This window comes from Natator depressus, chromosome 4 (assembly GCF_965152275.1).
Source record: "Natator depressus isolate rNatDep1 chromosome 4, rNatDep2.hap1, whole genome shotgun sequence".
Lineage (NCBI taxonomy): Eukaryota > Metazoa > Chordata > Testudines > Cheloniidae > Natator > Natator depressus.
In genome coordinates this window covers 39858806-40096425 of record NC_134237.1, presented here as the reverse complement: position 1 = coordinate 40096425, position 237620 = coordinate 39858806, and the positions used below count along the sequence as shown (strand labels likewise).

The 237620-nt window shown below is 40.1% G+C and overlaps 2 protein-coding genes and 1 long non-coding RNA gene across 4 annotated transcripts; 2 read left to right on the top strand and 1 right to left on the bottom strand.

The window, feature by feature from the left end:
* Positions 1-7775: 7775 nt before the first annotated feature.
* On the top strand, positions 7776-38938 carry NDNF (neuron derived neurotrophic factor). The gene is made up of 4 exons (XM_074950020.1): positions 7776-8185; positions 33809-33997; positions 35323-35447; positions 36974-38938. Exons 2-4 carry the CDS (start codon positions 33810-33812, stop codon positions 38365-38367), a joined length of 1707 nt encoding a protein of 568 aa, XP_074806121.1. The 5' UTR covers positions 7776-8185; position 33809; the 3' UTR covers positions 38368-38938.
* A 46242-nt stretch (positions 38939-85180) lies between these two features.
* PRDM5 (PR/SET domain 5) lies at positions 85181-217102 on the top strand. Of its 2 annotated transcripts, XM_074950018.1 has the most exons (17): positions 85181-85286; positions 95051-95134; positions 109763-109885; positions 123490-123688; positions 124622-124796; positions 126994-127086; positions 127349-127470; positions 134641-134720; positions 139322-139406; positions 140689-140846; positions 147545-147638; positions 156820-156980; positions 157261-157338; positions 167965-168058; positions 181217-181302; positions 206207-206311; positions 216655-217102. In XM_074950018.1, exons 1-17 carry the CDS (start codon positions 85194-85196, stop codon positions 216817-216819), a joined length of 1995 nt encoding a protein of 664 aa, XP_074806119.1. In that variant the 5' UTR covers positions 85181-85193; the 3' UTR covers positions 216820-217102. The 2 variants fall into 2 exon arrangements, with proteins under 2 accessions (XP_074806119.1, XP_074806120.1); XM_074950019.1 differs by lacking the exon at positions 157261-157338.
* Positions 199833-202031, bottom strand: LOC141985819 (uncharacterized). Its single transcript, XR_012639026.1, has 3 exons — positions 201951-202031; positions 200972-201087; positions 199833-200279 (listed from the first exon to the last, which is right to left on the bottom strand). It is a non-coding gene; the product is annotated as an uncharacterized LOC141985819 (long non-coding RNA).
* Positions 217103-237620: the final 20518 nt, after the last annotated feature.

Below are 237620 nucleotides of genomic sequence, written 5' to 3'. Positions count from 1 at the left end.
TATGCAATGTTTCAAAAGGAAAAATTGTAAATCCCTGTTTTTAAAGGGACAGTCCCGATATTTGGAGCTTTTTCTTATATAGGCACCTATTACCCTCCACCCCTGTCCCAATTGGTCACCCTATCCCTGTTCTATGGGGAAAGTGTGATGCAAACCAACACCTCAGAGAGAAATGAAAAGTTTCAACCGTATAGTGAACTCTGCACAAAGCACCATGGTTTCAAAGGTACTTAGGGCCAGATTTTTAAAGGTATTTAGGCACCTAGTGGGATTTTCAAAAGCACCTAGGCACTAAAACTCATTGATTTCTTTGAGTGCTAGGCAACTAGATGCTTTTGAGAATAGGATCTAAATATCTTTAAAAAACAGGCCCTTGCTGATCATCTACGATATTTGTGTGTCAAGTATCAGGGGGTAGCATGTTAGTCTATGCACAAAAACAACAAGGATTCCGGTGGCACTTTAAAGACTAACAGATTTATTGGGCATAAGCTTTTGTGGGTAAAAAACCCACTTCTTCAGATGCATCAAATCAGATACATTTGTGTGTAATGCTTTTCATTCTTATGTTTACTTCAGTTTGTCAAGATGTTAGTCAGATGCTGCTCATAACCACCAGAAGAAGTATGTTCATTTGGCTCTGTATTTGTACCTCTGAATTCAATCTTAAAGCAATAGCCTCTCTTCAACAATGCCTTCGCTGTAATTTGCTAACTGGTGTGTCGTACCTTTCTGTCCTTTTCTGCATAAATGAATGTCTAGCACACATGAAATGTTGCAATTAGTTGTTACACCCACTGGGAGCGCTTGGGTGAGAAAAAAGAAGTAGGACATCTGAGTTAATATAGATGGATACACTCTTTGATCTAAGTGCTTTCTAGCTGCTAGTTATTATTTTATAGAAGCCACATGCTCTATCATGCCTCATTTAGTTGTGTTTTGTAGTTGCTAAAGTCAATAATGCAGAATTTGAATTAAAACAAATAAGGCTGAAGCCCAGGGGTCATTTTCTTTTATTTTCAGTCACTAGGATAACACCTAGTCATGATACCAGCTTGTCGTCTTCTATTGCTCCATGTCAATTAGGGAGAATCAAATATAATTTTGAACTCTTCCAGACAAAGAAAATAACGTATCTTATTTTCCAGGATCCAGCCAATAACCAACTACTTTCCTTTAAGTTCTTTTTTTTTTTTTTTTTGGTGTTCCCCATAAAATAAGCTGTTCCTATTCTGCAAGTTCAGATTTTCTCAAACATTGTTGCTCATGAATTAAATAATCCTGCCATGTGAGCTTGATCAGTGTAGTTTCAGTGTTCTCTTATATAGTGCTATATATAGTTATGGTGATATTATATACAAATGTTAATCCTCCAAATAATTCTGAATTTCATTAACAGGTACCAAATTGATATTTCTTGGCCTTGAGAGTGTCACAAATGCCTTTGTGGTGTCATAGGTTCTGTACAACAGCTATTCCTTCTGAGTCATAAAATATAAAATAAAACCAAATCCCCAGTAGTTTAAAACTATTCTGATTTTATGTTTGTTTTTTACCTATACATGTTAAGTTAAAACCATATATAGAGAGGGAGGGAAATGTTTAAGGGGGCCTTAGGCTGGGCCTCAGAACTGTAGATGTCATTTTAACATTTAGGATTTTTCATATGCAAAAAGTCAGACTTGTGTGTGCAAGATGCATTTGCACGTCAGGTAACAAGTTTTGTGTACGAGTTCATAACTTGGGTTTTGGGTACACAAAAATTAGACAAAACAACTTAGGATACAATTTTAGAGGCCACGTCTGGCCCTTAGTATCAAGAAATCAACTTGTTGGCCACTGCAAGAAAACATGATACAAAAACTTCAAATAATAACCTGCATAAACAGCTTCTGACAAAGGGCTTAAGAAGAAAATTAACGAAGGAGAAAGTGCACTAGGAATCTTGGCCTGGAGTAGCTCTATGGGGGAACCTAGTTCCATCAAAACTAAAGAACAAGCGCTCAGGATCAAAGTGGCCTACACCTATTATTTAGAGCACTGAATTCTCACACCTTCTCACCGTTAACAAATTCACATGTTTTAACTAGAGCAATACACATTCTTACATCAAATTTTAATGGGGCCATCGTGTACTTGAAATCTTTTAAATGATTCATAGACAATTTATTATCCAGAAAACCGTTTAATCTTTTTTAAATAGCTTGATATAATGCAGTTCTTCCCCCCCTCCTTCCCCCCCCTCCCCCACCGAGTGTAATTAAGATTGAGAAACTGTGCTTGGAACATGCGGGAGCCCTGTTTCTCATTACCTTGCACATGCAGATTTTGGATTTTACAGTGAAGCCACTCATCTTTGATCTGGTTTTATACTATTATTCAGATTTGGCAAGCTAAAACAAATACCCACACTTTTTTCACAATAGATGTTTTTCAGTTGAGATGTGGCAGCCCTCTGTTAACTAGTCTGATTCAATAAACCATATTTTAGTGTTTATATTAATCCGCTCATAATACAGTAGGATTTTTGGGTGAAAACACTGTAGATATAAAACTAGCTGTATTAAGAGACTTTAAAAGGTGTCCCAAATAAATAAAACATTTTGTGTGTGAGATATATAGTCCACATTTTATTAACAGATTGGATAATGAGTCCAAAATCAGCCCCAGATAAAGAATCAAAAACAGCCCTCGTGTAAAGTGGTATAACTCCATTGATTTAAATGTTAATATGCCAGTTTAAACGACAGCTGGATGTGGCTTATTGGGTGTGTCTTAAATTTACATAAATCACTGTTTACTGCTGAATCTTCTCATTTCATCCTGACCTTCACTCACACCAATGCATTTAAGTAATGCAGTATAAATATTCTGTTAAATCACAAGCTGTGCTCAAACTGCTGCATATGCTTTTGATTTGTTTTCTTGCTCTTGTGAGAGAAAATAAAATGTCTCTCATTAAAATATATAAGAAACCATAATTGAAATGACAGTAGATCCAAGACAACATCTATAGAATTATTATAGTCCTGCCATTGATTGTAGTGGTTGCTGTGAAGCATTATGATCTGAGTGGAAGTGTGAGACACACTGCTTTATGCTTTTTGAGGATTTGAGTTGTCAAAGTGACAGTGCAACTAATGCAAAGATCCAAATAACTCAACAAATTTACAAATCTGATTAAAACTTATTCACTGTATACAGAGGCCATCATTTCATCCATCTCTGAAATGCAACCACCTGTCAGGTGCATGCAAGTCATCATACTTCAAGCCACACCTGCAGCAAGCCACACAACAGTTGAGAAAAGAAAGCTGATGTCTTGTGCAATTGAAACTACAGGACAGCCTTAAGTAAGCCAAATATAATTACCAAAGTAGAATGTATTTAGGACACTACCATTAACACTTCTATTCTAGTGAAAAGTGCCATCACAAGGTCTTTCAGCTTATGACTCATGTGAAAGACCCCAGTAGCCAGAAGGATGGTCCCACTAAGACATATTGAGGCACTAGTTCTCTGCTGAGTTAGAAAAGTGACAACTAGAGAATCTCAAACTCCACTTCCTAGATTTCTATGGAGGCCTCCACTTGGACCTGCTTTGCTCATGTGATTGGGTGATCACAGCCTGAGGTGGTATGGCTGCAAACCTTGATGGTCCATGAAGCATTCCCAAAGCACCTCATAATGGACTGACAGGTACAGTTAAAATTCCTCTAATTGTCCATCATGCTCAGAATTTGTTAGTCTGCCAGCCCAATGGTTACTTGGGGAATCCTTAATTTGCTCAATATTGGCACACCAGGCTAACTGCTTCTGTTTTGTCAACATATATTTAGAAAATTTTAATCTATGGGTAATTGACATAATAGACCTTCAGTAGCTACTTAACTTACATTTAGATGCTAAGCGACATATTTTTGGGGGGAAAGTATTGTCGTCTGTACTGTTATGCATGCACTGCAAGCATGGGTGTTAAATTTCTTTTGGAAAATGCCTTTAGGGTAAATTAGCACTGAGAAAACAATTTGCAATGAATTATTTAATGGATGAATTCAGCCTCTTTTTCTGCTTTTGGAATTGTCAAATGCTGATTTACATTTTCTCAAAGGTATTCAATTTTATTCAATAGATGTATTTCTGAACTCTTACTACCCTTCTTTTGATGATTAATACATTTTTATGATGGCAGCATCTAAGAACTCTAGTAAAGTATCATGACCTAACTTAATAATAATAACAATAAAAAGCCAGGTTTCAGAGTAGCAACCATGTTAGTCTGTATTCGCAAAAAGAAAAGGTGTACTAGTGGCACCTTAGAGACTAACCAATTTATTTGAGCATAAGCTTTCGTGAGCTACAGCTCACTTCATTGGATGCATAAAAAAAGCCAGCTCCTGTTTCAGAGAGCTTGCAGTCTACTCCATGGACTTACTGCAAATATTCAAGATTTGGAATGTTTGTTTGCAGTTGGTCAGATAAGTCACATAGTATTTATTTTTCTGTTCCCTGGTTCAATGAATGCTCAACAGCTTCTAATGGCAGTAAATGTACATGTGAATGCCTCATTTGATTTCCATGAATACTTGCATGCACAACTTTGACACTTCCACTGGCAAAAATACTCACAAAAACTTGATTGCTTTAAAATTCATAGTGAATACAAACAGGGAAGAAGAAACCTGGCCAAAGTAAATTAATTTAAAAGTTCAAAACATATTCATAGAAAATGTTTTGCATTTACTCAGCTCTACTGCACATACATAAATAACTGCCTTTCAAACCTGCATTGCATTGCATACCATTAGATGCCATACTCTGACTCCAATCTTGCAAAGACTGTACCTGGTGAGTCTTTGCAAGATCCAGGTGAATAACTGCCATGGTCACAGGTGCTTTAAAAGTCCCTAAAATCAACAGATGTTTGAAAATCTTTGTCCAACAGAAATATTCCTTATTGTGGATTTAAAAAAAAATCAAAAGTGGGTATTCTTAATGGTAGATATCAAAACCCAAAATGTGTCTTTAGACTACAATTCTATATTTCTGCTTTCTTGTAAATTTAGGAAGCATAAACCTTTTTTTTTAAGTATAATTGTTCTTTTGGCTGAGAAACTTCATGCCATCCTTTCAAACCCAGCAAATCTAAATAGCATTGTACATGTCTAAAAATTGGAAACCTTGTTCTTCCCAGGAAATCATATCCCTTGTGTGTTATCTTGCTTCGACTGAAATCACAAATAGTCATACACTCAAAGAACAATAGCACTAAAAATTGTCCTCAGGTTAAAAATAGTCTGCTTGTTTGTGCATAAACATAATCTCATTAATTGTGGTGGTTGTCCCGTACTTTTCTACAGTCACAAATTAATTATGAATGCCTATTGCCACCCACCATGTGAATCAGATAAATATTATCCCAGTTTTTAAAATAGGGAAACTAAGGGAGAAAAGGTCAATGATTTGACCAAAGCTCTCAGATGGGCCTTTTTCTTAATTCCATGTTTTGTATTTTTGAGTTACCCCTTACTCGTAGAATTCTTGCAGTAGAAGAATTGTCACCTTCAGGTAGCCAGGTGAATAGAAGCTTGCAGCATTCCTAGTGTCATTAGCAATTATCTGGTAGAATTGGCCCCCGGAGCATTGAATTTTCTATTTTTTATTTAAATATATATTCCCAGGGAGGTGAGCTGGTGTAAATAATTTACACTCTGATCTGCCCCTAGATTTATATTCCAATCCTCCCCGCAAAAATCCATGGCTTATGTACTCCAACAGCCAAAATGTGGGAGGGCATAGGAACGAGATTGAATAAACTGATTTTTAGGAAAAATCAGTAGCAGATTTTTATTACTAGTGACTAGTTTAAATGTTTGCAGCAGTTCATGTGTTCAAGAATAAATTACCAAGAAAAAGCAATACGGATTCTCTTTCACATTACTGCCTCCTCTAAATAATAGTGCGCCATGTCCTTCCTTTCACAAACCCCAAAGCTGTCTCTAGTTGTGATATCCATGTGAAAAATTCCATTTATCATGAACCCTTGACTACTTCACCTGCTCTTTTCTAACTCATCCATCTCTTCTGGGATGTTTCCTAACATTCCAACAACCTGAGAAGCTTCAAACCGATCTCACTTTGTGTTAAAAAAAAAAACAAAAAAAAAAACCTAGAGCAATGTTTCCTCTTTTACCCCAATTTGCAATTTACTCCCCAAGCAACACTGGCCTGAGTTTCAGGATGAATAATAGTCCTTTTCAAGTCTAACATCTTGATATATAACAGGGATAGAAATGAGTTATATATAAGGCCCTACTTTTAAAGCGTGGGATGACTGTCAAAAAATTGCGGCTGAATTGTGGACAAGCCATGGAAAATTGCAGAAAAATAATTATGGACCTTATTGTTTGCAGTAATAAATTCCATTATTATTTTTCTGAGATTTTTTCTACTGTTGGCCACCCGGGGCTGAAAGTAGAGGCTCCCACTGTCAAAATGGAGATGGAAGCCTAATAAATCTGCAATATTGCAAGTTAAGTAGGGGCTTAGTTATATACCATTGGAGAGTAGAGATTCATATTTCTAAAAGAGCTGTTGGGTTTTTTTCTCTGGCCTATGCAGAACCCATGACAGTGTCGTGTGGTATAATTTTTTTTTGGCACTCATTTGGGATAACCTGCATACCCATTCATTGTTTTGCCACTCTTGAGTAATGTTGCCATCCCAAGCTTTCATATCAATCTAGATCAATACAGCTCTTCAAGAGATGGGCATGAGCCAAACCCCCAAACTGATCAACCCAGAATATTGGGAAGGGGATAAAAGAACTCAGATCAGAACCAAGGTCAACTTCACTGCTGGTCTCTATTGTCTTTAGTAGACTGAAGCAAAAGCATGTCTCCAAATGCCCACAAACTTTAATAGAGTTGAATCCACTCCTCTTTTTCACAAATGAGGGCCTCCTTCAATCATTATTTATACAGTGCTATAAATGAAACATGCCTCCCTCAGTGACTTACAGTGTGACCTTGGGCAAATCACTTAACCTCTCTGTGCCTCAGTTCCCCATCTGTACAGTGGGGATCCTATTAATCACAACAGCTCATCATAATCTTTTACCAACCTGGGAGAGGTGCAGCAAGGATACATTTGACTATATATTAGTGAGACAGTGGGCTGCTCTATGGACAGGGAGCCTGGTCCTGCAAAGCTCTTCTCCTACAAGCAGGCCTGTTGAAGCCAGTGGAACTATTCTTGCCCGTGGGCACTGAACCTAGGAGCAGTGGCCTGGAGGCTCAGCTCCGAGCTCAAATAGGTTCCCTGCCCTGCTCCTGTCGTTCTACATGCCAAGTGCGCTGCTCTCGCCGGAAAAGCGCGCACTCCCTAGACGAGTGAGGGCGACCTGGCTCCTCGCAGAGAAACGCGGGGGTGGGGCGGTGGTCTCTAGCCCCGGGCTCTCCAACGGGGGGAAGCCCTGGCAGAGCCCCCACCCTTGTTCTCCAGACGGGTGGGCTGCGTTCCCTTCGGGCCGGGGCGGTGATAGGCTTTGCCTAGCGTTGGCGGAGCTCGGTGTCCCTGCGCTGTGTGTGTGGCAGGGAAGGGAGGGGGGAGGGGAGCGGGCTGGCTGGGGGAGCGGCTCTGCGCTGCACCAGCGACACTCGGTGCGAACACACTCCTCACCCAGCAGCCGGGGCGCCGCGCCGCGCCGAGAGCCTCACCCAGCGCTTCGCCCACCGCATCTGCCGGCCGGCGGCCGAAGGACCCCGCTCGCCCAGCCTCCGCTGCCTCTGCCCGCGCCGCAGCATCCTCAGCCCCGCACCGCCGCCCGGCGCTGCCCCTCTCCGCCTCCGGCTGATGCTGCTCCAGCCGGGGGCTCGCCAGGAGTTGCAAAGACCCGAAAAAACACCTGGTCGCCGGCTGGGGCGATCCCGCCCGGGCCACTTGCGCACTTCTGCAAACTTTGTCCGCCCGCCTGCCCCCGCTGCTCTCTCCTGGGGGCCGCGCTTCCCTGCCCGGCTCGCTGAAAGGCAGAGCGGGGACTCGCCTTCTCTTGCGGCCGGGATCCTGGCTGTGCTCGGGGGGAGGGAGGCCCGCAAGCAAGAGGGACGTTCCCCGAGTGCTGTAACCGGCACCTGCGAGCCCGGGGCTTTTGCACATCTCCCCGGGAGGAGCGAGACTTTTCAAGGTAAGCAAAGCGGAGCGACGTGGAGTTCCTCTTGTGTGTGTGTCCCGGGGGGAGCTGAGACCAGACCCGGGGAGAGGGAGCTCATCGGGGGCGTGAGAGAGGAGGGTCCCGCGTGGATTGGGGTGCGGGTCGTGCAGCGCAGAGCTAGGAAGAGAGGGGGACCAGGCACTGGGCGCCAGGAGCATTAGGAGAGGTCCGATGCGTTTTAGGCGGTCGCCCATCTCTTCCCAGCACTGCCTCCGGGTCCGTGCGCAGGGCTGACGACTCTGGGGAGCGGGATGAGCTCTTGGGCAGCAGTGCAATGGGGAGTGGGGCCCCGACTCCTGGGAATCCCGGGGCTGAGCAGCAGCGCCCCGACAGTTGGTGTTGCCTGAGAGTTACCTGGGTTTGGGGGTAGGAGGACGGGGCGATTGGGTACCAGGAACGTTCCCGCTTCGTCAGGCGCCGGTGCTGATTTACTCCAGATTTGGAATGAGCTTTGGAAAACAGGTTGGTGGATGGGAGCTGGTTGATTAACCTTGTGTGCTCCCCCCTCCCCCTTCCAGCTGCGGGACGCTTCACATAACACACCAACCCAGCCCACGGGGATCCAGTGGCAGGAAACCTTTGCTTTATGAATAGATTGAAGCAAAGCCCCCTTTAATGAGCAAAACCTTGTGTCTGTCTGCCCTGATCCTGCGTCTGATCTTTTGTGTCTTCACCCACCGTGGCTTCTTCCTTGCAGGGGCGGAGGGGTGAGAATTAGTCCAGCCACAAATCAAACCCCTTTAACTATTCAGGGTGCCCGCTGCCATTCTGGAAACTCTTTGTAAGGTGCTGTTGTGTTATGGGTACTTCTTACTAAGGGAGAGCGATGATACGGGTGATGAGATGCAGACAGCTCAGCTGAAGGGATCAACACAAGTTCAACCACTGGAGGCCTCTATATACCAGCTGCAGATACTTGTCTAAACGGGATGCCATCCGCTCCCCCGCGGGATTGGATTCCCCCCCACCCCCAATCCTCGATCCAATCCCGTCCTGTCCTTCTCTTTCTTCCCATCCTATGCAGGGTCAAATTCCTGGGGCCGCAGGTGGGGCTGTGAACCAAGCGGTCACACAACTTCGGTTGTGGAAGGCTGCCTCGTGAGAGTAAAGTCACCAGGAACGTGCGGCTCTGATCAGATTTCCTCTTTTCTGTGACGTTCCGTGGTCTTGTTTTGTGTCTTCTCCTACTTTCTCTAAACTCCCAGTGGCTCGCCCTGCATTTCTCTGCCCGTATCCCAACACCTCCACTTGAGAAAAAAACGTTTGGCTCCCTATATTCTCTTTCTCTCCCCTAACGTGGAGCAGTTGTTGAGGACTTGCTGGGGTTGCCCTTTTTGTTATGATTATTATCCCGAAGAATAGGATGGATGGAAAGGTGAGAAGAAAATAGGCAGGGATATAGGCCAGGGAAAGTCATGCTTTTAAATGTAATTTAATGCCCCCCCCCCCACCGTCAAGCTCTGATCAAACAGTGCTAAAAGCTCTCTGTTTGTGGGAGTCTTGTGGGTATGACACTTTCCCGCAGCTCACCGCATGCTGCTCAGAATACATCTCCGAAAAACTGCATCTTAACGCTGAAGTTGGAGTGATTACTTGAAATGCTGGGCTAAGGTTTTCAGTGGGATCTAAATGTCCTTATTTTTCTCCTTCCTTTGGTGTTTTTTTTTTCTTTTCTTTTTTTTTTTTAACCCTAAAAGGAACAACTAAATTATTTACATTCCCATTTTCAATGTCAATGTGTTTTAGGGATTATTTTGAAATTCTTCCAATACATTTTTATTCTGAGAGGATGAGAGAAGATGGTTTAGATAAAGTTATATTCACTCCTTCTGGGAAACACTCCTATTCAAGGGAAAGAAAGCTGGCTGCTGACACCCCCCTCCCCCAACTCTTAACTATGAATCCTTACCAAACACTCTATAAACAAACATTGTTTTCAGACAGCCTGTGTTGGTTTTAGTTTTGTCTGCACTTTTTTAAATAGAGTGAACGGGGTACATCAACTAAGCAAGCAAGTCAGGCAACCACACTATTTGAATTAGTAACTATAATTCAAAAATAAGGCGGTAGCAAGATGAATTTGCTACGAATTATGTGTAGTTTAGGTTACACATTTATTTCAAAAGAACAGAGACAAAGACTATAAGTATCTTTTAATCACTTGCAGATACAGCTGTTATCTCTTTAAAAAAGTATTTAATTGAAGGGTGACCCTACTCTAAAAAAGTCAGTTCCACAAGTTTATTTGTTCTGGACCATTTTAACATTCAAGTGGTAAAGCATCGTGCTTTTCCCAAAAGCTGGTTCGCTTATTGTTATTGATAAATGTAATATCCTTGCCAGTGGCATAAAGACAGAATGCTGCATTAGAAATAGCCACAGCGGGTCACTCTGGGGCAGTGGTTCTTAACCTTTACTGCAGCCTGCACCCCTTTGGTTCTCAAAATATGTTCTTGCACCCCTTATCAAAAATTGTTGAAGTAGGTCAGTTCTTTAAACCTAGATATAGTTTTTGTTTGTATATTACAGTAATCGTTAAAAATGTATAATGTTAATAAATACCTAGGTTTGATGAAACAAAGTAGTTGTACTTACATGCCTGTGCTTAATTTGTTTTTTCAATGATTTACCTTCTTAAAAAAATCTGGCATGTCTCATAGCCCCAGAAAGGGCATCTTGCACCCCCAGGGGGTGCGTTCACCCAAGGTTAAGAACCACTGATCTAGGGATAAGGTAGTTTCTCTGGTGCAGTTTTCAGTGCCTTCTTCCCCAACCAAAGAGTGGGGAAGAGTGTCTTCTTCCCCATACTCACAGAATTATATCATTATAATTGCTTTTTTATTGATGTCTTTTAGTGTGCTGGACAAAACCTAGAAGAAGACAGGGGCCCTAATAGGGAATATATTCTGTTTGTTTTCAGTCAATATCAGACAAGGTTTTATGACTCAAATGAAGAATCCGTTCTCAATCCTGGGATCTATGCCAGGGCCCTTATAAGGCAGTGGTTACTCCAGTTTTACACAAGTGTAATTCTGCTGATTTTTAAATCTGCTGAAATTTAAATCAATAGTTATATCTGTGTAACACTGGTGTCCTATCACAGTGAATCAGATACAAGATATCCAATAGTAGGCTAATATTGAGCTATTGTATATGATAGCAGTCGCTGACAGGTAATGCTGATTTAGTCATAGTGTACCTTGCATAAAATAGCACGAAGATCTGTGGTGATGAGTGCTATCAGCATGTGGAATTAGAGATTTCCAGATCCACTTTAAGCCCCATGTTCCCATTTTATCCACTCCCAATTGCTACGCCTTACCTATTTTAAGAATGGCAAGTTTCAATCGATTCTTGCCAGGAATAACTGATCCTCCCCATGCCTTTCTCATACTTAGTCAGGAGATATGTACATGCAGAAGTAGATCTGCCGAGGTCAAGCTCACAGTACCACTGAAAAAGCCCTTTTTATGTATTTGGAACAATGTCAAGAATTTGTTAATGTTTGAGGGTGGAGGGATTTTTGACTGATTTTTGCCTCCTCTTTCTCCTACAGTTTTGACCTTGTTCTGAAACAGATCTTGACACTACAGAATATATGCGCAATCTTGCTTTTACTTTTTATGCTATTTAAAGGGGAACTGTAACAACTTTTCTTAGACCTACATTCTGATATGTCAAAAGATGAATAATTGAATAAACTCTAAATAATAAATAAAATAATTGAATAAACTCTAAAATGTGCCAGAAATGTGTTGGGTTTTGTTGTTTGTTTGGGGGGTTTTTTTAATGTCATTTTTAGGCATGTCATATTTCCAAGATGGGAACTAAATGGTAAAGCTCACAGCAAAATAAAAATTGTTTCTCTAATTTTAGGGTGGGGAATTCAGCTTTTTGTCACATGCATGTAAATGAAGTGAAAGATATGCCACACATCTGTGTATAGTCTGCTACATGCTATCTAAACTGTATCAGTCTTATATCAAATTAGCAGTGACATTTCATGGCATACGTGACATGTCAGAGCCAACAGCATGTGTATGACATGTTTTTCATTTCATGGAAATATACCCCATGCTACATAATGCTGCAACCACCTTTCTTTCTTTTGGAAGCTTAGCACAATGATTATAAGTACTATTTAATTGAGAACAGAAAAGTTACGCAGTCCAGGGTTGAACAGCATCTATGTTGTGGAGCAGTTACTCATGCGAGTAGTTCTGTTGAAATTCGTAGGGCTGCTCACCAATATCAGGAAGAGTTACATAATCTATTTAGTTTTGGCTGACTGCTTTGGAAAACATTATCTGAGAAAATACAGTATGGAACAACATTTAGGTTTCCACAACAGCATTTAGGTTGCAAACAGCCAAGCAAGCTGTTTAAAATCATGTAGTGCCTGCACTATCCACCATATATTCGATGTTCGGCGGACGATTGAAGATCCCAGGATAAGACTGTGGGACCATCTGCCCTATTTCCAGTGTTTTACAAGGTGCTTCCGATTCTCATATCGGCTCCATTGGAGGTTCAGGATTAGACAGAGTCAGATCTCCGAGTATTAATTTACTAAAGGGTCTAATCCTGCAAGGTGCTGAGCAGCAACTCCCATTTAGGGCAGTAGGAGTAGAGGATGCCTAAAGTCTTTCAGGTTCAAGCTCCAAAATTATAAAGGCAGAGTGGTGTGTTTAAGCTCAATTTGTCTCCCACTATGTCCTTAGTCTTTTTTGTTTTGTTTAGTTTGAATTAAATTTATTACACTCAGGGCTATGCTTTTTCTTCTGTACTTTGTTTTGAAAGGACCTTAATAACAGTTTACTAAATGAAATCCCAGTTCATTTCTGCAAGTGGTTACATTTCAAGATGGCATCATACAGATCTGTAAGAAACCACCTTTTATGCCTCTCATGTCAATTTAAAAGATTGCTAGAAAAACAACCCAAAAATCTGACCAGATTTGGATAAAGGAGAGCCAGTAATGTGTTTCACTGTATGTGGTACTTTTTATGCAATGAAGCGACAGATTTAACCACAGAACATCTGGGTACTGGCTTCTGTTACAGTAAAGATTTTTAGGGGAATAACAAGCCTTGTTTGACTTTGCATTCATTTTGAAGTCATTAAACTTTACATTAATAATAAAAGCATAAAACCATTACATCACTGTTTTCAAGGGGCAATGTCAGTCTTCCCTCAATATCTTATTTTTCAGAATCTGCGTTTGTTTTGCTATGCATATATTTATCTTTTCACTCATTCTCCAGATTTCTTTTCAGGAGGTAATTTATGCCAGTGGATACAGTATAGATTTAGTGTTTCCACACATTTTTGCTAACTTGGCACCTTTTCTCCATTATGGGTCATCTAATAGAAAAAGCACATTTAACATTGTTCAATACATAGAAAACTTAATTAATGCGGAACAGTAGGTAGGTTCTTTGGACTGCCTTTTCAAACACTAATATTTAAAATAAAAGAAAGTATTTGCATTTTTTTTTTTTTTTTTTAGCTTTCACGGCTTGATTAACAGAAAGAGCAGAGTGGGATTGAAATAAAGGATAGAGCGTGTGCATTTTATGAACAAATATGCTTGTAAACAGCAGAAATGCCTAAGAATACTCTTGAGATGTATAGTTTTTATTTAATTACACAAAAGTAATATGCAGTTGGAATAAGGGGTGTATAATATAATGCATGCACTATACGTATGACGTAATGCTTACAAACGAGGCGAAGCTGATACTTCAAGTCAAAGTACTTTTAAATTGTACATTTCAATATCTTTTAGTGTGCCTTCATTTAAATGAAAAAAGAAAATATTCTCCTTTCTCTTACATCAGTGTAAATCAGGAGTAACTCCATTCAAGTCCATAGAGTTACTTTATTTTTACATCTATGTAAGTAAGACTAGAAGAGAATCAAGTCCTGTGTATTTAATGTTTATAAATGCTATATTTCCCCAAATGCACTTTTCTTTGTAACTGGAAATAAACTCCCTGACAACAATGTTTAGCTCTTACAAAACAGAAATATCTTCTATATGCAGATGCTTTACAAGGTGAAATAAATAATGCTTGTCTCAGAAAGAAACTATCAAAATAAACTAACGATGTTAGAAAGAACTGTGAAGGCTGAGGAGATGTTTTATTTTTGAAAACTTGAATGAGGGGGAAGTATTTGCCCCTTAATTTGGGGAATGAGTTAGAGAAATAAATCAAAACTCAATAAGACCATTTTAAAAGATGAAAATAAATGAAACTCTAGGAGGTATGCAGTTACTCTGAAATCTGTAAAGAACAAGAGTAAATACAAAAATAATTTGGTTATTTTAGGATTAATTACTTACCCGTAGCTTTGTTAGTTCACCCACTGGACTGTAGAAGAATCAATGTTTTAGCACACTGTAGTGAAATGTAACCAAAAGAAATTAATATGAGCTACATAGATGGCTTTGATTGTACTCTTGCGGGCAGGTCATGTGTGAGGTATGTCAAAAGCACAAAGTTCTTGCCAGGGACAATATCCTATTTTTCAAAGTAACTTTCTGAGCTTCAAAATGCATGTTTAAGGAAACAGGTGTGAAATCCGATACTTCTTTTTTGAGAGAGAACTGAAGTGTTTTATGGGATGGATCCTCAGTGTGTATAAATCAGCATAGCTCCATTAAAGTCAATAGATATATACCAATTTACACTAGCTAAGAATCTGGACCTCTATTAAGTATTCTGATAAAACAAAAATGTGTTAATATGTAATACAAATCCAGTATTAGCTAATAGCTTGAAAACATCATTTGTATTGTCTAACACAATATGTTACTGTAGACTATACTTAACAGATACCCACTATGACTTTCATTTTCTGCAGCTCATGGGTACACTGAATACATTCAGATAATTGAGATAATTTTCAGTGTAATTAATAGTCTGTTGAAGGATACATGAGATTGTGATAACTGAGGTTCTGGTAATCAAAGTTTTACTGTATGACAAATTATACCACCCTGTTTTTTGGATAATGGAATCCAGTAATTGAGGAGATGTATGTTTGTTTGTTTGTTTGTCTGCATTATGGCAGAGATCAGAAGCAGTAGTGCTAGCCCACAACACCTGGAAATCTGAAAAACAGAAGGCAATAATTTATTTCTTCCACTTCATTCCCCTCACCACTGGTCCCGGATATGAGTGCCCTTCTAAGTATGACCCTCAGACACTTACAATGTGACACACTAATGAAACTGACACTTCTACCATGAATCGTTGTCTTCTTAATTAAGTATATTATTACGTCTTTCAAAAAAATAACTTTAAAGAATGTTATAATTTTATTAGGCTCAAAGTTTGATACTCTTAATCTCCTTCCATTTTAAACTCATCGCTGCCAAAAGAACAGTGTTAAAGAAACTGTTTCCTCTTCTATAACTTTAATAGTTAAATGAGTCACACTTACTAATAGGGTGTAACAGATTCCCAGGTTCTTTGCACAGATCAACAAGAATTAAATAGACTGCCTCATTTCCCAAAATTTCCATGATGGCGTGAGGTTGAGAGCACTTTGCTTTTTTGTTTAGATCAAGTATATTTACTACTAATTTGTTTATATTCAGCCGTTCTAAATTTAATTTGCATCAGGATCCTGGATTTCAAAATACTGAGAGAAACTGTTTACAGATTTGGGTGATGATGATTGTTTAAGAAAGCCAAGTATCTTAGAACTGCCAGCGGGGGTTACGATGCAAAGGGAAACAAAAGGAAACAGACATAAAGGTTCCTATTCTACACTAGTTCTGTTCCTCTTACAAAACATAGGGTAAAAGAAAATAATTATCCCTGAAATGGGGAATTGGCTCCTAAAACTCAGCTCAATTCTCATGGGATTATGCTCTTGAGTAGAAATTATGTGCGTGAGTATAGGTTTTAGGACTAACAGTGACTTGTATTTATTTGGGGAAGAACTCTCTCTGTCTGCTTTTTCACCAGTGGGATATAATGAATAAAAAATTTATAAGCACATGGGATATTGAACTTCTAATTTCATAAGAAAGATTTTATGTTAGTCAATTAAAACATTTATTCTAAAGTTAAGGAGGATTTGTTGTTAAGAAGTTTTTAAAAATTACCGTATTAAAAATAAGTATATTTCACCTTGCATGAATAAAACAAACAGAATTTGGCACTATACTTTGGTGGGGTTTTTTTTTTTTGTTTTTTTGTTTGTTTGTTTGTTTGTTTTTTTACTTAATTTAACATATGGAATAATCAGGCATTTTAATCCAAAATATCACATGTTCCTTGAAAACATGGAATATTTGAGATGGAATGTCTGAGAGCAGACTCTGTAAAAGAAGCATATCAGTTTAAGAAAAAGAAGCATTTTCAAACTTTCAGTCAAAAATAACAAAGCAGTACAATAACATTTCCAAAAAAATTCGGACAACTGCCTGTTTCGATAGAAAGCTCTCAAAGTTCCTAACTCCCTGTATTACAGCATGTATATACAGTGGACAGTAAATATGCTTTCATGGAAACTTATTCTCACTCAATCTTTAAATTTTATTCTCACTCAGTGATTCAGAATTGTGTATGATATTGTTAAACCTCTAAGGATATGTGTACTCTGCACACTGTGCCTGGGGCCTGTGAGACCTGGGCTTGTGAAGTCAGTGTTTCCAGGCCCGTGCTTGAGTGTCCACACTGAATTATAAATCTAAGTTTACAGTTGCTTCATCTGGGTTCCATAGTCATGCTGATATGTCCATAGTGCATGAGGCAGACCTTCTGACTCTTGTCTGTAGCTCGAGCTGCATCTACACTGCAAAATGACAGGGCTTGGACCCAAGTCACAGCAGGATCCAGGCTCTAACCTACCCGCTAACAAAGTGCTAGGACCCAGGCCTGAGAGCTTGCCGACCTGAGTCAGACTCATATGTGTATAGATAGAAGGAGGGGCTTGGGCTCAAAATGTACAACAGTCATCTCAGGAACAAAAATTGACTTGAAGTTCTTGGAGATATTTGGGGTCTGACTCTGACCTTATTATCATCAGTGTAAATTAACAGTAATCCACTGAAGTCACATTATGGTAACGCATTCATATGATAACTGAGACCAGAATCAGGTTCTTTTCTAGTTAGGTTTTTAGTCCTAAATTAAAAAATAACAAACAGACCATTTATTAAATCTTTCTCTATTTGGCAGGATGGACTTTACATTCTGACAAATGTAACATTAATAGACCCTGAAATCCTATCATCGGCAGCCTGATAGTGGTAAAACTATCACTAAGCCTTTTCCTGATAGTGAAAAAACATTTAGGCAGGTTTCTGAATCTTCATGTCTGGTTACAATAACAGACAACAGTAACTAGGTCCCCTCTTTAATTTTACAATACCCACATTAATGATAAAACAATAATTTGTGTTGATTAGTAACTTTCATCCAAGGATTTCAAAGTGCTTCACAAACATTAGCTAAGCTTCATAACATCCTTCTGAGGCAGGCCTTTGGCCCTCATCACAGCTCTCATCACATCTTCTGCTTCTGGAAATTTGAAATTCCCTTGACACACATACCAACCATATCTTAATCCGGAAATAATAATGCAAGACAAGAAAGAACTGAGGCTGATCTCCCACTGCCTAGTCTCTACATATGTCCTCAAAATCCCCCGTCTTTGCTAGAAGCATGAACATCCTGAACTTTGAACTAATTAAAGCCTCTCTTCCAGAAACTATTTTCATTCTCTCTCTCTCTCTCTCTCTCTTTTTTTTTAAAGCAGTGTTAAAGCTCACAGATGAGGAGGTGGTACGGTGAACATATAGAAGGTCTGAAGATTTCCAAATTATTTCCATGGCCATTCACACAGAACAGTCTGACCTATCTATCTGCCTGTATGTGTTCCTTCTGCTTTTGTTTAGAGTAATCACATAAAGAACTAACCTTTCACCTGCAAGGCTGGACAAATAAACACTAGACCAGCAGCAGAGTGAAGCTGATATCTATCCCCTTGATAATCTGATTTTGAAACCCACTATCACATCTCTGTATTTGACCATGACAGTTTTGAATACCCCTTAGCACTCATGTTTAGACCAGAAGTCTTTTCAGTCTCAGCAGAGTTTTTGCAGCTTGATCTCACAGTAAGTACATGACTAGAGCTGTTTCGAAAACAGACACCAATAAATTAAAAAGCATCACAGTGACTCGGTCAATGTACTCAAGCCTCAAATATGTCCCCATCCCATGTCACTCTTATATGGTTCTAGTCCCAAAATGACTCTGGAAGGAAAGTTACAGCATCTTAAAGTCAAAGGACATAATTGCCCCTACTTATACTTCTACCTAGGAAGGAGCACAGAGGAAAGGATGTTATTCCACCAAAACAGTGTGTGCAGCCAGTGAAATCGTCATGGGCAGGTCTGGGCTTGACAGCGGTGGTTCAAACTTCAGAAGGGGCCACAGATGCTTACATAGGAAATTTCCCTCCAGCTACTCACTATATCAAAATTGTGCTGATAATGAAGGCGCTCACGGGGAAAATAGGATGGGTTCAAAAGATGTAAAACTAAACTAAGCAACCTTAGAAAGGAAAAGAGCACAATGGCGTATGCAGGGTTAATATGAATATCACACTGTTTGGTCTAGCACTCTCAGCTGTGTTCTTCCACTCACACCCCACATATACCACTTAAGGCTCACCCTCAAGTTAGAACTCTGAATGCAGACTGACCTATGTGGGTGGAGTTTCAGGGTTTGCTCTTTGGGCACAGTTTCACCATATGGAGACTAGTACCTTCTCTGCTGCCTGGATTCTTGGTCCTGGAAGCATGGAATGAAGCTGCCTCCTTCTAGCTACTTAAGAGCACACTCCATTGCCAGACATACTACCTCTGGGAGTGTGGTGTGCAGGTCATTGTCTTGTGGCTCCTCTGGGAAGTGGGCACATCTGTTTTTCCTGATAACACACTGACTTTTCGGACAGTACAGGAGCTTGGAATACTCCATGTCTGGGGAATAGCTGTGGGAATAATATCAGTGCACTCTTTTGGGGGCTGAGCTCCCCCTTTAGATGACCAAGAGGTGCATGTTGCTTGTTGTTTTTCTCTCCCCTGTACAGAGTGACTAGGCAGTGAGCACCAGTTCCATACATTTTAGGATTCACAACCCACAAACAACATGGCCAAGATTCTGAATGTCTAATGTTTCAACATTTCCCTACTGGGAAAACAAGAGAACCTCAGAAACATTAGAAGTTGAACATTTCCAGAGGTGGAGTAGGGTGGTCTGTTCCCACAGCTAAAATGCTTTGTTTCTAGTATTATTTTGTAATGCTGCTGATGCATCGTTAATAGAATGATATAAAATTACTGTAGACGCTGATAATTTGCATTGGCAAAGAGGACATTAATGTTCATAGCTATTGCAAGCTCTTTGTCCTGTGGCAAAGCAATTATAGCAGAAAACATGACAACTGGGTTCCTAGATGTTTGGGTAATACAAATAATAATTGCCAGGGAAAACATAATTGTCAGCACAACTGGGGAAAAAAACCTAAAAACAAAACAATCATCCCCATCTAGACTCAATAGAGACACTTATAGGAAAAAAGTCATCAATGGTGAAACAGAAAGTAGGTCCAAACCTGACTCATGTGACTAGCCCTATTGACGTCAGTGAGACTACGCATGTGAAGGGAGCCCTGTGTGAGTAATGCTGAAGACGATGAGCAAGGGCTATGAGCGCAAGTAAAGCTATGCAAGACCTTCTCTCTCTCTTTCTCTCTCTCTAGTCCAGATGGGGATGCATGGTTCGGTTTTGAGGTGGGTTTTTTTTTTCCAGATGTACATATCAATGAACAAAACAAATAATGCAAAGAATCTCCCAGCGAAGCTATAGAGAACTTAATCTACAACAAACATTCAGAGAAGAAATTGCAGGGCTAACAGTTTAATTTATATTATGGGCATAATTGTAAGTTAAGGACCATGCTGTGCTCTTGTTCCATGTTCATCAGCATGCATCTGATGAAGTGGGTTTTAGCCCACGAAAGCTTATGCCCAAATAAATTTGTTAGTCTCTAAGGTGCCACAAGTACTCCTGTTCTTTTTAGAACTCGCAATGATTTCAGCTGCAGCTGCACCTAAGGACGAAAAGCTGTATGGCCAAGAGTGTGGTATTTTTCAGGAGTGATGGGAATCAATTTAGGGTTTATTGACCTTGACAGAGTCATGAAAATTCTTTGTTTCTGTAACTGTGGATGATGTCTGAGTGTATAAAGAAGGGACCATTCCATCTCTTCAGTGCTGAAAGCATTGGTAGAGATATGTAAATAGTTGTTAATATTCTTAGCACTTACATAACACTTTCCCATTTCATAATGCTCTAATACAGTCCTCCTAACAACACTCCATTTTATAGCTAGGGAAAATTAGAGACAGAATTTGTAACTAATAACAATAAGAAGCAAATAATTAAACCATCATGCATAGCATTTGGTCCCATATTACTTCAGTAAGGACTAGTAGAGATACTCTCATGCCTGTGGAGTTCAAGGTATATAATGTTAGAGATGAGCCAAAATTAGGCATATAAATTCAAATTCAGATTAGATTTTGTAATTTTGGATTCTGGTAAATGGCTGAATTAGAAATACAAAACTTCTATAATCCAGCTGTATAATTTATATTAATGTGCCCAGTAAAGAGAGGTCCTGACTCTCAGCTAATGTAAATTGGCATAGATGAGGATCTGGCTCATACAATTCAGATATATCCAAAAATAAGACAGGTGCAATGCAGAAAACAGTAAAACAGGCAAAATTACAAATTTAAATATTTTTTCCAAAATTAAATAATCTCCCCTTGCGCCCAACTACTTAATAAACTACTGAGCCTTCCAGAATTAACAAAAAGCCAGTGGCTCCATTTTACAGATGTATTTGGAGAGGGTTGTCTGTTAAAGTTTTTCCATTGTGCTCCATGGCTAGTTCACTAGTCCAAAGGACAAGCGTTCACGTGAGAGCCATAAACAAGCCACCCATACAGGACACTGCTTCACTTGCATTTCAATCACTGGGTTAATTACCATGGAAGCCTACTGGATTCGTGCAATGTGGTATGGGCCATTACAAAGGCTACTGCCCTACTGCTTTGCTCTTACAGCTGAGAGATAGCTATTAAGTGAGCTGTTGTTGTTACCACGCTGGGTGTTCTGGACGTTTGTCCTAGTAGTTGTTATCTCTTAGACAGGAACCACTTGTCAACCACTGAGAAACAATAACCACAAATGCAAGGTACTGTAAAATTACAAATAAGAAATTTGAGTAGCTATTCAAGGAAAACAAGAAAGGAGGGAGAAATAGCCTTTGTGTGCTTTGCAGACTCTTCATAAAATAGTGGAACAACCTCTCCCTACCTCTGTAACCCACCAAAAAGTAATATAAAAATGTGAGGAGTTTCACTGCACTCACAACTACTATGCACAAGACAAGCACTCCTGATGTTACTCACACCTTTGTAGACTCAGCCTCTTTTGCAACAGGATGAGATGCAGAGGTAATTCACATCCAGATTGGCCCTGCCCTCCCCTGCCTTTGTGCCCTGCTCATGCTTTGGGCCCTGTAAATCACAGAGTTAACCTGGTTTCAGAAAGAAAAGGAGTACTTGTGGCACCTTAGAGATAAACAAATTTATTTGAGCATAAGCTTTCGTGGGCTACAGCTCACTTCATCGGATGCATTCAGTGGAAAATACAGTGGGGAGATTTATATACACAGAGAACATGAAACAATGGGTGTTACCATACACACTGTAAGGAGAGTGATCACTTAAGGTGAGCTAATACCAGCAGGAGAGCGGGGGGATGTGGGGGGGGGGAAGAAAACCTTTTGTAGTGATAATCAAGGTGGGTCATTTCCAGCAGTTGACAAGAACGTCTGAGGAACCGTGGGGGGGCGGGGGGGAGTGGTCGCCGTGTTAGTCTGTAGCAGCAAAAAAAACGAGGAGTACTTGTGGCACCTTAGAGACTAACAAATTTATTTGGGCATAAACTTTCATGGGCTAAAACCCACTTCACTGGATGCATGCAGTGGAAAATACAGTAGGAAAAATATATATACACAGAGAACGTGAAAAAATGGGTGCTTCCATACCAATTGTAACCAGACCAATTAATTAAGGTGGGCTATTATCAGCAGGAGAAAAAAATGCGTTTGCTCCAATCCCTCAGACAGAGACAAACACCTACAGGACCTCTATCAAGCATTCTTAAAACTACAATACCTACTTGCTGAAGTGAAGAAACAGTTTGACAGAGCCAGAAGAATACCCAGAAGTCACCTACTCCAGGACAGGCCCAACAAGAAAAGTAACAGAACGCCACTAGCCATCACCTTCAGCCCCCAACTAAAACCTCTCCAGTGCATCATCAAGGATCTACAACCTATCCTGAAGGACGATCCCTCACTGTCACAGATCTTGGGAGACAGGCCAGTCCTCGCTTACAGACAGCCCCCCCCCCCAACCTGAAGCAAATACTCACCAGCAACCACACAACAAAAACACTAACCCAGGAACCTATCCTTGCAACAAAGCCCATTGCCAACTCTGTCCACATATCTATTCAAGGGACACCATCATAGGGCCTAATCACATCAGCTACACTATCAGAGGCTCGTTCACCTGCACATCTACCAATGTGATATATGCCATCATGTGCCAGCAATGCCCCTCTGCCATGTACACTGGCCAAACCGGACAATCTGTATGCAAAAGAATAAATGGACACAAATCAGAGATCAAGAATTATAATATTCAAAAACCAGTCGGAGAACACTTCAGCCTCCCTGGTCGCTCAATTTCAGACCTAAAAGTGGCAATTCTCCAAACAAAAAAACTTCAAAAACAGACTCCAACGAGAAACTGCAGAATTGGAATTGATTTGCAAACTGGACACCATTAAATTATGCTTGAATAAAGACTGGGAATGGATGGGGTATTACACAAAGTAAAAACAATTTGCCCATGCTCATCCCTCCCCCCCCCCACTGTTACTCCCACCTTCTTGTCAACTGTTTGGAATGGGCCATCCTGATTATCACTACAAAAGGTGGGGGGGGTTTCTCCTGCTGATAATAGCCCACCTTAATTAATTGGTCTGGTTACAATTGGTATGGCAACACCCATTTTTCATGTTCTCTGTGTATATATATCTTCCTACTGTATTTTCCACTGCATGCATCCGATGAAGTGAGCTGTAGCTCACGAAAGCTTATGCCCAAATACATTTGTTAGAGTTAACCTGGAGTCACTCTCAGTGCTTCAGTGCGCTCTCTCCCTCTGTCTCATAACTCCCTGTGGTACTCAGTCCTTTTATTTTCTCCCTCTTCTATAAACAACCTCCTCAGCTGCTGGCAGCTGCCAAGGCTCAGCAAGCAAGTGCTCCAAGGCTACTAAACATGGTTCAAGTAACTATAGTTGCTAGTTTACACAGGTTGTTATTTGTTTCTTTATGTGGAGCACTTTCTGAAGATCCCTCTTACCTCCAGTCACAAATCCCAAAAGACTGATAATGGCATCCAACAAGAAGTGTCGGTCCTATTAACTCCCCCAAATCTCTGTTTGGCTTTTCACGCTAACTTCAGACCATTCTAAACATAGTCACCTTTGACAGTCCAGGTTTTCTGCAAAGGCATTTGGTCCCATCATCATTCAGAACTGCCCATATCTGTGCTTCTATAATAATAGTGACAAACTTGGTACTAAAAACAATAATATTTGTGCTATTTGTAACTTGTAATCATGTATCCATAGCTCTAACCTGTTATTACTGTTGCTGAAAAATCTATCTAGAGAGTAACATAAACTGTGCTAAAGTAATGATTAAGGTCTAACTAACTTGGGCTAGGGAACAGTAATATCTAATGATTACAGAAAAGGATTGGGTGCCAGAAGACTTAGATTCTATTCCTGATGTGCAATGTGTCCTTGGCCAAGTTTCTATACTGTGTGCCCCAGTTTGCCTATCTGTATAATGGGGATAATATTTCCTCCCCTTTGTAAAACACCTTGAGATCTTCCAATGAAAGATGTGATGTAGAAATGTAGCAGCAGTATTTTATTATCTAGTTAGCTTACTCCCATAATACATAAGTAGTTTACGGTTTGATCCAAAGCCCATTTAAGTCAATGGAAAGACTCCCATTAACTTCAATGGGCTTTGGATCAGACCTCTAAGAAGCATTGTGAGATCAGTATTTGACATGGAAGAGGGAGGTAATGAAGGAGGTCAGGGGAGGTAATGAGCTTTGATTTTTTTTTAATTGTTTTAAAAAGATGTTGAGGACTTTTGTAAGGTTTTCGCAGGGTGAGTGAATATGATGGTAACAGTTGGACCAACTTTTATCTAGTCTGCAAAGTGAAATCCTAGGCTGCATTGGAGTCTAGCAATGAGCAGGTGCTCATCATTTTTGCAACAGTGACATGAAACACAACTCTCAAGAGGTGCTCTAATTCCTCCAGGGAATTAGATTCTCTCCACAGAAAGCTATACAAAAAAGCCAATTCATAATTGCAGTGCTGTGTGGGTTTGCAAAGGGATTATTGCTAACCAGGAGGCCAGATTCTCCTTTCACTTTCACCAGTGTAAACCAGAAGTGACTCCACTGAGTCACACCACTGTAAAATTAGTGTGAATGAGAGGAGAATCAGGAACTCTGTGTGTGTGTGTGTAATGTCTTTCCTCACAATTTACCTTCCCAGAGCTCTAGCCTTTCGCTTTTGATGGCAGTATGTAGAGGCCGAAATGTGCGGGTTCATCTCTCTCTGTAGCGTCAGACTAGCTGGACCAGTGGTCTGCTCCAGAATGGCAACTCCACAGCAGTCATAAGCTATTGTAATCACATGAAAAGTGGAAATATACATCTTTGTTTAGAAAACGAAATACTCTTTATAACGTTTGATATTTTCGATTCTATATTTCCATGAGTATTTTTATTTTCCTTTTCACCATGCCTACACTGAGACATTTCCTGAATATTACTATAACAAAATCTCATCACTTTGCAGGTAACATACCCTATTTGTTGCAATTCAAGTCTCTAGTGGTGTTCAATCAATTGAAAATATAAACCTGACCTTTATTGTATTTTTATTTTTCTACAGATTTTTCTTTTGTATGCTACTGTGATTCTCTTTGTTAAAACAACACTTACAGCAAAAGAAAAACAAGGTTTAAATTTGAACTGCCAGAGAAGGTTTCTTAATCCACAGATGGTTGACATGATGGACCCTAAAAACTTCAAAGGGGCCATTATAGTCCATTTTGTCAGTCTGAATTTAGGGAGTTTTAAACCACGGATTATGGAAACAATAGTGCATAAATGCTCTTTCCCCCACAGTTATAGTCTGTCACACCAATGAAAGATCGGATGTTAATCTGGACACTGTGCTGCACAAGCACACTCACTGTGTGTATTAAAAATCTTCTGAGAAAAGTAAATAGTGTGCATGCCCTCATAGCTGGTTTCCTTTGTTTCTCTTTCTAATCTATACTTCTGAACAAAGGGACAGATTCTGAAAGGTGCCAAGCACTTTCTTCAATAGTCCATGTGAATGGAGTGCGGGGGGAGGAGGGAGAGGGAGTTTGCTGAGCACCTTTCACAAGACCCTGAGCACTAGGAGGATCAGACCTAAATATGCAAAGTTCAACTTTAAAAAAAGACAGATACTTGCTGGAGAAACAAGTAACCCTTCCTCGAGTAATTTGAAAATACAAACTGTCCATTTTTCCCCCTTATATACTAATAGCCAAATACATTTCAACCAAATTTGATAAATAATTTTTAAAAAATGCTCTGTAGCTGAGACTTTGTATTGTTCTCTGAGAAATTTTTTGCTGATGAGTTATAAAACCCTGAAAAATAGGGGTTTATAATGGAAAAGCTTGAAAACCTTAACATTAGCATTCCTATAATAAGTCAGAGCAGACATAGCATGTCCTTCTATTTTCCAAGGCTACGTTCTCTTCACAGTTAAATCTGATTCTACAGATTTATTGTCAGACGTGGCATGGTTAACACAAAGAAAAAATGAATGCCCTCAATTTTAAAAATAGGACATAGATTAAAAAAAAGTTAACCATTCATACAATAAAAAGAAAAGAAACTCAACACAGGAACCTCTGTGGCAATCTGTGCCTTGAAATTATCCTCACTAAATTACAATCATGCACTTTCCACTCCTTGTAATTAAACATTAGGTTTTATTTATTCCAGATGCATTTGCTTCAAGTAAATCCAGATCCTTTTTTGTTATTGTAAATCCCTTACAGGACTCTGTGACCTGCAGACAGTTGGGGAATAAAGGAAATATTTTCCATAGATAAGGCATTTGATGATGGTTTTGTGAATAATTTGTGTATTACAATTTATGATCAATGCAATTTGTTTGGCAAATCTCTATTGGTCAATCTAATATTCGTGCTATCTTGTAGGAGAATAGTGTGTATATTTGTCTATATACAGACCTGTGTGTGTATGCAGTAGATGTGCAAGGAAATCTTTTTTAAAGTATTTATTTTCACCTTTGCTCTGACCACAAACAGCAAAGCAAAATGGAATCACAAGCAAGCAAGTTTCATAAGAGACTTGTGAAAATCCAGAATGCTAAGGATAATATAATTAATATCACATCTCTTACCATCCTCGGTAGATCAGTGAGTTTTAATAAGTTTTTTTTTATTCATTCTGCTCAGTGAATGATGTTTTATTTGCAGATAAGCATGTAGTTTAGATCTGTCTGAAAATGTTTGAAACTCAAAATTTTTAGATGAAAAAAGGGACAATTTGTTCACAAATTACAGTGCAAAATGTGTTCCTTTTTTCAACCAGCTCTAATCTAAATCAGTATGTGTGTTGTCGGGAAAGACAATGTGATGCTATAACTAATTTAGGGATAACCCCTGGCTTTCACAAAAGAAATTCCATAGACCTGAAAGCTGGATGGGCTCAAGCTGGAAGCTAAAATATGAAACATGCACCCTGAATTTTGGGAGAAGTCTCCATATACTGGAAACTACTACCCCTAAGGTTTTGTTTCCAGGTTTGACCAAAACCAGGAGGAGTCTATTTTTGGATTTGATTCAGATGCAGCCCAACATGTAGACATTTCTTACTACCTGCTGATCCTGCAAGAATACTACCATTTTGGCTCAATATTTTGTGAGAATATCTTGTATGGTTTTGTTGCTGTTGGACCTAAACTCTAATCTAGTTTGGCCTCAAACACAAATTCAAAACACAGGCTAAACAAACCTAAATCTAATCCAGATCCAAACACAGACTGATTTCTCCCATCATTCTTCCCTTCCCGCTCTACTTTAAAAATACAAATTATCCAGATGTTTGTATTCACTTTTTGAGCCCTAAATATATAGGTAAATTGCAATTATATAAATGTTTTGAAGATCATCCAAAATATTTATGTAATTGGAGTTTTGGATAAATGAGATTGTTTGCGTATGAATTTTGCATTCAGGAGACAGACATGAGTTATGGATAATCACAAACTGGATGATCAGGTTTAACCTATATAATTTTCATGTGTGTGTGTTTTTGTTCATAATAATACACAATGTGTCATACAATATTCATTTATTATGGTATTTTTGAAGGAACAGTATTCTATCTGTCTATCCATCCAAAGGTGCCTGCCATTGTGGCCTGTAAGCTGTTTTGTTTGCTATGTTGAATTCACAAATTAATAGTATGCATCTATTGGTATATTTAGATAACTGTTCAAAAGCATATTTGTTTAGCCCATGACATTGTGTAGCCAGGTGTTGTATATCTATTAGAATGAGTGAATATTCAAACTGTTTTAAAAGCTGTTAATTTTTTCAGTGGTAGTGCTCTTTTTAGCCTGTGTGTTCTTTCTGTATATCTGTCTCTGTCATTCAAATGGTGACTTCTTTTTCTTGTCCTTCAGTGAGCTACTTGTGCTTGCTTCGCAATATTTTTCTTCTTTGCTTTGTAAATTAGGAAGATTGGAGTTATGGCATTGTAAGAGTGACAAGTGGTCCCCTTTCTTTTTTGAAGTTAGCGGAAAACACCACGTCAGCATTTGCCCTGCTGAGGATCAGCAGCACAAGCCATGTATCCTAATCTCCTGTCTTCCAGTTCTAAATATCCAGAATTAGAGATCAGAGTCACAGAGGCAACCAAGCATCACATTCACATCCAGATTCAGGCTCTCAGCTGGAGAGAGAGCTGGGGAGGAGGGTGGGGAGAAGAGACGTAAAGATGGGCCATTAGAGGGCACTTTTGCAATCCTAGAGAAGGAAAACTGTGTTTATTATTTTACTTAGGTCTGTCTACTCTAGCTTTTGCTTAAAATCAGTGATAAACAACATGCAAATCCTTCCAGTCATCAGGAATATATCAATAAAATATTGACTCTTGCTTTAAAAACCAACTAACCAAAAAGTAACCAAGATAAACCTGCAGAAAAGGGAATAAAAGGTATTTAGGAGGTGGCACAGCCAGGAGAACAAGAAGTCACACAACATATTTCAGGTAGTTGTACGGTTTCAGAGTAGCAAAGTTTAGGCCTCTTCTTGTATATGTGTTCTAAAAATAAACCAGACTCTGACCTGGTTACACAGAACAAATAAAAACATTCTTGGTTGAATGTTTCCAAGAAGTGGGAGTGAGGTGGTTTGGCAATAATTATGCACTCTCAAGCAGTAAATGAATTTTAAGAGAGATGTCATCAAAATCAATGGAGTTTCACCTACCCTATGCCAGTGATGAATCTGACCAAAATTGTATTTATAAGGGGATAAAATTAGAAGGATTTACTGTCACAATGCATATGTTGTGTGAGTAATCTGTACACGGTGTAACTCAGTCAATGCCAAAATGTAACTGCTCTGTTGTAGAAAATTCTGTTAATTAGGTTTAGTGTGAAAGGATTGGGCAAAACTAGTGGCTTAAATTTTCAAAACCAAATAGTGATTTTGGATGCCTCCATTTTTCCGTGTCTTGTTTCAGAAAGTGTTGTCCATGAAAATTAATCCCCTTTAAAGTACCTCCGGTTGGGTATTTGAAAATGAAGGTACCTAAAATCACTACTCACCTTTAAGTATCAAGGCAAGGGAATTCATTTTTCATTTACAATTTTAAAAGATATGGAGCAGGCCAGTGCTGTCTTCCTCACTCAGGTAAAATTCCCATTGACTTCATTAGGAGTCATGACTGAATAAGCACTACAGAACTGAACCCAACATATCTCTAGTGTTGTTTTTAATCCAAGGAATATTTTGATAATTAGATACAGAAAATGAAGGTAAAACTGGATCTTTTCTACCTCTCCAGTTGTTAATGTTGACAACCCATCCACAAAGGTCTTCAAAGTGGATTATCTGGTGAAATAATTTAAGAAGTGAAGCTTAGTCTAGCTAATCCTATAATCAAAAATAGTTTATTTTAATAAAGGTTAAATTGCATTGGAGCTGACTCTGAGAATATACAGTATTGGGATATCAGGGGGGTTCATTTAGAGGACGCTGTATTCAGAAAATGTCAGCATTTCTTACCTTACCATCATCTGCTGAAATTGTTCTGGTTAAGTCAGAATTCTTCTCCCCATTGGTTGAGGATAGTACTTGAAACATCAATAAACAAAGTGTTTCGTTACACCCAGAACTCATCCTACATGATATAAGGAAGGAGTTTTCTGCTGACTTTGGTGATTCGAGTCTGCAAATATTTTGATTCACGATCTTTGCTTCCAGTGTGTCAAATGTCATTAGCTTTGCTGATAAGTATAAATAATTCAATCTGAATTCAAGAAAATAGGAGCAAGTTAGGATGAAAGTTGACAAATTTTGGAGAGACTGAATCATGATTTGTCTATAAACAAGGCTAAGATTTTGTCCCAGAGGCCATGGAAGTCATGGAATTTGTGACTTCCAGAGACCTCCATGATATTTTCGCGTCAGCCCCGGGGCAGTAGGGCTGCAGCTGTCAACAGGCAGGGCCCTCTGCAACTCCCAGCTGCTGTGGGGGGTAGGGGGGACCCTGCAGCTCTGAGCCGCCACCGCGGAGGGTGGGGGCTCCCTGCAGCTCCCAGCTGCCATGTGCTCCCACAGCTCCAAGCTACTGCCAACAGGGGGATCCTGCAGCTCCCAGCCAGCGCGGGTGGCAGGTGAAGGACCCCACAGCTCCCAGCCACCATGGGCAGACCCCACAGCTCCAAGCTGCTGATGATGGCAGGGGGGACCCCATGCTCTCAGTCACCATGGGGTGGGGAACCCTGGAGCCCCAGCAGCAGTGGGTGCTGGACCTTCCTCCCTCCCTATTTTCTCATACTTATTTTTAATTAAAGTCAGGGACAGGTCACAGACTTCCGTGAATTTTTGGTTATTGCCCATGATCTGTCCCTGACTTTTACTAAAAATAACTGTGACAAAAATCTTAGCCTTAACTGTAAACAGTAATGACATTTTCTTAAATAAAGCACCCATGTCTTTTCCCTACCAAAGTGCTTAGCACACTGCAGCACAATAACAATGCAGTTAAAAATCCGTGAAGAAGAAGAAAACATGCATTGTAAAATACTACAAGTCATACATACGCTGTATTGTAAGCTCTGCGAGGGAATTGTGGTCCCAGAACCCCACCGTCGTGAGGGCATGTTACTATTGTGAGGCTATCACAGAATAAATAAGGGGCAACCTACCCAGAGTGTGCAGCTGAAAAATAACCATGCCTAATAAATACAGTGACGGCTTTCCATAGAAAGGGTGTGGTGAGAGTAATGTGCAGCTTCTTAAACGTGCTTTGGTGGATTCCAACCTTTTTTTCTGGGTGCTCTGGAAGGGGCCTTGAGACCATACCAAGATGAACCGTCCTTCTGAAGGAAGAATATGCAACTCTGTGAGATGAACCTCACTCCATTTTCTTTCCTTCAAGTCTCTTTCCTATGGATTTTCCCACGGGTGGTGGAGTGTTCTGGCCCTAGCTTTAGGAAAAAAGAACATGCAGAGGGAAGACAACACAATGAGGAGTAGAGGACTTATTTGCAAGGGATGACAAGACTAAAATTCATCAGATGATGATGGGATTGGTTGGGTTTGCTATGGAGGCATCTGGATGTGTCTGATCTTTTTATAAATTTGGGTTTTATTCTATAATATTTTCTCCCTCCCCTTAACTTCCCTTCTATCCAGGCCTTCCACTGGTGGGGAAGTGCAGCGATAAGGGTAAGGAGTTGAACTGGAATGTAGGAGTGGGAGCGGATGGTAGGCAGGAGAGTTGGAGTGAAACCCAGGGAATGGAAGAGGAAAGGAAGATGCAAAGAACAGGAGGGTACATGAAGGTAGAAAGTTTAAAAGAACAATGTGGATGGAAGGAGCAATTAAATGGCAATGATATTATAGGCAGATGTGGCAATTTAATGGGAACAAGAATAGTATCAGATTCTATGAGAACTGAAGCAATCTATAGTTCTTGCTGTGTATGAAAGGGGAGCTGACTATATCCCAGAGAGAAGATCTCTGAAGCTGTTCTCAGGGCAGCATTGGAGAAGGTGAAGATCGAAAAGAGGATGAGGCCTTGCTTGTGCTCCATGTGGCGGGAGTAGAGAGGAGAGAGCTGTTGGGACCCAATGTCCCTAAGCAAGTTCTACCAAAGGTCTGTGTGGAGGGAGATGAGGGAGGCTGGCAGTTGCCTCCTCTGTTGCGTGCTACCACTCTTCAGAGGGAAATGGAGCCTTTGGTAGGCTGGCCCCCAGAAGAGAGAAGACGGAGACCCTGCTGGGGCTCCATAATGTGGAAGGGAGTGAGGGGGAACCCTCGGGATCTTGTGTCTTTGGTAGTCTCTGCTGAGGGTCCAGTGGAAGAGAACAGGGAATGGGGGGGTGAGAGAGAAGGGGGTACACTGGCTGGCAGGGACCCGCATTCAGCTCCTTGCTGGCTGCTGCTGGTCTTTGGGAGCTTGCAGTAGGCCATCCCCTGGAGTGGGAAGGAGGAGGCTTGCTGGTGCTCCCATTGGGGCTGGGTGTTTATATTTTCATAAAGAAGTTGAAGGGGAAGAGCAGTTTCTTATGACTGAAAAGACACATGCTGCTTCTCAAGGAACCATGGGTTTGATATTTCACACAAGCTGTCAGAGAATGGTCAAGTAGGGGTAAAAAAACTTTGTAAGATTTGATCTAAAGAAGAAAGTGTGTGTTATAAAGATATAATCAACCTACCCTGTAGAATAGAAGAATATTATAAACCCATATACATAGCCCTAGTAATAGCAAGGAAAGTAAAATAAAAATGACAGTACAAACTGGTTTCCCAAACTCACTGAAATACATATGGTTTAGGCAGCAGCCTAGAAATCTCTCAACTAATTTTGTAACTTTTATCAAAATATAATTTAAATGCCCTCTACTATTCTTGTAATCAGGCTGTTCTTCTTTTTTTATTTTTCTGTACCAAATCTATTGCATATTAGATCATGTATTGTACTGAATGGAGAATTTAATTCTATCCCACTGTATATCTAGGGATAGTCATTACTGACCTAGTTGTAGACATAATAATGAAAGTCTGGTGTTATGAATTATTGTGCCTAATTTGTAAAGGATTCTTTGCCTTTGTGTTTTGGAATTCCCATCAGGCCCAAGAATTAAGCACTGCTGAATTGCATGCTAATATCAATGTGCTTTGAATGTATATGGGATAATATTTCATATTTTCTTAATATACTATTTTTATAAAGGGTAATTTGACTGGAAATACTTACTTGTCAAAAGGATTGCTGGGAGTCCAACCAAAATCTAAGGAAAGTGAAGTCGACATAACGTCTATCTGCCATGTGTTAGTGCTCGCTCCCAGGTCCAGCAAGTTATATTTCATTGTGGCAAAACGTCAAATTATAGATCTACAAAAATATGTGGAAGGCTTTGCTCACTGTTAACGAGTAGAAAGAGAGAAAAATACCAGACAATGGACTCATTTTGAAATCAGTGGGTGGGCTCAATTTCATAGAAGTTGGAGATGGAAAAAAATTCTGTGTAGATACTTTTAGTCAGCCCCTCTTGTAAGAGTGTTCCTTACCATATATATTACTAATGCTTGTATAGTTATCCACGTGAACTGAAGGCTCCCCTGAAATATAAAGCACATGTGTAACTACTACCATTGGTGTTGTATGTGCATATCAGGAATAGACTAGACCCTTCCGTTTGTATCCTCGCTAAAAATAAATATTTTTTTTTACAGCTTTGGAAAACATCTACATATTCTGGTACTATTTATTTTAAATATGATTTGCTTAAGAACACAGTAGGTCTAAAGGGCCAGGTACTCAGCTGGGACAAATTGGTGTAAGGTGCAACACCAGCTTACACGGCCTAAGAATCTGACCCAAAGTCATGAGAAAAATATTGCTTTATCAAAATCTCATCTTTTCTGATTAGATATATACGCATAATAATAAAGCCATACAATTAAAACGAAACAATAATACTGTGTATCAAAAAGTAGCAGTTACTAGTGTACTTGTCATTTAGAATTCATCAGACATGAATCCCTTTCGTTGCTGTAGGATGCTCTTGCTCCATTGGCTTGTGTTCTTGCTGCTGCTCCCGCTCTACTCCAGGACACAGAAGTTGCCTACCAGAGATGAGGAACTTTTCCAGATGCAGATACGGGACAAAGCATTTTTCCATGATTCATCAGTAATCCCAGATGGAGCAGAAATTAGCAGCTTTCTGTTCAGAGATACACCTAAAAGGTATGTTGACTAGTATAATGTATAGGGTTGTATGTGGAACTTAATATTTATATTTGTTTTGGATTTGTTAGAATCGATTTTTAGATCCAAATATGAAAAATACAAATATTCGCTTCTTGCCTCAAAATATAACTGTGTTTCAGTCTCAGTAGGTCACACTGACCCAGGCTGAACCCCAACCCCATTCAATTTATTTTCACTTTCTGTGGGAGTCCAGAGGCCACACAAACCACAAAATTTTCCTGAAGTGAAGCCACAAACCAAGTCGGGCAGGGGGGAGTAAAAGGAAACCAATTCTGTAGGGAGTCTTCCACCACCCCATTTTCGTATACTTTTACTGAGACCCAAATACACACAAAACAACCCCAATCGCCCCACCAAAAATAAAACAAAAAATAACAACGATCGCTAATGGAATTCTCTCTCTGATCTATGGAAACTAGAGTATTAATTTTACTTTACAGTACTGAATGGATTAAACAAGCAATGTGATAAATTGAAGAGAACTAGTCATATCCAACTGAAAAACAAAACAAAACCAAACAAACAATAAACCCCAAATAAGTCCAGGAATATACATAATATTTAACCAACCACAAATAAAGGGTTGAGTGAACACTTTTTGATATTTTGACACCCATCTTTGAATTAAGTATGGAGAAAATAAATTTTCAGTTGGTCTGAAAGGACATTAAGGAACACATCAAGTGTGAAATCAAATCTATAGGAGTTTTGTCAGTGACTTGAGTGAGGGCTGGATTTCACCTCCAAGTAAAAATTGTTGTAGTGTAAAACCATCAGAGTCTAGAGCTGATAATATACAAAACAGAAAACATTGCTTTTCAAGGATTTGTTTGCCTTTTTTCTTATGTAATAATATCTACGAAAAGCAGTATAAAATAAAAGCAAAATTTGATTGTTCATTTGAAAGCACAAAGTATTTTCACTCACTCTGGGGGTAAAGCAAGAACTGTTTACATGGACTTCATGGTATTTGGTATACCTCAAACAGTTAATAAAAGCACTTTAATATGCCAGAAAGAAAGAGGCAGGTGTGTGTGTGCGTGTGTGTGTGTGTGTGTGTGTGTGATTTTATATATGCCTAGAGGGTCCCATTGTGCTAGACCCGTACAAGCACATGACAAAGAGATGGTCTTTGCCTCAAAGAGCTTTCATCTTAAGTGGTAGGTAACATCATATTTGTCCTCATTTACACCTTTCTTGTCTCAGTTACCCCATGAACACCAGTCCAGAAAATTTAATGTCAACTGCTATTTCTTGACATTATAGTTTATTAATGTTATACTTTTGTTAATCTTTCATAGGTATTTCTTTGTGGTTGAAGAAGACAACACTCCCTTAGCAGTTACTGTAACACCATGTGATGCTCCTTTGGAATGGAAGCTGAGCCTGCAGGAACTTCCAGAAGAGGCCAGTGGAGAAGGTTCAGGTAATAAACCAGTGAAAACTATAATTCTGGGACTTTATGGGTCAGAGAATTGATAATGGGAGACTTTCATCTCTACCTGATTCAAGTCTGCCCAAATCAGTAGTGATGTGATACACCCAGTTGTGTGGTGTGTGTAACATTTAAGAGGATGTCTGAGCTCTTACTGTTTGAATATGAATCCCAACCTTGTATTAGTTTAGAAGGCAGGCAACAGTTAGTGACATGGAGAGTGAAAGAGAGGAATACACTCCCCTAGGGTTAAGTAAAGGAAAAGGTGACTCTGTCAGTCCTCCAGGTGAGTTTGACACATTGAGATACACTAGTCTCATCTAAAGGGAGCTTCAAGAGAAAGAACTAGGAATAAACAGATCAGAAAGTATGTTATAAATCTAAGCAGAGAAACGACCAGGGAATCTAATGGAGAGCAGAAGGAGGGAGTATGCATATTTGAAAATAAAACATCTCATTATATATGGAAATATGATAAAGTAAAACTTTGCTTATTGATACCATATCGATTTCATTTGTTAACAAACTGCATCATTCTGAACACTCACCCTGACCTCCTGTGTAGCACTGGCCATAAAACTTCCCCCAAATTATTCCTAGAGCATACCTTTTGGAAAAACATCCAATCTTCATTTAAAAATTCTTAGTGATAGAGAATCTACCGGAATCCTTGGTAAATTGTTCCAGTGATTACTTACTGTCACTGTTAAAGATGATTTATTTCCAGTCTGAAATTGTCTAGCTTCAACTTCTAGCCATTGGATTGTGTTACAACTTTATCTGCTAGACTGAAAAGCCCATTATCAAATATTTGTTCCTCATATAGGTACTTAGAGACTGTAATCAAGTCACCCCTTAACCATCTCTTTGTTAAGCTAAATAGATTGAGCTCCTTAAGTCTATTACTTTAATCATTCTTGTGGCTCTTCTCTGAACTCTCTCCAGTTTATCAACATTCTTCCTGAATTGTGGGCACCAGAACTGGACACAGTATTCCATCAGCTGTTTCACCAGTGCCAAATGGATTTGAGTTCTCTCACTTCCCTCTCACCCCTAGTGGTGTTCCTTTGAGAACATACCTGTTGTGGGGTAATAATATGGGGAAGCTTGCATATGGGGCTTCTCTCCAGGCGGTAGCTGTTCTATAGAGAAAGGCTGTGATTTTTGGTTTCCAGAACCTTTTGTAGACGCATTAAATACTAAATACCTGTCTTTAAATACAAAGTGAATCAGTCTTCAAAAATTATCACATACCATACAATTTCTGTTGTACTTGTAAATAATAGGATCTCTAAATCAGTTTCACTGTGTAATAAGACTCAAGTACTACTTGCTCAAAAGTGGATTGATTTCACCTATGCCTGATCATTATTTATGATTGGAGTATCCTCTGTTCCAGAAACTGTTTCATCTAGCTCTGACATTTTACTTACAAGTAGTTATTAGAGTTTAATTTTCCTATATCGTCATATATTGACACATTTTCTGACAAACATTTGTCTATGTTCATATTCTAGGTGAACCAGAACCACTTGAGCAGCAGAAACAACAGATTATTAATGAAGAAGGCACAGAGCTGTTCTCTTACAAAGGCAATGATGTTGAATATTTTGTCTCTCCGAGTTCCCCATCTGGTTTGTACCAATTAGAACTGCTGTCAACTGAGAAGGATACACATTTTAAAGTATATGCCACGACAACTCCAGAGTCAGACCAGCCTTATCCCGAATTACCTTATGATCCAAGAGTTGATGTCACCTCTCTTGGACGCACAACCGTCACACTGGCGTGGAAACCAAGCCCTACAGCATCTTTACTGAAACAGCCAATTCAGTATTGCATAGTCATCAATAAAGAACACAACTTCAAAAGCCTCTGTGCTGTTGAAGCTAAGCTCAGTTCTGATGATGCCTTCATGATGGCTCCAAAACCAGGCCTGGATTTCAGCCTCTTCGACTTTGCTCATTTTGGCTTCCCTTCAGACAACAATTCTGGCAAAGAACGTAGCTTCTTAAAATCATCATCAAAGCTTAGTCGCCAAATGTCTTCGAAGCCAAGAGTTGACCTGCAGAAGATTTGCATTGGGAACAAGAACATTTTCACAGTGTCTGATCTGAAACCTGATACACAGTACTACTTTGACATGTTTGCAGTAAATGTTAACACAAATATGAGCACTGCCTACGTTGGCACCTTTGCCAGAACTAAAGAGGAAGCCAAACAGAAGACAGTTGAACTGAAAGATGGGAAAGTTACAGATGTGTTTATCAAGAGAAAGGGGGCCAAATTTCTACGGTTTGCTCCTGTTTCGTCACACCAAAAAGTCACCTTCTTTGTTCATTCATGCCTGGATGCTGTTCAGATCCAAATTAGAAGAGATGGCAAACTTCTCTTGTCTCAAAATATTGAGGAGGTCCGTCAGTTCCAACTTAGAGGAAAACCAAAAGCTAAATATCTAATTAGGCTGAAAGGAAGTAAGAAAGGTGCTTCCATGTTGAAGATCTTAGCTACTACAAGACCTAATAAGCAGTCATTTCCTTCTCTTCCTGAAGACACAAGAATCAAAGCCTTCGATAAACTTCGCACATGTTCTTCAGCCACAGTGGCCTGGCTAGGCACACAAGAAAGAAACAAATTTTGCATCTACAAAAAGGAAGTGGACGGCAATTATAGTGAAGAGCAAAAGAAAAGAGAACAGAACCAGTGCTTGGGTCCAGACACAAGGAAGAAATCAGAAAAAGTCCTCTGTAAATATTTTCATAGCCAGAATCTACAGAAAGCAGTTACCACAGAGACAATTAAAGGCCTGCAGCCTGGCAAGTCCTACTTGCTGGATGTTTATGTCATAGGGCATGGAGGACACTCAGTCAAATATCAGAGCAAACTGGTGAAAACAAGGAAGTTCTGTTAGTGACCTTGTGTATAGAAATATATGGAACTCCAGTCTGAACATTATCCTACTTTCAGTAAACAGATTGACTACTTTCACAACTGAGAAGTTGTGACCTGTATTTGTACTGTGTAGAAAAATATCAACTTGTATATTTATGTTTACCATAAGTAATTGTCTGGAGAGACTGAGCCTGGTGCTTTCTGACAGCATCTGGCAGTTGTATTATCATCTGTTCGATGGTCCACATTTGATGCTCAGTAGATGTCCAAGGTAGCAGGAAACCTTGAAGCAACTTCCATTCTTTTGCTTCCATATTGCATGAACTGCTTCTAAATTATTTTATTACTTAAAAGGCTGAGACAAGTCATTCAACTGCCTTGTTATTCACACACACAACACACACAAACACTTCCGCTTTATGTAGATGGTAGGATTTCTGTAAATTATTTTATAAAGTTTCTTTTTAAATGTTTATATGATTGTAAACTATTAAAATCATGCCCCATTAAAATACAGATTTAAACTAAGTATTAACTGGGCTGCACATGAGTCTGTTTCATTGCTAATGTAAATTCTTATCTGGTTGATTTTAATGTTTAAATACTGTATGTATTTCATGTACAAAGTTGTCATACATTATATTCCTGTATATAAAATTAAAAATATTAGATTATACATTGCTTCTCTTCTTGTCTCTTGGAATTTTAAGGGAGAACCGAGGCACTCTGATACATAAAAGTGTGACCATGAATGCAGTTAGGGCTTGTGTGTTGTTGAGTTTTTAATGTGTTTAGAAAAGGGTGTCTGAAGATCTCTAGAATTACTAATGCTACTGAGGAAGTTTGTTAACATTTGTAATTGAATAAAGGACATTGAAAGAAGGGCAGCTGTTGCAACATTGAGATTAGCATGATATAAGTATTAAAAGAACAGGACAGCATAGAAAGTCTTTAAAATATACTTTGTGATTGAAAATAGATTCCATTTTTTGAGTACTGACCGTGTGCTTGGCACTTTACGTTGTCTCACAATCTAAATTGAACAGACAGTACAGTTCAAAGATATAGCATACCAGATGACCTAATGATCTGAAAATGGTTTACATATGTATTTTTAAAATATTTTTGGCAGATTATCGTTAAAAGCTTTTGTCTTTTGGACACATAACACCTTCTGTTTTAAACTGCAGAAGTAAGAAACTCAGAGGATTTTTTCCATTGATTCAATCGATGTTGCTAAAGTATTACATTTAAATGAAAATATTCTTCAGTTCATATCATGATGAGCCATGATTGCTAATAGAAGAATTATCTAAAACTTTCTACCACACATATTAAACTCCTAGCTTTAACTTGTTTCCAACCTTTTTCATTCCTTTGGTTTTAAGGTTTCACTTGTTTCAACTCAAATCTTTAGGCTTGTTATTAGGAAAATTTCTTAACAGTAATAAGAACACATGGCTAGTGAAAAGCACGCCTAAGAGAGGCAGATAACACACTGTCACTGTAGAGGTCTAAGAGCAGGTTAGATACAGCATTGGTGGGAATACAACAATAAGATTCAGGGTGTCAGAAAAAGATGTCCCAAGTGGTCATTGTGTTATTTTCTGGTCCTATATTATGTATGGGTGCAAATTGTCATGCATGTCCCTAGCCCCTTTCATCTCAAATGGTTCTCCACAAATTGTGTTCCCCATCTCAGTGCAGGGAATATGGATTTTACTGAACCTTTGGGGCTCTAATAATATATATGGAGCAACCATGGGAGGAAAGAGAGGACCAAATCCATTGCTCCTCAGAAAATTAAAACACATATTAACTTGAGGGTAGGAGGCATGTTGTGTCATCATCCCTCCCCTTTTATCACGCAATAGAGAAGGAAAAGTCTTCGCCAGCATGGGCTGCCAGCCTTTCCCTGTCTGATAACTTCACTTCAGAGCTGAAAATCATGTGTCTTTGGCTTTCCATTCTATTTCTTCCTGAATTCTCCCCAGCTGCAACCAGGCTCTGGGTCATGCATGTATTAGAATCAGGATTTGATGCTATGATTCTATGAAAAATACACTGGGCATTTTCTTACAGACAAACAAAAATGGCTGTAGTCTTTAATGTGGTTATATAGCAGCTACTGAAGTTCCGAGCTTCAGAGTAACAGCCGTGTTAGTCTGTATTCGCAAAAAGAAAAGGAGGACTTGTGGCACCTTAGAGACTAACCAATTTATTTGAGCATAAACTTTCGTGAGCTACAGCTCACTTCATCGGATGCATACTGTGGAAAGTGTAGAAGATCTTTTTATACACACAAAGCATGAAAAAATACCTCCCCCCACCCCACTCTCCTGCTGGTAATAGCTTACCTTAAGTGATCACTCTCCTTACAATGTGTATGATAATCAAGTTGGGCCATTTCCAGCACAAATCCAGGTTTTCTTCCCCCCCCCAACCCACTCTCCTTTGGTAATAGCTTATCTAAAGTGACCACTCTCCTTACAATGTGTATGATAATCAAGTCGAAGTTCCGAGGCCTATGCAGGTTATAGGGCCTCATGTAGTATGAGACCTAAAAGTTGCAATTCTTCAACAAAAAAACTTCAAAAACAGACTCCAACGAGAGACTGCTGAATTGGAATTAATTTGCAAACTGGGTACAATTAACTTAGGCTTGAATAGAGACTGGGAGTGGATGGGTCATTACACAAAGTAAAACTATTTCCCCATGTTTATTCTCCCCCCCACCTCCCACTGTTCCTCAGATGTTCTTGTCAACTGCTGGAAATGGCCCACCTTGATTATCACTACAAAAGGTTTCCCCACCCCCCGCTCTCCTGCTGGTAATAGCTCACCTTAAGTGATCACTCTCTTGTTACAGTGTGTACGGTAACACCCATTGTTTCATGTTCTCTGTGTATATAAATCTCCTCCCTTGTATTTTCCACTGAATGCAGCTGATGAAGTGAGCTGTAGCTCACGAAAGCTTATGCTCAAATAAATTTGTTAGCCTCTAAGGTGCCACAAGTACTCCTTTTCTTTTTATGAAATCTCAGTTATTAATTGCTTCACTTAAAAAGTTGGCTGCCAGTTGTCCATTAAAAGATATAGTACTTGTAAGGAATAGTGTCTACAGACAGAAGTCCAAATGTGGGACTGGGATAACAGAGCTAGCAAATGCCAACTCAGTTGTTCCCAGGTGAAGCAGCATCTTTCCTATGTTCCACTGCCCAAAGAGTTTTGTGAGGGTTACACCTGCAAGGAGAATTCACCTTTCCGCAGTTCATTAAACATTCCCTTTGATCTTATAGTGGCACTGCTATTAACAGCACTACACACAGCACTGACATATTACAATGGATATTTGAAAAGGCATTTTCATGACCATTTTAGGTCATATAGGTACACTTGAGCCTTCTTTCTCTATTTGGACTTGCATCCAATTCACCTTACTCTTCCATGCTCCAAGCATTTCTTTAGCTGGTCAGAAAGTGGAAATTTTCACACACACAAAAGTGTCCCTCTTTTTTTACTGAAAAATTTCAAGAGTAAATTTTTCATAAAAATGCTCACCAAAAAATTGTCCCTTTTTGTTGGAAGAAATTGGATTTTGGCGGGGCGGGGACCAGCTCTATTTATGTTTTCTACGGGATGCAGCAGAAAGAATGCTTACATTGTTACTAATCACTCTAGTATTGTATAGTGCAGTCAGGTAAAGTAGGCATGAAGGCAGGCTGGGTCTCACTTTGGAGGATGGATTGGAAGAAGAGTATGGATGTTTATATGAAAATATATCCATAAACTGGACATGGAAACAGAGTGGAGATCATTTTAATGTGAAGTAAGTGCTGATGGAAAGGTCCACTTTGGCGGTGCTGGAAAGCAAAGCCCTCAGATGTACTGTAATGGGCATCAGAACAAACTTCCTTACCATCAGTACACCTCAACTTTGATCTGAACTGATTACTACTGAACCACAGTTCAGGCTATGTATTTGTCCAGTCTTTGGTTTTTTTTTGCTGATCTCTGTTCACTGAGAGCTAAAAATGAACCTATTAACTCATTTCACACAGTCCACAAAATAGTTGCTAGATGGCAGTACCTTTTAATCTAGTGTCATGGAATGGATTTGATGCAGTCACCATTCTGGATCCTATTACTAATTCCCTGAAATATCTGGTATCCCAATTTTTATATCAAAACCTGAATATGAATCACCTCAAAGGTATCACAGATGAGGATCTGTCATGGGAGAAGGAGATTTTCAAAAAAATCTATATCTTTTAAATCATATGGTTCAAGAGGGAATAAAAAAAAACAGGACTCTGAACCTGGAAACAAGAAGGTCCAAGGAAAATCAGCAGTCTTACTAATAATGCATGCCTTAGGGGGGAAACCAATATCACGTGCTGGAATCTGCTGGTGGGGAAAGAGCCAGGCTATGGGAAAATAGCATATTTTAGTCAATGTGGGTGACAGACTCTCATCCAGAAATATGTATGGCAGGAATGTGTAATAGAGAAGATCTACTGTGCCTTTTTTTCATCTCAAGACCAGTGAAGAGTCACAGAGCCATTTCACACCACATCAAGATAATCTTTAACATCTTCATCAATCAAAGCCTACCTACTTTGACTGATTTACTTACTGACAGCAGCCTTACATTTACAAGCTTCAAACAGCCCATGAGACAAAATGGTTTATGAATTACAAAACTCAAATGAAGTTTTTGGTTGTAGTAGCAGTGGGAGAATAAATCAGTGAGCTATACACCGCTTTATAATTATACTTTAAGAACAGCAGCTATAAAATTTATCTCTTTTCCTCAAAGCAACAGTTGCTTGTATGGTATTTTTTATGACCTGAAGCATGCAAGGGAAAAATTCCCCCTTCAGAGCAACAAACAGTTCCCTGCCATAACACTTGGCAGAAAGCATAATCTTTGTGGTTGACAACTGTTCATTGACTATCTAGCACAAAGGCCTTTTTTTCTCTCTCTCTCTCCATATTTCTAGTTATTCAATGATGTGGATGTGAAAGTGAGTATGTGCTTTTTGATTGTCTAGTCCAACGCATAGGTAACTGTGTAGGGCGAAGCATAGGGTCCAATCTCTCATTCTGAGCCTACATGGAATCCTGGCCCCCATTTGTGGCACCAGAGAATGCAGATCATCCCAAGAGCCTTTTCATGACTTTGCATATCTTTGGTCCAACAAACCTCATCTGTTTGCTCTTCCTTCCCATATCATTTAATCAGGAACCTGAATGCCAATACGGAGTCAAATTCAAATTACTGTTACGCCGAATGTGTACTACATTAGAACAAGGAAAAGCATTTAAACTTACTCTCACTGAATGGTGGGGTCCAGGTAGCATGCATATTTAGTACTGGCTGTAAGACCTGTTGCAAAGATTAAAGGTTAGTAGTCATGAGCTTTACTGATTTACTTACATATTAGTAGAGCTCTTGCTCTCTGAGGTGCCCATAACCAAGTCCAACCTTCACCTACCCCTAATTCCATTGGGTCACCTAGAACTGGGTGAACAAGTTATTCTGCAAATCTCTCAAAACTCATCATATCCATTATTTGATGAACAACTTTATCCATTATTAAATTAGTTTACAGAGATATGTGAATAATTTGTGAATATCTTAATCAGACCAATGTTTTGAAAATTATAGAACAAAGTATTCAATTATTCATTTTATTACTGACATTGCTCTAGGCCTGGACAAACTGCATAAACAGTGTGCTCCCAAAGTCCAACATTTTCTTCTGAATCCATGGAGATCTTATGCAACAAGGCTGTCTTTGTTCTTGGAGAATTTTTCACTAGCATTTTGGGAAACAAATTCATCACAACGTGATGGCACTTCGGCTAGTTCATAAAATATCAATTTCTGTCTACCTATTTGAAAGGACGTTCCATCACTTCAGAAGGTACTGCTGAAGCTGCATAAAGTGTAAGATTTATGACAGAATAGCTTTCTCCCCAGCCCCAGAAGACGTCCAGACATCTTTGCTGAAACACATTTGTTTAGCATGCTAATTGCTACTGCTCCCCAGAAATTTCTGAATGTATTCCCCCACCCACAAAATTACATTTTAACAGATCTCCTCATATTGATTAAAAAGTACAGAGGTAATGTAACTTATCAAACAGTGACAGTATGGTTATCTGTCACAACATAAGTTAGAACACAATGGATAATTGGGGAAATCCACTCTCCAATGCATGGGCAGGTTATGAAAAAGCTCCATGGCCCTGCCCCTCCCCCTATTCCAGTGCTTGTGTGTTCCACAAAATGTCATGATATGTGTTGTTTGCATCAAACGTGTACAAATAATAATAATGATAAAAAGAAAAGAACAAACACAACCAAACAATAACTTTGCACTTGTGATTGTAATTTTTGGCCTAAAATTTGAACTGCCAACAATTATTATAATCTGGTAATGCAAATCCAAAAGCCTCTTTTTAGGTAATGCATACATATTTTGTCATCACACCCATGCAAGTCCAGTGATTTCATTAGTATGTCAGAGATGTATAAAGTCACAGTGTCTTTTGTCTGCTTCTGCAGTGCCAGCCCATTCACCAGAGGTGTCAAACACACCTCCTCAGAGCTGTGCTGGCATCATGGATGAATATAGCATGCAAACAAGACAATATGCAAGGAAGAGCCATATTACTAAGAGCTCTGGAGATTGGTTTGTACCTAAACTGTTTTGTCTGTGTATTTTAGGCCCTACAATGGGATCCCTATACATTGACTGGGACTCCACATAGGTGCAGGGGTCTGTCCAGGCAGATCCAGTTACAGGATTTGGGTTTTAGATTGTAAACAGGAGAGGGACTCTGGTCCAGATCCTGAGGAGCTGGGCCTATGTCTTCCTCTATGGATTGTACAGGGCCATGCAAATTGAGAGCACTCAATAAATAATAAAAGGTGTGGGATAAATTATATGAAAATAATGTTGCATTTTCCAAGACTATATTTGACTGGGACTTTCTGCAGTAGTAAAGTTTACTCTTCTTAACCCCAAAGTAATTGCTTTCTGTGGACTAAAATTGACCATTTCATTGTATTTTTCTATTCTATTTCCTTGCTCCAATTTTACCGTGCAAGCATTCCTGCAGGTCTAAGTTAATATACACAGTTAAATTCCTGGGCTATGCAAAGAAAATATTTGATAAAGTTTTGGGTGCCAAAGTATACAGGAGGCTCATGCACCACTCTGGAAAGTTAGAAAGGGAAGGAGCACCTCTGAGACATTAATATTTTCTTTTATGTCCTATTCTGTTTCACAATGTTAGCTATTACTTTAAAAGTCTTCTGGCATTCAGTGATATTATAAAGGGAATGGAAAGTGTGAACATTCTTCCTTGCCTCTTGTGCAATTCTAGCCCTCTGATTCTAAATCAAATACATCTGCTTAAAAGTAGGAAGTATCATTAGAAGGGGATGTACCAATATATCTAAACAAACTCAGAATCATTTCACCAGTGGCAAAGCAAACACCCAGCATCTTGGTGAAAGATGAGAGGCCATATAAAGGCTGTTGGTGGTGGCCTGTGAAGCCAGTTACTGTTCACAGAAAATTCAAAGACACATATGGCCTGATTCTCTATTGTCCTGCAATTTGTATAGTCGTGTACAACAATGCAAGGTGAGGGCAAAATGGGTGTAAAATGCTACCAGATCAGAGTGGTGATATTTCACTTTACACTGGTGTAAAGGACTATGCAAGGTGCAAGGCAATGGAGAAGGAGAATTAGGCCCCTTGGGCCAGATCCAAAAAAGGACTTAGATGCCTAAAGCCCAGATTTAAGAACCTAAGTCTCACTTTTATGAAATTCACAAAACCTCTGCTGGGCTGCACCTAAACTCACTCAGTGCCTACTGTAAAAGTTTCCTAGCTGCCTAAGTTTCTGCCTCTGGGCACGTGCACCCAGGGAATATGGACATTTCTCTTCCAGTCTTGCCTGAGGATTTCCCGCATCTCAGGTGAGTGGACTGTAGGATATTGTGATATGGGTCTCTCTCCGTTTCTCTTGTTGAAGTCATTCCGTGTTAGTGAAATATTAAGTGGGCCAGAGAGAGACTCTAGAGGCCAGTGGTTAGGGCATTCACTCACCTAAGAGGTGAGAAACCCCTCTTCAAACCCCTCTTCTCCTTATCAGGCAGAGGGGGGAATTGAACCAGGGTCTTTTACATCCTAGGTCAGTACCTGCACCCATGGGGTGAAGGGATGTCTTCTCCCCTAGCCAATTTGTGTGGAGGTAGGCAAATACCTAAGCCATTTCTCACAATAAACAGCTCAGCCTAAGCCTAGCCTAACAGGAGCCTAAACCGTCTCCAGAAGAGGGATTCCTAGTTTTGGATCCCAAGCACAGAGAGGTACCTTCTTCCAGCCCAGACTTGGCACTGAACTCTGTGGGAGGGGCAGAGCTAAGGACACACCCTTTTCATCAGCCTCTCCCATTGGCTAGTTTAGGGAGCTCCCTGCCTAGCATGCTGGCTTTTGTGGATCCCATTCTCAGCATCTATGTCTCCCCCTCTGTCCATTGTATAGAAGCCTTGGCACCTAAATAAGGCTTTTTAGATCCCTATGATTTTCTAGCTGCCTAAGTCCCTTTGTGGAGCCTGGGCCCTAGGGATCAGGATTCTGCTGAAGTCTCATGGGTCTCTGGTAGTGGAACTCTTGAAGATTAGCTGGGTTTGAGTTCTTCCCTCTACAGTTTGTCTAGGGCTAAGTGGAAGCAAATGTGCCTTATTACTAATTCAGAAAGTAAGTCCAGGTGACCTTGTTTCCTCAAACAAACCTTTTAAGGTGGACTATAAAAGGTGCTTGTCCTGGTTTAGAAAAGTTAGGAGGCTGGAGAGTAGTGTTAGGTTTTACTCTGTAGGGAGTGTTGGACTACAGAAGTTGTGTTCTAGTTTTTGTTTGTTATTAGTTTTGTTGGGGGGAGTATAGCCTAACAGTAATACTGTTATTCAGCTGGGTGTTCACATACACACTGTAAATATAACACTAGTTGTTTGTTTATTTTTCTTTCTTTTACCTGAAAACCTGTATCTATGTCACCTTGTCTTTTTATCCCTATCTGATCTCACAAGCTAGTCTGGGTCTCTGCTTAACAGTTCCTAGGAGAGGACTCCTCAATGTGGCAAGTGCTGCAAAAAGTCTTTATTTCTGGAAGTGATTCTCTTTCCTCTGAGTGAGTAGTGACTTAATGTCTGTGGAATGGTATACCTGTCTCCAAAACTATTGTAAACCTGTTACAGAAAAATAATTCCAGCAATACACTACTCCCTAGCAGCAGGCTAGGATGCTGACTCAAAGGGTAGAATGTTATCTAATGCATACTACGATACCTCCTATAACATCTGAGATCTATATATCTATGTAGGTTCTTATACTGTGCCCATATCTGAGCGCTGAATTCAGATGTCTCCCAACCACATACTGATGAGCAACCCAGATCCTTCTTAGCTGAGGGGATCACAGATCTAGGTAGCAGTGCTCAGGTCAGACATTGATTTATTTCTGGCTACTAAATGTTGTTTGCTTTCTTGCCTCTTCTATTTTGTTTAATTACAGTTGACTTAACTGTAAGTGCTGGCTGTACTATTAGCTTTATATCTATTAATCTGTTTCTCAGGATTATAAACCTTAAAATGCTTTCTCAGGAAGGTATATAATTTATCTTTGTTAGCAACAGGTATGCCAATATGTTCCTTGGTGTCATTATAACCTATAAATATCTGCAGGAAACAATTTCTTGTTTCATACAGCTGGGGTGAAATTTGGTCCCAGTGAAGTCAATGGATTTTATCTCTGTTCTTTACCAATCATGTATTTGTCCAATAATAAATCTTACCAGCATAGGCAATTCTGAAAGTAACCTCTTAGATTCAGCACCAGACATTAACTTATTTTTTCCACTGTAAAGCAAATGGGATTTGGGAAGTAGTAGGTAGTCTTAGTAATTAGAGGAGGGGTTTTCAGAAGCAGTGAATCCCTTATCCCATTATTTTCAGTGGTGACAGAGTTTGGCAAATACTGAGATGTAGATCTGAAAAGGTATTGAGGTACCAACTTACACTGATGTCAATGGAAGTTGGGAACCGAAATGCCTTTGTGAATCTGGGCCTGAGCTCTTTTGAAAATCACATTTGCAGTGTCCAAGTCAAGAGTGGATACGTATCTGGAGACTACAGCGCTTGTGCAGTGATTTGGCCTGACTTGGCCTATTTATCCTGTTGCACCCACCTGAATCTCCTCTCAGATATAAGCAAGGTGTAGGAGGACATCCTCCCAACAGAAACAGATATGTGCAACTGGGTTAAATCTATGTTCATTGACATTTGAGGTAAGTGAAAACTTCTGCTTTTATGGTTTAGCTTAAATAAATTTGCTGTAACACGATTATTAACTGTTAATTTTAATAAAGTTGTTACATGTACTTTTCTGAATTTGGTTAATCTGTACGTTAAGTGTGGCAAGAGTGTGTCTCTGACTCTAATGACTAAGGCTTCTGTCCTGTAGTCTCCAAGAGTCTGGCCTCACAGACCCAACTGTAGGACAGGGCCCAAGGTGACTCCTGCTGTAAAAATCTCTTTGTTAGATGATTCAGGAAGCCTCTTTATACCCTGTTATCTGTGAATTTAATTAACCTGCTTTGTTTCCTCACGTGTGAGTGGGACTATAAACACAAGAGAAATAAGCTCTGCTTGTTTTAAAAACAAAATGTACTTTTCAGACAGCACAAGAGCTCGAGGACCTGAATTAGAACATGCAATATGATTAAATAATGATTCAACGCCTGTTACTCTTTGGTCCCATGTAAATCCTGAAGCTCATAACAATTTTGATATCTGTGCTCTTGTAAAGCGTGGGATTGCTTTAAATGTAACTGAACTTCATGAATACAGAGTTAAAGCTAACTGAAGTACAAAGTATCATGGACAAAAGAGCACCTATTATTTTGAGGTTACAATGCTTTGCTAAAGGAAAGGTTTTCACATTTTCCAACAGCTTATTTTTCAGTTGCTCTAAATGTTTCCAGCATGCTTATTTCTATTTGTTTTGTTCACTCAAAGCTGCTGTTTTGCATATGTAGCCTTCTTCTGCTGAGCCCCAGCAGCAGCCGCTGTTGAGGGCTATGTAATTTAAGCCCACGTGTAGTACAGGCGGTTCAGTTTTCATATAATTTTCTTATTAATTTTTTTTTTCCCCACGGTTGTTCCATGTTTATGCCTGTCATTGGGGAAAGCCTTTGATTAGTCTCCTTTGGCTACAATATGGATTTACAACACATTTAATAGCTTTGGAGTAAAGCAGATATATGCTACTATTAGCAATTGATACAATAAAGAGAAGATTTAGCCTACTAAACAAAATAGTGTTTAAAGTGCTTTACAAACATGCAGTATTAATTCAGCTGGTGATGGTACAAACTCTTATTTGATTTCAATTATTAAACAGTTTCAGAGCAAGCGTTCCAGATTCTACTATCCTGCATCATGGTTTTTCTCTTTCAGCTGCCTTCCACCTAAATCGTTATGGCTATTGGCTGCCCTCAGCCTGCGCAAGCAACAACTTTAAATGTCCATGTGAGTTGCGCGTATGGACTCTATTTCAACGAATTTTTTGTTGGCCTTAAAGGAAAAATGCATCTTTAAAGTTAAATGAACTAATAATGGTGATCACTTCCTAAATACAGATGACTGTAACTCCAGTACAAATAACCTTTTAATAACAGATTTCCTATCTGTAAAATGGGGACAACACTTATTTACCTGACAGGATTGTCATGATTGATTACAGTCCTAGAGTTTAAAGGAACAAGGGATCACCAGAACATTTAGTCTGACCACTTGTATATCACAGGCCACTAAGTGCAACCCCACACAAATCCCAACCACCAGAATTAGACGAAAATTTTTACAGCCTTTGTGTCACAGACAGAGAATGGGAAGTGCACCAATGCCCACGGCCCCTGCAATGGCAGGGAATTGATTAAGTGAGAGAGATCCAGCTGATCCTAGCGAGAGTCTTTCACTCCCTGTTGCAGAAAAAATGTAAAACAAAACACCAAGGTCCCTGCCAATCTAACCTGGGGGGAAATTCCTTCCTGACCCTGCATATGGCAATCAGTTAGACCCTGGGCATGTGAGCAAGACCCACCAGCATCTGAGAGAGAATTCTCAGTGCCACCTGAGAATTCATTTTGATGTGGCTGATCTTGCATTCCTTACACACCCAGCACTCCCACTGACTACAAATGGATTTCTGGCTGCTCATAGAAATGCAGAATTGGGGTCCTTCTTTGTGAAGAGCTAAATAAATACTCATTCTTATCAATTCTCTCTTCCTCCTAGAGAGATTCCATCAGTGATATTATCTGACATAAGAAATGTATGGAAAAGGGGGGAAATGTTCATACTTAAAATGCTCTATGCTTATAAACAAAAATAAGCATTGTTATTATTAGTATGATCTCATTCACGGCATGGATCCTGTGAACACTTATTACTAGGTGAAGTGCTTAATACTTGTATTTAATTAATTAATTTATTTGTGCAAATTGCTCACAGGCCTGAGTAAAGGGCCATGTGGTGCCACGGTGCCCCCTGGGGGAGTTCTGACTAGGAGGCAGAACTTCTCTCCCAGCTCAGCGGGCGTTTCTTTGCTGCTGCATCCTTTCAGATGGTGCAGCACAATCCCACATGCGGCTGCTGTTTGCTAGCGCAGTTGTGGCCTCTCTGCGCCCCTTAGGGATGGATTGAATCACGTGGGGCATAGGGCTAGAACGCTCCTTGGGCTTCCTCAAGAATAGGATCAGCGATTATGGCAGGCCCTCAAAAAAGACACAGATCTTTGTGCTCTTCTCCCCCCCCACGTTCTCCCCCCTCCGCCCATGCACTTGTTTGTGTGCCAGCCAGTCTGGTTCTTCCCCCACTACCCCCACCATTACTGTGTTTAATTTTGGTTCAGCTTCCCAGATGCTCATGATGGGCAATTTATTAAACAATAAAATAAACACAAATACCATCTGCTTCAAGCTATCTTGTATAGCGTTATAATTAGAAGCAAAGAAGCCAGGACAACGCTCTCCCTGGAATGTTTTTGGTGAGACATTGTTTTCTCCTCTGTTCTTGCTCTCTCTGTTATGCTTAATGGTTTCAAGTAGTGATCTTTTTATAAAGATCTTTAATGGTTAATGAACTATGCTAATGCATATATGTTACTTGCACACTAATTTTATTTTGCACTCTATATAAAACTAATCAGTTTTAGTACCATTCACAATGAGTTTTTGTTGACTATCCTGCAGATGCTGACTGAGTGCATTTGTGTCCATTTATTCTTTTACGTAGAGACTGTCCAGCAATGCCCCTCTGCCATGTACATTGGTCAAACTGGACAGTCTCTATGTAAAAGAATAAATGGACACAAATCAGATGTCAAGAATTACAACATTCATAAACCAGTCGGAGAACACTTCAATCTCTCTGGTCACGCGATTACAGACATGAAAGTTGCGATATTACAACAAAAAAACTTCAAATCCAGACTCCAGTGAGAGACTGTTGAATTGGAATTCATTTGCAAATTGGATACAATTAACTTAGGCTTGAATAGAGACTGGGAGTGGCTAAGTCATTATGCAAGGTAACCGATTTCCCCTTGTTTTTTCCTACCCCCCCAACCCCCTCCTCCGATGTTCTTGTTAAACCCTGGATTTGTGCTGGAAATGGCCCACCTTGATTATCATACACATTGTAAGGAGAGTGATCACTTTAGATAAGCTATTACCAGCAGGAGAGTGGGGTGGGGGGAGGTATTTTTTCATGCTTTGTGTGTATAAAAAGATCTTCTACACTTTCCACAGTATGCATCCGATGAAGTGAGCTGTAGCGCATGAAAGCTTATGCTCAAATTAATTGGTTAGTCTCTAAGGTGCCACAAGTACTCCTTTTCTTTTTGCGAATACAGACTAACATGGCTGTTACTCTGAAACCTTATTTATTCTTGTGAGCATTTTTATGTCCTTCTCATCGGTTAGAACTCTGGGAGAGGAGGGCTCCTGAACACACAGTACCTTCTTCATGGGTGGATGGGGCCATCAACAAAGCTTTTGTCCTATATGGCCCATTAAGTCTTGATAGCCCTTCTTGATGGGGAGTGGGAGCTGGGAAGCACTCTACCCAAGTTTACAAGTTCAGAGCAGGCATATTTACAATTATAAAATACTTATATTTTTACCTTGTAGCATGAAATACAGACATTGCAAATGAAATGAATGCATGCAGCAACTTATAAGCATTTCATTGAGTCTAAACACAAAATACATTCTTATAAGACTAAGACTACCTGTTTTGAACAAAACTAACATATGGGTGAGCTAGTTTGATTTCCAGCCAGGAGTTTCAGTTCTTAGCTAATGCCTATGGCCTTGGCCAGAGCTGATACTTGATTTACCAGCATTACAGATACATGTGTAAGTGAAATCAGTTTGTAAATAAACCATCAACATCATGAAAAAATTATACAAATATACAGCATTTACAACAGTTCCCACCATCAACCGAGAAATAACAAAATTGTTTAAAAATGTAATGGTAAAGATATTAAGGAGTGGAAAATACAGGAAAGGAATAACCAAAAACAACAATAAAACTACTAAAGACCGAGGCTCATTAAATGGAACTATCTTAAGCACTGACCTTTATGACAAACCACAAAAGTACCAAACATGCAGCCGCTAGTAAGGCTTTCCTTTTGGATTTTTTGCACGCCTATCCCCAGGAAGCTTAATTCAGTAGAAATGTGTTTGCTGTTGCTGTGGTTGTGCATTTCCTCTTTGCCACATCTGTTCAGATGAACAAGGGGAGGGTTGCAGGTGACCCAGACAATACAAGACGATTGCTTGAAGCCCCCTTCCCACCCCTCCCTTTTTCACTCAGACATGGATTTCTGTTGTTTTACAGCACCAATATTCTCCGCCCACAGAATTTTTGGTGAAACTGTCTGTAGATGACCTATCCTCAAGAGGTGAGTTTAGCTGTGACAAGGTTGTTTTACCCAGAATTTTGGGCCTACAGTTTGGAGCTGTTTTGTAGTGAGAGCTATGTTGTAATACATTGTAGTAGTATAGTATAGTGGAAATAGATCTCTTGATTTTATGATGCCTAGAATTTTGTTACTTTTAACTTTGCGTATATTTTCAAAATTTTTAGTGGTCAAAGTTAAAAGTGGGTGGGTGGTATAAATTAGATGGGTTGACAGTGAGTGATTGCTATCTAAAGCAGGGGTGGGCAAATTTTTTGGCCCAAGGGCCACATCAGGATTGCAAAACAGTATGGAGGGCCGGGTAGGGAAGGCTGTGCCTCCCCAAACAGCCTGGCCTCCACCCCCTCCCATTTCCCGGCCCCTGACTGCCCCCCTCAGAACTCCCGACCCATCCAAGCCCCCCACCCACTCCTTGTCCCCTGTCCGCCCCCTCCAGGGGTCCCCTGCCCCTAACCCCCCGGGACCCCACCCCCTATTCAACCCCCCTGCTCCCTGTTCTCCCCCCCCCGACCCTCTGGGACCCCACCCCCTATCTAACCCCCCCTGTCTCCTGACCACACCCCCCTCCCCCGAACCTCTGCCCCATCCAACCGCCCACATCCCCTGACTGCCCTCCGGGGCCTCCTGCCCCTTATCTAACCTCCCCCCTCACACACACACACCTTTACCTTGCTGCTCAGAGCGGCAGGACAGGCTTATTTGAAAGCCTGGGAGGTGGGTGGGTGCAAGCCGTGCTGCCCGCGCGGCGGCATTCCTGTGGGGCGGGGGGACAGCAGGGAAAGGGCCGGGGGTGAGCCTTCCCAGCTGGGAGCTCAGGGGCCGGGCAGGACGGTCCCGTGGGCCATAGTTTGCCCACCCCTGATCTAAAGGGTTCACTCCCAGATTTTCTAATATATTTTTTTAAGGGTGTAGAATTTTTGTGAAGAAAATCTTTTTTTAAAAAAAGGGTGTTAATTGGACTCTGTTGAAACACTTTTAGTCTGACTTTTCACTAGCAAAGGGGTGTTTGTTTTGTTAGAATGCTCTATCAGATCCAGTAACTGTTTAGTTCTTATGTCAGAGGGCTCTTGTGTGACTTTTACCTCTTAGAACGATGTGCATGTTAATAACACAAACTGTAAAATGGCAAAACCCAAACCTAGAACAGTATGTGAAGATGAATTGCATTCATCTCAAATAGATTAAGGAGGAAAATGCCTCCAATATAAGATAAACATACCTCCACTATGTCTGTTTAACACTATGTTCCTCACTTCTATAATTTTTTTAAAAGCTCTTACACAAATTATGCTGCTCCTGAGTGGTGTGTAGCTGTTAAACTTCAGCTATTAAAAAGTCTATGGCCTTTAAACATTTTCATTAGAAATAATGCTTATACCTAATGGCTGCAAATCTGTGATATGATGAAACCCATGGGTTTAGAGGACCAGGAATTATCACCACTCAAATTTAATGTCCTTATTTCAGAAAGGAAACTCCTTTCTTCCCCTTCCACCTAGTACATTTGCTTACTAGCAATGGACAATAATTTTTTTTTAAAGTACATTTTTAAAACCATAGGGCAAAATCCAGTGACTCCAAATTCAGAGAAAGCAGCATGTTTCCACTACAGAGAAAGGTTTAAGGAACTGGAGACTCTATAGAAGTTCTTCGCTTTGTGCTGGTGGCTCTCCCTTTTGGAGGGAGGACTGTGTGTGATGGGACTGTTGGAGGTGTGACCAGTGGATTCAGTAATTCTGGTCCAGAATCAGGTTGCAGATTTAGTAGCAGCTCTGTAGTGGTTGCTCAGTATTCTACTCTTCTCTTCCTCCACACCTCATTTAGGCTCTGTCTACCCTACAAGAATAACACAGTTGAGGCCAATCCATGTTAGTCATGTCATAGCCCTGGTAGCAACAGAAGTTATAAAGGTTTCCTTAATATATTGTTTTTCTGTCAACACACAAAAGAATAAACCATATTCATAATAGAATTTGGCCCCAACCATGTTTAGCCAAGGGTGTGTAACATGTTTAGTTCTGAAGTGTAGATGGCTTTATTCAGGCTTTTTGTGGTAAGTTATTAAAGCTTAATAACAGACACAGACTTTAATGTAAAACCACTTCAAAACAGGGGCTCATCTTCAATTCTTTGGAAGGCTCCCTTTTAAATAAGATACAGATATGTTATATTTGCAATCAATTTTCCCCTCTTTTTTCTTTTAAGAGAAGAGATGACTAATTCTTATTTAAGGCAGTACCAAATAGTAGTAGTTTTTCAAATTTATGTGGAAACCCAGTGACTGAATGCCTCTGGGCACTTGACAGACTAACTAAAAACATCATGTTAAAAAGCAATGTGACCTAACACACAAAAGAGCTGATGGAGAAACAGAAACCTAATTGCACAATAAATAAAACAGCATCCCACAGACAATATAATTTGCAGCCTGCCCAGAAGGGAACATAGTTGTTCTCTGAGAAATGTGAAGGAGAAGACTCTAGAGTCAAGAATAAGCAGGAATTTAGGTCTTCTCATGTGATGCAGTAGAGTCAGTCATAGCTGTAGAATTTGCTACTGCAGGTTGTTTCCCTTCTTAAAGATACAAACCTATATTTGTAAGTATTTTATAAAACCCCTTCCTGGGATACCATATTGTTTTTTGTGTCCCCTTTTTCATAATAGGTGCACAAATTGTATTTCTTTAATTCCCACAGAGTTCTTTCTCAACAAACATATTTGGAACAATATGTTTTAACACTTTCAAAATTACTCTAGTTACTTTTCCTCCTCTTTCTCCTGTTTTGTTTAATTTATAATGGACACCAACCATGATCTAGTCAGTCCATAGATTGTTATTGCCGCTAATGCCTGTAAATGCAGAGCTGTACACTTGTTACTCTTGTTTAAGATTTCTAAAGCCAGAAGGGACCATGAAGATTGTCTAGTCTGACCACCTACATAACACAGACCCTGCAATCTAAATCACCTCTCTGTAGTGGGAAAGAACAATTTCTTCCCCTACAGGAAGATATTGTGAAAGATTGATCGTGTGCAACACTTCTCTCTCATAATAATAGCCCTATGTTTATAGCTTTTAGTAGTGGTAGCTTTTGTTCTTGTATCTGGAAGTAAAATAGCCTACTGAGTCTTATGCACAAACAGGACTATTTGCAAACAAAAACCAACCAAACAAAAAAGCATGTTTCAAAATCAAATATTGACCGTGCGGCATCTTAATTAAATGGCTCTGATAAACACAATACAGTGCCCCCAAAGTTCTTTATTCATCCTGTGTGTGTGTGTGTATGATGGTATTGGAATATGTTGTGTATCTTGCCAAGAGATGGTGAAATTCAGTTCAAACATTCATTCCAAAAATGTGCACTTCCACACAGATATAATAGATTAAATGGATTGCCCAATGGACAGGTTTACAACTCACTTCATTTTGCATCAGTGTTATTCAGTGGATGGCCATGAATCAAACTGCACATTTTTACTTAAATAAGTTCCCCCAAAATGTTATGAAGTTGCTTTAAATGTTGCCAGACTATAATCTCCTTTTGTGTATGTTCTGTACACAGTGTATTTAGTGTTCTGTACAAGTTCTAGGCCATATAGCTTCATGTACTATTAAATATGAAGACAACAGTGCCCATTATCAAATGCTAGATTCAAGCCAGGTACCTGGATGTAGCATACACCCTAAAAAGGTAAGTGAAATATTAATAACCATAGCAGACACTTGGTTAAGTCTGGCACAATAATTTTTACTCTTGCAAAAGAAAGCAATCTATGCCACAGAGTATAAAAATTCACACACAGTTCTGCATCTGTCTCTGGGAGTCTGCAGTTTCAAAAGGTGGCTTGTGAGTCCCAGTGTCTCTAATTTGTAGCATACCTAGGCCACAGCCTTCAGAGCTGCTAACCACCCACAGGTTCAACTGAAATAAATGGGAGCTGTAGCTGCTCAAGCGTTCACAAGTTAAAGTACTTAAAATTGGAAGCCATTTTTGACATGTTGGTCTTAAATGCTTATTAAACACCAAAAATCATACCAAATACTGTTTTGTTGTGTGATATATATGGATGTAGGTTTCAGTGGTAGCTGTGTTAGTCTGTATCAAAAAAAAGAGGAGTCCTTGTGGCACCTTAGAGACTAACAAATTTATTTGGGCATAAGCTTTTGTGGGCTAGAACCCACTTCATCAGATGTATGAAGTAAAAGATACAGGAGTAGGTATATAGGGATGTGTGCATGTATGTAAAATAGAGAGAATATACATGTCGGGGTGTGTGTGTGTGTTTGTGTGTGTGTATGTGTGTGTATATGTATGTGTATATATATATATATACAAGCTATATCATTCAGGTCCTTGAACTGAACAGAGGAGTTCATACCCACAGGTACCATACCCAGTTAGTTCTACTGAGATACATTTCTTAAATAGTTACAAAAGTCTTTATTTTAAGTTGGGGTATACAGCACTGTGCAGCTAACCAGCCTAATTTTCCCCTTTTGGAAACATGCATGTACAGCTGGAATTGGGGTGGTCATAGAGTGTTGTTTTGTTATGTACATCTATCCTGTAACATTCCTTTAAAGAGGCCCCAGAAGTCACTATTTAAGACTATCCCATTATAGCATCAGTAGTGTCAGAAACACAGTCAGTATGTACTGAGAGAGTTATTAATCCTCTACCTACCATCCTCCACTAAAAGCAGTATTGCTGTGAATTAAAAATTATCCGTGCAGAAGCACCATAACAGGGGTACTCCCAATTGGCAAAACAACTTCTGCCCATCCCTAAACGAAACTAGGTTGATATTATAGAAGTTGATTTTTAGAAATTGATTTTATATAGTCGATTGCGTATGTCCACATGAAACGCATTAAGTAGGTGGAGTGCATCCTCACTACCATGGCTAGCATCGACTTACGGAGCAGTGCACTGTGGGTAGCTATCCCACATTCCTGCAGTCTCTGCTGCCCATTGGAATTCTGGGTTAAGCTCCCAATGCCTGATGGTGCAAAAACATTGTCACGGGTAGTTTTGGGTACAAGTTGTCAGTCTCCCCTCCCTCTGTGAAAGCAATGGCAGACAATCGTTTCATGCCTTTTTTCCGCGCAGACGCCATACCACAGCAAGCGTGCAGCCCGCTCAGCTCAGCTCACCGACACTGCCGCTGTTGTGTCCTGGGTGCTGCTGGCAGCAGACAGTGCAGTAGGACTGCTAACCGTCATCATACACCGCTTCCGCTGCAACTCTGCTCTGCTGCTATTGTCTCAATAGCAAATTTCTCCATGTTGTCTGTCATGGGCTCCCAGGTTCTTTCTCGGGAAATGTGCGCGGTGCTAACCGTCGTCATCCACTGCTTCCGCTGCAACTCTGCTCTCCTGCTCTCATGAATCCACCTCACAGGTCCTCTCGTCATTCTCTATAAATATCTATTCTCGTGGCACCCGTCGTCAGCCACCGCTTCCGCTGCAACTCTGCTCTCTTGCAGACTCCATACCATGGCAAGCATGGAGCCCGCTCAGATCACCGCGGCAGTTATGAGCATTGTAAACACCTCGCTCATTATCCTGCAGTATGTGCAGAACCAGAACCTGCAAAAGCAGGCGAGGAGGTGATGGCAGCGCGGTGACGAGAGTGATGAGGACATGGACACAGACTTCTCGCAAAGCACGGGCCCTGGCAATTTGGACATCCTGGTGGCAATGGGGCAGGCTCATGCCGTGGAACGCCAATTCTGGGTCCGTGAAACAAGCACAGACTGGTGGGACCACATAGTGTTGCAGGTCTGGGATGATTCCTAGTGGCTGTGAAACTTTCGCATGCGTAAGGGCACTTTCATGGAACTTTGAGACTTGCTTTCCCCTGCCCTGAAGCACAAGAATACCCAGATGAGAGCAGCCCTCACAGTTCAGAAGTGAGTGGCAATAGCCCTCTGGAAGCTTGCAATGCCAGACAGCTACAAGTCAGTCGGGAATCAATTTGGATTGGGCAAATCTACTGTGGGGGCTGCTGTGATCCAAGTAGCCAACGCAAACACTGAGCTGCTGTTATCAAGGGTAGTGACTCTGGGAAATGTGCAGGTCATAGTGGATGGCTTTGCTGCAATGGGATGCCCTAACTGTGGTGGGGCGATAGACGGAACGCATATCCCTATCTTGGGACTGGATGACCTTGGCACCAGTACGTAAACCGCAAGGGGTACTTTTCAATGGTGCTGCAAGCACTGGTGGATCACAAGGGACGTTTCACCGACATCAATGTGGGATGGCCAGGAAAGGTACATGACACTTGCATCTTCAGGAACTCTGGTGTGTTTGAACAGCTGCAGGAAGGGACTTACTTCCCAGACCAGAAAATAACCGTTGGGGATGTTGAAATGCCTATAGGTATCCTAGGAAACCCAGCCTACCCCTTAATGCCATGGCTCATGAAGCCGTACACAGGCAGCCTGGACAGTAGTCAGGAGCTGTTCAACTACTGGCTGAGCAAGTGCGGAATGGTGGTAGAATGTGCATTTGGACGTTTAAAATTGCGCTGGTGCAGTTTACTGACTCGCTTAGACCTCAGAGAAACCAATATTCCCATTGGACTTACTGCTTGCTGTGTGCTCCATAATATCTGTGAGAGTAAGGGGGAGATGTTTATGGTGTGGTGGTAGGTTGAGGCAAATCGCCTGGCTGATGATTACACGCAGCCAGACACCAGGGCGATTAGAAGAGCACAGCAGGGTGCGCTGCGCATCAGAGAAGCTTTGAAAACCAGTCTCATGGCTGACCAGGTTACAGTGTGACAGTTCTGTTTGTTTCTCCTTGATGAAAACCCGCCCCCTTGGTTCACTCTACTTCCCTGAAAGCCAACTGCCCTCCCCTCCCCCCTTCGATCACCGCTTGCAGAGACAATAAAGTCATTGTTGTTTCAAATTCATGCATTCTTTATTAATTCATCACACAAATAGGGGGATAACTGCCAAGGTAGCCTGGGAGGGGTAGGGGAGAAGGGAAGCTCCCGGGTGAGGTGGGGGAGGAGGGAAGGACCAGACCACACTGCACTTCAAAATTTATTGAATGCCAGCCTTCTGTTGCTTGGGCAGTCCTCTGGGATGGAGCGGTTGGGTGCCCGGATCCCTCCCCTTCCCCACACATTCTTGGGCATCTGGGTGAGGAGGCTATGGAACTTGGGGAGGAGGGCGGGTGGTTACACAGGGGCTGCAGTGGCGGTTTGTGCTCCTGTTGCCTTTCCTGCAGCTCCACCAGACGCCGCAGCATATCAGTTTGATCCCCCAGTAGCCTCAGCATTCCACCCTGCTTCCTCTCATCGTGCTGCTGCCAACTCTCATATTGCTTGTCCCTCCTGTCCTCGTGTTCATTTTCTGCTTTCCTGGACTCTGACATTGTTTGCCTCCACACATTCTGCTGAGCTCTTTCAGTGCGGGAGGACTGCATGAGCTCAGAGAACATTTCATCGCAAGTGTGTTTTTTTTCACCTTCTTATCTGCGCTAGCCTCTGGGATGGAGATGATGGGGGAGAGTTGAAACATTTGCAGCTGCGGGAGGAAGAAAGGGAGAGTAGTATTTAAAAAGACACATTTTAGAGAACAATGGGTAGACTCTTTCACGGTGAACCAAGCTGTTAACATTACATAGGACATGTGCTTTCAGTAAAAGGTCGCATTTTGCCTCTTATATTGAGGGCCTGCCAGTTTGGTGTCAGAGATCACACATGTAGGGCCGGGCAACAGATTTCGGCTTGCAGGCAGCCACTGTAAGCCACAGTCTTTCGGCTTCTTCAACCTTCATAACATGTGGAAATGGTTTCAAACAGCAGCGCCCTCCTTTCCCATACCAAGCACCCATTAGGTTGGCCCTTTAAAAGGAGGGGCTATACTGGCTGCGAATGCATCCCAAGTCTTCAGTGCAAATTAATCATTAAACATGCTTGCTTTTAAACCATGTATTATATTTACAAAGGTACACTCACCAGAGGTGCCTTCTCTGGCTTCATGGTCCGGGAGCTCGCCTTGGGAGGGTGGGGAGGGTATTGTCTCCAGGGTGATAAACAGTTCCTGGCTGTCGGGGAGAATGGTTTCTCCACTTGCCTGCTGTGCGCTATCCTCTTTCTCCTCCTCCTCTTCATCTTCCTCATCCCCAAAATCCTCATCCCTGTTGCATGAGACTCCCCTCTTGCAGGTGTCCACGGACAGGGATGGGGTAGTGGTAGGGCTGCCCCCTAGAATTGCATGCAGCTCATCACAGAAGTGGCGTGTCTGGGGCTCTGACCTGGAGTGGCCGTTTCCTCTTTGGTTTTTTGGTAGACTTGCCTGAGCTCCTTAATTTTCACACAGCACGGCTGCGGGTCCCTGTTGTAGCCTCCGTCCATCATGCCCTTGGAGATTTTTTCAAATATTTTGGCATTTCGTCTTTTGGAACAGAGTTCTGATAGCACAAATTTGTCTCCCCATACAGCGACCAGATCCAGTACCTCCCGTTCTGTCCATGCTGGAGCTCTTTTGTGATTCTGGGACTGCATTGTCACCTGTGCTGATGAGCTCACCGCACTAGCCAAACAGGAAATGAAATTCAAAAGTTCCTGGGGCTTTTCCTGTGTACCTGGCTAGTGCATCTGAGTTGAAAGTGCTGTCCAGAGCGGTCACAGTGGAGCACTCTGGGATAGCTCCCAGAGGCCAATACCATCAAATTGCATCCACACTACCCCAAATTCGACCCGGCGATGTTGATTTCAGCGCTAATCCCCTCGTCGGGAAGGAGTACAGAAATCGATTTTAAGAGCCCTTTAAGTTGACAAAAATGGCTTCATTGTGTGGAAGGGTGCAGGGTTAAATTGATCTAACGCTGCTAAATTCGACCTAAACTTGTAGTATAGACCAGGGCTTAGAAATTAATAAAATGCTCCAGTAACATCCAGAGCGGGTACGTCTACACTGTGATAAAAGACGCCGTGGATGACTTGGGATAGCAGGGTGTGGGCTGCAGGTCTATAAAATTGCAGTGTAGATGCTCAGGCTGGAGCCTAGGCTCTGAGCCCCTCCCTTCTTGGGGCGGGGGGGGGGGCAGTCTCAGAGTCCAGGCTCCACCCCAAGCCCTAATATCTATATTGCAATTTTTAGCCCTTCTGATCCCAAGTCAGCTGACCCAATCTCCCCCATCACCAGGCCAGTGGCTGAACCTGGAGCCCTGAACCCCCCTCATTGGGCCCTGGAGTTTTTATAGAATGTTGGGGGTGGGGCTTAGGGAAATAATCTATGAGAATTTAAGACCTACAATAATGAGAGATTTAGCAAAATAAAGTTGCTTCAAAAATCATGAAAAACCAGAAGTCTGGCTGGTGAGGAAGTTTGATTTATACAGATTTTGGACAAATACGTTTTTTAAGGAGGATCTGAATTTTGCCTTTGGCCAATGGTCAGACAAGACCTTTATATGAATACAAGAACACTGACTTCTGTTTGTAAAGAAAAAAGATGCTGATTCCTTAAAACTGATTCCTTAAATACCTATCTGCTCCTGCTAAACAGAGATTGGGTTGGTTTTCCTCAAATCATTTATTGTGGTCTTGACTTCAACAGATAGTTTGTAGTGTTGTCGTAGCCGTGTTGGTCCCAGGATATTAAAGAGACAAAATGGGTGAGGTAATAGCTTTTATTGCATCACCTTCTGTTGGTGAAACAGACATGGTGACCTGAAGAAGAGCTCTATGTAACTTGAAATCTTATCTTTAACCAACAGAAGTTGGTCCAATAAAAGATATTACCTCACCCACCTTGTCTCTTCAACAGATAGTACAGTTACAACAAGAATCTACTCTGAGTTAGAAAGCTGACATGCGAGATCAGAAATGAGACCAGAACAGGAGCAACTTTTAACTTGTAGTACAAACAGGGCTCAGTATTAAAGTTGCTGTTGCACCGCGACATGTAAAGGCATAAAACTTTATCTACATCTATTAATGTAAATGCAAATTATGGAACATATAATTTTTAAAAATTAGCAACACTTAAATGAATTGCTATTGTACTAAAATTGACTTTCCTGCCACTCTTAGTGTGGTTAGTGGTACTGAGTATACTATAGGTAGTTTGTGTGCATGGGACTGGCCAGGAGTTCCTGCATTTTAATTCCAGCTCTGGAATTGGTTAGCTTTATTGCCTTGGATAAGTTATACCACAAAATATTGAGAACATGGATTCCAATAGCCCTAAAAAATCCAAGGACTCAGTTATGCTCTTGGATACTGCACATTTGAAGTCCAATGAGAGAGAGTTAGGCTTGCAAACCAGGAGGCACAGAATTGTTTTTGGCTACCGGATTTTTGTTGTGTGTTTCATTTAAAAATGAAACAACAACAAAATCACACCAAATATTATGGAAAGATATGAATTAAACACTTCATAAAGAAACATCAGAGTTAACTGTCTTTCATTGCTTCCGATTTCCATTTCTGGGCATATTCCCTTTGAATCCAAGCTTTACAAGATTAGTCTCAGTTTTGTTGCATTTCTGGTGTGGAGGGTGCGTACAGACAACACTAATGTGATCGGCATACAGCAGGAAGGTTTGGAAGAAATGTTTTGAAATGTCAAAATTACTGATGGGCTAGAAAAACTGTTTTCAGCCCAGCTGTATGGCTTTCCACTAAAGAAGAGAGGGGGAAGCCTTGTCCCAGGAGGGGCTGTAAGGGAAACGAGGACAAGGGCATTGTAGGAAGTGTCCCTTGGAAACAGAAACAGGGTAGTTTTGAACTGAGGGCAGACAGTCCATGGTGTTAGGGTTCCAGGCCCAAGGGCTTGTAGTAGAAGGAAAGAATGGCCTTGCCTTTTTAAGATAAACCTGCTCCTGACCTATTTCAAGAGACTCTCATTCTTATTCTGTGTGGCACCAGCTGCAGGGGTGTTGTGTAATCTCAACATCCGTAAGCATCCAAAAATCATGAGACCAGCTTAACTTTTCTGAGTGTTTTTTTTTTTTAATGAATTTTGCAGTTTTATTTGCCTTCTGGTTTCTGAGCCTTTAGGTTGTTCTAGGGTCACATTTTCAGGCTTTTCTCTACAACCATGAATGAAATGAAAGTTGAAAATCTCTAATCGCTTGACTCCAGCAGTGGGGGCTTTAAGAAAAACACCAGAACTGAAAGACTTGCTTGAGTTAGCAATTCCACTGTTGCCATCTGGTATTCTTGGTGGACTTGCCAAACAGTAGAGTTGCAGGGCCTGTATGTCCTGTACCCAGAATGGTCTGGAAAGGGCTGGGGGTGGTAACCAGCTGCTCAAAGCAACAGAAAATCCTCCCTGCTTTTGCTAGGCAATAGGGAGCTGAGGTACAGAGATGCTCCGTAAGCCCTTGTAAATGGTTGCTAGGTAAACCCAACGGTTATGTTTCTGGAAAAATAAGATACTATTTTTTTTTCTGAATGGGTTAAAGAAAACACTCAAAAGGTAACAACACCCTCTAAGAAAATGAGTCCAAATTGCTTCTTCTAACCCACCTAATTATATGCAGTAGGGTAAGCCAAAAAAAGGATCAAAAGAAATACCATGTGACTTCCACTATGTAATTCATCCTAGCTCAACATTTGAAATTTCCCAGAAAAAGCTACCTTGGAAACTTTTGAAACATCCAGAGTGTGCAAAATAATTTATACTCTAGTCTTCCACTTCTTTTGTGGACATGAAATTCTCTGCACAAATCACTGCAATTTCCTGAAGGCTCTCATCTGAAAGTTAGCAAAGTGTGAGCCAGATACCTGACCTCACATTACCAATTCAGTTTCCCCTCGCCTTTGCCATTTTAAGATAAACCCCTCCTGCCCCATTTCAAGAGACTCTCATTCTGATGCTGTGTTTGCACCAAAGCCGAGATGGGTGTAGATACATGAGGCAATTATTTTAAACGCCAATATAAAACCATAATTTTGATGACTGACCATAACTGAATCTAGCAATAACTTCAAAAATAAAACTCAAACAAAACCCCTCAAGTCCTACTTTAGAAGGAAGCACCATGAATGAAAACCTAGCATGCAGACAGCATGGAATTGAAAGGGCAAGTCGCTATATTTTTGATGTAACCGTTTGATTTAAAAAAAAAGGAATGTCAATGTATGTTCTAGGAGCCTATCTGAACCTCTTAAAAGTTCAAATTTCTGAGCAGTAAATTTCATGCAGCTATAACGAAAATGTGAAAGCAAGTGATTTGAAAGCAGAAAACTAATTTTTTTTGGATTTCATGTGAGGTAGCAAATGATATTATAACACCGGTTTAATAAGCAGTCCACAATGATTTTTTTTTTAAAAGAAACTCCCACATTGATTGATTGGGAGGGATTTTTGGGGGGTGATAATCTACACTGAAATGTTAATTAAAGCCAAAAGGCTTCGAAAGAAGTATTTAAAAAAATGCAACTCTTTAAACAAAAAATCTTTAAAAGGCATTTGCTTCTAGCAAATCAAAGTATAGTAGAGAAAGAATAACATATGTTTTTCAAATCACCAAAAATGTAGACAAACCAAACAACATTATAGATCTGAAAAAACTGAGACACTTCCCCCTAGGGCAGAAGGGCCTTGCTTGAATCCTGACAAAAGGCGCGTTTAATTGTTTAGGAAAGTAGATTACGTCTTTGATTTCTTTTATGGGATTCAGAGTTCAGAATCAGTAGTGTAACATGTGGTTTGTGTTGAGTTCATGTCAACACAATTTGTTCCAGGTCTCCTGTCTATAACTGTCCTGTTGCTATCAACACCAGACTAAGACGGAAGAAAAGAAATCGAGGAGTTGAGACAAAATGGTGACTTAAAAGATATAGTGTTCAGCACAAAAAGTCCTTCATGTGACCTTTCCTGGTTGTGCCCTGCAGTGATTCCACAGCTTTTAACCCTTTCCCCTCCTAATGATGCAGGGGGAATCCTCCATCATGAATAATTAGTGCAAAGAGATGAATAGAAGTGTCACTAGTAATTACTATAAAGTGGCACTGTCACTTCAGCTGGGAACTGTGAGGACACTGCCATAACTCTAACCCACTGATGCAATGTTCTCACCTCTTTTTTTTTTTTTACCCCAAATACTCTGTTCTCTTTACTTAAGTGGCTGTCTTAAATGTGTCTGGCTCTAATTTTTTTCCTTTGAAAGTAGGCTTAAAACAATTGCTGATTTCATGCTTACAACTTCTCTGACTTTTTTTAAAAAATTTGTGTGATTTTGTTTTTACATGGTCTGGATCACAAACCTACGCTGAAGGGAATAATTTGAGTGTTAACAGACTATTATTTACAGCGCTGTTAAGAACAGTTCTACAATATTTCATACGGTCACCAACCTTGGCTGTGAATGAAGTGACTACGTTACCTTGATTTTCTTTGCCACAGTTCTGCTAATACAGTAGAACCTGAGTTATGAACACCTGGGGACTGGAGGTTGTTCGTTGTAACTCTGAACAAAACGTTATGGTTGTTCTTTCAAAAGTTTACAACAGAACGTTGACTTACTACAGCTTTGAAACTTTACTATGAAAATAAAAATGCTGCTTTTAACCATCTTAATTTAAATAAAACAAGCACAGAAACAGTTTCCTTACTTTGTCAAATCTTTTTTTTAAACTGCCCTTTATTTCTTTAGTAGTTTACATTAAACACAGTACAGTACTGTATTTGCTGCTTTTTTCTTTTTCTTTTGTCTCTGCTGCTGCCTGATTGTGTACTTGCAGTTTCAAATGCGGTGTGTGGTTGACCAGTCAGTTCATAACTCTGGTGTTCGTAACTCTGATGTTCTACTGTATATCTAATCTGTAGAGGATGTGTCTAGTTCTCTCTGTCAATGTGTAAAAAAGGAAACATGAATGATGGGAGGAGCTCTTAAATATGCTCTTAGGGCCTGATCCTTCACCTTCAAGTCAATAGTAGCTGGATCAGTCACACAGCCAGAGACTTCAGCCAGTAGGAGCAGCCACAGAAACAGCCAAAGCAGGTACTGCTACACTGGTGGGGAAAAGGGGGTACAGTAAGGTCCAGCTGGGGCTGCTCCTTCCCACAGCCCTCCCTGGACCCAGAATTGTGAGGGGGACACTGGGACCCACATGATCTCAGTCTCGGGTGACCAGAAAGCAAGTGTGAAAAATTGGGACAGGAGTAATAGGTGCTTATATAAGACAAAGACCTGAATATCGGGACTGTCCCTATAAAATCGGAACATCTGGTCACCCTATGTCAGTCTCCCCTACGCTTTGTGGCCTTAAGTGGAAAACTGCAGAGAGGAACTAACCAGAGACGAAAGTTGATCGGAACAGAAACAGCCAAAGCAGGAACCTTGACACTCAGAGAATGTTCTACAGTTTCCTTTGGACTTTCTCTGCCCTGGGTTGCTTCCCCCCCAGTCTCATCACCTCAGCTTCACTCCACACCTGTCCCTCTTCTCCTCTGTCTGTCCTCTCTCCTTTCCCTTTTCTTTCCATTCAGCTGAACCCCTCCCAACTAACCCCTTTCCTCATCAGTCACTGTTGTATTTAGATCCTTGAAACACTGTGTTTGGCCGTTACTGCCAGAGTTCCCGGGGACAGTGAGAGTCTGACTAGCCCCAAAGCAGGGCAGTGCTTGAAAGGCAGAAATTGGCTCTATCTAAGCTGTGGTTTTTGCCTTAAAGTCTTCTGTTTGTAAAAGTTTCTTTTCTAAAAGCTAATATCTTTGAAAAAGAACTATCATGTGTGCGTGCTGGGCAGAGGCTTGGGCTCCAGGGTCCTCACGTTCAGTTAGTCAGACACGTTTCAGCCAGAGCTTCTGCTGCTGGTCTAGAGAGTGTTCTTACTCTACATATTTGACTGCAAACCCTTTTCTGTTCACCAGTATGATTGTGGGGAATAATTAAGACAAAATGAAAAAAAATTGGACTCTGTTTTAAACCATACTCTGCCTGGCTGAGCAGTGAACAAAGCACAGAGGGCATGTCTACACTGCAGCTGGGAGTGCATCTCCCAGTCTGGGTAGACAGACTTGCGATGGTGGGGCTCCAGCTAGTGTGCTAAAAATAGCAGTATGTATGTTGTGGTTTGGGCTAGAGCTCAGTCTCTCAACCCTAGGGGGTCAAGTGCACTTGTCTGAGAGCCCAAGCCTTGCTAGTGCAAGTCTGTCTCCTGGCCTGGAAGGCTTGCTCCCCGCTGCAGTGTAAACATGCCACAGGGAGGCCCGAATTGCCCTCCCAGCTGTAACACATTGTATGCATCAGAACCTTCTATTTTGGAGAAACATGACTAATCCGACACTTAAATGCACAGTGATATAAAATGCAAGGCGTATTTTCTGCGTGGGAAAAGAAAGCAAATCCAAAATCTACAGTATAAAGGGTCTGTGGTGAAAGTCATTGAGGGATCTCAAACAAAGATAATGACTGTGATCACAACCCCAAGAAGCTCATTTTTTAAGCTCTAGGAGAACATTTGATTGCTGCTGCTGCAAACCTCGCGAGGGCTGAAAACTAACTGCATTTTGGGGCTACACTCGTGAAGTCTGTCAGAAGGAAACATATACACAGGAGACTGAGGAGTATGTTTATTCGAGGTGACTCCCAGCCTAGCCCATAGCTGCCCAGAAGATACTGCCTCCATTTGCACAGAGCTAGAGGAGGGTCAAGGAGAGGTCAGGTTCTGAGAGAGCCACCCCAAACAATCCACAAATGCACTAAACATCCTTACAGGCTCCAGTGAAGAAATAGGTGCTTTTGTAGAGCACTGCATCAGGCTGACCTTATCCATCTGAAACACTCCTACAGGATCCCTATGCAGGAAGGAGCTACATGCAAATGGGAACTCTGTGAATGCTTCAATCTCAGACATCAAGAGATGATAAGGTATAAATATTGAACATTTCAATAAATCATTTTAGGGACAAGGGCACTTGCTTCCCTGATCTCACTCTAACTACCTAAAGGGGAGGAACAAGCTGTCAAGACTCAAACAAGCTTTTCAGGATGTTTCTATACTGTGCAGAACAGTCATCTGTGAAAAAGAAATTTCTCTTTTGGGACACACTCTGTCTTTAAGACACTGGAAATTTGCTTCTGATGCTGGCCAATTTTCTCCTGGAGTTTTGAAAGATGATTCTGCCTAAAGCATTTCTACTTCTACTTACATTTTGACATGCTTGTTTATAAATCTGACCAATAATTAACTTTTTTCTCTGTTATAATTAAAGCTGGCTGGAGGGAGACAATTCTATTTAATGACAACTTTAAAGATTTCAAATTTGTTTTTGTTCTGCATTGGAATGAAATGGAAACATTTTGAACATTTTAGTGAAAACAGGATTGTGTCGAAACAGCTGGTTTTGGATAGAAAAGTTCAGATTTTCAAGTCAGGCCTCAGAAATGACTAGAGAACCCAAAAAATCTTCCAGACAAAACCTTGGTAAAAATCACCACCCCTCCAAAATGTTTCAGCTTTGATTAAAACAGCATATTTTGTCAAAGGCTCTGACCAGCTCTAGTTCTGGTTTGGAACATATGGACAGTGATCTGAGCAAGTAACTTGAGAATTATTTTTATTTGCTAACACAAATTGTATATTCCTTCCCTGTAATATTTCAGTTTAGGACATAATAGTCTTGATCATTGCATGAGCAGCTTTATCCTGACAATACTCAAGTGTACTATTTTCCTTCCAAGAAAATTATACAAATAGATATAGACACAGCCTATTAGATTTAAAATGAAAAGGCTGCTGAATGCTTTTGTATTTTTATTCTTTTTCCTTCATAATTTTGATAAATGTCCCATGTGTTTGTAAACAAATAATTATAGATCAACATTTGTTCATCCATCTCACCATATACTTTGAAAGCAATAGACTTCTTCAGAATCCAACTCCAATGCATCAAATGCCCCTGCAACTATGTGGCTGAAACAAGACAATGACTATGCTCTCAAATGAACTCACACAGGGTGTTTTTGTTTTATTGTTATTTTTCTATCTCCCATGGGCAAACACTTTTCACAAAGTGATCACTCAATATCTGACCTCTCAATCCTCATCCTCAAAGGAAACCTGCACAGCACTTACAAAAGACAAACCTAGGAACTTAAATTCATAACTGTGCTGGACCCTAAAAACCGTGAACTTAAGAGAGACAAATTGTCATGAGCCATAAAAATCAGTGTAACATACCCTACTGTCTACTAACCGTTAATTTCCCACTTCATTTTAGCTGGTCTCCTGCAGCATGTACCAAACCCAATTATATGCTTAACAATCTGTGTGCTCCATGGCTTAGGGCTTTAGCTGGGGGCACCACGGGGAGGTGCTCCTGCGGGTTTGAAAATATTTACAGGAGCTCTGCTCTTGACAGCTTCGGCTGAATTTAAGCCTTGGTTGTGCTTCAAGGAGTAGGATTTTCAAAAATCTTCAGCATTGGCCTAACTCTGCTCTCACTGAAATCAGTGGTAAAGCTCCCATTAGCTTCAATTTTAGGCCAATGAAAATCCCATCCTATTGCCCCAATTATACATAGTATACTAGGGATTCTTTGTTTCCATGTTTTGTGTAATGGTATTTTTAAACAGATTATTGAGATCTTTATAGCTGGTTATCTATTTTTAATTAGCTTTGGATTATTTCAAACAAAAAAAGGCTTGACATTCGCTGAAATAATGACTGGCAGAAAAGAGATGACCCTATTAACAGTGGCAAAAAATAAATTAAAATTGAAAATAACACCCTCTTGATATCCCTGACATGACATTACAAATATGACAGGATGTGCTATTAAAATCCATATGGAAACATAACAGACATGGGGAGTTCAAAAAATCTGTATCACCCTACAAAGTGGGGAAGACTAGTTTTCCCTAATCTGGTTTATTATTTTTATTCTACATCACAATTAAAATTTGTATTTTCAATATTTACAAGTCAAACATTTTATTCTGAAATCTGGATATGAGATGGCTCTATATCAATGTTTAACCACATTTGAGGAGTTGACCAAGGAGCAAGCTGGAACAAAAATATTGACTTCTAAGATAGATACAATTTTGATTGAAAAAGATGTTAAGTAAACAGCCCAGATGAAAAAATGGGAGAGGGTTTTGGACAAAGAAATTGATCTCAGTGAGTGGGTCTGTATATGGGAAAGGGGATATACATCTTCCATTTCTGTAGCTCATGAAGAAAATGTTTATAAATTGCGGTATAGAGAGTATTTGACTCCAGTTAAGATCCATCATATTTTTGCTATTAGGGAGGCACTCTGTTGAAGAGATGGCGGGGAGAGGGGAATATACTTGCACATGTGGTAGATGTATCCGGGAATTAGTTGGTTTTGGGAGAAAATTAATAGATACTCAACTTAGACACCATGCCAGCTTCCTAGATATTCCCTGACCTGCTTAAAGCTCCATTAATGGATCTGCATTTTAAACAGAATGACAAATTAATTTCTTCTTTATTACTAGCAGCTAGGATCTGTATTGTACATTATTGGAAATATCTGACCCCTTCTCCTATGTAAGTTTGGTCACCCTTTCTAGCATACTCAGAAGAGGAGGGCTCACCAGCCAGCAAGCCAGACTCTTTTAAACCAGATTCTTTGAATATTATCGTGCTCCTGAACAGGTAATGTATGATGTAGTAGTTAATGTTTTATTGTAATTTTGCCTTAATAAAAAGTAAAAAAGTGAGAATAATGAATGAATACGACATGAATGATAAAATCTGAAAAAAACATCTGAAAAAACACAGGTAGCATGACATTAATAGTTGGGAAAAGAGCAGTATAACCCATTCCTAGGACTTTGTACTGAAACCTAGGTTATCATGGCTGGTGCAAGCAACTTTTAAAGGTGTTTGCTTTTAAATTTCATATCTGAATTCCAGGACTATTTTCTGCTATATGCTAAGTTTGAGAAATGCTTCTGTTTCAGGAAGCCTAAGTGCCAGATACATGAAATGGTCTATGTTATATGCATCTAAACTAGTGGACATGCTTGCACACATGCCTTATTCAGCGTAAGCATGTTCTTATGACCAGAGTCAAGTGAAATATGCACAAGGAAACTCAAAACCACATGAAACTCCTCCGTCTTCATATTTTATTTCGAGCATGAAAATCCTCAACACAAGAAGTCATCCTGCAAAGATGGAAGGAATATTATGAGACTGCACTTAACCATCCTGAAGTGATTCCATGCCCAGATCTGGACATGTTAGTAGTAGATACAATCCCTGACCCTGAAGCCTGTGTAAATGTACCTGTGCTGGAAGAGGTTTACTGTGCCATAAAGAAATTGTGAAGTGGGTGTGCTACTGGATCTGACGGCATAACACCTGAACTTCTCAGGTGTGCTATAGAGCCCATAAGGGTAGCATTATACCAACTTTTTGTCCAGGATTGGACTACTGGGAAGATACCAGAGGAGTGGAAGGAAGGGATCATCATCCAATTTTATAAGGGGAAAGGCCCCACACACTTGAGTGCAGCAGACACAGGCCAATAACTTTGTTATCTATTCCCAGAAACGTTTTTACACATGTTCTACTTGCTCAGCTTCAGCCTCTCCTTGCAAAACACCATCACCCAGAAAGATTGGACTTCACTGCTGGGTGATCTGTAATGGACACTCTACTTGCTCTTTGTCTTTTATCTGAGATTCATTGTAAATTCACTTGTCCTTCAACAGCAGCATATGTAGATCTAAGACAGCCTTCAACTCTGTTGATAGAGCTGCCCTGTGGAAGGCTCTAAAAGGCATCAGTATTCCCAACATCCTCTTGGGGTTAATTCAAAATAATGATTCAGGGTCACAAATGTGATATGAGACCCATAGGTCCTATCCTAGATCAAGCATAAAGCAGGGATGTTTTCTGGCCCCCAGCCTCTTCTGCTAGGCAGTGGATTGGCTCCTTGAACAGATCTCCGTAAATATTGGCATAACTGTTTGGTTCAACTCCTTTTACCGACCTGGATTATGTGGATGTCGTCCTCTTCGGCCAAGATGCAAATAACTTTAAAGATACACTTCCAGCACATGGCAGCTGCCCTTGGGTTACAGGGTTTCTTGGGCAAAAAGAAAAATCCAGTGTGTTGGTGCAAAAGTTGTGATACAAGAGATCTGTGCTGCTGGACAAACTGTGGATGTAGTAGATGACTTCATCTATTTTAGGCCGTAAATTGTCGTCAAATGGGTGCAGCAAGCCAGACATCCTCAGGGGAATCAGTTTAGCAGCCTCAACCATGAAGGACCTACATACAAAAGTATGGATTTATCAGACCTGGGTACTTCTGGTCCTCCTACACAGATCTGAAACATGGACGTTGTTTAAACAAGACAGCAGGAGGCTGGAGGCATTTCATATGCATTGCCAACAAAGACTGTTGGGCATTTTTAATGGTTTGATTTTATCAGTAATAAGGATGTATTATTGAGAACTGGCCTCGAGAGGATTGAAGTCCTCATTGTTCACTGCCAGCTGGCACTTTTTGGTCCTATAGCCTGCCTCAGAGATAAAGTTCCTGCACATTGAGCCCTGAAGATTGAACTTAAGGTCAAGAGGGGATGTTGCCCGGCCATGGACAGGTGCCACCCCCATGGTCCTCCATGATTAATTTGGCTACACCAGATCAGTAATAACCTTGTGGAACTTTTAAATGCCTGGAATAAAGCCATACAATGTGGCCATGGCCATTCGGTGCTATGAACCCTCGCTGCCAAGCGTATTGTTGTTATGAAAATCCTGTCAGGTTCATGTAAAGGTTCACAGAACTTTCAAGCAAGCATGAGTTGTTTTAAGGCTTTCCATGAGAACCAAGTAAAATCCCCCATTTCCATACAGTTTCAAACATTCATCTGTTTTGGTTTCATATTGTGGATTCATTTCAACATGAAATATAAGGTAAAACATGTGTGTGTATAAGAGAGAGTATGCGCATGCGTGTGTGTGCATGCATACTCCTTTACAAACTGAACAAGTATTAGAGTGGTAGCCATGTTAGTCCGTATCAGCAAAAACAATGAGGCGTACTTGTGGCACCTTATAGACTAACAAATTTATTTAACAAATTTGTATTAACGTCTATAAGGTGCCACAAGTACTCCTCATTGTTTCTGAACAAGTATTGGCTCTAGTTCTGGCCTGTTTTGAAGGCTTTTATACAATGAGATCATAGATTACAGAAACTCCTGTAGTTCTTTTCTGTGTGTGCCTATGCAACATTTTACCTTATTTATATAAAATGAAAATCTCTCCTTAAGTAGATGCCGCGATGTTGGCAGACCAGGCCACAGCTCATGCCAAGGTCCCCATGTCTGAGCTGGACACTGACAGATACATAGCTGAAACCTTTCTGGCTCTCTTATGGGTTAATACAGTATTGGTAGAATAGGTATTAGAATTATAAGAAATTGTGTAGTGTTTGGATTCTGTTGAATGCTTGTGAGTTGCTGCATACATTAATCTTGTAATAGGTCGAGGGACATCTACACAGAACACATCACCGGCCATCGGCAATACCAGGAGGGATGAGCTGGAGTGCCGATGAGAAGCGCAGTGGGGAAAGTAACTGAAAGACTTTCCTCATGGATTGTATTTTCTAAATGGACAGCCTACCCTAAATTCTCAGTTACTGAGGGAAAATCTTCACTCGTTGTATTTGCTTTCCAAAACCAACTTGCTGTATAACTTTTCATGAGTGATGTACCTGAATACTTGGATGCTATCATCAAAACTGTATTGTTAACTTTATTCACCTAAATTTGGGTTATTGCTGATTATGCACTATATGTATCTTAAGACTTTTAGAAACAAACTTTGTATTTGTGGATAATCTAAGCACTATACCCAGATTTACAGACACTCTTTTCTTAACCTGTGTATTATATATATTTTTTTAACTATTAGCTTTAATAAAAATTTTAAATCTGAATTCCATATTGTAATGTAATATTTGAGCAGGTGTATTGTGAGCCTCCACTGCTGTATGAATCGCCACACGGGAGAGGCATTAGTATGAAGTGCTGCTCTTCTACAGGTTTCAGAGTAACAGCCGTGTTAGTCTGTATTCGCAAAAAGAAAAGGAGGACTTGTGGCACCGTAGAGACTAACCAATTTATTTGAGCATAAGCATCCGATGAAGTGAGCTGTAGCTCACGAAAGCTTATGCTCAAATAAATTGGTTAGTCTCTAAGGTGCCACAAGTACTCCTTTTCTTTTTGCTCTTCTACAGAAATTGTTATGCCCATCCTGAAAGAGGAGACTCATTAATACCAGACAGGCTATGAGTAGATCTTAAACTGGAAACTCCCTACACCTGGATTCAGGAATCCTCAACAAAGGACTGATAACTCCTAGCGTTCTGCTGTGCTCCTCTTGAAGATGAGTGATGCAAGTGGCCCCTTCCCATTAGCAGAGTTTGCAGCTCCGAGCGCATGGCAGGAGGGGGATAAAAACCTCAAACAAAAGGAACTAGGTATCCCTATGCTGCTTGCACTTGGGGAGGGGGAAAGGAGAGGGGACAAAGTGTTTTGAGAGATCCCCAGCTGCTTAGCCTTGGTTAGACCTAAAGGACAAATAGAGCATTCTGATTATAGAAGCCTCTATTATTTTTTGAAACCAAAGATTGGAACTCAGTTTTTTGTCTATATTTGCTTGCTTTAATCTTGTAAATAACTTTCTAATTTCCCTTTCCTATTTAATAAATCTGTATATATTTTACTCTAGGATTGCCTATAAGCATTGCTTTGGTGTGAGACCTAAATTGCAATGGACCTAGGGTAAGTGACTGGTCCTTTGGTCTTAGGAGTAACCTGAATTTTGCTGTGATACTTGGTGTAAGGGGCCATTTATCACAGAGATATGCTCAGCTGGGTGGCAAGAAAAACTGGAGTACCCAACGGGACTGTCTGTGACTCCATGCTGAGTCTGTAAAAGTGCCAGAAAAGTTTGCACTTAGTGCAGTTGATCGGTGAAATCTGAGTTTAGAACTCAGAACCAATTAGGGGTTTGTGCCCTGGTTTTTAACAGTCTGCCCTTAAGTTGGTTCTCATGCTCTTGCATCACCGTTGGGAGCGTCACAGATGCAAAAGCCACTGTCTTTATTTTTTGAACTTGATCTACTGTAGCTCAGTTATAGTAAACTTCCAGAAATAATGACAATAGCCCAGAGCTAAATTAATGATAGCACACATTTTAAGTACAAGCATGCAATCTGAAATAAAATAGTCATTTGAGTGTTCTAGGTAAGTCCTTCCTTCAGCATACCCACCTTCTGCACATGATCTCCTGTCTGTTTTGTGGGTGTATGTTTGAGTTATGCTCACTCACCGGTTTTCAGGACCTTGATTAGGGCATGGATGCCACCCATTAGTTTAATTAAACAGACTACATAACAAGTTCTATTTTTATGCAAGGAAGTTCCCTCCTCTGTAATAAAGCACAGGCACATATGCCTCTATACTCAATTGGAGCTGTTGATCTAAGAGCCAAGAAAAGAATACGTGAAAAATGGAGGAAAGAAACAGACAAATTATGGGTGCCAAGATGAGTTGCTTAGCAGTAGATTCCTTGAAAAAACATGAAGACCACTAGCAATGGGGGAGGGTGAAGGCAATTACTGAATGCTACAGAACTGGTAAATCTTGCCAGCAGAGAGACTACATGTCTGAGCAGTCTCATTTGTGAGATGAAAACAACCAGGCAAAGTGAATCATAATCCAGAGCCTGGAAATACTGGTGGTCAGGAATAAACACAGAATGTGCTTTGTCTTTCCCTATTTTCACTCTGAGACTCTTTGCAAGTGGGCTGACATTGCTATCCCTTCTTGATTCTCTTAGCAGAGTCAATACGGGGAAGTGGAGAGTGCTAATGAACTATTCCATACTAGTCAGGAGGGGTGTGTGTGTGTGTGTGTGTGTGGGGGGGGTTGTATTGTCTAAGTTCACAGGAACTTTTGATGTCCAAACCTGGGTTAGATTCATGGCAGTTGGACTGCAGAAGATGATTCAGGAGAATCTGTAGCTTACCCTACAGATAAGACTTTTTGCCAAGCCATTCCTCTATTCAGTCAGGTGTTTTCTGATCCCAACAACGGCTTTTTGGCTTCCTTAAGAGTTATCCATCAAATCTGGATGGATGCTCCTCAACTACCACATTTTTTCCCCTCCATAGAGAACTTAAAAAAAATAAAAATCGATGTATATGCTGTGGTTTTTACATAGATTCAGAAGGTCTGCAGCGTATTGCTCTGAGTTGTAATGTTTCCAGATTTAACATGATGAAGTGCCCTTGTAGTTTGGGTTGTGTTCTAAAATAGTCTTAAAAGGGTACATAAATCACTGTCTTTCCTCTGAAAGTAGGTGGCCTTTTGGTGTGAATTTGTACACAGGATAAATTTTTAGACCCTTTGAATTTTCTGAGTAATTTTGGTTTGGTTTCTGCTCATGTTTTAATAGGAAGGGTTAGAACTTTGGTTCAGGCTGAAACACTTAGTGATGCCAGCCTTCCATCGCCGTGTTTACCAAACTGGCCTTAGCAGTTAGCACAGAAAACCACTACTCCCAATAGAGCAACAGCGTTAGGTTGGGAGGGGGGGGTAGATTGCTAAACATGTATATGGAGAAGGGAAGCTTGAGGGAGGCAGAGTTAAGGATGCAACGTCTGGCTGGTGGTACATAGTAGTCATGGCATGATGAGGTGCCTGCGGGTGAAGCAAAAGAAGAAATGTACTGTTAGGTGGTTTAACTTTTCACTTCCTGGCATCTGTATCAGGTTTGTGTCAGGTATGTTGTGTGTAGGTAGCCGAGCAACCCTAATTACTTAACACTAATGGCAAGATGGATAAGTATTTATTATTAGTCTATCAAAAAAGTTAGGAACAGAGGAAGTGAGATCAACATTATTAAACATCGGTGACTAAAGGTAAGCACTTTGGCCTCAATTCAAGAAAGTATCCCTACTTGATGAGATCAGTGCTGGACTGGATGTCAGGAGAGCAGGGTTTTATTCCCAGCTATTCCACTGACCTGCTGGGTGACCTTGGGCAAGCTGCTTCTCTTCTCTGTGGCTCAGTAGCTGCAGCTGTAGAATGGATAATGATAGTGACCTCCTTTGAGATCTGATTATAGCTCTATATAAGAGCTAAGTATTACTATTAAAATTAAGCATGTGCTTAAGTGCATTACTGAATTGGGATCATTGGGCCTGGTTCCAATAAAGGCAATAAGAATGAAGCCATTGCCTTCAGTGAGAGCAGCGCCAGTATTTAATCCATGTTTAGGCAGTTAAAAACGTGCCTTATTTTCAAAGGTGCTGAGAAGCCACAGCTTCATTGACTTAAATTGATTTAGATACACACATTTGAAGTTCTGCTTACTATTGACAGCAAATGAGTGGCAGCTCTAGAATTAGAACTTGGGTGTCCTCAAATACTGTTCTAAAATTCATTTCTCTAGACATGCTGCATATAACAGAAGCAGCCACCTCCAAAGCACACCCTTCTCCCAAGTCCAGATTTCCCTTTGCAGCAGTCTGTCTCTCTCTTGAGGCATGCCTACACTGCAGTTAAACAGCCTTTTAGGCCAAGCCAGCTGGCACAGGTCAGGCTTGGGTATGTAATTGCAGTGTAGACATACCCTTTGGGTATATCTAGATTGCGCACACACACATAAAGGCCAGGGCAGCAAGTATCCTAGCCTAGGGTCAACTGATTCAGGCTCACACTAAGGGACTGAAAATAGCAGTATAGATGTTCCTGTTCATGCTCTGAAACCTAGTGAGAGGGAGTGGGTGTCAGAGCCCAACCAGGAATGTCCACACTGCTGTTTTTAGCCCTGCCCCATGAGCCTGAGTCAGTTGACTCTGGCTCTGAGACTTTTGGGAAGGGGCAGTGTAGATATACTCTTGAGAACACCACAGCCCACAGGTAATTCACACTATTCCCTCAAGTGGTCCCATTTATTTAGTTTTCTGGGGGTAAACTGGCCCTCCAGGCCCCAAGGTTAGTTCAGCCTCTCTCTCTCGATAATTCAGAATAACACAAAGTCTTTAAAACCAGAACACTAATTCTCACAATCTTCTTCCAGTTTCAGTTGGACACCGCCCCTCCTCCCTGAAGGCTTGTCTGCCTCTTTCCCACTACTTCTGCACTGTAGTTTTTCTTTTCGCATAGGCTTTCCCTAGCTATTACCTACCCTGCTGACTCAGGGCCCTGCAGGAGACTTCTTACTACACTGTCTACAACCATAATTACAATTTCTTGTGCTTCTCCCTTCATTGTAACTTCCTGCTTCTTTTATACTGGAATCACCTAATGCCTCTCAGGCAGAGCTCCTTGTGAATCAGGGTGGGCTTAGCCCCAGGTTCTCCAACCCATGGGGCAAGCCACGCTGTTACAATGCACAAGAGAGTCTATATTTCTGTCAGTTCTTTTTTTCCTTTTTGCTATCAGGTAAAAAGCATATCTAGTCAGGAGTCACATCTGACTTATTACAGCTCTTGTCCATGTATCAAAAGAAGCTGTCACACAGGTAATTTAAAGTATAAAAGCAAAACTTTGTTGTTTAAATGGCTGTAACAAACCATATGCAAACTATAGGATGGCTATTTTTAAGAAGCGATTGACTGCAATCTAAATGCCTGTCACTTTTGTAATATGTACTGTTTTGAGTATAGATTACTGTAGTGATTTGGAAGAGTATGATAGAATATCTGTGTACAGTACAATAAATAAAGGCACTCTGTGTATTGTAATGTGGCAATTAAGCTTCAGAAGGCACCTCCCTTCTAAGGGCTAAGTCTTGCTTCCATTGATGTCAGTGGAAGTATTTTCACAGACTTTAATGGGAGTTGGATGGCACTCTAATCCCCTACTTTCAACTCCTTGTAACTTTCTCCCATCTATAAATTAATTTGTGGAAGTCTCTAAATACTAGAAGGAAAATAAAGAAATTACACTCTATGGAATACTTCACAAGGGCTGCTATGTTAGTGAGGCCCTTCACAAGGCAGCATAATCCAAAAGAACAAGTGGCCTACTTATTAAAAGTATAAGATATGAACACAGAATTTTAAATATATAGTCTAAAATACCATGTGTTTTTGAATAACTTTTTTTATCTTTTCCCTTCCCTTCTGCCTGCTTCAAATGCCTTCACACTTCCTTTTAACTTTATAATCAGATTTAAACAAATCAACCTCTCCCCTGGAAAAATAATGTTCTTTTGCCAGTTACAATCTTCACTACATTTGGTAAATTGTTTATATATTGAGGCAACTATATATGCATTCTGGATTGAATTCACAGCTAAATTTAATCTGTTTATTAATGAAAATTCACTGTCAAGTCCTGCTGTCCTTTGTAATACTGCAGTCTTACAGTTTATTATATCATCAAACTGTTAAGGTGGTTAGTATTCAAACTAGGACTGTGTACAGTACTTTTCAAAATGTAATGTCACAGTTTGTGCTTTATTTTTAACGATATATTTAATTTTACTGTACAGAAAAATATACAAATGTTTTTGGTTCTTTTTGGTCATGCTTTCTAAATTTCTGAGATTTTATCTAAACTTCTTTGAACAGCAGTGCCTAAAATTGTAGCATTAACTGATGTCAAAAGTGAAGGTAATAGTCAGAATTTACCATTCATGCAGTGAGTTTATAGCAGGGGTGAATTTGGACTAATACATAGATTGGTAAATGGTATTTAAGCGTCTCTCCTTATTTAAAAATGTTTAGGGACATGTCATGCTCATAAAAGGTACTGGCTTGACAGACCATGTGAAATCTGTTCATAGATCAAGTACAGCACAGGCAGCAGCCATACAAGTTAATATCGGCTCGGAGATGCTGTAGAAGATATTAGTACTTGTTTCAACCTTTATCTATGCAAGAAGAAAAATATGTCTTTATGTTGCTAACATGAAGATTCTGGCTTCATTTATATATAAAAACATAAAAGCAAGGAAAAATAAACAGTGATTATTTTTTTATGTATACATTATTGGCAGAGCTAAAAGCATTAGGGCTGGCTGAAAATTCCCCATCAGCTTTTTCCATCAGAAAACTGGGTTTTCAACTAAACAAAACTTTTTGTGGAAAGTGTTTGCTTTCTTTGGAAAAAATTGATTAATTATTTTCACCAGAAAACCATAAGCTCTGACAAGATTTTGGTTTGGAGGATTTTCTGTAAAAAGTCAACATTTTCTGTGACTCCCCCCGCACCCCCCCCCAACTCTATTTTCTGTAGTTAAGGCTGAAAACAGAGAATTATAACAGAAAGTGTTAAGCAATTGCCAAACTTTTAGCAGGCCAGGCTGAAAGCTTCCATGCTTGGTCTCTGCTTCAGACTGATTTTTTTGTTTTTGTTTTTGAAAGATTCAACAAAAATAGTTTAGCTGTTTCTAAAAATGGGATAAGGGAAACAGGTAGTTTTGTCAGTGTTACTTGATAAGGAAAGGGAAGCATAACACATGAGGGAAAATTCCCTGGTTGGCAAGGCCAAAGACCATGAGAAGGAGTTTAGGTACATAAGGAACAAAATAAATCCTAACAAAGGTAGAGGCCCATTACAGCAGTTTTTAACATGTCAAATGCACTGAGCATGCTCTCTGGCACAGATCTAGAGCTCTGGATGGGGGAAATGATGCAGTGGCAGCAGCTGCCACCTTTACCCTTTTGGTCTATGGAAGGGGGAGTTTACCAGAGGCTATGACCATGAGTTCTAGCCTCATCTCTTCCAGTGACTGGGGTTACTAAATTTGTGAAATGCACAGAATTAAAATGGAATAAGGCCTCATAACCAATATTGCCAACCACAAGCATTAAAAATCATGAGTTAGGACTCCAAAAATCATGAGTTTGGATTTTTTTTCCATGGGAGATATATATATATATATATGGTTCTTTTTATTCACATTCTGGTTTATGAGCCTTTAGGGTGACCTCAGCTAGTGATTTAAGTTATTTTTTTCTCTCTGCAACCATGAGGCCTAGAATTAACTTAGTTTTTCTTTTAAAGTGAAAGCTAAGATTTTCATGCAATCTTTGACTCCAGAAGCTGGATTTTTAACAGGAACATGGAATACTGCAAGACTCGTGATTAAAATCACAGGCATATTACATAGAGGTTATACCAGGTCACTTCTGGCTGGGTTAGGAATAGAACAAGGACCAGATTCTGGGCTGCATCTCTCAGAAAGTATAACACAGAAGGTACTGACCCGGAAAGGGGTTGCAAAGGTGACTTAAAGCCCCCCAGCATAACTTGGAGGAGCCTTGGGGGTCTGCTCTAACTTACAGCATACTGACTGTGGCCTTCTCCACAGTGCAGAATTACCAGAGCTCAGAGTGCTCTGGCCATTGCCTCTTTTCTCTTTCCAAATCAATGTGCTGACTGCCTCTTCTTATCCCCAGGATAGCAGGCTGCGAGGGGACAGCTGTATAGTGCCACCTTAAATGGCCCTGGTGCTGGGGTTCTCCTTCCAGGGCTCCTCTGTCTCTCTATGTCCCTTGTATAGTACAGGAGGAGCACAAAGACACTAGACACTAGAATCAAGCCTATGTGCTTAATAGGGCAGATCACAAGTCTCAGCCACTCGGCCAGCCTGCCTTTCAGAATGAAAATGCCAAATGTATGTTTGACTATGTTGTCTGTGACCATTTGACCTCTCTCTCTTCCAAAGCTAGGACTAGCACTCAAGGCTTCTGGTTCCTAATACTCCTCTATTAGCTAACCAATAATTGTGTAAGTCAATGCATTTGTCTTGCTTCCCTTCCAGTGGCTGGTCCACATAGTGTCTACTACTGGTACCAGTAGTATCTTCAGCTCAAGTTGTAGAAGTCTGTGCTGTGTACTGGATTCCAAATGCGCTGATGATCTATGCACAGGGGTCACTCTAGTTCCACATGATGTAAATTCTGATTTACAAAAACCAGAAACCTAAGATGATATATACAAACCAAACAACCCCCCCAAGTTACAAATATTAAGGGTTTTAAAGCACTTAGAAGTAAGGAAATGCCAAAATTAAGGTTGCTTAATATGATCCCTTTGTGTATATGCATTATGATAGTCTTAATTACATGATCACATGTTATTTGTTCTGAGACCCGTGTCATTCAGTGCACAGGATGGCGTGTGAGTGAGGAAGAGGAGTGCTAGAAGAGTAAGGAAGTTCCTTTGTATATAAGGCATTAGACTGGGGACCGAGGAGAAATAGAAGTGGAAGTGGTTTTTTACCCACAAAAGCTTATGCCCAAATATATATGTTAGTCTTTAGGGTGCCACTGGACTACTTGTTGTTTTTGTGGATACAGACTAACACAGCTACCCCACTGATACTTTCTATTTCTGACTCTGCAACACATTTGTCATGAACACAAGGGGGAGGGGGAAATTGTGGCTCCAATACTTTAAGAAGATCTGCTTGGATGGATTCTTGCACCTGTGCAGAGTCCCAGTGAAGTCAGTTGTCTCTCATTACTTAAAGAGTATGTTTCCACTTTTTGAGTATGTCTCCACTGCAGCTGGGAAAGGTGTTTGAGTATTATGCAGCACAAATTAAAGAGAAATAAACATAGATTCAATAAAGAGTGAATAGAGGTTTTAGCCTTGGCCTTGATAAAAGAGCAGGATGCTTCCTGTGTGGAAATGAGACAAGGCATACAGGAGGGTAGCAGGTAAACTGTGTATTCCCAATGTTCTCTGCCCTGAGCGACTAATTGTTGGTTAGCTTTCACTGGGGTTACAACGGGATAATCAAAGCCGAGAACTGGGGTCATTTTTTGTCCTGAGTGCTGGATTTTCCACACATCTATATTTGAAATCGAAATGCCGCCTCAGGATAACAATTAATAACTTGCATAATCAAGTGCCATGAATTCTAGTGGCAGTGCGTTCATCGTTGCAGGGCTTCAGTCACCTCCATGCATGGCCTTTGGCAAAGGACTGTCCAATATGATGCAGGATCTCACAGTTATGGATTACTTGTAGCACCTTAGAGACTAAGAAATTTATTTGAGCATAAGGTTTCATGAGCTACAGCTCACTTCATCGGATGCATTTCCACTGAATACTTGTGGCACCTTAGAGACTAACCAATTTATTTGAGCATAAGCTTTCGTGAGCTACAGCTCACTTCATTGGATGCATACTGCGGAAGCTGCAGAAGACATTATATACACACAAATAAATGTGTTAGTCTCTAAGGTGCCACAAGTACTCCTTTTCTTTTTGCGAATACAGACTAACACGGCTGCTACTCTGAAAGTTATGGCTCTTACTTATTGAGCTAAACTGGGTCAGGAGCAGCCTAAGTTCCCTCTCCCGGTTCTCTGAAGACCGCCAAAGGTCCGGGACCCAACGCGTCGGCCAGCCGGCCGGCCTCTAGCGAGCTGAAACAAGCGGCGCTGGATCAGAACATCACTGAACTTCCGACCACTCTGGGACTGGGCCCTGGCGTGCGCAATTTGGGGCGGCTGAAAAAATGCTCCCCCCACCCCCCGCGGCGGCGCTGCCCTAAGGCGCGGCGCCTTCTCTCTGCCGCGCGCTCCCCCGACCAACTTTCAGCCAATTGGAGCCCTGGCTCTCCCATCCAGCTGCTGAAGCCGCTGCCCAGCGGCCGCCGCTGGCTCCTCCCCTCCCCTCCCCTCGAGGAGCTCGCCGGGGTAATCCTGCAACCGGCCCCTCCGTCCCTGCCCCCTCCCCCCATCTCCTGCCCTTTGCAATGAAAGTCCCTGTTAACTCTTCTCCCCTTTAGCAGGCGGCCCGAGTCAGTGCAAAATGCTGGGCATGTACGTGCCGGACAGGTTTGCCCTGAAGTCGTCTAAAGTTCAGGACGGGATGGGGCTCTATACGGCCCGGAGAGTGAAAAAGGTGGGTGATCTCGCCGCTGCTCCTCGGCACCCATGGGGTCGGCATGACGGGGAGACTAGGGGGCTGTGCGCTGCCTGGTGAGTGTATTGCAGAAGCAGCTGTGTAGCTTGCAAGCTACTCCGCCCCCCCGCTTAGTTTCCAAAATGCTGGGTTCTCCAGAGGAAGCCTGCCACGTAGTACAGGAGTTCACTGCAGCGCCTTCTCCTCTCGCTGCCTGCAGGGCTTTCGAGTTCCAACTTAATTCCAAACTCCCCCTTTGCCAGAGCTCGCTCCACCGTCTGCTTTGCAGCGGGCAGTGTCTTGCTGAAATGAAAAAAAACCCCAGCGTTAAACTGAAGCATCTTCTGGTGCATTTCACAGAATCTGTTGCTGGCACGCAAGGACTGAAACCGTGATCAAAAACAACAACAAAAAGGCACCGTCCCCTAGGGAGCTTTGTTTCTTTGGGGAGTGGCATAAAATGGTTAGCCCAGCTCCCCGCACCTGTAGATGCACAAGCAAAGAGTGGGTTAATCGTGTGCATAGGAAGGGGTTAGTAGGAGGTTTTTATTTTGGTTTGGTGTTACGTTTTTGTTTGTTTTTTAAAACTCAGGCAGTGCCCCTGTCCTGACCTATTTCTCCATTCCCATCTCATTTTCAATCTAAATATACCTCCCTCCCCACCAAACTCCTGCTGTTCTCTTACTTTTAACAGAATAAATGATTTAATTTGCTTTGCAGAATAATGAAACTGTGGCTGTGAAAGATGTGATACAGCTGAAACCTCCATTAAGTACAAATCCCTCTTATTCAAAACAGGTCACATCCCCTGACATCTGTTAATTAAATTGAAAATTCTCTTGATTATCCACAATTTCAATTATCCAGAAATATTCAGTGTCCCCCATTATATTTACATAATTGAAGTGGTACAGAACTAAAATGATCAATCCCACATTAATTTAAGCTTCTACCTTTTGTTTTTCTTGGATCTTTTGTTTTGTGTGTCTGTCCCACTTTTCAGAGTAGCAGCCGTGTTAGTCTGTATCTGCAAAAAGAAAAGGAGTACTTGTGGCACCTTAGAGACTAACAAATTTTTGGATCTTATTGGTTTGAGAGAGGTGCTATTTGGGCTATCTTGTTGTATGTGCAATTCACCTAACGCCACAGAATACAGTGAAATTCATCAAAATTATTACCTATTTCAACAGTCATTACAGTTTTGGGCCTGATTTCCCTTTCTCTTAAGTATAAATTTCATGGGTGTGAAACTGGTGAAAAAGGAAAGTAGAACTTGCCTACACTTAGTGCCAGAGTTCCTACGTACTGTTTAGGCAGATGTCATCAGGTGGTGATTTTACACACAGTCTTCCAAGTACTTTTTCTTAGTTTGGTGGCAAATGTTCAATGTTAGGAAGGCATGTTAAATATTACTGTTAGTTTTGTTGTGCAACGCTCTGAGTAGAGGTATCTGTGTGAGCAGCAGGCCTTGCTCTCTTCCTTGGTCTATGGAGGCCAGTGTTACTTCCTGGGAACCAAGCATTGGTGTATGGCTGAGATTCCTAAAAGAAGGAATTTGACTGCATGCTGTTTGTGACCACCTCTGTGCCAGGACTGGTGTACATGCATAAATAAAATAAGTTGTTCATAGGATGTAACCAGACTCCATGTCACTGGGAAGCCTACCTCAGCAGAGGGGGAACAATACTAATTACACTATATTATAACCATCTATTGTAATGGCCACCAAAGTAATTCCATTAACAATTTTTGGGAGGAGGTGCTGAATGTGAAATTAGACATATATTTCTGAGTAGCAAATTCTGTAGTGTACTCTGTTGTCTGACATCTTAAATGTATCTTTCTTTCCTGTGGTTAGTGTTCCTTTCAGATGTCCTTATGTTATCATTATTATTGCTAACCCCAACTGCTCAAAAATAACGAGGCAGGCCCCCTCAAAAATCGAGTGATTTTTAAAAAAAAATCCCATTTTGCCTCCTTTTTGATTTGCCTTTGGATGTGAGCCCTTAGGTTGCACTCAGGTCATGTTTTCAAGCTTTTCTCTGTTACCACAAGGGCTAGAAACTTTGTATTTTATTTATTTTTTTTTTAAATGAAAGTTGAGATTCTCATGTAATCTCTTCTCTCTGTCATCTAGACTTTAACTCAAACACCCAAATCACAAAACTCTTGATACAGTCATGAGCACTGGCAAAATTGGGTTCTCAGTGCTTTGCTGGAAATGGAACAAGATCAGTTGTTGCTGCCTGATTTTCTTTAAAGTTGATCCCTACTGTATTTTCTGCCCTTTTAGTGATAGGGCAGTTTATGTCTCCTTTTAGTCACTGTTATGATAGATGATCCTGTATAGTTTCATTCATTATTTTTTATTGACTTGAGAGGAAATGAAGTGTAAGAATCTGGTATTAGTTAATATATATTGGCATATAATGGGATATTTGTTTGCTAGAACTGGTAAATGTGTATATATCTGAAGAAAAGATACTTATAGTCCTCAAAAAAGGTTACTTGCCTCTGGGAGCTTTGTGTTGCAGAACATATTGGCTAGCTGCCTACAACTTCTGTTTCCTCTCCAAGGCTGAGAAAATTATTTTTACGTTTAAAAATGCCTGCAAATTTTTAAAAAAAATCACTTTAAAATTCAGGTCTTTGGGCAGGTCTTCACTTACAACGCTGCAGCTGCACCAATGTAAGTGTTTCAATAAAGGCCTTGTCTACACTGCCACTTTACAGTGCTGCAACTTTCTCGCTCAGGGGTGTGAAAAAACATCCCCATGAGCGCTGAAAGTTTCAGCGCTGTAAAGTGGCAGTGTAGACAGTGCACCAGTGCTGGGAGTGACTCCTCTTGTGGAGGTGGGTTTTTTTTTTTATAGCGCTGGGAGAGCTCTATACTATTGCTGCGTTCCACCCCATGTCTGCGTTTTGATGGTTGGTGAAGTGATTCCTGTAGGTACTTTGTAAGGTGCCTGGGGATCCTTTGGGATGACAGGATTTGTATAAATATAAAATAGTGGAGCTAACTTGTTCCAGGTCAAGTCTATACTACATCGGCACAGCTGTGCTGCTGTAGTGTGTCTGGTGAAGTCATGCTGTGCCGACGGGAAAGCGCTCTCCCATTGGCATAATTACTCCACCTCGGCAAGAAGCAGAAGTTATGTTCACGGGAGAGCATCTCCTGCTGACAAAGTGCCAGTGGGGACAGCACGGGAGGGCTGGGAGGGTTCACGTCCTGGAGCAATGTAAGTTGGATTGATTTTTAGGCTGTAGTGTAGACCTGTCCTTAGTCTGCACTACAAAGTTTTGTTCGCATATGTCAGCTAAGAGTGTAAAAAAATCATACCCCGTAGCACTGTCATAGCTCTTCTTCTCCCTTGCATTAATCCCATCAAATCTACGAGTATTGCCCCCCTCATTTCCCCATACAAGTGCTCTGTTCAGTGCTGTATCCTCTATAACACCACATCTTCCTTTATGACATCCTACCACTTCTTCTTCGGTTGGCCTTTCCGATTTTTTTTTTCCTTCAGTCTTGATCTTTTGGACTCTTACCACATAGTTGTCAGGACTGCGTTTAAAACAACCAACCCAAATGAGCCTGCATTCTCTCATTTTTACGTTTATTTGTATTGATTTGAGCATGTCTCTCTCTACATACACATTCTTCACATAGCCTTTCATTCATACACCATTCATCTATTTCAATATTCGCCTTTCTGTGGAACAGATCATTTGCTCGTGTTTCTTCTTTGTTGCTCAACACTCAGGGCCATATATTAAAAGTGGACAGACCACTCTTTTTTGTAGATTTTATCTTTTAATCTTATTGGTATCTTACTACACCACTTAGCTTTCTCCATTTGGGCAACACATTTATTATCCTAGCTCTAATTTCATCTTCCATTTCCCCATTTTCCTGGATTCTAAAACTCAGATACTTGAAGCTTTGCATTTTCAGAATTGTCTGCCTGTCCAGTTTCAAGGATAATTCTTCAGTGTTCATATTATTGAAATTACATGCCATATATTCTGTTTTTTCTCTGCTTATTTTGAGCCTATGTCTTTCCAACACATCTCTATTTTTCAAGAACCTATCTTTCTCCTCACTGCATAGAATATCATGTGCACCAAGGTGCTGCGTTCTGTATGTCCTTGTGAGGGTGTCTAGAATGAGGACAAACACAAAAAGGGCTTGTCAAGGTTCCTTCCCCACTCTGAACTCTAGGGTACAGATGTGGGGACCTGCATGAAAACCCCCCTAAGTTTATTTTTACCAGCTTAAGTTAAAACTTCCCCAAGGTACAAACTATTTTACCTTTTGTCCCTCGACTTTATTGCTGCCACCACCAAGTGTCTAACAAATATAATAGGGAAAGAGCCTGCTTGGAAATGTCTTTTCCCCCAAAATCCCCCCAAGCCCTACACCCCCTTTCCTGGGGAAGGCTTTATAAAAATCCTCACTAATTTGCATAGGTGAACACAGACCCAAACCCTTGGATCTTAAGAACAAGGAAAAAGCAATCAGGTTCTTAAAAGAAGAATTTTAATTGAAGTAAAAGAATCACCTCTGTAAAATCAGGATGGTAAATACCTTACAGGGTAATCAGATTCAAAACATAGAGAATCCCTCTAGGAAAAACCTTAAGTGACAAAAAGACATAAAAACAGGAATATACATTCCATTCAGCACAACTCATTTTATCAGCCATTTAAACAAAACAGAATCTAACGCATATCTAACTAGATTTCTCACGGATTTTTTACAGGAGTTCTGACCTGCATTCCTGCTCTGGTCCCGATAAAAGACACACACAGACAGAGAACACCCTTTGGTTCCCCCTCCCAGCTTTGAAAGTATCTTGTCTCCTCATTGGTCATTTTGGTCAGGTGCTAGCGAGGTTATCTTTAGCTTCTTAACCCTTTACAGGTGAAAGGGTTTTTTCCTCTGGCCAGGAGGGATTTAAAGGTGGTTAGCCTTCCCTTTATATTTATGACAGGGCTCAATGCTGACATAGCTGTGCTGCAAAATCATCAGTGTATACAACATTATGCCAACAGAATGAGTTCTTCTGTCAGCTTAGTTAATGTCATTCAGGGAGGTGGTTTAGCCGTGCCGGCGGAATTCCTTCTGTGGCTAATGCTGTGGCGGAATTCCTTCTGTGGCTAATGCCTCCACAAGGGGGTGCTGCTGGTATAGGTATGATGGCAAAACATATGTAGCATGGGAAACTGAAGGTTTGTCTAATCTTCCCTCCCTCACACACCTATGCGGATAATTATATTAAAGATTGTGAGGTGATCAGATACTGTGATAATGGGGGCCATAGAGGTACCTGAGATAGGTACTTGCAAACTTTCAAAGGGAGGATGAGAAGCTGAATGTAGATTGTTTTCTCACTGTCATCCTCACAAAACAAACCTGGTCATGAAAGTCAAACTTTCCATTTTGTAAATTGCCATCAATAATTAAGGTTCTGCAGATAAAATTATGTCCTCACCTTCAGCCATGCAGCCCCCTTGGGCTGGATTCTGTGTGCTGCTAAGGCTATCTTGTGCTATGTAAGTGGCTGGAAAAGGCCCAGTGGAGAATTCTCCTACAAAAGGGAACTTCACTGGCATAAAGTTGCCTAAAGTATCTTTACTGCCTTTTGTGCCAGCCACTCCTCATAAGAGGAAGGATGAGCTCTGTTGCATCTGAGCCGCCACTGGCATACAGTCACTGCACTGAAGCTAACTTGCTATAAGAATGGGTTGCCCTACATCAGGAAACCCCAACCGACTCCCAGGCCTCCTCGCTCTGCTCCATCTAAGCACACGATGTGGCAGATTATGCCCATTGCCCTCAGATCATGCCCTGTGTAACACTGCACCATTAGATTTATAGGTTTGGTAGGGTGTCATTGAGGGCATAATCTGAAAACAATGAGGTTTGCATGGGTGTAGCTGTGTGCCTAATTTGACCTGCAGAACTTCCATTACTGGTGTGGTGTAAGAGGAAGAGAATCCAATTTGGGTTTCAGAGCCAAGGATGGCATGCTGAGGACATTTGTTATGGAGATAAGTGAGGCACGGGGAATATGGAGCCTCGGAATGCCAGCATTTACACCAGGGGTCTCAAACTCCCGGCCCGCGGGCCATCTGCGGCCCGAGAACCTCCCCGCTGCGGCCTGTGGAGGAGAGACGCAGGCAGACACACAGCTGGCAATGTCTGCTGTAGGCGCCGCCCCCTGTAGTTCCCATTGGCTGGGGGAGAGGGACAGAGATATAATCATTAGTTGCTGGGCAGAGTCAGCCATGGAGGCAGCATCACTTTTTTCCACAATGAATATAAACAAGTCAAAAATACCGAGCACACCTATCTGATGCGCACCTTGCTGCAATCCTGAAGGTTTCAAATGCTCAGTCAAGGAGGCCAAACATCAACAAACTGACAGAGCTCAAGCGCTGCCAGGTGTCCGGCAAACACTAAAAACTCTCTGGCAGGCGAAGAATTTTATGACAGTTGTATAAAGTTGTATGACAGTTTTACTATTTCTAAGAAATTGAAAATAAAAAATACAATATAAACGTTTTCTTTTCTGAACACCATCTTCAGTGACATTATGGGCCCACTGGGAGGATTAGAGGACTGGCCCTAGCCCTAAGGCAAACGGAGTTTGAGACCCCTGATTTACACGGTCACTTTTAGGTTCTGCCTGTATGTACATCTAATCTTCATCTCCATCGTTTCCTTGGGCTCCAGTCTTCTTGTTTGCTGCTCTGTCTCATCCTGCTCTCATTGTGTTTTCTTTCCACACAGCTGTCTGCAATGACCTCCTCCTCCGTGTGCACCAAGTGTCCTCACTCTCCTCTTTGAAATCTCTCTTCTGCGCTCCATTTGCCTTACTTTCCACTGCTGATTTCTCTTCCCCTGCTGTCCATTTCTCTTGCAGCTTTTATTTTAAAATATAAGAATTTACGTTGCCTGCTGTGTAATCTCTTTCCTTCTCCCATGTTCTTAACCCTCATCCATCCTTTTCCAGGACCTTTCCTTTGTCTGTTATCTTAGTATTACATGTTTGTCTCTTGCCCTGCATGGGCTACCTTTATTGCCACTTACAGAGATGGGGAGGCTGGGGCAGCAGGACGTGATCAGGCACTGCAGGACTGGGTGGTGGATGGGGCCATGAGGGGTGGGGTGGAATTGGGGAGGTAGGCAGAACCGTGATTCTCCTTACCTCACAATTCTCTGGCCAGTGGAACTAAGCCAACATTAAAGGAGAAGTAATCTGCTGTTGGAGAAGGACAATCACAGACTACTTTGCCTCTGGATCAAGAGAGAAACCAGGGAATTAATTGTGACAGTCACAGTTTACACCCTGGCCTGCTCCCGGGACAGTGCAGCTATGCAATGTAAGAGATAGGTGGTATTATTAAACACTTCCCTTTACTTGTGGGCAAATTGTAAAGTTACAATCCCATCCTTATGTGTTAAATTCTTTTGACTAGTGACCTTTTAAAGATCTCTGTTCAGGACCCTCCAAAGTTATGGAGCTATACAAATGTTTATCAACAGTAACAAAATAAGAACATAAGATAACATAAAATAATCCGTATGTTTACACCAGGGGAGGAAGTGTATTTTTAATGTGTGTTAGCAAACACATATGAACTAGTGTAAACAAAGCAGTTACAGTTTTAACATGATTTGACTGGTAAAGTAAACCCTTACCTCATCCAAGAAACACATGTTAAAGCTACAGCTACCTTGTCTACACTAGAATTTTAACATGTTTGCTAGCACGTGTTAAAAATACCACACTATTTTTCCGAGTGATGACAAGGCCTAACTGTGTGTAGTAATGTGCTTGCTGATATTAAGGTTTAGCAGTATGTTTTCTGGAACTGTAGTGCTATCTTGTGTGTAAAGGAGAATCTGGCATTATGTTCTTTTTGCTTACAGGAACTAAATTATAAAAGTGACTTCTTAGCTGTTAGGACCTGTCTGTCAAGGTAACTTTATTTAAAGTGCACTCATACATAGAATACTTAGATATTTAATTGGGTTGTGTTGATACGTTTTTATCTCTGGTTAGAACTGTACTTTAGATTTCTGCAGTTCTTTTATCCAGTTCCAAGAATAAACATTGTATTAGGGATGCAGCGATAGAGAGAGACAGTCTAGTATTTGTAATCTAGTATTTGTAAAGACAAGGAGGAGGGAGAAAAATTATTTTTCTTAACCTCTGAGGATAGGACAGGAGCCGCACAAGCGGTTTAGGCTGGACATTAGGAAAAACTTCCTAACTGTCAGGGTGGTTCAGCACTGGAGTAAATTGCCTTGGGAGGTTGTGGAATCTCCATCACTGGGGATTTTTAAGAGCAGGTTGGACAAACACCTGTCAGGGATGGTCTACATAATACTTAGTCCTGCCTTGAGTGCAGGGGACTGGACTAGATGACCTCTCGAGTCCCTTCCAGTTCCATGATTCTGTGATTACCTGGAAGAATTTCGAGGGACTGGGTATTATGCAATGTGGAAATGTGACCTGTATCAGGTAAATTGAAGAGTTTCTACCATGAATTACAAATCTTAAGGACTTTTCATGATATCTTTTTAATCTCTCTCCTAGTGATCCTACCATTTTATACAGGTGACCGTATATCACCTGTATTTTTCTGATGTTTCGAACAAACCTTGTCTCTGAACTTGTTTTTTTTCCCAGTTGGCCTTCTGTGAGTTAGTCTGAGAAAGTCACAGAGCATGGAAGCTGAAAAGCCACCAAATCTGATTGAGTGTAGGGAGGCAGGAAAGGGACATGGTAGACAAGAACGTATATTTAAAAATGTGAACACGTACTACATAAAAACACTTTTTTATTGAACAACAGAAAATTATGCCACAGAACAAGGAACATAAAGCATTTCAGTTGGGATAATGCTTTCAACAAAAAAGTATTTTGCAGCCCAATAATATACAAGTTCTGTTGCTGCAAACTGAAGACAACACTATATTTATTATAATAAAGTCCTAGTTAAATGGTTGACCATGCTGCTAATGTGGTATGTTTGGGACAAAACTGTTGGGGGAACATATCAATTCAAACTTTCATGGCATGTGTTGTGAATAACAGGTAATATTTTACATTTTTTATTTTGTTTACATAGGCTTGAATTAATTTATAGACATGTACATGCTCAGTGCTACTTATACAGATTTTTCTGTATGTTCAAAAACATCAGTGTTGAGCATTTTGATTTGATATGTCAAAAAGCAGTGCTGTAATCATGCAAATAAATCTAATGTAAACTCTATCGCTGCCAAATACTTTACCCTTTATAAGGATGCCTGTTGCAAAATACTTTCGTATAACCGTATACAGAGATAATATTGGTGCAGACTTTTGTAGTTCTTTATTAAACAAATGTGTCATGAATTTCAGCCTCTTTCAAAATACAGAAAAATATTATTTGCCAAATGGAGGATATATGTGGTAGGGAAAACTGTTTTAAAATAACAATGTCACAAAATATGAAAAGAAAAAACCCAAACATATTAGCTCATTGTACAATAATGCCTGTCATTCTACATGATAGACACTTTTGAAAGTGGTGTATGAACTTTAAGTTTTAGCCATCCAGTTCTCAGCTGCAGCCCTGTTTAATGTGTGCTCCTTAGAAGGATGGGAGGCTGATAGAACAAAATGGTCTTTTTCTTCTGAAGCTAAAGGTGATACAAAAGATTGTAGTTTGGTAACTCATGCATTCTTTGTGTCATCATTATTTAGGGTGAAAAATTTGGCCCTTTTGCAGGAGAGAAGCGAATGCCTCAAGAACTGGATGAAAACACAGACTGCAGACTGATGTGGGAGGTGAGATCTATGGGGCTGATTTTGCAGACACTTACTATCACGTGTAGCGTTTGCTACGATGAGTAATCCCAAAGTGATATTACACCCGGTAGAAAGCATTTGCAGAATTAGTCTCTTAATTACTATATTAAATAATTTGTTTTTAACTTTGGGGGACTATTTTGACCCCAAGTAGGAGTTTTTACAAAGCCTAACATCAATATAAATGTTTCTATGATTTTTTTTTAAAATGTATTTTAAGGGAAGCCATTTCCTTTTAAGGGAATAAGGAATAACACTTAAATTCTGCTAATTTATGAGACCCTAAGGATGAAACTGATTGCCATCCATGCTGAGGAATATGAAAAAAGTAAACAACAAGAAAGGTGAAAAGCTGATTATGAACACTGCAGCCTTTTTTAAAAAAATAATAAAAACGTAAGTTAGTGATAGAGTTAAGAAACTGTTTATTCTTCTTCTTATTATTATTTTATTAAAATTTTAGCCTGACGGTGCCCCTTTAAAACCTGAACATATTGCAATGGCAGAGATAAAAAAATTATATTAGGGAGCAGCTTTGTGGCCTCATCATTGGGTTTGAGTTACCTAGGATTAGGTCCTGTATTTGCTAGTGTTTGAAAACTTTTTCAAACATTGTTACAGTCTAACATGGTTGTAACCTTTTTTGGGCCCCAGCCTCATGCTGCTTTCAAACTGTTCCAGTTGTATTGTAGATCTGTGCTGTAGGTTAGTGGGTAATTAGCTCCTCTCTTCTCTCTATTCTGCAAGTGTAGAGGAGGATAAGGAAAGGAACTTGTAAAAGGGCCTAAAAACTGCAGAGGGGAAGGAGCAGTGGCTGCATAGCACAATCTCCTCAAGTTTTGGAGAAGCTTAGCTGGATGGGTGGAGCTCTGTGGGACTGATGGTAAGGAAGAGCCATGAGGCAGCTACTCTGTGGCATGCTCCCCTCAATATCCCACAGGTTGCTACAGAAAAACTGCATTACTTTTATATAGCACGTTCCGCGTTCAGGGTGTTTGAAAGCACGGATATTTGAAAGCAGTATTCAATAAATCTGGAAATGTGTTTAAATCTTCATTGATATGATTTGGGCACTGTGTTATACAGGTGGCTACCATTTATTTTTTTTAAACGACAATTGCAGTACAATATATAGCTGTGACAGGTTGGACTCCCCCCATCTGGGATGCCACCTGATGTACTGAGGTTTCACTGAGCCTCTCTTGCTCTATCAGTCTGGATTCCCTCTCCCTGTTTTACTGGATTAGGCTCTCCGGCCTCTTGCAGCACACACACATAGGTAGGGCCACACTTAGATGCAGATACCGACTGAAGTCAGCTCTGTGTGAGGGGACTCAGCCAGCACTCAAGTGCACAATCTTTTTGGGAGATAAACCCAAAATAATCCTGTCTTGCACTGTACAGAAAGATCTGCACAGCGCAAGCTCATAAAAATTCAGTGTAGAGAGAGATGTGCACAGCACAGTTACCTTAGTAAATAAACAAAAACCACAAACTGAGCTTAACACACTAGATAGGTAAGAGATAAATTAGCAAATTCTCACCCTGAGTGATAAACAGGTTGGCAGATTCTTAAGGCACAAGTTGCCTTGGCTTTCCCAGGTTTTTATTCACAGGCTAAAAATCTTTCAAGCCTGGGACCATCATTTTCCACAGTTCAGTCTTTGTTCCTCAGGTGTTTCCAGGTGTGGTGTTGTAGGAGGAGTGAGGACCCCCCCCCCCCATACTGTCATTTTCCTGCTTTTTATATCTTCTCCCCACTTGCTGGAAAGCTCTTTTGCTGTGACCTGGGTCAAATAGTTCCCATTGTGTAGTGCTATCTCTGAGAGGTTTCTATTGTACGCAGTTCCTGGGGTAATCCTTGTGCTTGTGTGCATTTCCTCAATTAGCCATTAACATTATTTGGCCTTTTTAATGTCGTACCTGAAAGACTGCTTGTGGGTGTTTTCAACCTCAGGACATATTTCAGGAACACATAAATAGCCAAACTTCATAACTTCACACATGACGATAGCACATACAATCCAATTAGATATTACTGTCTAGCAGATCAAGACTTTTAGAATGAAACCTCACAAGGCATACTTTGTATAGGACATATCCGAATTACATGATGGTGAATATTGGGGTGTCAGGGTGTCACAATAGCTTTATGATAGTCCAGCAGGACAGAAAGCTCTGAGCTGCAGCCAGACACACAAATGCAGCAGTTTTCAGATTCACTCTGTGCTCCCTGATACTATTCCTCAAATGTAAGTAGTACACAGTTAGGCCCTGATCTTGTAATCAGATCCATGAAGGCAGAACCTTGTACCCATATGCAGCCTGTAGACCTGAATTTGATGGGGTAGTTTTTATGGCTTGCCACTGATTGTATCTGACCAGAAGATTTATAGGTTCTTATCCAATTCAGACTATAGAGTTCAAGAACTCAAAGAGCTCTATATCGGGAGAGGACTTTCAGGGTGCTTATCAAGAACATGTACACTGAGGACAATACCAAATTGATAAAAATTTTATTGAAATTAACATAAGAATAATAAATGCTATGAAACTTATAACGGCAAAACAGTAAAAGAATTCCAAAAATTCCAAACCCCCCCCAACTCAAGCAAGAGAAAATTTCTTCTGTTCAGTGCATATTATTCTGCAGTTTTGATCTTGTTCTCTGTTAGTGCCCTTCAAAGTGACAATATGGGTGCTTCCTCCCTGAATATTTCTTTGCTAACCATTTACATGGAGAGAATTTTTTTTAAAGTTCAATGATTTTAGTCCTGTTATACACTAGACCCAGTGTAGCTTGGTTTGGAAGCTCGGCTTCTTTATACCACTGAAGCTCTGCTTTTAAGGAATTTATACCCATAATCAACTTAAAATTTTAAAATTGGGCCTGGCTGAGGCAGGCAAACAAGTTCCTGTTAAATTTAAATGGAAATTGTCACTAGTTTTTTTCCATGTAGTTTTCAATAAAATTTCATTTTCTTTTGAATTTGTAAAGCTTCAAAATTCCCTATTTTATTTTTTTTCAGCATAGCTTACAAAATTCACTACTAAATGAAAACAGGATTTTACACATTCCAGTTGTCATGCCTCAGTATTATGGTTGGCTTGTGGCTGAAGATGGGGAGGGATAGAACAACACAGGCTGATTTCTCCACCGGCTTTCACCTTACGAGGTTGGAGGTATAAAGGTTACTATACTATCACTTGTTTATTGTGTGGCAGCAGGCAACAGGTGTCCTGTTTCCCACCATGTATTCAAAGAATTATCTATGCACTTACTAAAAGGGAAATGAGGCTTAAAAAAAAAAATTAGTATTAACATTGCCAGACTACATGCACACTATAACCTGGTCTCACCACAGTCAAGCTATCTGTAAAAGCACACTATGAATCAGATTCTGCATAGCTAAACAACATGAGAGAGAATGCTAAAAGACAGTCTCATTATACCCCAAATCAGTATAAATCTAGTGATGTGGAAACAGCAAAAGGTTCACAATTGGATGGTTTATTCAAGCCTGTGAAGGCCTTCAACAGTGACTGGTTCTCATTTTGACTGTTATGAGAGAATATATGCAGTGCAAGCACACCTGTGCTCCTTCTTTGTATGAGTTGGTTCTGTATTCCAGGAGAGCAACTGATAGTTGTGGTGTCATGACAACTGGCTTGATTTCATTGGCCTTCATCAATTTTAAAAAAGTATACATTTGATATCTGTTGTGTACTGAATGCCCTACAATTTGGTATCATACAACTATCTCACTTTTTCACTGCATTTCTATAGGTTACCTTCAAGCAATAAGATATTCTACCTGGGGTAGACTTTAGAACACACTGCGTAGGTAAAGGCACCAAGATGAAGGCCTACTAATTTAGGTTGCTCATGGAGTGCAATAACCTTTTAAATTCCTTGTTGCTGATGTTTATATTGAATGTATCCTTTCTTTATAAGGCAAAAAATAAATGCCAAACACATGTGTTTACTGACAACATTAATATGACCCCATTGATAGCAAACCAGAAAATGAGGTTTTTTTGGAGTTGTTCTAAAACCCCATTGCATGACATCTTCCTCCAACCTAGTTTTGAGAGTCTTGAAAAGATTCCTGCATACCAAATTTTATGATTTCCTGGATGTTTGAATGCAGGCAGTTCGTGTTTACTGGAGTTGATCTGAATACAAGTTCTATAATGTAATTTTAATCCTGCTGAGTAGCCAGGAGTTGAAAATTGGGGCCAGGAATGTATAAAGTAAAAAGCAGCTGAACAGGCCAAATAGATGGTTTTCCAGAAACTCTGTAGGGCAGTTATAGCTTGCTAAGTTAGTAGCCATTTACTTGGACCAAGTGTAATATGAATACATATTTTAATGACTATTAAGGCAAAATTACTTTAAAGTGTAAATCTGTGAATCAAAATACTGCATTTTTGGAGAGGACACCTTTACATATGAGACTAAGAAGGAAAATGCTCTACTTTTTCATAGATTGGATAAATATGGACATTGACAGAACATGTTTTCTCACTGTGTCACATGTGATCTTCGCCTCAATTTAGTGGGATCATCTTCTAGAAAATTCAGGGGAAATATAGTCTTTCTGCTGGGCTCACCTGAAAAAATATTACCAAGATACGTTTCCGGTGTTGCACCATACGTAGTGGTTTGTAATGTGGTCTGTGCTTGGTCTGTGATGAGAATGAGCTTTTTTAAAAGGTCAAACTGAGACAGAACTATACTTCCATGTTTTTCTTTGGTCTTTGTAAAATATAGTACTTTAAAGAATTTCTGTGTTCTAGTGATCTGCAGTAATTTTGTTAAATAACTTTCTGAGAATATCAATATTTGTGATTGTTATATATAGCAGAATGTCCTTATTCTGCCTGCAATTCCTATGTGACTTGTACTCTTTTGAAAAAGTCAAATGTTTACACTTGCTCATTCAAGAGATTCTCTGAAGGATTGATACAAGAGCATCCTGGATTCAGCTGTCAAATTCAACTCAGTAAAAGCTACAGCTTGCAATTTATTATTGAAGAGTTAAGGGGGTGAAAAAAATATAGGTTAGATAACCAAGTAGTTAGAAATCCATTTAAAAAAATACAACTCAAACATTTTTCTCGAAGGTCATCAGTCTCTTGGACTAACTACATGTCATACTGTTTAGATGTAACTAATTTTTGATGATGATCTGTGAAAGAGAGCTTGGGCCTCATAATTTTTAGGGCCACACAAATGCCCTGATGGCATTTTTACATTCATATGCTGAAGTCCATCTGTTTTATTTAGAATATAATCCAAAGCATGGCAATTTTAAACTTTGCTTTATTTGCCCAAAGGGAAAATAAAGGCAGAACAGAATACTGTTTGGGCATCGTATTATTTTACATAACTTTTAACCTCGGGAGGCTACTTTAATGTTACCCCCAGTATTTGTTTTCTGCAGGTTGTGTGTGTGGGGGGGAGGGGGGAGAAGGTGTTCTCTTGCATATGTTTTTCTCATTTTCCCAAAACCAAGCAAGTGGCTTTTCATTTTGAGTAATGCTGGAATATGGCAAACATTGTTTTAATATTGATTTTTGGCAAACATTAATGCAGAGAGGACTGGAAGGACTTAGTCCTTTCCAAATTTCCTGACAAACCATGAAGAAATGTTGGTCAGGGTAAGCTGGCACATAATACACTTATAGCAATGAACATTATATATTTTAGGTTTGGCTTCTGTCTATCTGCCAAGATAATGCTGTAAATTAAATATGAGAGGAGCAGACATATGCTAGAAATCAGTCTTTTTATGGGAGCTACTGCTTATGTTTATTTATACTAGAGAATGAAACGACCTTTTGTTTCTGCTACTTACTCTCAACACTGTTGCAGTGACAAATTGGTTACAGTTATAAGACTTGACTTCCATTGACTTTAGTGGGCTTTGGATCAGACCCATAATGTTTCTGTTCAAGGTATGAAAAATTGAAAGTTTTTAATTAATCTTTGGTAGAATTATATTATCTTTCCTGCTAATCAGAAATGTGAGCTAGAATGGGAGGAGTGCTCTTTATATACAATGCAACAGCTCACAATAGTTCTGAGATTTCAAAGAAGAAAAAAATCTTGAACTGAAGCTTGTTCTGTTTTCTTGCTCCGAGATTAATGCTTGCAATGTCAGTGAATTGTGATTCAGCAATGTAGTCTGCAGTTCTTCTGCGACATGATGGAATCTTCTTCTGATGCTTTTATTCTTTAGAGAATTTTTACATTTAAGGCATCTTCTAAAATGGTTTGATTTAATGGCTCTGTAGGCAGCTTTGTTTACTCCTCTTTCCAGAAATATTCATTATCTAACTATTTTCCCTGCCATTCTCACAATCATGCACATAAATGTATGTGCCTGTATTTAAAATTACCACCACATCCAAGCTCAAACATTGGAAATAGAGTTTCCAGTTGTTTTTCCCTTACCCTGATTTTAATTTTAATTTTCAAATTTTGGCATAAATTTTGAAACTTACAGAAATGCTTTTCGGTGGGGTTTTATGGCCATCCTAATTTGACCAGTAATAATTTTTCTTACTGCAGTTTTTCATCAGTTATTTAGTATAGATTCATGTATTTTATTAAGTGTTTGGTTTAAGCTTGATTTTTATCACCCTTACTCACTTTAGCTCTAATAAAAGATATTGACTTCAGTGGTCTTTGGAACAGGCCCATTGAGTAGCACCTTGCTGCACATTTAGTTGAGTGATTTCTATGGGACTACTCTCAGAGGAGGTGTGGCTTGTTGTGAGTGAAGAATTAAGCCCTTAATTATTAAACGTCTTTAAAATATTAAATGTTTTCAAAATGGCTTTAAAAATCAGGAGTTGATTGCATTAAGTGTTAGTACTCCAATTTAAACTTTGTTATAGTAGATCATACAATACATTTAAGTGGATCCTTATACATAGGGCCCTACCAAATTCACGGCCACGAAAAATGTGTCCCGGACTATGAAATCTGGTCTTTTCTGTACTTTTACCCTGTACTACACAGATTTCACAGGGGAGATCAGTGTTTCTCAAACTGGGAGTCCTGATTCAGAAAGAGGAGCGCTGTGTGTGTGGGATTTGCAAAGTTATTTTAGGGGGGTCACGGTATTGCCACCCTTATGTCTAGGCTGCCTTCAGAGCTGGGCAGCCAGAGGGCAGTGGCTGTTGGCCGGGCGCTCAGCTCTGAAGGCAGCTCCCTGCCAGCAGCAGCACAGAAGTAGAGGTGGCAATATCATACCATGCCAGCTTTACTTCTGCACTGCGGCCTTCAGAGCTGGGCAGCCGAAGAGAGGCAGCTGCTGACTGAGCCCAGCTCTGAAGGCAGCAGCACAGGAGTAAGGGTGACAGCACCATACCATGCCCTCCTTCCTTCTGCACTGCTGCTAGCAGCGGCTCTGCCTTCAGAGCTGGGCTCCTGGCCGCCCAGCTCTGAAGGCAGAGCCGCTGCCAGCAGCAGCGCAGAAGGAGGGGTAGCAGTGCCGCAACTCCTGCTCCCCCATAATAACCTTGCAAACCCCACAACTCCTTTTTGGGTCAGGACCCGTACAATTACAACACCAGGAAATTTTAGACTTAAATATCAGAAATCATGAAATTTTCGTTTTTAAAAAATCCTGTGACTGTGAAATTGACCAAAATGGAATATGAATTTGGAAGGGCCCTACGTATACATCCTTACCTTTCTCTGGAGAAGAATCAGCAAGATATTAATAGAAATCTGAGAATTTTCTTTTAGAGAAATGAAATAGATCACATTTTAAACTGTAATTTTTATTACAGAGAATTTTCCCTTCTGAAAGTGTCCAATATCTGTGTAGTGTTGTATCATAAGACTTCATTGATATCAAAAGCTGGAATTTTATGAATGACAAGCAGTGAGGCATAGCATATATCATGCATTGGGGGGAAATGAATGATGAGCAATCTCCTCCAGATGCGATTGTGTCTCATTTGCAAGCAAACCAAGAATCACTGGATCAGATGTTCCCAAGTTTGCTCTCAATTGATAATCTAATATCTCCTGTAGCAACATTAAAAAGCTAAGTCTGGATCCTGCAGTCAGTTCTGTAAGGGCATATGTTTCCGGAACTCAGTGCAGTTCCTGATGTACAAGGGTGTCGTCTTGTTCTAGCTGCTTCATACTATCTACAATAGGAATGCTGGGTGGTTTTTTGTAGTTGTTTTTTTTTTTTTAAAGCAGAGTGCAGTAAACAGTATTTTTCATGATCTCACTGTTTATATGGAAATATAGGTCTTTGCATTCTCACTTAATAAAATCTCAAAAAATGGTCTCTGTATCCCAACTAATGTGTTTACTGCATGCAATGCAGAGAACTGTCTGCTTATTGTCACAGGTGGTGTGTTGTTTTTTTCCTTCCCTGCCAGGTGCAAACAGCACTGTATTTGCATTTGAGCTCATGTGCATATTTAAATAGTGTAGCAGAATGCACGACAAAGTCAAATAAAATTTGAAAAACTGGAGGTAACTTCATTGCAGGCTTAATAATGCCATCCAGCAAATGGCAAGGACCATGCTGTGGAAAGGCGTTAAAAGCAGCTTGGGCATTATTATTTAGCTCTTTGAAAAATTGCATCTGGTAGCTTCTACAGTTGCTGGAGATGTGTGTTTTCTAGTACTTTTTGTAGCGGTACTGTGATTGAAACGTTGTTGCAGGATTCAATGATCTCCAGCTTAGTCAGAGGGCAAAAAACCCTCCTGTATGAGGTCCCCATAAGTCTCAGTTACTTCATTTATTGTAAAAGAAATGTGACTGAATTAACTCAGTAATGTATTTGACACCATTGTGTTCAAGCTCAGATAGCTATTTTCCGGACATTAATATGAAAAGTGTTTTATCATCCACTGCACAGTGTAGGTTTCAGAGTAGCAGCCATGTTAGTCTGTATTCGCAAAAAGAAAAGGAGTACTTGTGGCACCTTAATTTGTTAGTCTCTAAGGTGCCACAAGTACTCCTTTTCTTTTTGCACAGTGTAGATATCTTCATACATTTTAGATATCTAATTATTTATGATGCTCTACTAGCATGTTACCTAACTGCTGCTGATGCTAGAACATGAGGCTCCACCTGTCTGCAGATTTGCCCTTCTGTTTAGAGGGCTGCGGGCGGGGAGGATGGGGATCACGTCCTCTCTCTCAGTTAAATTAAGTCCATTCTACTCATTCATGGAAAGACTTTTCAATCAGAGCAATGATTTTACAAACATTACTTGATTGCCATGTAATAGTGAAAGCACATGTTTTTTGGCTCAATTATTGAGTTCCGTTTCCAGCTCTGACACTGACTTTCAGTGTGACCTCAGGCACATCATTTAATTTTTCAGGCCCTCATTTTATTCATGGGTAATATTATAGATGCCTGAATACTTATTTACCTCACAGGGGTCTTGTGAGATTTAAAACATTTAAAGTTTGGCCTTGTTAGGAAACCATTTTAAAAAAGCATTTCAGCTGAAATAATTGCCAGCAGTTGTTTGAATCGTTTTTAAAATCCTTTCTTGATGGACTGCGAGGCCAAATATCGGTTGCTGATTTTCAGGAATTGTACTTAGAACTGGGCATATCATTTTGCTGGACACAGACTAGACCCATTATTACCAAGCTGGAAAATATAATTTCAAATATATGTACTGATTCATGCAGTCAGGTGTCAGGACACGGTTTACTGGCAAGGTAGGGAACATGAACATATTGCCACTAGCAATATAAACGTTGTCATCTTTTAAATAGGCTTTTTACAATCTCTTATGAATGGCCAGTATTTAGATATATATTTGGGGGTGTGGAGAATAGGCAATGCTGCGCTGTTAGACTCTTTGCAAAAAGCTCCCTCAAACACATCCAGCCTGAGTCTGTGATACATGTGAGTTTCCCTGGTTAAATATTCTTTCCTTCTTTTCCCCTCAAAAAAAAAAAAATCCATTGATTCCATACAATTCCCTGTTGACAATAGTAGTGGCAGGCAGATTCTCCTGCAGCCTCTAGCTGTGGGATGGTTGGAAGTATAGGGAGCACATCACTTCTGATCATAGATTCCAATGCCAGAAGGGACCATTGTGATCATCTAGTCTGATCTCCTGTATAACACAAGCCATCGAACGTCTCCAAAATGATTTAGAGCATATCTTTTAGGAAAACTTCCAGTCCATGACCCTTGGTAAATTGTTCCAATGGTTAATTATCTTCACTATTTAAAAAAAAAGTATGACTTATTTCCAGTCTGAATTTGTCTAGCTTCAGCTTCCAGCTATTGGATGATGTTGTAACTTTCTCTGATGGATTGAAGAGCCTGCTATTAAATGTTTGTTCCCCATGTAGATACTTATAGACTAAGGATCAAGGGGTGGCTTGATTACAAAGTCTTGTGTGGGAGTGTGTCATCATTGGTGGGTGGGTGGGTATAGGGTCCTTTGGAGCCAGGAAAGCCAGAAAACCGTAGTTTGTGTAGAAAGGGTTGGGGATAGGGTAGTGAGTATCTCCTAGCTGTGGGGGATTATAAGTGGGAGCCCTTTTCCCCTGGGTGGTGGTGGGGAGAGGGCAAGTGTAGGCTCCATGTTCCCTTCCAGTATTGGCTCTTGAGGCTCCAGTGCCTGCCTGCCTGCCTGCCAGGCCCCAGCCTGATGAGGAGAGAGGCAAGCTGCTGCATCTTCAGGACTGTTGCCCAACTGCTGCTTGGCACCATCTCCTGTCTTGCTTTCTCACTAGCACAGCTGGAGGAGCTGCTGTGGTGGGGGTGAGGTACTGAAATTACATAGTACATTTCTTATGCTTTCCTAATAGCACTGGTGGGGTATGAAGGAGGGGAAATCCCTTTGCTACAGTGGCAGCAGCTGTGGCAATTATGAGCACACCTGCAATACAGCATCTGTCTCAGTGGCAGCCATCTTAGTTCTGTCCCCTTGGATGGCTGAACAGTTTTACCAGCACATCTGAGCATAGGATTTTAGCACATATCCGTGAAACGTGTCTTTGAATGGCTCCTACTCCCACAAATGTAACTTACTCCTGTGCTCCATGATCACACCGCTAGGCATGGGGGCCAGCCGAAGGATTTTAGTGAAATGATTCTTGGAGGTATACCCCAAACTTAATTACTGACATTTACAGCGTCTGCATTTAGGTTCCCCATGCCTCAAACTGTAGAACTGGAGTCCAGCTCTTTGTTCCTTGTGATTGATTTGCATTAGTTTACAGTTTTAGGACTGTCTTTGCAAGGAGGCATTCTTTTATAAATAAAAGTTGTTTTCTTTCATGGGGCTCAGAGGCTAAGTCTGTTAAGAAAGGGCTCACATGAGCCCCCGCTGGCTCATCGGTGGGAACAGGGCGTCCGCAAATGTCACTTGTCCAGTCCAGTGTAACATACAATGTTTTGAATATATTTTTCTTGACTTTTCCTCTGTTTCACATCTGTATATTTAGTGCACCGTTATGTCTTTATGAGGTGAAAAAAAGCAATAGAAAATCTAACATGTCTTCAAGGGTTTTATGTGATTATTTTGGTCAATAGTTTCCTTATGTGTTAAATCCTTGATGCACATTCGCCAACTCTTCATGCATTGGCAGCCACTGAGAGTGCCCAACTGAGATGATTGTAAAACTGAGATGAGTATAAATTCTTCCAATATAATTTGAGGATTAAGCAAATGAAAAAACAGATTAAAAGGAAGGTAGAAGAACATGTGGCTTTTATAGTAGGAACTTGATTGTTTCTCTTTTGCAACCTAAGTCAAGATCTGATGAAAACCTTTCTAGGACCAGCTTGGTGGGCCTCCCTCACTCCCACTTTTGGTAGTTATTGCCAAAGCCATTAGTTTGTCTTTAATTGCTCAAAGATGTAAATCTATGCTGTTAAACATTTTCATACAGAGATTGTGTTCTGTAGCTTACATATTTAGAACAGTGTGGGCATAGCAACGTAACTATTGTGGTGCTCACTTACGGCTTTCAGGTCTTTCTAGGCTGTGAGTACAACATGAACTTGTGCTATTGTGGAAATACAGAGCTTTCCTGTAAAGTTTGATTATGTAAATTCCATCTATATTCTTAATCCAAGCAGACATATTTTGTCACCAAACCCCCAGATGTGTTTTTAGAATGGGGAGTGAAGAATAATGTAGCCAGTTGAAACTACAGGTGGAAACATAGGTATTTGCATTCTGCCAACCTGAGTTGGAATGTGGACAGAACATCAGGTATGCTTATGGGGAAAAAAATGCTATGGAATCTTTAGTGATCTCTAATAGGGCTTGGTTTTGTAGGATAAGAACATTTCATGCACTATATCTTCTGTGTGTTTCTCCCATCCATATGCTGACCAGGCCTGACCTGAGAAAATCAAAGAAGATGGCATGGTTACAAATCAATAAACCTTGGTAGAGAGGTTGATTTTCCCACGACTGGCATTTTAAGGTGGAATGAGTGTGATGATCACTCATTCATCAGTTGCACGTGTGCAGGTAAAATGTACCTTTCATGATACAGTGCAGTCTTTTGAAGTAGCCCCTTCACTTATGGAAAGACTCATTTCCTTCGCACTCTAATTAAATAACTTACAGCCTTTCCCCTGCATACTACATTAATTTGATTTTTATCATATCCTTCACTGCTCAGGTGAAAGTTCAGCCAGGTATAATTTAAGATTGAATGTGAGCATTGGGGCCACATATTTATACTTTCTGTCAAGAATAGTATAGAAAACAAAGCTTAAGGAAGTAAAGGGACTAAGAGGAGATGCAGAGTATGTTTGTACATGGGCCTTGACTGAGGAAAAGGCCCTGGAAATGATAGAAGACAAAAATACGATTGGAGGATTTGATGAGGGATGTTACAAGAAGAATATGACTTTATGAAAGGCATTTGATACGTTGGTGGGAGAGATGAGATTCAAGGGGACAGAAGGCTTCAGCTCAAAGGTGGGAAGTATTTGGAGATGCAAAACAGGACAGAGCTAGAGAGGTTGATTTGTGATGCTATGGGCAGGATGGGATTACCTAGAGAGAGAATGTAATGGGAGAACAGCAAGGGAATCTAGAGTGCTGGCAACTATGGGAAGAGGGGAGGATGAAGAGCTACTATGGGAAGAACAATTTGGCAATAGGAGGAACAAAAGCTCAGGGAGGAGGAGAATGAGATCATTTGTGCTGAAGGGATCTCACCAGTGAAGGGAGATGAGAACAGTGATATGTTCCTTTAGATTCTCTAGAAAAAAGATATTGGTGGGCTCGGTGAGGTAATTGTCCGTAGAATAGAAAGGCTGGAAGCTACATCGGAGGGGATGAAGAAATGAGTTAGAGGAGGAAGTCTGCTCAGATGTCTTGGAGAATAAGGGGAGGAGGGAGATGGGGTAGGGTAGATTAGATTAGATGAGGGGGAAAAATCAGGATAGACAACATGTGTATTTTGTAAGTAGACGGGAAGGAGCCAGAGGGAGGCAAGCAGGCATAAAATAAATTGGTAGGGAGGAGATGAGAGAAGGAATGAGTGGGACAAGAGATAGGAGGGAGGCCAAAAAACTAAGAGACAGTAGGCATGAAATGTTGGCATCAGAGATATGTGAGGGACAGTGTTCCCTCTAATTTTCCCCACACATGTGTGGAATGAATTTTGTTACACATCACCTCCATATTGGTATACATAATAAAAATTATGTGGTGGGGATGAGGCTGAAGGGTTCAGAGTGTGGGAGAGGGCTCATGGCTGGGGCAGAGGGTTAGGATTTGGGCTCTGGGGTGGGGCCGGGGATGAGGGTTTTGAGGTGCAGGCTGCCCTGGGGCTATGGCAGGAAGAGAGGACTCCCTCCTTCCCCGCAGCAGCACCTGGGGTGAGAGGCGCCTGTCCCCACCTCGGCAGCTCCAGGGCTGGGGCCGCGAGACAGGCATCTCTCCCCTGGCTGCGGCAGGTCTGGGGCTGGGGGAGACATCTCTCTCCCTGCTGCAGCCATGAATACCTGCACGGCACTTAATAGGCTGCTGCGTGGCCACGCAACTTAGAGAGAACTTAGGTGAAGGAGGTGAACGAAGGTGGAGTGGGAGAAGAGGAGGATGGAGTATCAAGGGAGGAAGAGGAAAGTGCCCTCTTGATTGTATCATTTTTGTTTTTGAAATATTTGGTAAGATCCTAAGCAAAGAAGGAATAGAAGGAAGTGTGTTTGCAGAGAGTCAGAGAGAGAAGCTGATGGGTGATGGAGGCACAGGTGTCAGGAAACAGAGATGTGGAGTTCAGTAAGGAAGAGATTGAGAACAGAGAGAGTAAACATAGTGGAAGAAGCTGACACAGTTGTTGGAGTTCTGAGTACTACATGCACTGCGAGATCTCATAAGCAGATAATGCAGCGTGTGCCTGAAGGTAAAAAAAATGTTCACCAATATCTGAGTATATGTGCTGAAAGAAGGATTCACCTGCCAAACACCAGGTGGACTGGATACTTTAAATGTCTTTGTGCTTGTGTTTAAAACATACAACAAAAATTAATCCAGCACTTCAGATAAGATTTAATCTTTCCGCTTTCTCTGAGATACTGTTTTTCTGGTGTTCATTTTGTTCAATGGTTTTTAATATTTCAGGTTCGAGGGAGTAAAGGCGAGGTCCTTTATGTTCTGGATGCCAGCAATCCACGATATTCTAACTGGCTGCGTTTTGTCCATGAGGCACCATCTCAGGAACAAAAGAACCTGGCTGCAATCCAGGTAAATTTGTTGAATTCTTACCATTCACTTCATGTTATTTTAATTGAGCTGGCTGCATTATACAACGTTTAAATAAACCCAGCTACACAAACAAAACATCCTAAGAAAGTGTTAGGTTGTATAAATAACTGAATAGAAAATAATACTGAAAGTATTATACCATTTGCAAACTGTATACCCTCACCTTGAATATTGGCTTTCGTTTTGGTCACTCTGTACTAAAACCAGGCAGAAATGGAAGGATTTGAAAGATGGGTGACAAGAATGGTGAGAGGCATGGAAAGACCCACACAGTAGGAGATATTGAAAAGATTGGGAGTGTTTAAGTTTGTGAGGAGACAGAGTGGACATGATAGAGGCATAGGAAATAATGACAGGTAAATTGAGCGCTTGTGTTTTCAATTTGCCTTATAGGTCTTTGGGCATCATCAGTAATGATATACTAAAAATCCCAGATGTTTTACTGATTTGTTATAACCTAATGCCCCAGTACTGCACTTCATATATGTGCTTAACTTTACACAGTGTGAGTAGTCAGAGGGACTACTTTCAGTGCATAAAGTTAAATACATGAGTCTTTGCAGCATTGGAGCCTCCTTAAATATAGAGGATGCGAAAGCTCTGACATTCGGTGTAATTAACAAAAACCAACCCATACTCCTTTTAATATGGAAATGTTTTGGTAGTCTGATGGTTTTTACTGTTATGCAAATTTTGGGCCAGTTTCTGTAGTTACTCCAGGCACTGGATCAATGGGAGTTCTGTTTGTGGAATGGCTCTAGTAATGGAACCCTTATTTATTATTAAAGCTAAATACAACATCTCCCTGTATAGCCTTTGTGACAGACTGACAATTTCCTGCAATATCCTGAATGGACTTTATTGAATTAGTCTTTGGAGTTCATTGTACTAAAAATGTAATTGTGTATGTGTTATTGTACAATTGTATGTATTTCCATGGTAAGGGTAAATGGGAGAACAGCAGGGGGACATTAGGCAAATTCACTCATGTTGTTATATCTCCATAGAAGCCACCCCTGGGAAAGGTATGCATCTACTAGTTCAAACTGGATTCTCCAGGGACCCACTGACAAAGAAGGTTTTTGGTTGAGTAGCCTGGTTTTTAAACTGGCTCAGGGCTTTCTTCCTGGTCCAGTAAATGGACAGGGCCCCTAGTCCACAGAGAGCCCTGATCTTAGGGTACGGTTGGAAGGACTGAGCCTGCCAGAATTCATGTTAGGGTTAAGGTTAATTCTGGCAAGTTTATTAGCACGTGTGAAGGTTTATTGTTTTTAATATGTTTTTTCTGTAGTGCTTTTAAGCTTAAGAATAAAGCAGGCTTGCACAGGAAGTCTGTGTTGTACTTGTAGCAGCTACAGTTGTTATCCATCTCTAAATAAAGAGCAAGCAGGTGTCCTGGGGCAACCTGTTTGTGCTGGGAAATACACAGTGAAGGCAGGGAACTGTGCAGCCTGGAGGCACCCCTGTCAGAAGAGGGAGAGATGTGGGTCTCCACTCAGAAAGGCAATGGTCAGGGAATTGGAAACCTGAGAGTGGGTGCCCTTGCTGAACCACTGAGGGTAAATACAGGTGTGGTTGCCCTGAACTGTGGCAGACTTCATAAAGATACGGCAATGATACTCTGTTAAGCCATGTTTTGCAATCATTGCAAATCGGACATTTCTTAATTTACATCAGCAAAGTGATTTCAACTTTGATATCATTAACTCCAGTTACTTAGCTGCTGCTGCTGCTACTAATTACTAATTCAGTTACATTGCTGAAAAAGCAGTAAAACAATTAAAACATTAAAATCATTCATAATACAGATTATCTGTATCAAACACAAGAGAATCCTAATCTTAATGGTTCAATTGAATAAAGTGGAATATGTCATCATAATTACATAGAGTACAGGGCTAATTTTCTAATTAACAAGAGAAATGGAATATTTAAATTCAGATGGGGTTCCAGACCTGTTGTTCTAACTGGCACATTGTAATTACCCTCATGAAACGTAGAAATTCCCATAAGGTTAACCTCTCAAGACATTTTATTGTATGAAAAGGAGGGGTTCTTGTGGAGTTTGTTGGGATTATAAAGCTACTACTGGATTTTAATTTTGTCTCTCTAACCCATTGTTCAGTTTTCAGATTGTGCTGTGGGTAAATGCTCTAATGACGATTTTCATCACCTCAAACCATATAGTTAGGAATAAAGATTTGTTACTGGTACTTACGATGAGCTATATAATGTAAGAATACTGATAATTAGAGAGCAAAGATGGCTTAGGACAGAATGCTCTCTTGGTATCATCATTGCTACAAGCTTATCCTAACGTTGATTGCTAAGGGTACTTTACAGTACCTTTTTTTGAAGTCCATTACAAATTCCCCACACAAATGACCAGAAACCCAAACAGATGCTAAATTGCATCTCCCTTCACTGACAAAGCTTGTCTTTTCAATTATCATAGAATCTAGGTGGAACTTCTCGATCTAGACTGTGGGAAAAACCACAGAACCAGATTCTGCCACCATAATTATTACAGAGTAGTATCATATAAGGCCCTACTCAACATAAGGGTGTCAGAATAAGCCTGTCAGTCAATTCAGTGTTTGTTGAGCAGTTCATGGTCTTGGATTTAAAAGGGGTGAAGTGTGTATATGTCCCCCCCACACAAATAAAATGAACCACATCACTGAGTGGACTGGAATATGTTCAGAAGAATAACTCATCCTGAGATGATTCTGTTGAAGGATCACGCTTAAGAGCACTGATGTCTAGGTTTTAAGATTTGTACAATGTGCTTCCTTTTGGCCATATAAAGGGACCTTACTGGGCTGAAGATCCATTTTTTTAAAGTAAGCTGGTTGTGCAATGTACCTGATTTGATAGCTCAGGTAAAAGCTGTTCCTGGTATTGCTGCAGTTTAAGATTCTGTAATAAAACAGGATGCTTAGATACTTGCTCCTTTGAGTCCAACAACCAGAAAATATTTCTAAATAGTTGTTTCATAACTAATACTGGCATGCGAGCACTAGGAACAGACTGAAAGGTTGGGGTTTACTTCTGGATATACCAATTTTCATTTCTGTGTACTCTACAAATCTGAATTGAATTGTGGGAGGCTTTTCTCACTTATTCCATTAAATGAGCTTGTGATAGAGGAAGTGTGGTCTGTTCCATTACCCTGAACCCAAAAAGGAAAAATTCAACACAGAAAAATCTCAGTAGACAATTGAGTTACAACTTTTAACCTCTGTTAATATACAGCTATGGAGTCATTACACATGGATTGCATTTATCTGGGCAAATCTTCATCAGTGTCGTCAACAGTGACACCTGATGCTGTGAGCTGAAATCTAGGCCATGCCTTGCAATTGACACACACATGTGACCTGTGAAATCTAAACAGTCCATTGTGTTTGTCATGATCAAAAGCAAAGGGCTGCTATTAAATATCTTATAGGAGCTCTTTAAAAACAAATTGGTCTGGAAAAGTATTGTATTTTCAATATTCTTAATGCTGTGCACATACATTTATCTGTTTGCCAATTGTCATTTTGTGAAACGATCTCTGCTGTAGACTACTGTGCAGCAAAAGCCACTTGGTTGTTAATGTCAAAACTATTTTATAAATAGAATCATAGCCAACCAGAGCTTTAAATTCAGGTACTTTGTTCATTAACAACCAGACATTGCGGTGGTCTGGACTAACTCAGCAAACTATGAGTTAGAATAATGAAATGGCAAAGGTTAATGTGAAAGGAGGTATTTACTGTGAAGCAGTAGAGTGGTTTAAAGTCATACTTAACAAATGTAATACTGGAAGATTAGTATTTGAGAATCAGTCAACACTGTAATAAATATAGTGCAACTGGACTATCTCAGTCTAACAGGCAAGAGTGAAGCCAGGGGGTTGGGGGGAGAACACAAGGAAAGCAAGGACAAACTGATAAGCTGCTTAATAAATTTACATATTACAGGACAGTTTTGTGAAAGTCTGAAATCTACTAGTGTCTTAACTACAAAGGCAAGATTAACTTGTTATGCAATAAAAGTAGTAAAATGAACATAGTGTTAACACTCTGGATGCTCAGAGGACCGAATTAAAATGGCTGCTTGATGCTTTCTTTATTATTTTTTTTTGGAAAAAGATGCAATTATTTAATTCCAAGGTCATACACATTTATCAAGTTGTTGAGTACACAGCATGTTTAGTGCTTTTCAGATATTCTGTTACTTACAAAAATGAGCAAACAAAATGGGCAGCTTTGGAAGAGTGAAGTAGCTATTTTTCTCCCACAGGTTTTGCAGACTATATAGCTCATTATCACTGTAGTCTGATATCAATAGGAGTTTGGGTTAAACTTGATGAGTATGTGCCTGAGAAACGGTAAAGCCGCTTAGCAGCACTGTGGCTATTAGAGAAGTCTTAGGGTATGTCTACACTACGGAATAAGGTCGAATTTATAGAAGTCGGTTTTTAGAAATCGGTTTTATATATTCGAGTGTGTGTGTCCCCACAGAAGTGCATTAACTCGGCGGAGTGCTTCCACAGTACCGGGGCTAGAGTTGACTTCCGGAGCGTTGCACTGTGGGTAGCTATCCCACAGTTCCCGCAGTCTCCGCTGCCCATTGGAATTCTGGGTTGAGATCCCAATGCCTGATGGGGCTGAAACATTGTCGCGGGTGGTTCTGGGTACATATCGTCAGTCCCCCCTTCCCTCCCTCCCTCCGTGAAAGCAAGGGCAGACAATCGTTTCGCGCCTTTTTTCCTGAGTTACCTGTGTGGACGCCATACCACCGCAAGCATGGAGCCCGCTCAGGTAACCGTCACCGTATGTCTCCTGGGTGCTGGCAGACGCGGTACGGCATTGCTACACAGTAGCAGCAACCCATTGCCTTGTGGCAGCAGATGGTACAGTACGACTGGTAGCCGTCCTCGTCATGTCCGAGGTACTCCTGGTCGCCTGTGTGAGGTCGATCAGGAGTGCCTGGGCAGACATGGGTGCAGGGACTAAATTTTTAGTGACTTGACCAGGTCATTCTCTTAAGTCCGGCAGTAAGTCCTATTGAACCGTCTTACGGTGAGCAGGTAGGCAATATGTCCTTCTGCACCGTCTGCTGCCAGCCAAAGATGTAAAAGATAGATGGAGTGGATCAAAACAAGAAATAGACCAGATTGGTTTTGTACTCATTTGCCTCCTCCCCTGTCTAGGGGACTCATTCCTCTAGTCACACTGCAGACTGGTGGGACCGCATAGTGTTGCAGGTCTGGGACGATTCCCAGTGGCTGCGAAACTTTTGCATGCGTAAGGGCACTTTCATGGAACTTTGTGACTTGCTTTCCCCTGCCCTGAAGTGCATGAATACCAAGATGAGAGCAGCCCTCACAGTTGAGAAGCGAGTGGCGATAGCCCTGTGGAAGCTTGCAACGCCAGACAGCTACCGGTCAGTTGGGAATCAATTTGGAGTGGGCAAATCTACTGTTGGGGCTGCTGTGATGCAAGTAGCCCACGCAATCAAAGATCTGCTGATATCAAGGGTAGTGACCCTGGGAAATGTGCAGGTCATAGTGGATGGCTTTGCTGCAATGGGATTCCCTAACTGTGGTGGGGCCATAGACGGAACCCATATCCCTATCTTGGCACCGGAGCACCAAGCCGGCGAGTACATAAACCGCAAGGGGTACTTTTCAATGGTGCTGCAAGCTCTGGTGGATCACAAGGGACGTTTCACCAACATCAACGTGGGATGGCCGGGAAAGGTACATGACGCTCGCATCTTCAGGAACTCTGGTCTGTTTCAAAAGCTTCAAGAAGGGACTTTATTCCCAGACCAGAAAATAACTGTTGGTGATGTTGAAATGCCTATATGTATCCTTGGGGACCCAGCCTACCCCTTAATGCCATGGCTCATGAAGCCATACACAGGCAGCCTGGACAGTAGTCAGGAGCTGTTCAACTACAGGCTGAGCAAGTGCAGAATGGTGGTAGAATGTGCATTTGGATGTTTAAAGGCGCGCTGGTGCAGTTTACTGACTCGCTTAGACCTCAGCGAAACCAATATTCCCACTGTTATTACTGCTTGCTGTGTGCTCCACAATATCTGTGAGAGTAAGGGGGAGACGTTTATGGCGGGGTGGGAGGTTGAGGCAAATTGCCCGGCTGCTGGTTACGCGCAGCCAGACACCAGGGCGGTTAGAAGAGCACAGGAGGGCGTGGTACGCATCAGAGAGGCTTTGAAAACCAGTTTCATGACTGGCCAGGCTACGGTGTGAAAGTTCTGTTTGTTTCTCCTTGATGAAACCCCCCGCCCCTTGGTTCACTCTACTTCCCTGTAAGCTAACCACCCTCTCCTCCTCCCTTCGATCACCGCTTGCAGAGGCAATAAAGTCATTGTTGCTTCACATTCATGCATTCTTTATTCATTCATCACACAAATAGGGGGATGACTACCAAGGTAGCCCAGGAGGGGTGGTGGAGGAGGGAAGGAAAATGCCACACAGCACTTTAAAAGTTTACAACTTTAAAATTTATTGAATGACAGCCTTCTTTTTTTTTTGGGGGCAATCCTCTGTGGTGGAGTGGCTGGTTGGCCGGAGGCCCCCCCACCGCGTTCTTGGGCGTCTGGGTGAGGAGGCTATGGAGCTTGGGGAGGAGGGCAGTTGGTTACACAGGGGCTGTAGTGGCAGTCTGTGCTCCAGCTGCCTTTGTTGCAGCTCAGCCATACACTGGAACATATTGGTTTGATCCTCCAGCAGCCTCAGCATTGAATCCTGCCTCCTCTCATCACGCTGCCGCCACATTTGAGCTTCAGCCCTCTCTTCAGCCCGCCACTTACTCTCTTCAGCCCACCACCTCTCCTCCTGGTCATTTTGTGCTTTCCTGCAGTCTGACATTATTTGCCTCCACGCATTCGTCTGTGCTCTGTCAGTGTGGGAGGACAGCATGAGCTCGGAGAACATTTCATCTCGAGTGCGTTTTTTTTTCTTTCTAATCATCACTAGCCTCTGGGAAGGAGAAGATCCTGTGATCATTGAAACACATGCAGCTGGTGGAGAAAAAAAAAAGGGACAGCGGTATTTAAAAAGACACATTTTATAAAACACTGGCTACACTCTTTCAGGGTAAACCTTGCTGTTAACATTACATACATAGCACATGTGCTTTCGTTACAAGGTCGCATTTTGCCTCCCCCCACCGCGTGGCTACCCCCTCAACCCTCCCCCCTCCCTGTGGCTAACAGCGGGGAACATTTCTGTTCAGCCGCAGGCAAACAGCCCAGCAGGAATGGGCTCCTCTGAGTGTCCCCTGAAGAAAAGCACCCTATTTCAACCAGGTGACCATGGATTATATCTCACTCTCCTGAGGATAACACAGAGAGATAAAGAACGGATGTTGCTTGAACGCCAGCAAACATACACTGCAATGCTTTGTTGTACAATGATTCCCGAGTATGTGTTACTGGCCTGGAGTGGTAAAGTGTCCTACCATGAAGGACGCAATAAGTCTGCCCTCCCCAGAAACCTTTTGCAAAGGCTTTGGGAGTATATCCAGGAGAGCCGCGAATGCCAGGGCAAAGTAATCCTTTCACATGCTTGCTTTTAAACCATGTATAGTATTTTAAAAGGTACACTCACCGGAGGTCCCTTCTCTGCCTGCTGGGTCCAGGAGGCAGCCTTGGGTGGGTTCAGGGGGTACTGGCTCCAGGTCCAGGGTGAGAAACAGTTCCTGGCTGTCAGGAAAACCGGTTTCTCTGCTTGCTTGCTGTGAGCTATCTACAACCTCGTCGTCGTCATCATCATCTTCTTCGTCCCCAAAACCTGCTTCCGTATTGCCTCCATCTCCATTGAAGGAGTCAAACAACACGGCTGGGATAGTGGTGGCTGAACCCCCTAAAATGGCATGCAGCTCATCATAGAAGCGGCATGTTTGAGGCTCTGACCCGGAGCGGCCGTTCGCCTCTCTGGTTTTCTGGTAGGCTTGCCTCAGCTCCTTCAGTTTCACGCGGCACTGCTTCGGGTCCCTGTTATGGCCTCTGTCCTTCATGCCGTGGGAGATTTTGACAAAGGTTTTGGCATTTCGAAAACTGGAATGGAGTTCTGATAGCACGGATTCCTCTCCCCATACAGCGATCAGATCCCGTACCTCCCGTTCGGTCCATGCTAGAGCTCTTTTGTGATTCTGAGACTCCATCATGGTCACCTCTGCTGATGAGCTCTGCATGGTCACCTACAGCTTGCCACATTGGCCAAACAGGAAATGAGATTCAAAAGTTCGCGGTTCTTTTCCTGTCTACCTGGCCAGTGCATCTGAGTTGAGAGTGCTGTCCAGAGCGGTCAAAATGGAGCACTCTGGGATAGCTCCCGGAGGCCAATACCGTCAAATTGTGTCCACAGTACCCCAAATTCGACCCGGCAAGGCCGATTTAAGCGCTAATCCACTTGTCAGGGGTGGAGTAAGGAAATCGATTTTAAGAGCCCTTTAAGTCGAAATAAAGGGCTTCATCGTGTGAACGGGTGCAGGTTTACATCGATTTAATGCTGCTAAATTCGACCTAAAGTCCTAGTGTAGACCAGGGCTGAAGGTGATTATCAATTTAACTTATGTTGACTTTAAGACTCCTTTTTACTGCCAGAGTGATGCAAAGGGGGTCTTAGTGTAAATGAGAATCAGGCCCCAAATTTTTATTACTCTATGGCTTTCAAAAGCCAGTAGGTGGTTATTTGTCAGTCAGTCTATCTACTGGTTAATAGTTTTGTTTGCTGAGGTACAGTGTTACAAGGTAGAAATTAAAAAAAACCCCAAAAACCTTTTGCAATCAATACTACAGTTACCACAGTAATTTCCTCTCAACTGTTTGGAAAAACTGTTGCCATCTGGTTGGTACTTTATGATAAATGTTGATAAATTGGTTAGTCTCTAAGGTGCCTCAAGTACTCCTTTTCTTTTTGCAAATACAGACTAACACGGCTGTTACTCTGAAACCTGACTTTTTGGTCAGTTATGGGAGCTGGGGGGAGACGGAAACATTTACCATTTGGAATTAAAGCCCTGTTGCACAAGAATGCTTAGGCATCTGTGTAACTAAGAACGTGGGCAATCTCAGTGAAGTAAATGGGACTTCTCTTGTGCTTAAAGAAAGTCATATGTTGAAGTTCTTTGCTAGATTAGAGCCCAAGTGTCTCATATATTGTCTTTGCTTCTTGGGAGCCAAATCCTTGATAAACTGTAACACGTTTTGGCAGCCAAAGAATCACGGTGACCTGATCTTCCCTTCTCTAGCTTCAAACGCGGTTCTGGTTCATATAAGGCTTTATATAACTGCCTCTGATGTCAGTGGGAGTCTTTCCATTAATTTCAGTAGGGACTGGATCCAACCTAAAAGGCTCAATCTTGCAAGATCCTGAGTATCTCCTGGAGGTGCCATTGTGCTGAGCTCCTGTAATGTCCACTGACTTGAACGGGAACTGGGGCACTCAGCACTTCCAGGAGATGCTCAGCACCTTGCAGGTTTGAACTCGTGAAGATCTAATTCCGTTTAAGGCTTGTTAAATTGTTGATTTTTGATGGTTCCTGTGGCAGTGAATGTTTTAGGTTTGAACTCCATATATGTGTTCCAGCGTCCCTGTACTTTTTATGTCTTAGTAAGTCAGCCTTTCTTAAATTAAATAATAAAATCTTTTAATCAGAGATGAATCCAAACTGGAACAGCAAATCCAAACATCCCTGAACTTTGAGGGGAGTTTGGATTTAGACCCAAAGTCAGAGCTAATCTTCATGACTTTGCCTCATCTGTGTTTTTTTGTTTAAAAAAATAAAAATTACATGCTCTCTTCTTTCAAGGAGGAAAAAGTAGGTCAGATCTCCCATGGCAAGCCCTGGGAATAGAGACTGGCATGAGCATTAATATTTGCTTTATTACTGGAATGTTGGTCAACTTACTTAGAAATATATGACTGCAAAAAGCAGCATAATCTCACCAAATCCATGTTAAGAATGCCTGGTATTCCTGATGTGCACATGGATATGATGTTAAAGTGTGGGTGCAATTATAAGTGAGGGATTCTAAAGATAGGTAGAGAAGAGGGACTTCAAACCAGCCACCCAGAAATCTACAGGCAAATAGTGTATCTGAGAAGATGAAGCATGGCACCTTGCATGGTCATCAGCAATGTAGATGGAGCCTGGGACTTCTGGGTCTTAAAGCATGAACCTCTGTGTCTGGGTAAAAGACCTTGGTTAGCCAAGGCTCTAGCAAGTTCAGCAACCTCTACAGGTGTCCTAGCTATCGCTAGAGGGGGACAGAGTTCCACATGGAGTGGGTGTAGGTTAGCCAGCCTGTTAGAATGGTATGGGAGAGAACCTACCTGAGAGAGAAGAGGGTGATGTATAGAGCAAGTTGGAAAATGGATATTAATTTCCACAGAAAATTTAGAGTAAAAAAATCAAAACCCAAAATATTTTGAACAAAAACTGAATTAGTTTGATTCAGAAATGCCATTGTGGTGCCTGCTGGGAGTTGGGGTTCCTTGTGCTCCCAATCTTATCTATGGGCCAGGCTTCCTTGTTGTACTCCACTTCCCAGATGCACCACGGCTCCCATCCTGTGTAGAGGAGGCCATGCATCATGTCAGTCACATAGCAATGCCTTAAACTAGGTGATAGCTCCAAAAGTGCGGTCCATTTTTAAAGTGTACAGAGGACAGCTCGGTTACTTACCAGATCAGCAGTCGTGGGTCACCAGTATCCTTCGATGTTGATCGATGTTTGGCGCTGTGTGTGTGTTTCCTCTATGTGCCGCCCCAGCCCTGCACAGAAAGCTGGCACAGCAGACCTTGAGCAAACAGCGTGATGACCACAAGATTTGTTAAGGGGTGAAGGCACCCAGCCACGTTTATTGTTGATGAAGCATGGTACTAGTATCCTGCAGACTTTACCGGACCACTAATACGTGTATGCCCATAACAGTGGACCAGCTTAGTGCATGGCGGGACTTTTCATTTTTTCTAGGCCAGACAAAAATACGTTTTTCGAGATACATTTTTATACCCCAATACAAACAAGATAGTACTGCCCCTCTGACATAGTTACTGCCTCCTGATGTGGCTAATTATCACCAATTACCTTGTTGTACATGTTAGTTTGTTTAAAACATTTTTATTACATATTGTCATCCTGACCTTATCTTTTAGGAGGGGTCATTGTGTTCCTGTTATCCTTGGGGAATGTTTTTGTACCATCCTTGATATCGGGATGTTGTGGTACCACTTGATATTGTGATGTGTTTGTGTGAGTACTTTGTGGCTGGCACTTTTTAGGAATGTGTATTTCTGCAATATCAGCCCTGTTCTTGCCAGATTGTGCGAGCAGGTCCTGCCTTATACCAGGGAGGCCTTTGAAACAAGGACTTATTTTTCAGGCTCTTTTCCTACTACACCCTTGACCTCCAAGGAAATTCTGTATGTGGAGCAGCTGCAGAATAAGTCCCCAAATATGTATTGTTACTTGTACTAATAATTATTTGTCTCGCACATAGAGTGGTAGATGCTTTACAGATAGATAAGAAGATAAAAGGCCAACATTTCAAAGGTATTTAGGAGACTAAAGATGCAGATGTCTAGTAGGATTTTCAAAACCACGTAGGTACCTAATGGTTGATTTCAGTGGGAGTTACGCATTTGGGTGGTTTTGAGTTTCCCATTTGCCACCTATTTGCATCACTAGGTGCCTACATTCTTTAAAAATCTGGTCCAGAACCCCTGCCCTGAAGAATTTTCAATCTAAACAGGCAACAAGCAAAGGATGGAGGAAGTTACTGCAATTGAATGGTGAAGTTTAAAATAAGTCTTGTAGTCCACAGTATTTGTATGTTTAGTAAACTTCAGTGGGAATACAATCTTTAAAGGCACAATACCAGACCCTTCATATGACTGTGTTAGATGCTTGGTGTATGAGCAAATCATATATTTTACTTTGTTTGTGGGTGTTTTTTTTTTCTTTTTGTTTTCCAGTGGTATACTTTCCCCTATAAGAAACAGCGGGTACATTTCCCCTACATGTAGAAAATTGCCTTGCTTTTAGAATGTGCTGTGCTGGACAATGCTATAAAGACAGCATCTGCCTGTCTTTGCAGCCTGTCTTTGCTGACAATGAGTGGAGAGAGCCCTTTTTACCTTACTTCAGATCAAAGCTACAGAAGATAACTTTTTTTTAATTTACATTGTAGTAAATTAAAGTTCTCTGAAGCACATGACAGTGTCATATAAAAACCAGCACCCTCCTAGATGTAGGCAAGAGTTAGGGTGGTAAATGGATAGCTATCTAGATTGCACTTTGAAATACAGATCTTGGAAAAAAAAATGTGTAATTATATTTCTTTTCAAATGCCATCACTCATATAAGGGCAAAAAATGACGCTGGTCCTTGAAGACTGCTGCTTCCATCTAGTTTATTGAATTAAATAGCTTTCACTGTTGTATGAAAATTACTTTTTAAATATATTACAGACCTTCTGAAGTATTAGAAATACTATATTCCTGTTGACAGTTTAAATTAATCTTAGCATATTACAAAATTAAAAAGCATTATCTTGTCCTTGTGTTATGATGCTTCCTACAATCTAGATACACTGTACAGAAGGTTCAATTAATTTTACTGGATGTTAATCAGATAAGCATTAAGATTTATGACAACACTTGGAAGTCTTCATTAAGTAAACATGATTCTCCTTTAGTTGCCTTGAGTAGCACCCAACGCACTTGGCTTATGTACAGCAGAAAAGGCAGCCTAGTAAATCAGCTTATGAGGAGACTGCTGCTTTTGTTAAATAGCTGTCTGTCTGTCTGTCTATCTAAGCTTTGGTTAAGTAAACATTGTGAGACAGAGTAATTTTAGGGCTTTTAATTTTTTAAACCAGGTACAGTATCTGGGCTAGAACTTCAGTTAGTATGAATCGGCATAACAACAGTAATTTATACCAGCTGAGGATTTGACTTTAAAATTAGTGTGTGAAAGTGTGTATTAAGAGTGTGTCTGTTGTAATTCTATAGTTTAAGCTTATGATCAGAGGAGAAAGCCTATTCAATAAGAAGGCTGGGGTCCTGTGGAAAAAAGCGCTATGTAATCATGTAAGTGAAGGCTGTATTATAATGCATACAGACACACAAAAGCTACATAGCTCGGGTTGCACAGGCTACGTTCATTCTAACACTTCCTAATTTTTGAGTGCTTCACTTTCCAGCCCTAAAGTTGTTGGTATGCTGAGGATGATGGTAGAGGAGGGCAAAGGTACATCACCTTTACACACCCTTATCGTAAGCCTATCCCTTAGCAGAGGTGTTAGATCATCCTCAGAGGATGTTCCAGCATCCAAGCCTCACCCAAGTGCAAGGACCCTCCATCCACACACTCTACACCAGGAGAGAAAGCTGAGAAGGGCTATGCCAGCTGGTGCCACTTGGAGAATTGACTGTGTCACCTGAATCCTCCGTAGCTATTTAAGCTGGCTTTGTGCCAGTAGGATTCAGGACCTGGCTCTAAGGTTTTATTTTTCTGTCATGGTGATTCATGGCTTCTATTTACTCATTGCAATAGGAAGGTGAAAACATTTTCTATCTGGCTGTTGAAGATATTGAAACAGATACAGAGCTGCTGATTGGCTACCTTGATAGTGATATGGAAGAAGTGGAGGAGGAGGAGGAGGAAGTGATCCTTAACCAAGAAGACGAGGACAATAATAATAATAATAATAGTAACAACAGCAATAAAGAACTACAACAAGCTGGTGAGAAAGGTACAGATGAGACGTGTGAGAACTAAAGTAGCTTTTTTATGTTAAAAACAATATCAAAACAAGGAAACTAAAACTTCCCACTAGTGAGAAACTGAAGATGTCTGTACACATATTTTACTCATTTGTGTGGCAAAACTGAGGACCCTGTCCTCAGCTCCCTTGTGCTTGTGGAGTCATTTACTACCTCCATTGAAAGAGAATGTGAAATGGTTGTAAAGCTATTAGAGCAGAATGATTCGCTGCTGCAAATGCCAAAAGTGTGTAGAGCATCGATGAAGTGGGGCTTGACCTTTATATTACTTTTTACTCCCTGTTAGTAAAGGCAACATAGCAGAGGGAGAGTGAGCTGGATTCTGTTCTTTATTGTGGAGCATCAGCAAATTTCAGTAGTCTGCACAACCATACTGAAGGGAATGAGGTTGCATAGGCATAACTGAAGGCCGAATTTGGCCTGCAGACCATTGATTGATATGATGATGTACCAAGAAGGAAGGAATCCAGTTTGTTTGCAATGTTGGAATTTAGCAAAAGTAACCCTACTTGTCCTGGGATTTGGTATGGATAATCCTTTGAGAAACAGTGGACCCACTGTGCTTGGTGAATCCCATGAGGCCATTTTACATAGTCCCTTTTTATAGAATCATAGACTATCAGGGTTGGAAGGGACCCCTCAGGGGGTCATGTAGTCCAACCCCCTGCTCAAAGCAGGACCAATCCCCAGTTTTTGCCCCAGATCCCTAAATGGCCCTCTCCAGGATTTAACTCACAACCCTGGGTTTAGCAGGCCAATGCTCAAACCACTGAGCTATCCCTCTCTCTGGAGTAGGGCCTCACTTTTCAGAGTAGGACCTCACTTTTAAAGTAATCAGAAATATAATTGCCTAGAAACTATACCTCTACTAATGTTTTTTTTTCTCTCCCCCAACTGTGTAGATTCTCTCAGCTGCAAAGAAGACCACACATGTCCAAATTGTGAATCCAGTTTTGCCAGCCAGGAGATCCTAGCTGAACACCTTCAGACGCTGCACCAAAAACCTAGTGAGGAAAAGGAATTTAAGTGCAGGAACTGTGGAAAGAAATTCCCAGTTAAACAAGCCTTACAAAGACAGTGCGTACACACAAGAGTGCTTTCTATAAATAACCCTTTAAACCAATCAGTAAGCTTAGTCACATCATTAACTACAGTTTCTGTTGCCTGCAGCTTTCATGCCTCTTTTCCAATGGTGGTGTGATTTAAGAGGCTGGAGTTGCACTAAATTTCATTGCCTTTAGTAATTGAATTAGCCTTTCATACTTTGCCCAGTACATTAATTTTTGAATATATTGACTTGCTGTATTTCATACAGTGATTTAGTTTGAATCACTAGTGCCATTAACATTTAAATAATTGGTGCCTTTAGGAAGGCTTTCGTGGGGGGAAAAAAGGCTGTGTAATTCATGTATTGTATTGCATATCAGAGCTGTTTTGCTATGCTGGAACTTTGGTCTACATCAGTGGACTATTTTATCAAGGAGCCTCATGGAAACAGATGGCATCTCAGCTATCTCCAGCGGGTGACATTGTGGAATTAGAATAAAACTTTGAAGTAGGGAGATGAAGATGTAAAAGGACAAAGAAAGATGAATAAAAACCAGTTCATGTTGATTTTATTAAACCTTTGTGGGCAGAACAAAAAATAAATTGAAACATGAAAAAGAGGCAAGATTTAAAAGCAAATCGCTTTCAGTTCTGTCCATTATTGTGTATATTTATCCTTTAAAGTCATGTCCAGTATACTTTACATGAAAACTTTCCTAATCTAATTGATATTATCCTGAGTTTTTCTTCTAATACACAATGCTTGTAAGTAAATCAAATTGTAAATGAAACGGATGTGCCACTTTTTTTTATTGTAGATTTAGTTATAGAGGGTACCCCATTTAATCTAATTGTTTCATATCAGAAAAAGAGTAAAATAATATTACATAGCCGCATTAAACTGTTTCTGTAATGAAGTGATCTGTTTTCACATAGATAACATCATATTAATCTCTTAAATGATTATCTCTTACTTCTAAGCAAATGCTCTGTGTGCTTTTCTGGAGTAGTATTTTGTAGAGGGAACAAAATGTTTTCAAGCAAAAATAAACTTTCGTCCTTCTAATCTATAATTTGGCATTTGATTTGTGCTAGGTGACTAGTTAAATTTATCTAAAAACTAGGTGAAAGCCTGTGCTGTCATCTTGGTGTAATTTGCAAAGAGTAAAAAAAGCCGAAAATGGCTGAGAACTTAAAAATGGGATGGTAACAGACTGTGAATCCCGGTGATGATTGAACAACTTTTCAAAATAAGAAAAGCTCTCAACCATGCTTTTAGCTCTTCCCAATGATTCAACTGACAATTGTGGGATCTTTTATTTTATTTTATTTTATTTTATTTTATTTTATTTTATTTTTATATATATATATATACACACACACACACACACACACACACACACACACACACACACACACACACACACACACACACACACACACACACACACACACACACACACACACACACAGCACTTGGGGAGAAAAAGACAAGTGCATTGGTAATTGAGAATACCTTTCCATATTATACTATGTCCCCAAACTTTAGCCATGTGAGTTCTAGGATATTAGAGAGGCAAGGTGGATGGGTAATCTTTTATTGGACCAACTTCTGTTGATGAGAAAGACAAGCTTTCACGTTTACACAGAACTCTTCTTAAGGTCTGGAAAAGGTAATCAGCATGTCATAGCTAAATATGAAATAGAACCTCCAAAGATGAGCCTCAAAACTTAAATTCATAACTTTGCTAGTCACTAAAAATCATGGACTGAATAGAGACACTAAATTTATGGCTTGTTACAACATTCAACCTAATAACAACCCCCATAACACTCCTAAGCTGCTTTCACACCACCTTTCTTTCCCTTCTTTGATTGGAGGGGTGTAAATGGGCCACTTCACCTTGAATGGTCCCTTGAAATATGAATTAACTACTTATGCTAAACTATCTGCTCAGCTTGTATTTAGCTGTGATACTCTGAGTATGTTTTCCAGATCTGAGGAAGAGCTCCATGTAAGCTCGAAAGCTTGTCTCTCTCACTAACAGAAGTTGGTGCAGTAAAAGATATTACCTCATCCACCTTGTCTCTCATGTTTATGAATGTGAGTAGTCCCAGTGAACTCAGCGTTTGTAAAGTTACTTGTGTGTTTGCAAGATTGGGCCTATCTTCTCTGTTACAGTCAAAATGTTGTTTGCCTTATATTTTGTTTTATCTTTTCCCCTAGCGTCCTTCAGTGCACAGAGAACATCAATCCAGGAGACACTTCGAGAAGTTTTCAGTGTTCTGTTTGCAATACGTCCTTCAGCTCAGAGTCGAGGTTTTGTGTCTGAGTTACTGGACTGCTGTCATAGCATTGCTGGCCTCCCTTTGCATGTTTGCTTTCAAGCTTATTAGTTTATGTGAATCCTAACAGTGAAAGAAGTGAAATACTTTCATTCCTACCAGCTGTAAGTAATGCATGAGGTGGCCCTGGAATTCTGCTGCGTGGCATGTGTTAAGCTCAGAGTGCTTGCTATCAGTCTGTGTTCTCTAGCTATGTCTTCATGTGTTATTTTTCCTTTGCTGGTTATCCAATGTAGTTATGAGCAGCACAAAGAGGCATGCAGAGGGGATGCTAGATTCATATGCAAGGCTGATAGCTGCGGGAAGAGGTTCAAGAGTAAGGATGCGCTGAAAAAGCACAAGGAAAATGTTCACACGGGTAAGAAATGATTGAATATGACATTTTTAACAGGATTGCTGATCTGTTGCCTAACAGACCACTTTTTGTTCACAAACCAAAGCAAGAACCATCTTTCATTCCATTTCAAATGGTATTCTTGATACATTTTCATTTAGTTTTATATCTTATTTCTGTAATGTTTTGATTTGAGTAAAATTAATGTAACCTTCCCACTTCTTCCAAAGGCTGTGGATATAATTAAGTATATCAGGAACAAAAGAAATCCTAACAATGGTAAATGGCCATTAGTAGAAGGAGATGGCAAAATTGTTAAAAATGATGGACAAAAGGCAGAATTGTCCAATAATATGTCTGTTCTGTATTTGGAAGGAAAGAAGATGATGTACTCATCTCTGATGAGGATAATGAACTACTCCTATATCCATTAGTAACTCAGGAATATGTTAGCATTTACTAGGCTAGACGTTTTAAAATTAGCAGGCCCATATGACTTGCACCCAAGAGTCTTAAAAGAGGTGGCTGAGATGTCTGGCTTCCTGGTGTTAATTTTTAATAAATCTTGGCATATCAGGGAAATTCCAGAAAATTGGAAGAGTGTTAATGTATGCCTAGCCCTTCTCAATATTAGCAAGGTGACCTGGGTAATTAATTAATAAATCAGTTAGCCCAGCATGAATCCTGATCAAAATAATGGAAAACTGATGCAGGATTCAATTAGTAAAGAGCTAAAGGATGAGAATATAATTAACATCAGTCAATATGCTTCAGTTGAAAATGGGTCTTATCAAACAAACCTGATTTCATTTTTTGATAACTTTATCAACCAAATTTGAAATGATAACTTCATAGATATATATACTTATAATTTTTGAAGGCATTTGACTTAATACCATATGACATTTTAATTTCAAAAATAGCACTATACAATATCAGTAAAGCTCATCTTAAATGGATTAAAACTACCTGACAGATCTAAAAAGGTGGTTGTCAAAGAAAAATCATCTTTGAATGGGGTTGTTTCTTCTGCGGTTCTCCAAGGATCGGTAGTAGGTCCAACACTATTGAATATGTTCATCAGTGATCCGGAAGTACATAGAAATCACTGATATATCTTGCAGATGACCTAAAGATTGGCAGAGTGGTAAATAACAATGGGAATAGAGCAGTCATTCAAAGCAATGTGGATCACTTGATAAGCTGGGCCCATTTGAACAAAATTTGTTGCAATACAGCAAAATGTAAAACCAAAGGAACAAAGAATGTATGCCATGCCTACAGAATGTGGGACTGTATCCTGGAAAGCAGAGACTCTTAAAAAGATTAGGGGTCATCGTAGACTAGCATTCAACGTGACCTCCCAGTGTGATGCTGTAGCAAAGAGGGCTAATGCGATCCTTGGATGTTGCAGAACCAGGGAGATAGCTGTGTTATTTTGTATGCATTTTATATGTGCTCAGATTACCTGCTTGATGATATTCTGGCTGACTGCAGGGAGTTAAATCAAAGGAGGCTATTAGAGAGGAGCAAATAGGAAATGAAACAATGACAGAGATGAGATATGTACAGGGAGAATATGCAGGGTCCTTAAGAGAAACACTGGGTGAGTTAGCCAGTGGGAAATGCCTACTTGCTTGTTGCCAGAAGGGCCAGAGATTGAGATCAAAAGAACACTAAGCAGTTAAAATTCTCTGTGTACAACAGAAAGGAAGTAGGCTGGCAGCAGCTGCTCAGGGAGAGCAGAACCTTCCATTTTCTATTGGCATTGCATAATTAGGGCCAGCCTTATACAGTCATGCAGAGGTATCAAACTTTCCTATTGCCTTTGTGCATTACCACTTCAGGCATGGTGGGGAGCAGTCACCAAGGGGCTGCTACTTTTCTGCCTGCTTAGGTAGGCGGGGAGTGGGCGGAGCCTTGATTCTGCTGCTCCACCATACTGGAAAGCAGAAGTGATAAAAATGCCCAAGAGAAAGTAATCTACTACTGGTGGGAAGTATTAGTGTTTACTTTGAAATAGAACTGTGGAGTAAGAAAGATGGTCTAGAAAATGATAGTACACTGTAGACTTCCCTTCTTAACTACAGGGTTTTGGTACATGGCTGTGATATATGCAGACTTTTTTTTTCTAGCTTAACTTCTTTAGTTTTATCCTAATCAATCTTCTGCAGACTGAAACATCGAGGATTAAGACATGTTTTGTTAAACGTAGTCCCCACAGGCTATGGAATGTTCCAGTTTCTAGCTACCTGTGGCTGCGGCTTATTTGAGATTAGAAGTCTTTTCAGCATTTTTAAGAGAATACAATTGTATATTTTCATACAGTGCTTAAACAATATCTATACTCCCACTTTATGTTGAAAATTTTCCGGAGAAAGTGCTAGTGCTGGTGTTCCAGGTTTTTGAGTTGTTTTCTGTAAATCACCCAAGTCTCTCACCCGTAGAGCTGAGATTACCACCAGTTTATAAACTAAAAGTCTAGTGTATGTTCTGATGTCATGGTTGTTGAACACAACAGTCGAGACAGTCTGTCAAAATCAAGTCTGGCAAAGTGGATTCTGTGCTGAATATCAATGTCTTTGTATGCCCTCTGTGAGAGGTGGCTGCCAACATAGGCAAAGTGTTCTACATTTTCCAGTTCTTCTCTATCAGTGTAGACCTTCCTTGCTAGGTCTGATGATTGACTGGGAGCTGGATGGTAGAGAATCATCTGCTACTGGAGTTCAGTTATTGTTTTTGATGATACTTTAGTTCTGGCACGGAGGCAAGAGAGGTTGAAAAGGTTGCCATCAGTCCAATATTGGATGCCGATGTCCTGTACTGCACGGTCTTGGATTAGCTTTTTCAGAGCTGCTAGGATAATGGAGAAGAGGATGGGTGCCAGTACTCAATCTTGTTTTACGCCAGTTCAGATGCAGAGAGCTCAGAGGGAGAGCCAATACACAGGATGGAGGCAGTCATCTGGTCATGGATGAGTCTTACAGTTATAAGTGGATGAGTGGTAAATTTGCTTGGGAAACCAAACTTTGACATGAATTTCCATGGAATCTCACGATTGATAGAGTCAAAGGCTTTGGTCAGATCAATAAAGGCCATATACAACTCCTGGTGGTGTTACTGACATTTTTTCCTGGATCTGCCTGGCTGCGAAAATCATGTCGGTGGTGCCTCGTGATGGTCTGAAGCTGCATTGGGACTCTGGAAGAGGGAGCAGGCGATTAAGACAGATTCTAGCAAGAATCTTTCCAGTGATGGAAAGAAGGGAAATACCTCAGTAATTGCCACAGCTGGCCCTGTCTCCCCTTTTGAAAATGGTGACTATGTTAGCATTATGTAAGTCAGTAGGGATTTCTTCAGTGCGCCAGATTTTGAGAAACAGAAAATGAAGTTTGTGTGTCAGTGTTTCTCCCCCCGCGCTTTCAGTACTTCAGCTAGTATGCCATCAGGACATGGGGCTTTATTGTTCTTCATTTGCACGATTGCTTTGCAGACCTACTCAGGTGTTGGTGGGTTGGCAAGAATTTCCCAGTTTGGGTGCTGAGGGATGGAGTCAGTGGTGTTGTCAGTCACAGTTGATTCTTGATTTAGAAGCTTTTGGAAGAGTTCCTTCCAGTGCTCGTTGATGTATTCATGGCTTTTCAGAAGAGTGCTACCCTCTTCAGATCTCAGTGGTGTGAGGCCATGTGAGCTTCATCCGTACAAGGTCTTTGTCTCAAAAAAAAAAAAAAAATCTACATATCATGTCTGTCAGTGAATGCTAGGATTTCTTTTGCTTTGTCCTCCCACCATTTGTTTTTGATTTCTCAGATCCTCTTTTGTACTTCAGCTTTAAGCTGGTGGAAAGAGCTGTGCTTCTGACTGGATAATGGATGGTTTTGCCAGTCGCAGCAAGCTTTCCTCTTCTGGTCCAAGAGGGCTGTGATCTCAGTGTTCTTGTCATCTGACCAGTCCTGATGGCAGTGGGTAGTAGCAAGGCCGATGGATTCCTCATGGATGGTCTATTTTAGGACTTCCTAGTCTTCTTTGACGCTTGTGTTGTTTCCAGGTATGCATGTGGTCAGTTTTTCACTGAGGTGTGCTTTGAAGTTCTCTTGGTGAACTGAGGATTGAAGTTTTTGGATGTTGTATTGCCATCTGTGTGATTTTGAATTGCTTTCTGTGTTTTGGTGCTATCCTGAGGGACATGACTGACCTCACCAGACAGTGGTGAGTCCAGCAATCGTCTGGTCCTGGGTAACTTGGATGTCTCTTAGATCCTACATTCTTACAATGACTTAGTTTAGGAGGTGCCGCTGTTTTGAGTGGGGGTGTTGCCAAGTTGTTTTTTTTTACTTGTTGCTTTGTCTGAAGATTGTGTTTGTGATCACAAGGCCGTGCTCTGTGCATTTGCTAAGTAGAAGGATGCCATTGGAATTGGTCTTACCCACTCCTTTCTTCCCACTGGTGCTGCTCCATATGTTAGAGTCTCGGCCAACTCTTGTGTTAAAAGTCCCCTAAGAGGATTATGTTGTCTGTTTTTGGAATGGAGGAGAGAATTTTGTCAAAGTCAATGGTTTTATAGGCCCCATAAGAAAGGAGAATTTTAAAGATGGAAGTCCTCTCTGTTCCTGATTGGAGCTTAGAAGCTAGCAGACTGCAGCAGGAGTGAAGCAGTTCCTGTCAGGAGAAAGATCTTAACTTTTGTCCAGGCCCTGTCAGGGGTGGGGAAGAGAGGGAAAGAGGAAGAGTATGAGAAGATGCTGGAGATGGGAAAAGGCATAAGACCGATCTAGAAGTGAGATAAGAAGAGAAAATGAAAGAACAGAAGGATGGCAAACACACACAAATCATTAGAAGAATAAGAAATAAAGGAGGACTTGAAGCCAGGAGAAGTGGGAAGAGAAGTAGTAAAATATACGGAAAGAGCAAGGCAATGGGGGAAACAGAGTAAAGATATAACTAAAGGGTGAGGTGTGGAAGGAAAAGTATACAATGGAGGTGGGGGAGAGAAGCATGGGACAAAATGCCAATAAGGCAAAATAGTTTGTGAACGTGTGTATGCTCCACAAATGGCTTTGTGCCCTTCAGCCCTAGTGGGCACTGAGAAAAAGGCTCATTCTGCCAGCAAAGTATCATACCTTGGAATCCCTAGTTCTCTTCAGCAGCAGCCTGGTGGCCTTCACTGAGTATACAGATTCAAGGAATTTGACCCCACTTGGCTATAATCTAAACATATTAGCACACCTGCATTTTGACAGAGGCTTCTGTCTGTAGTCTTGCTACATAAGCAATGGAAGTCACTAAAAAGTTTATCATGCTAACTTATCAGGAGACCATGGCACAGCTCTTAGAAGAGAATAGTCTGCCTCAAGGTCCAAAGATAAATTGACTGTTGGATAATTAGCTTTTAGTGCCCTCATCTGAAGGTGAGAATTTGGCTTACAGAATGCCATTTGTCTCTGAAATCAGTGTCAGTGAAACAAGCCCTTTTTATTTCATCCACCAGTTCCTTGTGTTCAGTGACTGATAAAGACCTGAATGCAATAGAAGTTAGATGCAATCCCTAAGCACTGGCAAGGCAAGAGTGAGACTGACACAATTATCCAGGCCTTTGTTGCCTCAAGATCAGATTGACTCAGACCAGTGCCCCATGATCTATGCTAGCTTCGAGTAAGATTGTTGGAGGAATTCAAGATGTCGATTTTAACTTATAAAGCCCTAAATGGTGTGACACCTGGTTTCCTGAGAGATTGGCCCTCCCTGCGATATACTGCCACAGTTGAGAACAGCAATGGTGCTGAAACTGGAGGTCGCTCACTATAAGCAAGAGGGAGTGGCAGGCAGAGTATTCTCTGTGAGGCGTCCTCTGTTTTTTTGGGATGAGAGTCCAGATTTGTTAACCTTCTGAGCACACTGTAAAGCCCATCTTTATTCCCTCATTGTTAAGGCTATTGGGATTGAGGTGGGGTATATTTATGGGCAGTCCTTTGTCTGTGCTTATGTTGTAATTTTTAATTTATGGGATAGGGGCCCAAACTACTCATGTATTTTAAATATTTGAATGAATAAGCGGATGGGGGGTGGGTCTTTTTATTATTCTTGTTAAACTGATTTGTTTAACAATTTTCAGGGAGGATAAAGATCAGATCCAATTCAAAAGCTGATTTAATTATTTGTAAAATATGTGAAAATTGGAAAAATAAATAATAAAAAAAAATGTACAATCTTCAGGAGGACAAGTGCAGAGAAGATCAGACACTTGAAGCCTGGAAAAATCTTGAGCTGGAAACCTTCTGATGTGTTAATTTCTGATCTATGCTTCATTGCTCTTCCAAGAAACACCCAAGAAACATTTTGCCTACCGTTTAGCATTGTGCCCTTTCTTTTTAGTGTAATGTAGTGTAATTCTTGGATATATATCAGGAGATATGTCACATGGGCCTTTGGTTACAAACAAAGAACTAAGTTTGTAGTAATTGTGCCCTGCATTACAACAGCTCTGTGCGGTACTAACATGAACTTGAAACCACGGTAATTAGTAGACAACCCTAATTAAATGCTCTGTCACTTTTTAAACGAACTGTGAAAAAGGAAGAGAAATACATTTGGTAGCTGACCTTTAACTGGGTTTATAGTTTTGCATGATAGATTAGATATGTATTCATGATGCAGTTCTATTACAAATGCCCTAAGTTAAGAAAGTGTTAATGGAATTCTCTTTCTTACTGCACACCTAGCAGGGTAGAATGCTTACAACTTTTAGGCCAGGCTGTCATTACAGAAAATGGAAGTTTTGGTGTTGACTTCAGTATTATTTTTCGTTGTTTCACTGATTCCAAACATTCTGCTTAACCTGTGACGTGACGTTTTTGTGGATGATAATTGTTTTGGCTTCTGAATAACAATGTTTTTTAGTTGTGACATGAAGATTGATATTAGATTGATATTTCAATTTTATCACATTCTTTTCTTAAAAAAAAAAAAAAAAAGTGAAACCTTTCTTGATTTACATTCCATTGAAAAAATAGCTTATAGGACACCTACAGAGAACTCCTGTAACCCAATACCATGAAGATGGGTTACAAATGTAAAATTTTCTGTCAGTCAAATGACCTGTGAAAAATCACACACCCAGTAGAAACATTTGGTTTCTTTCTTTGCACTTCCTTTTTAAGATGTTTCTTGTTAAGATGTATTTTGTTTCTGTCCTAGGAAATTCTAGGAAGAAGTTGATGTGCTCTGTGTGCAATAAGAAGTGTTCCTCAGCTACAAATCTTCAAGAGCATCGAAAGGTCAGTAGGATGAAAGCTGACCCACAGCAGGCTTTGACTTCACCAAGATGTAAGGCCAGGGAGCATGAGTCACTTGAGAGCTGCTGTAATACAAACTATTGGGTAGTCTTTTTTGTGGTTACAAAAGCAGTGCCTTTTCTTTGAGTATGAGTATTTATTTTTGTATCCACAGTAGATCAAACCAAAAATCCTGGTTTCATTCTAATATATCTTTTACCAAATATAAAATTTCATGTGTGTGTCATGTTCACATTACCAAGCTAAAACAAATTGTCTGCTTTTTATTTTTTTATTTTTTTGTCTGCAGTTCACAAGGAGGGAAGTGAATCCAAGTGTATTTTAGCCATTAAAGTAAATCTGTGAATCTTTCTTCCTATGCAAAAATGCAAACAAGTTTTGTCTTACCACCCTTTGTGAAAATAACATCACAGTCCTAAGGGTGTTGTATGCAATCTTTTTGAGTTATTTGGTTAGTATAAAAAGTGCCACTTACCAAAAAATAATAATATTTTTTGTGCATACATTGAAATAGTGTGATCTTTAATAACCTGTACAGAAAGAGTTAATATCCTGAAAATAATGGAGTTAGTATAGAAATACAGGGTTATGAATATGAGATTCAGAATCCATTCTACCCAAAGGAAGACCCAGCAAGATTAATTTGATAAATTACCAGAACCTTAGAGGGCCCGTTTCTACAAAAACCTACATTGTAATGTTTATCAGATTAACTATAAGTCTCTAATAATGTCCAGTTATAACCTAAATCCAGTAAGGATGTAGATGGTATCAATTAAAATAAGATGTTGCAAGAGGAGTGGTAATCCCTTGTACTAGCTTTTTGTGATTTACTTGCTAGCGTTAATGTTCTTCTGTACTTTTTCTTGAAAAAGACTTACCAATTCTACCATGCCTTCTCAAACCTAATCAAAATGCATCCTGTTTTGTTTTAGCATGGTACCCGCAAACCACTGCACATTAAGGTAGCTATAAAAAGAACAGGAGTACTTGTGGCATCTTAGAGACTAACAAATTTATTAGAACATAAGCTTTCGTGAGCTACAGCTCACATAGTTTATGCTCAAATAAATGTGTTAGTCTCTAAGGTGCCACAAGTACTCCTTTTCTTTTTGCGGATACAGACTAACACGGCTGTTACTCTGAAACCTAAGGTAGCCATGTGATGCTGCAAATCAGGAACGTCCCACTTTTGTAGGCATATCATTGTTGGGCTTATAGATAAGATCATTATTTTGTCTCAGTTGTTATAAATTCCTGCAGATCCTGCCAGCCAAAGGATCCGTTGACAAGCTTTGCCTGTGGCACTAATGGCAGATTGATTGAATGTCTATTTATCGCTGATCCACCATCAAGCTTGTCAAACATGGAAAATTACAATAGGGCAATAGGAACAACAAGACAGAAAACAGTAGGGTAATTTGCCCAGCATCTTAGATGTATGTGCACAAATGCAAGGCATATAGGGAAGAAAGAGGAAGAACTGGAAGTATTAGTCCATAAGATAAATTATGACTTAATTGGCATCACTGAGACTGGGTGGGATAAATCTCATGACTGGAGTATTGGTAAAGAGGTGTATAGCTTGTTCAGGAAGGAGAGATGGGGGAACAAAAAGGGGGAGGAGTTGCATTATACATCAAGAATATATACACCAGAAGGAGGCGAGAGGCAGACCATTGAAAGTCTCTGGGTAAGGATAAAAAGGGAAAAAAGCAGGGCCATGTGACGGCAGGGGTCCCCTATAGACTACCAGATCAGCAGGAGGAGGTAGATGAATCATTTCTAGAACAAATGACAGAAATATCCAAAATGCAAGACCTGGTAGTTATGGGGGACTTTTCCAATAGATGTCTGGGTAGTTAAATTAATACGCCAAAACACAAAGTATATAATAAGTTCTTGAAATGTATTGGGGACAGCTTCTTGTTTCAGAAGGTGGAGGAAGTAATCGGGAAGACAGCCATTTTAGACTTGATTCTGACTAAAAGGGAGGAATTGGTTGTGAATATAGAAAGTAATTTAGGTGAAAGTGATCATGACATGATAGGTTTCATGATTTGAAGTAAAGGAAGGAGTGAGAGCTGCAGAAGAAGCACAATGGACTTGAAAAAAGAGACTTTAACAAGATAAGGTCCTATGGGAAGAAAATCTAAGGAAAAAAGAAGTTCAGGAGAACTGGCAGTTTCTCAAAGAGACAATATTAAGGGCACAACAGCAAACTATCCCAATGTGAAGGAATAGCGCAAACATGTAGGGATAAAATGAGAGGCTAAAGTACAAGGGAACTCTCAAGAGACACAAAAGGCAATAAGATGAGGTTGTATAAATACATTAGGAGCAAGAGAAAGATGAAGGAAAGTATAGGTCAATTAGTTAGTGGGGAAGGAGAGTTAATAACAGATGACATCACGAAGACTGAGATGTTTAATGCCTATTTTGCTTCAGTCTTCTCTAAAAAAGTTAATGGTGACCAAATACTTAACATAATTAATATTAACAGCAAGAGGGAAGGAACACAAGTCAGAATAAGGAAAGAACAGGTTAAAGAATATTTAGATAAGTTATTTGTAAACAGGTTAGCAGGGCCTGATGAAATTCATCTGAGGGTACTTAAGGAACTAGCCGAAACAATCTCAGAACCTTTAGCCATTATCCTGAAGAACTCATGGAGGATGGGTGAGGTCCCAGAGGACTGGAGAAAGGCAAATATAATACTTGTCTTTAAAAAGGAAAATCCATGTTGGTTATTTACCCCCTAACTCACAGTAAGTAATACCCTTCCTCCACATGTGGTCTCACTGATCCCAGTGGAACAGGAGTGAAGTAATGTGAGTAAGTTTAACAGAAGCCTAGCCTTTTTAAAACTATACCCTGCAAAGTTAATACACCTCAGATTCACCTCTGCAAAGTTATTCAAAGAACTTTTGTCCTTTTTAATAGGCCAAATGAAGATTTCTGATAGTATCACTTTTTAAAATGAGGAAATATGATTTGTTGAGGGTGCATAGACCTTGGTCAGATAATCACAATTCTAAAAATGTGTCTGACTTTTTAATCCCTCTTGATCTACCACCGTAGGGCTGTGTGTGCAACCAAATAATTAAACTGTTTCTGAGTGAAGTCATTCTTGATATAGGGAGAGGCAAAAAAGGCTTTTTTTTCCCTATGTGTAGAAATATTTCCCTCTGTTTAATTACCCACTAAGACCGCCATTTCCTTTTTTAGGAGAAAAGCAAATTGTGTGTAATAGAAGTTCATAAATTGAAATCAGACAGTTACATGGAATTAGAGAGAAATCTGGACTCTGATACATTAAATAGTAGTCTACACTAAAGAAAAACACTCATCTCCTGAAATAAGGTGTCTGAAATATTTGGGGAGGAATTACTATATTGTGAGGTGGCAGGTCTGTGGAATTATACAGATCTGAACTTCAACCCCAGAAAAAGAAAAACCAATGAAGCTGAAAAAAATATAGTAAAACCATATGAATCAATAGGGAGAAGGGAATATGGAATTTATCTGGATAAACAGGGAATTTTTCAGTACAAATGATGTCCACTGAGGGGCATAACCTAATTTTGGATAAGGGTTTTTTGGCGAAATAAGACTTTTGTCCTGTTTACATTGAATAGTACGTAAATGGAAGGGCATGGATGCCTTGTGGAGTATTAGAACTGGTCTTGAGACAATTTAAAATATTTAATTTGCTTCAAAATTCAGTCATTAGTGCAGCATCAAGTCCAGGCCCTAGATGATTGCTTGGACAGATCCATCCTGTTGGGTGCACGAGAACATTTGATATCTTTGCTAGAACTCTCTAGAAAGTTTTGACCTCCGGGGCTGTGTGCATAGTATGGAATGCATTTGCATTTATTAATGTAGTTTAGGGAGAAGAAGGCTAGTGTTTGATATCTGGATCTTATGATCCAATAGTTGAAGGCTAGCTCTTTAATTGGGGATTAAGTCATTTTATCCTTATCTATATTGTTTTTATTTTGTTAATCAATGAAGATGTTAGTAATCTGATATTCTTGATAATGTTGAAATATGTTTTTATTTACAGTGGACTCCAATAGCATTTCATATTTATTATGCTTTCTGAAAATTATTAGATGTGTGTTATTTTGTTGTTGAGGTAATATTTCTTATTTGACCAACTTCTGTTGGTGAGAGAGACAAACTTTCAAGCCCTTTTTGTTAATTATAAGCCCGTGCTTACTGGAAATAAATGAACTGAAAATATTTTTGCAAGGTATTCTACATTTATTTATTTTTTGCTTCATGTTTCCATATTGATGAGATTTAAAATGAATGTGATATTACATATTTACATAATCTTTGTTCCTGTGTGTTGTCTTAGTGATAAATGTTTGTTCAGAAGTATGAAGATTTGATTTTTGAGAGACACTGTTGTTCAGCATGGGATAATTAAGGAAGAAATCACAATATATCCATGAGTATTAACATAGCTACAAGCTAAGAAATAATTACAGTCTGTTAGAGATGTTCTGTATATCTAAGATGTGTGATCTTGTTTGAGACGCATATTTAATTATCATTAAACACTCATTTTGCAGGTTCATGAGATCTTTGAGTGTCAGGAATGTGACAAGAAATTTATTTCAGCTAACCAGCTAAAACGCCATATGATAACTCACTCAGGTAAAAAAAAAAAAAAAAAAAAAAAAAAAAAAAACCCTGTGGTTTTTCTTGTATACCAGAAATGGTCCTTGAGGTATATCGCCGTATGTTATTTTTTTAAATAGATGTTCTGATGGATTCTGCAGTGTTTGGGAGCTAGTTAAAGTAAATCTGGTGCCAGCTAACTCTTTGCACCAGTGGAAGGTCCAAATTTAATGGTGCAACCTCCTGCTCCTGGCAGCTTCTTCAAGCTTCTCCTTCAGGCTAGCTGGGATGGGAGAGTGCAATGCTATGGGGATTGGGGAACTAATAACATTGCTGTTTGCTTTCTGTAGGGGTTTAGGTGTCTAGTGGTTGAATAGAAGGGGTGCAGAACTGGGATATGACCTAGGCAGGGCTGTGATAAAAGGAGAGACGTTCAGATTCTCTAATGGACTCGCATTTTGAGCACAGAGCTCCTAGTCAGAATAAAGCAGTTTATAATCCACACCATGCAGTAGACCACACATTAACATATCAGCCTGCCTGGTGGCTGGTGGAGCAGGTCACCGTGACTGGCAGCATCTTGTGTCTGCACGTCTGGCAGCATTATATGAATTGACACTGCCAGCGTTTTTGATCATTGGAACCTGGCATTTCTAGATCTTTCATCCAGTAATTAGAAACATCAGCCAACATAATGGAGGCACGAACTTAGTTCTGTCAAATACATTAAAGTTTAAACATACAGGATTTTGTAACAGCGGAGCCTTTTAACATACCTGCTTTCTTGGTTTCAACATACTGCAATCACATTTATTTTAAAATAAGCTTTATCCAGAGGCTTTTAGCTTATTTTTGACGCTTTTGGATGAGACTACAGGGCTTGGGTTTGAGTCACCAGTTCAAGCAGAAAGGCTTTTGCATAGCAACTTTTGGTTTTCGAAACTAATATGATATGTATATTGTTAATTAACTTTTAAAACATTTAAACTGTCATGCCCTCTTTCACATTTGTAATCTGGAAACAGGCTTTTCCTCTTTGAAGTCATTCTCTTTTGATTTAAGCTAATTAATCAGAATTTAGTGTTAGCAATGATTATTGCAAAGAATGTGCCAATTTCTTGAGATACACCGTAGCTCATCTTTTATGAAGTGACTTAACTGTCTAACATAAAGGGCATTAGATGTCTTTCTAATTGGTTTAATCTTAATTGGGTTGACTTAATTGCAAAAATCTCTCTGAGGAGATGACTGTCTCTGCCTTTCATCTTCTCCCCCTGTATAAACAGGAGATTAAATGTCCCCCACTCATTTTCTGCAGAAAAACGCCCCTACACCTGCGAGGTTTGCAATAAGTCCTTCAAACGACTTGATCAAGTGACTGCACACAAAATAATACACAGTGAAGATAAACCTTATAAATGCAAGCTTTGTGGAAAGGGATTTGCCCACAGAAATGTTTACAAGAATCACAAGAAGGTAAAGCACTCTGCTGTTGTTGTTTACAGGTCTGCCAGCCTCAGATATGCAGCTATTTTTCTTTTAAATGGTTGATCATTAAGCTCTGGCATGCTTATAAACATGAGATTAAAGTATTGGAAAATGTATTTTCTAGTGTTCTTTGTTATAACCAAGATCTCAAGATACTAAATGAATTCCAGTAAAATACAAACACACAGAAATGATTCTTCTGCTAAATGCACTGAATAAATCCCTATTTTGAGTCTTCTGGTTTGTTTTTATATGTTATCAAGTCAAATATTTATCTGATCTAAAAGGTCTCTAGTTTTTGGCTTAAAAAAGAATGATCATATTTGAACAAAATGAGCAATAATGCTGTTGCAGTCATTCCTAATCGTACTTATCAGGAGATACTTTCAAACAATATATTATTTGCATTTGGTAGTGTTAAATAATACATTACTGAAACATCAGAAGAAACACTACCCTAAGAATGTACACATGAAAGGATGCTCTATTTCTGTTGATTTAAACTCAAATCTGCCTGTCCTAATTTCTGTAATGCCTGTCATTACTTTTAACCCTACATTACATTTTCAATGGCAAGGCTACCCATGACTGCTGCTTCAGAATTACAAGACTGTAAAAAAAGAAATTATCTGGCTGATTTCCTGCCCAGTCTTTGGAACTCCTTGCTTCCCCCCTCCACTTTGATGAAACTGATATACCTATACTTATAAGGTTTTCACAGTGTGGCTCATGTTATATGCCATCTGGGAATTTGGCACAGGATCTTTGCACCATCTCTTGTACTTTCAGTCATAAATCATATGAAAGTAATAATAATGTCTCTTACAGGATGAAACAGTGATGACTCCCCCCCCACCCCCTCCAAAACAGAACGTATGCACAAGCATGCTGAAAGATAAAGCTAGCTGCCATGTATATTATGATCATAACTTGCATGTGTAACTTCATTTTAAAAAAAACAACAATCAAAAAACAAGACCTTACCAAGTGGATACAGTTTTATGAAAATTCCTGAAATACTTAATCTGGCCAGCTACTTCTGTATCTAAAAACTAAGAAAATCTACACATTTTGTTATGATAACCTTGATCTGATGTCCAATAGAGAGTTTTGCCTGAATAAGAACTTCAGAATCAAGCAAGAATAATGAATGAACTACCATATCCTTTTGGCCCCATACTGCAACCCTTACTTAAAGTCAGTGACTTTGCTCATGTAAAGATTCTTTGAGTAAACCTTGCAGGATCGGATCATATATTTGCTGAAGATTACAGATTCTGCTAACTGAGAGAAATGTGCAAACTTTATAGTTGATCATCTGGTAAATATCTTGTTTAGTTTTTGTCATAATTATTCCCACACTTTACAATAATACTTATTTCTTGAGTCTGTATGCTAGTAATGCAGAGACTGTCTTAGTCCCGTTAGATAAAGACAATGCACAGAGAAACAAACAAAAAAAAAAAGATCTGTGCATTTAATGACACAACAGCGACAAGTCCTGTCAACCTCTTCAAGTCCAAGCAACTTACTTTCTTTAAAACACAATAAATCCCTGTGTACGTTGAACAAACAGCGTGACACAAACTATATGATAGAAGGGGTGCTAGTCTATTTGTATGGCCATGATTTAAGAGGACTGCACTATTCACAAGAGGTAGAGGGCTCAGTGACTTGTTGACAATGTAGTTATCCCAATGAGATGGAAATTTAAAACTTCATACCATCCTACTCCATCACATATTTCATTTATGCTTTTTTATCAAGTTTGTGGTTTTGTTTGTTTAAGTCTACATCCTCCTGATTGGGGGGGTGTGTGTGTGTGTGTGTGTGTGTAATCCTATGGGAATACTGTATCTGTTTTATTTTCTTTGGGTGAAAGTAAATGTTTGCACCCAAATCGGCTGACAGCGCTTTTCCAGTTTCAGAATACTTTTACTGTACTGAAGCAGCTTGGTTATAAATGTGCAGTAGGAATGGTGTGTGCTATGGTTAAAAAACAGACAAATAAACAGTATGTAATGGAAAACATATTGTCAGATTTGAAAAACCTTTTTGGCTTTTTCACTGCATCTAGCATTATATGACAGACTTTCATTTATAATAAGAAACAGGATGGAAGTGTTTTCCCCTCTTTGAATTTTATATGTATCATTTGGATTGTTTGTTTGTTTGATTAATGTTTAGAGGATACCTAAGTTGGTGTTGTGTGGAAGTGTCAGAATAAAGTAGTACTTTTAAACATGGCTCAGGTTCTGGGGAGTGCTGCCCACTGTGCAGGTTAAGACTGGGCTTTTCAAAGAAGCTGAAGAGAATTAGGTGCCCAGCTCTCATGGAATTTCAGTGGGAGATGGGAGTTAACTCACTTGGGATAAGTCTACACAGCAAAAAAAAACAAAAAACCACTGCATGGTAATGAATCTCAGAGCCTGGTCAACTGCCCCGGGCTTGCGCTGGGAGCTAAAAATAGCAATGTTGACATTCGGGCTTGGGCTGGATCCCGGACTCTGAAACCCAATGAAGGGGGAGGGTTTTGGAGTCCGGACTCAATTCCGAGCTCAAATGTCTACACTGCTATTTAGCTCTGTGATTCAAGCCCTGTGAGTCTGAGTCAGTTGACCCAGGGCTATGAGACCTGCTGCTATGTTGTTTCTTTTTGTTGTGGGGTTGGGGGAAGACAGGGATGGGGTTGTTTTTTGCAGTATAGATGTATCCTTAGGCTCCTCTGAAAAGCCCAGTCTACAGAATTAAATAGGCACTTGATATGCACAGTTCCTTTCTGTGGAAGAGGAGAGCAGTGTTGGAATTGTGCTGGAGAGAAACCCTGTTACCTTTCATGATGGAAGATCAGACCTGATGAAAGTGGGCATATAGTACAAATTATTTTTGTACGCAGAAGTATCTGGCTTTGTTTCCCCCACCCTTTCATTGCCTGTTGACTACATGTTGCAGATGTTGTCAGGGAAGAGAATGTTGAGATCCTTGACGAACTCAGCAGACACAAGATGCAGAAGGGCCTAGAGCTAATCAAGGGGTATTCACTCAAGAAAAGATAGACAGCTGTACCGATGGCACTACCATGTGGGTTCTACTAGAATAAGCAGCTGTATGTTGGGGTTGAGAATAGAATTCTACAAGACCCATGCTAGTTAAAGCTTCCTAGGGAATGTTGCATAGCAGCCCCTTCCCAGCTGCCTTGGTCTCATCATCCTCCAGAACAGATGCCAGTGGCTAGCTGCAACCCCCCTGTCGGAATAAGAGTTGTGGGTGTCTTGGGTGCCACATCCTCCCTCTGTGCAGACTTTCCAACACAAGGTGCCCTGTGCCGGCCCAGATTCTGAATGAATCAAGTCTATAGTATATGCATTTCCATGCCATGCAAAACACTGGAATGTATAAGCAGTCGTTTCCTAATAAGGATAAAATTCAAATGAGGAAAATTATTTTCAAGCATCTCTGCCTGTGTTGCACCTTCCTCTATTTACATTACTGTGTGAGCTGCACTAATGCAGTAAAATGCTTACAAATATTCCCAGTGTAGATAGACCTTTTCTGTGTTGATACGCTTTCCAAAAACCTGGGTTCAGTCCTGTATCCAAATTTTCAACCACGGACTTTGTAGAAAAGAGCTTTGGATAACAACTGAGTGGATTAGATACTTTTCCAAGGCCCTGATTCAGCAGTGTACTCAAGCCTGTGGATCGGGTTCTAGCCTAGGACTTGGAAGACCCATGCTCAGTGTCGTGCTTTGCCACCGACCTTTTGTGCAAGTCACTCAGTCTGATTGTGCTTCAGTTTTCCATCTCTAAAAATGAGGATGATAATACTTTCCTACCTTGCAAGGGTATTTTGAGGATAAGTATGTTAACAACTGTGAAGCACTGTGAGGTCTATGGATGAAAACTGCTAGATATTTAGCTTTTAGTTAGGCGTGTGAATAGTCCTACTGAAGTCAATGAGACTACTCACATTGTTAGTATTAGGCAGTTGCTTAAGTACCTTGCTGAATCAGAGCCTAAACTGGTAAATGCAGCCCAAGGAGTTCTATAAGGATAATGGGCACCCTCCTTTTGACTGCAGAAAATACAGGCCTTGGTGCTTGCTGCTTCAGCTTGCTCCCAGTGGAGGTCAGCTGCATATGAAAGCAGCTGCAATCTGTTCTATTACATTCAAATTAGGGGCATCACCTGGGTGTGTGTGTGGCGGGGGGATTGGATATATGATAGTCTACACTTGTATGATTAAATCCTGCTCAGTGTTTTTGCTACTGCATGTATATTAATCGTATCTTTTAAAATACAAAAGTTGGTGTATACAATATACTCTGTGTGTGTGTGTGTGTGTGTGTGTGTGTGTGTACTATTATACAATATTTTGTATATTTATTATACAGTTAGATGTAATTTTGTAACTGCAGCTAAAGCGTTATTAGTTGAACCTTCAAATTTCATGTGAGCATATCAAAAATACTAGGCCAGTTTTCCAATTAGGAGGCTCCTACTCTAGAACCCATGTGCATTTCTAGCAAACCCAAAGAACGCATGGTGTGAGCAAGTGAACATGTGATTGTGAGAAGTGTGCAATGATGACAATGATGCATTCATCTCAAGGTGCACTTTCGCATGTATTACACATTTAGGTTTTTGTCTCAATTATGAGCTTTAGAAATACAGTTGGACTCCTATATTGTAGCTAAAAGGCCATATCTGAGAGAAGCTGCGAAGGGCTTTTAAGTGACAATGGATGGGTCCTGCACCCATAGAACTAACAAATAGAAAAGCATTCTAGAGTAGGGTGTTTTGAATAAAAGGAAGTGACTTTTGCGCTCGTGAAAAGTGCCAGATTGACAGCCCTGGAGACTGAACCCTTCTATTTATCCACAGAACAGGTACAGCACAGACAGCAGCACTGCAAGCTTCCCCACAGTGTCTCATCAATATGTCTCAACCCTGTTCTGGAGGAACCACCTATTGAGGTGAGAAGGTAGTTCAGTCTCTTCACGCCCAGTCAATCCTTGGCCTCGCTGCTGAGAATGTCACTAAGGATATCAACTAATGCTAATTATGATGTGAACCACTAAGAACCAGACTGAAATGATCAATTTATTTTACATAGCCATTTGAGGGTCATTCAGTGGCCTTCTGCTATATGTGACTTAGGCTGGATTTGAGCTACAGACTGAGGTGAAAGCCTCTGTATCCCATTTTCAGTCATTGCACTGTCTGAGCCATGCAGTCTCAAGGCACCTTCTTAAAGGTCCCCCCCCCCTCTTGTGGACATACACCAATAAATAGGTGTAAAGTAGCAAGGCTTTGTTCTTTAATAACAAACAAAGGAATGTTTGAAAGAATAAGTATCTATGAATGAAAGAGTCCTGTGCTGATTTATTTATCTGATCATTGTTCTGGCTGTGGTTTTTGCAATCCACTACAGATGGCTATTAGTATACTGTAACATCTTGGTATTGCTAGCCATGAGAAAGGACATTTGGGTTAAAAATGAATGTGAGTATGTGACCCAAAAGGGCTACAGGCTGCATGTAAATAATTTCACTGCCCCTCTTTCCACCACTCTCCCACCCTGTTTGTGGAGTAGCTATAAATGTCCTATGACATTAGGGATTTCCCTGCCACGAGGAGAATATAGAGCGTGCATTTATGTACCATATTCATGTTTACCCTCAGGCTATGAAATTTACTGTTTAATGAACATAATTTTATAAACCATAATCCGTGTGTGTGATAAAACACTTCCAGTCACTCCCCTTTCCCTTGGGGCACAATAGCTTTCAATTAAGATCCTTGTGAGCTAAATGCAGTATTTAGAAGCGGGTTCTTTAAAACTTCCCTTTATCAGAAAATTATAGGCAATTTGGTTAGAGAGCATATTGTACAGCTTCATTTACTGGCAATAGTGGGATAGTACTTCATTACAATAAAAAACCAGAGGAAGTGATTAGAAATTTACAGATGTAGGATAAAAGCTGATTCTTTCACAAGCTCCAGAGATCAGCATCAGCAGCTGTGAAGTTTGTTTACAAGATTCAGCCAAGCTTAGCTTTCTGTCTTGTTTATGACTTTGAGGAGGCTATTTCAGCTATGGTGAATTTTTACTGAGGTAAGCAAGGCTCTCAGTACAATACTTCTGTCTTCTGTTTCAAATTAGCAAATGAAGCTGAGACAAGGGGATAGGTTCTAGATTTGAGAGATTTTATTTTGCTAAATTTTAAATTGGTGTCTTGAGAATAGGCAGATCAGCAGTGAGCTACGAGTAGACTGTAATTAACTGAGAAAATGTGCTTTTGAGGGTGCACTTAATTTTGATGATGATATGTATTATTTGGTGAAACGTCAAATTCTAGCTTGTAGCTTTCTTTCAAAATATAGATATTCTCTGTATGTGTACAGACTGACACAGACACACACACACACACACACACACACACACACACCTTTTACGTAACAGAATTCCAAGGATTTGTGATGTACACCTATTTAATAGTTGCTAAGTTGTCTTGCAAAGTTCCACTTAAATGAAGCATGATGGTTATTTGAATCCTTTGTCACCTAGTATGCGGAACTGCCATGATGTCCCTTCTGAACTCAGCCTGCCAGCTACAATTATTGTAATAACACCTAATTGATTTCCCTGATCCTTCCCCCTGACTCATTCTCTTTCGTCTGCAGACCCACTCTGAAGAGAGACCATTCCAGTGTGAGGAATGCAAGGCTTTGTTCCGCACCCCATTCTCTCTGCAGAGACACCTACTAATACATAACAGTAAGTGTTAATTCAGAGAGGCAAAGGGCTTCATCAGGTCACATCACTGACTTGTGGGAGGAAATGCACTGTTACACAGTACAAAATTAAAGTACATTCTCGTTCTGTCTTGCTCCCAAATACACTAAAATTGTGTTCAATTATTATTATAAAAATTCAACCCGCAAGAGCCAGGAAATTCAGTAAAGTCTGAAAGTTTATCCTTGACTCCTCTTGCTGCACAACATGGAGGCTACAGATAATCCAGTGTTGTTCCGAAGTCCTTTGACAAAGGACTCCTGCATGTTCCAGATTAAGTTGTCATATTATGCCCATTTATAGATGTGGAACTGAAACCCTGAGAACTGAATGACTTGCTCAAGGTCACATACAAAGTCTGTGTCAGAATTGAGAACCCATGCTATAGCTCCGAAGTCCCAGTCCAGACCCTTAGCCACAAACCAAATCTTTCTGTCAGCAGCATAAATGCCAGCATACTGGACAAGTCCCTGTGTCTCCTTTAGCCCTCTTGGACCTGCATCTCGTCTTCTCAATCATTAAGAGACTTTGCCTTGCTTTGAGGTTTTGGGGTAGAGGTGCCCTCTTTACCTCTTCAGCAGAAGACAGGAGTTAGTCACTTGTGAGAGTCTTTATTTCTTTTATATTTTGTTAAATGAGTTAATTAAAAATACCTTTATAAAAGTATATGGAAATTTCTCATTATTTTACTAAGATCACTGTAGCTTTGAAAACAGCACTATTTTGGGGGGAAAACTTTTATTTACTGCAATTTAATATACCAGTGTTTTGTGCTAAGTGAATATGCATTAAAGAAATTCTTAGAACAATTTTTTTTTTTAAGGCTTTCAAAGCTGCTCGGATCTATTTTTTCCGTGAGTACTTAAGTTTGTAGAATCTTGGTCTCCTGATAACCTTAGCCAGAGTGCTAAAAATCCTTATTCAATGTGTATATATACACTCCACTGCATAGAACCCCCTTTTTTAAACGCTAATTTAGGGACTGATCTAAAGCCCATTGAAATAATTGTTTTCCATTGACTTCAGTAGGCTTTGTCTCCCCTCACCTCCAAAATATCCCAAAGTAGTAGTGCACATTGAGTTACAGGCTCTTGCGAATCTCTATTTAAAGTATATCTTTTTTTGTTCTTTCAGATTCCCAGAGCTCAAAAATTCTTTTTGTTTTGTGCTTTAAACATCTTCGGGGGGGGAAAGGGGGGAGGATAAAACACACTTTTATGCCAATTTTATTTTAAAAATTTTTTCCGACTCCTGGCCTCAGGACCAACACGAACTATATAGAATATATAAAAAAGCATAAAGCAAACTTTTTACAGTTGTTACAACCTCCCCTCTTCCTGTATAGTTCCGTATAACAGAAGTGCAGACAGACCCTTAGCAAAGTGAAAGTCATCACTATCCTGTACTGAGTAAGAAATAGTTTAAATACAAGATAGTGGTTAAAACAAGGGTCCCTGCTGTTGTAAGAGCAGTGCTTGTGTTCCAGGTAAAGAACATTAAAACTCCACCCCTTCTGACCTCATCCTGAGATTGACTATAGCTATGGTCATGATCATGAGCCTGCCATTTATTTAATAACTCAAAAATAACTGAGAATCATAGGCATTGTCATACTAGAGCAGACCAGTGGTCCCTCTTCCAGCATTGAACTATATGAGCTGCTTCCGAGGAAAGAATAAAACAAAACAAAATCCAACTAATGCTAGTCCAGTTTGACAACGTGGTGTCATCGGGAAGGAATTGTGTGGGAAACTTCTTCACCACTGAGCAGTAAATTCAGGAAAGCATGGAAAACTCAGAATTCAGGCTTAACCTCCCTCATAAATTCCATCTGAAATCAGTATGTAAATTATATACAGTGTTGTTACTTTAAAAGTGGGGTGCTCTGCAGGCAGCGGTATCGATCATACTTAAACCTTTTAAAATAATGTTATATTAGCACAAAAATAAATATATTTAATAAAAGAATGCCTGAAAGTGCGATTCCACTCTGAAAAGTGGATCTATGAAAAATAGTATCATGGAGTTTGATTTTTTTTTTTTCGGTCTTTCAGGATTCCAGATCAAATGTGTTTAATTTAGAGGTAAAAGACTTCCCCCTTTCCCCAACTGCCAGCTCTGCAAATTCAATCTGGGATTTAAAAGTAAAGCTGAGTTCATCCCTATTCTTGCATATCCCTGCAAGATGACTAGGTCCTGCATGCTAAATTATCAGGGTGGATTTGATTTAAATCAGATTGATTTCTACATAAAAGTGCATTCTTGTTGGTTCTTATAACCTTAATACATTTTCTTCACAACTCAAATAGATGTAGGTTTCATTTTTAGAAGATACACACTATACATTTTTTAAGTGATTTATTTTGAAAACTTTTCAGGTTAGGTTTTACAGCTATATCAGAAAATGTATGATTGTTTGGTTATTTCATTTACCAAAAGGTAATTGAAGCAGATATTCATGAAGTCATTGGGAGGTGAACTATCTCCAATTCAACAGGTTAATCATTAATATTTGGACGATTTTTCTTGCCATGCTGTATTAGGAGGAGAACATCACCAGACAGACATTTAAATTCTTTTATTTAACTAAAAACAACATTATGTACTCTGGATTTTTTTTCTTCAAAGCAAACATATAATATTTTAACAAAACAAGCATATGAATTTTTGAATTTAGTTAAACATTCAAGTTTTTTAAAATCAGGTTTGTTTTTGTTAAAATTGTTTTTAACTAAAACAGTTAAATAAAATATTTAAAAAAAAAAATTAAAAGTTGACTATGTCAGCCAGGTCAACATGAGAAACTTAAAATATTGGCTTCTGCAGCTAACTCAGTTGTCTTCACCTTCACTTTCCTGTTTGTTCATAATCTGGAAAAGAGAAACAAGCTTTCCTGCTTTTTCAGGTCCCAAACGATTTCTCAATTTGGAATGAATTAGTCCAAAGGAAGAAAATATTCTTTCTACGCCGGCAGAAGAAGCTACTGCTGTTAAAAAAGAGATTATCACTTCAACAGTCTCTGAATCCAAGTGCTTAAGTGACTTCCACCGGTTCACTGGTGTGACTTTCTTTAAAACATCATCAGCAAACATATATTTCTTGAATGGTTCACCCTGAGCTCTGAAGTTTATTATAGTTGACATTATGGAGGGATGATTGCTGGATGTCCATGTCATAGCCAGCTCCTCTTCTTCAGCAGTTAAGGTTTGACCCTGGTACCGAGTATTGAGAATATTTGCAAGAAAATGAGCTGGAGATCGTGCTTGTCCCATTCATTTTTTTAATGCTTGTAATTTAACTCTGTCATTGCATATTTCTCTTTTTAAGATCTCACTCAGTTCCTTTCAAATTTCAACAGCGTCAGTAACAAAAAAGCTATTTCCCTGCATTTTGTTCAAGGCTACAGAAGTAGTCTTCAGGGTACTCAGCATGTGTTCAACATTTCTCTTAAGCCCAATGTTGAGAACTTTGGCTGTGACAGTGCCATCTATTTTTTCATGATTTTCTTCACAAACAATTTTATTCACAAACAATTTTTTTCACAGTTTTGTTCATCAGATTAGGCCAGTTCTTGATATCGTGCTCAAAACAGTCCACTAGTGCAGTCCATCGCATGTCTTGTAGGAGAGTTAGCTTGGTTCCTCCCACTTTTTTTCAGAGCAGCTGCTGCAAAGTGGTTGTTACAGAAGTATTTTGCACTTTCAAACAACATTAGCCTTTATTTCTGGAACACTGAAGTCTTTGGCTAGGAGGTGCATCAAATGAGCACAGCAACCATATGTTATTAGCTTGTGACTCTCTTCTAAATAATTTCTTCTTACATCTTGGATACATGGACCAAGCTGTGTATTAGACATTTGAATTTTTTTCACAGTTTGTTATAGCTTTTACTGCTACTTCTTGTAAGTATTTTGCTGAGTGTGCATTTCCTGATGTATCAATTGTTTCTGTAAGGAAAACATTCCCTTATTCTGTTGTCACACAACCACATACAATAGGATCATTGTGGACATTGCTCCACCCATCAAGATTCAGGTTAACAATTTTACCCTCTAGACCTTTTGCACACTGCTCAATTTCTCTTTCGTACACTTTATCCAGCAATTTGCCTGTGATGTCTGCTCTGTTGGGTGGACTGTATCCTGGTCTTAATGACTGAACCATGTTAATTGAAGTGTGGGTTCTCAATCATACAGAAAGGAGAGTTTGTTGCATAAATGAACCGGGCAATTTTTTCATCAATTACCTCTTTTTGTAATCTGCTGGTTCTTATCAGAAAGTTATCCAAGGTTGTTCTTGGATGATGGAGATTTTTTTTTCTTTTTGCTACAGGTGATATACTGTGGCTATGTGACATACATGATGTGACTGAAACGCTCTCATTAGCAAATAACTCTGAAACTATGGAAAATTATGGTGATCTTGAAGGTGGATAGCCTTCAGAATCCTGTATGTTGAGGATGGATTCTCCTAAACAAAATAAGTCAATGCTTATTATTACCGTACTGCTCATTTAGTATTACTCATTGCGTTCACTGACACTCAGTACTACTTTAAAAGTGAAATTGTAAAAGGGAGATGTGCCTGTTTCAGCTATTTATTTTTATCACAACTGCATCTAAAATGATAGTACCGTAGAGTTACAACTACATATTTTGGTCAAACATGAGAATTCAAGAATAGTCCAGAAGGAAGACAGGCAGTCCTTAAGAAACAAGTATGAAATAAAAAAGTTTACCATCCTGAAGATCCTGCATGTTCAGACCTGTTCCTTTCATCATCTTCAACGCAGCTTCCTCCTGAGAAGGAACACTTCTCATGATGTTTCATTTGGGCATCCAGGCCTTGCATTTCTTTGTTGCACTGTTTGCATTTTGCACACGTGCCTGTCTTACGCACAGGTAGAAGAACGTCATTAAAATATTCCAAAACGGGGTCTCTTTTACGGCCTGCTGCCCTTATAGGTTTTCCTTTCTAGTGAGAGAATGGTATGGCAGATCTCAAATCAATGAAGGCTACACTCAGAAAGACCTCAAGACTTCTGGAATATGTTGCTCAAACAGTTTCATTTTTGTTCTTACTGCCTGTCCCTCCCTTCTCACATTTATCTCCAGACTTCTCCTCCTTGTCCAGATCCCCCACAATCTTCTATTCATTGAACTTTTTGAAACTTTGCACTTTTAGAGAGAGGTAAGGGATTGACTTTGTGTGCACAAATTTGCAGAGGGACAATAGGGTTGAGGTCTGTTATTTCTCACCTCTATATATTATTTATTTATTTTATTTAAAAACATTTTTGCCATTAACAAGCATGTTCTCTCTGGAGACACAAATCCACAGTTTGAGAACTGCAAAACTAAGCATCTCTGATGGTATCTTGTAGACTGAGCACTGAGTCTCATTGGGTAGATAGAAAGATTAATCTAAATAATCTGTATAGAAGCCCCTGGAGGCCCCATAGGATCTCATTTATAAAACTTTTCTTAAACATTACATTACTGTATTGTCTCATACTATAGAATTAGAATTTATAATCCCTATTCCATGATGAGATATCTTTGAGCTATAATGTATCTTAATGAAAACTATCTTTAGATTGGATTTTTTTGATAAAATGCTTTTTGAGGAAAAAGCCTATTTAAATAAAAAAACATCCAATTTTTTTATTTTTTTTAAAACTCATTGATTTTTATTCACCCTGTAAATTATGCTGTCACTAACACTTGTGCAACCATTCTGACTTCAACAGATTTACACCAATGTAATTTATAGAATTTAGTAACGATTCTGTTGATAATACATGAGAAGGAATATAATCCATGCTATGCTCCTCAGAGCCAAAGATAATTAAAGTCAGTGAACACTTACTTTGGTTGCTAAAGCAAGCAGGTAGGACTCTACATACATACATACATACGTAGGAAGATCCACTGAGCAAGAAGACACGATTTTTACATACTAACTTTCCAGAGTAGAAAACTACACTTGTAAATACCTAATAATAATAATAAAAAATTAAAAAGCTCTTGCTACTGTGTCCAGCAGCAGAATTTGTAGGAGTGAAAGTTGGGGAATGCTTCTCTCCAAAAAACAAGATGAGGCCTATGCTCCTTATAATCTGTACCAGAAGGAGAGCACAGCAATGGGGAGAGCAAAGCCCATGAGGCGTGAGTCCCATGTAAGCCATTCAACAAGATCAGTACATCTTGGGGAAAGACATTTTTGGGTATATTATACCCGTGCTCCATTGGTTTCCTGTTTTTGCTTTTGGATGCAATTATAGGTACAGATTTTGCATGGCAAAGCTCTGTGCAGTTTGGGTTCTAGCTGTGTGAGAAACACTCCCCTCCCTGTGCACTGTCACAAGAAAGTAAGATGCATTTTCACTTTTATTCTCTAGCTTTTGCTGGGCTAAAGGCAGAAAATCCTGATTAGTATGTTTGTTTTTAATTTTAAAGTTGACTTCCCCTCAATCCAACAGAGCCAACGTCTATTGACTTGAAAATAGAGAATGGAAATACTTTCCCCATTTTGTATGTATGAAGTGACTTTTTTTTTTTTAATAGCTCTAGAGCATAAGTAGTAGGTGGAAGAAATTTGGCTCAGAGAGAGTTCCTAGCCTGCAGACCTGCTTTACAGTAGTCTAGTGAAAATTGTTTGTGATTTATCAAAGTAATGAGGTGTAATACTTTGTGTACTGTAAAAAAAAAAATACTATGCACAGTGGATTTTGTAATGCAAATATTTAGTAGGAGATTTTCAAATGTACCTAAGGGATTTAGGTGCATAAGTCCGATTTGAAAATCAGTTATAGTAGTGCTCCTAAGTCCTGTAGGGGCTTTTGAAAATCTCCTCCATGACTGTCTACCAATGTTCTATTGCTTTGGTGCAGGAGTATGTTGGTTAGGAAAGTTTTCCTGTGTCTTCCATGATTAATGAAGGTGTGTTGAGGATAAATTGATTAATAAAGTAGAGAAAAGCCTATTTAAAAAAAAAAGGGAAAAATTCCCTATTCAGTACACTGTTTGGATGGCATGCAGTTAATGAAGTATAGGGCCACACACTGAATAATGAGGCTTAGAAGAAATTATTGAATAGCTTCTTTGTTCATTGAGCGCTATCCATCTTGTGCATTCTGGCTCTTACCCTGCATAACACTTAAAAATATGTGCTTAACTTTAAGCTTGTTAGTAGACCCATTGACTTCTGTGTGCTTAAGTGCTTTACTGGATTGAGGTGAGTACATAGCACCTTACAGGATCCATTAATGTCTTTTGGAAAAAAAATAGTATATAGTCTATGCAATTAAAGACTTGACTGTATCATAAAAGTGTGCACACAGGGGGACAGAGTTAAGGTTGTGTCCACAGCCTCAGTTTTGGCATTTCTAACTTTTGGGTGCTTCACTTTAGAACCTTAAAAGAACATTAAAACATTTTTAAAATGGAATTGTATTTGTTAGAATTGTTATAACATTGTGGAAATACAGAACTGAAGCTGATTGTAGTGATTACATTTAAATGTTTTCAGTATTTTTTCTTTAATGAAGCAGTAAGAGCTTGCAAATTACTTTAATCAGAATGTTAATTGACTTTACTTGCACGTAACACAGGTTGATGTTACTAAAGGAAAGGGATTCCAAAAGAGACATCAGGCCACGAGTTTTAAAGGTAGAGAATGAAGAATTTCATTCAATATTTTGGTGCAGTTTTGGTGTAAAATCTTGTCTTCATTTGCCTCAGACGATGCTGCTTTTGCTCCCAACTGCAAAGTGAATACATTTTTAACGATTGATGTTATTGGAAAGAGAAACTGAGGTTCTGTAAGTTGAAGGATGCCCAAGTGTACTTGCTGAACCATTAAAAGAAGTTCTAATCTTTATTGGCTCTCTGGGTTGGATAATGCTGCTTACCAGAAGAGAATGGGTACAAGATCTACTTCCATGACAGAGTCTGTTATGAGGGAGGGCTGTTACTAATGGAAAAATGAAATGTTTCATTTATAATAGTTACGTCTTTAAATAGCAATGTCAGTGGAGAGGTGGGTTAATTTGGTGTCATAAAAGTAAAGTTATGCAATAAGGAAATGAGTATTAGAGTGGTGTTTACCCAAAGGCCATGGAAGTAAATGGGAGACTTTCCATTCATTGGCCTTTGGACTTAGCTCAGAATGCACAAGGAAAACTGAACCTAGTGGAACTGAGATGGCTGTATTGTCTAATAAGTGGTATTGAGAAAGTATCCTTGCCAGGGTTCAGGAGCCTGCAGATCAAAAAACTGGATTGGGAAGTAGGAGTTCCAGGGGATGATGACTTCCTTTGACTTTCTTTTCACTTTGACTGCTCTTTGTTTTTTATGCAAATGCATGGAAATTATTTCAGGACAGTGCCTTGATTTCCTGTTTTTACCAAGATTTTGTGGGCCTATAGATGTTTTAAGTATGATGGGTTTCTGAATGAATTTCATTTTATAGCTCAATACGTAGTAATATACTCAGTAGGAACATGAAATTCACTTCTATATTTAAGGTAATAAGAACAGTAAGATTTTGTAACTGTTTATCTCCAGTTTCACCTTCTTGGATTTTTTTTATCAAAAATTCTGTGTAGATTTTCATAATATGATACTTCCTCTCCTTTATTTTATTCGCTTTGATGACAATTAAAATATCATCACCGGCATCTGAGTTAGCATTTGTGGAAATGAATGAGGCTGTTCTAATCTCAAAGCTATTGTTAAGGATTCTTTGCAAACTCAAGCAGGCTTCTCTGCATCAGTTATATAACTTAACATTTTGAAATTTTTCTTTGCGACCGTAATAGCTAGAGACTTATGGTGTTGGGCATGCTGATTTTTAGACTAGATATAAACCAAAAGGTCCTGACCATGTGTTGTCATTCAAAATCATACAGTTTCGGCAAGGGTAGAGAGGTTAATCCCAACTTCCTGGCTCAATTGTTTGGGTGATTACATTCTGCTTTCTTAAATAGAAATTTATATTGGATATGGTGTTCTTTCAGCTTTTGTTCCAGGGAGATATGTCAGTACAACTTCCTCCATGTGGCAGATTTGTGCACTGTGTTCCCTTTCTCAAGGGATTAGAGAGTTAACATGATTCCTGATGTTAGCTGGTGTGTTTACACCTTGCTTTTCTATTTTATAAGGTGAGAGGACCTTCAAGTGTGATCACTGTGATGCTACCTTCAAAAGGAAGGACACGTTAAATGTTCACATCCAAGTTGTGCATGATGGACATAAGAAATATAAATGTGATCTGTGTGACAAAGCCTTTGTTACACCTTCAGTGCTTAAGAGTCATAAAAAAGTGAGTATAATCAACTCCACTGAATTTTCATTCATTTCCTTGTTTGTTTACCCTCAAGACTGTGACTAAACATAATATCCCTCAATGTTCCTGTATGGTGGTTTTTTTTCAGTTAAAAGTTATCAGTTATTGTTAACGAGAACAAACATAATGTTTGCTTATTTCAATACTGGGGTTGCTGGTGGCATCCAGAGTCTAGAAGGTTCATAGGTAAAAGTCCTTTCTAAACACTCCAGCATTAGGTGTGTTGCAGAGGTGACTTGTTGCACTGCTCTTACAGCACTCCTATCTACCAGTCCATAGAGCGGCATTGGTGTCAGCTTTAGAAGAGGTCACTTGCTCACCTTCCTGGCCAGACGTAAGGTGTCAACTTAAGTAGATGTTAATAGGAGTGAATGTGGAGAAAATAACTGAACAAAATGACCAGCCATAATAAATGGTCTCCAGTGCTGCCACCAAATGTAGAATAGGAGAGAATCTGCTAAAAAACATTGTGTATGTATTCGTAACTTTACAGCTTGTGTATATGTATGTATAAAACACAAACCTTTATAACTTTGTTTTATGGATTAACAGCAAAACCAAGTGTAATTGTGGTATTTATGTACAGCAATTTAACCGTGAGACTATGTGAAGCACTGATTATTTACATTATAATTAGGTTCCTACCAAATTCACAGTCCATCGTGGTCAATTTCACGGTGCTAGGATTTTTAAAATAGTAAATGTCATGATTTCAGCTATTTAAATCTGAAATTTCACGGTGTTGTAATTGTAGGGGTCCTGACCTAAAAAGGAGTTGAGGGGGAGGCTGTCACAAGGTAATTGTAGGGGGAGGTTGCGGTACTGCGACCCTTTCTTCTGCGCTGCTGCTGGCAGTGGCGCTGCCTTCAGAGCTGGGCAGCTGGAGAGCAGCTGGCTGGGAGCCCAGCTCTGAAGGCGGAGTCACCACCAGTAGCAGCACAGAAGTAAGGAGGGCATGGTATGGTATGGCCACCCTTACTTCTGCGCTGCTGCCTGCAGTGCTGGGGTCTCATTCAGTAGCTGCCGCTCTCCAGCTCCCCAGCTCTGAAGGCAGCACAGAAGTAAGGGTGGCAATTCCACAACCCCCCTAAAATAACTTTGTGACCCCCCCCCCCCCCGCAACTCCCTTTTGGGTCAGGACCCCCAATTTGAGAAACGCTGGTCTCTCCCATGAAATCTGTATAGTATAGGGTAAAAGCACACAAAAGACCCAGATTTCACAGGCGAGAGACCAGATTTCATGGTCTGTGACATGTTTTTCATGTCTGTGAGTTCGGTAGGGCCCTAATTATCATGCTAGTGAGTTTAGCATTGAGGATGCGTATACAAACTAATTACAAAAGGGAATTTAAAGTTTGTTGCCACTCTGTCCTTATGTTGTCTTATAGTCAGTGCTTGTGTATATGTTAGCACACACCCTTCAGCCCACCTCAGAGCCTGGGCTTGATCTCGGACCTCTGAATTCTTGAACATAGTGGATTGCATCATCATCTTAGCTTTGTATGGCACCAAGCACGCAGTCACAGATTACAAATAGTAAAGGGGCCAGTTAAGGATAGAATGGATTTTTTTGGTGGTTTTTTTTTTTTTGTTTGTGTTTTTTACAGTTTTAACCTTTTCTTAAATAATTTAAGTGCATTGATGATCTCCATTTGTTTAATTTACTGGTATCTGTTTTGAAGTCACATTTATCTCATTTACTCACATTTTAAATACATATTGTATTACTATTTCATATTTAATATTTATATTAAAATATTTAAAATTTATATTACAATAGTGCATAGATGAGAAAATAGTATTTTTTAATAGTTACCTTTGATGGACGTAGTGGCAAAATCATCTGAACCTTTACTACACTATAGCTTCCACATTGCTACTACCAATGAAGAATTAGGGTTATAAAATTGGCTTGTTAACACAAAGCCAGAAAGCGGTACTGAGAGAAAGCTGCGCTAGAAAAACACATCTCTCGGGTGGGACACTTGTGAAAACTAGTAGATGATGGGTATCTTATATTTAAGCTTTTCAACAGAGCTGGGGGTGGGGAGTTTGGAGAGTTCCTGTTCCTTTTCCACATTTTATCTTTGTTTAGTTCTTCCTCTTGTATCTGGTTCCATTTTCTTTCTGCTCCATCTTCCCTCTTTTGGGGATGTGCAAAGGACAGGGTGTAGGCAGTTGGCCTAATGGTCCTGGCTGGGCTGGTATCCACAAGTCAAAGATGGCCACAAAGTGTAGTCAGCAAGCAAGGATCAGAGTAATCACTAGAGCCAGGATTGATCAGCGAGAGTCAGGGTTAGGGTCAGGCTGGGTCAGAGACTGGAGATCAGAAAGCAAGGTGAGATCTGAAGTCACAATAGGCCAGAAGTCTGTGCTGTTGTCCGGACAACTTCCTGGGAAACCTCCAGGGTTAAATAGTGGGCATGGGCCAATCAGAAGGCCACAAGATGCTATCACTAGATCTCCTTTAGGCTCCGCAGGAAGTACCACCCAATCTCCACAGTGTTCCTCGGACGTGGCTCTGTATGACCTCCTGCTGGCAATGTGGGAATGTCAGCTGTCCCAGGCTCTGCAAACTTGGGTTCTAGTTCCTAAAGAGTCACATCCTGTGAGGATCCATGGATGTGCCTATCAAACATTAAAAACTTTGGCCAGCCGTGCCCCCTCAAGAAAATGGATGCTAGATTTTTGTGAAAAAACATTAACCAATTTCACCCAGTGCTGAATAGTGTAGTGTGTGTATGTGCTTTTTTATGCTTTTGTGTTAATGCTGGTTTATAGTCAGTTGGTTATGATGACTAAATGAAGCACGTTTGCTGAAAGCTTCACTTGTAATTTACTGTTTTAGAGCAGATTAAAATAGTAGAGTAAGATATTAATTCTTCAGTACAATGATGATCTGCTCTTCCTCTGACAAAGATCATCATGCTCATCAAATGGCTACTTAATTAGATTTTTGTTTGAAACCGCACTACTTTGAAATACCACAACCAAATGGATTGATTTTTAATTAGTAATGATATGTTGAGTAAACAAAGTAAATTAAAATTGTGATCTTCTAGTCAAGAAAATCAAGTTCATATTATTGTGGTTAAGAATAAATATATAGATTGTAAAACCGTGTGTAAAATCTAAAAATAATCTAAGTAATTTTTTCCATTTTTTTTCTTTCCATTTTAATGAATGAGACCGAAAATGTGTGGGGGAAAAAAAATTTGTGACCTCTCTCATTTACCATGTATCATCAGGGTTGTGTGTGATTTGTTTTGTTTTGGTTTTTTGAGAGTACAGGAAAAAATTATTTTTAAAATAAGATTTTCATGGAATGCTACAAAAATAGCAGACTCCACCTGTAAAAAGATGGGCCTAAGAGGGTTATAGGAATAGTTTATGCTGCCACTGTCCAATCCTTTATGCATGTAGTCGTTCAGCAGACTGGAAACCCTGATCCCTTTATAGATACTGTTTAATTGCATAGAGAGTTTGAGCGTAGATCAAAGTTGAGCTACTTTATTCTCTCTAACATATGCTATTATGTTTAAATGTATGGAAATAATTTCTAAAAGGAAGAATATTATAAATAATAAATATTTAATACTTTAAATCTATTAATTTATTAGCTTATTAAATTAATATACTTTATATTTTATCATAAATATTATTTATGTAAACTAAATCTAAGGAACAAATAGAAGGGTCTTTAAAAAAGCACTTCTGGGGACACTATTTACCTAAAACACAGTGCGCATATGTTTATAGCTGTAGCTATGAAAATGCGAACTTGCCCTTAACACTGTCAAAACATAATGGAGGAAATAAGTTTATTCCTGTTAATTATACACACTGCTAGAAGTTTCTTGGGATAACCTGACCAATCCATTTCTTCCCTTAATCAGCCCGTGCTTCTAGTATTATACTTGGAAAGAATGTAACTCCTTGATATGCTCAGTAGGACTGATGAATGATGGAACTCCAGTCCCACTTCCAGGAAGTGACTTCTGAGTTTCAGGTTCTCAAAAAACCCAATGTCATCACATCTTTTCTTCAGCTGTAGGCAAATGCTGTGTCTCAGTTGCTGTCTTTTCTCCTGGTTTCTTCCTGTCTGTTACCCAAGCAGAACCTCAGACTTGCAATTCTGGCTTGGCAAAACAATGTCATCATTCAGAATGTTCTTTAATATGTAGGTCTTTTCCCCTTCACAGAGCGTTATGCCAGCTCTTTTTCTTTAATTTTGTACATCTGCAGTACTGGCTAGAGCGAGGCACGTTGTAAGCATTTATTCATGTAGACCTTCCTTGTCACTTCTGTGTATGGCCTACAACATCTCTGCTTTCCAGTTATAAGCAGTTTTCAGATGAAGATGGACATCCTGCAAACTATGGAATGGTTTTGTTTTGTGTAACTAATTCTCTTTGAAGACTAGAAAAAGCTGCCAAACTCCTTTTCACCCGTGACTAGTCTCAGACACGGTTTGAACACAGGAGTCCAAAGGTGAATAGCTAGTGTAGAAATACATTGTGCTTCTTAGCTGTTCCTTTCTTATGTCTATTGTAACTGTTTACAAATGATCAGTCATTTCTTTATTAAGGGCCCCATGCAGCAAGATGCTGAACCACTTAACTGCCATTGGAACGAGTAGGAGACAAGGCCACTAAACAAATCTCAGGATCATGGCCTAAAAAAGATGCCTTTGTGACTGTTTTTGAAGCTTTTGGTTTATTTTCTATTAATTTTTCTATTACAAGATTAACTTTAATTTCAAATGCATCTCTTCAACACTGATCTGAAGTCCTTTATTAAGTCTTTTTGCAGGCAAATCTCCTATTGAAGTTCATAGGAGCTTTGCATGTGTAAAGCCTGAGAAGTGACTTCGGAATCAGACTCTACTGTATAGTATGTATCTTTCTGTTTTTAAGTTTGTTATGCCTTTATTTTAAAATATCTGAGATGGCAAGTAGTATAGAATTCTGATCCCCACACTAATATGGTTTGTGGAAAAAATGGAAAATGTTAAGGATGTAAATACATCATACAAAATATCTCAGGTACTTACAGATAATGGCATCTGTTTCTTTTAATTGCTTTTAACTGAATTTCTGAAGCTACAAAAACATTTCAGAGATGTGCTAATGATGACAGAATTTAATTAATCTTAGTTTTTATCTTTTCAAAGTTTGAATGAAATGGTAATATTTGCTCCTTCTTTGATGAATATGAAATATGCTGGTATGTTTGTGCATGTAGATTTGAATCTGTATAATTTATCTAAGAACTCTGATACTAACTATAAAGTGATCAGTGTCATAAGAATACTTATATAGGTTGCACATACACACCTTTTATATATTTGTGTGTTTTGTGTATGTATGTGTGTATATGTATGTATGTATATATATCTGTATAATGTGCACACAGCGACATAATTATATATGAGTCAACATTTTGAAAAATGGCTTCTAATTTTGTGGACATAATCATATGTCCCTCCTCAAAAGATACAGTTTGTGGTTGCAAAATGCAGTTGATTTGTGTGCAAATCTGAGAGATGTCTGTCTGTTCAGCTTGTGCTCATGCAGATGTTTGAAGTAATTGTGTCTTTTATGGGTGCAGTTAACAGTAATGAAAACTGTAGGTACAAATTTACAGCATTGATGTCTGATGGAAGATATTTCTCATAATCTGAATATAACATTTGTTTTAAAAGCATATTAAATCCTTTATTTGAGAAATATAAATACTATTGTCAAACCGAGGTCACTGGATGATGATTTTTGTGTGTGCAACGTTGGTCTAATTATGCAGGGGAAAATCCTGAAGGGTCTACCAAGTGGTAGCCAGTAAAACACCATATAAGATTTTAAGAGGTTACATAATAATTAGACATGTACTAAGACCTTTGTCTAAAAGTACCTTCCCGCAGCCCCTTGCACTTTGAGGAAATTCAGATCTGAATCTAGATCCAAACTTAAGCCCATCTCTAATAATAACTTTGTAACTGTTACCAGGTGAATAAAGTCCTTGTGACAGCTGTATATCACTTAACACTATAGCCATGACCTTAAGGCCCAATGTCCCCAAAGAGAACTGTTGTCCTAACTATAAATCCCCCCATCCAAACTAGTCCTTTACCTTCTGAAGAACTGGGTTGATCTGAAAGAGTGTCTGTCTTACTGTTATCACTAAGTATTCTGTGTATCATAAAATAGAAAATTGTATAAGAGTCAACCAGCCAAATGCTAAAGTTTTAACTTAGTCCTCACTCCAGCAAATATTCCTTTGAAGTCAATGGAGTTTTGCTGCAGTAAGGACTGAGTGAGAACTTCAGGGCATGTGACCCGTAATTTTAACAGTTTTTATTGTTAAGATAATTATTAAAAACACACTCTCATTTTAACCCCAGATGACACGAAGAAGTTAAATCTAAGAAGCCAAGTAAGTCCCAACGAAGGGACTTACTGTTCTTTATTTTTCTTTTCATCCACATGTGTTAGTCACACAAACTTGAATGGAGAATTGATCCATAGTGTATCTAAGATCCAGATTGCAGGGTTTGGGTTTTTTTTAATGTTTTCCTATTAATTTTCTCTTTTTTCCTTGTTAAGAGATCCTGCTAAGGATGAATCATAAGATCTGAGGATCATAAATATTAAATAAATACCAGACTTTAAACGTATTCCTAAAAATATTTGTTTTTTTAATTAAAAACGTATTCCTAAAAATATTTGTTTTTTTAATTAAAAAACTAATTTAATTAATTAGTTTTTATTTTAAAAAATGAGAAGTACCTATCCTTTATCCCATTGGTTTCTTTGGTTCATTCTCTATTGTAACCACTACCATTTTGAGCTGCTATTACAAATAAGACTGGCCATGGATTTGAGCAACCAAGAACTCCTGCGGAAGTTACGTATTGCTTCAGGGAATACTGTGATTTTTTTGGTTGTTCTGAATGAATTAGTAGTTGTCTATCTGGAGTCCCCCAATGTTGCCATAGAAGATATATAAAACTTCTAAACAACCTTATCCTAATCAAGATGGATTTAACATTCATATCCCTGGCGCCATGGAGAGAAAAGTGCATGTTTGTTGGATTTTGAAATTGTATCCCATTTACTTTAACTTCGACTACAGTATAATGCATACCATGTGAGTTAAGGTATTTACTGAAGAATAAAGAATGTATAACTTTATAATGGCTGAGGATTTTTCAATCAAAATGAGAATTAATTTTCTGACCTGCGAAGAATTAAATGCAAAGTTTTAAAAACTGAATTTGTCAGTGGGATGAATGGTTTAGTAATCTTACCTCTGCTGTCCCATTTGAAATACAGTCAGTAATCCTAAATGAAGAATGTTAATGTTTTCAAACTTCTCCCCAGAGAAGGGTAGACACCATCCTGTGTGTATACAATTCAGTAGACTGATAAATCTTTATTCAGAAAAGAAGGCTAGAGGTAGCCCTGAGATGGGAGTTGCTGTTTCTCAGTGTTGAGATTATTCGTAAGATAACATGGTGGTGATCACATTGTAACTGTTAGGTAGAATCCCTTTTAATTCCAACAAGCTTCACAATATATGTTCAAATATTGCAGCCTTTCACTGTGGGAAGAGAATCAGTTTGAGCTTATTGAATGTTTTCTGCTTTTTCACAATCAGTATTTTGATGTTACCTTTTATTTTTGTATTGAAAACATTTTTGTCTAGATAATCCTGATATCATGCGTAGTAAATACACAGTTTAGACGCAAGTACAGTCAAATAACTTCAAGTGACTGTAATTGTTACCGTCAATAATTGATAAAGTAACAAATGAAATAGGGGCCAGATTTTGACATCCTTACTGTCTTTGAGTAGTACCTTCCACCATGAGTAGTCATGTTCAGTAAATGTGCTTAGGTGTGGAATAAGTTGCTGTTCAATGTAAATCAATCTGTGCTGTTAGTTTCAGCAACATAGAATGTTTAGAACCAAATGGGAGAGCATCTTCTCCAGGTTAGTTTGAGCTATACTGTTAGACCCCAGTTAAGGAAAATATCCATATTAACATTAAGCACATACTTAAGCACGTGCTTAAAATGCTTTCCTGAACTGGGGCCTCAGAGCAATATGTGAAAATCTGCAAGAATCCACGCCCACAGCTTTCACTGCAAAGTGGTCCTTTCGTTACCTTTATGTTCAGGGTGGTAGTTTTGTTCCTTCAAAATAGCTGTACAATATGCCAATATGACATTCTAGTCATAAAAGGGCCAATTATGCAAAGGTACTGAACACTACCTCTAAAATACTGAATGCTCTTAGTTCCCATTGAAGTCAGTGAAAGTTGCAAATGCTCAGTACATCACTCAGGATTGGTTTTTATAGTTGATAGGTAAAGGTATTGGCCAGTAAGCACAGTCTTAACTTTCTGATCCGACTGTGTTTCTATGCTGATGCATTTGATAAGCTGAGCTATGTCAACATTATATATCTCAGTAAGGCTTTTAATAAGGAAAGTAAACCTAGAAATTGAATTTTTAATCATTGTAGGAATAAAATTATTGGGAGGGAGAAGAGACCTCAAGAAAGTCATGTGTTCTATCTGTGTATGACTGATGGTGAATTTTATAGTCTGAATTAGATTATCAGTTACGTTAAGTTTAAGAAGACAAGTTAGTGTTTTCATGGTAAAATGTATCTGATAATAAGATACAGAAAAGCTGAAGTTCAAGAAATGTGCTGCTCTTTCAGATAATGATGAAAGCAGTTTACCCAGGGGAGGAGTGGACTCTTCTATTATCCACAGGGAATTTACTGTGTGTGCGTACACACACGCACATAGCCTTTTGACTAACTGTAACTAACATTTTTCTTATTTATACAATAAAAATATTAACTCTTATCTCGGTAAACCTGGAATATAGCTGCTGGCGTAGGAAGTACAGTCTGAAAATATAACTGCATACAAAAATAACTCCAAATAGCTATAATTTCTTGTCTACAGTATTGCCTAAACATGGCAATCTGTATTTTTCAAATCTGATTTCTTAATAAATCTCCCCACTGTATTTTCCACTGAATGCATCCGATGAAGTGAGCTGTAGCTCACGAAAGCTTATGCTCAAATAAATTTGTTAGTCTCTAAGGTGCCACAAGTACTCCTTTTCTTTTTGCGAATACACACTAACATGGCTGCTACTCTGAAACCTTAATTTATGTATGTCACTCAAGTAAATTTAGGTGACATACATAAATGATAGAGCTGATCTTTTTACACGAAATGTGGACCAAATTAAGGGGTTTTTCTTGCTGTTTAAGCCAGCTGATAGTGGTCCAAATAATTTTGAGTATTCAAAATGTAGACTATAAAATGTTCTGAATAAAAAATAGCGAACTATGGTCTAACCTCAAAAGATGCTGAGTGGTTCTCAACTTTTTAGGGTTCATGAACATCTCGCAAGAAAGTCTGATTTTTATAAGATCTCCAGCATTGCATCAGTTGGTTCAAACTGGAAATACCACAAGAACACAGTCTTTCACGGTTTGTCTTGCAAATGGAGATACATATGAAAATAACTGTGTTGAATTTGAAATTGTGTCCACAGATGTTCATAATGGGTTTATAGCAATTCTTGCCTTGCAACAGACTTTTTTTCTTCCAAAGCTGCCAGTTAACACAAGCATACTATGAAATATACACTTGAGTAGATTCCTTATCAAAGTATGGGATGCACAAAAATATTTTACAGAAATTTCCATAAATTGATTAATCTAATATTTATTATGCATTAAATACATAGGGTCCATCTTGCAACCCATATGCATTGAAGTGAATTAGAGTTTTGTATGTTGAAGGACTGTCTGTTTGTTGACTTGTATTTAAACTCTGCTCCAAATTATGTTACAATTAGATCTCATAAGCCAGTTAGAACCAGAAGTTGTGGAGAAAGTTCCCTCACACACCAATTCCAGTTCTTTTTCCTAGAGAAAAAATTATCTAAAGGACAAATCAAACTCTAGTCTATTTTGTAATAAAATAAAATAAGACTAGACAAAAACACAAGCTTTTAAGCAGTGGGCTCATTTTATTGAGGTTAATGCTGCCTTGAAGAAATCAAGGCATTATTTCCTGTTTTATACTGGAAATAGTATTTGGCATTGAAAATATCCTGCCCCTCTGTAATGAGGTCCCAGCAGGGCCTTCCTGGCTCCTGCCCCTGCTGGGCTGAGAAAGTCACACAGAGACCTTGGTGCAGTGCTCACCTGGTGCTTTTATTTACAGGTTGTGTTCCCACCACCCTTCCACCATACACATAGTCCCCTTCTTACAGGCCACCAGCAGGAGAGAGGGGGCAAGCTAGCTCTCTCTGCTTCCCCTCACTGCCTTCCCTCTAGTGCAGCTTACAGCCTGTCCAGCTCCTCCCCTGGGACTTTTATCCAGCCCCAGCCTGATGAGGCAGCAGCTGTTCCAGCTTTCCCAATCAGGGCCAGGTGATCTACCCACCTACAATTCACCTCTCTTAATTGGAGCTGGAGTGACAGAGGGTTGGCTAAGCAGTTTTCTGCTTAGCCCCCTGTCATCCTTCCCCCCCCCCATTGGATATTTCCAAAAGCACATACAAATTAATCAAATGTTTATAAACCAAACTATTTAAGGAATTATAAACTCAGTGAAACTGTAGTTAGATTTTGTAAAATAAACCTGTTTATCATCAGTAATGAGATTAGTTTAGAAACTTTAGCTATTTTGTGGACTAAAAGAACATCTATGATTAATTCTTTAGAATCTCTGCCTGATGGCATGGAATCAAATATGGAATGACTGTGGAAGGAAATATAAGCTTGGAAGAAAAAAAAAATAGAGAAAAAAACAAAAGAAAAATGGTCAATGTCAAGTCTATTGAATCTTCTATGGATCCTCATTCTTTAAAGCTATGCAAAATCTTTTTTTCTTAACTTTTTTTTTCCTTTCCTTCCTATCTAGACACACACAGGGGAAAAGGAGAAAATTTGCCCATATTGTGGACAGAAGTTTGCAAGCAATGGAACATTAAGAGTTCATATTCGGAGTCATACAGGTACAGTAGCTTATGTGGTAAAGAGAACTTAGTTCTTTAGATATATAACTATATTACAAAAATATTTCTAGCAATCTAACTACCGTTTTACACACTGGGTGACTTAACACAGCATTTTGAGATTTTTAGTGCTCTTTTTGCCTGATTAACTTGAAGATCCACAGCTACCATGCTTCAAACATAACAATTACAAAAATCCCATTAGACTATCTGATTACCCATCTGTTTGTCCATGAAAGAACTTTTCTTACTAATCAGCCTGCTGCTCTGGCCTGATTAATTTGGAGCCAAATCCTGCTTGCTACCCTTGTTTGTGTAGTCTCACATGACTTCAGTGGAGCTATGACAGTTAGCACCAGTTGAGGATCTTCCCCAGTGACTTGAATGGAACAACTCCCATAAGTAAGGCAAGCAGAATATGGCCCTTAGTGTTTTGAGACATCACCATAGTTCCGATGGTAAAGAATATCGTGCTATCAAATATGGGATTGATGCAATCACATTGATTGACTAAAAATTTATTGCATATAAATTAGATGGTCAGTTTTGTTGTTTTCGCCTTTGGAAGCAAAAACTGATTCTATAAATGTATCACCATGTTAGTGATTTCTGGTTCTTGTGGGCAGTACAAGATGAGATGAAGTTAGAGAGACGCTTCACACATGCCAGAATATTAGCGTGAGAGACAACTTTGGTGAGGGAATATATTTTATTGGATCAGCTTCTGTTGGTGGAAGGGACAAGGTAGCAGGAGACTGGCTCATAGGCAGTCTAGTGTGTGGAGCAGGAATCAGGTCTAGGGCTCGGAGTCCAAATGCCTGAGCACAAGGCCAAAATAGAGTCAGAGATGGCGACTGGAGCCAAAGGTCAAAACTGAGTCAAAATCCAAATGCCAGCACCAAGGAGTGAGACAGAGTCAGAACCAGGGCCAAGGGTCAGAACCAGATTACCTCATGTCAAGGGAGGCAGGAGCAGGGCTGGTTCCAAGGCACGAGCAAGGCTGGGACAAGACTGGAACAAGATTGGGTGCATGACAGGGTCTAGGCTGGAGCAATGTAGGAGTAAGCAGGAGCAGGGCTTGGAGTAAGGTGAGCACAGGGAGGCAGACAATCTGTGGGTGTGTGCATTATGCAGCCACTAATCCTCCCAGCTGCTGGGTTTAATAGCAAGCCACCTGACTGCCTTAACCAATCAGGTGGTTCTGCTGTGGCCTAGCTGCGATTGTTGGCTGCCTGACAACTGGGCAGGTGCAGCTGGAGGTCCTCATTTCTGAGAGGCTTTCAAGCTTACACAGAGCTCTTCTTCAGGTCTGGGGAAGGTAACCAGAGTGTCTGAGCTAAATACAAGGTGAGAGAGAATTCTGAGCATAAAGGTTTCACACATGCTGTAGGAGACCACTTAAAATGGAGTGGGCAGTTTTAGCAGGCAGTAGGATGTGTTACAAATTGTTGTCATGAGCCATAAAACCAGGGACTCTGTTCAGTGCATGGTTTTTAGTGTCTAGCAGCATTCAGCATTTAAGTTCCCCAGCTTGTCTTTTGAAGGTGGTGTGCATTGAGGGGCATGTGTTGCAGACAAATTCTAGAATCTACTAAGGCTGTCTTTTAGGGACAAGTGGAAGGATCCTTTTGGGGTCTTACCTGCTGCATTAGGAGAGTGGGTGTGGGTCACTCTTGCCCTGTTAAGACTCTTTGGTCTGAATTTACAAAAGTCCCTGTTTTGGGATCACTGCAATGCACAAAACTCCCACTGAGCCCTGTAGGTGCCTAAACTCACTTGATGCCTAAGTTTTCAAAGTAAAAGTTCCCTAGCGGTCTATGTTTCTGCCTCTGAGCATGCTGCCTCCCTGTAGGTACCTGGGCCCCTATCTCCTGCCTAAGCCCCACAGCAATTCACAAACCGGGGAAGGCAGGCATTCCTCCACCTAAGTTGAGTGCAGGGCTCAGTCCAGTAAGCATGCTCAGAGGGCATCTACTGGATCAGTCCCCTTGGGTGAGTTCAGACAAAATAGCTGGTGGGGGGCCGGCCGGAACAGGTCCCAGTGGGTAGGGTACTCCGCTGGGATATAGGGGACCACCAGCTGAAGTCCCCTCTCCACCTGAGGAGGAAAAGGGATTTACACTGGAATCTGTTCAGGTGAATGCTGTAATTATTGGGCTGTGGGATATTCTGGTGTTAAGCTCCCTCAAGCTCTCCTGGTGAAGCTGTTGGTTTCTGAATAAATAGTCACTGGAGCAGAGGGACTGGATCCTGGGTCTCCCACCTCCTGGATGAATGCTCTAATCACCAGACTATAGAGTGATTCTAAAGCTTGTACTTTCTCTCGGGCCCAAATGACTCCGGGAGAAAATGGAAACATAGCAACTTCTTGCGACCATTTTAAAATCTTCATAGACAAAAGGGTGCCAACATCAGGGTCTCTCAAATCTGCACCCTTTCAAATGTCAGATCAAGCAGTATGGGTTTGAATCCCTAGATCTGAACTTCACCCTTATCTTTTGGTTTCTGGGTTGAATCCAGAACGACAAGGGGCCTGTTTCCCAGTTCTAGTTTTGATATGGCTTTGAAATCTCCCAAGAAACTTGCAAAATTGCAACAGTATAAAATCCAAATTCAGACCCTAGTCTTGATCCAGCCTCAGATTCCAACCCTATTCTATATCTAATCCAGATCCAAACATTCTGTTCCTAAGCCCCACTCTACTCAAAGTTGTTTTTGTCACAAAGTCTCTTTCATTATAATGTCCTGATACCCATTTGTGTGTGTCACGTAATCTTGTGTACATAATTGCACCCAAACCATATTATTATTTTCAGTGTACACAGGATTTATACAAACATGCTGAAAAACAAATCAGTCATATTGGCGGATTTCAGTTACCACCCACTACAGATTTAATTCAAGTAATTGGCATGTAGCTGAAAGTTTTAGTGATGTTTTGCTTCCAGCATGAAAGGATGTAGGTTTGAGTTTGACATGCAAAGCTGCTGTTAACAAATAGGCTTCCTGTGACAGTCTGTTCACTTTTGCATAAACAAATTTGGGTTGCAGGAAGATGACAGCATGTGTATGTTTAATCACTTGGCTTTCTATTATGTTTGGTAAAAGTCTTAATCAATTTCTTCTGCCATTTCGGCTCTCTGTTAAGATAAAAGCTGTTTGTTTGTTTTGTGATACAGTTTACACGTCTAAATGCATCCAGTGCAGGATACTGGTAATTTCAGTGGTCCCATATCTGATCATGTAGCCAGACAAAAATCTTTTATGGACTGGCTAAAAGGATGAAATTAATTTATATGTTTAGCTCTTATTCTCTAATGAATGTGAAAGTTATCCCTCATAGCAGGTGTAAAAAAGAGAATTCTGCTGAAATAGTTGTATATAGTTTAGCTAAAGAAAATTAAAAAACAAACTAGAAACACAAAAGGAAATTAAGGTCAGGGTAGGCATAATAAATAATAAAGAACTGCAGTGCAACCTCTCCTTCCCTCCCTCTCTTTCTCTTTGTTCTTTCACTGACAACCCAACTTGTCAAACCCTTGCAAGACTTTCATCCACAAGCTTCAACCCATATCTCTTCCTCCTTCTATCTCCTAATTTATCTGTATTTCTTCTTCTGTCCTCCATATCTGTTTCTTCCACAACATTACAACCAATGGGAGCTTCAGGTGTTCTCTGAGGTGTGAAGGGCAGCAACCCCTTCCTCCCCAACCACCCCCCCCCCAAAAAAAAAAATCTTGGAGCAAATGGGCTGTGGGTGGAAGGAGCCTGTGGAGGCTCTGCCCTCTCCAGGAAGAGAGAAGAGTTCAGCTTTCCCTGGTAACCAAAGATGTCAGCAAAGTTAGACCATGTGTGCCACCAAGATGAATTACTGAAGATGTCAAAAAGGGGAGATTGCTGTTCATTGTGGACAATCTGTACTTCTCCAGTTAATTGAAAGGGTCAAAGTCGTGCTTCACCTTCTGAGGGGCTACATCACTGCAAAGGGAAATATGAGTTGCCAGTGAAGGGAATCCCTGTCATCAGAAAGCAGTGCAAAAAGTCAAGAATTCTTTTGATGGCCTTTAATAAATAAAGTTTATTACTTTTAACTGCTTTGGGAAAGACCTGACAGGTTTTTAGGAGATTTTCTGAGCAGTAAGAGAGCTTGGCTGCGTATTAAACATGAAGCCATCGTTTCTAAATGTTGCAATAATATTGAAGACTTCATGCTGTTGGCATCCATTAAACACTGTGGTTTTGAATTAAATCAATGCAAAATTATACCCTCCTGTGTTTGTCATCACATTTCTGCATATCTCATTTCATTCTGAGCTATGAATGAAACAATCCCATCTTTCTGGGTCACCCCTCCCCAGCCAGAGCTGAGTTTTGACAAAGACTGAACATCACAGTTGTGAATGTCCCAGAAATGCCTTCAGGCCTTAGTGATTACAGCGGACCTGGCTGGTGTCCCAATTCAGTGACGTGGGTTGTCGTGTTCTCTCAGTATGGGTACTGGTGATTCATGTTGTATATAACTATATGCAGCGGGGCTTGTCCTGTTTTGTCTTAGGTAAATCCAGGCACACATGGGCTCAAATTTTCATTTATTAGTAGGAGCTCTAGCATCCTGTACCAATCCAGCTGAACGTCTACATGGGATGCTCAGGTTACAACACTACATTGGCCTGAAAGAGACATACCATTACAAGTCTTATGTTATGGATCCAGTATTACCATATGATATATTGAATTTATATGACCTATTGTGACCCACCTTGACCCCATTTGCAATCTCACCATGATCCACAGTTTGAAAGATCCTGCTTTACAAAGTATCTTTCACAAGCACAGTAACCCATCTCTAAAATTTTAAAGTAAACGTCTTCACTGTTATTTAATACATGGTACATGTTCTCAAATGTTGTTACTCACAGATGTGTGCACGCTCCCTCAATAAGCAATTTTCTGTTCTCTTTTATCTTAGAATAGGACTCTGTAAATGAGGCCTAACAGTACTTGCCCTTTCAGCTGTAACTGCCAGTTTGGGGTGAGTGAAGCCGTCTGTGTGTGCATGTGTATAAGAAGGTGGATGTTTGGGTCTGAGCCTGGCATATTGCTCTGTAATTCATCATCTGGGTTTCCAGCTCTGGAATGACAGAGACAGCGCTCTGTAGGTCAGCCGAAACACTATAGCACATTCTCTCCCTGCTATATCCTGTTGGTTTATGGCTTCTCAGGGTCAGAGGGAGCTGGGGTTAATTCAGCAAAAGAATCCTCTGACTGTGGCATAAATTCCATTGATTGTTCATAAATTGTGAAAGAAATTCTATGAACTGCTTTTTGGGGTTTTAAAGCTAAGGGCCAGGAGGTTAATTATTTGCCTAAAGTTTCAACCAACTTTCAGTGCTAACAGATACCGGCTGTTGTTTGTGCTTTCTTGGGTCTAGCTTTTACACACAGTTATTTAAATGTGATAATAAATCACTGTCTCATATTTAAAAAAACTAATTGTGTGGCTCGTCTCCTAATTGATTATGCCATCTAAATAAAGAGTAGAAACTCTTAGGATACCGTATTTGAAGTTGTGCATCACGGTTTGGTGTATGATGAGTTTATTTTTACAGCTACTTTTTTTCAATACATAGTAGCAAGGACATGCTGAGTGTAAAGTCATTCCATTCTTTACCAATTCCAATACGCAGGGTTTGGGAGCTGGTGATGGACAATCAATGATCTTGCACATCAGATTTTTGAAGATATTCATGCCTGTGATGATGAGTTAAGCATAGAGGGATAGGCTTGATTCTTTCTCTGTTTTCCCACCCCCCCACTTTTAGCCAAGGAACCTGAGCAAAAGCTCAATTAAGTCAATAGAAGGACTCCCAGTTACTTTGGATCAGGCCCTAAATGTTGTCCCAATGTATTTATTTCTTTAATGTTAAGAGCAGAATTGGCTCTGCATATCAATATCTTTATGCATCAATATCTTGTCCATGAACAGCTTCCAAATGTCTTTAAATAGGTTGTCTCTGTTCAATAACCTGGAGATGATCTCTTTTTTTTTTTTTTTTAATCTATTGGTTTTAAAAAAAAAGTGTAAGACCCAAAGCTAAGGACTCTGCATTCCTAAACCTTTTAGCTTATACATCATTATTCTATTTATCTCCATTCAAGAGTTATATCTTCAAAAATACCTGTAAAGTCTCATGAAGCTGTCAGCTTGTTGTTGTCTACTAGTAGTGGATGAGAAAGATGTATTCTTAGAATAGTTTTCTTGAATGCAAGAAACTTCTTTAGATCAAATGAGTTACACACCTAATAGTTTGATTAATGTGTATAGTTTAAAAGAATACCAGCAGTGGGTTCACTGAGGTCAAAGGTTTTAATGCTCCTTTCTTGGGGAAGCAAAATCATTCCATTCCACTGATAGGTGCAAAGAATCAAACTTGAGCTGTTCTCATTGTTTTAATAATGTTTGGTAGAGTTATGGCTAAAATTATTAATTTGATTATAAAACTAGTAATGTTCTATGTCTGATTATTAATTTGGTTCTTCCTTTATTGCAACAATTCAAATAACTTACTGACTTTTGCAGAATTGTAATTTCTGATCGGCCTTTGACTTTTAAAACAAACAGACAAAACTCCTACCATATGATGAAGCTTTTGATGGTCCATCCTGGTTGGATGCTTATCTGAAACTAATCTAGACTCTTCAAACCTCTACATTCTGCAAAATTAAACTAGAAATCTCCAAGAACAGACTTTCTCTATTGTCGCTCTAATGCCCAAGAATAAGGGATAGCTGAGCATGTAAAAATGAAAAAATACTAAAAGGTTTGGTTAAAACAACCTGATCCCTTTTCTTTTTTGGAAAGAACAGTTTTTCAGAATTTCCCTTTTGGTAGTTCTAATTTTGCTTGAGAGTAGGAAACACATTTTGTTGAATCACAGAAAAGCCGTTATGGTCCTCCCTCGTAGCCGAGGGTATACAAGTGTTGCCTCTTGGCTAGGGAACATCCACAAACACAAAGGTTCTGTTTTTATAATCGGGGGAGCAAAAACAAAATACAGAAATACTTGGCCACTTGTGTTCAGATCATGTCCAGTTAGAGTCCTGATTAGAATGTAGGAAGTATAGGTCCTTTCAACAAGAAACCTCCAGCCCAAGAAACACCTCTTAATGAACCACAGCTGAAGACCTTTTCTCCATTTTTGGCAGGTAATGGAATCATTATGTCTCAATGCAAGATCTATTCTCTCACCCCAGTGAAGGACTATAACCCCACCCCTCATATCCAGCTAAGTTCAGTGTATATAATTTTACAGGAATTTTGGCTGTTATGGTTCTGGTCCCAATTGGAAACCAGAAATATTGGAAAAACTGTATTGTATCTTTCAAACCATTATTTTTCGATGAGAGAAATTTAAGTTATTACTAAATGGTTTCGTTTATCCCTTCTGAAGCCCTGAACATACATTAGTACATTTAAATGATTGATGTTAAACCAAATGAAAAAAATATTTGGGAAGGGAAAGGGTAAAAATACCCTTCTTATTTATTGTCTGCTTTATCCATTGAGCCTAATTGTCAGGTTTGTAAACAGAACATTAGCTACAGTAGTTGGCCAAGCTCACTGCTTGAATACTGACCCATTTGATATTACCCGGTTTGGCCTTGCTAGTATCCAGTGGTAACAATTTCAAAAGTGCCTTTTTGACCTTAACCACATAGGCACATTTGAAAATTTGACCCCATAACTGTAAAACTGGGGAAATGCATCTTATTTGCAATGAGATTTTTGTCTCCTCTGAGTCAATATATAATTTTACACTGCACTTAGGCATAAATAATTAACTGAATATTATCTTACAGTATTTGGAAGTTGAAAAAGTGCTAGAGAAACCAATATTAAGTATTTAATCTTCACAAGATAATCCACCTGTGTGGTGATTTTTGTTCCCAGTATCCCTGGTATGGGAACTGTGCCGTTGATTTCAGTAGACAATGAATCATTTCTTAGTGACTGTTGTTTTCTTTCTCTCTCTTTCTCTCTCCCTCTGTATGTACATATATAAAATAATAATCAACTCTCTATATTCTTCTGAACATAAAACTCCTGTTTACTTTAGTGGGAGTTCAATGTGTGGAACAGTAGCAGTATAAGGTAAATGTACAAAGAGTGAGGCACTCCAGAACAGATAAAATTCTAAGCATATGCCACAGATTATAATTTTGTTCTATCTTTTAACCTTTTGTCCATCTCAACTTGCTATTGAATGCTGTCATCACCCCACATTATCTCTGACTAAAAGGGGCTCTTGCAACTCCCTTTCTGGGCTGCCCTATTGATCACCTGGTAGGGGGTGTTGCATATGTGATCCAGATGTCCCTGTTGCTTAACCACTTCTCCCCAGGAGAATTGTCTCCGTTCCACCAGAATTGTGTGGTGATGGATTTTATTTTATTTTTTATTTTTTTTTAACTCTAATCAACTTTAGGCTGCTCTCAAATCAGGGATTTAAACCCAAGAAACTTCAGAGCTGCAGTTCAACAATGTCCCTTTGAAAATCACCTTTTAAAAATATTACACTTGAAATGCCCCTTCTTTCGAGCCTTTAGTAATTTTTATAAGACAAGTTCATTGCATGTGTATGAGTTGATCCTACAAGATGCTAAGTGCCTTATGGAAGGTTCTGAGCGTCTTCAACACTCAGCAGGATTGGCTCCTTAAAAATAATTTTCTGCAAGATCATTAAAAAAATAAATTTTATTTTAAATTAAGCCCATTGGGCCTGATCCAGTGCTCACTGGAATCAGTGGAAAGGCTGCCTCTGACTTCAGTCGACCCACTGTGCAAAATCTTCAACTGAACCAGCATTCAGGGCTCACATATTTTTAAACATACTATCTGATACATTAGTGCTCTAACTCTGTCAAATTCTAAATTAACTAATATAAAGAAACTCCAGTAAAAAATCAGACAGGATGATACAAGGCTGGATGAACCACATATAACACTAATAATTGTAACAAGGAATCACCTATTTGTGAGAGAACAAGCTACGCATTAGAGGTATCTCATGGATGGATATTAATTTTTTTTAAGTGAAATTAAACAAAATGAATGCCAGTGCAATGTAATTAGGCTTGGAAGTATTTGATTTTTATTGGTACATATTGATTTCACTGTACTTGAATCTCTCACACACACACACACACACACACACTTTCCATTAATGATGATTGAAATTTACAGATAGGCAAAGTAAGAACAATGCTGCTTGAGAACTAGAGTTTGATTTTAGGATATTTACTTTGCATATTTTGACCTGTAATGTGGACAATTTGTGCTTTAACAGGTATAAACTTTAACTTTTTTAATCTCAATGTCTGCTACATTAAATAATTGTCATTTGACCCCCACCCATACTTTCCCTCAACTGAAAATTTAAATAGATAAAAATTAAAAAATGCTTACAACCCAAAATTTTGCACAACAGTGAACATTTTAAAAAAATGAAATAAACATTGAAAACGTGCTTAAAAATAAATATTCCAAATAAGGTTGGTAACAGTTGTGGGGGGTTTTTTGGTAGGGAGAGGAGAAAAGAGGTGGATATTGCAAGATCTGGGCAAACATGAGTTGCTGAAGATTTTCATTTCTTAACATTATTGATCTTATTTTTAATCTCTTCCACAAACACAACAGATCAAGTCCCTTCCTGATCAGAGAAGGTTTACACCTGTAAATCCCCAAGTATTTATTGTGGCTGAATTGATCTGAAGCTAGGCTTGGAATTCCAATTTTTACATTTGACTTTTGGTGGTTGTTGGTTGATCACAGACAAAACCCAAAGCATAGAGGGATGATGTCACCTCCCCAGCAGCATTTATTATATAGCACTTGCTCCTCCTGTTTTAATGTCTAATACTTCTTGACTTTCTTAGAGTGAGAAAACTTCTTATTTCAAGATTTAAGATATATTCCAGTATGAAATACACCCTCTGGGCAAAAACTTAACAGGAACAAACAGAAGAAATGTATAGTTTTTATTATTTTTGAATATGCTTTGGAACAAAGGTGTTTTTCTTCTTTTAGGACAACTTGAAATTTAGCCAGTAGGGCCAAAAATGGCCTTTATTGTGCAATCTGTACAAACATTAGAAAGCACCTGTTCACTCAGATAGTCTCATTAAGGAATCCACTATTGGCATTCTTTTGTGAGCAGGTTATCACTGATGTAAATAAGGGTAGCGCTATCTAATCCAAAGCGAGGAAGGGAAATTTTGGGCAGGTATACTGAGGATTGCATGCCAAGTCTTGAAATCCAAATCAGGTTTCATTTATTCAAGGGCGGGGAAGCATGTAATAATTTTAAAAGCTGACATAATACTTTTTCATTCCCCATACACCCATACTTACACACACACACTCATTTCTGCGTCAGTTACAAAGAGGTTAGGATTTTTGGGTTGTACTAAAGGTTCTGTAGTTGCAGATTCAAATTTGGCTTGAATAGAACCCATCATTAATCATGCAGAACCCTAAGGATATCTGTGGGAGAGGGATACATGTAAATAAAGTAGGTAACTACATGCTTACAGTTTAGTTCATGCAGCCAGTTTGCATGCCTAAAAGGGCCAGTTGCTCACATAAGAGCAAATAAACACAGGTATGTTCACATTTTGGGCACATACATGAAATGTTTTAGAAAATTTAACTGGTAAAGAAACAACAAAAATAAGAATAAGCATAAAATGAGTTAGGATCTTATTAAAGATGTTTTATCAGTCATCACTGATGCTATAGTTATGGTTGAGAAGACACTTTTATAATTCAGTAAAACATGAGGCCTTAATGACTTTGTCCCCCCCATCAACCCCCAGTCTCCATGTCTGTTGAATGATAAAAAATAGATGGGAATTCTGAGCTGCATACCAGAGAGTTGTAAGTTGCAAATTTACAGTATGTGATGGCTGATCATAGGCAGGCTTTATCAGGTACAACATGTTGATATAAAGTCACAGTGTTGCCCTCTACTGGCATCTGCTGAAAGCTGTTAAAGATCTATTCGTCAAGAACCATAAACAACATGATAAATTTGTGAAGGACAGTATTAATAGATTTCAGACTAGCTCTAAGCGATCTCTGTAAGCAAAAGCCTTCCTCTGTAAGAAGAATGGGGGGTAGCACTTAGCTGTCAGCACTCATCTGCTTACAGACCTCTGCAGACTTTACCTTCAAAATACAAAAGCTTTAAAACATAAAAATGTCAGCTGGATTAATTAAATGTTTGAGCACCAGCAGCTCCTACAGAGTTCGAAGGCTCATGGCATAAATTAGGGACATTGGGGTCATGAGAGATAGTGTCATGTTTCAAACAGATGTGAAACTTCTAATTCAGAACACACAGAATCACACAGCAGCCTTGTTAAAAGATACTTTGCCAAGTCCATATATTTGTACTTAATAAGATAAGGCAGGGTGGAGGAGAGGGGCGTGTTTGCATTTCACAAGTACTCCATTGCCTTTATTTCTGTTGTGTTTTTTTTTTTTCATTTAGGTGGGATCTTTCCACACAGGCATTAAAGAATGGGCCAGCCTATTAAAGGCCAAGTTGTACAACCCTTACTTGAGAGTTGGCCTCACTCAAATGAATGAAGTCAGTGGCTCCGAGAAGGCTATACATGCAGCAGTGAAACCCAGTGGGTCAGCTGTAATGTAATCAAAGTGTGTCACTTTAAAAAACTATTTCTCTAGGCCGCGCACTTTTGCAATTCCTCAACTTTTTGTTCATTCGGAAAAAAACATAGAACATCTTTCTGTCAAGGACGAGCACCTCAAACAGTGAAATGAAGACTGGAAAGGGGGCGGGGGAGGTCTGCCTTGCTCCAAGACAGAACGAATGTCCCCATAGTCAGAAAGCCCTCAGTATAAAGCTGTCCCTTCCCTTCTCTCGCTCTGTGGCCTTGGGCAAATCATTGCAACTTGTCCTGAGTTTTCCCATCTTTAAAATGGCGATAATCTTTCTTGCTTACCCTACAGGATTGCTGTGAAGGTCAGTTAATGTTTGTATAGTGCTTGGAACCTGTCAGAGCTTTGCATGCATGCAAAGACTTTTTTTTATGAACAATTGAGTTTTCCTAGATTGGCTTAAAGGGGGTTGGTTGTATCTGCACATAAAGATGTGATGTCCAGGCATCAATGTGATTAGCCGGAACAGATTCCATTTAGTTAGAAAATTAGTTCGCGGAGATTAGCTTGTTGAAAAATATGTTTGGTGATGGAAGCAATCTGATTTTGTTGATTAGCCTTTTGTGTGCAATTAGCCTAGATGCTGGAGTCTTATTCCAGTACATTGCCTAAAATACTCAAAAAAGAAAAATGTACGTAAGAAATTGTAAAGCTTTATCACTAGTTTTAAATTATGGACTTGCTACAGAAAACCTCTACTGAGTGGATCTGAATGGCTCAGCCTCTGAGTTACATGGTATAAATTCAGAGTGACTTCACTGAAGTCAGCAGAAACTCTCCTGATTTACATCAATGTAAGTGTTCAACCCTGTGAGGTACAGAGGGCTTCTTGTGAGGTGCTGAGCGCTCTCTACTCCCACTGAGGTCACTGGGCACCTCACAGAAGCTGCTGTACCTCCCGTAGGGCAGATCTTGCTGGCACTCTTTTAGTTAAATGCAACAAACGAACAGAAGTGGGTTTTATAATTACATTGGCTTGTGACACCCAAATGGCTCTAATGATGAATAGATGTGAAGTGAGGGAAATGTACTGTACTTTGAGAACAGTTAATGGCTAACTGTAAAAGTGACCATGTACTAGCCACAATAGAATTCATCCTAGCCCAGTTGTCATCAGGACTGCAGCTTTTTTTTTTTTTTAAATCCCTCTCTGCATGTATTCATATTTTATGACAAAATCAAGCAGTTGAAAGTGATACTTTGATCCAGCCTTGCATGCTGTCCAAACAGATCTTTTGTTCTTTATATGTAGTTTCCCTAACGCTCAGATCTCTTCACTCTGTTTGAACTGCACATGAACACTAGAACAGAATAATGTTTGACACACAACCATGCTGGGCTGCCTTGATGTACTGAGGCAATGCTTTCTTTCCGCCGTCTGCATTTGTTGACTCTGATGCTCATCTTATTTTCAGGTGAGCGCCCTTACCAGTGTCCTTACTGTGACAAGGCTTTCAGCAAGAATGATGGACTAAAGATGCACATTCGCACCCATACAAGGGTAATCGTTACTTTACTTTAATTTAATTGTTACTTAAGAACCATGATTGTCCACGGACAATGCAGGGAAATAAATTATTGCTGTTTGTAGAGAGGGAGGATGTTTCAACGATATTATTTGTGCTTCAAAACAGAGGAAAAGGGCATAAAAATTAATAATCTTAGAATTCTATTTCTGATTCCTACAGTGAACTGTGTGTGACCTTGGACCAGTTGGTTTATTTTTCTGTGCCTCATTTTTCCACATATAAAAAGGGGGAATTATTCCTATCTTCCTAACAAAGTTGTCTTGGGACTTGTTCAGTGTTTAAAATCAATTAATAGGTTAGTGTCTCTATAAAAGCATCGTTATTATTAAGAGAAAGAGAGTTAAATGTCCAACATTTTTGTATTTCTCTCACCTCCAAATCTACTCTCTGGCAAACTCGGTCTGTCTTAATAACAACAACAGCACTCTGTGCATGTGCAGTGCTTTTACCCATTTAATTGATTACAAATATCAATTAAGTCTTAAAACAACCTTGTGAAGAAGGTAGGAATAATATCTGTAATGCAGGCTGGGAGATGTCTCTGAAGATTATTCTCTGACTTTAGGATTACAGCTATCCCCGGAGTCATCTGTTCTGGTTTAAAAGGCTCGTCATGTATATCTATGTACTGAAGACAACCCTTGTCCCCACTCTGTCCCCCTTGTGCCGGTCGAGCAAAAGGGATGGTTTTAAACAGCCAGCTGTGAATTCTGCTTGCATATGAGAATCATAGACTTTAAGGTCAGAAGGGACCATTATGATCGTCTAGTCTGACCTCCTGCACAATGCAGGCAACAGAATCTCACCCACCCACCTCTGTAACAAACCTCTAACCTATGTCTGAGCTATTGAAGTCCTCAAATCATGGTTTAAAGACTTGGAGGTTCAGAGAATCCTCCAGGAAGTGACCCGTGCCCCATGCTGCAGAGGAAGGCAAAAAACCCCCAAGGCCTCTGCCAATCTGCGCTGGAGGAAAATTCCTTCCCGACCCCAAATATGGCGATCGGCTAAACCCTGAGCATGTGGGTAAGACTCACCAGCCAGTCACCCAGGAAAGAATTCTCTGTAGTAACTCAGATTCCAAACCCATCTAGCATCCCATCACAGGCCATTGGGCATATCTACCACTAATAGTTGAAGATCAATTAATTGCCAAAATTAGGCTATCCCATCATATCATCCCTTCCATAAACTTATCAAGCTTAGTCTTGAAGCCAGATATGTCTTTTGCCCCCACTGCTTCCCTTGGAAGGCTGTTCCAGAACTTCACTCCTCTGATGGTTAGAAATCTTCATCTAATTTCAAGTCTAAACTTCCTGATGGCCAGTTTATATCCATTTGTTCTTGTGTCCACATTGGTACTGAGCTTAAATAATTCTTCTCCCTCCGTGGTATTTATTCCTCTGATATATTTATAGAGCGCAATCATATCTCCCCTCAGCCTTCTTTTGGTTAGGCTAAACAAGCCAAGCTCTTTGAGTCTCCTTTCATAAGACAGGTTTTCCATTCCTCGGATCATCCTAGTAGCTCTTCTCTGTACCTGTTCCAGTTTGAATTCATCTTTCTTAAACATGGGAGACCAGAACTGCACACAATATTCCGGATGAGGTCTCACCAGTGCCTTGTATAACGGTACTAACACTTCCTTGTCTCTACTGGAAATACCTCGCCTGATGCATCCCAAGACCGCATTAGCTTTTTTCACAGCCATATCACATTGGCGGCTCATAGTCATCCTGTGATCAACCAATACTCTGAGGTCTTTCTCCTCCTCTGTTACTTCCAAGTGATGAGTCCCCAGTTTATAAGAAAAATTCTTGTTATTAATTCCTAAATGTATGACCTAGCACTTTTCACTATTAAATTTCATCCTATTACTATTACTCCAGTTTACAAGGTCATCCAGATCTTCTCATCATTGATATACAATGCTACTCCACCACCTTTGCCTTTATTTCTGTCTTTCCTAAACAGCACGTACCCTTCCATACCTGTAGTCCAGTCATGACTACTATTCCACCATGTTTCTGTTATCCCTATAATATCTGGTTTCACTTCCTGCACCAGTAGCTCTGGTTCCTCCATTTTGTTACCTAAGCTCCTCGCATTAGTGTACAAACATCTTAATTTTTGCTCTTTGGTCTTGCTCACATTCTTTACCCGATTAGGCACAGACATTCTACCGCCAGTCTCACCTATTAGACAGGTATGTACACTACCCTTCCTCCATATGGCCATTCTACTACCCACGGCTTTATCCTTTCTTACTTCGTTTTCTTTCCACTCAGTGTTAAAATCCGGCGTGGAGATTACCTGGACATCTCCCAACCATCTCCCTCAGATTCCTAGTTTAAAGCTCTCTTGATCAGTTATACCATCCTCGATTCTAGAAGTCTATTTCCCTCCTTACTCAGGTGAAGTCCATCCTGAGAGAACAGTCCTCTGTCCATGAATGCTTCCCAGTGGCCATACATCCCAAAGCCCTCCTTATAGCACCAGTGCCTAAGCCATCTGTTGAGCATCATAATCTTGTCACACCTTTGTTGCCCTTCTATAGGAACAGGCAGAATCCCACTGAAGATCACCTAAGCGTCGATTTCCTTAAACGTCTTCCCCGGCCTGGCATAGTCTCTCTTGATATGTTCCAGTGAGAATCTACTGTATCATTTGTTCCCACGTGAAGGACAATCAGGGGATTCTTTCCCACTCCCGTTAGGATCCTCTTCAGCCTCAGGTCCACATCTCGTACCTTAGCACCCGGCAGACAGCACACCCTTCTGTTTTCTGGATCAGCTCTTGTTACAGGCCTGTCTAGCCTTCTCAGTAAGGAGTCCCCAATCACGTAGACCTGCCTTTTCCTGGTGATGGTGTGATTTTCCAGTCTATCCCCTGTTCCCTCTGGCTGCAAGTCTTCTCGAGTCCTATTGTTCTTTGCAATCCTCTGCAACCGATTCCGCATCCTCCTGGGGCTCATATTTGGTGTTATCATCTCCATTAACTCTTGCTCTCTTCCTATAGAACTAGCTGCTCTTCTCTTCTTCCTTGCCCTCTCACCTTCAGCTACCACCTGCTGTGCCCCTTCATTTTCCAACTCTGCAAACCTGTTCCTGAGCTCTGTTTCTCCTTCACTAGCCCATCTTTTCCTCTGCCTGGTTCTCTTAGTCATATGCTTCCACTGTCCACTTTTCTCACCCAGCAGTATCCCCTCAGAGTTCTTTGGTCCTGCTTCCATCTGCAAGTCCGAGCTTTTCCCTTCAGCCTCCTCATGTCTTTGCTCCGTTATCCGCTCGAACCCCCTTCTAAACTCAACCAGAGTTTCCACCTGCATCTCCAATCCTCTGGTCTTTTCTTCCATCAGCTCTATCAGGCGGCACTTCATGCGGACGAAACTCTTTTCAGGTACCCCCTCCAGGATCATGTACATGCCGCAGCTTCTACATTCAGTCATCTTCACTGTGTCTTCCGCTACTTGGGTGATGTAAAGTCATCATAACCAGCCTTTTGCTATTTACTTCTGGTCTTCCATACCCCCACGAAGAAACCATGTTGGAGACAGATTCTAGGCTGGGTGTGCACAAACACCCCTTGTGGAATAGAAAAGTATTGTAAATTTCACTTTGTGTGGATAGATCTTGATCATCTGCATAATGCAGACAATGAAATGCTCACAGATGCACATTATTTTACAGTCTGAGGAAATTAGTCATTTCAAAGAAGTAAGAAGCTTTTATTTGCCAGAACTGGAATACTTACAGAATTGCTCTTCTGAGAAGTGTAATTCATTGGGATTTTCCTTCTGTTATTTATGCACTTAGATAGCCATAATAATGCACTTCTGTAGGGAATTTTTATATATATACATATTGTCTCCTCAGTCTGGCAGCTCGCTAGTACCTTTTACATAATATGTTGCTTACATGTATTCCCATATGTCTTTCCACATTGCCACTGTTGTATGTAAGCAAAACACCATTAACACCTTTGAAACTTGCCAGCTGGCTTTAAAAGACATGTAAAATATGGGGCTGAATGAAAGATGGACTAAGGACTTACGTGAATATGAGGGTAGGAGGAAAAAGGAAATGGTTCAAGCTCTGTGTCTGCATGTGAGAATAGCTCAACCAGCCACACTAACTATTCAGTCCGCAGCAACAAGGAGACATTGGTAATTGGATTTTACTGAGTAGAAATTTATTTTCTATAAATTGTTTATTGCTAAAGAACATGATAAAGTTCTTTTTCAAGTGATGGTCTCTACGTATGTTCTGCTTGAGGTGTGCATGTGCCTGAGATCAGAAGATTTTTGCTAAAACTGGAATTTTTCAAGATCTGTGGTCCCTATCTATATTCCACTACCCACCCTCCTTCGTCTCTGCTGTGGAGTCTTATCCTGGGGCTATTCATGGTAGAAAGGTAAATGAAGAGGCGGTCAGTCCACATTGCCATTTATACCAACAGACACCGCTAGCAAAATTCTTCTTGTCTCAGGCACGTGGTGTCCATGCTCACCTGGAGTGGAATACAAATAGAGACCACACATCTCAAAGAACTCAATTTATTGGACAGGTAAGTAACCTTCAATACATCTGAGATGTCAAGACTGCCCAACAGGAGGCTGGAATGTCCGATTTCTCCTCTTTTTTGACAAGCAAATAAGTGGAAATCCTTGCAGCCATGTTGTGGGCAGACACAGAATTCTGTTTGAATTCCTGGCTTTAGTGCTGTCAGGTTGTTTATATACCACTTAACCCATAGTTCTGAAGTTGAAAAGTCAAGTTTGTTTATATATGAGTGACACTTTATATAAGCTCACACCAGAGTAGGGATCTTTTATTTCAAAATAGTGGGGCTCAGTACTGGCATGTTTTGAGTAAACAAGATTATCGCTATAATTAAGTTGCTCTCATGCTCCCCTCTCCTTCATACCCCAACTCCATATTTGCGTCTGGATAGCAGAAAACTTAATTTCCATGAAGGTGTAATTGTTTGAAAGGTAACTAATAGTATAATAAACACATTGGAAATTGTGATTTTTCTTAATGAAAGTACCTTCCATTCTGAGCACTTTTGAAAATTTAGAGAAATTTTGACCATTCAACATTCCCTCCGCCATCAAACCACTTCTGCATTCCGAGGGTTACACACTGCAAACCCCAGTCTGAACAGTAAATAGCTTTATTCAAATTTCAAATACATTCAGGTTAGGCCAAAATATTGAGACGTATTTGGTTTCTTAATGTGGATATTAGTTGATATGTTTTTACAAACTTTTATATAAATTTGGATACCTTTAAACCTGTAGTTCCATATGGACCTAGATACATAAAGGGACCTAGGTGTTTAAGGCCAACACTTAGGTGCCACTGAGATCCTCAGAACCCCTGCTCAGCTGACAACTAACTCTGGAGGCACCTAAAATTCCTTAATCCTGGAGAGTGCACCATTAAAGTCCCATAGGTGCTCAAGGATATGTTGACATTGCATTGTAAACCTATGACTGTGGGACTTGGGCTTGTGGACACGGTGTTTCCAAGCCCTTGTTTGAGCATGCAGACTAAACTGAAAACCTGAGTTTACAATTCCTAGACCCAGGTACAGGTCTCATAGCCATGCTACGGTGCCTGTACAGAACTACACAGACCTTCTGACTCAGGTCTGTGACTTGGGCCACATCTACACTGTAAAATGACAGGGCGTCGACCCAAGTCACAGCAAGACTCAGGCTATGACCCACCTTCCTAGCAGGGTACTGAGTGCTTACTGACCTGAAACAGACTGAATTTGTGTGTGGACAGAAGGTGGCTGCTTGGGCTCACACCTGAATTAGAGCGTAGGCTTAGTGTGCAGTGTAGACATACCCTAAATCTCTGCCAGTCGGCATACACACAGTTGTGTCAGTCTAGGCACCCAGGCAGCTAAGTCCCAATGGGATCCTGAGGCTAGGATTTGCTACACCTATATTGCCCGTGGAGCCAACATCCATTAGGCATTCTCAGAGCACACCTAACCTCATGCTGGTGGGAGTGGGGGCCAAGCAAAAGAGGAGCCCTCCCTTATAACCTTCAATACAGTGGTTTGAGCATTTGGGATGTGGGTTCACCTCTGATATGAGTGTTCTAGTATGTTGGGACCCTGGGGCACCCAAGGCTTCCATGGCTCAGGGGTAGCCTACCCAGGGAAGCGCCCTGGAGCTGGGGATTCATTCCCTTTCAGCATTTTTGGGTTTTGTTCCAAATTGAAATTTCATGACCTTAGAAAAGATTTGACTAAATATCATCATCTACACTTTGACCTTACTATTGTCTACATTGTTAGAAATACACTCATAGCAAACCATGAAAACTTGTCAACAAACATATATAAAGCATTTTAAACAGTCACTGGTGACCAATAGCTGAGTATTTTTTGTTTATTTGGAGAAACTTTTTATTCAGTTCTCATCTGAACAATTTAAATATGGCCTGGACACTTAAGCATACAAATAATGTATACTGATGTTGTATACAGTATTTTGCGGTATAAAATGATTCATGGCTGTGTCCATGTAGTAATGGCATGCCTATTTTTCATACAGTGTATATTGTTGAATTGATATTAAGAGATGTAGAAGACATCCCACAAATGAAATAATTAAGTTCTGCTTAGTTCTGCATTTAAAAAAAAAACAATTGGTGCTGAAAAAATTGCCTTAGTTACTTGTAGAAACAGGGCAACTCTTTCTGAAATCTAATCTTTTATAAACTCTCAGCTAGAATGTGATACTAATTGGTATTCAAGAAAACCTTTTTCTCTTTATTTATTTATATTTTGTTAAACATCATTTTGAGTTTTATAGAGAAATAGACTTTTTTACCCAAAGTCAGCTAAAGGAGTACAATGAATACTGACCGTCTAAGTATGACCACCATTTCTATCCTCTTCCTCTCCCCCTCCAAAGTGTAAGTTCTGCTGTGTTGAGAGTAAAACATGACTGTGCAAAACAGAATACTTTTATGAATGTTAGCAATTGCCATTTTTGTTGCTGCCCTCTATACATTCTTATCCATAGAGAAATTTCTATAAGTTTTCACAGTGCTGTGGAGCAAAACCTGAGTCGAAAGGCTTTGCTGCACTGAAAATGAGTTGAAATACAGCAGGGCTGAGGGAAGAAAAAGATTTCTGTTCCATATGATCTGTCTCTGATTAGGTTCTTCTGGGAATAGGGTGTCCAGTCTAATTGCTAGTTTTTAACATCAGGTTTCATCCTTACGGCTTTGTTCAATGTGTTCCCTCACTGTCCATGCCCCCAGCATGGCCTCTTCTCTCTATTCCTTACAAAGTTCCTTGTGGAAACATATGACAGGGTCCCATTGCATGGATTCTCCACAAGGCTGTGTTTCAGCTTGCCTTTGGTCCTAGTGGATTTAATCCAAAGCCCACTGAAGTCAAAACTTGATTAGACCCTAGGTGTGCACAGATGCAGGTTGGGGATTTGGGTTTCCTGAAAAACTGAGCAATCTTCAGCCTCACACAAAATAAAACCGCAGAAGTATTTGACATTTTGACTGATTTCTGCTTAGCTATGATTGTTATCTTTATCCTTTAATGATATCCTTTCAGAGTTTACGTAAAAGCACATTTAAGAGTTTAAGTAAAAGTGTAAGATGCATGAATTTTCCTTTGTTTCTAGGAAACTGAAAAATAAAAAAGACAAGATCATGAACAATTACTCTTTCAAAGGCAATTTATAACTCTTAAGGAAAAGCAGAAAAAATGGACATTCTCTTAATTTATATGAATGGGCCAAAATCAAAATTTAGCTTTGCATTTCCAGTAATTCTTAATATTTTAATAAAAATAGAATAAATAAACCAATAAACATTCTTAAGTGGCAACATTTCTTGGAGTTACTTTTTGGGTTAGGTGGCTTAACAGAGTTCTAGGTTTAATTTAATACACAAAATTCACTATGAAAGACTGAGGGGTCTAAATTCTGTTACCTCATCTCTAATATTCTAATTTAACTTCAGACATATCACAAAAGATTAAAAATTTCAATCTGTGATTTATGTCCCATTCCTTCTTCACCTTCCACCCCACCTTCAAACACATTTTTATAGTATAGTTGATTCTCACACACATTGACACACAATTATTTTCATGAACTCCAAGGACAGGGATAGCTAAAAGTCTAAAGAGTCAAGTATTTTAAGCTAAGCACAGAAATGTGGAATTAAAAAAAAAATCATTTAGCACCATTATTCAAAAGCCTTATTCATGGTTCTAATGAAAACAATGCCACACTGTTTTGCTTAAGCCTTTAAAATGAAAAACTGTAAAGTCTACTAAATGCAATAACAAGTCATGCACTTCACCAGCGTACACTTCACCAGTGGGACTAGGTGGCAAACCATCCACAGAACAAGAAAGGCTGCAGGAAAAATCATTGCAGAGTTTGATTTAGATCTGGCAGCTGCTAAATAGTGCACACTGTGGGTGGCCCTAGGTGTCAGTTCTAATGCTGGAGTAAACAGAAAGGGAAAGACGGAGGAGCAGTCAAAACCTCCTCCAACAATGAAATGAGGAGAAAATACCGTCAAACTTGACATTAAAATTTTAAATAAGTGTAGATTTGTTTTAATAAAACCTACTATATTTCTAAAAGGAAAAATCACAATTCCTTGGGTGCTTCTAAAGGGGAATGCATAGAAGTTCTTGATGTAGTTAGCTTACAAATCATATTAGCTTTGAGGAGATATTTTATCATGTTCTACCTACCTACCCAGTGAAGTAGGTTTTGGGTTTGTTCCAAAATCATGTACAGTATATACCATGATGTTACTTGCTGCAGGGCCCGAAGCTTAATTGTTGAGAAGAAATAGCTTACTGCATTTTACTCAAATACATTTTTGACTATTATTAAATGTAACCATATATGTGTACTCAAAAGCCATCATTGTGTTGAATCAGCATTTTCATTTCTTTTTAAAACACTCTTAATATATTAAGTTCCAGATTGTACATGGCAACAATGGAAAACAGAAAGAAGAGAAGGGCACTCCCAAATGCTGTTTCATCACTTGTATTAAATATTATATATATTTGCCCATTGAAAACATAACAATGAGGCGTGTTACTTTTGCAGTTCGTTTTAAATCTAATTACTAGTGGTTTGAATACTGCTGACTATAATGTTAAGAATACAGAGAGAAATTACAGTATAATGTGTGTTATGTTTCACTCTGTTACCTCCGTAGGTTCCTGAAGTTAGGTATCTAAATCAATGTTGAGGCACGCTAAACAAGTAGCATGGTTTTCAGGAGTTCTCCCATTGAATGAATGCAAGAATAGGTGCAAGCACCTGTACAAATCAAGCCAGTTATTTAGGTGCCTAACTTTATTTACCAAAATTTGACATTTTTAGCCTGTATAATTATTAGACAATGACCAGGCAGGGGACTGCTGATGCAGAAGATTGCTAATGAGGCCATCTAGTTTTTCATATTTAGGCCACCACATTTGATACTGCCTTTGGTAGCTTTAGTTTAGAGGCTAAGACTCGGGGCTTGTTTGCAGAAAGTGTGTGTGTGTGTGTGTGTGTGTGAGAGAGAGAGAGAGAGAGAGGTTTGTTTTTCCTCTCTCTCTCTCTCTAACATTTAATTCATTTGGAGTTTTATTACTGACTTCAGTGGGAAGAAGTTCAAGCCATGAATGAGCATGGAGGCTAAGTAAACTCCCGCTGAGGAATTCCCTCCAAATCAGAGTTGCATTTTATTGGCAGGACAATGTGGGAAGGGCTATCTCCAGGGCTCTCATTTGGCAGAGAACTCAGGGTGATTCGCTTGGCCTGCCAGGTGTTTCTTATCTGTCAGGCAAGGCTGTGTGGGTTCTCACAGACAATATGGCCTCAGTGTTCTGTATCAACAAACAAGGATTAGCTTGCTCCTCGGCTCTGTCTCAGGAGGCGCTACAGGTTTGGGAATTCTGGTCCAACATGCAGTTCATCTCAAAGTATCACACCTTTCAGGGGACTGGAATACACTGGCGTATCACCTCAGCAGGTCCTTTTCCTCTCGCCATGAGTGGTCCCTCCACCTGGAAGTGATCAGCAACATCTTCCAGAGGTGGGGGACCCCCAACTGTACTTGTTCGCCACAAGGCACAACATGACTGGTCTTTCTCCCTCCTGGTCATTGCTACAATTCATCTTGGACTATCTACTCCACCTATAGCATCGAGACCTGGCTCTTCTGTCGATTAAAGGCCACCTCGGCCTTCCATCCTTCAGTGCATGGTAGACCAGTCTTCTCCCACGAGATGGCAATCAGGTTCCTGAAAGGATTGGAGAGGCTCTACCTTCAAGTTGCAATAGGGTCCCCCTCTGGGACATGAACCTGGTGGTGATGAGACTCACTGGTCTGCTCTTCGAGGTGCTGGCTTCCTGTTCTCTGCTGCTTCTCTTGTGGAAAGTTTCCTTTCTGGTGGTGATCACTTTGATAAGAAGGGTCTCTGAGATTAGGGTATTGCCATCAGAATCCCCTTATACAATGTTCTACAAGGACAATATACAGCTGTGCCCCTCCCAGCTTTCTTACCAAAGGTTCTGTCACAGTTCCACACTAATCAGAACATCTTTCTACCGGTCTTCTTTCCAAAGCCTCATAAGACCCAACAAGTACTGGCTGCATACCTTGGACGTTAGGCGGATCGTCACCTTCTACTTCAAAAGAATTAAATCTTTTCACAAGTTGACACCACCCTTTTAGCGGTAGCAGACAGAATGAAAGGTCTGCTGGTCTCGTCCCAGAGAACGTTGTCTTGGATACCCGCATGCATCAGGTTCTGCTCTGAGCAGGCGAAGGTGCCACCTCTGTCAATCGTGAAGGCCCATTCCACGAGGTCATAGGCTTCACCAGTGGCCTTCCTTGTGCAGATTCTGATCCAGGACATTTGCAAAACTGCTACTTGGTCTTCGATTCACACCTTCGCCTCCCACTACGCCCATTACACAGCAGGCTTGGGACAATGCCAGCTTCGTGTTGCAGACTGCATGTCTGTGAACTCTGAGTCCGCCTTCGGAATACTGTTTGGGAGTTACCTAGCATGGAGTGGACATGAGCAAGCACTCGAAGAAGAAAAAATGGCTACCTACCTTTTGTAACTGTTGTTCTTCAAGATGTGTTGCTCATGCCCCGCACTCCTACCCCTCTGTCAGAGTTGCCAGCAAGAAGGAACTGAGAGTGTGGGGGGCTGTCAGTGCCCCTTTATACCGATGCATAAGCGCAGGGCTCAGGGGATGCTAGGACTAGCCCTACAGATACTACTAAGAGAAAAATCTCCAGTAGCTGTATGCATGGGCCGTGCACACCTAGCTTGGAATGGGCATGAGCAACGCATCCAAAAGAACAACAGTTACGAAAGGCAGGTAACCGTTTTTTCTGTTTATATTTTCCCATTGATGAGACATGAGTGAATTCCCAAACATCTGTCCTCTTGAAGATGATGCTCTTGCAAGTGCTGTGGTTGCTGTATGTGAAATCTCTTTGTTTGTATACAGGAGATAGAAGGTATGAATCCCACAGGGCCTACATTTTCCTTTAGTTTCTGGAGTTGACTGATGATTTTTTTTCCAAGTAGAGGGAAAATATATTTTGATGTAGGTGCTGCTCCTCTTTTACGGATAGATCAATATCTGTTCACATTTTGTCATGATTGGTTAAATAAAGCCTCTTTTCACTAAATCCCAAGGACAGAAATTATTTCAGGTTATACAGAACTTCTTTGCAGTAGATTACCATAAACAGGCAATACAAGAAGTGAATGTGATAATAAAACCAAGCAACAGTATATACTAGAGCTGGTCAGGGGTGGGTGAGTGTGGGGTGTATGTGTGTGAAAAATTTCAACATGAATTTTTTTTTTCATTTTAATCAAATGTTCTTTGAAAATGTTCAGGTTTTTGTTGAAAACTGAAAATTTTCACATTTCAGTTACTGAAAACCCAAAAATGTTTTTGGTTTTCAATTGTGACCAAAAAAAATTTGAATAAAAACTGACATGTATTGTGAAAATGTCTTTTTTGCTATAAAAGCCATATTCCATCGAATACTTGTTCAATGGAAAATTTTCCATCAGGTCTATTACATATACAGTACAGTACAAGTAAAATGAAAGATCGATTTCTCCTGCTAAATTCTGACAGCAGCAGATACTATTATTAATTTAATAGTAGAAAACATGGTATTCATAATGTAATGTTCTCTTGTCTATGAATCTTACAATAATTTAAATCACAAACCCTTAATATTTCTGTCTGGCCATTCCAAGCGTTAGGAATTCCTATCAGTGTTTGATCTAAGTGCCTATTTTCTGAATAAATATTACACTGATAATTGTATATGTGTTGGTCACTTTAAATAGACCTCTGTCTGTGAAGGAGACACTTGCTCTGATTTCTAAGCAATCTCCAATGGTTGAAAAGACATTTTATTACCTCTTTCAGATTTTTCATGTTAGTACAAAACTTGACCTCATTAACTCATACCATCTGTGATCTAGGTGACTTATTCTCTCTTCTCAACAGGGGTGGTTACGTTGGTGGAGGGGACCTAACAAAATATTGCCAGTGTTTTTGAGACATTAATCAATTTAATGCTTTCTGTAAGTCTGAAATGTAACTGTATAAAAATCAGCTAGATAAGCAGCAGACATGATTCTGCCTTTACCCTCTCTCCCCCTCAAATCCTTCATCAAGAGGAGAGTTGGTCCTTTAAGAAAAATAGACAAATACATTCTGTGTTACCATCTGATTGGTAGTAAAATTATCCTTAGCTCCTTTTTATGTGTTTAAAAAACAAAACAAAACCAAAAAACACCCTGTCACTGCCACTGGAATCCACAGAGGCTCAAAGGTCTGTTACCACAGCTGCTAAACCAATAGGTTTGCTTGTAAAGAACTACCCGATAGCCATGTCACGCTGCATCATCTGGTAATGTCTACAAGGAGTTTCTAGATCAAGCAGAGGTAGATTGTAAGATTTTCATTGGTGGGCTGCTTAACTGTGAAGTAGTTTGATGATAGTTGTTCTGTTATGATAGATTACACATTATTAAATACATCTTTGAATGCAGATAGTATCTCATGCAGACAGCTCATGGTGTTTTACCAACAAGGGAAAAGATAACACCTTAGTTTAATAATAAAGCATTTTTTTAAAAAAATCAGAACATACTATTTAAAGACTGCCCTATCACAAAATTGATTTTTTTAAAAAAAATATAGTCACTTTCATGAAGTCCAGGCTCATAGTTTTTTCTCTAAATGTGTTTCTTCCATTGTGAGTGAATATGCATTTTTGCAAAAGCACAACTGTACACCACATTTGCACAGAACTTTAGAGATGATCAGGATTACACCAGCCACATATCATCAAACAACTACAACCCATGCTCGATGGGTACCACACTCTGGAAAAAAAAATCATCCCTGAACCCCCTCTTCTGGCCTTCAAACAACCCCCCAGCCTCTCCAAGCTCATAATCAGAAGGAAGCTCTCCTCATCCTTAAAGAAACAACACTTTCAAAAGAGAAGTGAAGGAGCTTAAATTCATAACTCTGGTAGACACTAAAAACCATGGCCTGAATGGATTTGTGGCTTATTACAATGATCTGTTATCCACTAACAACCCTCCAGCTGCTGTCCCCATCCTCTTTCCTTGCCTCCCTATGACTGGAGGGGTATTAATGGGCCACTTCACCTTGGCCTCTTAAAATATGTGTTAACTACTTATGCTAAGCATTCTGTTAAGATCCTGTATTCAGCAAGTGACACTTTGAGTTAGTTTCCCAGACATGAAGAAGAACTTTGTGTAAGCTTGAAAGCGCGCGCTCTCTCTCTCTCTCTCTCTCTCCCCCTCTCTCCCCAGCAGAAGTTGGTCCAATAAAAGATATTACCTCACCAACTTTGTCTCTCTAACCAGCCACATCTGACAGTCTTACATAGACGTATTGGAACCAAGAATCAAACTGTAACTTTTACCTAACCACATACTGTTTTGCCCCTGGACTTGACCACTTTATATCCTTACGCTGGTCTAAATTACATTAGTGTGTGCAATTTTACTGTACAAGGTTTAGAAAAGTGGAGATTTGGCCTTAAATTGTGGTTTGTGCCTTTCTACAGCCATTTTACATTCAGTTGGCATAGATGTGAATGTTTACAAAGGGAAAAAGGTGACAGAGAATCAGGCTTTGTGTGCACTAATTGGAGAATGTTCTCTTCCCCCTCCCTCTACACTTCCATGGGCAGGCAATTTAAGGAACGGCGTTTTCAAAAGCACTCAGCTGGTCTAACTCAGCTCCCACTGAAGTCAAGGGAAGGATTGCTGTTAACTACAATGGGAGCAGTTAGGCTGTCACATTGCACTTCTGCAGATCCTACCCTAAAACTATAATTCTAATGTATGTGTGGATGGTATGCTCAGATGTGTGAACCTGGGCATGTGTGGCCTAGACAAGAAAGAGGTGCAAGTGGTGGATGGGGAACTCTGTGTAGAGAGGTTTGGGAGCTGGTGATGATCAGGATTCAAAGGCGCCGACTCTGTGGGTGCTCCGGGGCTGGAGCACCCCTGGGGAAAAATTAGTGAGTGCTCTGCACCCACTGGCAGCCAAGCTCCCCTCACCTCCGCCCCACCTCCTTCTCCCCTCCCCGAGCGCACTGCGTCCCCGATCCTCTGCCTGCCGCCCAGCGTTTCCCGCCCAGCCCCCGCCAGAAGCTGTTTGATGGTGTTAGCAGGCTCCAGTAGGGAGGGGGAGGAGCGGGAATGTGGTGTGCTCAGGGGAAGAGGCGGGGCCAGGGCTGAGATTTGAGGAAGAAGTTACAATAGGGGCAGGGAGGGGGCAGAGTTAGGGTGGGGACTTTGGGGAAGGGGTTGGAATGGAGGCAGGGCAGGGGTGGGAAGAGGCGGGACAGGGGTGGGGCCACATGGAAGGGGTGGAGTGGGGGCAGATCCAGGGGCAGAGGGAGGGTCGAGCACCCAGGAGAAAGTGGGGAAATCGGTGCCTATATCAGGATTAACTGCTGAAGTCAATGGAGATACACTGGTATAAAATCAGTGTAACTAGAAAGACTAGGTCCTAGATTTCTCTGGTATGGTTTACATGCTGCATATGTGAATTGTACTTGCCACCTTGTATATGAAATGTATTTTTATCTCAGTCTAATTTATTTGAATTTCAAGAGGCTTTCTGGAAAAACAAGCATCGATCTATCTGAAGAGCTTCTTTACTGAAGAGCTAGTATTTTACATGTTCAGTTTTGCTAAACAATTCCCAGTTCCTATGAGGATTTAGAAAATTATTTGGAGACATTTCACACAAAACCACAACCATGCTTTACTTGTTTATCAGTGGCCCGGGGTTTGAGATTCTTGTTCACAAGCTTTACCTAAACAACACAATAGGTATTAGCCTGGTAGTTTTACCATCAAAATGGAAGAACAAGCAACCATATATGTTAATTTGTATATGGTATGTATTTTCTGTAAGAAAGACATAAGCACCCATACGAGCAAGTATTTCTAATTTTGTGTATTTTCATCCATCATGGTTGTAAGAGACTGGACACATACATCTATTTGATAAATATGACATAAGGGAGGTAGTTTTAAGTATTCATGCACAGCTCTGAGCTGTAATCTAATAAAAGACATTAATGCAGTTGCTTAGAAGTCAGGGTCATGACCCATGATTCCTTAATTCAAAGACAAAAAAGATTTGCAATTTTGAGACCAGTAATCTTGAGGCATCTGTCTATCAAATCTATCAGTTTAAAAACTAAATGTCTCTAAGTGTTTACTTTGATAAGGCCAAGATTTTCAAAAACAGGAGCCTAAAGTTAGACTGCTAAATCTCATAGCTAGACATCGACCTGATTTTTGCAAACAAGGCTGAGCCCCCAGTTGGGCTCCCATTGGCCTCTTTATGTTTTGTAAGAAGAAAGTTTTAAATCCTGTTTCTTTTAGCACAGATGTTTCTATTTATGCCCAATATACTTAAAACATGTAATACTAAATCACTTTGATGTTAATTACATTGTGATTGTCTCATCTCTAATTTATCTAATCAGTACAAAAAATACATAACTTTGCTGCCATGATTGGTGTAGCTTGGACTCATGCTGCATTTAGACAATCTGGATTTATAACGCTAGCAATCCTAGACTCAAGTGAAGTCAGATTTGTCATCTTCCCAGCGACCTTCTGTTTGTTAATAGTTAGCAATGTTTTCCTTTGTTTTATGCTCTAAATCTTTCCATCTTTTAATTTCTTCAGTGTCTCCATTGTTCTTTCCAATTACACTTATTTTCTTTCCAACTTTTTACTAGATTTTAATATATTTTTTTTTCCCTGCAGATTTTCTAGAGGGGAGGTTGCATCAAGCGCCATCTTCTTTTTCCACATTATAAATGTTCTCTTCTCCAAATATGTTTCTTGTAATAGAAACTTGGTTAGTTTTTTTTTCCATAGTGTGATTGGTTTTGTTTTGAAAAAGCAGTTCTTTATAATGCGAGGTCTTCCTCCAAGACCAAAGCTTTTCTTTGAGTGCTTGCTCATGTTGATTCCATTCTAGGTGTGTGCGTGCCCACATGCACAGTTGTTGGAGACTTTTGCCTTAGTGGTATCTGTAGGGTTGGCTGTGGCACCCCCTAGAGTGCCACACTAATGGGTCGGTATATCAGGTGCCACCGGTTCTATGCCCCCTCAGTTCCTTCTGACTGCCTGTGGTAGTTGGTCTGAGCACCTCTCTCCTTTGCCATGCAAGAGGTCAGACGTTCTTTCCTTTTCGACTTCATGTTCCAACTGTAAATAGTTTTGTTTATTGTAGATTAGTTAGTAAGTAGCTGTGAAGTACTGTAGTTAGTCAGTTAGGACATGCCCCAGGCACAGGGTTTTAAGCCCTGCTCTGACTGTAATAGGCCTATGCCTGTTAGTGACCCGCACGGCAACTATCTAAAGTGCCTAGGGGAATCCCACATTAAAGAAAAGTGGCGCATCTGTAAGAACTTTCATCCCAGGACACAGAAAGAACGCGGCGTTTGTTTGAGGGCCCTCCACATGGAGGCCGCTCTTGACCCCGCCTCAGGGCTGGCCTTGCAAGATGCAACACCCAGCACTTCGGCCTCAGTGTGTAGTGCACCCCTGGCACTGGGCTTTGCCCAGCACAGACCCCTTCACCAGTGCCCAAGAAGAAGCCAAAGAAGCGAGATCTGGCACCAAGCAAGAAGGACCAAGGGGCATTGGGAAAAGGACTGTTCGGAACGCCCACCAACGCCGGAGCTGCAAGGTGGCACATCCCCAAGGGGACCTCCAACCCCCCTAAGGGATCCGCCACTGACACCAGGGAGCAGTAGGGGACCCATTGATGGTGGAGTCAATGCCTTCCCAGTTCCCAGAAAGCGAAGGACTATCCCACTGTAGCTGGCACTGCATGCAGCGATGGACCCAGCAAAGGCTCCCTACAAGGTCAAGCCAGCCATGAAAGCCTCCCAGAAGGCGAGTGAATGCCGCTGGTCTCCGGAGCCAAGGCAGAGCCCTTTATTGTCGTGCCCCGGTCTCCGCATCAGCCCAGGTCACCAGTTCACCACCACAGATCACCAGCACTGTGCTCCCGGTCTCTACCCTCATGCTGGGCCTCACCCAGAGGGAACCAACCATTGGTCACTGTATAGTTGGTACTGGTCATCTTCGCGCCAACCCTCTCCGCGCCAACAATTACCATCACCTACAGCATGGGGACGCTCCCCAACACAGTGCAACTCCCCCTACTCACGGCATTGGTCTGACTATTTGAGGCACAGGTCACCCATGGCGACAGTTAGCTGCCAAACTCAGGCATCGATGGCCCTACCCTGGTCAGACTGGGCTCCTGAGGTTGCATCCACCTCAGCGGTGCTGGTTATGTCGGACTCGGTGCACAAAGTGCTAGCCAACGCTGAGGTGGAGGGACAGGTGCCCACTCCGAGATCCCTTCCCCTGGGGGAGATGATGCTCCGGCCCTCCCCCGATGGTTCAGTTGTCGTCCTCCTCTCCAGATGAGGCTGTGGAGGGGCCCTCCTGTTCTAGCCCAACAGATGACTTTAAGGAGCACCAAGCCCTGCTTCAAAGGGTGGCCACTAACTTCGGCTTAGAAGCAGAAGAGATGGCGGAGCAATCAGACACTTCGGTCAATGTGCTCTCCACATCTACCACACAAAGGTCGTGTTTCTGGTGCATGAAGGGGTCCTAAAGATTGCCAAAACCCTCTGGCAAACCCCATCCTCAATTCCCCCCACTTCCAAGAAGGCTGATTAAAAAGTATTTCATCCCCGCCAAGGGGTTCGAATATTTTATACACCGACCCGCCCGCGGGGTCATTGGTTGTTGGTAGCCAATGAGAAGGACAAGCCAATGGCATTCTAGTTCCATCCCAAAAATAAGGAGGCCAAGAGACTGTACCTTTTCAGGAGGAAAATTTATTCCATGGCCAGTCTCCAGTTCTGAGTTGCAAACCACCAGGCTCTTTTGGGGCGATATAATTTTAACCTTTGGGACTCCCTCCATAAGTTTAAGGACTCCATGACCCAGGAGGTGGCCCAAGAGTTCGGGGCCCTCGTTGAGGAGGGTACTGCAGCGGCTCAGTACTCTCTCCAGATGGCCTGGGGTGCAGCCGATTCAACGGCTAGTGTGGTTGCCTCAGCAGTGGTCATGAGGTGCAGTTCCTGGCTTCAGACCTCAGGCCTATCCCAGGAGATGCAGTCCTCAATACAAGATCTCCCGTTTGATGGAGCTGAGCCGTTTGCAGAACAAACGGACGCAAGTCCGTACAGTCTGAAGGACACTCGGGCCACCCTCTGTTCCTTGGGGTTAAATACGCCTCAGTCAGCAAGGAAACAATTCCAGCTGCCCCCGCTGCCAAGGCTTTGGCAGGGATCTACAAGGAGAAGGGATACTAGTTTTAGTCACCGCTGCCCATCCTCCTCCCATTCACCTGCACAGCCTGGTCCAGTGAAACACCACGGGGGCCAGAAGCGGGCGTTTTGAGGGTGCACTCGAGAGTGATGCCCCAGTCAACTTCCTGAATCTGCCCCATATTTTCCTCAGCTGTCTCTATCCCTACCATTCGGCCTGGTTGTGAGTTACCTCGGACTGCTGGGAGCTAGAGACTGTCGCTGGGCCACCCCCCCTCCTATCCCTCCTCTTCCCCATCCCTCTTCAGGGACCCTTCTCATGAGCAACTCCTCGTTCAGGCGGTAGACAACCTCCTACAGCTGAGGGTGGTGGAGGAGGTCCCTCAGGAAATGAGTGGGAAAGGTTTCTACTCCCGCTACTTCCTGATTCCAAAAGCAAAATGGGACCCGAGATCCATTCTGGACCTGCAAGGACTCAACAAGTACCTCAAGAAATTGGAGTTTTGCATGGTTTCACTGGCCTCCATCATCCCCTCCCTGGATCCAGATACTGGTACACCACTCTCGACTTGAAAGACACTTATTTCCATATCTCTATCTTCCAGTGACACAGACAATTACTCGGTTTTATGGTGGGCCAGCGCCATTTCCAGTTCACAGCATTTCCCTTTGGCCTCCCCTCAGCCCTACAGGTATTTACAAAATAGCTGCTTACCTGAGGCGTCGGGGGGTCCAGGTCTATCCTTATCTCGATGATTGGCTCATCAATGGCAGATCGTGGAATCGAGTTTAGAGCAGTCTTGATCTACCTGCCAGGACCTAGGCCTGTTCCTGAATGAAAACAAATCGACCCTCATACCAGTGCAACAGATAGAATTTATCATGGCGGTCCTCAACTCCACACAGACTAGGGCCTTCCTTCTGGAGGCCCGTTTCCGAGCCATGTTAGATGTAATCTCCTGTGTAAGTGGTCATCCACTCACTACCACCCGCACTAGCCTAAGGTTTCTAGGACACATAGCTGCCTGTACTTACGTGATCCGTCATGCCCAGCTCCACCTCCAACCACTGCAGACATGGTTGGCATCTGTCTACATCCCCAAAAGGCATGACCTGGTAGTCAAGTTGCTGGACCATATCCCATCATCACTGGCGTGGTGGTTGGACCCCATATCAGTGTTGCAGGGAGTTCCCTTTGCGTCCTCGTTGCTAACTCTGGTTTCCGACACCTCGTACCTGGGCTGGGGAGCCTCCCTGAGCGAGCTCAGTACACAAGGCTGTTGGTCGGGGTTGACCGCTCCCTCCACATAAATGTCAGGAAGCTCAGGGAGGCTCACCTGGTCTGTCAGGCTTTTCGGTCCCACTTACAAGGCAAAGTGGTTTAAAGCCTGACTGACAACACCGCCACAATGTTTTATATCAACAAGCAAGGCAGAGCCAGGTCATCAACCCTCTGCCAGAAAGCCCTCTGTCTCTGGGACTTCTGTGTGCAGCATGCCATTCATGTTGTGGCAGCGCACCTCCCCGGCACCAGGAACGTATTGGCAGATTGCCTCAGCAGAGCCTTTTCGTCTCGCCATGCATGGTCACGCCTGCTCATTGGCAGGTGTCCTGGCCCACGTGCTAGTTCTGGATATCTGCAGGGCCACCACCTAGTCGTCCATTCATATGTTCATGTCTAACTATGTGCTTACCCAGTAAGCCCGAGACGACGCTGGCTTCGGTAGAGCAGTATTACAAGCTGTACATCTGTGAACTCCGAGTCCACTTCCAGGGATGATGATTGAGTCACCTAGAATGAAATCGACATGAGCAAGCACTCAAAAAAGAAAAAAACGGTTACCTACCTTTCATAACTGTTGTTCTTTGAGATGTGTTGCTTGTCTCCATCCCATTACCTGCCTTCCTGCCCCTCTGTCAGAGTTGCTGGCAAGAAACAACTGAGAGGGCATATGGCCGGCACCATCTGATATACAATCAAGGGGGCACCACGGCTGACCCTACAGATACTGCTAAGGCAAGAGTCTCCAACAACTGTGCTCGTGGGCATGTGCAAACCTAGAATGGAATGGACATGAGCACCCATCTTGAAGAACAACAATTACGAAAGGTAGGTAACGGTTTTCTCCTTTGCAGAGAAATTAAAGGCTACAATTCTATTCCGATTTACACATGCAACCCCACTGATGTCTCTATAAAAGGGGTGTGTGTGGAAGATAGGGAACTGAGGGGAGAGAGAGAGGTACAGGGGTTTGTGTAAAGCAGGAGTAAGTCTCCTGAAGTGGATTTATACTGATTTAAAACTGATCTAAGAAAGAAGATTAGAACTGTGATATCTTTAGTATGTTTCCTGTACTATGTATGTGAATTGAAATTTATATGTATAAAAGAGTGCAAGGTGGCTCCTCTGCAGTCAGCCAGGTCTTCTCAAGGGGTAATATGAATAAGAGCCTAAGTAAATTAATATAACATAAAAAGAGTAAACAGAAAGCTCCTTATGGTTGTGGGTTCAGCCCATTGCTATGTCCCCTGTGTGTGGAGTCCTAACTTCCAGCGAAATTCTTGCCCTTTTCTCCCCCAAACTGCCCAGCCACTCCTATTGCCCTTGAGCACCTGTAAAATGGGCAGGACAAGCTGTGATAGCATCAACACTCCACTGACTGGGAACTAGGTAGGTTCCCTGCCCTGACAGAGAGGCAACAAGTAAACCAGGTAGAATTTACACTATTTAAGGAATTTACACTATTTAAGAATTTAAGAATGTTTTGGCACATAAGTGATTGCCATTGGGTATTTATAGGCCACAGAGAGATATAGACTGTTTACTGTGTTTTATTTTGAGCTTTCTGTGGAATAACCTACATGGAGCATAGAATTTATTTTCAGAGAGTTTACAGAAAATGTGGTTTCCATTAACCACAATACAAAACCAATTAAGGGCGTGTTATGGAAACCTGCTTTTCATATGGTTTATCCATAAGCTTCCCCGAAAATTACAGGACCTAGTCTGTGAAGTCGCTACTCAGTCCGGCAAAATTCCCATTGACGTAAGAACTTCAGAACTGGACACTTTTTTTTTTTTTTAAGTTCATTGTTTGTGAGGAAATGGGTATGTTTTCTTGTATGTTGAAAATCACGCAAGCCACAAAAGTAAGATAATGATTTAAAAAAGCCACAAAGCATATAAACTCTGTGTGAAAGCACTATCCTTCACAGCGCACTTATCTAGTCACTGGTTGCACAGACTGAGCTACTAGCAGGATTTGTGCTGTATACCACATTGTGATTTGTTTTCTCTCTCAGTTTATGTGCATTGAAAATTAAAATCCTGGAGAAATATTTCTCAGTAAGGGCAAAACTTGTTACATGCTTGAAGTTAAGCATGTGCTCTGGTGCTTTTGCTGGTTGGGGCCAGACTGCACAGCACCTGACCGGAATACACTATACAAATAAGCCATCTATTCCCTGCATACTAGAGGTAGGGATTCAACAGTTGGAGGAGCTTCAGTACTTCTGTGACTCCATCACCTAAGTTTGGAGGACTGATTCTTCTCCTTACTTCCCTGGATCTGAGTGTATCTCCCAAAATGAACTAATGCTGTATGATTTGTTAAACCAAACTGCAACACTTTCTCCTCCTTAGCTGCCAGTAACAGGAATTACATTCTCCACTCTGAAAAATATTTGGACAGAAACATTATCTAAATCTCTATGAACTGCACAGGCACTTATGTTACTTATAGCATTAGTAGTTTCAAACTCCCTCTGGGCACACTGCAGACTGCTAAGCAGGCTGATTTATTCTCCTGGACTCCATTTATTTTTTAAATAGTTGTACTTAGTTTTAAAATTCAGTGTAAGTTCCTAAATAAATGCCATGTGCTATATAAATATAGATTTATCTCTGTGTACTTATGTGAGAGAAGATGTCTATTTAGGTCTATGTATTGTTTTTTTTGGAGGGTAGAACAGATGTGTGTGTTTGTGCATGCGTACACAAAGACTGTAAGCTCCAGAGACAGTGCAAAACTGCATGATAAAGGATTGAAAAAATGTGGGGAATTTGCCATTTTATTTCAGGAAAAAAGTGTATCCATTGGATATACTTTGATAAGCTCTATTTTTACATTAAATACCAGTACTACACTATGATTTTTTGGAGTTGTTTTTAAAAAGATGCAAAGATTTGTTGCGTAGTTTTCAAATTGAAACTAAATTCTTGTTGTTCTTCCACCACAATGCATTTTAACCATGGATGATTCTCACGGGACAAAAAAAAACAACATTGCAGAACAGGCTTATGTCAGAACTACTCTACCTTCTCTCACTAGGCTATTTAAACATTTAAAGTGACAGATCTTTAACATGTTTCTTCAATGCTCTTTAAGGACAAATTCCATGCTTGATGTTGTGGGCCAGCACAATATATCACTTTTAACCCTAAACAGCAGCTACACAGGGACTATAGGCAGAGCAGTCACCCTGGATGCTTGTGTCAAAACCAGATCCCCTGACTCAGTTGTTGTGTAGATGGGTCATCGTAACATAGTTGTTTTAAGTACAAACAAAAGATAAACCAAGAGTCTCATAAAATACCTTGGTAACTTTCCAGAAATGACTCACTAAACCAAATAAGGTGAAATCCTACTCCTATAGAACTCAATAGCAAAACTCCCATTGATTTCAATGGGACCAAAACGTCACCCCAAATCTCTTAATATAGAAGGCCTGATTCTCTACTCCATTACAATAGCTTTCTGCCACTGATTTTTGTGGAACTGTACAACTAGAGTAACAGCGTGATGAATGAGGCCTAGGAACTCTGAGTTTGTCAGAGACTGAACACTTGAGTAATGTTTAAGTAACTTTTCCTACTCCTTAAATGACACTTTGCGTATTGCACAACTTCAGCTATGAAGTCACAACAATGACTTCGTATTACTGGGTTACATAGAATTTGTATTCACTTCCTACTTACTGATATTTTATCATTTACTTTCTTTATTGTTTTAATTCAGAACACAAAATCTGATAGTTTTGTTTTCTCAAATAAATCCACAGATTCTGAAATTGAAACAATATGAAATTTTGGGCCAAACAAAAACCTCGCATGAAAGTGAATGACTAGCAGTAATTTGACTTTGAAAGGCCCTTTGTGTATTTAAAGCATTAAAAATGACCATTGACTGTAAATGCAATGCCATTTTTATTCATTCAGTCACTTGTTTTTTCTGCTATGCTTTTGGACTACTGTAAATGAAGGACTTATGTCTTCCCATATAAGGCCTTCGATTAAGTTAAGTTTGGGCAGGTTGTAAAGGGCTTTGAAGAAGAAAATAACTATATAAGAAGTTCTTGATATATGTCCTTTAAATGATTTATTCCAGTTAGATTATTGCAACCGTTACAAATAATCATGGGCTACAGTAGCCACTAACCAATAGTTCCAGTGAAAATACAAATGACTTGGTGATTCTGTACTTTTTTGGGAGAGCTTGTGATGAATAAGTGATTAGCCTTCTGTCATCAACTTTTTAAGAGGCGCTTTTTTCCACTGCCTACTCCCCAGAAAAATGTGGACGGAAATCCTGAGATTCTAATAGATAACTCACTTATCTTTATGCTTTAGCCTTTCATAGAGGAGAAAGGAAAGTACATTGGGATTTTGTTTTTGTACCTTTCACATTATGAAAAACAGACCCCCAAAACTGCTGTGTTTGAAAGACTGAAACAGATAATTAATTCATAATGGGTGTTGAAGTGGAAACTGTCAGGCCACAGCTTTCCCAGCTTTCACTTAATCATTTGAAACTCATTTTCTGTTGTTTTCACTGACTGCAATCCCTTAGAGAGAATATAAAACTTGCACCATCCAGCATGGAATTCCACTCACTTAATGACTTGCGCTCTGTGTTAACTCACTTTCACTCACTGTTGTCATTGCTTACAGGAAAAGCCATACCAGTGCTCTGAGTGCAACAAGGCTTTCAGTCAGAAGCGAGGCCTGGATGAGCACATGAGGACCCATACTGGAGAGAAACCGTTCCAGTGCGATGTGAGTTGAGCTTTCCCTTTTTCTTCTTGAATTCAACCCAGGAGTCAGACTTTATCTTCCATGAGAGTATTGGCCTATATGTATTTTCACTTTACAGTTATGTGTAACAGCATAAACTTACGCTGTTTTATGGTCTTTGATTGCTTAACTAATGAGATATCACTGAAGTAATTTTATGTAGCCTCTTTGTTCATCATTGCACACACTTATTTTATGGCTTCTATCCCTAAAAAGTTGTTTGCACCATCCTTAATGCAATTTGGATGTTGTGCAGTGCAAATTCATTACCATTTGAGGCATACCTTTTGTTCATTTATAAGGTCTTGACAAGTTAATAGCTGGAGATTAGCCTGGATGCGAATATCATTTACTATATTACAGTGGAATCTGAATGTCTATAATATATATTTTCCATATAACGGTTGCTGAATAACTGGAGTGCAAATTCAGAATTTCCAGTTTCTGCTGATCAAAATCTGAATTGAAACTGATTTTACTTTGGCATGTGGTCACCTTGTTAAATGATCTCTAAAAGTTATGCATTTTCGGTAATGGCTGGAATGCAGTTATATATTTTTATAATATATCACTAGCATGCTCTTTGCGATCTGTAACGTCCCATCTTATAAATGGTGTAGAGTCCCTGTGTGTGGAGTTTGCAGAGAGAGTGCTGTATTGCTCAACTTTTGAAAATTGATAGGCATCTAAATGGTTGGAATATTCTTTGGAAGGGTTTTATGCTGAAGTACTAAATGCCTGGATTTAATAAAATTCATTACTCAGTGGTTTTAAAAAAGCACGCAACATTAATTCTGTGGTTTTTATCCTTTTGTGAATAATTCACAAACAGACCATGACTTTTACAAATTTATTCCTTATTCTAAAGTGCTCAACAAATAGTTTGTGAGCAAGTTTCAGATGACTCAGAACTAGATATGTGAGCTGTGTGATAGCTCACCTAAGAGCTTCCCTACATGGTGCATTAGTCCACACCAGAGGAGTGTAAATTCCAGTGAATACTAGAGTGTTGTGTGTTAACTGGCCTGTGTGGAGCCTACTGGTGTGCACTCAAAGTTCTCCAGCGCATGTTAACATAGTCCCATTTCAAACACTACTACTGTAATGCACGCTAGGGAACTTTGAGTGCACACCAGCATGGTCCACATGGGCCAGTTAGTGTGCGACATGCTAGTGCTAGAATTTACACCCTTCTGGAGTGGACTAAAGCACTGTGTCAACAAGCCCTCAGTCACAAGGCTCTGTTTGCTGATTAGAATGATCTGGCCTTTACAAAGTACTTCTGATTTCCTTTCATCAGTAAATAAATACACTTTGTTTCTTGATTAAAAGGATTTCCATCACCATGCCTGAAATTAACTTTCCATAAACTTCGACACTGATGGGTGCTTGGCGGACAGAGCCTCACGCTCTGGTTGACTACAAAATAGATGAGTTAGGCTCCATCAAGCTAAAGATCTCCTTCATGTCCCAAGCAGTGAGTGAGTTGGAGAAAGGGAAGAAGCCCTCCAACAGTAGTAATAAATGTTTGAGGGCTTCACCATCTCTGGCTAGCAGTCAGGAACAGGAGCACTTCCAACTCCTGGTCCCCTTCTGCAGTAGTGGTCAGGGTAAGAGAGCACCCCCCCCCCCCAATGATCACAGGGCTTTAAATAAAAGTTGTGCTCTGAGTGTTGGGAGTTTCTCACCCTAAACTCCTTGACTGGGCAATGCATAGGGGTTATTTCAGGGTTAAAGTGAGGATAACTCCCATGGGGATGTACAGACCCTATGTGGAGAGAGAATTTGTGGTACCCAGGAAATAAGGAGCTCATTTACATGAGCTTTAACCCATAGCCACTCCTTAGCTCCCTGATGTGGTGATTCCCCCCGTTTTTAGCCCTGATTTGGTCAGGTCTTGCCCCTTGTATGTACTGGCCCAGCACAGAGTCAGCATGTGGGACTTGCTGTGGTTTGTGTGCTCAGAGACTGTGTATTTTGGTCTGGATGAGACTGTTATTCTGTAAGACAAAATCCTTATAGAATTGTGGGGAAAATTATAAGAGCCATGGTTAGCCATCACTAACCAATTTGAAACCGTAGTATGATCTTATTAAATATACAGAAACAGAAGTGAGTCCATATTGAATACAAAAATATTTTCTGGGCCACCACAATTTGCATTAACAGCAACATCTCAGGTAGTACACACATCTACAGATATTTAATCCCTCTTACTGGCTCATACAATATTCTGTTGGAGCAATCCTACTCCAGTTTATACAGGACTTCCTTAAATTTAGAGTCACTGTCGATGCTTTCTACAGCTTTCAGATTGCTGTACTTCCTCTCAATCTTTTCAGCCAACTTGCAATGTCTGTAATTTTCCTATAATGGCTGAGGCTAATGTCATCATCCGTAATTATATGCTTGGCCTGCACACACCTTTAAAAATATCTATTTGCGGAACCTTTTTGGAGTATTATGTGGTGATAGAAGCAAAATGGAAAAATTCTGTCGTGCTGAATTAGAGAGGATAGAGAGTTTTCCTTCCAATTGGAGTCCCAGCTGAAGATGTTACAAGCATAGAAACCAAACACTAGCATTGGTTAATCTAGTCCAGTGTTTTGTCTCACACGCGGTCTAGTACCAGAGTCATTAAAGGAAGGTGTAAAAAGCTCAAAAGTGGATAATCTGCCCACAGAAGTTTCTTCCTGACTCCCATCAGTTATGGGTTGGTTTATACACTGAAGCATGCAAATTTATATTATTTGTAATTTGTTTAGTCCTATCTAAGGTAATAGTAGATATTCTCATTAGCTGGTTTAAAAAAAAAATCCTACTAAGCTCTTGACCTCAAAGACATCTTGAGTCAATGAGTTCCACAGGTTAATTACGCATTGTGGGTTTTTTGTTTTTTGTTTTAAATTCTTTGATCAGTTTTACATGTCTTACCATTCACTTTTAATTATGTCCCCTTGTTGTCCTTTTTTTATAGGAAAGGGTTAATAGGAGTGCATGATTTTACTCTACATCATTCATTATTTTGTATACATCTATTATGTCCCCTCTTATTCTGCTTTATCTGTGAGCTAAATAGTCTCTTTTTTTTTCCAGTCTGTCCTCATGAAGACTCTCCATGTCACTAATCATACTTCTTGCTAGTCTCTGGACTCCTATTTTTGATGTATGTTTTAAAGGCATTAAAGCATCTGGGATAGAGTAACATATGCTCATTAAGTCCTTTTTATACTGTGATTTTGTATATGCAGGGATGGACTGAGATGTTATATAGGGCCAGTTCTGGCAAATCCTTACTTAGGAGGTTAGTCCAATAGAGCTACAATAGTTGCAGTGATTGGGCCAGTAAAAAAAATCCTTTTAAACGACAAATTTAGTTTTTTAGTTTCTTTCAGTGACAGTTCTGTGATCATATTGAGAGAGAAAAAAGTCTTGTAATGAATGACTGATTTTTCTTACCTGGTATCAAGAGCAGTAATAATGACTATTCAGTGCCTTTTAAATAAACTCTTTATTCTACAAAAAGAAAAGGAGGACTTGTGGCACCTTAGAGACTAACCAATTTATTTGAGCATAAGCTTTCGTGAGCTACAGCTCACTTCATCGGATGCAACTTATGCTCAAATAAATTTGTTCATCTCTAAGGTGGCACACGTCCTCCTTTTCTTTTTGTGGATACAGACTAACATGGCTGCTACTCTGAAACCTCTTTATTCTAAGTGTCAAGCTTTGCCATTGTTAATACTAATGACTTTAGCATTTAGCACCAGGAAATGCCTCTAGTGCCAAAGGGTTAAACAAGATCAGGTTTCATCTCTTGAAGTAAAGCATTTTTATTGGCCTCATGAAAAGGCTTCATTTGCCCCTAACAGAAATAATTGATGCACCTTTACCTTTGAAAATGCTCCTTGGATGTAAATATTCTTTGCCTTCTGGAACCAGAAATAAAAACAGCAGCTTCCCCTCCTTTCTTTTTTTTTTTTTTTCCCTAGGAGCAAATGTGATGGATGTTATGGTATTGAGCTTTAGTAAGTCAAAGTAATCCGTGCACTACTTTTGATTAGTGTATTACATTTATTTTGAAATCTGCTTAGTCTTTAATCTAAAATATTGTCAAAGTTTTTGTTTTAATGACTTCACCTTCATAAGGGTAACGGTTCAAAGTTGAATCCTGCACAGATCTCATTAATATTCGTGGAAATCAGCTTCCCACATACTACAGTGAAAATCTTAGCATGTCATCTACTAAAAAGGTGGACTAAACTGGAATTGAGATTGTTTTAAATGATATCTGTCCTCTGAAAATATGCACGGTTTTATCAAAAAGACAAATGAACTGTAGTTGCTTTTATAGGTAACAGATGCTTCTCTAGGAGCAAGAAGGGCACGCATTGCCTATCCTGGTTTATTTCCAGTATGATACAATCTCTTCACACTGTTCTTTCAGGTGACCCTAAACATACCTTTGTGATCAGATGTCACCATCCTCCACACTAAAAGCATTGATCGTTGTAATGAGATTCAAGGTTCAAGTGAGCATATAGTAGGACTTTGTAAATCAATACAGTGTTACAGGTTAATTACAAAATTGAGATAAAAAGCAAACTCTTTAAAACAATTTTACAGTTACGCAGAAAGCATCACAAGAAGGGTCATGTATTCAAGTAATGATTGTTATAACGTCTGGTCTCTGTTCCTTTCCAAAAAGATAATAATTAGAACGGTTTAAGGGCTTGAAGCAAAGCCTGGAACACGTAATGCTAGATCCTGTCATTGTATGACCACTGAAAATGAAATAATGTGTCCTTAATACAACTGTAATAAGCTTTTTAATGTAAAAATATAGAGGAATTATTCTGGAGTTCTAGGCCTTGATTCAGCATTACATGGGAGGCAGTGTTGCCTAGTGGAAAAAGCAGTGGTCTGGGACTCAGGAGACATGGATTCAATTCCTAGCTCTGCTACTGAGCATCTGAATGATCTTGCCCCCTCTGTGCCTCACTTTCTCTATCTGTGGTAATATAAATGGCTTCCTTTGTAAAGCACTTTGAGATCTACTGATGAAAAGAGCTAGGTGTTATTACTTAAGCATGTGCTTGTGTGCTTTGCTGGATTAGGCAATTAAATTGTCAGCTTTATCAGCCGAGTTCAGAAACCTTTTCCTTCAGCATTCCATGGTGCTTTTCTACTCCAGAACTGCTTTTCAACCAGTCAGAAAGCTTTGTTGTCATAATGTGATTTTTACAATCTGTAAACATAGTAATAATCAGGAAATGATGCATTTCATTTTGGGTGAATTACATTTGCAGTTTCAAGCAATATTTCTGACTGGTTAATCTTATTCTTAACACTGCTACATTTTGTGGCCTCATTCTAAGGTTTAATCTTGGTAATGCACTCTTATTTTTGTATGGAATTTTGCGATGTTGCCATTATTGAATTTCAAGAGGAATTAACATTGGATAACCTGTGTCTGTAAGCAGTTTATCCTTCTCTTATGGCAGACAATCTGCCATTGTTAAGCTGTCATCACTGTATAATGGGGATTCATTAGAAATTACTTACTCAAAGGTGAACTTGACATACTGCATTCTATTCATGGAGGTATTCACATTGGTTATTGTACAGTATATAGGCTGTGTGTGCATACAAATATATGTATGTATGTAATGCCTGTGTGGGCATATACAATGTGGATTTCATGGCTGTCATGATTATTACAAAAATAGCCATTACATTTGACATTTTTAGATTTGTGTATGTGCATGCGTTTCAGCAGAACATGATGGTCACAGCTGGACAAACTTTACTCAAGCCTTAAGAGCTACAAGATTACTTCCTGGGTTGTATGGGAGTGTAGGAGAGAGCAAGAGATCAGCAAAAGCCACTGCACCAACATAAGACCAGAGCAATGGCCTCTATAAGTAACTTTTATATTCAGAAGGTCATAAGGTTCTCCTGTTGCCTGGGGTAAAAGGATAATTGCTTGATCACCACATTTGCTATTCAGAAGTCAGCACTGTTACGTCATCTCATGTGTTTAACGCTGCCCCATTGCAACAGCATATGTACTGTTCTGTTTGTTTGGAAAAAGGAATTTATTTTGGATACAAAATATTGCCTTTGACTATTGCCCTTTTCTCTGACTGTCCTATGACTTTTCCGTAATTGGCATAAAGCCATTACATTCCAGGTCAGAATAACCTATGTAGATAAACGTCCTGGACTGCTCAGATTTAGTTTTATTGAGTTCGAAGGGAGCCGCACCATTTGAAATGCAGCACCAGCACTAGTTAGCACAACTACAGCTTTAAAACTCCACCTCTCTTGCTGGTGAATTCCACTGCTACTACCAAGGTCCCATACTTATAAGACACTCTTTTCCTGCGGGAAAGGTGGATGTCTGTGATCCCTGGACTGCAGCTGTTGTTACAAGAGTGCAACAAGTTTAACTCTTCAATCATCACAAGGACATACTTGATTAAAAAAAAAAAAGTTACCACCTAAGAAATCCATACACAAATACCAGTGTACCAAGATGAAAGTCAGTAGGTGAAAATATACCTGCAATCTTTCAAAACAACTATTCAGCTATCCTACATACAGAAGAATAATTTTGAAAATGGGTATGCAAAATCGATACCCCTTAAAATGGTGTCAACAGAATTTAACAATTCAGCTTAGATATAAAGTGGTGGCATAAAGCCTAGCATGGTGGAACACCCCACTCCACCCCCCGGCTCATCATCATCACTCCCATAATTGCGTTGGTCGTTGGGGCACCATCACTGATGAGCAATAAACCAATTGTCTCCACCCCTGACAATTGTGTGTCAGTGCATGAGTCTCCACGAAATCCATTCCTGTCCACTCTTTTATGTTTTCAATTGATCTCTTCTTCTTCTCTTCCCCTGTACTGTCCCTTGGAGGATGATCTTAGATAGGCCAGATGATCTTGTTACATGGCTGTAACACTTCAACTTGCGCTTCTTCAGGGTCGTCAGGAGGTCTTCATATGACCCAGCACATTGGGTGAGGATGTTGTGGATCTCTTCATTAGTGACGTGGTTGAAGTAGCAGATGCCCAGGATTTTACGGAAGCATCTCATCTCTACTACCTGTATTTTCCATTCAAGTTCTGCTGTAAGGATCCATGTCTTGCATGCATACAGAAAAATGAAGATGACCAATGCATACAGCAGTTTCAGTTTGGATTCGAGGGAGATGTTCTTATTCCTTCAAATTGGCTTTCGCTTTGCCACTGTTGCTGCTGTTTGCACAGTTCTTGCCCGAATTTCTGCCTTGGATTCTTCATCAGTGATGATTGCCCGCAAATACATGAATGGTTTCACTGTCTCCAGCTCTTGTCCACTGACACATGAGCTGATCCCATCACGTTTGTTTGTCATCAGCTGCACTGATTTCCATGCCATATTTTGCGGAGGTTTCATCCAATTGTTTCACAAGTTTTGCAAGGTCATCTTTGCCGCCTGCCAGGCCATCAATGTGATCAGCGAACCGAAGATTTGAGATTGTTTGCCCCCCCAATGCTGACTGTGCATATGTGATCTTTTAGGGCATCAGTCATTATGCAGCCACCAGAAAAATGGACATACTAGTGTCTTAGACAGTCCAGATTCAATAGAGGAGGATGACTTTCCAATACTATGTGAAGAAGTGGAGACAGCTGTGAAATCAATCAAGAACGGAAAGGCTACAGGTATTGACAACATCCCAGCCAAATTGATGAATTTCGGAGGAGAAATAGTAATAGATGTACTCAGCAAGATATGCAACAAGATCCCCATGGACACTAATCATCACTCTGCCACAACCTGCAATTGTGTCAAAATTACCAGACCATAAGCTTAATTAGCCATCCCAGCAAAGTGATGTTGAAAGTCATATTGAACAGATTGAAGCCACAAGTGGAGAATATCATTGCTGAAGAACAGGCTGGCTTTCATGCTGGAAGAAGTACCCCAGAACAGATTTTCAACCTTCGTGTTCTATGTGAGAAGTACTACAACACCAGCAGGACATCTACCACATCTTTGTTGACTTCAAGAAGTTATTTGACACAGTATGGCACGAAGGTCTCTGGGCAACCATGAAGTAGTACAGTGTTTGTCGTAAGCTTATTCTTACCATTAAACAACTGTATGCCAAGGCCAGCAGTGCAGTTCTCGTCAATGGCATAATAGGAAAGTGGTTTCGCACCTTCTTTCACCCACACTGTTCAACATCTACTTGGAGTGCATAATGACTGATGCCCTGATGTCCTCTTCCCCCCACACCCCCTGCTACTACAATATAAATAATCATATTGGGAGCTTACTTTAAGACCTTGTCTGTGAACGACATTTTTGTACCATGGCATAGCAAGTGTACTCTAGGCCACCATTATTCTGAGATCAAGGCCTGGATTATCTCTATATGTATTTTAGCACAATGTTTTTGCAACAACTTTCTATGAAATTAAAATAAAAACTTACCATGTCTCTGTTTCTCTGCTTTGTATTAATTCATTCCTTTTCTCCTCTGTCTGACACTATTTCCTCAGTCTTTGTCTATTTTATTGCCAGTTAACTTTCCTTTTCTCTATTTCCATTCTTTAAATAGCTACCATCATTCCCTTTGTTCTTTCACTCCCCCTATTAAATTCTATTTTCCTCCTTTCACTTCATCCTTATGTAAAAGTCCTCTGAAGTTTGATAAGTATAGATATGATTCTATAGACATTACTCTTAAAAATATACAATAGAGAATTTATTATTCCTATTATAATTTTTTTTAATATTTCTATGATAATCATGCCCAAATGCATCAGTAAGGTTCAGACCCCCAGTGTGTGTGTTTTAAACTGACAGTGTCCCTTTAACAGAAATATATAGGGAGCTTTCTGTTGTGGCCACCTTCATTTTGTTCTGCATGTTACTGTTCCTCTTCACTAATATAAGCACAGCATTGTGATTCTACTCCACGTTCATGCACACAAAGTTATTTCATGAGGGAGAACAATCTTCTTCTGACAGACATTCACAGCAGTAGCACGAAGAATACAGAAATTGCTGACAAAACAATGTGCTTTCTGTACAAATGTTCTTTTGTTTCAGGTTTCCCAACAGTGAAAGTCCTTCTTTAAAGTACATACATTTGAAAATTCAGTGCTCTTCCTCCACCTTGCCTCTTGATATGCCTACAATAATTCTAATTTGGTTCCCAAGTGCTATGAAAAGCATTTAATCAATCATTATAGTTTAATTCTGGGCAAGCAAACAGTCAGGGCATACAGTGAGGTTTTTCTCGTTTGCTGGCTATGGGAAAGATCCTGTAACTTACATTTAGGAGTATTTTTTCTTGACTAGTTGCAGAGACATGAATGCACTTACTTGTATACTACTACTCAATATGAGACAGGGTTACAGAATCAGAACCTAAGTTAAGGGAACATTGAATGAGCAATAGGCTACTTAGTGGATTATTCCCTATTAGTATATTTTTAGGTTCAAATTCAGCTCCCAGTGCCCAACCCAAATATCTGGAGAGGAAGATTGGCAGATATACAGGGAGGCAGGAAGGAGAAATCCTCTGCACTTCTTCCAAACCATGGAATGAGTGCAGAGCCACTCTGTAGAAGCTGTGCAGGGTTGAGGGGAAGGAATGGAAATAGTACCATGTGACTAATATGACCAATCATGACTGACTGACAGTTCTTATTTCAGATGACAAGTGAATACATTGCACGAGCTATACAAAGAGTTTAAAATTCATTGAGTGAAGGCAAATAAATAATTTGGAAGAAATTGCCGTCTGACAGTCAATGTGCAGAAAAGCTAAATTTGTCAACTAACTTTTTTGTTCAGTTATTAGATTGGGCTTGGTCTATGAATTCACAATATGCAAGACATAAATTTAAGGCCTAATTTTGCAAATATGTACACATGTGAGTACTTCACCCACATGAGCAGTCCTGCCAGCTTCAGTGCAATTCTTTTGAAGAACTTGGAAGCCATTGACTTCAATACGACTATGCATATGAACAAAGTAACAAGTTCCTCAGTGCTTCCAGCAGTGTGGTGTTTTGTTTTGTTTTTTTTTAAATGCCCATGTTGCCAACTGTTAACCTAAGAAAACAAAGATACAAGAAACCGAGCAATATAACTTAAAGGAAGCTAGGAGTTCATCTTTCAAAATCTTAGCTCATGTTTTCAGTTTTGCAAATACATAATGCAATGATACATGAGTTCCTAGCATTGATTTAAAATAAAACTTTCAGGTTTTTTGAAAATTTATTGATTTTTGTCTTGTTTTCCCTGCTTTAGGTTTGTGATTTATCCTTCAGCCTGAAGAAAATGTTGATCCGACACAAGCTAACTCACAACCCCAATCGTCCAATGGCTGAATGCCAGCTTTGCCACAAGAAGTTTACAAGAAATGACTACCTCAAAGTGCACATGGAAAATGTCCATGGAGAAACTGACAGCTAACCATGGCTTATGCAAGAAAAGTGTGTCTAGTGTTCAAGAGTGTTCCATCTGTACATGTACAAACTCCAGACTTCTCACCTGATGACTGAGCAGAGTCAGGAAAAATAACTGTAATGTGTTCACAATCTTTTTTCCATTTTGCTTTGTGTTTATGTTACTAGAGTTTTTTTAATCAAGTAAAACACTGTTTGAAGATAAAAGAACTTTTCTTTCTCTTATAAGTTAAACAATTTTATTTGCAGCCTTGGTACCTTAGATCTTGGTGGTGTTATCCTGAAATTTTGGATGTAGATCAGTGTATCTAAAGCTTCTGGAGCACAGGAAAGCCAGTTGGATAAATTCACTTTCATCCTGACTGACCAGTGATCCAAGCAAATTTTATTCAGATATTAACACCACGCTTTATTAGAACATAGTTTCTTCATACTTTTAGTGCCTTTAATCATTAGATAAAATTGACTAACTTTGTGGCATCTCGAGATGAATTTAATGTATGGTACAGAAACTGCAGGAGTCTTGACTCTCACGCACTTCATCAGCAAGAAAGGCGTAACTTCTAGTTGCCATTGTGTGAGACAAGTCAAGAGCAAAGGCTGTGAACGATTAGGTTTAAAAAACATATTAATGCCCAGAGTTGTAACTGGCAGGGCCAGGAGGGAAAAAAACCTGGCTTCTGCAGATACAATTGTCTGGTTAAGGCAAAAAATGTGTATTCAATTTACTGGGGGAAATGCTGTTCCCTGAGGTTTTATCCTGTGGAAATCAGCTGCCCTGATTATTCCCCTTAAATGGCTTTGGTTTTCATAAAACTGTTAATGAGCACCAGGAAAAAAATATTGCATACAACTGGGTAACATTCAAATTCTCCCAGATGTTAGATTAAGATTTGTATTCCACAGTTCTTAAAAAGAATTCTCATATGTTATCCGTGTATGCTACTGTATAACAAAGAGCTCATTTTTACCTAATGAGACTGTGAAAAGCATAACTCTAGCAGTAGATTGCATTTGAGGTCCTATACAATTCCTCAGTAGTCTTCACAGTTAAACATTAGGGCTCTGTCTCTGTGTTCACATTCATTTTAGTTTACGTGGACCAATACTGTTAAGAATAATTTGTAACTATACACCTTGCTCCTGCTAAAAGCTTATTTCAGTTGCTGATGGGAAATGTTGTAAACTTCCTCCTGGACTGCAAGTGACCAGACAGACACTGGATGGATGAGCAAGAGGAAACAGAAGGTGAAATCCTGGCCCCACTGAAGTCAATGGTAAAACTCATATTTGACTTCACTGGGGACGGTGAATTTCAACCACTGTTTCCATTCTGGAAGGAAATGAGGGGGCCAGAAGCATCATCTTTTCTTTCTCTATTAATAGTCTTTTATTTTGGATCCTATTCCACGGGATAGCCTACAGTCAATTCTCAAAACTGAAGAGAAAATGTGTAGTTATCAGTAACATTATTAATTTTCACAAATGTGAACAGAACACAACATGGGTTCCTATTGGAACTCAAAAGAAAGCATATCACTAATAAGTGTGTTCCGAAGAAAAGACTATTTCAGGGGGTTGCCCACATTTCCATAGTCTTCACCATATTTTATTACAAGACTATTTTTGGAGCACCTCCCTTCCCATTAAAGTTCTATAGTACTGTGGGGCAACTGTGGCAATTGTTTACATGGTGACATTTTATAAGAGAGATTTTTAATGTACTTACTTGTCTTTTAATGCAATTAATGAGCTGGAAATAAGGAGGAAGCACCATAATTTTGGGCCAGACCCAACACACATTGAAATCAATGGGTTTTTCCATATATTCCAATGGCCTTTTCCATATATTCCAATGGTCTGTTGTTTAGGCACCATGTGACCAGCCAGGTCACAAGGGACCCTCTGCTCTATCTGGATGACACTAAAATCTGTCATCCAAAAACTTGCTTATAAAAATAGAGTAGACACAATAGTAATAAGCCAATGGATATGATGCCACACATATAACATGTAATTATAATGGACCACTCTCAGTTACACTAATGTAAATCCAGTGTAGCACCATTGAATTAATCAGATTTGACAATAGTGTAACTGAGGAGAATTTATCACATGCATATGTTGTCATTTTGTATTTGATGCATTATAACCTATGATATTTAATTTTAATTAAAATACAACTTATTTTCCTATATTTTATAACAGTTTGTCTCAATGTCATATTTTAGGGGCAAAGTATGTGTTTCATTTTTTTAAATTCATTATTCAACAATGGTTGGTTCATTTTATTGCATTCAGTCTGATTTTTGAAATACATATTGAATCTTATTTTATTGAGTAGGACATCTGTACATTTGGGAAGAGGAGAATAATTGGGAATGTTTTGTTAGTTTTGGAATCTCAGCTACCTTTGTGAAACTTCAAAATGTAGATTTCTTTATGCATAGTTTGGTGTCTGAGAATCTGATGAAACTCTGAAGACTTACCAATTTTGTGTGTTTTAATTATATATATCACAGGTGTGTGAGACAAATACTGCAAAAAACTAAGTTGGATTTATGTTTACTCTGTCAGGAAAGTTCTTGTGAAGGAGTTTACTGGCAAGGATATTTGCAGAAACAGATGATTTAAAATTAACTTGTTGCTGTTATTAGTACGAGAAATCTGATACCAAGAGTTACATTCAGCCAATAAGTGAACAGAAACATAACCCTGTGTTCTGTTTTGGTGGTGGTTGTGGTTGTTGTAATTCCTCTTTTTGGCAAAAATAAAATAAAATAAAAAACAATTTGGGTGGGATTTGGTTTCTTTCCCCCACTACCTTTCTCCTCCTCTTTTGTTTTCTCACTTTTTAGTGACAAAATATGAATAGGAGGAAAGGAAGGGGAGGGAGGAAACAAACCCGAAAAGATATTTTTTTTAAATTGATTTTTTTTATTTAATTTTCAGATGAAAATGTGTTCCTTTTCAAAACCCCATGGAACACTTTTCAGTTTATTAATAATTTCTACCAATAATTTGGTGAACAATTTTGAATAGTGATTTTTCTCAAATGTGATTATCTGCTCACAGATAATGCATGAATGGGAAAAAGAATTAATTTTTACTAATTTTATTTTGTGTCAAAGCACTACTGAATAAATAGCAGCAAAAGTTCAATTATACGTGTATGTACTGTAACTGATAGTTGCAGCTGTGCGTTTGACAAGTTCTTTCATTAGCCGGAATGGTCATGGTCAATATTTGGAAGAGACACCACCAGGGAAAACATAAGCAGGAGCTGCAGAAAGTGATGCTGAAGTTTCAGCAGGCTGTAACCTACCTCAGAGCTGAATCTTGTAATCATGCCCATCTGGAACTTCAGGAGTTTGAGTATATTAAGAACAAAAAGAATCCTAACAATGGTATTGGTCCATTACTAGATGAAAATGGAAGAATTATCAATAATAATGCAGAAACGGTAGAAATGTACAATAAATATATCTGTTGTGTGTTTGGGGAAAAAACAAATGATAGTCATATCATATGATGATAACACCCTCTCAATTCCAGCTTAACATCATCCTGAGCAACTATTAAAGTTAGACATTTTCAAATCAGCAGCTGTGGCTAATATACATCCAAGAGTTTTCAAAGAACTTGACTTTCAAAAAGTCTTGGAAAACGGGGGGAGTTCCAGAAGAAGAAAGCCCATGTTGTGCCAATATTTAAAAAGAGTAAATGCAGTGACTCAGGTTATTTTAGGCCTGTCAGTTTGACATCGATCCCAGCTAAATTAATGGAGTAGTTAATATGGGGACTTGATTAATAAAAAATTAAAGGACTGTAATATAATTAATGCCAATCAATATGGGTTTATGGAAAATAGATCCTGTCAAATTAAGCTGTTCCTTTTTTTTTTTAATGAGATTAGAAGTTTGGTTGATAAAAGTAATAGTTTCGATGTAACAGACTTCTCTAAGGCATTTGACTTGGTACTACACAATAATTTGATTAAACAAACTAGAATGACACAAAGTTAACTTGTCACACATTAAATGGATTAAAAACTGTCTAGCTGATAGGTCTCAAAATGTATTTGTAAATGGGTTCTAAAGGAATTATTTTGGTGAAGTTCTGTGGCCTGTGTTATACAGGAGGTCAGACTAGATCAGTGGTTCCCAAACTGGGGTTCGTAAAATGTTACAGGGGGTTCTCGGGGAAAAATTCCTTAATGGCGGACAGAGCTGTCCCTAGGGACCCCGGACAGGACTGGGCCAGCAGCCTGGAGCCCCTGGACTTCCAAGAGCTAAGCAGATCAAAGCAAGCATATCTATCACACTGAGGAGATTTAAACTTCAAGACTCCTTATAAGAAATGGAAAGGGAGGTGGATATTTTTTGCTGTTTTTAAAATTAAATAGACAGCTAGTATTGTTTTTAAAATTATTATGAAGAACAACTTTAAGCTTTGTTGTAACATGTATTGTTTGCCTGGACTGTTTGAGACCTGAATGCTTGTGTAGGAGGAACTCTTTGAGTTGGCGTCTTAAATACCGTCATGCTGTTTCACATCTGATACTCCTTGATGAAACATAGGAGCCTTGTCTTATAACAGGCTTGTTCAAAGTGATACAAGCTACGAAAGTGAAATCTTGGAAGAGTGTTGCCGTTTTCATGTAATAAAAATACTGTAATGATAAATAATAATTAGTGTGTAATAAGCATGTCATAAAAACAAATTGTATATTTCCAAGATCACTGCTTTTATAATTAATACTCAGGTAAAGGAGAAAATCCCTGGAAATATTCATTTTTAGGAGGGGGGTTCTCAAGACTTGACATCTTAGTGAAAGAGGTTCACAGGTTGTTAAAGTTTGGGACCAATGGACTAGATGATCTTAAGGGTCTCTTCTGGCCTTAGAGTCTATGAATCTATGCATTTACTCATGGGGAAAAATGTTTGCAGAGGAGGCCCTGTGTCAGTACAGAACCAATGCCTGTCTTTAAAGCTGCAGGTAATTCTATTAGAAGAGCTGCTATGTTCTGTCCAAGAAGCAGTTGTATTTCACTGGTTTGGGGGGTAATGTGACCTATATTACAGTGTTCACAATACTGAACTGTATACTCTATATAAACTCAGTATAGAGCACAATTATAAACCCTGTTTCTAGTTGGCCATAACTTTTTAAAAAAACGGTTCTTTCAGAATAAAACAAACTTTCCATTGATTGCCTGATACCAGATATGGTTTGAGTTTTTTTTAAGCTAAAGAAAATTCCCTTCAACCAATTTTAAGTAACAGGAGAGTGAAATATGCCATTTTACGTCTGTTGCTCCCTCTCCAGCCACCCCCCCGCTATGTGCACACGCTTTTTTGGGGGTGTGGGGAGGCTCTTTGATAGTCCAATGAGCATAACAAAAATATTAATTTGTTGATATGATTCATGTGTCTTGAGTCAGACACAGCCAACTCTTCCAAAACAAAACATCAGTGACAGGAGACAATCATATGTGAGGGGAAAAAATTAGATATCTGCAATGTTTCCTGTAGTATGTAACTTTCTTCATATCTTAGCCTTCCATTTTTTCTCTTTGTTCTCCACTGCAAAGTCCATCCCAATGTAAACTGATGAACTCTTGCTAAGAAATCCATCTTGCAGAAAACGCCTCCTCTTTTATATGGCACACTTGGAGAAGCTTATATTTTTCCCCAAACATTTTCCTGCTGTTTGATGTTACACTTAACAGGTAACATTCTGAAAAACAGTCACGAGAACGCATACCTCATTGTGAGGAGGATTTCTTCAGAGTCGAGCACAATTTCTTGACAAATACAGCATACCTATGCCTGAATCTAAAATACGCTGCCACCACCACATTTCACCTGATTACATGGCTTAGCAATGACTATATAGTCCAGCACACTGGACTGGCTCTTGACAGAATAATGTTTGTGAGCCAGAGCAAACCAGCAAATACCAGTGGAATGTTGCAATGAAGTCAGTCAGTATTTATAAAGTCTTTTAAACTAGAACTCCCAGGTCTGGCTACAACTGACAGCTGAAGGTCCATTTAGGAATATCATCTCAATGAAGACTAGGCACAACAGAACACTGAATCTCAAGTTACAGAAGCCAGAGCTTGTAAAACAATATTTGAACCCACATTGGATTACTGAACTTCAGCAATGAAGGGCTGAAACCTGCCCTCTGACTGTGTGCAAACACAAGAGCCCTCTTTGAATAAGATGCCAGGCAGTATCAGAGAGCAGCAATAAATGGTGAACTTTTCCTTCTTTAGTACAGCACATTAACATAAGAAACAAATATAAAGCCTTGGATACAAGTTCCTTTTACTCTTTTTGTCTTCTCAGGGAAGAACCATTTGCCTTTTCAGTTGATCAGAATGTTTCTCCTTGTTTAGGATGTTTTTTTAAAATAAAGCTTGAGACACCTATTCCAATGCTCAGATCATAACACTGATAACCAAAGATTAATGTAACATTTCTTTCAGACCTCAAGATCATTACATAATCATAAATTATGGCATCAATTCTGCAAATTGTACATGCTTATTTTATGTACTGTGAATAGTCCTAGTAAAGTAAGTTAAGCAGAATAGTGGCCTACATACATAAAAACAAAAAATTAAGGTTGCAATTTTAAAACATGAGTCAGAATATTATGTTCCCAGAGTAATACAATTAATTCTCTCATCTGTGACATGTATTTTGTATATTAAACTATTACTATATATCCAAATATACCTATATAGTATATTGTGTACACATGAGGTTACTTACCCTATCCTTTTTCTTCCTTGTGTGTAGAAATTCATGATATAAATTAAATACATTTAATGCATTTAAAACTTATTCTTTACAGAATAATAAGATTTTGCTTGTGCATATTAATGTGAGTATTTTATGCTCCTGACAGCTTTGGAACATTCACCTCATTGGAAGGATTAGGATAAGGGAGAGGTGAGTTCACAGCTCTGCTGTTGCTAATGTTAGATGGAATGTATTTTTGCAAGAAAAAAATGTTAGTCTGATGCCACCCGTTGAAAGGCTGTAATTTTTGGCTTTCACAGAAGTCTGGCGTTGTCCTACATTAAGAGCAATGCAGTCACACAGCTCCAAAGGAAACTCCAGGAAACACTGCCTCTGCAGGAGACATAATGCCTCTCAGACCTTCCCAAAGCACATGGGGATGGCAGCATGCACAATCCCCTTTGGCTGGCCACCTCTGATAGATGGAGGTAGGGGAAAGGGGTGTACCATTAGCGATGAAAAGGATTGTAAGTTGTGTGTCAGATGGAAGCTTCAGCGCAGCCCAGCACTGCCTTGTTGGCCAAGAGTAGTTCAGAATTTGACTAAGACACTGTAGCTAATTATACTTATCAAGCCAATTTTTAATTGACTCAATCCCTTATGAATTTTTGCTGAAAAAAGTTGGTTTTAACACCACAATATCAAAAATGTTAACAGGTGAATTGACCCTAGATTTTGAGGTGCCCCATGTGAAGTAACATGCCACATCCAGCTTCCCCTACCTCCTCAATACCACCCCCACCCCCAAAAATTCTCTCCATCTGCCTTCTCCCTAGCCTTTTTGTCCCAGATAATCTATTTCTGAGGCTCTTCAGCTTCTAGTGACCCATAAAATGGAATAGTTGCAAGTTTGAGCACAAGAAAAAGTTTCTAAAGACTGGGCCCAGTTGGATAATTCAACTGCTCCTTTGGTCTAATGGCGCCAGAGTCAGATAGGGCAACAAACAAAGAATCCGATGTGGTGCTTTGGCTTGCAGTTTGGACATTTGTATGTGCTGTGGTACCTCTAGAAGGAGGGGGCATATGGGATTACACAGATCACATAAACCATAAGGCTGTTACTGATCAGTAGTCCCTCTTGAATTAAAAACATACCAATTCAAATTTTAACCAGTGAATACTGTTCTTAATTTCACCTAATTGTTCAAATAGATATTTTCCTAGTATTGTTACTAGTGTATTTGTAATACACATATATATTTTTAAAGCCGTATTATTTCCCAATCAGGCCTTTATTATCTTTGTAAGCTGGGACTGAAGTTAGCTGATCTTTTAATACCACATAAATAAGGAACAAAATGGATATACTGCTTCATAGCAAGGAACGTGGATAAAGCATTCACTGACACTTTCACTCTGTTCTATTTGTTCTGCTCAAGTGACATTTATATTTCAGGCTACTAAGTCGCTGCTTAACCTTAGCTATGTCTTCAGTTACACAAGAAGTGAGATCAGAGGCCTTGTGTGACATGCACTCTGTCATCACCTTCCAACGACGAAAGAAACCAGGAGGAAACAACAACCCAGAATGGCACAGATAGAGAGACCAGATGCTCCGTTTCTGACTAAGATAGGAGGAAAAGCATTTCTGAACTTCCTTTACTCTGTGGCATAAGGTTAGTTACCCCAGAATGATACAGACAGCAAGATAGGGAAATAAAAGCAAACAAAACCTATGTAATTTATTTATTTTTTGCTGGTGGTGGAAGCAAATGTTTTGTTTTGTTGGTTTTTTTTAATGGTAACTTGTTTTAATGCTCTTTTTTTTTTTAAGTGGCTTTCCAGAGAGTGGTGCAAAATGCTTTGACTGACAAACCTTGATCTGAACTAACTGCCAGAGAGAGTGCAGCAGGGGTTTTATGGATATGAAACATTCCAATAGAAGGGATTTTTTAAGTTGAAACCTTCAGCACATTTCCTAAGAGTCTGGCTCTTGATTATTTTAAACAGGTGCACAGTGATCAATAGCAACCAAAGGAATCAACTAAGTTTTGAAAAGATTCTAATTGCTGGAGGTTTAAGTGTCTCATTGTAAGCTGAATAGGATGGCATGAAAGCAATGTGACTTGGTACAATTCAACAAATGCTCTGTACAGACCAGTTGAAACTGCATCATCCAAGGAAACTATCTATGTGCCTATGAGTCTTTTCCACCCCCCTCCACACACACTCTCACACTCACTCTTTTTCTCTCTCTCATGCTTACAATAGAAACAAAAAACTCTGCCCAGGCCATTTCTGAAGGAGAAATGTCTCGCTGGAGTTAATGACCCTGAGTTATGCCTCAAGCCATCAACTCCTTCCAACAGGTTGTTAATCTTCAGGAAATACCCTGAGCTTAGTCATTATTGTTTAATTGAAATGAAGAGTAAGAGAGAGAAGAACTGTCATCTAGGTTTCTGAAAACAATGTTAAATCCGGGTTCTAATCCTACAAGCATTCAGAGGAGCAGTATTCAGACAAAGAACATTGTCATTGCAGTAACTTATTAAGCAAGACACCTTTTCCTGACGAGGTGTAAACCCCAATTAAGCAAAAGCATGCATTTAAGTCTATTCATGGAAGACAAGCAGAAGGTTAAGTGTTTTGCTGAATAGGGATGCAGAGTTGAATTGGGGGAGGGGAGTATGTCTACACTACAGATGCTACTGTGGCATTGTTATACACTGTAGGGCTGTAGTGTAAACGCACACTAAAGCAACAGAAGGGTTTTTCCATCACTGAAGTAACTCTCTCTCTCTCTGGGCGATGGTAGCTCGGTCAAAGGAAGCATGGTTCTATTGATCTAGTCGCGTCAACAGGAACTGGTCATTTAGGTGGCTATAGTTTTGGCGCTCAGGGAATCTGAATTTTTCACACCCCTGAGCACCGAAACTATTTCAATTGTTTTAAGTTTAGGCCAGGCCTTAAATCTGATCTCTCACCAGAGTAAATTGGAAGTAATACCCTTTAAGTCAACAGTCACAGCAATGTAAGAAAAAGGACTTTTACTCTATCAGTATGATTTCTGCACAGCTAAACATATTATAGCTGCCAAAGGAGAATCAAGATAATTGCATTTAAAAAAACAAAGCCCACAAAAACATTGTAAGATAGTAGTAATCAAGCAAAATTGAGGTTCCGAGCATGGACTCTTGTATAAGGCATTTGACTGAGTCAATATTCTATTCCTGGCTCTGCCAGTGACCTGTGTGTGACCTTGGGCAAGTCACTTCACTTTTGTGTCCCTCTTTCCCATCTCACCTTTCATCTTCTCTATTTAGACTGCAAGCTCTTCAGGACAGGAACCTTTTCACTATCTGTTTATACAGTGCCTAGCACACTGGGGCCCTGATCTTGGTTGGTGTCTCCAGGTGTAACTAATACAAATAATTGTTAATAATAATAATAATTAATAATAATAGGAGCATTTCCTCCAAGTTACTAACTAGAGGGAGGGACTTGATTGTTGAAAATACAGTTGAGGGCTATTCATTTAAATTGGCCACTAATCCCCAGGAAATGCCCTTTCTTGGGGTTGTTGCTGTTGTTCACTGGAGAGGAAAATAACTGTTCTATATGGACTTCTATTTAATAGATTATGCAGTTTCTGTTGGCTTAGAATTAATACCCCATAAATGCTACCAAAAAAGTTTTAAAAAAGAAGTTTGTCTTCTTTCTCATTAAACATACTTTCTCTGAAAAATATGATTTAATTTATAAATGTTTTGTTGCATTGTCCTCAGAATGTAAGCTCTTTGGAGCAGGGACCATACCTTGGTATGTTTCTGCACTATGCCTAGCACAAAGGGCCCCCAGGAACTACTATACTATAAATAATGATGATAACATTCCTCTCTTTCGATATGTTGAATAGTGGAAGAAGCGTCCATACAGTTGGCCAAACAATGTTTTATTGGAGGGAGTTTGTTTTAATTTGTGTTCCTCCTCAAACAGGGCATTTAACAAAAAGGGGACCATTAATAAAAAGGGGTCTTATTATTCTTTTATGAAGGCAAAGACTATAAGCCCTTAAATCCACAAACTCATTTCCAGTTTAACAGCTGTTTAAACAAAACTGGGAGGAAGTACTACAACAGGTACTGCTGCTGCAGGATTATAGGCCTTCACGGGTGTTTTGTCAAGGTTAACCCTTTGGGGTGCACCGTGGTCACTTCTATTCTATTAGCATCACGTCTTCACATCTTAACATATTATATTATACCTGCCAGATTAAGAGTCTGTCATGTATCAGCTTGCAAATCAATGGAATCCAAAATTCTTTCACCAAATAAACGCTTCTTAGTAGATCTTCTAGGCTTGAAAGTCCATTTATCTTTACCTAACATGACATGTACAGGGCAAGAGCTAACTTTTCAAGCCAGGTCATTTATGCTGTGATAAAACACAGACATTTCTTTGTTTGCATCTGTGGATGACATGTTCATTTTCACAACAGACAGACTGAATGTTGTTAGGAACTACTTCATAAGAGGAAAAGGATAAGTAGGTTGGAATTAAATGTGAGTTCAGAGAAGATGCCCTGATACTGAAGGAGAAGAGTTTTTCAGTTATAGATAACTCTGTGTTTTTTGTGTCCCCTCAACTAGAGTTGAGTTGTAAATATCATAGGATAATAGAATCTGAGATTGGAAAGATCTGCCTGATGATTGAGCCCAAATCCCAGCAAGTGCATGATGGAGGTGGTATTAGTAATTTAAACTTTTGCTCTACTTGATCTTACCCAACGGACTAGCAAAGAATTTTCTGTGAAAGATACCCCAATCATACTGTAACAATCAACTAAACTGTTAGGTGAACTGTAACGTTCCCAGGTACAATGAGTCACATATGTAATGTTACTGCTGCATGATAGCTTCTAGAAACGTGAATTAAATACACCTCTACCCTGATATAATGTGGTCCGCGGGAACCAAAAAATCTTACCGCATTATATCGAACTTGCTTTGGCCCCCCTGCTCCTTGTCCCCTGACTGCCCCCTCCAGAGACCCCCCATCCCTAATCACCCCCAGGACCCCACCCAATTGCCCTGCTCCCTGTCCCCTGACTGCCCCGACCCCTATCCACACTCCCGTCCCCTGACAGGCACTCACCGGCAGCAGTGGGAAGCGGAGCGATGCAGCCCCAGCCCACTCCACTGAGTCAGCTCCCAGCTGTGGCGCTCCGCTTCCCGCCACCGGTGAGTGCGGGGAGGCTGAGGAAAGGATGCCCCCGCACTCACCAGCAGCGGGAAGCGGAGCACCGCGGCTGGGAGCAGGCTGGAGCTGGGCTGCTCTGCTTCTGCTAGTGAATGCAGCAACACAGCTGGGGCCGGGGTGAGGGAAGGGGAGCAGGGTGCTCCTGGCCCCCTGCTAATCACCTGTGCCACTTTGGGCCTGCGGGGCCCCCAAAAGTGCCCCCCACAGCTCCTGCATCCCAGACCCTGGGGTGGGGGGAGGCCTGCTTTACCACATTGTATGCGAACCCGTGTTATATCGGGTCACGTTATATCGGGGTAGAGGTGCATTAATTTCAACAAAACCAAATAACTGATGTTTTCCCTGAAAGAAATCTTACAATCTGCGTTGAGTAAGGGGAAGTGTGTCATTGCACTCTGTCCTGGAGCAGAGCAGGGATACAATTTGTCATTCTTTGACTCAGAATCCAATTTGCTCCTCCTCTCCTCTTGCTCCAGGCAGGAAGTAAACTACACAAGCCCTCTTCCTGGCGTAGCTTACTTCCCCATCTGTACTGGCCAGCCCATGGAGTGGAGGAACAGATCAAAGCATCTGTCCACTCCTCACCCAGTTGTGTGGACTGGGGAGTCAGGGCTTGGCAGCAGCTACTTTCTCCCCCTGCACTGCTCCTTGTAATATGGGTGGCAGTCAAAGTAAAAGGGCCTCCTTAAACCGCATGTAGCCAGGTTCATTGCTTACAAGGATATTTATCAAAGAAGGAGAGAATATCTACCTCCCCAGTCCTAAATAAATTACTGGCCTTTAAAACTTAGGATTTGCCTGTGATTTCTCCTCTTGGTAAAACACTTAGCTTAATATAGCATTTCTCATGTTGAAACATTTGCTGATTAATCCAAATTAAAATGCAGTAACAAACATGAATGCAGCTGGTAAGAAAACAGCTGATAAATATGACCAGTTTGCCAGTGGAAGGCAGAATTTTCCCATGTTCTTTAACCATTAAGGGCCAGATTGAGAACTCCTTATTCCTTTTGGTGGGCTCCTACTGAAGAATGCATGAATGCATGAATGTGAAGCAACAATGACTTTATTGCCTCTGCAAGCGGTGATCGAAGGGGGGAGGGGAGGGCAATTGGCTTACAGGGAAGTTGAGTGAACCAAGGGGGCGGGTTTTCATTAAGAAAAAACAAACAGAACTGTCACACCGTAGCCTGGTTAGCCATGAAACTGGTTTTCAAAGCTTCTCTGATGCGCAAAGGACCCTGCTGTGCTCTTCTAACCACCCTGGTGTCTGACTGCGCGTAATCAGCAGCCAGGCGATTTGCATCAACCTCCCACCCCGCCATAAATGTCTCCCCCTTACTCTCACAGATATTGTGGAGCGCACAGCAAGCAGCAAGAACAATGGGAATATTGGTTTCGCTGAGGTCTAAGTGAGTCAGTAAACTGCACCTGCACGCTTTTACATGTCCAAATGCACATTCTACCACCATTCTGCACTTGCTCAGCCTGTAGTTGAACAGCTCCTGACTACTGTCCAGGCTGCCTGTGTATGGCTTCATGAGCCATGGCATTAAGGGGTAGGCTGGGTCCCCAAGGATAACTATAGGCATTTCAACATCCCCAATGGTTATTTTCTGGTCTGGAAAGTAAGTCCCTTGCTGCAGCAGTTCATACAGACCAGAGTTCCTAAAGATGCGAGCGTCATATACCTTTCCCGGCCATCCCATGCTGATGATGGTGAAATGTCCTTTGTGATCCACCAGTGCTTGCAGCACCATTGAAAAGTACCCCTTGCGGTTTATGTACTGGCTGCCTTGGTGCTCCGTTCCCAAGACAGGGATATGGGTTCCATCTGTCACCCCACCACAGTTAGGGAATCCCATTGTAGCAAAGTCATCCACTATGACCTGCACATTTCCCAGAGTCACTACCTTTGACAGCAGCAGCTCAGTGATTGCATTGGCTACTTGGATCACAGCAGCCCCCACAATAGATTTGCCCACTCCAAATTGATTCCCGACTGACCGGTAGCTGTCTGGCATTGCAAGCTTCCACAGGGCTATTGCCATTCACTTGTGAACTGTGAGGGCTGCTCTCATCTTGGTATTCTTGTGCTTCAGGGCAGGGGAAAACAAGTCACAAAGTTCCATGAAAGTGCCCTTACGCATGCAAAAGTTTCTCAGCCACTGGGAATCATCCCAGACCTGCAATGCTGTGCAGTCCCACCAGTCTGTTCTTGTTTCCCAGGCCCAGAATTGGTGTCCCACGACATGAGCCTGTCCCATTGCCACCAGGATGTCCAAATTGCCAGGACCCGTGCTTTGAGAGAAGACTGTGTCCATGTCCTCATCACTCTCGTCACCACGCTGCCGTCGCCTCCTCACCTGTTTTTGCAGGTTCTGGTTCTGCACATACTGCACGATAATGCGCGAGGTGTTTACAATGCTCCTAACTGCCGCGGTGATCTGAGCGGGCTCCACGCTTGACATGGTATGGCGTCTGCAGGAGACCAGAGTTGCAGCGGAAGCGGTGATTGGATGGCCAGTTTTGCAGACCTACTGCACCGTCTGCTGCCAGGACACAACAGCTGAGCGGGCTGCACGCTTGCTGTGGTATGGCGAGACAAGAGCAGCCGAGCAGAGTTGCGGCAGATGACGACGATCATATAGAGGACCTGCAAGACCACCAGGAGAGCAGAGTGGCAGCAGTAGCGGTCGTTCGATGACGACGGTTTGCAGACCTACTGCACCATCTGCTGAAAGCTATATAGCGCCCACACGGAAAAAAGGTGCAAAATGATTGTCTGCCGTTGCTTTCACGGAGGGAGGGCCGACTGACGACATGTACCCAAAACCACCCGCAACAATGTTTTTGCCCCATCAGGCATTGGGAGCTCAACCCAGAATTCCAATGGAGACTGCGGGAACTGTGGGATAGCTACCCACAGTACAACGCTCCGAAAGTCGACGCTAGCCTCGGTACTGTGGACGCACTCCCCCAACTTAATGCGCTTAGTGGGGACACACACAATCGACTGTATAAAATCACTTTCTAAAAAATCGATGTCTATAAATTCGACCTAATTTCGTAGTGTAGACATACCCATTGAGTCTATGCTCATGAGTCGGTGCTTACTATACTAAACGCCTTACAATCCACACTAAGAAGGAAAGATCTACTGGAGAACTGAAAATGAACTTGTTTCCTAATAGACTGACTTTCATAGTTCCTGCTCATCTCTTTTGTGAGCATAAAAGCCAAGGCCAGCATTAAATTTTGTTCCTAATAACAAGTTTCTTCTAGTTGATTCTGCAGTTTCCTAAATTAGAGCCCCAGCTGGGTCTGGTCAGGATATGGGCAACAGTCATATCCACAAGGATGTGGTTCATCTAGCCAGGGTTCATCTCTCCATCAATGGAGCATAAATATTTGGATGTTTTGCTTCAAAAGATCTCTTCAGAGAGATAAAAACAACCTTTACAGGCATTTACTCCAAAAGAATTTAGAGCCCACATAGTTAGTGTGCTCCGAACGGCTGTGGCGTTAGCCTTTTTCTAAAAGCAGATCCTTGCTAGATAAAGCAGCTGGTTTAACTGCTCTTTCTCCACCCAGTATCCCTCATGACATGACTTTGAGAAGAACCAGACAAAAAGAACAACAACAAAAAAATGTACATTTTCTGAAATCCAAATAAAATGGATCACAAATCAGTCCTTGGGTCTTTATTGTATTTCAGACTTGTAATAGGTGAATCCACAGCTGTTCTAGATTTTGGCAGTATGTTTGTAGACATAGTTTGTAGTCTGAGAATCACAAAAATCATATTCTCATTCTCATCTCACACTGGTTTAACTCCACTGACCTCAAAAAATAGAAATGTTTAATACGTTCACATAGAGAGAGAGAGATACACACACACACACACACACACACACACACACAGAGTAGTAAAGAGCTTTTCTCAAATTCAGAATTTTTAAATGTTGAGTGTTAAAACTAAATCTGCCTATATCCCTTTGGAAGATGGAAGCCCTGCCTACACATGAGGCTGGGTTTTTTGGTCTGATTGTCATTTTATATTTGTTTTAGTCGAATGGGGCACAACTGACTAAAGTTAGAAGGGCCCTTTCCAATTAAGATGCATTGAATAACCTATAGGGAGAAACAACACAGCTCCAATTGTGTGGGATAGGTGGAGCTGAACATCTAGTGTATGAGTAAAATTTTCGTAGTACTGAAGCCTATTTGCAAAAGTGAACTTAGGCATTCAAGGCCAGATTTTGGAATTTGCAGCCCCAGTGGGCTCTGTGCCACCCATGCTCCCTACGGAGTGCGCGAGGCTAGTTAAACACCAAAGAAAGGGATTTTCAGAAGCCAGACAGCTCTCTCATGCTCATTCATTTCCCTCTGTCCCTTGCAGTCTTTTGTGCAGGTACTGTGCAATTCTCCCCCACCACCAATTATGGCCTGCATCTGACAGATATCAGGTCTTAGGTGTACTCACAGCATACCTAAACCTAGAAACAGGTGTTCCCAGCCTCGAGAGCCTGCAGGGCTTCAGCTAGGGCTGCTAGCAGCTTCTTAGCGTGGGGGGTGGCAGTAGGGCACAGGCTGCTTTTGTAAATACTGACCAGCAAAAACTTAGGTGCCCTAGAGACTTGGGAACCTAGGAGAGGTTAGTGGCATCTGAGCTGTGGCTTTGAAAATGTCAGTGGCAACTACATGGTAGACTTAGGCACGTATCTGCCCCTTTAGAGCACCTTTAAAAATCTGGCCCCTAATTCCCATTGAAATCAATAGGATTTACAGCCAGATTTTAAAGGTATTTAGTCACCTAAAGATGCAGGTTGGTCCTTGGTATGATTTTTCAAAAAGCACTCAAGCACCAAACGCTCACTGATGATCACTGAGACTTAGGCTTCTTAGTGCCTGAGTCACTCAAAATGAGACATAGGTCTCGCAATGCCTAGCATAGCAATGATTCAATACTGTTAACAATCTAAGTGTTAAGTACTTCTGAAAATTTTACCCAGTCTATTTAAATCCTACCAGCAAACACTGTAGGATACCCCAGAGGAGACACAAACTTCTCCAGTTCCAGCGTTGACTTGGGGAAACTGTTCTACCAACAGATTGGATCGTTTCAAAGAAGAAATCAAGAGGATGACCACACTTCTGTACATTTTTAAAGTTACATCTAGGGCTGGTAGTTAATAGTGACTTTGCAGTTGAAATCAATGCACAAATGTGAGACGAAAACTGTGGTCATTGCCTGTGGAATTGAAGGAGATCAGTGTCATAGATTTCAGAACAAATGAAAAACTGGGACTACATTTGGAAATGGACTTTATATTTTCAACACATGGCAAGTTTGTGACTTTGAGCAAACACAATAGCAACAAGTTTTCCACAGTACGTGGTCAGTTCTGCTTTAAATAATGTCAAATCATTAAGTACATAGAGCACATGCTGTAATGCTCTTTACCTTTTTTCCCCTGGTATATTTTGTCTATTCCACGTGCACCAGTTTACCTGTGTTTCTGCCCTCTTGTGGATTTGAAATGTAATATACACTGTAGATTTATATTTATTGGATTTAAGTATCTGTAAGCATTTTATGGTTGTCTAATTTTCATTATGTAGAGAAAAGAAAATGAAATTAAGGTGTGCTGTGGCTCTGCTGGGTTTATTTGCCTAAAATACTATTTACTCTTTTTTAAAAAAAAAAAAAAAAACACTTGAAAGACACAGATTAGTAAAAACTGACTTAATTCATCAGAAACTTCAAATGCGGTCTTCATTTCTGATCCTGCCTATTCTCACGCAGTTGCTCTTCCAATTTTGACTGCTTCAGGAAGCCAGAAGTAAAAACAAGCATGAGATGTATGAAATATCGTGTACTTATTCTGAGGCTCATAAAGCCCTGGGAAACTTTTTTAAGGTCACTAAGAGATCAGAGCCTTCCACAACCCTCACATATAATATATAATCTGTATCTTGAAGCTTGCTGCATGTGCAGAAGAAGAAAGCTTCAAAGCTGGATACCAAGAGATTAGTCCCTGTACTAGCAAGAGCCAACAGGATCAGGCCTATGTCAAGCCACAAGGTGGAATTCTGAAAATGATGCCAAGAAATCTGAAACCCAGGCTTGAATATTAAAAACAGCATCAGTACAATGTGTGGCTGTTCTTAGTCATTCAAAATATCTTGGCCATGTTTATTTTATTTCTCTGTATGTTAAATATACAGATAGTCCTGTGTAATGCTGTGCAAAATTATAACTTAAAAAAAGCCATGGTCCCTGCCCCATAGCATTCACCATCAAAGGTCCAGACCCTTCTGGAAGAATCATGTGGGTGGACCCCTGAGCATCGTCAGTGCCCCATTGACTTCAGTGGAGCTCTGCATGGTTGCAGTTGTCCACTCCTGTGGTTCGGTTCCCCTGTCAAGGTCAGGACCTAAATTAGACATGAAGGTAAAAGATAATGGAAGCAAATAAGGGAAAGAAGAGTGAGGCGTAAAACAAACAACCCATATATTGTGATGCTTTTAAGCGGAGATTAAGGTAGGGAGTGGAAGTCAGCAATAGAGAGCTAGGGGATATTATATATATTTTTCTCTGTACCTAGTGTTTATTATTCACAATCCCACACTGTCCAAGGTGCTGATGACACCTTTTGGGATATATAATATCAATATTATATAGACTGTGTCCTGTTTTCTGGAGCTGAGGCAGACAGCAGTCTTCCAAAGGGCCTAGTAAACTCTTGTTACAAATCCTTACTAACAGATGGTTTTGACGAATTCACTGGTATTTTAGATGATGATTGTGGTTAAGCATTTAAATCCCATTGATTTTCAATGGGACTTAGGCACATAAGTCAACTAGGCTTTTTTTTTAATTGCTCTTTGAATGCACTAACCCATGAAGAACAACTGTCCAGTGGCCATTTCTCAGTTTTAGAATGAGTCTGAGTTTACATGGACGGTGAGTCCAATTTTTATAGCTTTTTTATAAAAAAGAAATAAATATATGAAAGTTCAGTGTTAGATTATTAACTTCAATGGACTGTATTCTCCTTTTGTTTACACCAGGGTAAATCAAAACCTATGCCAAAGAGCTAGTGTACTATATGTTTAGTGAAAATGTGAGCAGAATCAGGCCCTCTGGTTTAAAACAGTCACGTGTTAATGCATAATGAAGTCTTCAAAATACGTTACATCACTAAATTAAAAAAATAATAAAGTTCTTCAGAATCTCCTACATGCAAATCCCATTGCTTTCAATGTTGTTTATTTTCATTCCTGTTTATACAATGTGCACATTGAAAAATGCCATGTATACCTAGGTTGCACAGAAGCTTAGTTTCATCAGTATTCACCACTGACAGGTACCGATGTCCTAGAATCGCTTCTCTCTGCCCCATCCCTCTCTTTTCAACATTCAGCAAGGTCTTATTTATCAAGTGCTTGACAAACTGCTACAGTCTGACATTAGGATCAAAACTGGTGATTGTTCACTGTCTTTAAGCTCCATTTATTGTCAGTAATGGCTGTTTAGGATCATTTGGGTCTATAAATAAAGATCTTAAGTGCTGCTGTGCAGATGTTGTTGTTTCCCCTTTTTTATAGATCTCTAGCTACCCAAAGCTGTTCATTGGCCATGATGTACAAGCAGCTATCCTAAGCTTGTTTTTCAATTCATAAACCATAGTTCTGCTGCCTTTTCAACTTTAATGATTTTTGGAGTAAGACTTGAAATATCACTTCATTAATATATGTTTTATTAAATGATTGCTAGATTCTACTGCATGCTTCCATATGTTATGTTGTTCAACATACTGGGGATAAATTTTTAACAGATGAAGCTATAACAAACTGTAATACAGATTATCAAAACATGTAATATTAATGCAATGCACATCATATGCCAGATTAATACTTGAATTTAAGGTTAGTATAAAGTAAACTGTAAACTTCCATATTGTTTAATCAGTTACACTAATCAAGTATTCATAAATGGAACCATACCAGGAAATGTCACTGAATTCTCATTGTGCCAGTTTTCAAAACAGCACCTGCCTTATGAGTGGAGAGCACATTTGTTTGTAGTTAGCTGACTGACAAATGAAAAAGCCAGAAGGTTTGGCAGCAGAATCAAAGACTTCAGTCTGTAATTAGTTTTTATGTACTCAATGTATTTTTACTAAATTTGCTAATTTTAACATGAGGCTGGGTGGCCTCAAGGAACAAACACCAAACTGGGAGCCTTGTTTTAACTGAGTTCTAATCTGGGCTCTGCCACTGACACACTGGGTGGCCTTGGGCAAATCACTTAATCTCTGCCTCACTTTCCTCACTTGCTCTAGGGTCAAGAGCACACACTCAGAAATTATGAGACTGGCTAACAAGACAAAAGAGCTTAAAATAATAAACATTTGTTTCTTTTTATTTGCCCTCTGGGCAATGAGCCTTTAGGCTTTGTGTGTTTGATCTTTTTTTTACCAAACGTGAGAGACAGAAATTGACTTTAAAAAAAGAAAGAGAGCTGAGATTCTTACATAATTACACGGGGCTTTAAGCATGAGACTTGACTATAAAGGCTAAATATTCTGATGATTTCTGATTACAATGGTTATAACTATATCACCTCATAGTATAATATTGTAGGTCCTACTGTTATGCTGCTTTCTAAACACTGTCCCACTGTCGGTGAGTTTATTATTCCGTTCTCTGCATAAACAGGTGTGTTCTCACTAAGGTGCCAGTTGAAGAAAGGACTGAAGAATGTGCTTAAGTACAAGTTGGCTG

Excerpts from the sequence above, each read along its gene's own strand:
- NDNF (XM_074950020.1), top strand. The coding sequence starts at position 33,810 with ATGCTCTTGCTCCATTGGCTTGTGTTCTTGCTGCTGCTCCCGCTCTAC. Across the intron at positions 33,998-35,322 it reads TTCAGAGATACACCTAAAAG|GTATTTCTTTGTGGTTGAAG; the intron begins GTATGTTGACTA and ends AATCTTTCATAG. Across the intron at positions 35,448-36,973 it reads GGCCAGTGGAGAAGGTTCAG|GTGAACCAGAACCACTTGAG; the intron begins GTAATAAACCAG and ends TTCATATTCTAG.
- PRDM5 (XM_074950018.1), top strand. The coding sequence starts at position 85,194 with ATGCTGGGCATGTACGTGCCGGACAGGTTTGCCCTGAAGTCGTCTAAA. Across the intron at positions 124,797-126,993 it reads AAACAAGCCTTACAAAGACA|CGTCCTTCAGTGCACAGAGA; the intron begins GTGCGTACACAC and ends CTTTTCCCCTAG. Across the intron at positions 181,303-206,206 it reads ACATTCGCACCCATACAAGG|GAAAAGCCATACCAGTGCTC; the intron begins GTAATCGTTACT and ends CATTGCTTACAG.